This window comes from Prionailurus viverrinus, chromosome A3 (assembly GCF_022837055.1).
Source record: "Prionailurus viverrinus isolate Anna chromosome A3, UM_Priviv_1.0, whole genome shotgun sequence".
Taxonomy (NCBI): Eukaryota; Metazoa; Chordata; class Mammalia; order Carnivora; family Felidae; genus Prionailurus; species Prionailurus viverrinus.
This window is the reverse complement of record NC_062563.1, coordinates 114,343,918-114,589,315: the sequence shown is the minus strand read 5'-3', so window position 1 is coordinate 114,589,315 and position 245,398 is coordinate 114,343,918. Positions and strand designations below refer to the sequence as shown.

Here is a 245,398-nt window from a genome sequence, read left to right as displayed (position 1 = left end):
CCAGGCTTGAGAACCATTATTAACTGCTCCAAAATGGTAACTCTTTCAATCCATTCTCTTATATCTTGATTGGCTTTCCCCCTAAAACGTGATACTCTTCCCAAACTTCAGCAATTTTTCTTCTACATACTTGAGAAGGAAAATCCCTCCCCATGCTGTATGCACACAATTTTATGACAGGATGTCTGTGGCTCTGATGTTATAAGGGATGTGTCTTCAGACCCAAAAGTGAAATTGAGGAGACACGGTGACTGGAAGGGAATATTTCTTTTTCCAAACTGTAAAAGGATCACAAGTCACATAGAAGTCTTCCCATGACATTTATACAGGAAGATGCAAAGGGAGATACACATGCTGGATATTCTAATATTTAAGTTATTAAAGTGATTGTTTTTAATGTTTATTTATTTTTGAGAGAGAGAGAGAGAGAAAGAGCGTGAGCGGGGGGAGGAGCAGAGAGAGACAGACACAGGATCTGAAGCAGGCTCCAGGCTCTGAGCTGTCAGCACAGAGCCCGACCCGGGGCGTGAACTTACGAGTTATGAGATAGACACCTGAGCTGAAGTCAGACGCTTAACTGACTGAGTCACCCAGGCACTCCTCTAATAGTTCTATGTGAAATATGTCCTATCATCCTACTTTGACAACTGTTATCTTCATAACCCATAGAATTTATGTATGTATGTATGTTGACCTTCTTTCAACAAAATCTTAATGATGGGTTAATACTTGTGTCAGTTCTAAGGGCTGCTGTAACAAATTACCACCAATTGGGGGGCTTGAATAACAGAGATTTATTCATGCACAGTTCTGGAGACCAAAAGTCTGAAATCAAGGTGTGGGCAGGACTAAACTCCATCTGAAGCCTCTAAGGGAGAATCCATTCTTTGCCTTTTCCTGGTCCTATTAACACCAATAAGCTAAAGAATTAAAAATATGTGATGTAATTTTATCCCAAGTATATAAAGGTTGAATGTATTTTCATCAAAAATGTAAATTTTTGGGGCGCCTGGGTGGCGCAGTCGGTTAAGCGTCCGACTTCAGCCAGGTCACGATCTCGCGGCCCGTGAGTTCGAGCCCCGCGTCAGGCTCTGGGCTGATGGCTCAGAGCCTGGAGCCTGTTTCCGATTCTGTGTCTCCCTCTCTCTCTGCCCCTCCCCCGTTCATGCTCTGTCTCTCTCTGTCCCAAAAATAAATAAAAAACGTTGAAAAAAAAATTAAAAAAAAAAAATGTAAATTTTTAAGAGAATGTTAAGTTTCTATTTTTCCCCTAAAACTATTTATTAACACTAAAAGCAAAATACAAACTATAATTGGGGTGCCTGGATGGCTCGTAGGTTAAGCGTCCGACTTTGGCTCAGGTCATGAAATCGCCGTTTGTGGGTTAGGGCCCCATGTCGGGCTCTGTGCTGACAACTCAGAGCTTGGAGCCTGCTTTGGACTCTGTGTCTCCCTCTCTCTCTGCACCTCCCCTGCTCATGCTCATGCTCATGCTCTGTCTCTGTCTCTGTCTCTCTCAATAATAAATAAACGTTAAAAAAAAATTTTTTAATGCAAAGTATAATCAATGACTCTCAAAACTTTCATGCTGGTTAAAGAAAGCTAAACTTTTAAAATATTTTAAACATTTAATCCAATCTTTTATAAAAACAAAATTCAACAGTTCTAGGGTTTGATGTCATCTAGTGGCTAATGTGAAGAATTGGTGATGTATTACATCTCATTTGAATGGTACATCTGAGTTGTTTAAAACCATGAAATGTTGTCTAGCTACTGTCCATATGTGTTGTAAAGAAAATTTTATTTCATGACTACCTCCAGAACCAAAAATAGAATGCAAAGAGTAGCAAACAAAGGAAGGAGCATCACTATTGAGAAAAGACACTTAATTGTGCAAGAATCTGTTACATTCATGCCAAGAGAGAGATTGTAACAAGTTAATTGTCCTTTCTCTTACCTATGAAATTCTGCAACTCAAACCCTCCCTGTATTTTTAATTCATCAGGACATAGATAATATGTAGAAAAGCCTTTCTCTGGAATCTCAACAGTCTAAATCAAGAGGGCAGATGTTCAGGGTCACCTTGTGTCCTTGGATCTTAAGTGACAGGAACCCTTACTCATGTATTCTTTGAGTCAGTTTGTTTGTGATACATAGGTCCCTTTAGAGCTTCCCACCCTGGGGAGGAGGCCCCCTTATGTGATTCTAAGCATGCCTAAGAGTTCTTGAGTTGAGGGAGAGATGGCACTCTCTAAATGGTGCTGGTTGGATCAAGCCTGGATTATGTGAGACAAAGCAGCATTGTTCCTGTATCTATACTTATGTCTCCTTTGTATCCATTTTGCATCTAGTGAAGTCTTGTTGAAAGCCTTATCGTATTTTCACCTGAATGAAGACCTATCGAGGAAAGGGTCTTATTTTGCTTTGTGGGGGAAACAGCATACCCTTGAGGGGAGCGTGCTATGTCAGTGTTTAGAGTCAAATTCTAGGAGCCCAAGGACAAAGTAAAACCTAGGAGGACATCACGGGGCTGCCTGCCTTCAGTCCCTACTGACCAGGGCAGTTTCCAAAGAAGGAAACCTTATGGGATCTGGTTGCTTTTCATTAAGGAGGGTAGCTCCTTGTTCTGTCTCTTTTGACTTCTATTCCTACCAATATTCCACCCTCACCCACAAACATTCTTTCTTTCCTCTGCTTCTCCAAGCTTTGCTTTTAGGGATTTTTAGCCCCTGTACTGACCTAGGCTCTAGAGCTGTTTCTAGTATGTTTGCTTGGGAAGTTATTTCACTTATTTACCTACTTGCTCTGTCCTGCAGAACAGTCACATACTTCTCACCCACCGTTGTTCACCAGATGTGGAGAGCATGGAACTTTGGGGGTCAGACTAGGTTCAAATCTTAGTGCAATAGTGGGCAAGGTACTTACTTCTCAGTTTCCTTATTTGAAAAATTGGCTTAATAACATTTACTTTAAAGAGTTATTGAGAGTTAAGTGACATATCCATTGAACTGTGTTTAACACCACATCTTCTTTGTCTTATAACTTCAATCCATGTTAATTTGTTTGCCACAGGACACAGACCCAGCTAACTCTCTGGAGGGTTCCTGGTAGTTGTGGGGTTTTGTTCTGAGAGACACAATGCTTGGAAAGAGCAGAGGACCAGCAGTGGGATGAGAAAAAAGAATTGTGTGTCAGGTGAACGCTTTTGAATACTAGTCTTGGGAGAGAAGATTTTATGTTTTATACAATGGACACTTTTTTAGAAAACAGTGTTATTGAGGTGTAAGTGGGTATAGTTGACATAGAAAAAGGTGCACGTATTTTAACTGAACAGTTAAAGTTTTTCCATATGTATATTCCCATGAAATCATTAGCACAATCAGATAGTGAACATATCTCTTACCCGTCCCCCCAATGTCTTTGTTCCTCTTGGGAATCTGTCCCTGCTTTCCTCTTCATTTCCCCACCCCCCCAGGAAACACTGATCTGCTTTCTGTCATAAAGTACTTTGCATTTTCTAGATTTATATAAATGGACTCGTATATTACTTTTCCTGGCTTATTTTACTCAGCATAATTACTTTGGTGTTTGTGTATATTGTGTGTATCTATAGTTTATTCATTATTATAGCTGAATACTAGTCCATTATAGGAATATATCACAATTTGTTTATTCATTCATCCATGCATGGACATTTGGGTTGTAGCCAGTTTTTGGCTATTGCTAAAAATGCTGCCACACACACAATTATTAAAAATTATTATTAAACATGAGATTTGTTAATGAATATGAAAAAGGATCAAAGGATCATGAAATGCTGGTTACAATCCTGCCTCCTTTTTACTACTTAGAAAGATATGAGATAAGATTAGTTAAAACACATAATGTGTATCAAACCTGAAGCTGCTTGGAGAAAGTTCATTTACAATACAACTTAAGGTTCTAGGGTAAACATGGCGTATTCAATATATGCCACCTCTTCTTCTTCAAAACCCACTACATCTATAGTAAAGAAAAAAATTAAGACATATTCAACAGGGGACCATGAGGCTGGGTAACCCTGTCTGGGAGCTAGTAACTGATGTAGCTGACCAGAGAAGGCACAATCCTAAAAATGCAATGGAAAAAACTAAGGCACACTTGCAATCAGACTGAAGAATCCTCAAAAGACTCAGCAGCTGGGTGCACCAGATACCCCTGGGACTGAAGATTATGGGGTGGGAGGAGGAGGGGCTAAAATGAGGAGGATTGAGGCAAAGCTGATTCAGTCATTTGGAACCCCTGCCCACTCCTTTCCCTCCACCCCAACTGTAGTGGTCTTTACATAGTCCGATATTCAGACTGGATCTTGAATGGTGACACTCCTGGCTTTCTTGCTCTACTTGGCTCTGGAACTCTGGCAACCAGACCGTCACTGTCTAGGTAGGAGATTTAAGGAGTCTCTGAGATGGGTGCCTGGGTGGCTCATTCGGATAAGCCACCTGATTTTGGCTCAAGCTGTGATCTCTCTGTTGGAGGGATGCAACCCTGCCTCCAGCTCTGTGCTGACAACATGGAGCCTGCTTGGGACTCTCTCTCTCTGCCCATCTCCTCTCTCTCTAAATAAATAAATAAACTTAAAAAAAAAAAAAAAAGAGTCTCTGAGAAATCTGGCCAGCTCAAAAAAAAAAAAAAAAAAAAAAAGAACTTAATAGATGGGGACATCAGGGTTCCCAGCAACCCGTCCAGACAAGGCGCTCCATGGATCCCCAAGTGGACCTGCCCTGCCCATCAGCTCAGTATCCACTCCATATATATTTTTTTCAGTTGAGACCATATTTTTTTCTCCCACATTGTTATTCCTGGAGTCCATTTTGCCTGAAGAGAGATTAATACACTTAATTACTATGATTGTGAAGCATATCTCATTTAAGGATTTTTTAAAAGTTGATTTATTTATTTTGAGAGAGACAGAGACAGCGCGAGGGGGGGAGGGGCAGAGAGAGAGAGAGAGAGAGAGAGAGAGAGAGAGAGAGAGAGAAACAATCCCAAGCAGGCTCTACACTGTCAGTGCAGGGCCTGCCGAGGGGCTAAAACCCACGAAACCGTGAGATCTTGACCTGAGCCGAAACCCAGAGCTGGACGCTTGACCCACTAAGCCGCCCAGGCACCCCTCAAGTGCAAACAAACCAACCTTGAATTCTAGAGAAAGCACCAAGTTCACTGTGTGGGACAAGGGGGCTCTACAGGCACCCGAGGAATGGTGTAGTGGTCAGTGTTTCTACTGTTTAGACAGTGCTGGATTCTGTGCTGAAAAAAACAACAACAATACGGACGGACACCCTGATTAAATATCATTTCCCGCACAAATAACTTTTAATTACTTCTCAATGAGAAGACCTTCTCGGGCTTCTGCTCTTCTCGGCTCACAGCTCAGGTCTGGCTTCCTTTGGCTTCTTGCAGCAGCCGAGCACCATTCCCCCCAGGAGCGGCTCTTTCAGAGATCTCTTGCACTTTTATTGCCGCAGGAAGGCTGCGCGGTCGGGATTGCCCTGGATCGTGCACGGCATTCCATTCTCGGAGGGCAGGTGTCAGGCCCACTCGGGTGGCGTCCCGCCCCGCTGAGGCCTGGCTCTCTGAGCCTCCGTTTCGGCCTAGGAGGGCGGCTACGAGGAAGAAAGGACAAGGAGAAATGCGAACGAGGCGCCAGCTCCGTGCTCAGCGGCAGGCCCGCAGGGGTGACAGGTTTCTGGCGTCAGTCTTTCCTCCACTAACTTCCTTCCCTGCACCAGCCGGCGGGCCACATGCCCCACTCGGTCATGATTTAGTGGCAGCGTCAAAACCCGATGCCTTCCTTACACTTTTTAATTTTTAAAGTTGGCTTGTAGTTGTGTGTGTATGTGTGCATACAGGTATGTAATCTCTACCCCTGACATGGGGCTTGAACTCACGACCCCTAGATCGAGTGGCCGGCTCCCCGGCCTCAGCCAGCCAGGCGCCCCGATACTTTCCCCACACTTTCATTCTTTCTAAGAATAAAGACCTAGTCTCTGCGGACGAGGTTCTTAACCCGGAGTTCGCGGACTCCACTTCAGAAGGTCTCTAACTTGCCGGATGGTACCCAAATGTTGGCACTAAGGGCCCACGTGCATTTTGCCGCCAGGACCCGCGTCAGGTAGTCAGGAGGGTTCTGATCCAAAAAGGTTTAGGAATCCAAGCGGTAGACCTTTCCTATTACCTCTTCTTCTCAGACCAAGACCGCCGTTTAGCCTCATTTTATTTAATCCCAGTCCGCAGCGGGTGGGGCAAGAGGACTCCACGCCGCTCAAATCTTCTACAGATCGCGGCCCCCGCCCCTAAAGAGGAGACCCGCCCTCGAACCCGCCCATTGCCCGCTCGGGGCGGGGCGTCTCTACTGGGCATGCTCAGTACTAAGAACTTGGGTTGGTCTCTTAGGCGGAAGCCGGGGCGGAGTGTGTGGGTTTTTTCCCAGGGTGTCCCGCGCTGCTGTCATGGCCGCGTCCGTGTTCCTGTGTCTGCACATGGAGTTCTAAGGCTGTGGGTGTATTCACAGGAACTGTCACCACGAGATTTCAGCGTCTTTGGGCCCTCCTCCTTTCACCTTCTTTAGTTAACTCCTGTGTGACCCTCGTAGGAACCTGTTTGGGCTGCAGCGATGTCCAGGGAGATGTGGATACCGGAGCTGGCAGTTTTGAGGGGCTTCCCCACTGAGGCTGAGCGGCAGCAGTGGAAGCAGGAGGGAGTAACCGAATCAGGTGAGAAAGGCGAACCTCCTAGGAACGTAGGCCAGCGTGTGGACTGTGAGGAGAAAGAGTGGCGGCGGCTGGGTTTTCATTCTTCCGTGTTTGTTTTGTTTTTCTGCCCAAATCTAGCTGATTCCTTAAAGCTTTGGATTGTTGCATCCTTGATGTAGCGGGTGGGGTCCTTGGGCTCTGTGCTTGTCTTTACCCCAAGCTTCTCACCGCCTCGGTTCAGTGATGACACCGATGGCGATGTCAGCGTCTTTTCTAAGTCCTTAACTTTTATACAGTCATTTAATCCTTGTCATAGACATGTAAGGTAGATACTACATTTAATACCATTTAAATGAAGACATTTAAAGACATTGTTTAAATAATTTATTCAAGGTCCCACCGCTGAGAAACAGAAAAGCTAAAACGAGGCAGCAAAGATGTAATTCTTGTGAACAGTACACATTTACAGGAGAGGTAGGGTTAAAAGGCATATTTACTAGTGATAAATGTAGGATATAGGCGCATCTGGTTGTGGGATTAAGGCTGGATCCAGAAGAGAAGTAACAATTTAGGACAGTATATAAGCGGGGTGTGTGTGTGTGTGTGTGTGTGTGTGTGTGTACACACACACAATAGGTGTGTGTGTACACACACAAGCAATAGGTGCTTCAGGAGAGAGGTAGTTTTTGAAGTCTGGTCATCTGGAAAATTTTCAGGGAAGAAGTCAGATTTGAGCTGAATTTTGATTAAAGAATGAGACAAGTGGAGAATAACCCAGCAGGAAAAATCACAGGGATATTCATGGGGTATTAGGGGAAAAATGAGTGAACCAGCTGTGCCTCAGGGAGTATAGTGTGGGTAGGAGGAGCCAGGTTATGAAAGGCCTTAGACCCCTGTGTATGGAAACTTTTCTCTTGTCAGTAGGAATCTTTTTGAATTCCCAACAGAAGGGTGACAATACAGTAAAACCTTGGATTGCAAGTAACTAGTTCTGTGAGTGTTCCTCAAGATGAGCAAACATTTCTAATAAAGTTTGACCTGATAAATGAACAATGTCTTGTGTCACTGAATGTCACATGATCACAACTGAGCCAATGGTTCTTGAAATTCGCTTTGATATACAAGTGCTTGGATTACAAGCGTGTTTCCGGAATGAATTATGCTTGCAAACCAAGGTTTTACTGTACTTACTAATGAGGAATATTATTCCTGGGTCTAGCTTCTACCTTGCTGCTCGTTGTATGGATGAGCTGCTAATTGTAGAAGAGGTGATGTTTGTAGAATGATGGGAATTTGCTCAGTGCTTTGTGATTAATGTACAGTAGGCATTCTAAGGATATACATTTAAAAAATTTTGCATACTAAAATGGTAGATTTACCTAATTGTGTTATCATTTACAGTTTGAAAAAAATCGTTCTTTTGGATTATTGGACTAATGTTTTTTATATTGCAGAGAGTGGATCTTTCTTACAGTTGCTGCTAGAAGGGAACTTTGAGGCCATATTCTTAAATTCGTTGACTCAAAATATTTTTAACTCAACCACAATGACTGAAGAAAAGATTGACAGCTACCTTGAGAAGCGGATAGTAACATTCCTGGATTACTCAACAGATTTGGACGCAGCTGAAAGGTAGAATTTTATTTGAAATTTTCATAGAGAAACAGACAATACATTTACTAGAAAGACATTGGTTTTAGTTGTCATTGGAAAACCTGTGCTGTCCAGTATGACAGCCCAATAGTCACATGTGCTTTTTGAGCACTTGAAATAGGGAGTGCAACTGACGGACAGAATTTTACATTTCATTTAATTGTAATTAATTTAAGTTTAAAAGAGCCTTATGTGGCTCACTGTTGTAATATTGGACATTGAGACATAAATTGTTCAGGTTTCAGAAATTTTCTTTTGTAATACTTGGATAATCTCAATAACTGTTGGTTAATATTTTACATTTTTCCTAACAAAACTGAAATGGAATTAGTTGTGGTTACACAGTGGTTCATATTTGTTTCTTTATTCTTCTATGCAGACAACAGCTGATATTCCTAATTGGTGTAAGCAGTTTGCAGCTTTTTGTTCAGAGTAACTGGACAGGGCCTCTTGTTGATTTACAACCTCAGGATTTTTTGCCATCCTTTTTGTTCCAGCAGTTCAGTGAGGTATGCTTTTTGGAAATGTCATGTATAGTTATTATTGTGTTATTATTTTTTTCTTTAGGAACTAGTCTTTATAACCTGGAGTTAATGGCAGGTAGGAAAAAAAAACATGACTGTATAGCTTGTACAAAGCCTAGTAAGAATGCTTGTTCATTGGTCAGATTTTCAACTACTTCCAGAAGTTCCATTGTCAGTCATAGACTCCTCATGGAACTCTCCCAATTTATGGAGCTCTCTTAGTTGCCCTTTTTACTAAAGTCCAGGCACCTGCACCAGTCACCCAGTTGCAGAAATTACCACAGTTATGTAAAGATCTTTTTTGGCAAAGCAGCAAAACTGGAAATCTGTTTAATTTTATTGCAGGTAAGTTGTGCTGCTGTGCTTAAGAATGGATCCCATGGGTGGTTTCCTTTATATTACAAATACTTCTTTAAAGTGCCTGGCACAGAAGTGCTCCATGGTGATAACAATTATTATCCATATATAAAGACAGTATTACTGATTGGCATTAGTATGTTATCAGTAGAACATACAGTTCGAATTCTGCAACAGTTTTTCAGCGCATATGCATGGAGCTTGGTGAGTATGACATACTCTATAAGAGAAGTGTGGTGACAGTGACTTATCCAGTCACCGCAGAGATCTAGACATAGCTATCAATCACTAAGCCTAGAAAAAGGGCTCCTTAGCATCCGAAACTTTTGCAGCAAAAGTGACCTGTTTTCTGTTAGCAAGCTTCTCAAAATTAGAAGTAGCAAATGAAAGGGGAATGAAATTATTAGAGATAAGTGTTAATAATCTGATGGTAGAGGGGCGCCTGGCTAGCTCAGTTGGTGGAGTGTGCGACTCTTGATCTTGGGGTCATGAGTTTGAGCCCCGTGTTGGGCATAGAGCTTACTTAAAAAAATAAATAAAATATATTAAAAAAAAAAAATCTAATGGTGGTGTGGAAAGAGAAGTACCAAAGCAGCCACAATCTGATAGCTACAGTAATTACCACTGTACTGTCAGTGTAGTGAGTCACTATATTAGGTTGCAGTAGAGTAATTGAAATTCATAATCCTGGCCCTAAATTGTTACTGAAAGGTTAAAGGATCATCTGTATCTCATGTCTAAGAAGGGAATTTTTTTTTTAAAGCAGGCTTCATGCTCGAGGTGGGGCTTGAGCTCACGACCCTGAGATCAAGAGCCAGATGCTCTACCAACTGAGTCACCCAGACGCCCTTCTAAGAAGGGAACTTAATCTGCACTTTACAGAGGTTTTCATCCAAAGTAATTAAACTAAAATCCCAAAGCTTATGTGACTTAAAGAGATCTGCTTCACTTTTCTAGAACTTTGCTATTATGCGGAACATCTCACTCCCTCTCTTACTGTGTATGAAACGGTTTCTGCCTCTTCAGTCCTTTGGCGTTAAAAACTCACCAAAGTCATAAGTGTGTTGAGCATGGCTCTGTGGGGCGAGTGGGGCTTAATTGACATGTGTTCCATCAGTCTGAGGTATTCTAAAGATGAGAAGACAGAGGCTCCCGGTGGTGAAGGAAACTTGACAGGGGTCTTATAGCTGGGCAATTGGAAGCCACATTTTCTGGGTCCAAATCCAGTCCTCTTTCTGCTCTCTACTGGTGTAGAAGCACCTGTAAAGTCAGGTAACAATTCAAGGAAGTGAAAAGTGGATGTGTCAGACAGTTTAGTTGGGGGTGGAGTGTGAGTTGAACCTGAAGGGTGATGAGGAAATGGACAGGTGGAGAAGAGGAAGAAATGCAGTCTGGGTGCAGTCATGTGAGCAGAAAGTCAGAGGGGAGAAGAGCATAGTGTTTGTGGGAACGGGCTGCTCTGAGCTTGCTGGAGTAGCAGTAAAAGGTCAGACTTCATGGGATTCAGGCCAGACTGTAGGAAACCTTGAGACTTTGATTTTAGTTTTTTTTTTTTTTTTATTAGAACTACCTCATACATTCAAAAAAGCGTATAAAGTGTATACAGTTTAAATAATAAAAGCCCTTGGTTCTCACCACCCATCCTGAGAAACATTAGCAGCATTGAAGAACAGAGCTTCCTGACTGCTGTTCCCCAGATGTCGAGCCCTGTGTCATTGCAGTGTCCGTGTGGGGCCTGGGCTGGGTTGGGGGAGCCTGTGAACTGGTCTCCTCCGGTTAGCAGCATTTGCTACTTCCTGCCGGGCGCCACTAATAATAGCATCTTCTGCGGATGCTGTGCCTTGGAAAAGGTTGGGAAATACTGCCTCAGAAGGTCCCCTGTGTGCTTCCTGATGGCAGCTCTGGCCCCCCTCTCCCATGAACCAGGCTCATAAATTTTGTGTTAATCATTCCATTGCTTTTCTTCATAGTTTTAGCACCTGTGTAACTCCAGGAAACATACTGTTTAATTTTTCCAATTTTTGAACTTTTATAAATAAATGACATACACTGTACATCTTCTGTGACTTGTTAGGCTCAGTGATATATTTTTGAAATTACATCATTATTCACTTTTACTGTTGTATAGTATTCCAGTTGCATGACTAGACCAGAATTTATATGTCTGTTCTACTCTTGGCCATATGGTATGTTTCCTTTTTTTCCCCCCAATATATTACATACAGTGCTATTAGGAACATATCTTCTGGTAATCATTTGCAAGAATTTCGAAGCACAGCATACTGAAAAAATGATAGCGTTTGTTTGATGCAGTGTGCTAAATGGAGGAGGCCCTTGGGCTTTAGTTGGGTACCCTGAGGGCTGAGGGGATGGTCTTTTAACACACTTGTATACCCATCCCAGCAGGGAGTTGGGAAGCTCCTCTGTGGTGTATATTTCTGTATGTGGAATCGCTATGCCCTAGAGTATACACATGTTCAGTTCTTCTTGGTAATGTCAGATTGTTTTTGTTTATTTCTTTATTTGTGTCAGGTTATTTTTAAAGGAATACTCAAGGGGCCCTGAGGTAGCTCAGTCTGTTGAATGTCTGACTCTTGGTCTTGGCTCAGGTCATGATCTCTTGGTTCGTGAGTTCAAGCCCCGTGTCCAGCTCTGTGCTGACAGTGTGGGACCTGCTTGAGATTCTCTCTCTCTCTCTCTCTCTCTCTCTCTCTCTCTCTCTCTCTCTCTCCACCTCCTGCACTGACTCTCTCTCAAAATAAATAAGTAAACTTAAAAAAAAAAAAAAGACAAAAGGAATACTCAATTTATACTCTTTTCCAGCAATCCAAGAATTTGGAAGGTAGGGGGAGTTGAAGTTTTTAAACACATGAGTACAGTCATTTCCCTGTGGTAATTCATGATTCTTGGCTCTTGTGAAGCACAAATATTTGTGAATATATTTTACTGTCATAGAGTATAGTGACCAAAGCTAAATTCATTTTCCTTGCCTACAGATCTCTTCCTGCCCCTCAGCAAGGTTCAGGGCTATGCTAATCATTAGCAAGGCTGCAAGGACAGGGCCAGGATCAACTACCTTATGGTGGTGTGGCCTTGTCATTTTTAACACTGTTTTCTGGTTTCTGATGCTAACCGGTCTCAGAGGAATAGCACTAAAGGTCCATGTCTGAGCAGTACGTGAGCTGTGCTGACAGCAGAGAGCTTGATGTGGGCTCGAACTCACAAACCGTGAGATCATGACCTGAGCTGAGGTCGGATACTTAACTGACTGAGTCACCTAAGTGCCCCTAAACAATCCTCTTTAAAAATGGACAATTTCCCAAAACCTCTGGAAACACATTTGGAACTCAGTTGCAATATCAGTGTTATATCTCGGGTGTAGGCAGAGGCTGATTTATTTAAGCAGAAGATAGAAAAGCATTTCATTTTTTCATGATTATGCAAGGTAGCACTGGGAAGAGAAATGTATTTATTTATACATTCACTCATTTATTTGTTATTTGTCTTGTTATTACCATCTCCCGAGAGTTTTGAATTGAAGAGTAGGAGGTTTAGTAACCAACCCCTGCTTTGAGTATCAGAGGTAATGATACCCCGGTGGTATATCATGGGCTGTCTCTATCTCTTTGTATAATTTTTTTATTTGTTACCCTAGTAAATTACTTGTTTGCTGCTTCTGTTTAGGGATTTCATTTGCAAGAGAATGATCTAAACGTGTGCTAGAATGGTTAGTTATGTTTCTCATTTCAAAGTGATTAGAATATGGATTATTTTTCTTTTCTTTTTTTTTAAATATTTATATATTCTTGAGTGTGAGTGGGTGAGAGTGGGGGAGCGCGGGAGAGGGTCAGAGAGATGGGGAGACAGAGGGTGTGAAGTGGCGTCTGAGCCGTCAGCACAGAGCCTGATGGGGGCCTCGAACTCACGAACCGTGAGAGTATGACCTGAGCTGAAGTCGGATGCTTAACTGATTGAAGCACCCAGGTGCCCCACAGATTCTTTTTCTTAAAGGCATGTCATATCTTTTTGTAGTGTACCAGTTTGGTCTGGACTTTGGGAAATAAGGGTGCTTATAGCCTTATTTTGACATCTTTGTGTGACAGACAACTCAATGAGGCTGCATATCTAGTCTCGGCACATTAGGCAGGTTCTTCTCCCAAGTTCTTAAGTGAGTATATCTGCTGGTATATTCGGCACCTCTGCATGGGGGTCTTGCAAGATGCCTTGTGCTCACGTGTCTCAGACTGAACTCATGGTGAGGGTCTCCCCCACACCTGGTCCTTTTCCAGTGTCTGTATCTTAGTAGCCATGCCACCATAAGGTAGTGGTCCTAGTTGGAAGGCTGGAAGTGATCCTGGCCCAGTTCTTGTATTCTTCCTAATGCTTAGCATAGCCCTGAACCTTGCCGAGGGGCAGGAAGCGGTCCGTGGGGAAGGCAGCATGGGGCGCTAGGAAGAACACTGATTTGGGAGTTGGAAAACAGGCTGGAATCTCTGTTCAGACACTGACGTCTGTGTGATTTTTGACTGCACTTAACATTTGTGTCTGTTTCCTTCTAAAATTGAGGTGGTTGTAGTAACTTCAAAATAGTTTCTTAATTATTGAGGTTTAAAAAAATTCCTCTGGCCTAGTGTAGGTAGCGGTAAGCTTTGTTTGCAGTTTGGTGGTGCTGTTTCTTTATTCCTCTATTACACTTCTTGACGATGAAGGGAGGACAGCGGGTGAACCCACAGCTTTTTCTTTCTTGCCGATATCGAAGGCTTCAACAATGTATTTACCCAGGCACTGGCATTATTTGGATTATTTAATTTAATCCTTAAACGTACCCTATAAGGTGTGGGTTCTATGATTTCATTTTGTAGTTAATGATGTTTCAGTTCAAAAATTTACCTATATCCACAAACTAACAAGAGGCAGAAAAAGGACACTGTCCTGTGTCTGTGACCTTGGAGCCATGTTTCTAATGGGTAAGCATTCCTGCTGTCTGTCTTGTGGCAGTCATCAAAACTATACAGTGCACATTTTAGAAAACGCAGGTGATTTGTCCATTGTAGAAAGTCTCTGTTTAGCTAAAGACTGGATTTTCCAAATGCATGTCTTTTTTTGCAGCCTTCTGTTCCCACTGGTCCATAGTTTTAGGCCCACTCAGCATTTGGTATGTAAGATCTAACTGGCTGTTTGGCTTAGGAATTTTGGAGCAGACCTGCTTTGTGATGACGTTTGCCAGCTAATGAAGCATATGTGAAATGTGTTTAATGTAAATACTTTAACAGGGATGCTTTTTATTTTGTTGTAAGTAAATCTATAAAGTCGTGAAACCTCTTCAATACTAGCATTTTCTTGACTTCCCTGTTCCTCTAAAGTATAGGCATGTAGGTGGCCATCTGTTAGGGCAGCCTGGGTTTATAGGTCTCCAGGGACCTTTATAATGTTATGATTCTGTCCAGTGCCAATTGCTGTGTAATAGATTAATGCCTTTGTTTCAAAGTTGAATTAACTGGAAAATATGTGTTATTGTAAGATCTATAAAGATTAATATTTTGTTAAATTACATCATCTTGGCTTACTTTTTTTTTTTTTTTTTTTTTTTTCAGGTCAAAGGACTGGATGCGGTTGTTCTGAATCTGCTTATTCTAGACGGGGAATCAGTCTACAGCCTGACCTCAAAGCCCATACTACTCTTACTAGCACGAGTTATTCTAGTGAATGTAAGACATAAACTGACAGCCATTCAGGTAAGGGGAGAAAAGACGGTAGGTGGTTCATACCCCGGGATGACAGTGTTTTGGTGTGTTTTCTAAGTCTTCTTTAGGTATATCACTTTAAAATCTAATGAAAATAGAGATGCCTGGTTGGCTTAGTCAGTTGAACATCTAACTTTGACTCAGGTCATGATCTCACAGTTCATGAGTTTAAGCCCCGTGTCGGGCTCTGTGCTGACAGCTCAGAGCCTGGAGCCTGCTTCATTCTGTGTCTCCCTCTCTCTCTGCCTCCCTCTCCCCTGCCACTTGTGCTGTCTCTCTCAAAAAGGAATAAATAAACTTAAAAAAATGTTAAAAAATTAAAATCTAATGAAAATAAGCAAAAACTTTCTGCTTTTATGAGATTCATCTAATATAAAATGAGATTATATTGAGCCCCTTTAAAAGGATTGAATAGTCGTATGTTGTGTATGTGTGAGTGTATGTAAATGTTGATTCTCTGAATCTTAAAGGTTTGAAAACATCCTTGATGGTCTTTCATGAATTTCCTGTAGGGATAGTGAGCAGGAGGCAGGATTTTAGTATTCTTGCAGTCGATCTTAATTACTGTTTCCTGGCCCACATCCTACCTTGGTTCATCATTTGGGTTGGATTTAGTAGAGCATTTGTTGAATGTCTGTTACATTGTTTCTTTAGGTCACATATAAATTAGTGAGAAGACCTGCTCTACTCACAGAAAGCTACTATGTGGTAGGAGTGACAGAGCTCCAAGAGAGATACAAGCGTGTCTTTTGAGGGTTAGTGGAGGTCACCACCTATACAGTGTGCCTTGTAGCTCCTCAGGCTGCACTGTGCTGTGAAAGCAGCTGTGGACAGTTTGTAAACGAATGGTGTGTGTCTGTGTACCAATAAAGCTTTATTTATGGACACTGAAGTTGACATTTTATATACTTTTCACATGTTGCAAAATATTCTTTTGGTTTTTGTTTTTTTCCAGTGTTTTAAAAATGTAAAAACTGTACTTAGTTCTTAGGCTGTACAAAAATAGGAGTGGGGTGGATTTGGCCTGCGGACTGTAGTTTGCTGACTCCTGTTCTAATTGTGGCAACTTGAGGATGTAGACCCAGAAATGATAAATCTAAATTGTATGTGAAATCTCCCAATTTCCAAGTTTTGGCTGAAGATTTTTAAGAAAAACAGTATTTCGGTGGGGAAAATGTAGACTCGGGCTGTACTGTGTAAGGGCTTATTTTCCTAAGTATTTCATACCCAAGTAGGGGTAGGAAGGCAAGTTTTTGCCTCTTTCAGTGACTGTCATGACAGCCAGAGGAATTGGAATCGCTTGTACTGGAAGGGGTTTTACTGGATTGTTTAGTCATGTTAGCTTGAATAAAATTTTTTTTCTAGAGTTGATCTGAGTGAAATGCTCTTTTCTAGAATGACTAGTATTTGGCTCTAAAGAAGGTGTCACTGAGGCATGGGGCTGCCAGATGACATTATTTTCTTTGTAGTGAGACTAGAGTAGTAAATGAGTGAGACAGTTTTAAATTTTGTTGGTGGAAAACGTTCATCAGCCAGCAGTTAAGCATCTTTAAAAAAAAGATATATGTACTATCAACTTAGGAGAACAAGTAAATATTTGAACGGCTGGTTGTAAATGTCATACTTTGTGAGGTTGGAGAGACAAGTTACCTGAATTTCTTGGCAGGTGCTAAACAACTTTTGACTTGGGCTTACAACCCTGTTGTCTTGTTACCCATCACCATGCAGAGATCACTCTGTGCTGAAATCTTCCCTTTCAGTGAAAACAGGAAAGTTCTTTCTTCTTTGGGTCTGTAATATGTCATTTTCTTTTTTTTTTTTTTTATATATATTTTTTAACGTTTATTTATTTTTGAGACAGGGAGAGACAGCATGAACGGGGGAGGGTCAGAGAGAGAGGGAGACACAGAATCTGAAACAGGCTCCAGGCTCTGAGCTGTCAGCACAGAGCCTGACGCAGGGCTCGAACTCACGGACTGTGAGATCATGACCTGAGCTGAAGTCGGATGCTTAACCGACTGAGCCACCCAGGCGCTCCTGTAATATGTCATTTTCTAAATGATGATATAAAAATGACTTCTTTGATAAATGAAGATAAAATAGTAAAAAAGTATCCCATACTTAACCAAGTTAATTTTAACCTTTTTAAGTTAGCTTTGAATAGACGTACTCATGAAGAATATATCAAGTTGTTTATAATGATATTTTTGTGGAACTCTAAAAGAAGGTGATTTTCCCCAAACCCCCTAATCTGTGAAGTATATAGACTAGTATTAGTAATATGTAAATGTTGAGTAAAAAGAGTCTTGGCTTCGAAATCAGACCAGAGTTTGTCTGGCTCAGCCGCTTAACAGCTGTGTGACGTTATGCTAGTAAATTTCTCTGGAATATCAGTTTCCCTTATTTATAATTATTTTAAAAATGGGCCAAGCTGGCAAAGATTTATTGGGTGCCTTTTGAGTACACTTATGCTTCCTGCCTTTTAGGAGGTTATTGACTAGTGTGACTTCCTAATCAGAACATTCTGTCATAAGTGCTAAAATCAGGAGACAGGATCTAGAAACTAGAGTGAGGCTTCAAATGTCTTTTTTTATTAATGCCTCAGATTTTCTATTAAGCAATTCTTGGCAAACAGATAAGGGCACTTTTATTTTCTAGTAGAAAAATAGGCTATGCTTTATTTTTTTCACACTCCCTCTCACCCCAGATAAAGATTTGGGGTTAAGAGTTAACTTATAGATCTGATTTTTAAAGGTTCAGCATCTGATGATGTAGGTTTTCTTAAATTTATTTTTTTATGTTTTTATTTTATTTTTGAGAGAGAGACCCAGTGAGAGCAGGGGAGGGGCAGAGAGAGATGGAGACAGAATCTGAAGCAGGCTCCAGGCTCCAAGCTGTCAGTGCAGAGCCTGACGTGGGGTTCGAACTCACAGACTGCAAGATCATGACCTGAGCCAAAGTCGGACGCCCAACTGACTGAGCCCCTGATGTCGTAGGTTTTCTTAAAAGGACAGTTTCTTTGACTCGCTCTGTCTGAATTCCCATGTCTAGAAAAGGAAGGGTGGGCTGCCAAACCTGAGTCACTTATTGCTGATGGCAGTTCAGGGATAGATAATCGAAATGTAGCCTGTCATTAGCCTTAGTGATAGAAAAGAAGGAAAATGAGGCAACACCTCCGGGAAGTAAATGAAACATGATGTGAAACTTCTCTCTATTAGATAATTCTACCTTTCTTCACAAGGACTAAGGAAACAGCATCAGTAATTAAGAAGGATTTTGTTACAGAATCAAAATTCATTTGTGACCGCACCATTGTTGCAGCAATGTGCTGTGGAGCAGTGTAGGAGGGAACCAGGCAGTTTACCCCTTAATCAAATGAAGACATTAAGTTCAAGTTAAAAAAAAAGATGCTTTTGATAGTTAAGCATGATCTTCTATTAGTAGATGTTGCTTTTATTTATTTTTTAAAATGTTTATTTATTTTGAGAGTGAGAGAGAGAGAGAATGTGAGCTGGGGAGGGGCAGAGAGAGGGAGAGAGAATCCTAAGCAGGCTCCATGCTTTGTCAGTGCAGAACCCAAACCCATGCAGGGCTCGATCCCACAAACTGTGAGATTATGGCCTGGGCCAACATCAAGAATAGGATGCTTAACCGACTGAGCCACCCAGGTGCCCCAGTAGATACTGCTTTATTTATTTATTTAAAAAAATTTTTTTTTTTTAACGTTTATTTATTTTTGAGACAGAGAGAGACAGAGCATGAATGGGGGAGGGGCAGAGAGAGAGGGAGACACAGAATCTGAAGCAGGCTCCAGGCTCTGAGCCATCAGCCCAGAGCCCGACGCGGGGCTCGAACTCACAGACCGCGAGATCGTGACCTGAGCTGAAGTCAGACACTTAACCGACTGAGCCACCCAGGTGCCCCAGTAGATACTGCTTTAAAAAAAAAAAGGAAAAATTGATTCTTATACTTTCATGCAGTATATTCAAAATAGCATGGTTATAATATTTAGATGATTCAATGCATGGTCATACTTAATATTTTAGTGAACCTATCAAAAATATTTAATACTTCTAACATGCAAACTCACCCATACACTCTTCACACATGTACACATACACTCATATACGCATAGTGGAAGATCCAGAAGGTTATAAGCCTTTGTCATGGATTTTTCCAGGGGAGAAGAATGGCACTGAGTCAGCTGAAGAGAGACTTTCACTCTTCACTGTACATACTTTTGTATTGGCTTTTTGATGTTTATTGTTTTCTTTCTGTTTTTTTCTTTTTTAATAAGGAGCAAGTTATTTTTATTTTTATTATTTTTTTAATGTTTATTTTAGAGAGGACAGCATGAGGGGGGGAGGGGCAGAGAGAGAGCAGGAGACAGAATTCCAGGCAGGCTCTGTTCTGTCCGTGCAGAGCCTGATCCGGGGTTCAAACTCACAAACCATGAGATCTTGACCTGAGCCTAAGCCAGGAGTCAGATGCCCAAACAACTGAGCCACCCAGGCGCCCCAAGGATCAAGTTTTTTTGAAATAGTGATCAAGTGAGAATAGCATCAGACAATAGAGAAAAACCTACTGTGTTCTCAGCCACAGTCCAGACACTGTATGAAATTCAGTCTCTATCCTCAAGAATGTTTGGACCAGGTAGAGTTATACTCTTGAATAACAAGCACCTGATGCAGTGCTAACTTCTAGGAACAGTGTAGAAGTTCAGAGAAGGGAGAGACTCGTGGGAGAAGGCTTCATGGAAGGGTCTCGCCGGGTGTGGAAGAGATTTTCTTAGTTTTGGGGAATATTTGAATGCAGGGTATTCTTTGCAGTGTAGTTTGTGCAAAATATATTGCTCTGAGGAGGACCTAGAGATGGGCAGGACGTGATTTCTTACCTTATTGGGTAGATGGTGAGCGACACTGAAAGCTAGGGATGACCTGTGTGAATCAGTGGACTGAGTTTGCAAAGGAGGCAGTACAAATAATATGCTAGAAGTTCAGAGCAGAGAAAACATCACCGCCCCCCCTATGCCCACCGCACTCCCTGCCTCTGGGAGGTTCTTGCTGGAGTTCTCCTGGGCGAGTTGCTGCCTGGTTTATGGCGCTGAGGGGGTGCCATGGAGGAGAAGGGTGCTGACAGCAGCAGACGTTTTAAAGGACGAGGTCGTAGGTTCTAAACGGCATCAGGAAACCCAGCTGATTTAAAATACAGGCTCTGAGAGAATGGAGCAGAGGGGTTCTTGCGAAGAGGGAGAAGCTGATGTGAATATCACCATCAAAGACAGAGCAGTGGGTGGATAAGTTTGTCGAAGAGTAAGTTTAATTTCGCAAGTGTTAAAAAAAATTCTAAACACTAATTTCAGTTAGTGGAAAAATTGTTTTCCAGAGGGGCCTTTACTGTCAGTTTACATGGTTCTTTTTTTCCCTAGAGCTTGCCATGGTGGACTTTGAGGTGTGTGAGTATTCACCAGCAGTTGCTGGAGGAGCGCTCACCGCAGCTCTTTGCTCTTGCCGGAGACTGTATCGGGGAAGGTATGTAGCAGATTTTGTTTGATGCGGGCATGAAGTTCTTGGCTGAGATACTCCTTTTCAGTTTAGTTTTTTACAGGTAATAGTAACTTCTTGGTTGAGGTGGTTTCTTTTTCTCCCCTTTACTTCTGGATGTGGAATATCACAAATTATTAGGGTGTCAGATTATACAATTTCTTTTTACCTTTGAATTTAAAAAGAGGTCATCATTGTAATTTATATTACCTATGTAGAAAGTGATTTGTTTTATGTAGGTTGCCATGATTTTATCACAAGTGGCTTACAAGTATTTTAATATTTTGTCTGTGTTTTAATCTGAGAAGCTTCTTTGGAAACAAATGCAAACTTTCTTTGTTTAAAAAAAATTCCTTCATTAATGAGTTGGAGTAAATTGTGCCAAATGACATGCAAAATAGAAAATTATTTATCCTCTGTCCTATTGAGTACATGAAGAAAGCCTTTTTTTTTTCCACATTTGGTAGAAAATACATTTTCCTAAGGATGGCAATAGGTGGAGAGACATTTTTACATTTTGTATTATTTTTTATTATAATACATAATATGCATGTACAAAAGTACCTAAAATATAAATGAAAGTAGAAACCACACACCTCTGTCAGTGCCTCCCACTGCCTTTGCTACACATACCTTGCAGGTTTCCTAGGGAAGCATTTTGAAAAGAGAAAAATCTTGGGTACCTTGATACTTGGTTTCCCTGGGCTTTTGGAATGATTCTTCTTAGCAAAAGTTGCCAAACAAATCAAAACAAAAACAGATTCTCTTGTAGTGAAGGAACACTTGAACACAGATGAACTTGGACTTGGTTACAGACTTCGGAGTTACAGAGAAGGGGTTTGACCTTAGGTGTGTCTGATTCCAAAGCCCATGGTCCTTTCACCATAACAAGAGTATGTATGGCGTGAGTACGTGCACATGTGCGTATGTGTGAACAGTACTCTCCCTTCTCCATGGTCTCCATCTCAATGGTTTCGGTTACTTTCAGTCATCTGCGGCCTGGAAGTAGATAATCCTCCTTCTGACCAATTGTCAGAAGGTTAGAAGAAGCCTAATGCTACATCACGATGCCTGCATCAGGCACCTTACTTCCTCTCATCACACCGGCATTTTATCATCTCACATCACCACAAAGGAGGGTGAGCACAGTACAGTAAGATATTTTGAGAGAGAGAAAAGGGTTTGGTTCTACTGTGGTTTCTCACATCCACTGGGGCCCTGGGACCTGTCCCCCTTGGATAAGGAGGGCCGTGGGGGGGAGGCGGTGGTTTTCGTCACTCTGGGTGGAGAAGCGGTGATCTGTACTTGGTGGAGTAGCACACTCATGAAGGCATAAAACGACTCTTAACATGTGTGCGTATGTCATTACAAGAAGCTCCCACACCTTTCTGGAGTCTGTTTCCTTCAAGGGTACCTCTGTGTAGTAACAAGCTAGGCCAGAATACAGTGGAGAGAATGTTAGTTTGTGCAGCAGTAAATACTACTAAGCTAGGTAATTTAGTTGAAATTAATGTCTCAATTTTGTTGTTGTTATTTTAGGATAGAAATACATAAGCATATGCTAATCTTAGATAAAATGAACATCTGTACATTATTCAAAGGGAGAAAGTAAGGAAAATATTCAGTCAGTATGATAATTGATTCATTTATATTGTGTATGCCAACTGAGACTTAGACCATTTATATTCTTTCAGGACTTTAGGTAATACAAGGCTATGAAACAAGCAAGGTCATGTTAAATCAAATTTTGTGTGTGTGTATATATATATATATATATATATATATATATATTCTGCTATGGGATTTAAACCTGACATATGATAGATTAGTTGTTTTATTACATGTAAGGAGTTTACTTTTCTGTACAATGGTAATTCTTTTCTTTCTTTCTTTTTTTTTTTTAACGTTTATTTTTGAGAGAGAGAGTGTGAGCAGGAGAGGGGCAGAGAGAGAAGGGGTCAGAGGCTCCCAAGCCAGCTCTGTGCTGACAGCAGTGGGACTGACATGGGGCTGGAATTCATGAACCATGAGATCATGACCTGAGCCAAAGTCAGATGCTCAGCTGATTGAGCTACCCAGGCACCCCTATACCATGGTATTTCTTAAGTAACAGAACTGAAAAACAGACTCTTGCTTTTTCTGACCAATAGTTTTGGTTTAATGCTTTTAGATTATAAAAGATTTTTATGAGCAGATTTAGCCTACTGAACCATCTTTATTTTCACTAAGACTATAGATTCTCTAGACTGGAGCTCCTTGAGAGCTGTTTTTGTTTGTTTGTTTTGTTTGTTTTTAAGCTTCTTTCTACTTAGCATAGTGCCCGGAAAATAGTAAATAATTAGTACATATTTGTTGAATAAGAACAGTTAAGGTTTATTGAGGCCTTTCTACATGCACTTTTAGAACTCCATCTGTTCTCCATTTCAGTAGCAACTTTTATCTGACTTAACTTCTGTACAAGAGTTTTTCAAAAAGTAGAATATTACAGGTGCACCTGGGTGGCTCAGTCAGCTAAACATCTGACTCTTGAACTCAGTTCAAGCCTTGATCTCAAGGTCTTGAGTTCAAGTCCCACCTTGGGCTCCATGATGGGTGTGGAGCCTACTTAAAAAAAAAAAAAAAAAAAAGGAATATTACAGCAGTTAGGGGAAAAATTGATCCTACCCAGATGCCATATGGACTTTGAATCTCTCCTAATAGCATTGCCTAAGGGTGGAGTTCTCTTCAAAATGAATACAGAGTGAACCTTGGAGAAAATGAATACCTGACGCCCCATTTAGCAGACATGTTTTCCTCTGTATTCAGTAAAATGAAAACTGTGTCGACTGAGTCTCCCCCATTCATGCCATTGCATATTTTTGACATGACGTGAGGTATACTCCATAAATGAACATAGTGCAAAGGAGGAAGAGGGGGGTGAGCTTCTAATTTATGAAATTGGGTAAAGTTTTGAAAGGCAAGGATGACTTTAACATCATCAATAGTTATGGGGAGAAAAGTTGCCTTTTCCAGAGGATAGTGAGAGCATTTGAAGTAAGATGGCATCAGGATTCAGCCCACTGTTTAATTTTGTAGAAAGGTAATTACATTACACTACTTAGGATATTATACGGTTTCCTGTGCTTCATTATACTTTTATGGAAAACTGGTTAACAAAAAGTGAACAAAAAAGATGTCACTAGGAGTTGTTTTTTCTTTTTATGGGAAATCGAATTTGATGCAGTTGTTACAGCGAAAGTCACATTTCTTCCCTTATTCCTATATTATATAAACTTGCATTTATGGCTACGTTTTTTATCACAGCACAGTGACTAATGTTCATAATTGTTAATTATTAAGAAAAGAAAAAGTAACATTCCTTAAGTGCCATTTTATTTTATTATTTTTTTTTTAATTTAGAGAGAGAGAAAGAGAGAGTGAGTGCACAGTGGGGAAGAGGGACAGAGTGAGAGAGAGAGAATCTTAAGCAGGCTCCATGCTAGGTGCAGAGCCTGAGGCAGGGATTGATCCCAAGACCCTGGGGTCATGACCTGAGCTGAAATCAAGAGTTGGATGCTCAACCGACTGAGCCACCCAGGCACCCTCCACCCCCTGCCTTATGTGCCGTTTTAAAAAGGAAGGACCATATGATGTGTTTTAGAGAGAATTCTATTCTATGGGGTAAAATTAAGTTTCAAAACAGAAAGGGTTAACTAAGATCTGGAAAATATGACTTGTAAGTGACTCATTCCCCAAGTGGTCTTGATTCTTTTCTGCAATATATTTCAGCGTATCATTTACTTTGCCTTACAACTAAGCATTTTTTATGTTGCCATTCTAGGCTAATCAACGACATTTTTCATTTTATCTAGTCATAAATTCGTCCATTTTGGCTATGTTTAAGTAGGTCTGCACATAGTCTTCAACTGCAACATTTCATAAACAATTTTATTTAAAAAAATGTTTCGTTCTGGGATTTGACCCAAATGTTGACCAAGCAGTCAGTTACAACTGAAATATTACTCAGTGTCCAGAGAAGGATATTGTATTTGAAATGTTGCCCTTGAAGGATCATCAAAAAGTTGGCAGGATTTTTTTCAGTCTATGAAACATAAGTGAGGATTTCATGAACAACTGTGGTCGTTATATTTTTGTCCAGGAATGTGACATCAGTACAGTGTAGTGGAATAGAGCCCATCACACTGTCAGCAGAACTTTGCTGGACTGATCACATGTATGAAATGAGTAAGTTAGAGTCTTGCAAAGTATGCTCTTCAGTGTGATGTAGGCACTCTTTTTGATGCCACACCAATGAAACCCATGATTCTCTAAAAGATGGCTTAGATGCACACACAACCATTTATTGTGGGAGCGTATACTGAAAATGCATTTGATATAGTGCATGAGATGTAATACTGTAGTTTAGCTCTTTGAAATTGAGCTTATGAAGAAGTTAGTGTGTAAGAGAAAAGTTTGAAATGCTTTGTCTGGGAGTTCTGCTATAACATCTATAGGCAACTCTGTAACTCTCGGGTTAAGTTGTTTCCTCATCAAAAGAGCTGATCAAAAGATTAATCTCTTGGTGACTGATGAGTGCATTGATTTAAAAAAAAATTGATACTTTGCAATGAGTGTTATTAAATATACTAAACATATTATAACTATCTGTAGGAATTTCATTTTAAAATAGCCTTAAGGGGCGCCTGGGTGGCGCAGTCGGTTAAGCGTCCGACTTCAGCCAGGTCACGATCTCACGATCTCGCGATCCGTGAGTTCGAGCCCCGGGTCAGGCTCTGGGCTGATGGCTCAGAGCCTGGAGCCAGTTTCCGATTCTGTGTCTCCCTCTCTCTGCCCCTCCCCCGTTCATGCTCTGTCTCTCTCTGTCCCAAAAAATAAATAAACGTTGAAAAAAAATTTTTTTTAAATAGCCTTAAAATAATCTTATAAGAAGAGATTTTGGTTTTAGCACACATTTTAAATGTACTGGTTGACATTTGTATCCAGAAGGCCATGAATATTCATTTCCATGGAGAACCTACAGGTTTATTAAAATAATATACATCTACTGAGTTGACATGTTCCTCTCTTTACTTAAACCTTGAGTCATCCAAAGCTTGAAACTGTGTGTTCATAATTGGCTCATTGTTTTCCGTGATACTGTGCATCTAGCCAGTTCTTAAATCTTACCAGTTCTTCCTTAAGGGTCCCATGTACATCCATTCCTCCCACTCTTATCCTAGGCCATGTCCGAAATCTTTAGTTTCGAAAGGCCCTTTAGAGATTATTTTGTTCAGCTAACTAACTCATTTTACAAAGACTTGTGACTCAAATTGCCCAAGAGCCAGACCTATGATGTAGAGTTTGTAACTCCAAATCTCTCCCACTCTTGTTTCCATTATATTTCTGCAACTGGTCAGTAGGGCAGAATTCTAGTATCTGATAAGGATAATGCAGTTCACATTTCTACAGTGCTAGCTCTGTACCAAGCCCTGTACTAAGTCTTTAAGTATATGAACTAGTTTATTCCTCACAACCACTCTTATGAGATAGAACTGAAGAGTTTACAGAGGATGGTAGAGTGGTGCACATAGTGTTCTTTCCTTTTTTTTTTTTTTTAATAGCTTTTTTGAAGAATAATTAACCTACAGTATTCACTCATATTTTGAAGTGTGCGATGATATTTTACACATGTATACACCTGTGAAATTACCACAATCAAGACAATTAACAGAATATGATGTTTTAAGATCTGGCTTTTAGTTTCTCCTCTGTCACTTCGACAGCTCATCTGACTTCCGAACTAAGGATTCTTTCCATGTAAACTGATCTTTGAAGCCTTTCCAGGTATAAAATAATGTGATTCTTCTTAGGCTAGCTCTCCACTCATCCTAATGCTGGAATTCATTGCAAGATGGTATCCAAAAGAGTTACTTCTCTTCCCTTGGGAACTTTCTGAAATTACTTTGAGACAGAATGCATTCCATTGTTAGGATCTGTAATTGCCGCAAAGTGCTTCCTTTTATTAATTAAAAACATCTGTGATTTTGTCACTTATAACTGCTAGCCAGAGCTGTGCTGATATAGTAGCCACTAGCTATCTGTGACTATTTAAATTTAAATAAGTAAAAGAAAAGACAAAAAATTCAGTTCTTCATGTTCACTAGCCACATTGGCAGTGCTCAGAAGCCATGTGTAGCTAATGGCTGCCATTTTGGACAGTGCAGCTAGAGAATATTTATATTGTCAGAGAATGTTTTGGGCAGGACTGCTGTTGAGCAACAGACAATGACAGGATAGGTCTGTCCTTCTTTCTATATGACCAGCCCCCAGTTACTTAAGGCTACTGTCACTGTCATTTCACGTCTGAAGGGTTGTCCCTGACTTGCAGACTCATTCTTGGCCTTCGTTCCCTCTCCCTCTACGTTAGTACTGGATTGGTTTTTCTAAATACCATTTACATCATGTCCCTTTTTGGCATTAGGAAAGTCTTTAATTGTTCCCAGTTTTACCTTTGACTTTATATTTGCTACTCAATTTGATATTTAATACAAATTGTTTTTAGAATGCTTGCTGTGTTTCAGTCACCGTGCCAGGTGCTAGGGATATTGAAGAACTAAGTGGGGCAAGGGCAAAAATTACAAGTAGAAAAAAGGGCATAAAGGGGATAGGAAGGGATGTGGTTAATCTAAACCTGAGAGATCAGAGAAGGCTTCACAAAGAGCCTCATGCTTGAATTGACTCTCGAAGAATTAAGAATTTATTAGATGAAGCTGGAAGAGGTATATAACATGTATTAAGAGAAGTACAGAGACTTGAAACATCTCTGTGGGTTTGGGAATTTGGGTAGTTTGGAATGGCTGGAGCAGAGTGTGAGGGTGGGTTGTGTGGTAGGTGATGAGGTTGAACAGGTAGGCAGGAACTGGTCCTTAGAACATTGGATTCCATCTAGATGGTTGCTGTCAAAAGGTTTTTAAATATTTGCGTACTCCTAAGACAGTTATTGAGGGCCACCTATGATAGGGGGTACATAGAGCAGTGAACCAGACTCACATGGGCCCCTCTTTTGTGAGCCTTATGGTCTAGAAGTGAATTGCAGCCAAATTTCTACCCATTTTTCAAGGCCTGCCCTTCTGAAAAGGTTTGTTCAACTATCCTAGTCTTAGGGATATGCCCCCTTTGGTATTTATGATCAGTACCATACAATTTCACTTCACGGTAATTGTTATGTGTCTTCTCTTCCTAGCTCTTCTTTTCCCCATATCTTGTTAGGGAAGATCAGGGCTTAAACCTTGCTGTAGGATCTGGTGTAATTCGAAGCATATATAATAATTCAGTAGATGTTTATTAAAAGTCATAGGATAGAAGAGAGGGAAATTGTTGAGGAAGGGAGAGAGGCAGGAGAAGGATGGAACACTGGAGGAGCAGCAGTAAGAAATAAGCTTGCAAAGTATGGAGATAGGGAGAAAAGGATTTTTTTTAGAGGAAATGAGTTGGCGTTGGCTAGCGCTTTCCTGTTTAGACATGATGTCACAAATGTGTAAAGGCTGGCTTACGGTTATGGATTCTTAGGGTAATTGTTTTCCCCCTTCTCCCAGTGCCATTTTTCTTGCTGACCTCTTCTGCATGGCAGACTTAACCTCTTTTTTTAACCTCTCAGTGAAGATACAGTAATTTGGGTCTCAGCTTTGAATGGACTCTCCTGCTGGATTGGCTACTTTGGGTGGGTCTAGGCCTCATCTTCTGTCTTTGGTGTTCCTTGCAGCCATAAAAATGGAATTCTAAGGTCCCTAAGGTTTGGTAGATAGCTTCAGGGCAGAATATGGCTTCGGTGCTTGCGTAATTCCTGAGGTTCAGTTTTCATTCAGTTTTTGTTCTTTGAGGATTCCTTACTTTCTTCTCAGCACAGTGGTATCAAACATCTTATTTATTTTAGTTTATTTATTTATTTTTGTTTATTTATTCTTACACTTTATTTACTTGATTGAAAGCCTATGGTACATACAGTGTTTAATATAGCTGACTTAGCTTTGTTCACACTGACTCCAATGTGCTATATTTGGGTTTTCTGTGCTTGAGACTTTGCTCAGTTGCTGCTGTTGCCATTGGTTTGTTTTCTTTCAGGTCAGGAGCAAGGTGGGTACTTTCATATAAAATCTTATTTTTAATTTTCTCTCTGGCAATTGTCTTCTAGGTTTTTAGCTTGTATAGTTATACCTACAATGGAACCAGCATCCTAAAGCCACTGAGATAAATCCTCCTACACCAATATCACATTATCTCCTAAATCTAGTTAACAAAAGATGTCCAAAGCCAGCCACAACAGATCCTAAAGAGCCATTCATATAATATTGAATCCCACGCCCAGGGAATGTTTTCAGCATCTAAAATTCCTAGGATCTTAAAGGGCTTTCCCGTGGTGGGTTCACTTGGCTCTGGCCCTGTAGCCATGAGTTCTGGTATATGACTGTGGCCCTCCCTGGCCTGCACTGTTTATTAAACATTTTAAGTCCAGACTTTAAATCTAGCTTTAAAAAAAAATTTTTTTTTAATGTTTTATTTATTTTTGAGACAGAGAGAGACAGAGCATGAGCAAGGGAGGGGCAGAGAGAGAGAGAGGGAGACACAGAATCCGAAGCAGGCTCCAGTCTCTGAGCTGTCAGCACAGAACCTGACGCAGGGTTCGAACTCATGAACCGTGAGATCATGACCTGAGCCGAAGTCGGACGCTTAACCGACTGAGCCACCCAGGCGCCCCTAAATCTAGCTTTTTAAAGGTGTTTTTATTGGGAAAGTAATTGGTCATGCTGTTGGAATTTAAAGATTAAACTAATTCTTTAAAAAAAAAAAACACCCAAAAAACAAAAAACCATGGCTTGTCTTCCTATTTTTATTGAACAGTCTTTGACCCCTGAATATATGAGCTACAGAAGAAGTAGAAGATGAAAGCCAATTACTCTAATATCCACCTGAATACACACAGGTAGGTAGGTAGGTAGGAGGGAAGATAGATACAGACAATCAGCTTTGAGCATGTATGTGACTTAATTATGTGTTATTAGGACAGTTTAAATTTGACAGCCTTCCCTAGACTTACATGGTCTATCACAATGTCATAAGTCTACTTACATGCAGAAATGGCCTTTCTGTGGTTATTGAGAGGTTTTTAAAAAGCTTGGCCAAGTTTTACATCCCTTGATATATATTGCATCCAGAACCTTAAGGGAAAATTACTTTACTGTTGACAACTAAGGAAAATTGTGTCACTTGTGAACTGTGCTAAGATGATAGAAGGTTATTGTATTTCTGAGAACAATGGCTAGACACTCAGGAATAGTGGGCAGATAGAAGGAAAAAAAATTAATAAAAAGCACTAAGAGCACTGAATATCATCATTTCCTGCTTTTCTTGAGTTTGGTTTGTGTGGAAGAAATCTATTGATGGAGTTTCGTTGTGAGAAATTCATGTTTGGATGCCTGTCTGTCTTTTAAAGTAAGACATGTACATCTCTGCTTACTCTCTGAGTCCAGAGAATCTCTTTAAAAAGGACTGGCAGTTTATAGAAAAACACCTCTTCAGACTCATTTTAATTTCGGTTCAGAGTAAAATAAAGGATATCTGTTTCTTAGCTGTAAGTGTTTGTCAGATAACTAGGTGATGAAGGAGGTTGGGTTGTGTAACATTACCTCTATATTCATTCTGCCAACTCCCCCCTCACCCCTGTTTTTTCCAATAAGTGTGGATTCACATTCTGGCTTTGCCACTTAACAACTGAGGTGACGAGTGAGTAAGCTATCTGAGTTCAGTTTTCTTTTCGTTTCTTTCTTTTTTTTATTTGAGAGAGAGAGAGAGCTTGCACGTGCACATATGCAGGGAAGGGGCAGAAGGAGAGAGAGAATGTTAAGCAGGCTCCATGCTCGGCATGGAGCCCGACAGGGGGCTTAATACCTCGACCCTGGGATCATGACCTCAGCCAAAACCAAGTGTTGGATGCTCAACCAACTGAGCCACCTGGGTGCTCCTGAATTTAATTTTTTAATGAATTAAGTGGGGATAGTGTCAGCCTCAAAGACATCATTGTGAGAATTATAACACAATATATACCTAGTACTAGGCTGAGATGGCATTCAGTATGTATCACTTCCCTTTCAGCTTGAATAATAGAAAACTGATTCTCCATCTTTGGACACTGGAAGTGTATTTTCTATTCATTTATTATGCATTAATTCTTTAAAATATTTTAAAAACCTTTTTTTTTTTAAGTTTATTAAGTAATCTCTACCCCCAAAGTGGGGCTGGAACTCACAACCCAGGCATCAAGAGTCACCTGCTCCACTAACTGAGTCAGCCAGATGCCCCTAAAATTATTTTTTTTTAATTGAAGTACAATTAAGGTACAGTGTTAATATTATTTTAACATTATTTATGCATTAATTCTTGTGGAATGCTGACTAACCCACTACTGGAAGCCTTTGTGAGGGGTAGTTTGTCAGGGGTGCTGTAGAGGTATGGCTCAGGTGACCTGTGGACACCCCCTGTGCTCTGGTGTGTGTCAACTAGCCTCTTTATTATGTATGATTAATTTTGACAGTCATTTTGTTCCAGACACCTTGTTATCAGGTTATTATCCTCCCGTCTATTCAGCTACGGTATTCAGAGAAATAAATCCTAATCTGACTGCTAAGCCAATATTCATTCTCTATTTGGTATTCATATAGTCATCTGTATCTATGTGTGTCTTTCTCCTTTGAAGGGAGAATTTCTACATTCATTATGAGGCAAACAGTCTGTAAGCTGAGCTCTTCATTAGATTTTCTGTGATGTTTATGTGTAGATTCATTTGGTACTTTGTATCTTCACCTTGCATTGCCATATTCTTTTATAGCATGAGTAAGACAAGCAGTCTAAAATTAGAGCAGGTTTATAAATTGTATTTCCTAGGATCCTGTGGAATAAAGGATGGATGTATGCAATGTCCTTAGCTTTGTTCTTGCAACATGTGAGTGCTGAGAGAATGCTAGCTGTGAACTATTTTTATATCCGTGTTCCTTATCTTTAAGAGCAGGGAATATGCAAATATATACTTCACATACTGTGGACTCAACATTTTACTCATTTTACTTAATCATAGATTGTTATTTTCATCATAGTTCCCCCCCCCCCCCCCCCCCCCCAAGTCTCACAGTCAGCTTTCAGCACACACTCCATCACCTGGTTCCTAGAACTCAGATTGTGCGGTGGTCACGTCATCATTGACCAGGGCTCACACTTACAGCGGCAGAGGCCTTCCTAAAGCTCCATCATCTCCAGCCTACATGCTGCCCCTATTCTCCCAGCCCCCGGTCCCCAGCCCCACTTCGCCAGACACATTTTCATAATCTTTTCAGGCTCCAGGCTAGTGGCATCACCAGCAATGGAGCCTGATCATATAAGGAAAATACCACGAGCTCATGAGCGGCTAAATCGGGGACTCCGGGGCATCCCTGCCCTAAGACACTTACTACACTCCCTCAGATGCCAACCTCCCCAATTCCCCCTGCCCCTGCCTGCCAACTCATCATAGTTTTTAATGTTTCATCTCATGTCTTTCAGTGACGAAACAAGAAAATCTGTTTGTAGATGATTCCGGTCTATATTTGGCTATTCAGTTCCATCTGGAATGTGCATATATATTTTTATATTATTATGAATATGCAAAAGCAAAGGATCAGTTCCACATTGCTAAAGACATCAGCAAATTACAAATTGATTTGACAGGTAAGACTTGTTCCTTTTTGTGGGTTATTAATTTATTTTCGTGATGAAACTATTACATTGGCAGTTTGGCTGTCTTGTTTGGTTGTATTTGATTTTTTATGTTCTGTTGTTTGCTTTATAAAAGTAGATTTTAAAGATTTTATTTTATTTCATTATTTCTCTTTTAATTTTAGAGACAGAGTGCGAGTGTGAGAGGGGCAGAGTGAAGGAGAGAGAGAAAGACAGAATCTTGAGGAGGCTGCATGTTCAGAGCAGAGTCTGATGTGGGACTTCATGACCCTGAGATCATGATCTGAGCTGAGACCAAGAGTTGGATGCTTAAACAACTGAACCACTCAGGCGCCCCAAGATTTTATTGTAAAAATTCATAGTTTTAGGGGCACTTGGGTGGCTCAGTTGGTTGAGCATTTGACTTTGGCTCAGGTCATGATCTCACGGTTTGTGGGTTCAAGCCCCACGTCAGGCTCTGTGCTCACAACTCAGAGTGTGGAGCCTGTTTCAGATTCTGTGTCTCCCTCTCTGTCTTTCCCTCCTCTGCTTGCACTCTGTCTCTCTCTCTGTCTCTCAAAAATAAATAAACATTAAAAATAAAAAATTTCAGTTTTAGGGGTGCCTGAGTGGCTTTAGTTGGTTGAGGTCTGACTTCAGCTCACATCATGATCTCATGGTCCATGAGTTCAAGCCCTGTGTGGGGCTCTGTGCTGACAGCTCAGAGCCTGGAGCCTTCTTCCTGTTCTGAGTCTCCGTCTCTGCCCCTCCCCTGCTCGCACTCTGTCTCTCTCTCTCAAAAAATAAATAAATAAATAAATAAAATAAAATAAATAAACGTTAAAAAATGTTTTCAAAGTTCATAGTTTTAGAACAAATTAGGAATGAAATCTTTTCTTTATTCCTGGAGATTTCCTCTGTTTTCTAGTCTGGTTAGATACATGTTAGTAATGTACAGCAGCCAGGTAGTATACAAATGAACTTGTTTTTAAAAAGTAAGCTCTCTGCCTAGTGTGGGACTTGAACTCTAGACCCTAAGATTAAGAGTTGTGTGCTCTACCACTGAGCCATCCAGGTGCCCCTGCAAATGAACTTTTTGACCATTTGTTTGTGAATGTGCGTTTCCTAAAGTTCGTCCTAACTCCCAAGTTTGGTGTGGCCTCTTTACATCGCCCTTGTTTTGTAAATACCCACCTTCCATCCTGGTTTTCTTGTTTTCCTTAAGAACAGAAATTTTTGACTTTTATTTTTTTCAATACCTTAGAACACGGGTATATAGTTGGCACTCAGATGTTTGTTGAATGAACAAGTAAGTTACAGAATTTCTTCAAAAACCTCTGTGTTTCTTCTGAGTATCAAATAAGAAACATTAGTTGCTTTTTATGTCTTGCTCTATCCATGGGTTTTCACAATATTCTTGGCATTTGGTACTGATGACATTAATGAAAGTCAGACATGGTCAGTTGAGCACATGTGTTATACCTGTTAAACCTGAGCTGAGCAGTCCAGGCTGTGACAATGGGTGTGTGAAGGTTGAAGTGATTGAACTTATTTGTCATTCTTGGGCTTGGTCTGAGTTATCCCTAAGGCCCATTCTAGCCCCCTAAATTCTTTTTTTCTTGGGGTGCCTGGGTGGCTCAGTACGTTAAGCATCTGACTTTGGCTCAGGTCATGATCTCACGGTTCATGAGTTCAAGCCCCGTGTCGGGTTCTGTGCTGACAGCTCAGAGCCTGGAGCCTGCTTCAGTTTCTGTGTCTCCCTCTCTCTCCGCCCCTCCCCTGCTCATGCTCTGTCCCTCTCTCTCTCTCTCTCTCTCTCTCTCTCTCTCTCTTTCAAAAATAAACATTAGGGGCGCCTGGGTGGCGCAGTCGGTTAAGCGTCCGACTTCAGCCAGGTCACGATCTCTCGGTCCGTGAGTTCGAGCCCCGCATCCGGCTCTGGGCTGATGGCTCGGAGCCTGGAGCCTGTTCCCGATTCTGTGTCTCCCTCTCTCTCTGCCCCTCGCCCGTTCATGCTCTGTCTCTCTCTGTCCCAAAAATAAATAAACGTTGAAAAAAAAAAAAAACAAAAAAAACCCAAAAATAAACATTAAAAAAAAATTCTAGGGGTGCGTGGGTGGCTCGATTGGTTAAGCGTCTGACTTCGGCTCAGGTCATGATCTCACGGTTCGTGGGTTCAAGCTCTACGTCGTGCTCTGTGCTGACAGCTCGGAGCCTGGAGCCTGCTTCGGATTCTGTGTCTCTCTCTGTCTCTCTTTCTCAAAAATGAATAAACGTTAAAAATTTTTTTTCTAGGTTTCTTATTGAGCTGGTCTTGTCAATAAAATCTTTCAAATACATTATGAGTTAAATATGACTGGCCTGGTCTGGGATCTTAGCCATCTTTTATTACATTGTTTGTATGGGGAAAATTATTAAATATCTAGCTTATAACTTTTGGAACGATGGCCATATGTAAGTTGGAGTCTTGTCTGTATTTGAGAATATAGTTATACATAATATAACTTGTGAGGTTAGTTTCAGAGATTATGTTTTTAAATGTTTCAGCCCTAGGGGGCTTTTCTTGGGCTATTTAAAAACTAATGGCACGGTATTCTGTATAGTCACCTATAACTGCTGGTATATTTACTAGCTAGTTCCTCATATTTTTTCCAAGTTAAGAGTGAAGAACTTAAAAAAAAACAAATGTGGTACTCACAAATATAAAATGCGAATCAGATTATTATTTTTTTCCATTTAACTGTAGCCTTTCTATAAAAAAGTGAGCTGTGTTAGGCCGTCTCAGTAGCTATTTTTGTGTAACATGTGTAAAGGGCCAGATTCATTGCAGGATAAAATCTAGACTTCTTAGACGGGTCATTACGGTCAAGGGTCTTTACAATCTGAAGCTTGCCAGAGAATGGATAATAGGACTGTTGCTTCTATTAAAGCTATTCTTGTAGCAAGGTATTTCAGATACAAAATGGAAAAAATGTTGGTGTTAAATGAAGCCAGATAGAATCATGGAAAGATAGACTGTGGGATTTAGAACCTGGAGACCCTGGCTTTAACCTCTGGCTCTGATACTGATAATCCCTGTGATCTTAAGCAAGCGGCTGCACCTCAGAACCTCTGTTTTTTCATTTGTTATATGAAGATGCTGATAATCCTTCTACCAATGACACTTTTTTTCTTTAAATGTTTATTTATTTATTTTCAGAGCTGGAAAGAGTGGGGGAGGAGCAGAGGGAGAGGGAGAATCCCAAGCAGGTTCTGTGCTGCCAGCCCAGAGCCCGAAGTGAGGCTCTCTGTCTCATGAACTGTGAGATCATGACCTGAGCCAAAATTAAGACTCGGATGATTAACTGACTGAGCCACCCAGTTGCCCCCATGACACTTTTTTGAGGAAGGAGGTAGTTTGATGCAAAAGTAGGTATGTGTAATCCAGTGGTGTAAATCTTGGGTTTGAGTTCTGGCCACATAGCTTATTGGCTTTATAATTCTATTTTAATTTTTAGTATTATTATTAATTTTTGTCTCCCACCCCTGGCTTTATAATTTTATAAGTAGTTTTAAAATCATCACTGGGCCTCAGGATTTTTTAAAATGTGAAATGGAGAAAATACCTTACAAACTTTAAAGCACTCTGAAAATACTACTTTTCATGATTGTACAGTCGATCTAATTGACAAATCAGTAGATACAATTTAATATGCTTTTTTCAGGTGCTTTGGGGAAGAGAACACGGTTCCAGGAAAATTACGTGGCACAACTTATTCTAGATGTGAGAAGGAAAGGGGATGTCTTTTCACACTGTGAGTTCAGTCCTGCACCCACTCCTCAGGAACATTTAACCAGGGTGAGTAGGATCGAAAGTTAATTGAATTAACATCCAAATCTGACAGTGTCAGTAGGTGAGTTTTGTAGAAACACTGAATGGGTTGGGAAGAGGCTTCATTTTGTCCCTTTTCGAGCTGTTTCAGGGTGGCTGGGGTTTTAAAAAACAAACCTGTGGCTAGGCCTTTTTTACCCTTAAGTAGAGATAAAATGTTATTTTTTTTCTTAGACCTCAGTAATAGGAATTAGCAATGCAGTTAGTTTGTATTACCCTTCTTGAAAGAATTCGAAGGACGAACGGAGTAGAGTCTAATTTTTCTAGCTGCTACCATATTTGTTGTCTTAACTTTCACCTTCTGTGGCTTTTTTTTTTTTAATTTTTTTTTAACATTTATTTATTTTTGAGAGAGGGAGAGACAGCATGAACGGGGGAGGGTCAGACAGAGAGGGAGACACAGATTTTGAAACAGGCTGCAGGCTCTGAGCTGTCAGCACAGAGCCTGATGCGGGGCTTGAACTCACGGACCGCAAGATCATGACCTGAGCCGAAATCAAATGCCCAACCGACTGAGCCACCCAGGCGCCCCTGGATATTTTTAAATATTAAGAGACATGAAATTTCTTATACTTCCTCTTTAAAATATATAAACAGATGATAAGAATACCTTTTTACCAGTGTTCTGATCCTTTGTTACTCTGTCATTATTGGGCTGGTTGCTGCCTTAGTATGTTTTTCTTGACCTGGCTAATGCATTCTCTTCCTTTTTTTTTTTTTTTTTTTTTGTTTAAAGATTTTATTTTTAAGTAATCTCTACACGCAACAGGGGCTCTAATCTATAACCCTGAGATCAAGAGTCGCCTGCTCTACTGACTGAGCCAGCTAGGGACCCCATGCATTCTCTTTTCTTGTAGCTTAATTTTATGGCTCTTAGCAGGATGATAAGTTGGAGAACTTAGTGGTCAATCTTGCAAAGCTAAGAAGGTACAAAATGCCTTGGGTTAAGATCCAAGAGCTTGTGACAAAGCTTGATTGGGACACAAGGAATCCCTGGGAAGTGAAGAGAGCTAAAAGGAAAAGGTGGTTGGGGGGGGGGTGTTATGGTGATTGACAGTGACAGCTGATGGTCTCATGCAGTCTGACCCGTAACACAAAAGGAAAATTTAAATAGTAACTACTCTTGTTTTCAGATAATAAAGAAATTTACCCCCCCCTCCCTAAATAAATTTATGGCTCTTGGTCACTTTACCTGTTTAGATGCCTTTCCATCTCCTTCCACAGAAATCATTAGCATTTATATTTTTTTATTGCAGAAATCCCAAGCCAACATTTTTGGTAGTCCTTTGCTTGATGTTACTGTCTTTGAAGCCCTACTCTTCATTTTAGAGCCTACAAGCACATTTATCTTGGGTACTTTGAACACCAAAATTCTATTCTGTACTGAAAATAGTGCCAAGAGTAGGGGCTAGGGATGGGAAGGGAGAGTGGCAGCAGTCAGGAATCCCAAGGAAAACCTTTAATGACATATTGTATACCTCCTAGGCTTACTCCAAGCACTGTCTTGTTTGCATTCAAGATATCCAGGGAAGAACAGCTATTGATTCTAAGAGGGGAAGGAGGGAGGTAAGGAAAAGTTGTAGAAACTCAGGGATAAGACTACACAGGGTACTGCCTATACTTCCCCACATAGGTTGAGCCATAGTGAAGGAGGGCTTGTACTGCTGTGTTGATGCTGGTCCGGGAACACTGTGCTGTTACCTGCTTCAGTCCTTGGCCTCCTTACATGTCTGGAGTCTCCTCTTTAAGTCTTTATTTTTCTTTTTTTCTTTTTTTTTTTTAAACCTTTTGATGTAAACTAAATCCTTCTCTAAATCTTAGATTAACTGCCATAATCCTGATCTTTAAGCCACAGCATAGCATCAATGAAAAGAGATTTAATTCTGCAATCCTTGGGTTTAATTCAGTAATCCATTGTTGTTTATTTTATTTTATTTATTTTTTTTAATGTGGAGTTCTCTTATTCAAAATTGTCTTCTGGGGGTGCATGGTTGGCTCACTTGGTTAACTGTCTGACTCTTGATTTCGGCTCAGGTCATGATCTCATGGTTCGAGAGTTTGAGCCCTACATTGGGCTCTGTGCTGACAGCGATATTCTCTTTCTCTCCTTCTCTCTCTGCCCCTCCCCTGCTCTCTCTCTCCCTCTCAACATAAAAAAAAAAAAGAAAAAAAAATTGTCTCTTGTGATGATAAACAGGATAAGGATATCATGACTGTTATTAGGAATGCAAAAAAAATGATGCACAATTTAATATAGAATTTACTGAATCTTTAATATTTGAAGTAAAATACATTCAGATAATCTTATGGTTTTCATTAATTACTACTTAAAGGAGTAAGGTACAAATTATGTGATGTATGTATTGATTACATAGGAGCAGCTTTATACTTAAGGACAGAAGATAGAATTGCTTGTTTAATTTCATATCCTATTTCCTTATGTGAAGGACACTATTAGATTATAAAATACACTATCTTTTTGATAACCACTCTTTGGGAAAAAAGGAACGTTATTACATCAGTTTTAGTTATTGCAAAATATATCTTGATTGGAAATGTTACAGTGTGAAAATATGTATCTCAGAACTGAGGAAACAGTAATTTTATTGTCAGTGAGGAGCATATTTCCCTGTGGGCCTTTCTAGAGTCTTAATCTGTTATTTCTGGGGAATTATATAGATTCAAGCCATTGGAGATCACCGACAGTTAGGAGCATCCCCATTGTGCAGATTAAAGGCACACTCCCTGTTCTTAGTTGTTCAATTGTGTATTCACAAAAAACAAAAATGCATACCTGATTAGCATCACTAATGAGAAATATATATTAAATGCTATGTATGGTATGTCTCACATATTGGAGATAAATTATGTGCTAATTTCTTGGTTAGGTAGAATGTTATGAGGTACAAATGGTACTGGGGCAGAAGAATACTCTAAATTTGGGACTTGCAGAATGGTTAAGTAAGTACGTATGGCAGCCGACCGATTAAAACATTTTTTTTCTTTGAGAGAGAGAGAGAGAGAGAGAGAGAGAGAGAGAGAATGAGAATGAGTGGGGAGGAGCAGAGAGAAAGCACGAGAGAGAGAATCCCAAGCAGGCTCTGTGCTGTCAGTACAGAGCCAAATGTGGAGCTTGATCCCAACTCTCTGGGATCATGACCTGAGCCGAAATCAAGAGTTGGATGTTCAGCCGACTGAGCCACCCAGGTACCCCAACAGCCAACCCATTTTAATTTTAGAAGAGCTAAATAGGAACATAGAGAATTTTGAATGAAGATCAAAACTGATTACTTGTTTGTGTCTGACAAATAATAATGCCGTGTGGCCAACTCTGACATATCTCAGGTCTTCTGTGGTGGAGGGGAAGGAGTCCTGGGATGGTGGAGGAGACTTGGGTCCCTGTCCCTTCCTTATTTTCTAGCCTGGGATGAGAATCTGGCACAGTTACAAAATACTTAGTTTCCTCATTTGTTTTTTCCACATCACGCTTTGTTAAAGGATCAGATTAGATTTTCAAAGGTACTGTATGGGTGTGTTAAAAACATTGTGTATTAGGAGCGCCTGTCTGGCTCAATCAGTAGAGCATGTGACTCTTGATCTCGAGGTTGTGAGTTTAAGCCTCGTGTTGGGTGTGGAGATTACTTAAAAATAAAATTTTAAGAAAAAAACAGAAAACAAAACAAAACATTGTGTGTTAATTAAGTAGATTAATATAACCCTATAGTGATGTAATAAGATGAGAATTTTGGGATACTGTAGTGCTACATAGACCAATATGGTAGCCATCAGCCACATGTGATTATTAATCACTGGAAAGTTGGTTGGTTCAAACTAAGATATGCTGAAGTGTAAAAGACACATCAGATTTCATAGACTGGATGAAAAAAAGAATGTATGATGTCCAATAATTTTCTCTTGACACAAATTGCAGGAATAGTATTTTTGATGTATTAGGTTAAATCATATGCTTTTTTTTTTTTTTTTTTACTTTTTTAAGTGTGGCTGCTAGAAAATTTAAAATTATGTATGTCGTTCTATTTTTTAAATTCTGAAAGGCCTGTCTTGAAAATGATGGCCACCAGGGTGTGCTGTGCACCCGCCAGCCCTGCCTTTGAAGGGTGCCCATTCCGGGAAAAAGAGCCACTTTTTCAACTGATTCTGAGCAGTTGCCTAAGTGTCTGTGTTCCTCCCATCAGCAGTTGTTGGTGTTGCCGTACTCTTTTCTTGAAACCCTGTAGGTAGAGACAGACCCACCGTTAGGGTGATTTTGAGGCTAGACAAGGAAAGGTGTTCCTCTGGGCTGTGTTTTGGGCAGACTTACTGCTTACTAGGGAAAAATTTACGAGTTAAGAAGTTGACCTCTTAGCCATAGACAGTCCAGCTTTCTGGTCTGTTCAGCTCCTAGTTTTAGGTGCTTTTATTGAATTAGAAAAGAAAAACTTAAAGTGTGCCTATTTTATTTTAAATGTACATTTTGCATTTTGAAAAATAGACCCCATAGAGCCACCACCATAATAAAAATACAGTCATTTCCATTACACCAAAAAGTCGCTTATACTTCTCTGCAGTCAGTCACTTTCCCTCCCACTGGTCTGCTTTCTGTCACAGATTAGAGCTGCTTTTCCTAGAATTTCAAATAAATGGAATCATACAGTATGACTCTTTTGTGTCTGGTTTCTTTCCCTTAGCATAATGTTGTTTTAAGTTGTAGCAATTCTCTTTTTTCCCCAGTTTTACTGAGAAATAATTGGCGTGTCACTGGATAAGTTTAAGGTGTTCAGCATAATGGTTGGGTTTGCATAAATTGTGAAATGAAATGATTACCACAGTAGGTTCAGCTAACATCTATCTTCTCATATAGTTGAAAAGAAAAGAAAAAACAGAAAAAAGGGAAAAAAATTTCTTCTTAGGATCTACTGTCTTAACAGCTTTCCTGTCATACAGCATACATCACATCAGGTCATACATCACATTCTTAGTACTTATTCGTTTTGTAACTGGAGGTCTGTAGCTTTTGACTGTCTTCCTCCAATTCCCCTTCCCCCCACTCTTTGCCCCTGGTATCTACAGATCTGATCTCTTTCTCTATGAGTTTTGTTTATTTATTTATTTATATTTAGATTCTACGTATAAGTGAGATCATACAGTATGTATCTTTCTCTTACTTAAGTTAGCATACCTTCAAAGTCCATTCAAATTGTCACCATCGGCAGGATTTCCTTGTTTTTTTTTTATGGCTGAATAATATTCCATTATGTACCATTTCTTCTTCTTTTCTTTTAATGTTTATTTTTTATTTTTGAGAGAGTGGGAGAAGGGCAGAGAGAGAGGGAGACAGAGGATCTGGAGTGGGCCCTGTGCTGACTGCAGAGAGCCTGACGTGGGATTCGAACTCACAAACCATGAGATTATGACCTGAGCCAGAGTCACATGCTTAACCCACTGAGCCACCCGGGTACCCTGTACCATATCTTCTTAATGCATGGATGCAAACTTAGGTCCATCAGAGGACAATGTGATTATCCATTTACCTGTTAGTAGACAGTTGAACTGTTTCTAATTTTTGGCTCTTATGAATAAAGCTGCTTGAAACATTTGTGTGTAAGTCTTTGTGTGAACATATGTTTTTAATTCTCTTTGGTAAATACCTAGGATTGGAATGGTTGGATTGTGTGGTGTGTTCTTAACTTGATGAGAAACTGCCAAACTGTTTTTCCAAAATGGTTGTACTGTTTTATAATCCAAACATCAGTGTATGAGAGTGCCAGTTGCAAATGCTTGGTATTGTCAGTCTTCTGAATTTTGGTATTCTAGTGTGTTGTGTGTGTGTATAGAGAGATCCCATTGTGGTTTTACTTTTTTTTGACAATTCATTTTTTAAATCAATTTTTTTGAAATAGAACTTCTATCCAAAAGTTGATCCATTTTAATTGATGAGATTAAACCCATTCAGTTTGATGGCATTTGACAAATACATATATCTAACCATTATAGTCAATGTATGTTTCATTACCCTAGAAAGTTCCATCATGCCCCTTTGCAGTTAATCCCCCACCTCAGTGGCCCTAAACAGTCATAGATCTGTTTACTGTGACTAGAGATAGATTGCTTTTTTTTTTTTTAATAAAAAATTTTTAAATGTTTATTTTTGAGACAGAGCGTGAGCTGGGGAGGGACAGAAAGACAGGGAGACAGAATTTGAAGCAGGCTTCAGGCTCTGAGCTGTCAGCACAGAGCCTGATGCAGTGCTCGAATCCACAAACCATGAGATCATGACCTGAGCCAGAGTCGGACACTTAACTAGCTGAGCCACCCAGACACCCTGATAGTTTGCCTTTTCTAGAATTTTACATGAACTTTTTTGTATCTGGCATCTTTTGTTGAGCATGTTTTTGAGATTTACCTATATGGCTACCTGTGGCAGTAGTTCCTTTTTATTGCTGACTAGAATTCCATTGGATGGATATAGTATAGTTTTTCTTTTATCTGTTTATTGACAGACGTTTGAGTTGTTTCTGGTTTGGGCGATTACAGCCCAAACCATTGGGCTTATGAACATTTATTTATATATGTCTTTGTGTGGACATATTTTCATTTCTCATGGTAACCACTTAGAGTGGAATTGATAGCTCCTATAGTAAATATACGTTGTTTTTTTTTTATAAGAAGTTGACAAAATATTTTCTTTGGTTGAACACCATTTTAAATTTCTACCAATAGTGTGTGAAAGTTCTCATTGCTCTAGATCCTTGTCAACATTTGTTATTGTCAGTGTTTTAAATTAATATTTCCTCTTGACTACTGTTGTCAGGGATCTTTTTGTGTGCTTATTGGCCACCTTCATTTATGAAGTACCTGTAGAAATCTATTGTCTACTTTTATATTGGGTTGTTTATCTTGTTTTTGAGTTGTAAGAGTTCTCCATACTCTCTGCATACAAGTCTCTTTTCAGATATTTGTTTTTTGAATATATTCTGAGTCTGTAGCTTGGCTTTTCATTTTCTTAACAATGTTTTCAAAAAAACAGAAGTTTTTAATTTGATGAAGTTCAATTTAGTATTTTTTTTCTCTGATGGTTCAGGTTTTTTTTATATGTTCTAATTAAGGACTACTTACCTAGCCCAGCACTGCAAAGCTTTTCTCCTCTGATTTCTTCTAGTTTTTTCAGTATTAGCTTCTGCATTAAGGTCTGTGATCAATTTGGGTTTAATTTTTGTGTTGGTATGGGATAAGAGTGAAGGGTCATTTCTTTCCAAATGGATATCGAGTTGTTCCGCCATGTTTTTTTGAAAAGACTTCCTGTGTTGAATCACCCCAGGCACCTTTGTTAAAACTCATTTGACCATATGTGGGTCTAAAATTCTGGACTCTATTTGATTCCTTTCATGTGTATGTCTATCTTCATGCCAGTACCACGCTGTCTTGGCTTTGTAGTAATTCTTGAAATCAGGTACTCTATCAAAGCCCCCTAAGTCCTCAGATTTTATTCTTTTTCAAATTGTTTTGGTTATTCTAGATCCTGTTGAGAAACAGAGTTGGGAGTGGATGTTTTAGATTAGAATTTAGAGCAGAGTATGGAAAGATCTGGTTTTAAATCCTGGTGGATCAGTAGAGGGGCTTTTGCCTACTGGACTCAATGAATGATAGCTGTTGTTTCCTATTACTGATATTGTCAGTGCATTCCTGAGATTTAGATAGCATGTCCTCTGTTTCTACGTAGTAAATTATCTCTAAATATGTGTTTCACAAGAAAAAGCCTATTGACCATATGTAGACATTGTATAATCTTTAAACAAAAAGGTAAGTTATCCCTCCTTAGTAATCAGTTGCATACAGTGTATTGAATGAATCAAATTTAATTTTTGGTCTAAATATTTTCTTTTGTATTGCACCAGAATCTTGAACTCAATGATGACACTGTTCTAAATGAGATTAAGTTAGCAGATTGTGAACAGTTTCAGATGCCTGACCTGTGTGCTGAAGAGCTTGCTGTTATCCTTGGAATCTGGTAAGTCAGTTACTTACTTGGGTACTTTGAACACTTCGCATATTGTTTCTCTTGTGTTGAGAAAGACTATTCCAGGACTCAGTTGTTCTGGATGAATAGGGAATCTTATAATGCTTATAAGGATTGAGAATAGTGGGGCAATCAGTTACCACTAAACCACCAGTGGTCTCCACTGGGCAACCAAGTAAAGGGTTAGAGATTAGGAATCTCAGGAATCTGCTTTGAATTAGTATACTTATCCTTCTCTTTTCCTTCATAAGTAAAATATCTTTGATTAGCTTTCGCTAGAAATAAACTTTTAATAAAGTATTTAGGAGAGTTGAGAATGACTAATTTGACCTTTGGGGATATTTACATTCTGAAGGATAGAATTCTTTTTTTTTTTTTTTTTTTTTTTTTTTTAATTTTTAAGTTTATTTATTTATTTTGAGGGAGAGAGTGCCCTCCATGGGAAGGGGCAGAGAGAGGGAGAGAGAGAGAATCCCAAGCAGGCTTGTAAAAAAAAAAAAAAAAAAAAAAGTCTTTTCACTCCGTAGAACTTACCCTTTTGTGACCACCTCATAGCATTTTACTTCCTTTCCACTGACAGTAGGATTTCATTTACGCACAAGTTGAATGCCGCCCTCCATTCCTCTTGTTAGTTAGGGTGAAAGGGATCACACACACACACAGCTGTGCTTCTAAGCCCACAGCACTTGTCCTATCACATTATTTGATTCCACTGACAGAATTTATGCTTGCTATGAAACATTGTCCAATTCATGATGATTCTTAGTATATAAATAATATAAATAGCAACTATTTGTGAGCAGTTTCATGTGCTAGGAATTGCACCATGTACTTCCCACATTACCCCCTCTTAATGTTCTAGTGACCCTAGAGTTTGTCACTCTTCTCCATTTTTCAGAGGGGAAAGTGGGTTTAAATGGCTGACTGACTTGCTCAGAATTACAAAGCAGCAGTGAAGGCTTGAATATCCAGGTTTTACTGACCCTAAGTTTTGAGTTCTCCTCTATGCAGTTTCTTAAAACATCATTTTGGCAAATTCATGATTGTCAACTTATCAGAAAATTAAATCAAGCAAAGTATACATATTCCCAGGCATTCTGTCAATTGAGCTTTAGGTACAATGAATTAAACTTCACAGTTGAGAGAGGACTAAAAGACAAAGAAAATGCTTGTTCTAAAATACTGTTTTTTCCCTCCAAATACAATATTGATGGAACAGCTAAAAGTGCTGAGTGGATTTCATAGGCAACTTGAATCTTCCCTGTTTGGTAGAAACTACTTGGTTATGTTTTGAATCTTGGAGCACCTGATGCGGTTTATAAATGAGTCAGGACATCTACATGAACTGAATTCCCTTGGGGGTTGTAAACAGCGATTTTGTTATACCGCTTGATCTCTATCTGATCCTCATGGTCATTACCTCTAAGGAAAGGTGACTTGGACGTTGCAGTGGGCTGGGTTGGTTTAGAAAGGAAACACAGAGAAGGTGAATTCTTATAGATGGTTGATTGGTGAAGCAGTGGGGCTAGGAAAAAAGAGACAAATGAAAAACCAGACTCTTAAATACAGAGAACAAGCTGGTGCTTGCCATAGGGGAGGTGGGATGGGGAGATAGGTGAGATAGATAAAGGGGGTTAAGAGTAAACTAATCTTCTTTTAGAGGTTTTGTTTTTTTGAGAGAGAGTGCACGTGAACAGGGGAGGGGTGGAGAGGAATGGGGAGAATCCCAAGCAGGCTCCATGGCCAGCACAGAGCCCCAGTGTGGGGCTCGATCCCACAACTGTGAGATTATGACCTGAGCTGAAATCAAGAGTTGGGTGCTTACCCAGGCACCCTGAGAGTAGATTTATCTTTGTGGGCATTGAGAAATATGTAGAATTGTTGAATTGTTATATTGTATACCTGAAACTTCTATAACACTGTATATTAATTATACTTGAATTTTTAAAAAAGGTAACCACTGTCCTTAATTTTGCATTTGTCATTTTCTTAAAAAAATTTTTTTTTTGTAAATGTTTATGCATTTCTGACAGAGACAGAGCACGAGTGGGAGAGGGGCAGAGAGAAAGGGAGACATAGAATCTGAAGCAGGCTTTGGGTTCTGAGCTGTCAGCACAGAGCCTGATGCGGGCTCAAACTCACGAACTGTGAGATCATGACCTTAGCTGAAGTCAGACGCTTAACTGACTGAGCCACCCAGGCGCCCCTCTTGCCTTTTCAAAAAATATATTTATTCACATGTTTTTATACTTCTTTTTTTTTTTTAATTTTTTAATGTTTATTTATTTTTGACAGAGAGAGGCAGAGCATGAGTGGGGGAGGGGCAGAGAGATAGAGGGAGACACAGAATCTGAAACAGGCTCCAGGTTCTGAGCTGTCAGCACAGAGCCCGACGTGGGGCTCGAACTCACGGACCGCGAGATGATGACCTGAGCTGAAGTCGGATGCTCAACCGACTGAGCCACCCAGACGCCCCACCTGTTTTTATACTTCTAAGTCGATTGTTTCATGTTGTTGGTTTCTGAGCTTTATGAAAATGGTATCTTACTATATGTAGTCTTCTGTGATTGTTTTTTCTCTCAATATTCTGATTTTATGATTCATTCATGTTTTATATGTAACTACAATTTACTTCGCATTACAGCATCCCTTGGGGTGAATATTTCTCTGTTTATCAGTCTCCTTTTGGACGTTTGGATTGTTTCAAGATTTTTTCCTATCATACACAATTTTACTACGGATATTTGTGTGTATGGTTCCGGTACACCTATTCAGGAATTTCTCTGGGCTCTATACCTAGGATGGAATTATTGAGTTAAGGATATATGAAAGTTTGCTTTACAAGATAGTGCTAAATTGTTTAACAAAATCATCCTATCAAATTGTACTTGGATCAGCAGGATCTAAATATTCCCATTGTTCTGTCTCTTTGACAGCCTTTCTCTAATTTTTGCCTAATGGTTACAGTAATATTTTAATTTTTTTGGCCTGAGTTTGATAAATAGGAGCTGGTGCCACATTAATTCTTTTCATTTTCTTTGTGACCTGGCACAGATTAGATTGCTTTCCCCCAGTAAAATAAGTTATGTTGACATTTAGTACACCAGCCACATTTTATTTGTTAGCATTTTACTACATACTTGCTTATTACATTATTTACTGTCATACTTATCTTTGGCACACTCATATCTATATTTTTACATGATACAATATTACAATATGTGCTTTGAAATATATACACTTTATGTTGCCTTTTTAAAAATTCGGTGTCATTAGTCACAACACGCATTTTAGAATTAATTTGCTTTTTTTTTTTTTTTAATTTAAAGCACAAATTTCCAAAAGAATAACCCAGTGCATAAGTTAACTGAAGAGGAGCTGCTGGCATTTACATCAGTGAGTAATGTCGTCCTTTCCATTTAATTTTTTTCCTTGTATGTTTTAGGGCTTCTGATGTATTCTTGCCTCAGATTGCTCCTGTTGAAACACTGCCACTTAAGGAAGTTAAGGGGATAAAACCTCATCATTTTAGTTTCCAAACCACATCTATCTTGCTGTTGATTTAAACACAAGCATTTTCCTTTGTACTTTCTTGGATTTGAGGTCAGTGACCAAATATGTCTTGTTCATTGTTTGATCCCAGCGCCTAATAGATGCTCAATAAATGTTGAATGAATAAATGCAGTGACAGAACAAGAGTTTGAATCCTCACCCCAAAGCTACTATAGTATGCAACTCTTTTGTCTAAAACTGAGGGTGACGCCTGCATGGATGGGATGAGCAAGAGGACATCAGACAGTGAGGAGCAGAGCCAGGAGGGTATAGGTTATAGAGGACAAGGAGGGAGGCAGTGTCCAGGGCATGAGGTGCTGGTCAGCCTTCCACACCGTAGAGCAGTGAGAGGCCGTGGGCACTGATAATTACTGCATTGCTTATCTCCTGGATGGGTCCTGTGGAATATCATGTAGTCTCTCTCATTACGGGGAATTAAGGAGGGAATGGGGTATAAGAAAATAAAGCTGATAGATAAAGACCACAGTCAGAGAAGAATGTCAGTGAAAAGAAAAGATCCAGTAATAGAGATGTTTGAGGTTTTGAGATCAAAGAAGGATTTTCAAGAACAGAAAAGTCGCAGACCAAAGGGTCACTTGGTGTCTTCTTAGCTTTATGGATAAAAAGATAACGCATGTCTTTGATGAGCACAAATTACTTAAGATAATTTTTTCAAAGGCATTTTTATTATCCTAGTTAGAATCAAGTGAGAATTCTGATGTTTTTTTCTTTGTTATTTTTCAGATAAGGCAAAAATGAAGTACTTTTATCTGGTAGAAAGCTAGCTTACTTTGTATTGTCATGTACATTTTGCAAGTTACTGTTTCCTGCATAAGGTCTTGGAACTGATGGGATGTACATCCTTTGAGGCCTCTGGGGGCCTGCTTTCTTTTCTCACTTAAGCATTCTGAGAAGTCTTTGGTGTTTATGATGATAGTGTATCTATGTGTAGGTAACTATGTGGAAATGTCCCTGTTTATTCACCACATATGCTATAAGGAATTTGACAAGTAAAGTGTTAAACACTTTTTTAAAAGATTTATTTAAAAATGATTCTGTGTTTCCTATTTACTTAGCTAATCTCTGTTGAATACTGAATCTATGTCAGGCATTGTGCTGGTCACTGGGGATACAGTGTCAACAAAGTCTTTCCCTCTTGGAGTTTACATCTATTTACATTCGTGTGGGGGAAATATATAATATACAAAGAGAGAAATAATATATTTAACAGATGTGCTCTGGAGACCTATAGAGCAGGGTAAGGGAACATGAATGGCATGGGGATGGCTGTTTCAGAAAAGGTGGTGGGGAGGATCTTAGTGGGAAGGTGATGCTGAACACAGGTCCACGTGCAGTGAGGCCCAGGGAAAGGTGTGGAGGGTCTGGAATGGTGGTCAGTTTGCATTACTGTAGGGAAGTACAGAGCTGGTGGGGACAAGTGTCTAGATGATACATGATGACTGGGACGCTTGGGTTTTTTCTGATGACTGGGGTAAACAGGATGTAACATGTGCTAGGAAGTGTTCCTGCTGGCCTTTTATGGGGAGGGGATCAGTAATAACATCTTTTGGGGGACTGGTCTTAGCAGATTAAGGTATATGTGTCACCCGTAGTTATCCTAAAAAACCCACTAAAATACTCTATTTATATTCAAGCAGTTAATTTTTTTTTTTTTTTCTCAGCGTTTCCCTTTGGTGCAGATAAATTTCTTCCTTTTTAAAAAACTTTCCTTTTTTTTTTTTCCTGTTTCTTTTCTGATTCTTCCCGCCCTCCTCCCCCACCCATTCTTGTTCCTCTCTACTGTGAAGTACTTCTGATGTAATTAACTCTGGTAACCTCTGGGGTAGGTAACTCATCTCTCCTAACTTGCAATGAGGTCATAAATTCGAATTTTATACTTTTCCCCCAGGGGCTTCACAATACATAATGTTTTTGCTCTCTTTCCTCCTCTAACTCTTCCAAGTCAGAGCTGACCTGAGGACTGATCTCTTTGGAGGAAAGCTGTTTGATTACAGTGATGCAAAGTGCCAGGCCTGACTCTTCTAAGGAGATGAGTTTTTAAATTCCAAGTGAATCTTTATTTCTTAAGAAGTAGGGTGAGGAACTTACCTGTAAGGAGGGCTTTTAGGAGCCCCAAGGATGCTTTGTGATCTGCACCACCCCCTTCTTTTGTTTATCCCAAAGGAAGCATATAGAATATACTAGAAAAATCCAGATGAGCCCTTGTCAACTCATCCTTGTATTTATCAGTACTTCCTGACATCCCTTCCTTGTGCAAGATACTAAGGCCGATAATAAGATGAGTTGGAAGTGGCCCCTGGTTTCAATGAAGAATTTCATTGAAATTTATATCTTGTATAATGATATATTCTGTATATAAACATCCTTTATCTGTATTATTCTATATTACTCCAAAAGAATATTGGAGGAAAAGGGAACACTTTGAGGTGCTACCTCACTTCTGAACTCTTGAACTTCTGTCTGTGCTTTTTTCTTTCTTTTCTTTTCTTTTTTTTTTTTTAAGTTTAATTATTTTGAGAAAGAACAGGAGAGGGACGGAGAGAGAAGGAGAGAGAGAGAATCCCAAGCAGGCTCTGCACTGTCAGCACAGAGCCCAATGTGGGGCTTGAACCCATGAACTGTGAGATCATGACCTGAACCGAAACCAGGAGTCAGGTACTTAACTGACTGAGCCACCCAGGTGCCCTTTCTTTCTTTCTTTTCTTTCTTTTCCTTCCTTCCTTTCTTCCTCCCTTCCTTCCTCCCTCCCTTCCTTCCTTCCTTCCTTCCTTCCTTCCTTCCTTCCTTCATTTATTTATTTCTTTTGAGAGAGAGAATGAGAGCAGGGGAAGGGCAGAGAGAGAGGGAGAAAGAGAATCCCAAGCAGGCTCCGGACTGTCAGGGCAGAGCCCAACTCAGGGCTCAAACCCACGAACCATGGGATCATGATCTGAGCCAAAATCAAAAGTCATATACTTAACTGACCCAGTCACCCAGGCACCCCTCTGTGCCTTTATTTAACACAGATCATATTTGGGCTTATAATTCTTCATGTATTCATGTATATTCATGTATATTTTCCCTCCCACAGGACTATAAACTCTCCATTTCAGGGACTGGGCTTTGTTCTTCTCTGGGTCTTCTACAAGGTCCAGTGCAGTGCTTCCAAGCTTCACTTGTAATTGTTGCTCAGTAAATGGATGCAGAAGAAGGGAATGAATGAAATAGACTCGAACCCTGGACAGGATTTATTTGTGTCCATTACCTTGATGATTTTAGGTAGTGCTGCATGATGGTACTTGATGGGAAGGATAACCACTTGTTTCATCTTCTTCTGTGTGATGAGGGAAGTAGGGGACGTGCCTCGTCCTCAGCACTGAAAACTTGTTTTGAGGATCAAATTGGAGAATGTCCTGACAGTACCTTTGAGTAGGTAGAGCTGGTGCACCCATAGCTTTGGGGGATGAGCTGGATCATCTGATCACTGGTTTTAGGAGAGCATTTGTTTTCCAGGAATAAGAATTCCTAAGTGGATAAGACCTGCTTGAAATTGGCTGTAGATGTGGGAGAGAAGGAGGAGGGAGGAAACAGCATGCTCTTTCTTGCTGGGCATCCATTTCCCTTCTCTGGCAGCAGCGTGGTGGCCTGGAACTAGGGGTGTAAGCTATTGAGACTAAGAAGTGTCTTTTTGTTAACAGAAGGTCAAGAGTAGTTTAAGTCTTAATATTCCTACCAGTGGATTGTAAGCACTTGAAGGGATGGGGACCATAGTTACTGGAGATTTGTTAAATATTTATTGAATAGGGGCACCTGGGTGGCTCAGTAGATTAAGCGTCCCACTTCGGCTCAGGTCATGATCTCGCAGTGTGTGAGTTCGAGCCCTGTGTTGGGTTCTGTGCTGACAGCTCAGAGCCTGGAGCCTGCTTTGGATTCTGTGTCTCCCTCTCTCTCTGACCCTCCCTCACTCACGTTCTGTCTCTCTCTCTCTCTCTCTCTCTCTCTCTCTCTCTCTCAAAAATAAACAGTAAAAAAAAAATTAAAACAACAAAAAAAGTACCTTCCCACAAGATGTTAATTATAAGGTAAAAGAGAAATCTCTTTTTTGGAGACATTTTTATTAGTGATTTCCTGTTGGTGCAGCATGTAGAAATACACGTGAGATAATGTTGGGGGAATGTTTTAATTCAGCAATGTCAGAAGCTTATCCTGAAAGAAATATTTTATTTTTTTAAGGTTGTCATAATGTGGTGCTGTTCCTGAGATATTTGATCCACACATTTCAGGAAAACTGAATGACTCATAGTGAAAATAACCCATATTGTTTTAGAGAGCCATTTATGTTGTATCGGCTTGATAATTTAAAATTAGCTGTTATCTACGTTATTTCCTTTCAGATGGGCCAAGTCAGTGACATTCAGTAATGCTTTTAATTTCCTTTCATTGTTGAAAATGGGAACAATTTAGTTAATTCATACAGGTGTTTCAGTTTTCATTGGCAAAAGTTTTGCTTAAGTGTGAATTGATACTGGCAGCCTGCCTTCTGACTGTCTGCCGAAGCCCCAAGGTCTCCGTAAATGAAAAAAAGAAAAGACTTTTGGAACTTACACATTATATTGTATATATTTTCTCTTTCTGCTATAAATTTTAAAGCTGTTTAATAAATACTTATCTGTGAACATAGAACAGTTTGCAAACACTTTTACGTGATTGCCTGTTTTTCTTTTAGGGCATGTGCATTTCTCAATTTTTTAAGATAAGCAACACAACTTTCCGAGATAGCTGTGACACCCCTGACAGTTTGTGTTAGCATTACAAGATTGCACATTCTGTATTAAGCAGTTATAGCTCAGGATTTTTTTTTTTTCTGGTTTGAATACTTGTCTCTCAAAATATTACTTGTACGTTTTAATAGGCATTTGTTGATAATGAATATTGTGGTGCTCTCTGGGTTATAAATGCTGTTAAAGAAGTAAGAGATAGGCCTGCTTTATTTTTTTGTATCAGTTTGTAGGTTAACTGTTATTAAATAGAGGATTCATAAATGTTTTTTGACTGGAGTTGAACTGAGTTACTTGTATATGTCCTATTTCAGGAATAGACAGAAGGACTGCTAGGATTTCAATAGGAGATTAAGGCACTTTTCTAACCACCATCTATCTACTCTGGTAACTGCTAGACTTCTTTCATCACCGTTAGCCATGGCTTAAGGTTAATACTTATTTGTGGGTTTACTTCTAGCCACATTGGAATAACTGGTACTGACCTTGAACTTTTACTGTAAGCAGCTACAAAACTGGACAAAATATATGAAGCAGCAGTGCAAAAAAGGATAAGTCATGAACAAATTGTGTTTATATCAAGAGTGCAAAATTGGTTTAATATGAAGAAATCAATGCAAGTCATCTTACTAGTAGAGTAAAAGAGAGAAGCCAAATGATTATCTTGATAGCAGAAAAGCATTTGAAAAAAATTCAACACACTTTATTTTATATTACACAATACATACTTTATATTATAAAGTGTATGTGTATATATTATATTATATTGTATTATATTGTATTATATTATATTATATTATATTATATTATATTATATTATAAAAGCTTTTAGTAAACTAGAAATTGAAGGGAATTTCAACCTGGTAAAGGGCATCAATGAAGAATCTCATTATTAATATTATTATTTTCTATTTTAGAGAGAGAGCATGTGAGTGGAAGAGAGGGGCAGGGGGCGGGGAGAGAGAGAGAGAGAGAGAAGGAGAGAGAATCCCAAGGAGGCTCCATGCTCAGTGTGGAGCTTGATGCAGGGATTGATCCCACAACCCTGGGATCATGACCTGAGCCAAAATCAAGAGATGGACGCTCAATTGACTGAGCCACCCAGGTGCTGCTCTAATTAAAATCATTATTGACAAAAAACAACCTTTCCTCCTTAAGATCTCCATTGAACTGGAAATCCCAACTAGTGCAGTAAGACCTAAAGAAAATGCAAAAGGTATATGAATTGGAAAGGAAGATATAAAACTATCATTATGCATAGATGACACAATTATATTCATAGGAAACCCTAAAGAATTGACATGAAAGCTACTGGAAGTAATAGGCAAGGTCTCAGAATACAAGGTCAATAAAAAAAAAAAATCAGTGAATAAATTCTAGCAGTGAATAATTGGGAAAGACATTTTAAAACTACTTATGATAGCATAAAATATCAAAAATAAAGTGTTTTGTGATAAATTTAACTGAAATATGACTTGTATGCTAAAAGTGACATAATGCTGAGAAAAAGAAGATCTAAATAAATGGAAAGATTACAATATTCATGGATTGGAAGACTCAATATGTTTGAATTGACAGGTTTCTCAAAATTGAGTTATAAATTAATAGAAATAAATTCCTAGTAGGCTTTTTCTCTTTCCAGAAATCAGCAAGTTGATTCTAAAATTTATTAGGAGGACTTCTGCTTCTGTGATGGGCAAGTAAGCTGTTTGGAGCCATCCTTCAGATAAAAAAGGCAAACTGGACAAAATGCAAGAAATAAAAAAAACAGCTATCTGATGAACTTGGGAATGACTGAAGGCAGAAAGATTCTGGAGATGACTGTTTTGCTTGGAAGAAGGGAATGACATTGTGTGTTTTTCTTATTTCTATCTTATGGCTAAATCTCAGTGTCTTAAGTGCAAGGCAGCTAAAACTCTGATAGCAATCCAGCAGTCTTTCTAAGGACAGGGATTGGGGCTACCATGGCTGCTGGACTGTGAGGGGGAACATTTCATAAAGGAGAGAGTCACGATGAAGATTCTTACATTCTTGATATAAATGTTGTCTAAGTCTGGCTTATTCTTGAGCTACACATGTGTAGGGAATACTCTAAGCAGCTTAGCTAAGGACAGAGGAACTCAGGAGATTCTGAGCAGCCACACAAGAGACTATGTCTATAGGCTTAGTCAAAAGTTATGTGCTAAACACAAGACTTTTATGTGTTAAAAAAAATTTTTTTTTTAACGTTTATTATTGAGAAACAGAGGGAGACAGAGCATGAGCAGGGGAGGGGCCGAGAGACAGGGAGACACAGAATCTGAAGCAGGCTCCAGGCTCTGAGCTGTCAGCACAGAGCCCGATGCGGGGCTCGAACTCACAAACTGAGAGATCATGACCTGAGCCGAAGCTGGATGCTTAACCGACTGAGCCACCTAGCCACCCCAAAAAGTTTTATGTGTTATGTGTTAAAATATAAAAAGCCAACACTTTGGAACAACACAAGAAAAATCACTCTCAACAGTGTAACATTCACAATATTTAGGATATCATCCAAAATTGTTCAGCAAATGAAGAATAAAGAGACCATAAGCAATTCATAAGAGACAAGATAGTCAATGGAGACTAACTCCAACATGACCTAGATGTTGGAATTAGCAGACAAGGATTAAAGAAAGATCCTTTCCAGCACCTGGGTGTCTCAGTCAGTTGAGCATCTGACACATGGTATGTTCAATAAGACCATATACTGGGCCAGTAAAAAAAATCTCAATAAAAAAATGCACATCATATGGAATATATTCTCTAAATAACTGTTAGATATCTAGAAAAACTCCCAAGTATTTGGAAACCAAATAATTAAGCAACATAGTTAGTCTATGGATCAATAAAGAAACGACAAAGGAAAAATATATATAAAAGTCAGTCATTGACCTCTCTTTCCTTCAATTCCTTAAAGTAAAATTGTTGTAACATTGGGGTAATGAGCAATTTTCAGCTAGGATGCTAAGTGCATGAACCATAATAGAATTGGATAGAAAGTTATATTGAACTTCATTAAAATTAAAATCTGCTCTTTGAAGGACATCATTAAGAAAATGAAAAGACAAGATTCAGACTGAGCAAATATTCACAGTACATATATCTCATAAAAGTCTTGTTTTCAGAATAAAGATCTCTTCCAACTCAATAATAGGATAAAATAATGAAATATGGAGGTTTGAACCAGATCTTCCACCAAAGATACATGAATGACCAACAAGAGTATGAATGATGCTTAATACCAGTAGTCATTGGGAAAATGCATTTTAAAACCACGAGACACCACTTTACACCACTTAAAAGACTTAATACTGTGTGGGGTAGTTGGAAGTCTTATCCATTGTAGATACAATGTAATGTAAAACGGTACAACCAGTGTGGAACACAGTTTGGCATTTTCTCATAGAGTTAATCATCAGTGCTACCTCTAGGTATTTACTTATGAGAAATGAAAATAAATGTCCCACAAAGACTTATCTACAAATGTTCATAGCTGTTTAATTCATAATAGCTTAAAGCTGGAAAAACCCAAATGTCCATCAACAAGTGAGTGATAGAGTACATCCAGCTAAAGAATTGATACGGAGCCATGAAAAGAAATGGAATACTGATACATGCAACAGTGTGAGTGAATCTGAAAAACACGATTTTGAGTTAAAAAGCCTGATTCCATTTAGTTGGATTTCTAGAGTAGATAAAACTAAATCATAATGACAGAGAATAGGTCACAGATTGATTGCCAGGGAGCTTTTTGAGTTGATGGAAATTTGTATATCTTGATTTTCATGGTTGTTGCATAGGTGTATACATTTGTGAAAACAGCAAAGTCTATGCCAAATAATGGGTTTATTTTGTTGTGCCTGTCATATATTTCAATAAGGGAAAATGTGTAGGTGTTATTTAGAACTATAATATTTAAGATTGATGAGTTTATTAAGATGGATTTTGACTTCAGTGTAGATAGGTCGTCAATTTCAGAACTACAACACGAAATACTCAGCCTACCTGATGTGTTAAGTGGAAAGAATGTAGGAGAACAAATTCCCAAAGGGAGGTTGCTCAGTGTTCACATTTAGCATCAATTTTACTTTTTTTTATATAAGGCAAAATCAGGGTAATTTCCCTCAAATATTTTTGGAAACTACTGTTCAAAAGAAACTCTAGGTTGCTCTTGGGGGGCTCAGTCAGTTAAGCGTCCAACTCTTGATTTCGGCTCAGGTCATGATCTCACAGTTTGTGGGATGGAGTCACGCATTGGGCTCTGCACTGACAATGCAGAGCTTGCTTGGGATTCTCTCTCTCCCTCACTCTCTGCCCCTCCCCCCTGAATGTACTGACCTGCTTTCTCAAAAATAAATAAATAAACATTAAAAAAGAAACTCCAAATTCAGGTGGAGGAATATACTGTTTAGAGCTCCACTTGTGGTACTTTTGACCCTTAGCACCTAACACAGGTCACTGATTTATTGAGTTGAATTTTTCTCCCCTCATGATCAAGAGTCAGCAGAAACAACAAACAAAACAAACAATTCATTGGGCCGGAAACTTGTGTATAAAAATAGCATAGGTAATTGGCATCTTCTAAAATACGATGAGGTATGAATACATAATTTCAAGCAACTTCTCTGTTAATGGATATAAAAATAGCTAATTAGTAGAATTTAATTCTTTAAAGTCTGTAAATGCCATTCAAGTAGAATCTATATCAGGTCTGGAGATTAAACTATTGATTGTGTGGCAATCAAAGAGTTGAAGAGTATACAGGAATTTGTTGTATGTCTTATCCTTGAAACTTCTCTGAAAAAAACAAATCTGAAAATGAAAAGTTAAAGGAAAAAACCTCTGGCACAAAACTATACAGAAAATGAGTAAGCCCACCACTACCTCATGGCTAGTTAACCATTTCTATTTGGAGTTGAAGATAATAAGCCAGCTTTCTGGGACATGTTCAAATCACCGTTAAACTTCTTTAAACCTGCCTCTGTCTCTTACTGGGTTTCAACCTTGTGGCTTACCCCACCTTGTCTTTAGTAGTGAAGGAAATAGGGAGGCATTAAGAAGTAAACCTAAAGATATAGATTAAAAGGGGGACTCATGGGCCAGAGATCAGAGGCTCCCATGATCAGAGATCAGTGGCAGTTGTGAGGAATGGAATTATCTGACCTAATAGTGCTTTCAGAACGTTCTACTAAGCCAAGACCCTCAAACAAGTCTGAAGGAATCCTAAATTCATGGTGTGGCTTGCGTGGCAGCAGAAACCAGTTTCTTTGGAGGAAAACATCAACAGCCCCAAATTAAAACTGAGCAATGAGCTCACAGTTAAAGATCAACAGAGAAGAGAAAGCAAGCCACCATGACTGAGAGTCAACAAAGACAAGAAGCAGGCTAAAGGAAAAATTGTGGTTTTCTGATTCATAATATAGACTGGCTATGGGGATGTTGAAAGAAGTAAAGCATGTACTAATCACAAAGGTAGTCGAACAACTTCTATTCTTAGACTTTTATGATTGGAGAGGGAAAATACAACTTTTACAAGTAATTTGAAAGTGAAAACCAGAATTTAAAAAATGCAACCCATGCTTATCCACATCGTAGAGAGGTGATAAAACACCAGGAAGGTGTGTGTAACAGGTGTTTCAGAAGTTGCAGACTTAGAAGTATACCTAAGAAATGCTTCCATCTCCATCAGTAGATACACGTATGAATGTTTAATAATGGTAATGTTTGTCATCATGGCAGACAAACTGGCAACAAGCTAAATGTTTGCTGATAGGAGAAAGGATAAATAAATTGTGGTATTTTATTCTTATTCTTATTTATTTATTTATTTATTTATCTATCTATCTATCTATTTATTTATTTATTTATTTATTTATTTATTTATTTAAGTAAGCTCTATGTGGGGCTTCAATTCACAACTCTGAGATCAAGAGTTGCATGCTCTACAGACTGAGCCAGCCAAGCGCCCCCAAATTGTAATATTTTATATGACAGTTGTGAAATATTATACAACAGGGAAGTGAAAATAAATTAACTATAGCTAAGCAACAATGTGGGTGGGTTTTATAAATGTAATGAAAAGTTGAAAAAAAGTCCCAGATTCACAAGTGTTTATATTATTATACTTTATAACTTAAACTTTAGCTACTTATAATCTTCTGTGTGTATTAAATAATAAAAACATGATATCTAAAAATTATTTTGAGCAATGGGAAGATCATTTAAATGTTACTTGATAAAATTTTTTTTAATGTTTAATTTTTTGAGAGAGGGAGAGAGAGAGAGAGAGAGAGAGAGAGAGAGAGAGAGAGCATGAGCCTAGATGGGGACAAAGGATCTGAAGCAGGCTCTGCGCTGAGAGCAGAGAGCTTGGCATAGGGCTCAAACCCACAAACCATGAGATTATGACCAGAGCTGAAGTCAGATCTCAACTGACTGAGCCACTCAGGCGCCCCTGATAAACCATTTTCAAGAATAAACAGTTCTGATTTCGCTGTGTACATTTTACTTATAAAGTGAATGTTACTGTCATTCATTAGGCTAGTGTGAAACAGAATCAGTGATGATGGGGAAGATTAATAGAAGATGGAAGAAAAAGACTTAAGAAAGAAAAACCCTTAGTAGGATTCACAGTCCCCAGAGAAGGAGAAATATATAGGACTTATAGCTAGGTTGGTAATATATTTGATATTAAGGAGTCTTGTTCAAACTCCTGTCTTTGTGCTTATGCGTTTGGCCATCACTGAAACTAAAGAAAGTTCTTAGGCTTTCTGATGTGACGAATTAACATGGTGCTTAAGGATGAAAAATTCAGCTTTAAAATTGTTTGTGTGTTTTAAATAGGTCTGTTTCTCATGACAGTGTGGAAGGTGAATCTGGTAGAGCTGATGAACTGGCATCTCCAGAATGTAGAAGGTCTTTATTTTTTGAGGCAGTCACATGACCAACAGCTTGATCTCACTCTGGTGTCTGCTTTCTATATGAAAATTTGCAGAGCAGTGAACAGAGCTTTGAGAGCATTGTAGTAACAGGAGGTTTGGAATCTCAGGATTTGCCAAGCATGCTCCTAGATATTATGGAAGAAATCAAGGTATAAAAACATAAGACTTGTCTTCCTGGATTTTTTTTTTAATTTTTTAATGTTTTATTTATTTTTGAGAGAGAGAGCGCGCGCAAGTGTGAGCAGGGTAGGAGCAGAGAGAGAGAGAGACATAGCTGAAGCAGGCTCCAGGCTGTGAGCTGTCAGCACAGAGCCTGATGTGGGGCTCAAATCCACGATGTGAGATCATGACCTGAGTCAAAGTCAGATGCTCAACTAACTGAGCCACCCAGGTGCCCCAAGGAATTTTTAATCTAGCTCAGGTCAGATAAACTTATGAAAACATAATTGACAATACCAGGCAGTTTAAACTACAAATTGATAGCACAGAAAAACAAATCCCCTAACTGCTCAAAAAAAGAAAGTATTTAGGACAGAGCAAAGAAGGCTTTGTTCACTAAGGGAAGATTTGAGTCAGGCCTTGAAAGACAGCTGGGGTCTAGATGGAGTGATAGCAAGGGCAAAGGCAAGGAGATGGGAAGGGTGAATTGTACTGGGTTCAGTTAGCTGGGTTGGAAGATTTGGTTAGGGCATTAGTGAGACCTGGGGGAAAACAGATTTGTGACAGATTTTAAATGGCCTCTGGAGTAAGGCCTGGGAATTTGGACTGTAGTTCTCCTTCTGGGGATAATTTATAGACTAAATTTAGAATTCTAAACTTACTGTCATTTGATACTGAATTTAACAATGGATGCGGTTTTGAATAGTTCATTATGGAAGGGGGAATACTTCTGCTTTTTATAGTATTTCTTTGTTCCTTGCTTTTGTAAGGTCAGCCTGACCTGGATAGGCACCATCTGATTTGGCTTGAGTGTAGCCAGACAATTATGGACCCACAAAGAGAACGCTGAGTAGGCTTTGATTTATGTGCAGAAAAGCAGCTATCTAAAAGCTCCTTCCTTCACATTTAAAGGAGCAGACCAGCTGGCTGTCATGTAAAGGACCCCAGTGACCTCTGGAAGAAGATTATTGGAAACATGCAGTGATAAGAATGAAAAGGAAATTTGTTTTTAATAGAAACAACACTCCAGAGTTTCTTTGAGGGTGTTACAAAATTTTCTTTGCTACTTTTCTGGGAATGGTGGCAGTGTTTCACGTAGTGGGATTGCCAGCTATGTAAAATGATGCCTGTATACATAGCGTATCATAGTAAGATTTACTTTTTTAGCGTGATTTAGGGTGGTATTCATTGGCTTTTTCATTTCACACTGTTAGCTGAGTTTCGTTAGGTGTTGGATTATTACAGGTCCTTTTTTAGTGTGAGTCTGAGCACCAGCCCAGGTGGTGTATCTTAAAGTGATAAGCGCCTGCTGAGGCATGCGGAACAGCCTTCCTTTTGCTCTCAAAATACCTGCTTTTCAGCACTTGCTGAAGTGGATTGATTCTCTCGCTTTTATAAAACACTGTAACTGTAAGCAGAAGATATTACTAGATATTACTAGAGTTGATTTCAACTTTCATAGTCATAGTAAATATTTAGAGTATATATTACAAATTTATGATATAAGTATTAATAAGTCATGTTACTAATAAGTAATATTGTAAAGAGTACATGAAAATTATACACTTACAAAAGCTTACTGGATCAGTGAATCGCCTTTCATAGATTTTGGTCAATGAGAGTTGAGAAACGAGAGAGCTTTTCTTAAAACAGCCATGCAAATGTTATCACTCACATTTCGGTGGTTTCTGACCCTTGCCCTGAAGTGCACAAGTAGCGAGTATTCCATTTCATATACAAATGTCTGGTTGCAAATGACACAACATTCTTCAGTGTCCTGATTCTCAAAGGTCTGCTAGTTGAACATACCAAATTTCTTAAGGTTCTTTTTTGTTTGTTTGTTTTATACTGTATTTTTAACCAGCATATGTCATACTTCCATGGGGTGATGTTTCATCAAATTACTTGAATTTGTAGACTCCAAGTAAAAATAAATGGACTTAAAAAAGACAGCGTATACAATTGTACGATTCCACTTACCTGAAGTACTTTGAATAGTCAGATTCACAGAAACAGAAAGGAGAGTGGTGGTTTCCAGGGGCAGAGAGTTGGGGATGTTTATTGGTACAGGGTTTCCGTTGCGAGATGAAAAGAATCCTGGACATCAGCTGAACCACCATGTAAATGTACTTTACTGTACACATAAAAATGGTTAAGGTGCTAAGGTTTATGTTCTACGTATTTTACCACAATTTTAAAAAACATTAAAAAGAGGAAAAAAGATAGCACCTGCAATAATGTCATAGACAGGAAGTTTCAAGAAATAAATCTATCAGAAGATTTACGGGACCTCTGTACTAAAATCTGTAAAACATTATTAAGAGAAATCAGTGAAGGCTTAACCCAATGGGGCATCTGCTATCATTGAGCACTCAGCATTTGAAAATTTCAAGTCTTCTTGAGTGGACCTATATAATGAATGTGATCCCTAACACAATCCCTGAGTTTTGATTTTTTGTGGTTTTAGTAGTTGTTGCTGTTGTTTTTTGGTTTTGTGGAATTCATGCTGACTTTAAAATTCATGTGGAAATGTAAAGGGCTAAGACTCACTAAGGCAGACATGGAGAACTGAGCTGGCGTACTTACATTGCCAGATACCAAGCCCTGTTATAAAACTGTATTATCCAGATCATTGCTTACCATATGGCGGTCCTTGGACTGGCAGCATCGGCATCACCTGGTAGCTTGTTAGAAATGCAGTTTCTCCGACTCCATCTCAACCCCTTATTGAATCAGAATCTCTGGGGTTGAGGTCAGAGAGTCTGTGTTTTAACAATTTCTTTACGTTATTCTTACGCACTTCGAAGTTTGAGAAGCATTGAATTAAGACATTTTGACATAAGAAAATACGAAACAACCAGTAGAACAAATAGAGTCCAGAAACAGATCCATACGGACACGGTTCATCTGATTTATGATGAAGTTGGCATTGCAGTACAATGGAAACGAGTAGGCTTTTCAATAAATGGTATTAGATGATTTATATCCATATCTAAGAAAGCTGTCTTAACCCCTATGTCATACTGTATATACAAAAATCAATTCCAGACTGAATTTATAAAAGTGAAAAACAAAAATGTAAAACTTTTAGAGGAAAAAAACACAGGGGAACATCTTTGTGACCTTAGGACAAACAGTACAATGAAGCTGTAACCATAAAACAAAAACGATAAATTGGACTATGTTAATATTAAACATTTCTCTTTATCAAAAGATACCATTAATATTTGTAAAGCCCTTAGGCTGGTGCCTTGCCAGCATGTTGTATGTGTTACACGAATGTTTGTCAAGAATATAAATAATATCCTCTTCCAACAAAAAGAGTACTTGTGTTCAGGAAATATAAATAGTTAACAAATTATTAAGAAAAATTCTGACAACCCAATAGAAAAAACAAAGGACTTCAATAGGACTTAATGAAGAAGCATTAAATGGTCATTAACATAGTTAAACGGTGCCGAACTTTATGAGTCATCAGAGAAGTGCAAATTAAAACCATAATGAAATACTACTACATACCCACCTGAATGGCTCAAACTCAGAATAGACTGTGTTGAGTGTTGCAAGGATGTGAAGCAACAAGAGCTCTCTAATATTTCTAGTAAGAGTGTGGAGGGGAATAACCTTTTAGAAGATTGGCAGGAACTGGGAAAGCTAAATGTCTTCATGCTCTATGACATAGCAATTCTACTCTTAAGTATATAGTCTGCAGAAATACTGGTGCATGTTCACCTGAAGAACATGTCTCAGAGTGTGTGAACCACACATGCTGGTAGTTCATCTAGAATGTCCATAGCACGCTTGTATCAGCCCCAAAGTGGAAACTGCATAGATGCCCATTAGTGATATGATGGTTAAATAAACTATCATGTAATGGAATATTATGTGACAATAACATGAATATTCTACAACTCTGTGGATGAATCTTTCACAATAATGTGGAGCAGAAGAAACCAGATCCAAAGGAATACTCTGTGATTATATTTGTATAAAGTAGAAAAGCATGCACACTGACTTCTGGGGTTACAAGTCAGGACAGTGGTTACCCTGGCAGAGGGGCAGGAGAGTGACCAGAACAGAGCACAAAGGGGACAGTAGGAATCTGGTAATGTCTCTTGATCTGAGCGCCAGTTACATATGTCTGTTCGGTCTGTGAAAATTCACTGTGCACTTATATAAATTGTATAAACAATATTTGTTTTTAACTTTTTTTTAAAGTTTATTTTTGAGAGAGAGAGAGAGAGAGAGAGAGAGAGAGAGAGGCAAAGAGAGAGACAGAGAATCCCAAGCAGGCTCCATGCGGCAAACATGGAGCCCGACATGGCTTGATCTCACAAACCATGAGATCATGACCTGAGCTGAAATCAAGAGCCAGATGCTTAACTGACTGAGACACCCAGGCACCCCTAAAAGCAGTGCTTTAATTAATGGAAAAATTGGATTATTAGCCATTTCTTCACCACATCAAACTGAAAAATACATGGAAAGAGTCCCATAGGGCATTGACATTCATGGTCAGATGAGTTGCAATGGTCATTCTTTGAATATTCTGAAAGAAGAGTATTTTTTAAGAAAATGAATGTTAACAAAGCACCCTTTCTCAGCACATTTTAAGCAAACTAGAATCTCTTTTATAAAAACAATTTCTTTCTGGGGCGCCTAGGTGGCTCAGTCGATTGTGTCCGGCTCTTGATTTTGGTTCAGGTCATGATCTTACGATTTCATGAGTTCGAGCCCCACACAGGCTCTATACTGAGGTGTGGAGCCTGCTTGAGATTCTCCCTCTTTCTCTGCTCCTTCCTCACTCACAATCTCTCTGTCTCTCTCAAAATAAATAAACTAAAAAATAAAATAATTTCTTTCTGACTGTGAATAATTTCATTCCACTTTCTTGTGTGGATGTATTAAGTGTTTGAATCTCTCTTCCATGTAATCTATGTGAAGATAAACTATGAACTTCCAAACTTATTGTTTACATTAGTGCTTTGCTTGGGAATAATCTGATTTATTTCTTTAAACCTATCAATGCTAGAAAAGCATTAAAATGCAGGATGACCTACTCATGACTATATGAAAAAAGTGACAGTTTCTTGCAAAAAAACTCAGAAGCATCAATCAAAGCTTATTCTCACAACACATTTTTGCCATGTATCTAGATTCTATACGGTTTAATGTTTATTTTTGAGAGAGAGAGACAGACAGAGCATGAGCAGGGGAGGAGCAGAGAGAGAGGGAGACAGAATCTGAAGCAGGCTCCAGGCTCTGAGCTGTGAGCACAGAGCCCAACGCGAGGCTTGAACTCACAAACTGTGAGATCATGACCTGAGCCAATGTCAGACACTTAACCGACTGAGCCACCCAGGCGCCCGATTTTGTTTATCTTAACAAAGACAAATAAATGTAACATTTTTGGTTGTAAGGATTTCTCTCGTACAACAGAGATAGAACAGTATGCTGTTCTAACAGTAATGTATAAGCAGTTATTTTCAACTTAATGCTGTTTAAATATTTCACCAAATATCAGGATGGAGCTGCCAGATACCCTGAAGTCTACAAGGACATGGTTTAAACATAGAGGGACATAGATGGGTTTGTATTACTTGGGAAGAATTCTAATGAATTGAGTATCTGTGCAAGGGGAAGCTTGCTGCTGTGCACATCAGCTGTTTGCCAGTGCACATCAGCTGTTTGCCAGTGCCAGCTGTACATATCAGACTTTAGCATAATAATATCTGTGCCTTTTTAAGGGCGAGTGGCTAAGCTGTGCATCGGCAGGTTGAGCACTACCAGAAAGCTTAGGGGAAATGATCACAGGTTAATTTGGGTTTTGAGTGATTTCCATTTTAAGGGAAATTTTAAGGGTGTTGGTGTGCTCCTTGCCTTCAGAAAGACGGCAGCTTGCTCTCCTGCAGGATGAATAAAATCCTACTGAAGAACCGTTGTCAGGGCATCCAGATCAGTAAGGAAGAGGTAAAACTTTCACTGTGTGCCCGTGACATGATACTAACGAATTCAGTAAAGTCACAGACACAAAATCAATCTACAGAAATCTGGCAGTTCTGTACACCAATAATGAAGCAGCAGAAAGAGAAATTAAGAAAACAATCCCATTTACAATTCTACCAAAAATAATAAGATACCTAGGAATAAACCTAACCAAAGAGGTGAAAGACCTGTACTCTGAAAACTGTAGAACACTGATAAAAGAAATTGAAGAGGACACAGAGAAATGGAAAGACATTCCATGCTCATGGAGTGGAAAAAAAAATATTAAAAAAATTTTTTTGACATTTATTATTGAGAGACAGAGGGAGACAGGGCATGAGCATGGGAGGGGCAGAGAGAGGGGGAGACACAGAATCTGAAGCAGGCTCTAGGCTCTGAGCTGTCAGCACAGAGCCCAACATGGGGCTCGAACTCATGAACCGTGAGATCATGACCCGAGCTGTAGTTGGACGCTTAACCGACTGAGCCACTCAGTTGCCCCGGAAAAACAAATATTTTAAATGACTATACTACCCAAAGCAATCTATACATCTGATGCAATCCCTATCATTTTCACAGAACCAGAAAAACAATCCTAAAATGGAACCACAAAAGACCCCAGATAGCCAAAGCAATGTTGAAAAAGCAAAGCAAAGCTGGAGGCATCACAGTTCTGGACTACTACAAAGCTATAGTAATCAAAACAGTATCGTGCTGGTTCGAAAGTGGACAATAGATTAATGGAACAGAATAGAAAACCCAGAAATGAACCCACATCTTTAGGGTCAATTAATCTTCAGCAAAGCAAGAAAGAATATCCAAAGGGAAAAAGTCTCTTTAACAAATGGTGTTGGGAAAACTGGACAGCGACATGCAAAAGAAAGAAACTGGACCACTTTCTTACACCATACACAAAAATAAACTCAAAATGGATTAACAACCTAAACATGAGACCTGAAAGCATAAAAATCCTAGAAGAGAGCACAGGCAATAATTTCTCTGACATCAGCCGTAACAACATCTTTCTAGATATGTCTCCTTCGGCAAGGGAAATAAAAGGAAAAATAAACTATTGGAACTACAAAACAAAAAGCTTCTGCGCAGCAAAGGAAACAACAAAACAGGCAGCCTACAGAATGGAAGAAGATATTTGAAAATTACCTATCTGATAAAGGGTTACTATCCAAAGTACATAAAGAACTTCTAAAACTCAGCACCCCAAAAACAAATAGTCCAATTAAAAATGGGTGGAAGACATGAACAGACAATTCTCTAAAAGAGACATAGAGATGGCCAACAGACACATGAAGAGATGCTCAACATCATTTGTCATCAGAGAAGTGCAAATCAAAACTACAAAGAGCTATGACCTCACACCTGTCAGAATGGCTAAAATAAAAAATGCAAGAAACACCAGGTGTTGGCAAGGATGTGGAGTAAAAGGAACGCTCGTGCACTGTTGGTGGGAGTGCAAACTGGTGCAGCCACTCTGGAAAGCAGTATGGAGTTTCTTCAAAAAGTTAAAAATAGAACTACCCTACAAGCTAGCAATTGCACTATTGGGTATTTACCCTAAGAATATGAAAACACTAATTTAAAGGGATACATAAACCCTATGTTTATAGCAGCATTATTTACAGTAGTTACACCATGGAAGCATCCCACGTCCATCAATAGATGAACAGATAAAGAAGTGATATGTATAGATATAGATATAGATGGACATTATTCAGCCATAAAAAAGAATGAAATCTTGTCATTTGCCATGACATGGATGGAGCTAGAGAATATAATGCTAACTGAAGTAAGTCAGTCAGAGAAAGACAAATACCGTATGATTTCGCTCATATGGAATTTAAGAAACAAATGAGAAAAGGGGAAAAAAGAGAGGCATACCAAGAAACAGTCTTAACTTTAGAGAACAAACTGATGGTTACCAGAGGGGAGGTGGGAGTGGGTGGGTGAAATAGGTGATGGGGATTAAGGAGGGCACTTGTCATGATGGGCATAGGGTGATTAAAGTAAATTCCTAAAAACAAAACAAAACAAAAAAACCACTGTTGTCCAGGCTTTTACAGTTGAGTTGTAACTGTATTTCCCTCAGAACAAGAAGCTGACTCTCCTGTTATCAGCCTTGTAGTAATTTCTCTTATTTAGAGCCAACTTTAGATACAAATATTTAGAAATTTACAGAACATTTCCGAGAAATAAGTGAAATATTAGAAGCAAAATAGAGATTGTAAGAATTAGCAATGTATAGTATTTGATATCCTCAAAAAATGTATTTTTTTGAGGAAATAGAAACTGAGAAGATTAAAAATAGAGTGTTTACTATAACTTAATTATACAGAGACATATTTTCATGCACTAAAATAGCCCAGCTTTTTTGTGAGACAAATTCTGAAATTTGGGAGATGTTGAATACGTATATAAGATGTTTCATCCAAATACCATTAGTGACTTTAGAAAAGGAAACAGTGAAATAGTAGTTTGAGCTTATTTTTTTGTCTTAGGTTTTCTTTTTAAGTCTTTAGCAACACTGAACTTGAATGTAAGACTGTTCTTTTTAAGGACCTTGTAAGTAATGATTTTGTAAAATATATCCTTTTTATATTGTCATAAATTTTTCTTAACCTAATATTTACTCTTTTAATAATTTTTAAGTATACTGTTCAGTGATATTAGGGACATTTACACTGTTCTGCAGTTATCAGCACTTTCCACCTCCAGAATTTTTTTATCACCCCAAACTGAAACTCTGTCCCATTAAACACTAGCTTCTCATACTTTCTTCGCCCTAGAATGGCAGTTGCCATTCTGTTTTATGTCTCTATGCGTTTCACTATTCTAGGTACCTCACACAGTCATAAAATATTTGTCCTTTTGTGTCAGGCTTATTTCACTTAGCATAAGGTCGTCAGGGTTCACCCATGTCGTAGTGTCTATCAGAACCTCCTTCCATTTTACGGCTGAATAATATTTCTTTATACATAAGGAAATTTATATATAAATCTTTGTATGTATCTCCCAAATTTGTTTTATTCATTTTTCTGTCAGTGAATATGTGAGTTATTTCTCCCTTTTAGCTATTGCGAATAACACTGCCATGAACATTGGTATGCAATTATCTATTCAAGTCCCTCCTTTCAATTCTTTTGGGCATATATCCAGAAATAAAATTTCTGGATCATGTGTAATCCTATATTTAGTGTTTTGAGGATTTTTTTTTAATGCCCAGATTTTCTTACCCATACAAAGATATAGTGAAGTGTCTGCCATGAACATGGAACAGTCATTAAAACTTCATAATCTGTTAATCTCTAATGTATTTTGGTTTTTGCTCACATAAATAATTGGTAGCTAGAATCCTAGGCTAGTAAAAAATTTTATCAGCCTATATTTAGGTACTGTATATTCAGTCTCTCATTGCTTCCTATCAGTGCTGAAACTGTCCTTATTTAAAACCTCTTTTAGGGGCGCCTGGGTGGCGCAGTCGGTTAAGCGTCCGACTTCAGCCAGGTCACGATCTCGCGGTCTGTGAGTTCGAGCCCCGCGTCAGGCTCTGGGCTGATGGCTCAGAGCCTGGAGCCTGTTTCCGATTCTGTGTTTCCCTCTCTCTCTGCCCCTCCCCCGTTCATGCTCTGTCTTTCTCTGTCCCAAAAATAAATAAACGTTGAAAAAAAATTTTTTTTTTAAATAAAATAAAAAAATAAAACCTCTTTTATATAAGACACCCCACTGTTCATGATCTGATGAGTCACTATTTGGTATTTGTCAACATCTTCCTTTATTTTACTAATTTTTGGCATCTGAGAAGTTTAGCTGTTCTCAAGTACTTTTAAGTTGGATAGTAAAGAACTTTCATTAGCTTTTAATAACCTATTTGTGGAGTAGTGAATATGAAGTCTATAATAATTACAACCAAATTAATGTTAATTTAAAAACTTAACCATAATTCGACAAAGATGAACTTGGGAATTCATGTCATTGTTTTCCCTTCCTTATGACAGAATTTTGGAGGTGAAATAAGCTTTGATCATCTTTTAGTCCTTCCCCCCCCCCCCCCCCTTTATAGCTAAGATACATCTTAGGTCAAGAAGTTAATCCATTTATTTAAGGGCATTTAGAGAATGTCTGGGAAGGTAGAGCAACCCAAGCTAGTTTAGGAAACAGCTTAATTTCTAGATATTTACAAAGTATCGTAATGAATTATTTGGCACCTTATTTGCTATAAAAGAAATGGAATTTTATTAAAAGATCATAGCTAAAAGTAACCTTAGAGACCATTAAATCAAATCCCATCATTGTATACATGAGGAAAATGAGGTCTAAAAATAGTACCTTTCCCAGGAGTTATGCAGCTAATTGTTGGAGAGTCTGGTCTAGGATCCAGTTCCTTTTTTCAGTATATTTTTCCACTTTGCCATGCCTCTTCTTTAAAAATATGTTGCATACCACAATTTAGCAATGACTTATTTTCTTTCTATTAAAACAATTTTTTTAAATGTTTATTTTTTGAAAGAGAGAGAGAGCGCGAGAGCATGCGTGAGCAGGGGAGGGGCAGAGAGAGAGGGAGACACAGAATTGGAAGCAGGCTCCAGGCTCAGAGCTGTCAACACAGAGCCTGACGTGGGGCTCGAACATACAAAACTGCGAGATCATGACCTGAGCTGAAGTCGGATGCTTAGCTGACTGAGCCACCCAGGCGCCCATGTAAGCTTTTTTTATTTGGCATTTGGAGCATATCGTTATAAAGAAAAAAATACTTTAAAGTTCAGGTTTCTGAGCTGCTTCACAAAACCTATATAAGCCACAGTATACCTGGATTATAGTGATAAAAATATTATTTCATGGTACCCAATTATTATTTACTATGTTGTGTCATTGGGGGAGAGTATTTTCCCAATTCTGTTCAGAAAAAGAAATGTAACAGGTGATTTTCATAAGCTCCAGTCACTGTTCATTTACATTTCTGTTTCAGAAGAAGCACCTTTGTACATAATGTTTTGCCTCTGTGTAAATGATGACAGAGAAAAAAAATTCCTTTTTCTTCCCCTTTATCTCTTTCTTTGAGTACTTGCAGTGTGCCAGGCTGTAGGTAAGGCACTAGTGGACGGAATAGCTGGGGCCTCTGCCCTGAAGGAGCCAACCTGGATGCAGCGGCAGAGAATCATGGGATGCAGACAGAGATATGCAGGAAGATGGTTGAGAAAGGCTCTCCCAGGAGGTGACGTTTGAGCTGACCCCCAAAGGGTGAGGCAGATCCAATACGAGGCAGTGGTCATTCTCAGGTCCTAAATTGGGTGGAATTAAGGTTAATTCCTGTCCGGGATGTGGTGGAGATCCTGGGTCAGCCCTGCCTGTCCATCTGCACAGACTAGCTTGAGTCCTCACTGGCCAGCCTGCTGCTTGGATGGTTAGGTGGGTGCTCTCTCCACTGGGTTTGCTTGCTATACTATTAGATCAGAAATGTCTTAAAAATAACATTTTCTTCCAAAGTCGGCAGAGCATTATAGTGTATATCCCCCATTTAATTTTCTTTTTCTTTACCTAATTACGATCGACTTACCTTGTGGGCAGCAGTGTTCTATAAAATATATTAAACACAGCCTATCTGCAGTTACGTCCTTTTAGAAAGACTTTCCCAACCAAGTCTTTATATCTCCCGGCCAAACAGATACACGATATATGCATTCTTCAGTGATACCATTATCCAGCCAGTTCCCTCTTTAAAGCTTTTCAAATGTCTGTTTGTCAGATTGCATTTTATTCTCGGTGTTTAGTGAGAATGTTTTGCTTGACCTTCGCATAAAAGTCTCAGGCAAACTCTTGTTCTCATGCCAGCACAGAAAACAGTCTGATTTTGTTTCTCTCAGGAAAATATCTCCCCTACTTGGTGTGCAAACCTTAAAGCTGGGCTTTAACTCTGACAAGCCCATGGCCTGAGCTGATCTGTGTCCTGACACACCATTGACAAAGTGGTCAGTGCGGTTGGAAGCTGTAGGGGAGGACAGGTTTCCTTCCACCTTTTTAGGGCTGGGTCTGCAAATTAACCTGACGGGTTAACGGGAGAAAAGCACACAGATTTATGTAGTATAGGTTTTTTTGTGACATGGGGGGCTTCATAAGGAAAAGAAGACCTGAAAAAGTTCAATCTGAGTATTTTATGCTCGGTCTGATGAAGAGTGGGCATCATGGAGGAGTGTGCAAGGTCGAAGAGTGAGTGTAAAGGATGCTCCTTTCTTCTGGGTGTAGGTAGGATATCTCTCACCTTGAGGGTTTTATGACCTGTTTCAGGGCAGAGGGGCAGGGGGAAGGTCGGAGTGATCTTCCTGCTTCTGCTGTTTCTCAGACTCCTTGGGCTTAAAATATTCAATATGCCCAGGTGCCATGTTTTGGCGAAACCATTCCCTGAACCCTATCAGAGGTTAGTGTCATCAACCTGTGTTCACTCTGGATGGTGACTTTCTGTTAGGGGTGAGAGAAGGTATCACAGGAGGAGAAATCCTGGAGGGGGCCACTTCTGTGGATACTCAGAGGCTTGCTAAGCTTTACCTATTCATATTTAATCTTCACAACCCGTGAGACATGGGAGTCGCCACTGCTGTTTTAGAGAGGAGGTCAAGTAACTTCCCAAGGTCACCCATCCGGTCACCTCACATGGTGAAGCTGGGATTCTGAGCAAGCTCTGGCTGGCTTGGAGAATGTTCGTGCTATTCTCCAGAGCCCTTCCCTCAGCACTCTTCCATCCTGTCACAGGGTTACAGAGACAGTCCCTTTAATAAGGTGAAGAGAAAAAAATGCAGTGATGCGACCCATTGTGGGTTGTAGAATCACTTTGCAGATTCACTTGATGAAGAGTTCATTCCTTTGAAAATTCTTGAGATCAAGTAATGTTACACATTTTAAGTGGTTTTTTATGTCTTTTATAATTCATCGTGTATCTCTTTATAGTGCCACATACACCTATTTATGTTGATGAAGCCATTCTTTTTGCAGATTTTAGTTACTGAAGGCTGAGATAAGGGTATAGATTAATCTGGTAAAGCATATTTCAAGGGGATAAAATAATTTGCACAGTTAGTTATAGAAGGATAAGATTACCTAATAGATGTTGCATTAGAAAGTAGATTCTGTGAGGGCAGCCGCTTTGTCTGTCTTGCTTGCTAGTTTGTCTGTGCGGCCTGTGCACACGGCCTTGCACAGAGTGGGTGCTCATGTGAATCCATGAATGAACACACTTTGGTGAGACCCCATTCTGTTGATTCTCCTCCGCCCTTATTCGTGGAGCTTTTGTTCACTCCTCTTCCCACTCCCCCTTAGCAAAGCAGTGTCCCAGCCTTCCTTACTGTGTCCTCCACTCATGTTGCTCTACCACTCTTTCCTGGGTAGTGTCATCATTTCCAGGAGGTAATCGTGTCTGGAGAGCATGTTGAAAAAACAAGATAAAGATGTTGTTCCGGAGACCAAGAGGCCAGATATTAGAATCTGCTTTTGCTACTAATAAATGTGTGGCTTAGAGCAAGTGGTCGAACCCTTTGGGGCTTTCTTTTCCTTTTTATTGTAAGGGAGTTGGTCTTGATTTGGAGTTGAAAATTCAAATGCCTAAAGGGGCCGGCAGTTAGCTCACAGGGTGCTCATGGAAGGTCTTCCTGCTAACTTCTAATGAGAATTTGGAGTTATAAATGAATTTGACCAAAGATAAATAGTTGTGTATCTTAGTGGTTCCTAAACTTGGCTACAGTTTAGAATGACCTGGGGAGTGTTTTAAAAAACACTTTTGCCAGATCCTGCTCTCAGAGATCTGATTTACTTAAAAAACAAAACAAGGCAAAAGCTTCTCAGGTGCTTCTAACCTGCAGCTTGGTTTTGAATGATTGATTGGATTCTTAATTAACTAGGGTGTTTTCTACACTGACTTTTGGAAACAAGCAAATGATCAAGGATATGGTCAGCTGGCAGACAAATAAGCATTTTCCCTTGTTTTGCAGCAATCTTGACTGAAAGTTACAGTTGTGAATGATCATGGGGAGACAGTATTGGATTCTAGATCAGGAGCAGAGTGAAAATTGTGTTCGTTACATCAAGTAGCGCCTAATGCATTCTCATTGTCATACATTTTGCCCATTTCACCCACCTAGAACTTTTATTTTTTCCCAGTACATCTGTTGTCATATTCAGTGGTTTCTACTCCATTCTCTGAATGCTTGGCAGTCACAGCTTTCTGGGGTTAGGACCCAGTACTTGTATATTTGAGGTTTTGTTTTAGGCCAGTCTTTGTTAAGATGCGCCCTCTAGGAAAGAATTTTAACTAAATCGGAGACTCACTACCCTAACCAAGGCCAGAAAGCATTCTCATACATTTTAGTATTGTTTTCTGTAATATGTGTAGAAAGAAAGATCTTTTGCCTTTAAGTGAACAACTTAATTCTTAGGCATTCTGTGTACTTAAAGTTTGATTTACATTTGCATGTGTGAATTAGGATATTTTTTAAGTGAAAAGTTACGAGATTTCTAATGGTTTGTTTTTATGTTTGAGTTTGGGTGATTTTTAAAAATTTATTTCAAATTTGAGAAGGATATTTTTAGGTGGTTTATTTTCTCACATTTTTTAAATAACTCAGGAAATAAAGGACTTATTAATTCCTGTTGTGATATACTCTGCCCACTGTTTTATCTGGAAAGATTTTGATTTGTTCCTTAAGGGATTTATTCAATAGATTGGATCCACTAGGTTAAGTAATGACTGCTCAAATGAACACACTCTTCACAAAAATACTTGACAGCATGTTTTATTCTTATTTTTTACAGAGAAGATTTTCAAATCTCCAGTTGTATTCTGATATTTTTGGAAGAATGAGTTTTGTACTAATCAGAGAGCGATCACTGAGCTTATCCCTTCTTTTTGTGTTTTTTTTTTTTTTCCCCTCTTGTGACAGTTTTTGCTTTCACAACCAAAGTTTTGGGCCATTCAGACATCAGCCTTGATCCTCCGGACGAAACTTGAGAGAGGAAGCACACGCCGAGTGGAACGGGCGATGAGGCAGACGCAGGTGAGAATTCATGTGACAATTCTTGTTATTCTCCCAACTCTCTATTGCTATTAAAAAGCATACATCTGGGGCGCCTGGGTGGTGCAGTCGGTTAAGTGTCCGACTTCAGCCAGGTCACGATCTCGCGGTCTGTGAGTTCGAGCCCCGCGTTGGGCTCTAGGCTGATGGCTCAGAGCCTGGAGCCTGTTTCTGATTCTGTGTCTCCCTCTCTCTTTGCCCCTCCCCCGTTCATGCTCTGTCTCTCTCTGTCCCAAAAATAAATAAAAAATAAACGTTGAAAAAAAAAATTAAAAAAAAAAAGCATACATCTGTGTTATAAATATAAGAGAATGAGATAGCTTTAATTTTGTTCATTTTGGTATTATTTAGGGTATAGGTTCTAGAGTTCATTTGGCTCCAAAGCCCAGCTGTGTCACTTAGTAGCTCTGTGACCACACTATTTAACCTATTTCCTTTAACCTAAGGAAAACTGTTCCTCTGCTTACAACACTTCTCCCACCGGATGTGTGGGTCTTCCACACCAGGCGTTTCTCCACTTCCCTGTGGATATCAACTGGGTGTCCTACACTTTAATTCAATTCTGACACTTCCTGGAATTAGTTCATACGCCCTAGGTTAAGGGCTCAGACCTACACCACTGTCCTCTACTTTATTTTATTTTTTATTTTTTTTTATAAATTTTTTTTTTCAATGTTTTTTTATTTATTTTTGGGACAGAGAGAGACAGAGCGTGAACGGGGGAGGGGCAGAGAGAGAGGGAGACACAGAATCGGAAACAGGCTTCAGGCTCTGAGCCATCAGCCCAGAGCCTGACGCGGGGCTCGAACTCACGGACTGCGAGTTCGTGACCTGGCTGAAGTCGGACGCTTAACCGACTGTGCCACCCAGGCGCCCCACTGTCCTCTACTTTAGATGCCAATCTCAAGTCTGGTACTTCTGACTGACTGGCTGTAAATCGTGGGTTCTGACTCTCTCCTGGGGTCTGATAATTTGCTAGAATGGCTCACAGAACTCAGGGAAGCTTTACTTAACTATTAGTGGTTTATTATAAAGGATATTATAAAGGATACAGATGAACAGCCAGATGCAGAGGCACTTAGGGCGAGGTCTGGAAGTATCCTGAGCACAGGAGCTTCTCTCCTTGTGGAATTTGGGGTGCATCACCCTCTCAGCATGTGGTATGTGCACCAACCTGGAAACTCGCTAAATCTATTTGTTTTAGGGTTTTTATGGAGCTTCTGTTAATGTAGGCATGATTGATTAAGTCATTGGCCATTGGTGAATAACTCATTCCCCAGCCCTGCTCCCCTCCCTTGAGGGTGGGAGTGTGGCTCAGAGTTCAGCCCCAAAACTGCCTGGTTGGTTCCTGTGTCAGCTAGCTCCCATCCTTCAGGAGTCACCTCGGTATCTTGGCCTGAGGAATGGTATGAGGGGCTTAGGAATAACAACAGATGTTCCTTTAAGGAAGCATGAGAGTTATGAGAGTTTTAGAGGAAGTTATGAGAGTTTTAGAAACTCCATGCTAGGATCCAGGGATGAAGACTCAATATGTACTTCTTATTATATCACATCTCATCTCTAAACTTCATTTTCGGGGCGCCTGGGTGGCGCAGTCGGTTAAGCGTCCGACTTCAGCCAGGTCACGATCTTGCGGTCCGGGAGTTCGAGCCCCGCATCAGGCTCTGGGCTGATGGCTCAGAGCCTGGAGCCTGTTTCCGATTCTGTGTCTCCCTCTCTCTCTGCCCCTCCCCCGTTCATGCTCTGTCTCTCTCTGTCCCCCCAAAAATAAATAAACGTTGAAAAAAAAATAAAAAATAAAATAAAAAATAAACTTCATTTTCATCATCTGCAAAAGAGGGTAATAATATGACTTGCAGCAAAGGTTTATGATGAGTATTTAAAGAGGCAATATAAGAGTTAATAAGATGTGGTTCCACAGGTACAGAATGTGTAAGGAGATAGAATTCATCCTAATGCAAAAATAATCAAAATTAATCTGCATTCAGGCATCATCTCCATTTAATACTAATGTTTATTCTAATCCAGTGACTAAATAGCATCTCTTTTCATTCTAATAAACTAATAGCCATGATGCAAATTGATTGCCAAGAAAAATTAAAAATGTTACAAAAGATGTAGGATTTCATGAAGCCAATGAAACTGATATTTAAAAAAATTTATTTTTTGGGGTGTTTAGGTAGCTCAGTTTTGGTTAAGCATCTGGCTTCATCTCAGGTCATAATCTCCCCATTTGCAATTTCGAGCCCCGCATCAGGCTCTCCACTGTCAGCACAGAGCCTGCCTTGAATCCTCTGTCCCCTTCTCTCTTTGCCCCTTCCTTCTTCTTTCTCTCTGTCAAAAATAAATAAACATTTAAAAAGTACAAATACCTTTTTTTTTTTTTTTTTTAATGTAAGAACGATATAAGGAACTCCTACATGATGAGACCCTGGTCAAATTTTTTTTTTAATTTTTTTATTTTTAAAAATTTACATCCAAATTAGTTAGCATATAGTGCAACAATGATTTCAGGAGTAGATTTCTTAATGCCCCTTACCCATTTAGCCCACCCCCCTCCCACAACCCCTCCAGTAACCCTCTGTTTGTTCTCCATATTTATGAGTCTCTTCTGTTTTGTCCCCCTCCCTGTTTTCATATTATTTTTGTTTCCCTTCCCTTATGTTCATCTGTTTTGTCTCTTAAAGTCCTCATATGAGTGAAGTCATATGATTTTTGTCTTTCTCTGACTGACTAATTTCATTTAGCATAATAGCCTCCAGTTCCATCCATGTAGTTGCAAATGGCAAGATTTCCTTCTTTTTGATTGCCGAGTAATACTCCATTGTACATATATACCACATCTTCTTTATCTATTCAGCCATAGATGGACATTTGGGCTCTTTCCATACTTTGGCTTTTGTTGATAGTACTGCTATAAACATGGGGGTGCATGTGTCCCTTTGAAACAGCACACCTGTATCCCTTGGATAAATGCCTAGTAGTGCAGTTGCTGGGTCGTAGGGTAGTTCTATTTTTAGTTTTCTGAGGAACCTCCATACCGTTTTCTAGAGTGGCTGCACCAGCTTGCATTGCCACCAACAATGCAAAAGAGATCCTCTTTCTCCACATCCTCGCCAACATCTGTTGTTGCCTGAGTTGTTAATGTTAGCCATTCTGACAGGTGTGAGGTGGTATCTCATTGTGGTTTTGATTTGTATTTCCCTGATGATGAGTGATGTGGAGCACTTTTTCATGTGTCGGTTGGCCATCTGGATGTCTTCTATGGAGAAGTGTCTGTTCATGTCTTTTGCCCATTTCTTCACTGGATTATTTGTGTTTTGGGTGTTGAGTTTGATAAGTTCTTTATAGATTTTGAATACTAACCCTTTATCTGATATGTCACTTGCAAATATCTTCTCCCATTCTGTCGGTTGCCTTTTAGTTTTGCTGATTGTTTCCCTTGCTGTGCAGAAGCTTTTTATTTTGGTGAAGTCCCAGTAGTTCATTTTTGCTTTTGTTTCCCTTGCCTCTGGAGACGTGTTGAGTAAGAATTTGCTGCGGCCAAGATCAAAGAGGTTTTTGCCTGGTTTCTCCTCGAGGATTTTGATGGCTTCCTGTCTTACTTTGAGGTCTTTCATCCATTTTGAGTTTATTTCTGTGTATGGTGTAAGAAAGTGGCCCAGGTTCATTCTTCTGCATGTCGCTGTCCAGTTTTCCCAACATCACTTACTGAAGGGATTGTCTTGATTCCATTGGATATTCTTTCCTGCTTTGTCAAAGATTAGTTGGCCATACGTTTGTGGGTCCATTTCTGGGTTCTCTATTCTGTTCCACTGATCCAAATGTCTGCTCTTGTGCCAGTACCATACTGTCTTGATGATACTACAGCTTTGTAGTATAGCTTGAAGTCTGAGACCCTGGTCAAGTTTTATCAGTAGTCCTAACAATGTCCTTTGTAACAAAAGGATCCAAGCACAGCATTGAGCTGCCTCATCCTTTCAGTTTAGTTTTTTTGGAACAGTTCTTCATTCCTTTCCTGACCTTTATGGATTTGATATTTTTGAAGGTCACCAGCGAGTTATTTTGGAGATTCTCCCCCAATTTGGGTTTCTCCAACATTTCCTTGTGATTTGATTCAGGTTACACAGTTATGAGAGTAATAATATGGAAATATTGTTGTACTTCTCACTGTATCCCTCTCAGGTGCCACATGATGTGAGTTGTCACTTGTGATGCTGTTTGATCATTTGAGTAAGGTCATGTTTGTGGAATTTCTCCCCAGTGTAAAGTTACTCTTTACCTTGTAAGTAATAAGCATTTGGGGGGAGTTACTTTGAGATCATCATGTTTGTCATCCAATTTTCACCCACTTGTTTTAGCATTTGTTGATGTTGCCTGAGAAAGGAAGTTATCATGATGATTGCCAAGTGGTAATTTTCTAATTCCATAATTAGTAAATAATATCTTAGTTGGTATTCCGGAATAGGGAAGAGCTTTCTCTTCTTTGTATTTATTCCTCCACTGATTTATTTATTAGAGTGTAGACTCATGGATTTCTATTTTAGTCAACTGGGTGTAATCTTATGCTGTCGTTACTTTTTATTTACTCTTTTTTATTTTGGTAGAATTTCAGCTCATGTGAATAAGATAAGTAAGTATAGAGCATCTTATTTGTTGCTGTAGTAAAAGCAGAAGTGGATCCTCTGTGTTTAAGAATGCTAGTTGTACCCAATTATCCATTCTTCTCTTTAGTAATAGAACCTGAATTTTATCCAGACACAGACTTCCCATCCTCTTTTGCAGGTAGGAGGGACCATGTGACTCATTTCTGAATAATACAATGTGTGGGTGGAAGTGATAGGTACCACTTCTTGATCATGTTGAGAAAAGACAGGGGAATTTGTGTATTCCCCTGGCATTTTGTCCTTTCCTCTTGGCGAGGAGGTCAGAGAACTGGGGCTGGTACTTTAAATCAGAGATGCCACGTGTTGAGATTAGCAGAGCTATTTTACCAGCTCTGCATTACTAATTATTGGGCTTACAAATGAGGAAGAAAACTATGTCTTGCTTAAGTAAGTATATTTTAAAAATTGCTTTTTACAGTAGTTTAGGCTGTAGGACCTAAGCTGAGAGGACTTTATTGATGTTCCTGGAGGTAGAAAGATTATTCTGTAGGTTCTATATCTTTCTTAGCTCTGTCTACTGAGAGTCCAGGGCACTGGCACCTCAGCAGCAAATGAGCACAAGTTGTGTCCACATCTCGGTTTCTAAACACCCTTCTTCAATAACAGGGACCATTGCTCCTTGAGTAGATAGCTGATTGTAGGATTGGGGCTGCTGAGGTAGGGAAAATACAAGAATATCTTGTGTAGTGCAAGAAAGTAAGGTAGTATTTTTTTTTAAATTTATTTATTTTTGAGAGAGGGAGAGACAAAATCCCAAGCAGATTCCACACTATCAGCGCAGAGCCTAATGTGGGGCTCAAACCCACTAACTGTAAGATCATGACCTGAGCCAAAACAAGAGTTGGACACTTAATCAACTGAGCCACCGCAGTGCCCCGAAAATAAGGTAGTGTTAAAAAAAGAGGGTTCGGGGCACGTCAGAAGGACACAGGAGCTGGTCTGAAAGAGAACCCAATAGCCAAAGCTAGAACAGTTTGAGCAACAAAATAACAAAGTATTTGATTATAATCAAAGTGTTAAAATAAATACATGAGTCTATACTGCTATAAGTGAAGGATTGATTGAATAAATGGAAGAAAGGACAAATCTTCCTTATAGAATAATTTGAAATAATTTATGTAGATACAACCCCCCCGCCCTGTTAGGTGGTGGAGTTTAATCTCTGTCTCTCCTAGAGTGTGAGCTGGACTTAGTCACTTTCAAAACTAGAGTGGGAAACAGAACACTAATGGCTTTACAGCGGAGAAACCTGGCAACGCCCCACCTTAATCAGGTGGTCACAGTTAGCATCACCAGAGAGAAGTCTTTTGACATCACATACACTCTGGTCATAGGATATGGTGAGAAGAGCACTTCCTCTCTGTGGGATTCTTCCTCCAAACTGGTAACGTCAGTTTAATTACAAGACAGCTTCAGGAAAATCCCAACTGAGAGGCATCCTATGAAGTACCTGGCTAGTACTCTCAAAAGTGTCCAGGTCATGGACAACATGGACTGAGAAACCATCACAGATCAGAGACACTAAGGCAATTCTGTATGGTATCCCACATTGGATCTTAGAACAGAAAAAAGGACATTAATGAACATTAACGGGAAAATGGTGAAATACGAGTAAAGTCTGTAGTTGAGTAATAATGGACTAATGTTAATTTCTTAGTTTTGAAAAATATATTTAGGTAATTTTTTAACATCAGGAGAAAATGGGGGAAGAGTGTACAGGAACTGTCTCTAGTATCTTTTCAGATTTTTTGTAAATCTGAAATTATTCCAAAAGAAAAAGTTTATCTTAAAAGAAAATCAGACACACTTATATTCCATTTAGAAGTTACCTTGGTTTAAGAATGTATATGCCTGGGGGCACCTGGCTGGCTTATTCAGTAGAGCATGCGACTCTTGATCTTGGGGTTGGGTGTAGAGATTCCTTAAAAATAAAATCTTAAAAAAAGAAAAAAAGAATGTGTATGCTTGCAAGTACCAGGTTAACACTGCCACTTGTTTGGTTTCCAGTTGTATGTCCAGCTTCTGCCCAGCATCTAAATGAGGAAGGTGGGGTCAGTGCATGTCCTACGTCCAGATGTTTGTTATTTTAGTGAGGCTTGAGTTAGAGTTTTTTTTTTTTTTAACGTTTACTTATTTTTGAGACAGAGAGAGACAGAGCATGAACAGGGGAGAGTCAGAGAGAGGGAGACACAGAATCTGAAACAGGCTCCAGGCTCTGAGCTGTCAGCACAGAGCCCGACGCGGGGCTCGAACCCACGGACCGCGAGATCATGACCTGAGCCGAAGTTGGCCGCTTAACCAACTGAGCCACCCAGGTGCCCTTGAGTTAGATTTTTAACTGAGAACACAGGAAGGAAGAATATAGTAAGATCTAAATACTGTATAAAGTATGTTCAGGTTTAAATAATCTTAAGCATTACTTGCCAGAGTCTAAAAGGCTGGGGTGAGGAGGAGGGCGAGATGACTTAGGGAGAATGCATTTCGTGTGTGTAGAGGACAGGGTGCTTCAGTCTGGGTCATGCTGGAGAGCAGCAGGAGATAATGTTGGAAAGGCTCATTGTTCCAGTGCTAGTGTCAAGTCTTCCAGAAGGCAAAAGAATGTGTATCTTCTCCTCTGAGTGGGAGAAACTATGGATAACATGACAAAAGTCACAGTTTCTTTCTTTTTTTTAAATACCATTTTATTTATTTTTTTGTATTTTACTTTATTTTTGAGAGAGAGAGAGACAGAGCATGAGCAAGGGAGGGGCAGAGAGAGAGGGAGACACAGAATCCGAAGCAGGCTCCAGCTCTGAGCGATCAGCACAGAGCCCGACGCAGGGCTTGAATGCTCATACTTACAAGCTGTGAGATCATGACCTGTGCCAAAGTCAACGTTTGCCCAACTGAGCCACCCTGGCTCCCCAAAGGTCACAGTTTTGAACAGAGTCTTAAGAGTACTGCAGCATTTGTTGGTGAAAATAGAAGCAGAGACCTTGATTGGGGGTTACTTAAAGAGGCCTGCTTACTGGGAGAAGATTCAGTATAGGTAGAAATACAGATTAAAATTTTTTTTTTTCAATGTTTGTTTTTTTGAGAGAGAGAGACAGACAGACAGACACAGACACACACACACACAGAGCGTGAGGGAGAGAGGGGCAGAGAGAGAGGGAGACACAGAATCTGAAGCAGGATCCAGGCTCTGAGCTGTCAGCACAGAGCCCAACTTAGGGCTTGAACTCATGAATTGGGAGATCATGACCTGAGCCGAAGTTGGCTGCTTAACCGGGTGAGCCACCCAGGTGCCCCTAGACATATAGATTTAAGAGATGATTTCCTTACTACTTGTTCTAAGATAAATCATTTAACTTGAAATTGAAATTAAAATGATAGTAAATTCATAAAACTTTTTTCATCTGTCTGCTTAAATTGAAACTCTTAAGGAAAAAAATGTTTAGAATAAGATTATTTTTCAAAGAGAGAAATCGGGAAACTAAACAATGTGAACACTTTAAAAACAGTCTTTAAGAGCTTTTAAAATGTATTTCGTTTAAAAATAGCTCACCTGTGTTAAAAATCTTTCAGTTGCCAGGAAAAACCAGATGTTTATCTGGATTAAGTGAAGTCTTTGTTCAAAAAATCCATGAAAACAAAAAACAAACAAAAAATCCATGAAAACAAAATACCATGTCCCATTCCAGAACTGCTCTGTGCCAGTATCGTTTGGCAAACCAAGTAAGAGGGTTACCAAGTTACTATAAATATCAGTGCTGCTAACTTCCTGGGTAGCAAACATTTATTGAATACTTAGTATGTACCAGGGACTGTATTGCACCCTGGGTGTACCAAGATAATTGATACCTAATCTTTCACTTTCAGGAGCTTACATTCTAAGGGCCAGATTATGTGTCTTGGAATTATTTTCCGCTACCTCTTGTCAGTGCCCTCCCCTTCTCTGCAAGATACTATGCAGTTACCATGTCCTGTTACTTTTCTTCCTGCACACTGTTTGGATTTGTTGAGGGCCTCGTATGTGCTTTGCAGCATCACATACCCTTGTAATCATTTTGCTTCTTTTCATTCACTGAGTATCATCTTACTTCAGGTCCCTTTATAGTATTGTCACAGGTTGTTTTCTCCAAAACAGTGAGATAGGGATCAGGGTTCATCGCGACCTGAAGAGAATTTGGAGGAAGTGGGATTGGGCCGAGGAAGAAGTCACACTGAGGTGCAGGCTTGACACAGCCCAGGCTATTTCCCATGCCCAGCATCTCCCTCACCCCCTACCTTCCCTTCCCTGCCACTGGGTATAGTCTGCCCTGGGAAGTGAGGAGACCTCGGGCTGGGTGCTCTCCATGGCTGTGGGGGACTCTGAGACAGCTGACAGCTGGGGGCCATGTGCAGACCCCACTCTCTAAAAACCGGGCCCAATATAAAGCAAAGAAGGAAGGTGAAGATGTGGTTTCATGAGGAGCACCTTAAAGAGTTCATGCTGAATTGCCCCTATTGTACTGAATTTTATTTATTACGAGCTCATTTTACACGAAAACAGCAAAATGTTGAAGTAATTAGTGTTAAAATGATCAAATATGTATATCTTATTAAAATACATGTTTTTTTGTTCAAGGAGACTACACATAATACTTTTTTTTATTTTGGGAAACAGTTTAAATAGTTCTTTTTTTCTTGCCCAAGTTTGGCCTTCGTAATACAGATAATACTAGGTTACATTTATTTATTAATGAAGGACATATTGACTTAGAAATTATTGGCTTTGCATTCATTTCTTACATTAATTTTGGCATGTAAAATGACCAAGTCATCATTCATTCTCCCCCCCCTTTTTATGTTTGTTTATTTATTTTAATTTTTAAAAAAATGTTTATTTATTTTTGAGACAGAGAGAGACAGAGCATGAACGGGGGAGGGGCAAAGAGAGAGGGAGACACAGAATCGGAAGCAGGCTCCAGGCTCTGAGCTGTCAGCACAGAGCCTGACGCAGGGCTTGAACTCACGGACCGCGAGATCATGACCTGAGCCGAAGTCGGACGCTTAACCGACTGAGTCACCCAGGCGCCCCAATGTTTATTTATTTTTGAGAGACAGAGCACGAGCAGGGGAGGGCCAGAGAGAGAGGGAGACCCACAATCCAAAGCAGGCTCCAGGCTCCGAGCTGTTACCACAGACCCCGACGTGGGGCTCCAACCCACAAACCGTGAGATCATGACCTGAGCCGAAGTCGGATGCTTAACCAACTGAGCCACCCAGGCGCCCCTATTCAGTTCTCTTTTGGAGCGGCAATTAAACTAAAAAAGCATAGAGGTAAATTTGTCTGTAAGTGTAGAACACATCTTTTTAATTCGGAACCTGCATTAGTCTTTGAATTGTGCACATTATGTTTTTGGATATTGATTAACAAAAGATGTGTTTGGGGAAGATAGATTTAAAGAAGAAGCCACATCACCACGCTGTCACGCTTTGCCCTCTCCTGGCTTCATATATGTGGCATCTCTCCATCTTGCCATCCAGCTTCTGCATTCTGGAGAGTTATATACTTCTCTGCCTAAAGAACAGGATTAGGGAATTGTTATTTCTGCCTTTACAGGGTGGTACGTCAGAGAAAATCATTTCATGTCCCAACCCAGAAAATTTGGAAACTAGCCAGATCATGTGACAAGGTGAATGCAGAATTTGTCTAATTTTCTGTCACTTGTTGAGCTATTTACCTCATAATCTGAACTTTTGCCAATTCTCTGATTCAGAGTTTGATATTACTGTGTTTGCTGAAGTTGCTGCATCCCTGAAGAATAAGAGGAAAATGATTTTAAAAGTACTTGTATATATAAAACAATGTTTAGAAAAAATTCTGTTTTAGTTTCTCTAAAAAATCTGTTTCCTTCCTCAGCTGTTATAAAATGATAAGATGATAAGCTGTTAAAGCTGGAAGAAAAATAAGCCAAAGGAGCTGTTAAGGGAAAAGCCTAGTCTTGTCATGTTACAAGTTGAGGAAGTGCAGGTGGGATGAGGTCAGGTGACTCACCCCAGTCGCCCTGGCTAGTTAATGAGAGTCTCGCCTGTAACTTACACGGTGATGAACGGCTCCATTGATGTGATGGCAAATCCTGAAGATGGCAGATTTGGGAGGGATTTCTCAGACATACCGAATGTAGAGACTCTTGCATCACACCAAAAGGTAAACAAACCAATGTTATAGGATCCACGGAGGAAGAAGACACTCCAAATTTTTGAGGACAATCCATTGAAAACACCCTATCTCATGAAAATTATTCTAGGCTGGAGTTCTTTTAACGATTGCATGTTTGGGGCTATGATCATGGTGGTAATCATGAAGAAAATGATATTTATGGAAACACTTTTTAGTGGTCATGATCCAGAAGCAGTGAATTAAAGTGAGATTACATTCTCTAGTATTTACTTATACCCTGCTTTTGTTTTATGTTCATTATTAAAATAATCTTGCTAATTAATTTTAATTTCTCAGTTATCTCTTAACCCTGTTAATTTAAATGGGGATGGTCTGCCCCTGTTCGTCTGAAGATGCTTACCTAATGGGGATCTTTTCCTTCACCTTTGAATTTCTGGGAGGATGTTGCATTGAATTGGAAATCGTATAGCCATTTTCTGTCCCTGGAGTCTGTACTGTGTTTGACTCTCTCTACTGTGGCAGTTAATTGAAATTTAACAATTTTTAAATAAGTTTTAGTTTTTCAGGATCACTTCTTCTTAATACTGTAGTTGCATCCATGCTTTGCTGGAATAAAGTTTATGTATCATGTTTGATTCTGGAGGGAGAAGGGCCCAGAACAGGACGATTGGTACTATGATGGAGGTTATTGCTCCTGTGTAGGCTAAAACACTTCTCTGTTAAAAGCTGATAGTCCCTTCTTTACATGACTGTTTAATTTCTAGTAATCATAACAAAAGCCTTAATTGGGGAAAAACTGGTTATAGTCCTATAACGTCAGGATTTATACAGTGAGCCTCATACTTGTTTTTGAATACTTTCATAAAGAAATCATTTAGATTAGTTTTTATATTGATGGAAAACCTCACCTCTGGCATTATATGTAACACCTGGACCAAGTCCATGGGTAGTAGTGGCAAAGTATGTTTTGTTTTTTTAAACTATGTCACTGTTTTTTAATTGCTTTTAATTATAGAAATAATACCTGCTAATTATACAAAGTGTAAGCAATACAGAAACAGAAAGTAAAAAGCGTTTCCCTCCCTTGCTTGCCTTCCAATCTCAATAATCTGTAACCTAGATTACTTTTTCTGCATTAGCATAAGTATTCTTTTTTTTAATTTTATTTTTTACTTTTTAAAATTTACATCCGAATTAGTTAGCGTATAGTGCAACAATGATTTCAGGAGTAGATTCCTTAATGCCGTTACCCACTTAGCACCCCCCCCCCACCACAACCCCTCTAGCAACCCTCCGTTTGTTCTCCATATTTATGAGTCTCTTCTGTTTTGTCCCCCTCCCTGTTTTCATATTATTTTTGTTTCCCTTCCCTTATGTTCATCTGTTTTGTCTCTTAAAGTCCTCATATGAGTGAAGTCATATGATTTTTGTCTTTCTCTGACTAATTTCACTTAGCATAATAGCCTCCAGTTCCATCCACGTAGTTGCAAATGGCAAGATTTCCTTCTTTTTGATTGCCGAGTAATACTCCATTGTACATATATACCACATCTTCTTTATTCACCCATAGATGGACATTTGGGCTGTTTCCATACTTTAGCTATTGTTGATAGTGCTGCTATAAACATGGGAGTGCATGTGTCCCTTTTAAACAGCACACCTGTATCCCTTGGATAAATGCCTAGTAGTGCAGTTGCTGGGTCGTAGGGTAGTTCTATTTTTAGTTTTCTGAGGAACCTCCATACCGTTTTCCAGAGTGGCTGCACCAGCTTGCATTGCCACCAGCAATGCAAAAGAGATCCTCTTTCTCCGCATCCTCGCCAACCTCTGTTGTTGCCTGAGTTGTTAATGTTAGCCATTCTGACAGGTGTGAGGTGGTATCTCATTGTGGTTTTGATTTGTACTTCCCTGATGATGAGTGATGTGGAGCATTTTTTCATGTGTCAGTTGGCCATCTGGATGTCTTCTATGGAGAAGTGTCTATTCATGTCTTTTGCCCATTTCTTCACTGGATTATTTGTGTTTTGGGTGTTGAGTTTGATAAGTTCTTTATAGATTTTGAATACTAACCCTTTATCTGATATGTCACTTGCAAATATCTTCTCCCATTCTGTCGGTTGCCTTTTAGTTTTGCTGATTGTTTCCTTTGCTGTGCAGAAGCTTTTTATTTTGATGAGGTCCCAGTAGTTCATTTTTGCTTTTGTTTCCCTTGCCTCTGGAGACGTGTTGAGTAAGAATTTGCTGCGGCCAAGATCAAAGAGGTTTTTGCCTGGTTTCTCCTCGAGGATTTTGATGGCTTCCTGTCTTACTTTGAGGTCTTTCATCCATTTTGAGTTTGTCTTTGTGTATGGTGTAAGAAAGTGGTCCAGGTTCATTCTTCTGCATGTCGCTGTCTAGTTTTCCCAGCACCATTTGCTGAAGAGACTGTCTTGATTCCATTGGATATTCTTTCCTGCTTTGTCAAAGATTAGTTGGCCATACGTTTGTGGGTCCATTTCTGGGTTCTTTAGCATAAGTATTCTTAAACATCAGTGGGATCATGCAGTCTTTATTACCTTATACCTTGAGGTATACCTTATACTTAAGGTATAAGGTATAACAGCCTGATCAACTTTGCATGTTGGTACCTGTGGATCTAGTTCATTCATTCCGGTAGTTGTATGTTACTCTGCTAAAGGGAGGTGCTGTAATTTACTGAACCTATCCTTTATTTTTCAAGGTGCCCTTTAATTAATATTTTGGTTTTAAAACTGCCTATTAGGAGCTTTGGTACTGCACATGGTAAAAACATTTTAATCTACTCTGAAGGATCACAAATGAAAGATACATATTTTCCTCCAATTCCTAGCCCATTTTTTAGCAGTTTCTTTTTTGTTGTTGTTTATGCTAGTGGTTTCCATCATAACTTTAAATATTACACTTGTATTATACTTCTTTAAATGCTTATATTCTATTTCTAGGTTTATCAACTTTATTTATTTTTTTATTTTTTATTAAAAAAAATATTTTTTTTAACGTTTTTATTTATTTTTGGGACAGAGAGAGACAGAGCATGAACGGGGGAGGGGCAGAGAGAGAGGGAGACATAGAATCGGAAGCAGGCTCCAGGCTCTGAGCCATCAGCCCAGAGCCTGACGCGGGGCTCGAACTCCCGGACCGCGAGATCGTGACCTGGCTGAAGTCGGATGCTTAACCGACTGCGCCACCCAGGCGCCCCTAGGTTTATCAACTTTAGATGGAATCTCTTGCCTCCACATTGTGAATTATGGATGAAATCAGTACACCTCTCATCCCCTCTTCCATCTTTATGCTTTTTTTGGGCAATTATTAGGGATTATTACTCTGCATTTTACTCTGTAATTGATGTCATCTGTGTTTCATCTATATGTTGATTTTTAAAATTTTAAATCAGTTTTACATTACAATTATGATTATATATGTTAATTATACAATCAAAACCTGTGATTATACCTATGGAGAAGAAGTTGAATGCTTTGTCTCTAAACTTTTGCTATTTGACAAAGGCTGGCATGACAGCCTCCTTTTTTGCTTTTTTTTTTTTTTTAACTTATTCTAGGTTGTAGTCAGCTGCTACTGTTTCTTTTTATTTCAGTTGGTACCTTCCTTGTTTTCCTTATTGTCTTTTTTATTACCTTTTGTGTAACTTTTCATATGAAGGAAGTGGGTGGTAAAATTTGAGTCTTTGTGAATGTATTTTTCCATCAGAATTTCTTAGTTGGGTTGGGTATAGAATTCTAGTTTCAAAATCATCTTTTTCTAGGACTTTAAATGAGGTCATTTCTTTAATATCTTCTGACATCCTAATTTGCTGATAAATATGGCAGTTTGACTTTGTTCCATTTTAAGTGATATTTTTCTTCTCATTTTGAACACTTTTAGAATTTGCTGTCCATACTTGGAATTCTGAATATGTCTCAATGTGATCATGGGTTCTAGCATCATACTACCTGCTTTCAGATGCTAGCTCTATCACGTCATAGCTGCTTTTGCCTTACACAAGCTACCTAATCTCTCTGTGACTCAGTTTCTTCATATATATTATGGCATAAACGTACTTATTAGGATTATATTAATTAATATTTAGATCAATGTCTCTCATGCAGGAAGTACTTAACAAATGATATAACTATTATTATTTCTCTTGTTGGAGTACTTACCAGGTTCTTTAAGTGTGAACAATCACATCTCTATAGTTTGGGAGTATTTTCTTTTATTCTTTTTTTTTAATTAAAAAAAATTTTTTTTAATGTTTATTTTTGAGAGAGAGAGACAGAGCATGAGTGGGGTAGGGGCAGAGAGAGAGACAGGGAGACACAGAATCTGAAGCAGGCTTCAGGCTCCGAGCTGTCAGCACAGAGCCCGATGCCAGGGCTCAAACTCACAAACTGCGAGATCATGACCAGAGCCAATGTCAGATGCTTAACTGACTGAGCTACCCAGGCACCCCTCTATTATTTCTTTAATTATACTTTTTCTCCCTTTTTTAAAAAGCTTTTTTCTCTGGTTCAGTTCTGTAGACTTATGTGAGATCTCTTGAATTTATCTTGTATGACTGTTCTCTTCATGCTTTCTATCTCTTTGTACTTTTGCTTGATGTCATGGGAGATTTCTTTTACCCTTTTTTCTGTATCACTAGTTTTGATCATTAATATATTCAGCCTATCCTTGTAACTTTTTATTTTTTATTTTTTTTAATGAAATTTATTGACAAATTGGTTTCCATACAACACCCAGTGCTCATCCCAAAAGGTGCCCTCCTCAATACCCATTACCCACCCTCTCCTCCCTCCCACCCCCCATCAACCCTCAGTTTGTTCTCAGTTTTTAACAGTCTCTTATGCTTTGGCTTTCTCCCATTCTAACCTCTTTTTTTTTTTTTTCCTTCCCCTCCCCCATGGGTTCCTGTGAAGTTTCTCAGGATCCACATAAGAGTGAAACCATATGGTATCTGTCTTTCTCTGTATGGCTTATTTCACTTAGCATCACACTCTCCAGTTCCATCCACATTGCTACAAAAGGCCATATTTCATTTTTTCTCATTGCCACGTAGAATTCCATTGTGTATATAAACCACAATTTCTTTATCCATTCATCAGTTGATGGACATTTAGGCTCTTTCCATAATTTGGCTATTGTTGAGAGTGCTGCTATGAACATTGGGGTACAAGTGGCCCTATGCATCAGTACTCCTGTATCCGTTGGATAAATTCCTAGCAGTGCTATTGCTGGGTCATAGGGTAGGTCTATTTTTAATTTTCTGAGGAACCTCCACACTGCTTTCCAGAGCGGCTGCACCAATTTGCATTCCCACCAACAGTGCAAGAGGGTTCCCGTTTCTCCACATGCTCTCCAGCATCTATAGTCTCCTGATTTGTTCATTTTGGCCACTCTGACTGGTGTGAGGTGATACCTGAGTGTGGTTTTGATTTGTATTTCCCTGATAAGGAGCGACGCTGAACATCTTTTCATGTGCCTGTTGGCCATCCGGATGTCTTCTTTAGAGAAGTGTCTATTCATGTTTTCTGCCCATTTCTTCACTGGGTTATTTGTTTTTCGGGTGTGGAGTTTGGTGAGCTCTTTATAGATTTTGGATACTAGCCCTTTGTCCGATATGTCATTTGCGAATATCTTTTCCCATTCCGTTGGTTGCCTTTTAGTTTTGTTGGTTGTTTCCTTTGCTGTGCAGAAGCTTTTTATCTTCATAAGGTCCCAGTAATTCACTTTTGCTTTTAATTCCCTTGCCTTTGGGGATGTGTCGAGTAAGAGATTGCTACGGCTGAGGTCAGAGAGGTCTTTTCCTGCTTTCTCCTCTAAGGTTTTGATGGTTTCCTGTCTCACATTTAGGTCCTTTATCCATTTGGAGTTTATTTTTGTGAATGGTGTGAGAAAGTGGTCTAGATTCAACCTTCTGCATGTTGCTGTCCAGTTCTCCCAGCACCATTTGTTAAAGAGGCTGTCTTTTTTCCATTGGATGTTCTTTCCTGCTTTGTCAAAGATGAGTTGGCCATACGTTTGTGGGTCTAGTTCTGGGGTTTCTATTCTATTCCATTGGTCTTTGTGTCTGTTTTTGTGCCAGTAACTTTTTATTTTGACAATTCCCTTTCTTTCTTTCTTTCTTTCTTTCTTTCTTTCTTTCTTTCTTCCAATTTACAGTTAGTTTCAGGTGTACGATATAGTGATTTGAATCACAATCTTATGCCTTTTTTTTTTGTCAGTGCTCTATTCTTAATAACCTTTATTTCATTAAAAATAATATTTGACAGTTATTTTAGTTTTCGGAAATTCTGTATTTTTCCAGTTTTTTTCTAATAGCCTTTTCTTGTTTCATTGATGCAGTGTCTCATTTAATTTCTTTGCACATTGTTCATTAGAATTTTCCATGAATTCTGTCTCCTCAATAACAAATTATTTTATATGTTCATCTTGGCTGTTTTTTTCTCTTTTCTTTTCTTTTCTTTTCTTTTCTTTTCTTTTCTTTTCTTTTCTTTTCTTTTCTGTGTTGTTGTTGTTGTTTTGAGAGAGAGAGAGAGAGAGGGAGAGAATGCAAGCAGGGGAGACAGAGGGGAACAGAGGATCCAAAGCTGGCTCTGTGCTCACAACAGTTAGCCCGATGTGGGACTTGAACTCATGAATGGCAAGATCATGGCCTGAACTGAAGTCACCCAGGTGCCTTTTGGCCCTTTTTTTCTTGGTATTGCTTTTCCTTAAATGCCTCATAATCTCCAATGTTGATTCTAGTGGTCATTGTGAACTTCCTCTGCAGTTATGTGGATCTCTTTGAGAGGCCTTTCCCTAGAATGGAAGGGCTGACTACAGACTGCACACCTGGCCAGGGTGTGTCTAACTGGCAGGCTTCTTTAGGGTTGCCAAGAATCTTCCTTCTGCACCTTCCCCTGGGGCCCTGAACTCTGGATCTGAGGTAATTATAACAGAGATGCTTCTTTTTTTCAAACAGGCCCCATATATCCTCTTGCTTTATTTCCTTATTCCTTTCCTTCTGACAAGACCTGTAAGGTCTGGACAACACCCCCTAGATGGCACATGCAAACACTGTGCTTCAGCCTAGGGGCTAGAGATGGCATCCAGGGGAGCTGGTAGCAGTGCCCAGATCCCAAGTGAAGAGCCGGTAACAAGAGATAGAGACCTTCATGAGGAGGAGCTTTTCTCAGTTATTGTCTGAAGCATCAGCCAGTGGTTGTGAGTCACAAAAGTCACAGATAGCCTAGAATAGTGGGTCACCCTCACCAGAGTGAAGGCCCAACAGTTGAGCTCTGCACAGAGCAGTGAACTAAACAATTTGTAAGGTGTTGTTAGGCCACTGAGCTCAGGGAGGCCTCAGCAGATACAAAAGGCTTAGCATGCTTAGCAGAAGCACCTATTCATCAAGAACAAGTTAAAGTATTTAAAGGATGGGATAGCAGGGTCAGAAAAAAGATCCAACAGTTCCAAATATGTGTGTGTGGTTGATAATATGTAAAATTAGCTCTGCAACAAATGTGTTAACACAGAGCCTCCCTTTCTGTCCTTAGACCACAGGCAGACCTTGGGTCAAGGCATCACATCAGAACTGCCCTTTGCACGTCGTCATAAAGAACATTGGGCGGGAAGGCAGTAGTTGGGGGCAGAGACGTAGCTTATGTGAATCATCTCAGTTTATAATCATTGTGTAAGTGTGTGGTTCTCTCAAAGAGATGGGGCTATGACCACAAGAAAGAAGGTAGGAGACCCAGCTGTAGTATGTAATATGTTAGTTATACTAAGCTGGAGGCATGTTCTCCGGGTAGGAGCTCCCCAGGACCCCCCAGTTTCTCAGCAAGATGTCCAGCTGTAGAGGATGCCATCCTGTGGCGTCCAGTGCCGGAAACTCCCCTTGGCATTCTCACAGGGGTGAGCGGTGAGGGATAGTTAATGTCCTCCTGTGACCTCCCATTCCTCAGCCAGATAATGACTGTGAGGGAAGGTGCCCCGAGCAAACCCCGGCTTCTGACCTGTCTTAGCTTCATTCTGAGTTTTGTGAGAAGAGGATTTCTGGAAAAAAAAATTTTTTTTTAATGTTTATTTATTTAGAGAGAAAAAGCCAGGGAGGGGCAGAGAGAGAGGAAGACAGAAAATCCCACGCAGGCTCCCTACTTGTCAGTACAGAGCCTGACAAGGGGCTCAAACCCACGAACTGGGAGATCATGGCCTGAATTGAAATCAAGAGTCAGACGTTTAATCAGCTGAGCCACCCAGGCGCCCCTGAAGTTGTTTTATCCCTCACCTTATGAGAGAATTATACCACCTTAGGATCTTTATCATTTCTCACCAAGATTGTTGTAATCGTCCTTAGTTTTTCTCTTCACTGGTTGGTCCTTTTGTTGAAAAATTAACTGACCATTTGTGTATGATTTCTTCCTGGGTTGTGTTTCTGTAGCTATATTTGAGCATTTACTGAATTATATTATACTTTATTGGAAACCTTTCTGTCTTCACATCTAGAACGTGAGCTTCTTGAGGGATCGAGTTCTTTATTTTATTTATTTTTGTATTCTCAGAATAGGCATTCAATGGATGTTTGCTTCATGTTTGAATTAGCTACTTATTAGCAGGGCTCTTTGAGAATTGGCTAAATTAAAGATTAAATTGTCATCTGGCACTTGAGTCATCCATGAGCTGTATAGACCAGTCCTTTTTCATATCATTCCAGTCCAGATCTTCAGCCCAGTGCCAGAGCTAACAGTAACAGAACAATCACTGTGATCACAGAGGTTAGCTTAGTGTTCTCAGAGGATAGTAATTTCCAGTTTTGTTGGTTGTAATGTTTTAGCGGGTGGGAAAAGAGATAAAGAGATGTCAGTTTTTTCTTACAGGGTTTCCTAAAACGTGATGACTTTCAAGTATAAATTACTACCTTTTGAGACCATTAGAAGTGATAAGGGAACTAGAGTCCATGAATTTACTCAGTTAACTGGGAATAGGTTCACTCTGTATTTCTCAACGTACCAAAAACCCAACACTTTTTCTTTATATTACAAACTGGTCATTTGTTCTGCATTAAAGAATGCTCTTGTCATATTTTAGTGTCTCAGGATATGACTGTGCTCTGATATTTTCATGTATCTTCATAAAAGCACATCCACATTCATTGTACTTGACAGGCTTGGTATTGACCTTGATGTGTGACCATTTGTGTGAGTGGGGAGTATACATACCACTGCCATTGTGGAGCCCCGGAAGAAGGGGATGGGGGATGGGCACATAGTGTAGTAATTCAAACTGACTGTGGTTATGCTGGGCTTGCCTAATTAGTGGGTATAGCTTCAAAATTTGAGAAATTACATTTGATATTTATACTTATTTTAAATATCCTCTCCTAAATACAAGGTGCTTGTAAGGATAGATTGAAGTTTAGAGCTTTTCAAGACCCTTTACACTTCTGCTTCGGTAAAATTTAAGAACAGGTTTCAATAAGGAATCTTTTCATTGTAAGGGACAGAAACCCCATTCAAACTGGCTGTAAAGAAGGAAACGTATTGGCTGTTAGAACTGGGAAATCTTGGGGTATTCCAGTGTCAGCGATAGCTGAGATTTAGGGGCTCAACCAGATCATCAGCTCTTTCTCTTTCTGTCTTTTCTCACCTGTGTTTTCCCATCTCTGCTTTTCTCTGCCTGCTTCAGTATCAGAATGTCTGTTGTCAGAAAGGCACCAGCTTTCATTGTCCACAGACCTCCCAATCCAAGAGGAAGAGAGGTCAAGTATGATGGCCAGGGTTAAGCCCCCTAATCTCTTGTGCTTCACTCCTCTGTAGAACAGAGAGAGCAGGAAGTAGAGCCTGCCTCATACAGATGTTGAGAGATTCAACGAGTTAATTTTTGTGAAGTACTTGGAATAGTGCCAGGCATATAGTAAACCCTCAATAAATCTGGACTGTTATTATTATCTGCACTTTACAGGAGGGAAAGTTTACGTACAAGAAAATAAAGCTGCCCAATCCTTCATATAACTTACTAAAAGCAGTCATTACTACCTGGAAAATCTGAAAACTTTGGGATAATTACAGTGCTTCACATTTAATATGCTGAGTCATGCCATTGAGTTTTTAAAAAATCTGAGAGATGAAAACATGTCCATTCCAACTCTGTTCTTCACCTGCATGAGTAATCATTTGCGGCATTTGAAAGTTGCTGAAAAGCATACTAGGATTTGCTCGTGTGATTGTAGCTGTGCTTTTATTTGTTGGAAAGATTATAGTTAACCGCTATTTATTTAGAATTGTGTCTAGTTACCACTCTTCACTGAACACTTAATATGCCGGGTGCTAAATAAGTCTAGCTTACCGGCATTATCTACATTTTTATTAACGAGGGGTGAAGGACAGAAATTTTAAGTGACTTACCCAAGGTCTTACAGCTGGGCTAGAATTCAAACCAGGTCTGGTCTCCCTTGGATTTTGAAGTTCTTGCTTTCCAAGGGAATCCGACATGCTGTAGTGTTCTGAGGAAGCTACGAGAACTGGCTTAAAAAAAGATATCAATATAATAAGACTTGGCATGGTCTAGAGGAAAGGAATTGAATGAGCACAGGCAGGAAGAAGTGAATAGAGGCTTTTGTGAGAGAGGCTTGGATTGCAGAACTCTGCCTCTTCAGGCCAACAGTTGAGGTGAGAGGGGAAGGAAATGGAACACTGCCACTGTCAGGATGAGGTGCTATGAGGGAAGAGGACATGCACAGGGGCGAGTGAAATTGGCTTCTGCCAAGACCAAGTAAAGAGGCTGTCCTGAGAGACATGGCTAGGCTGAAACCAGGATATGGATTTCATAATAACAGTTTGGTACAGAATAGGCAATGATTAGTTCAGAGACAAGTGAAATAAAAGTGGGACGAGTTTTTAATATTCATTTATTTAATTTTTAATTTAAATCCAAGTTAGTTCACATGCAGTGTAAGAATAATATCTACAATTAACTAAAAAAGGTGTTAATATTACTCTTCCCTTTTCCAACCATATAGCTGTATGAGGCCATGTTTATTTATTTTTGAAAGATTGAGGGCACAAGTTGGGGAGGGACCCAGAGAGAGGGACACAGAGAATTCGAAGCAGACTCCACACTGACAAGCAGAGAGCCTGATGCGTGGCTCGAACTCACAAACCCTGAGATCATGATGTGAGCAGAAATCGGACTCTTAACCGACTGAGCCACCCAGGCGCCCCTAAAATGATCTTTATTATTAGCAGTAAAAAATGTTTTTGAAAAGCCTAGAAAGTTACAGAAAAGTGAACGATAGGAAGCAGCAAAGGAACTTCCTGAAAGGATAGAAGAAAGCACACCCACTGAAGCACACTTCCAAGGCGGCCCTAAACGATAACGCTGGTTGGATTCCAGGTAGGGACACGCTGAAGTTCTGTGGACAGAGTCGGATTGTGTTGACTAAATGGACACATCAGTTTTCCCTGGGAGAAAACCCTGTGTGCATCCTAACAGCCTTGTGCAACGTTACCAAAACTTGCCTGAACACGGGAGCACTTCTGAGGTGCTTGTGAAAGTATAGCTCTTCAGCCTAGCCCTCAGAGCTTCGGGGTCAGCATTGGGGTGGTGATTATGGGTGCTTTTGAGAAAGACTGCCTTAGGCAGAGGTAGGCTGTTAATCTTTAGTAGCTCCAGATGTTTTTCTGTCTCATGCCTGCCCCAGGACTTAGAGAACAGAGGCTAAAAGGTCATTTACCCAGGTCTGGAGGCCAGAGTTGTGATTTAATGGGAGACTGAGTGCCAGGAGGAACCTTAGAGGTGAGTGTTATTAAGTGTCGCAGAATCTGGGGCCAATTGACATTGAGCTCTGAAGAACAGGAGCTTGGCATTGGACACCCACCAAGGAAGGTAGGGTGTATTTATTAAACTTAACTCTTTAACTTTTTTTTAGAAAAGATGATGCTAGGAGTTTAAAACTTTCACTTAAGTTTTAATAATAAATATTTGGTATTCTTTTGCGGTTTTATAATCCTTGCAGATTATAAACAAGCCAACTTGTGTTTTCATTTCCTAATTTTTATTCTTACTAAATTTTTAAATATTTATTTTGGAGAGAGAGAGAGAGAGAGAGAGAGAGAGAGAGAGAGAGCATGAGAATGGGAGGGACAGAGAGAGAGGGAGACTCAGAATCTGAAGCAGGCTCCTGGCTCTGAACTGACAGCACAGGCACCCCTCATTCCTAATTTTTCAAGACAAGAGGTTAAAAAAGAATTTCTAAGTATTTCCTTAAACACTAAGCAAGGAGAAGTTTGGGGAGAAAGTTCGAGGTGGGTGGGTATGGGGAAGGCATTAGAGATAGTGTATCTGCTAATTCTAAGGCAGCAGTTCTCAAAGGGTGATTTGTGGAACCCTGGGGGTCCCCAGACCATTTCAGTATATCTACAGGTTAAAATCATCTCTGTAATAATAATACTGGGGTGTTATTTGCCTTTGCACTCTGTTCGTACATTGGGTCAGAAGAGGCAGTGGGGGTGGCAGACTGCCGGCTCCTTCACCTGAATCAAGGTGGGAGGCAGCAAACCTGTGTTGGTAGTCATCCTATGCTTCACTGCCATGCATTCGGTTTCCAAAAAAAAAAAGTTTTATTTATGAATGCCTTTGATAAAGCAATAAATCTTATTTATTTATTTATTTATTTATTTATTTATTTATTAAAGTTTGTTTATTTTGAGAGAGGGAGGGAGGGAGAGAGAGACAGACAGACAGGGCATGAGAATATCCCAAACAGGCTCTGCGATCAGCACAGATCCCGACTCAGGGCTCGATCCCACGACTGTGAGATCATGACCTGAGCCAAAATCAAGAGTCAGACGCTCAACCAGCTGAGCCGCCCGAGCTCCCAATGTTATTTTATTAAGTCTTTACCCTTGACGGTGTCTTTTGGAATATTCTCTGTGATAAAATGGGGTGTACGAGGAAACACTTATGCTCCATGCTAACGTACCGTGGTTGTCTCAGGAAAAAGCTGAACTAGCTGTTTTGCCCATGGAACATGATTTTTACTTGAAAGAACTACTGATACCGTTGGGGTGTTCAAACTTAATTATTTGGCAGAAATTTTCTCAAAAAAGCAATGAGGTGAGCTCATCACTTCAAGGAGAGAAATTGACAGTAATTTGTTACTAGTGATAAAATCTTGAGCTTTTAAAGATGAGAGTTTTGGGAAACTTGGATCTGTCCCTGTGAACTTGACAGTTTCCCAGTGTTTCAGGTATTGGGATCAGAGTTTTCTGAGGAGATTGTTGGTGATACTAAGGTATATATATTTTTTAATATTATGTGAAATACATCACATGTGGAAGATGTGTACATTTTCCAAATGACTAATACAGATGGTAAAAAAATCAAGCCTCTGTAAAAGATCCATTCAAGCTTTAAGTTAGATCAGTGAGTGTTTTTGTATGTTTATTTGTTTTTTTACCAGTGTATTTTGCTGTAACAAAAGTTCATTGATAAGATTTCAAATTCCACATTGTAGGTAATGCTGAGAAGCTACTACATGTTGAATTTTGGTGTAATATCAAAGAATAATCTCTACAATTAACTGAAAAAGGTGTTAATATCACTCTTCCCTTTTCCAACCACATAGCTGTATGAGGCCAAATTTTCTTCTTAAACTTCAATCAAAATATCTTATTGCAATAAATTGACTAGAGAAGCAGGTTTGAGATTTTTAGATGTCATCTATTAAGCAAGACATTAAAGAGATGTCCAAAAATGTAAGACATTGCCAATCTTTTCAAGACTTAAAGTTGTTTTCCTAAAGACATGTTATTTATGTTAATATAATGCATCTATTATTTTATTTTTTGTTAAAAAAATTTGTAATGCTTATTTATTTTTGAGAGAGAAAGAGAGCACGAGCCGGGGTGGGACAGAGAGAAAGAGAGACAGAGGATCCAAAGCGGGTTCTGTGCTGACAGCAGAGAGTTCAGTGCGGGCCATGAACTCACAAATCATGAGATCATGATCTGAGCCGAAGTTGGACGCTTAACCAACTGAGCCACCCAGACGCCCCTATTACTTTATTTTAAAATGGATTAATAAGGGGCGCCTGGGTGGCGCAGTCGGTTAAGTGTCCGACTTCAGCCAGGTCACGATCTCGCGGTCCGTGAGTTCGAGCCCCGCGTCAGGCTCTGGGCTGATGGCTCGGAGCCTGGAGCCTGTTTCCGATTCTGTGTCTACCTCTCTCTCTGCCCCTCCCCCGTTCATGCTCTGTCTCTCTCTGTCCCAAAAATAAATAAAAACGTTGAAGAAAAAATTTTTTTAAAAAAATAAAAAAAATAAAATGGATTAATAAGTATTTAAATTTTTCTCAGTTTTAATTTTTATTTATTTTTTATTTTTTATTTTTTTTTAATTTAAAAAAAATTTTTTTTTAACGTTTATTTATTTTTGAGACAGAGAGAGACAGCATGAACAGGGGAGAGGCGGAGAGAGAGGGAGACACAGAATCAGAAGCAGGCTCCAGGCTCTGAGCCATCAGCCCAGAGCCCTACGCGGGGCTCGAACTCACGGACCGCGAGATCGTGACCTGAGCTGAAGTCGTGACCTGGCTTAACCGACTGAGCCACCCAGGCGCCTCTCAGTTTTAATTTTTAATATGATAACTGTTGATAGATTATAGCCCATACAAACAAAAGCTCTTTGAAGTCCCTAACAATTTATAAGAGTTTAGAGTTGTCCTGAAACCAAATAGTTTAAGACTATTGACCTAAGGTATGACTAAGGGGAGTGCTTCCTTGAGGACTACCTTTTATGTTCATCTATTTGCTCTGGAATCATAAATAAAGGCATCCACATTCTCCCAGTCCCCATTAGTAGGCCCAGTTTCTATCATCCCACACACTGAAGTCTTTTCTGTGTCTGGAACAAGAAGCAATAATTGAAGTTCTTGACCAGGCCACGCCCTGACTCCCATGTTATGGGATTCAGGTGGGGAAAAAAACCAATTATGGAGTTCTGAATATTTTTCCAGTGAGAAGGTGCTTTTTGTTTTCACAGCCCTGGTAATTTCCCACTTAGTTATAAGGTGAGGTTTTAATGAAGCTATCAACTTGGTCTTTGGAATCAAGCAGTCTTATTTATTTTGACTTTATGACTTTGGGCAACTCATTTTTATCTGAGTTACAATTTCCTATACATGAGGTAAAATTGGGCTAACAATAGGTTTAATGGTGTTAATACAGAGTATTTGTAATAGGTTTTAATTCTCATTCCCCTTGATCCTATTGGAAGTTCTCTTGGACTTGGGGGTTTGAGGCAGTAGTTAGCTTGACTACTCTATTTGTAAATCATAGCTGAATGCCTGCAGACTCCTGTCAGAGGAAGCTATTCAGCCCAACTGTTGGATATATTTGATTAAGTACATCTTTTAATAATAAATCCAACCCTCCTTTTTACACACACATATGCACAGAGATTGTACAACAAAGCAAGGTGATTTGGCATATGATCAATCATACCTTTTAGATTATCAGCTAATTTCTACTTGGCTCTTCAGAAAGATGATAAACACTTTGATATCATGCTAGCAAGAATGAATAGCCTTCAGTGAGAGGGTAGGTCCTTAGGGACTAGCTCTGTTCTTTTGAAGATATGTGTGCCATACTTTTAGATATGAGCACATAAATAAAGTCTAAATCATACCAGACTTTATACAGAATTGTCCTTCTATACTAAATCATTCTCCATGTGCTAATTTTAAAATGTAGGCTTCATCTTCCCTATTTTTTTTTTTTTTGTGGAAGTTCTTTTTCTACTGAAAACAGAACACTGAAAAGACAAGGCACATCGTTGCTTTCTGTGGTTTTATTCTTTTATTCCCTGTTACATAGAAATATCTTCTGATCTGTGGTACTAAGGTTCCTGGAAGGTTTGAGAGTGGTTTTTGCATGAGGTTAGGGAATCCATATGACCAAGTACATTTTCTCAAAGGATGCTCAAAGTATAAATGCTTTGAGGTGGTGTTTGGGGAGAAAATGACATTTAAAGGGAGCCTTAACATTTGATAACAGTCTCATATCATAATGTGTATACATCACAAAATTATTGTTGGTGTGTCCCAGCAGTCATGCCTGGATTTTCTGTGAGTTGGCTCTTTCCCCACCTGTGGACCAAGCCCTAGACTATTCCTCACTCTCTTCTGTCACCATCCTGGACTATGCTCTGTCTTGCTTTCATTTCTCAATGATTCAATTCTTAATGGTGGGTTTAGGATATATATGCTTGTCTTTCTCTCTCTCCATTTTTGGCATTATCATCTTTCCTTAAAGACCACCTCCTCATGTCAGTTTTAATTTATAATCAAGAGCCCATGACTTTCAGGTGTGAAATTCATGAAATTTAGAAACTGGAAAGAGAAAATGGTGCAAAGGTAAGACACTGCTGTAGAGACTACTTACCTACATTTCTGGGAGTACGTGTAAGGTTGCAAAGTTCCAGTTTTGCACAGAATGCATTGTTTGTGTCCGTGTTCATGCACATAGATATACACAGTAGTGATTGAGGCCCCAATTCCATTCACTCCTGTTCTCCTAGTACTGAATGTCCTATGTTGTCTTCCAAACTATCTGGATGTTTGATTTACCACTAACAAATCTTGTGTTCAGTTGATGGTGCAGACCTCCTCAAATGGATCAAAATACTCTTTTGATAAAGCCCTGTACCCACTGAATGTTGGAAGTGCAGACATCATTTCATAGATGAGTACCATTATGGTTTAACGACTTGCTTGTTGGAGATAAACCTAGAACAGAATCCAGGTCACTTACACCTTCCAGCACTGTTTTTCCTGTAAAACACTTGAGTTTATTTGTATATAATAGAATTATTTACCATGCCTATAAATGATTCCAGTTGTTTGAATAGAGTGGAATTATTTCAGAATGAGTTGCTAAAAAAATCTTGCTCTGAAAAATCTAGAGATGTACTGTAAATATGTCCCTGTATGTATAGTGAATTAGCAAATAAAGAGTTCTTTCAATTCAGTAGAGGAAATAGGCAAATAACAGTATACCATCATCCCTTTCATTTGTATATTAATTTAATGTTCTTAGTTTTATGGGTGGGTGAATCTTATTTAGGAGGTCATCATGCTTAAAGTAGGCGGAAGTGTATTCTGTGCAGGAGTGAAAGTAGGTTAGAATTCTGTTTTTAATCAGTATCATACTTACGGCCTAATCAAGCTCTTTTTAAGCATGACTGTATTTCTACAGGGGCTTATTCATGGGATCCAGCTCAAATAAGTGTTGGTTTTCTGATCTGTCTCCTGTGATTTTGGAGAGTATCTGAGAATATCAGAGATGCTTAAATACTCTGAGATCATCTAAAGGTGTCTGAGAGTATCTGAAATACGTAATAAATCTGATCATTAATCAGGAGGTTTTTACTGAGCATTTTGATATATTTTAGCTAGATGCAGTACCTAAGGCAAGCAACATGAGGGTTTTTTTGAAAATAAAGTGTTTTGCATGTAGTTAGAACTGTATAAAAGTAGGTGTTATGTGTTGATTTTGGCTTTTATTATTATAATAAGCATTAGTTATTTTTTTCTTTCTAAAGAAAGAAAAAGAATTGATAAAAGGAAAATTTGCCCCCTTTTGATGAATTAATTCAGTGAAACTTTTATTTATGTATTGTAACCATATGTATTCAGCTAGAAGTTTTTCTTCTCTTCCTCTTACGACTAAACAGCTTTGGGCAGAAGCATGCAACCTTTTTGCTATTAAGTTTCTCTGAAGTAAGGCCAGAAAGCTTTAAAAATATTTTGACCAAGATGGTTTAAGAGTCTGGTTATGTCTCAGTTTGTTCTGATGGACTTGATTGAATAACATCTTGGATTGTCAAAGAAATGATGTAATGAGTATTTTCTCATTCTACAGGACATTCTTAGGCTAACATATGTATCTCCCTCCTAGTAAAATACAGAGAGCCCCCAATTTAAGAGTTTTCCTGCTTAGAAACTGATCTCCTTGTCTTGGGTTTGTACTCTGGGGTATGTTAGATTCTCGTTTTCTTTCTTTTGAGGAAGTTTAGACTTGAGATCTCATACTTTTTTTGAGATTTTCAATTGTAAAAATTAATTTCATAAAAATTTGAAATAATTTCAAATTACAGACAAGTTGCAAGTACAGTACAACTATTTTTTGTATCGTGAAGAATTTGAAAGTAAGTTGCCAACATGGTACTTCATCATCCTCAAATACTAAGACGTTCTCCTACATTGACCACAATATGTACATTGAAATCAGAAAATTAACATTGACCTATGGGTTACCGCCTAATCCTCATAGGATAGGCCTGTGAAAACTAGTCAACTGGCAAAACAAACAAACAAACAAAACCAAATTAGAGTACTGCATTATGTAGAATAGGTCATGATAATTCATAGTTGAGAGAAGATCTAAGTATATGTCAGAAAAATATGTATACTTACAATAAATTGAATGACATATTAAGAGGCAGGTGAAGATGATTGTGGTAATGGGTCCATTATGCATGTATTTGCTTAGGAACTCCAGAGTATGGCTGCATTCACTTTGATGCTGAATATGTGAGCTCTTTCGAAGACTGATCATTTGACCACTGGATGGTGCCAGCCTGTGACTTTGCAGTTGGCCCTGGTACCTTTTTGCAGAGTCAGCCATCTTGGTCTTAATGGTCTGCTTCTTGATGTAGCTTCTGGGAGTTCAGTGGTATTTCGGTACAGCAGAGGGATTCTTCAATATAATGGAGCTTGCAGCTGTCCACTATACCTTAAGGATGGTCTTGCCTGAGTGAATGTCTTGCCTTATAGATCTGTTGCTGAAGAGTAAGAAAACTCACTCACTGTGACCAAATAGACCCACCTTTTGGTTTCACTTTAAACCTGAGAAAATAGTCCAGAATGAAGTTCTTCATATAATTTTTCTCTGATTTAAATTTTTTTTTAATGTTTATTTATTTTTGACCGAGAGAGAGAGAGACAGAGCATGAGCAGGAGAGGGGCAGAGAGAGAGGGAGACACAGAATCCGAAGCAGGCTCCAGGCTCTGAGCTGTCAGCACAGAGCCCGACGCGGAGCTCGAACTCACAGACTGCGAGATCATGACCTGAGCCAAAGTCAGACGCCCAACCGACTGAGCCACCCAGGCGCCCCAATTTTTCTCTGATTTATATTAGCAAATGCCATTGTCAAAGTGAATCATGGTTGTGAAATAGATACACTAAAGAATGCTTTGTCTGCGGTGCTTGGGGGTCTCAGTCTGTTAAGTGTCCGACTCTTGATTTCGACCCAGGTCATGATCTCAGTTTCATGAGTTTGAGCCTTACATCCGGCTCTGTGCTGACAGTGTAGAGCCTGCTTGTGATTCTCTCTCTGCCTCTCACTCTGCCCCTCCCCTGCTCACACTATCTCTGTCTCTCTCAAATAAATAAACTTAAAAAAAAACAAAACACTTTTTCATAGAAAAGGTAAAAAACCTGATGAATTAATACTAGTTCTCTGAAAGAATCATTATAGGAAATCTTAGTTTTAAACTTTTTAATGTACATGTTTAGGTAAATGTTGGTTAATTTTAAAGTTTATTATTTAAAAAAAATTTTTTTAACTTTATTTTTGAGAGAAAGAGACAGAGTGTGAGTGGGGGAGGGGCAGAGAGAGGGAGACACAGAACTGGAAGCAGGCTCCAGGCTCTGAGCTGTGAGCACAGAGCCCAACGTGGGTCTCGAACTCAACGAGCAGTGAAATCATGACCTGAGGTGAGGTCGGACGCTTAACTGACTGAGCCACCCAGACGCCCCTAGTTTTAAAGTTTTTTAAACATTTGAAAAAATTCAAGAAAAAATTTACATATTTCATCACCTTATCAAAGTGACTCATGTTCTTTGTTGTTTATATGTCCATTTGTATGACTTTTACAATGAGAATCTCATTTGTATTAAAACATTATTACACATATAGATTCTGATTATGATACATTTTCTTAGGCTCTTGCAGACCAGTTTGAAGATAAGACTACATCTGTATTGGAACGTCTGAAGATTTTCTATTGCTGTCAAGTACCCCCTCATTGGGCCATTCAGGTATTTTTGTTGCTGTTTGTCATTGGGTATGGAAAATACTTTGCATTTGAAAGATAAATGCATTAACAAAGAATGATTTTCAGTTTATGTTTGAGTTTGCAAATATTTCAGTGAAAAGAATAAAAGTATCTAGCTGGGGATTGCCGATTACTTCACATTGCTCTTTTGGTTAAAGTGATATTAAACTTAAAAAAAATTTTTTTTAACGTTTTATTTATTTTTGAGACAGGGAGAGACAGAGCATGAACAGGGGAGGGTCAGAGAGAGGGAGACACAGAATCTGAAACAGGCTCCAGGCTCTGAGCTGTCAGCACAGAGCCCGACGCGGGGCTCGAACTCACAGACCACGAGATCATGACCTGAGCCGAAGTTGGCCACTTAACCAACTGAGCCACCCAGGCGCCCCTTAAACTTTTAAAACATTTTTAAAAGAATTTAGAACTAGATTAAATAGAATTCTTGAAATTAAGTAGTGGAAGAACCACAGAAGCTTTCATTTTCAAAGTAACTTTTTATATTTAAAAGCCTTTTTGAGGGTGCCTGGGTGCTCAGTTGGTTAAGTGTCTGACTTCGGCGCAGGTCATGATCTCGTGGTTTGTGAGTTCGAGCCCTGTGTTGAACTGTCTGCCGTCAGCACAGAGCCCACTTCAGATCCTCTTTCCCCCCTCTCCCTGCTCACATGCACTGTCTCTCTCAAAAATAAATAAACATTAAAAATTATAATAAAATAAAAGCCCTTTAGGACCTTTTACCAGATAATGAACCTTTTAACCAAGTTGTTTACCAAAGCAACTTAAAGCATTTGTTTCTTGCTCTATATTGTGAGATACCCTTGACTACTTTCCTTGTTCTGAGATATGAAAATACCTAGCATAGCTCCTAAAGCTCCAGATTGGGATTGAGATTCAGGACTTTGCCTCATGGTTCTCCTGGCTATGGTGTGGTTCCCCTATTTTGTAAAATTTTTATCACCGAAGGCAACCTAGGTACCTGGTCCAGTTTCTTAATATTACAAAGATGCCCAAACTGAGGCCCCGTCCAGTTGACTATTATTTTCCAATGTGGATCACACAGCTGTTCAGAAAGTAGATCTCTCATTTCCCAGTTTTAGTCTGGTTTCCCTCCTTTCCTTATTGGAAAGGTGTAATTAAAACCAGCTTTTACTGCATAGTTAGTATGATATCAGCATGCATTTTGTTCTACATTTTGCACACATTATAATATTTTATTGGAACAATTTTGTGAAATATTCTTATTTTATAGATGAGGAAGCTATGGCACTGAGAAGTTAAGTAGAGTCAAATGGGGCCAAGGCAAAATTTCTAGATGATTTAGTAAGTATTGTCATTTTAGCTAGCTTCCTGTCCTGTCATGGATTATACACATAGGTGGTGATTTAGAATTATAAATGCCAACCCACCATTCAATGACTATGAATCCCCATTAGATTTTTTGGAGTATGTCATTTTTTTTTTTTTTTTTTTGAGAGAGGGTGCAAGTGAGCGAGGGGTAGAGAGAGCGAGAGCAAGAGCGAGAGTGAGAGAGAGAGAGAGAGGGGGGGGGAGAGAGGGGGAGAGATGGGGAGAGAGAAGCAGGGCTCACCCAGGGCTTGTGTTTTTACCCGAAGTGGAGCTTGTGTTCACTTGAAGTGGGTTTCAAGTTCTCCTGATGTGGGTCTCGAACTCACGAACTGTGAGATCATGACCCGAGCCAAAGTCAGATACTTAATGACTGAGCCAGCAGGTGCCTGAGTATGTCATACAAGCACAGGGTAAACTAGGGAATTTATTACACATTGGAATTCGCTTTGTCTATTGAAGGCGTCTCAATATAATGGGAAAATAAAGAGCTTTGTTATATTATCCTAAAAGGAATACCTTCTTTAGCAAGAAGGTGTTAACAGCTGGAACTTTTTGGCATGTTTTTGACCCTGACTTGTGAAATTTGTTAAGTGCTTTGTACTGTGTGGTTTGTGGTGGATAAATATTTCAGATTCTGAGCCATTATTATGACAAAACATGTATGTTGAGGATATAGCTTTCAATCTGTTTCCTAACAGAAGCATTAGGAAAATTAAATACTGTTCAAATAGAATTTAGATGAAATGTTTATTTTATCTGCTTAGGAAGCTGTGGATTTTAGGATCTTTACTTTATCTTTAGATAAACATCCTCTTTCATTAACAGATTAAATAATTTTTTTCTTTCTATAATTATAGGGAGTAAAGATCAAAAAATAATAGCATAGTTTATTGTAAAAATAAACTGTCTTTATTCTGTCACTAGCTAGCCATAACAATTTAGATGCCATAACTTTCCTCATCCATTATAATGAGAAGATTAAACTGCTTACTGCATGAGCACAAAGATTTATTCCAGCACCCACATATTATGTTCAACTTTATAAAATGTCCAAATATATTAAATAGCCAAATTCTCCAAAATTCATGGCATAAGGAAGAATTAGAACATTCCCTTTATTTATTTTGTTAATATATTAGCTTATAAGTTTCAGGTATATTTCATTTTACTTTCTAATTTTGTCAACCCAGATTTTCCATATCCTTTGGCTTCTTAACTCTTAAATACGTATTGAATTTTGAAAGAATACTAAAGTTGTATTGGAGAGAAAAGAACACAGTTCTCACTAATATGAAACCATATAGTATTCAAGAACCTCACCTACTTTTTTTTTTTTTTAAGTAAGCTCTATGCCCAACGTGGGGCTTGAACTAACGACCCTGAAATCAAGAGTTGCATGCTCTACTGACTGAGCCAGCCAGGCACTTTTTAAACCTTTCTAATATTTTTCCTGTTCTTGGAGGATGAACTATTTATAAACCACAATATGTTTATCTTTTGATATGTTTAACCTTCACTGACCTTGCCACAACTTGCCCCCTTTTCATCTGCCAAGGGCTGGGAAATAAAGTAAGTTTTTTAGAATGTGCTTAAAATAAATCTAAGTAGACCTGAATGAAAAAGACCCAGAGATGCTTTCATGAATGAAGTACACAAATGCTAGTGCATAGATTTATGTCATTTATATCGACTGCTTAGTTTTTATTATTTGTTTGAGTTCAATTTCATTTTTTTCCAGTTTGAGATATAATTGCCATAAAATGTTGCATTAGTTTTAGGTATACAACATAATGATATGTCTATATATTGTGACATGGTCACCACACTGAGTTTAGTTAACATCCATCCCCTCACATAGTTACACATTTTTTTTCTTGTGATGAGAACTTTTTAAGAGCTCTTTTCTTAGCAGCTTTCAAACATACACTACAGTGTTGTTAACTGTAGCAGCATGCTGTACATTACCTCAGAACTAACTTCTAACTGGAAGTTTGTATTTTTTGACCACCTGCATCCATTTCCCCCACCCTCACCCACCACTTCTGACAGCCACCAGTCTGTTCTGTTTCTGTGAAATTTTTTTTTTTTAGATTCTTCTTATAAATGAGATCATGTTGGGGCGCCTGGGTTGCTCAGTTGGTTAGGTGACCGACTTCGGCTCAGGTCACGATCTCACAGTTTGTGAGTTCGAGCCCTGCATCAGACTCTGTGCTGATAGCTCAGAGCCTGGAGCCTGCTTCGGATTCTGTGTCTCCCCCTCTCTGTACCCTTCCCTTGCTCATGCTCTGTGTCTCTCAATAATAAATAAACGTTAAAAAAATTAAAAATAAAATGAGATCATGCTCTATTTATTTTTCTCTGACTTATTTTACTTAGCACAATGCCCACCAGGTCCATCCATGGTGTCACAGATGCAAGATAGCATTCTCTTTTATGGCTGAATAATATTCCTCTGTGTGTGTGTGTGTGTGTGTGTGTGTGTGTGTGTGTGTGTACACGTACATGTACACTACAATTTCTTTTACCCATTCATCCCTTGATGAACACTTGGGCTGCTTCTATGTCTCAGTTATTGTAAATAATGCTATAATGAACATGGGGGTGGAGATATTCTTTCAAGTTAATATTTTCAAGTTAATATTTTCATTCTGGGCATAAATGCCCAGAAATAGAATTGCTGGATCATAGGGTAGTTCTATTTTTAATTTTTTGAGGCACCACCATACTGTTTTCCATGGTGGCTGCACCAGTTTACATTCCCACCAACAGTACATGAGGGTTCTTCCCTTTTCTCCACGTCCCTGCCAACACTTATCTTTTTGACACCAGCCATTCTGAACTAGAGTTTTTTAACCTTGATTTCTTGGATCTCAGCTTTACAAATCAGATTGTAACAAAATCTCTAGGCGAGAAGGAAATACTGATTTTGCTTTCTAAATTATTCTGAGTTCTTGGGAAAAATTGATATATTGAGTATTTTGAAAGTTTCTATACTGTTTTTTAATTTCTTACCCCCTTGCTACAGTAGAGGCAAGTATTAAATCATTGTAAATTTCTGATTAGTAGAGGTCAAATTGTAGAAATGGTGTGTTTATTACAGTAAGTAGACCCTTAAAATGGCAGATTGGATACACGTGCAAGTCAAATGGGAGTCTCTTTACATAAAGAAATGTTCATTATTTTAACTTGATTCTTACAGCGCCAACTTGCAAGTTTTCTCTTTGAGTTGGGATGCACAAGTTCAGCCCTTCAGGTATTTGAGAAGCTAGAGATGTGGGAAGATGTTGTCATTTGTTATGAGAGAGCCGGGCAGCACGGAAAGGTATGTCAAAGGAACATGGCGTACACTGGTGAGAGCCTTCCGTTTGGGGGCTTCTTTCTTGCTTTGCTTTGTTTCTCTAAGCCCACTTTTGCTAGTACTTGAGTTACATTCTTTTTCTCACTTTTCCCCCAGAAATCTTTTTAATGTTTCCTCTCGTTTTTGTTGGGGCACATAATTTTATATGTATGCATGTGTGTGTATATGTGAAAGAGAAGAGCAGGCCAAAATTGATACGATGTGTGTTTAAGAATGAATAATGAAAGTGTTAAAGACTCTGCAGTTTGGTCTGTTTCCTTTACTAACTCTCCTCCTGAGGACAATTTCAAAGTGAAATATTAGGAATTATTTAAGCATCACTGGGCTGCCTGGTGATCAGAGTTTGTGGGGCTGAAGGAAAGTACCTGGGAGGGAGAGCAGCTGGCTTGGCCTATAGAAGATCCGAAGGGTGTGGCCTCCTGCCCTCCTTGGGGCAGAAGAATTGTTAAGTGTGTCACGCACATTTAATACCACCCTTAAATTGGCCAAAGAGGGAAAATGTTGCAGTGTTCATATCTGTTATTTATTGTTTTTTCCCCTCATAAATGAACAGAATTTTTAAAAGAACAAGGAGCTCTGCGTTGGGAGTATCTGTTGAAACTGACACATTGAAGTCATATGTTAATTTTGGATTACACTGTTAAATGACTACATTTCTATCATAAGTACAGTCCACAACAGAGTACAACCCACCCATCGGTTCATTTATTTCTACAGCCAACCTTTTGCCATCACCCTGAAAAAAAGAAGTAATGGCACAAGTACATGTGTGTCTGTTTCTTAAATACCTTCCTAAGCATGTCTTATTTTAGACTAGTAGTAAAAGTTACACTCCCTTCACTAATCACCAATGGCAATGAAGGTAGGTCTGAGTTGTACTGGCGTAAGGAGAAACCAGCCTGGAAATAAAATTTTATTGTAGAAGATTATAGAATTTTAATATTTTCATCCCAGGAAAGAACTCCATAATCATCCGTTCCAATTCCCTCCTTTTTGAAATAGAAAGGAGTCTCTAGTGATTTGCCTCAGGTCACAAAGCTGGTTATTGATTGTTAGCTTGAGAGCCCCCCTGGCTTGGTGGTTAGAAGCAGAGCCTCTAGGCCCAGGCTGTGCAAATTAAGCGCTAGTCTTGCCGTGTGCTCGCTTTGTGCTATTGGGCGAGTTACCCATGCCCGCCCCCCTCCCCATGCCTCAGTTTCCTCACCTAGTGGGACTTAATCAACCTACTCTATAGGTTTTCATGATGTAACCTACGTAAAGACATAGAATGAATGGTTCTTTCCTTACAGTGATATGTGAGTGTTGCCTGCTATTACTGCTCTGTTCTAAGACACTTTTTTTTTTTTTTTTCTCACATTTTAACATCTCTGACTGTATCTGACACTTGATGGCATCTTCCAGTTGCTGGCTGTCAAGTGGCCATCTGGTCAGCTTGTCTGTGCTTGTCCAGACTTGGTCACAGCTATATTTAGTGTCATCATTTCAATGTGTCATCATTTCAGTAGTGTTATGTACCTGTTGTCATTGCTACATAGGGTGGATTTAATCGCCATTTAGAATATCTTCGAAAAGATTTTGTTATGATTTGGCCTTGAAACAAAAAAGTTATTGAACACACAGAAAAGGACAGAAGCAAAGTAGAGAGATGTTAAATTTGGTACTTGTGAAGTAAACATTTGCCTTTAGAGAAATCACCACAGTTTCATTTACTTTTCTTTAAAAATAACAACTAAGTGCTTTATGGCAGCCAGGAAAGGATGACACCCCTAAGTAAATGAAACTATGTTTTGTATGGAGATGTGTGAAAAAAGTTGTCATTTAAAATGTCAGGCAATGTATGGAAGGCAGGAAGAATTGCCAAATTTTTCTGAATGATTTATTTTACAAAAGTATCAGAACAATGAGAGGCTGATGTGATTCCTTCAAGGCATTATGTCATCATGTGATTGAAAGCATTTTTTTATTAGTTAAGAGTTAGTCTTATGATTGGTAGCATCCCAGATTTAATGAAATATAGTATGTTTCTTCGAGGGTTTAAATATCTATGGGCTGCCACTTAAAGCAGTGCTCAGGTGTTTAACAAAGGAGTCGATGGATGGATGAGTATCCGCCTCCCAGTCTGATGCACTTCCCATTGTGTTCTTCACTGTGGTAGTCTCTTCCGTTGGCCAGTAAAGAAATAAACAAACTAGGGGCGCCTGGGTGGCTCAGTCGGTTAAGCGTCCGACTTCGGCTCAGGTCATGATCTCACGTTCCGTGAGTTCAAGCCCCGCGTCGGGCTCTGTGCTGACAGCTCAGAGCCTGGAGCCTGTTTCAGAATCTGTGTCTCCCTCTCTCTGACCCTTCCTCGTTCATGCTGTCTCTCTCTGTCTCAAAAGTAAATAAACATTAAAAAAAAAAATTAAAAAAAAAAAAGAAAGAAAGAAAGAAACAAACTAGGGGCACCTGGGTGGCTCAGTTGGTTAAGTGTCCGACTTCAGCTCAGGCCATGATATCATAGTTCGTGGGTTCAAGCCCCGCATCAGGCTCTGTGCTGACAGCTCAGAGCCTGGAGCCTGCTTCAGATTCGGTGTCACCTTCTGTCTCTGACCCTCCCCGCTCGCTCGCTCTCTCTCTCTCTCTCTCTCTCTCTCAGAAATAAACATTAAAAAAATTAAAAGAAAAAGAATGAATAAACTGTATGTAAAATTAGGGTAGTTTTTGAAATAGTGATTTTTGAGATAATTAAGTTGTTGAATCACAAGCACCCAGGTATATTTTGAAATACGAAATTTATGTAAATATTTTTAAAAAGTGTGGAAAGCAGAGACTCTCTCAGTGCAGAAGAAAAAAATAAGGAATCCATCCCTTTCAGAGAAAGGATTTGACTCTGTCCCCCAAAGTAATTGTAGTATTAATACATTTTTTAATTGGTACATGACCTTGTAAGCATTGTCTTATGTTCATGATAAATTCTCATGTTTCTGATTACTCTAGAAAATGTGTGTCTTTTTTCTAGGAATGCATGGTCATTTACTTTGTCTTAAAGTCTTTTGTGAGTTTCAGCCAAACATCCCTCAAATTTTTTATTTTAAAAGTTGATTTAGCATTTCATTTGTCACATAAAAGACTTACCTTACCTTTTATTCTTATGTTATATTTGCTGATCAGTTTAACCATAGACCCTAAAAAAGTTTTGCTTTAAGCTGGAAGCAAATGTTTTATTTCTAAAACAGCTGAGATTCTGTTAGTATTTGGTCATGTGCCAACAGTTGTCACCACATTTGATTTAACTAGAAGTTTGTGAAATTTTAATCCTTCCATTTAGTGCTTAACGGCATAATTTATTTTTAAAAGGCAAATTCGGAAAAGTAATTCTAATTATTGTGTTCTGGTGCTCGCACCCTATTATTGTAGGGTCTCAGACTTTCTAATTTAGATATTCCTTAACAGAAATTCTCATTATTTAATGACCATTGGCAAAATAGCTTAGATTAATTTTGCCTGACCTTGGGATCAGACCTGGTTCTCATCTGTTAGCATTTAGTTTTTTTAAAGTTACCTGGCACACTTCTAGCAGTTTCCCCAAGCCTATGGACAAATTCTTATTTTGGTGTGCAGATTTGATCCCTAAATCTGGTATAAACTGCCTGCAGAAGATGGGAAGGGAGTGGAATGACAAGGATTAGGACCTCTCTTTTTTTCTTGAAACAAGGCTTACCTGAGATTACATAGCCTTATTTTTTATTTTGCTGTGTTTGCAGATCATTGTAGCCATAGGCTCTTAAAAACTTTTCCTTTAAGTTATAAGTAAATGTTTTACTTCTAAAACAGCTGAGACTGTTTTAGCAGTCGGTTTGGGTTTTTTGGGGGGATGGGAGGTAGGTTTCTAAAAAAAGGTGCTAAAATAGTTTCTTTATATGATGTAAAGTATTTCCTGCAAACTCTTTTCCCACACTGCAGCCAGAGTGATCTTCCTAAAAAACAAATCTGATCTGGTCACTCCCACTCTTCAGTCACTTCCCTTTGTCTCCAGGATTAAGTCAGAGCTCTTTAGCATGAATGGTTTACTGACCACTTCGTGATCTGACTCCTGCTTACATTGCTAACTGCTTTGTCCCCCTCTTTTATCTCTGCTTCATCCCCCTTTGTACTTGCTCATTGAGGTTGTGTTCAAAGTTCCAGCAGGACGAAACTACTTGTCATTTCTTGACTTTGCAGCATTGTTTCACCTCAGGACCTTTGTATGTGCTATTGTCTGTCTAGAACTTGTCCTCCTTCAGCTCACTCCTACTTATATTCTTCAGGTTTCTCCTTGGTGATTACTTTCCACAGTGAGCTTTCCCTGCTACCTCCCTCTCAGATTTGGGGGTGTTTTCCTGTGTGCTTCTATGGCACCCAACATTATTCTGATTTCCCCTTTCCTGGTTTACTTCACGTACTAAACTGTAAGCTGTTTAAGAACCAGACTTGTGTCTATAGTATTTACAGTGGTCTTCCCAACACCTAGCATGGGCCTGACACATGGTGAGTCCTCAAAAATATTTGCTAAATGAATGGCTTGTAGCAATTCATTATGAATAGTTACTGCATTGAAACAAATCTCCAAGTAGAGACTATACTCCCTTTGGGCTTTACATGTGGCAAAAGAAACCTCTCCAACTCTTGCCATGTATTCTGTCTCCAAAAACAAATTATGAGATCTCTCTCCTCCCATTTTAATCTTTTACCTTTAGGAATAGAAGCAGGTGCCTTCAAGAAATTTATTCTTGCTTAGTAGATGCTAGACACTGGGGGAGCATGCTGTTATTATGTAGCACAATATTTTGAGTGCCTCTTTCGTACTGCGTACTTCATGTAATTATTAATTTGTCACTGTCATGTACTATTTATAAAACAACAAAGTGTGAATTGTTTCTGCCACTTTACTGATTAGTCCTAGTAAGCAGTTTTTGGAATCTGAGCTTAGACCTTCCTCTTCTCTTAAGCTCTCAGTCCTTTCTCCCCCGTGCCTCTCGCTGGGGTTGTTATTAATTCCTTAAAAATTAGGTGTTCGAGGGGTGCCTGGGTGGCGCAGTCGGTTAAGCGTCCGACTTCAGCCAGGTCACGATCTCGCGGTCCGTGAGTTCGAGCCCTGCGTCAGGCTCTGGGCTGATGGCTCAGAGCCTGGAGCCTGTTTCCGATTCTGTGTCTCCCTCTCTCTCTGCCCCTCCCCCGTTCATGCTCTGTCTCTCTCTGTCCCAAAAATAAAAACATTGAAAAAAAAATTAAAAAAAAAAATTAGGTGTTCGATTTTTAAGACAAAACCTGCCGTTGTGCCCACTTGAATGAGAAGAATAGGCAAAATTACTGAACGTACCCTGTAAGTTGGTAAGGCAAAATGGGTCATGAACAGCTAATTGGATAACTAAGGCTGCTTTTAATTATTCTGTCTTATCTTGGACCTGAAGGATTTATGTTGGCAAGTACCTTCAGAAAATCAAGCCAGAGAATGGTGGTGTCACACACATAAATGTAAAAAGCAATTAGTGAGCACTTGTCTCCGTGAGAGACTGAACAGGACTAGGCACCAGCACACCTAGAAGTCTAGCTGGGAGCAACCCACTGGGGAGGGATGAAGTGTTCTGCACTTTTCACCTCTCAGTTGCTCTTCAAAGGACAAGAATTTAGACTAGGCACAAACGGCCTTTCTGCTAGGATTACCCCTGGCCAGCCATATGGTGCTATCTTAGCTCTGCCCTGTCATCCTTAGTCACCGTGTCAAGGACAGTAGAACACCTTTCCAGTAGCCATTCTCCCTGCCTTTGTAGAGCCCACCTCTGGCATAGTGAAAATCAGAATCCATTTTTGCTCTCTGCTGCCGGGGAAAAGACTGGAATTAAGCTCTGCCCAAAGTTGTTGAGTTATATGCATGCACTCACACAAACGCATTTTTTTTTTTTTTTAAGCCTGAGGCTTTTGTCAAGTGGCCAAATCTGACTATTAGTGTGACCTTAAATTCTTAGCCTACATTTTTCCACCCCCTTGGAATAAACCTCTGGCCATTAGGCCTAATCCTGTCATTTCTGTAGTCTTCAAAGACACTCTTTATAGTTAGTACCACATCTGGGTCTAAAGCTCATTTTTGCCCCTTCATTCTTTGCCAGGAGAGCTTCTTAGAGTTGTTGCTCTGCTGATTCACAACTGCCTGTAATGACCAGATGTAATGTCAGATGAGGGCCAGGCCACACTTATCACACTTTATAATTATTAATGCCTTTCGCTCATTCACAAAATCAAGGCATAAATCACAGCCAGCAGGGGTAGTTTGTTTTGATAATTCCTCTGACTCAAGGATGAATGATTTTCCTCAACTGTTTTATCTTTGTTTTCAGCAGGGATTGAACTTCACTTTTACCCTTATCCTTGATCAGATACCAGAAGCTCCTTTTAGGCCATTGGTTTCATTTCTCAGTATTTTTAGTCCCAACAAGAGTCATTTCCTAGGTGTGACTCCTTGGGTTATAAGGGCCTGTGAAATTCAGATTCTGCTATATGACCTCTCTGTCAACTAGAATAAACTTGTTGTTAGGTCCTAATTTAGTCATACTTAGTACTGATGTTGGCCAGAGCACATCCTATAAAGGAGTTCTTCCTTTGTTCTCAATGGGAAGGATCTTTTATGTCTTTATTTAGAATCTGAAGACACTTAGAAAACACCAGGAGCCCTTTGTGACTTTAGTGTTAGTTTTAGTTAAATTCATCCAACATTTATAGAGCACCTACAGTGTGCCAGGCAGTGGTATACCAAAGATGATTACGAGACAGAACTTCCCTTCAAAGAGCTTATAGTTTGATAGTACAGATGCACATGAGGAGACTACTTTAGCCTAAGATCACAGGTGCTAAGACGGAAGTATGTACAAATTCCAAATTTTATTTGGCGGTTGTATTGAGAGCTAAATATTTCTCCCTGTGCCTTCCTGTAAGGCAGTAGTAGTCCACTCAGTTTGTATCTTGTACAGACTTTTTCTCTGAGATCTCTAGCATCTCCTCCTGTGACTCTACACGCTTTCATAAAAAAATGATATTTGGTTGAAATTAGCCTTCCGTGGAAAACTTTAACCTTGTAATAATCAGTAGTCTTCTCCTTTGATCTCACTTCCTCCAGTCCTGTTGGCTCAGTTACGTCAGTCACTTACTCAACAATTGACAACAGCACTTCTACTGTTGGAGAAACTATTAAGCAGTTCACCAATGAGATTATTTACAGAAAATGTTGATATTCCTAGAAGCTGTTTCCAGTTCACTTCCTTCTTTCTAGTAGTGAAATCCCAAGCATCTTACTTTCTAATCTGGTTTTCCAAAACGAGTTGAGAAAGCGCACAAACATTAGTTTAGGGCTTACTGTGTGCCTGATAAAAAGCTAGGTACATTTCACATCTAGTTCTTGTAGGTAAGGTGCACATGAAGAACAGACTCTCAAAATATTAACCTGCTCAGGGTCCTACATTTTGTAAGTAAAACTAGCATTTGAACTGCCTTTCTGACTAAAGGTACTTGTGTTCTTGAAGATCTTCCTATACCTGGAAGTCTGTAGACTGGATTATGCAACACAGTTTTCTAGGGACATGGTAGGACTCTTATGGTTGTAAGAGAACCAACATACATTACCTTAGGCAAAAAAGGGAATTTATTGGTTCATGCGACTGAAAATTCTAGTAGACCTGGCAAAATAGCTGTATCCAGGGGCTGAGGTGATATCATCATGGTTTTGAGGCTCTCTTGATAAGGCAGATAATATCGCCTTATCCATGACTCTAACACAAATGTTCTAATAAGAACTTAGGGGCCAAAGTCATGGGCCCTGACCTCCAGTAGGCCCCACATGAGCCATATGGAAGGGGTTCCCCTCAGAGAACAGGAGTTACTATTATCAGAAGATCAGAAAAGGGATACTGAGTAGGAAAAAGAGCAATTGATGTCCACTATAGGGTGGGAGTTTAATGCTCTAAATCTGTTGTTATGAGAAGTATTTTGTTTGGCTTACACAGTATTTTGAAAAAAAAACATTTTCAGGTAGTTTCTTCTAGGTATCTTGATCTCTTGGCTTCTCTTAAATGATGTGGAAACACAAGGCCAAATTCCCACATTATTGTTCTAACTGGCATTCCTTCTTTTATGGGCTCACTCCCCAGCCTGCTTCATTCATTCTCAATAATTGGCAAGGATCTCTGGGCATTTGAGCATGGGACCCTTGCTCTAAGCAGTGCAGATTACCAGTGCAGGTATCAGGAAGTGGAGCGTTAGTCCAGCCATAATTGTAGCTTCTGCTTAAGCCTCAGCCACATGTCATTTTATACTAAGATTCACTGTGTGTAATTATTTCTAAAAAAAAATTGTATTAAAAATACTAATTAGTTTTTTTCAATTACAGAATAAAATAGTTTATTGCAGCAGCCTAGATAATGTATGTATGTATGTGTGAGTAGAGGGATGGTCTTTGCGGTTTGCAGGTGACAAGATTCTTGCAAGCAACCAGCTTAATTGTAGCCAGCTGCCCATTTAAATATGCCTTTTCATGTTTGGGAATGCAGTTTTATCCTATTTAGTAGATATTTAGATGACAAATTTCTTGTATTCTGTAAAAATGTACATCTATATTTTCCCGTAGGGAAGTAGCAACCCATAGCCAGAAATACCAAAGCTGTTGCATTCTGTGAAGATTCCTGGCCACCCACATTTTGATATTGCAAAAGAGATATTATAAGCCCTTGTGCTTTATTTATGTTCACTGGGCATATCTATTATAGTTCTTTATTTGACAATGAATTATATAAATCGAGTGGCTAAGTGGAGGAGGGAGGAGCAAATAGAGCATTTTTGGAAAGAGTGAGGAAGAAGACTGAGGAATGCAGGGTGACTAACTGAAGAAAGAAAATATATTGCCTACAAGCTTTGCCCTTGGGAAAGATAATGCTGTTGGCAGGATGAAGAGGTATAAAATCTCAAGGAGAAAGAACTGACTTATCTAATAGAAAAATGTGGGATAGGAATTTGAGGAAAGAAGAGGCCAATTCAGACCAAGCAAGATCACTGCTTTTGTGTTTCTTCTTCAGGAGGCTGCCCCATTCTGGCTCTGTAGACCCATGTTACAGTGAATAAAATACCCAGAATTGAAATTGTTTGGTGACAGGAGTTGCATACCACCCACTCCCTATGTTCCTCATTCTTGTGTTTATTTAGGTAGATATGAATTGGTGGAGGAAGTATTTGAAATCCCCAGTCCCTTAGCATTTACAAATGTGAAGGTTTTCCTGATGCTTATTTTATCTTTCATTTGTGTATTTGTCTTCTTTGCAAGTTTGCCAACACTAGGGCTGTGTTAAATGTCTTCGGACTCTGGTGAATCTTTACAGCCTATACAATATTTGTAGAATGGTAGTTTTAGGTCATGCAGGTGTTTTAAGGGTATGGCTTGATGTTCCGAATCTTGGATCCTATTTTTTTTATAGGGTACCTGTAGAGTATAGTACTCCCTTATAATTCTTTTTATTTCTGTAAGCTTGGTAGCGATTTCTGATCTTTCATTTCTGATTGTAGTAATCTGAATGTAAAGAACCAACTTTTGGTTTGTTTCTCTTTTGTTTTTCTATTCTTTCTTTATTTACACTGACCTTTATTATGTCCTTCCTTCTTTGGATTGAATTTAGTTTTTGTTTTTTTTTTCCTAGTTTCTTATGGTAGAAGATGAGATGATTGCTTTGAGTTTTGTTTTTTTTTTTCCCAGTACAGGCATTTACAGCTATAACTTTTCCTCTAAACATTGTTTTCACTGCATCCCATAAATCTTGGCATATTATATTGTTTTTATTTATCTCAAAGTGTTTTTAATTTCCTTATGATTTCTTTTTTGACCTATTGGTTATTAGGCACTGTGTTATTTGATTTCCATGAATTTGTGAATTCCCCAAATTTCTCTGTTATTGATTTCTAATTTCATTGCATTGTGGTTGAAGAATGTACTTTGTATGACTTCAGTCCTTTCAAATTTATTGAGACTTGTTTTACAGCCTAAGGTGTAGTATACCCTGGAGAATGTTCTGTGTGTATTCTGCTGCTATTGGGTGGAGTGTTCTTTAGATGTCTTTTAGGCTTAATTAGTTTATGGTGTTATTCTTTTATTTCTATCTTCTGTATAGTTGTCGTATCCATTACTGGAAGTTGGAAAGTGAAGTCTTCATATATTATTAATGAATTGTGTATTTCTTCCTTCAGATCTGTCCGTTTTTGCTTCATGTAACTTGCGGCTCTGTTGTTAGGTGAATATATACTTATAATTATGTCTTCTTGATGGAGTGAATATATATCATTAAAATACCCTTTCCTCATCCTATTAACAATTTTTGTCTGATACTGATAGCCACTCATTTTTGGTTACCGAATGTATGTATGGTGTGTCTTCTTTTCTTTCCTTTCCTTTTTATTTTCAGCCTTTTTTTCTGTCTGACTCTAAAGTGTGTCTCTTGTAGACAGCATTTCATTGAATCATTTTTTAAATACTTTCTGCCAATCCCTGGCTTTTCTTTTTAATTTTTTTTAACGTTTATTAATTTTGGAGAGAGAGAGAGTGCAAGTGGGGGAGGGGCAGAGAGAGAGGGAGACACAGAATCTGAAGCAGGCTCCAGGCTCTGAGCTGTCAGCACAGAGCTGGATGCGGGGCTGGAACCCACAAGCTCTGAGATCATGACCTGAGCCGAAGTCAGAGGCTTAACCACCTGAGCCATCCAGGTGCCCCTAATCCCTGCCTTTGATTGCAGTGTTTAATACTTTTAAATTTAATTACTGATAATGTAGGATATATATTGGCTATTTTGTTATTTTCTATATGTTTTATGTCTTCTGTCTTTCCCTATTTCTGTGTTCTTTTTGGCTGAATGTGCCATTTAACTTCCTTTGTCATTTTTGCTTTTTTTTTTTTTTTTTTTAAGTTTTTATTTTAAGCAATCTCTACACCCAACATGGGGCTTGAACTCACAACCTCAAGGTCAAGAGTCACATGCTGTATAGACTGAGCCAGCCAGGTACGACTACTTTTTTTTTTTTTTCTTTTTGAGTTATTTTCTTAGTCCTTGTACCAGGAATCATTTAAAATAGCATGTTTTTGGGGCACCTGGGTGGCTCAGTCGGTTGGGCGGCCGACTTCGGCTCAGGTCATGATCTCGCGGTCTGTGAGTTCGAGCCTCGCGTTGGGCTCTGTGCTGACAGCTCAGAACCTGGAGCCTGTTTCTGATTCTGTGTCTCCCTCTCTCTGACCCTCCCCCGTTCATGCTCTGTCTCTCTCTGTCTCAAAAATATATAAACGTTAAAAAAAATTAAAAAAAAATAGCATGTTTTTAAAGTGTCTATTAAACCTGTCATTGGACATTCTCAGTGACAGTTTCTGTTAGTTGCTTTTTTTCCTTATGTAATGGCCATACTTTCTTGTTTCTTTGCCTATTTTTGTAATTTGTTGTTGAAAATTGGATGTTTTAAATAATATAATGTGGCAACTGTAGAAATCAGGTTGTTACTGCTGTTTGTGTTCTTTTGTGTTTAGTGACATTTCTTAACTAATTCTGTAAAATCTGTATGCTTTGTCCATGTAGCTGCTGAAGTCTCAGGTTGATTAGCTGAATGGTCAGCTAATGATTAGACAGGAAATTCCTTGAATGCCTAAATCAACAAGCCTCCCAATCTTTGCTGATGGGCTCTGTGTGTGTGTATGTGTGTGTCGGAGCATGCTTCCAACACCCAGCCAGGCAGTTAACAACCCTGCCTTAGCTTTCACTGAGTGCTTGTGCAAAGCCTCGAGTTCAGCCTCAGGTTAGAGCTTAGGGCCTTCTCGGGTCTTTCCTGAATGTGTGTACCATGTTATACATTCATGGCCTTCTGGACTCCCATGAATATGTTGGTGCCTTTCAAAGCTCTTACGTATATCTCATTCCCTTTTTCCACTTTTTTTGGTTAGCCTGTTGTTTGTCCCACTTGTTCTTTGCCACTTCAGACAGCTACAGAATTACCAGTTGTCTGTAATTGTTTTTGACAAAGACTTTTCACTGGGCAAACTCAGAGTTAGGTTAAATACAGACAGCCTTGCAAGTTGTAGAAAGGGGAATAGGAACGGTGCAAGTTAAGATCACACAAAGTGGGGCACCTGGGTAGGTCATTCAGTTAAGTGTCCAACTTTGGCTCAGATCCTGGTCTTGAGGTTCGTGAGTTCAAGTGCCACGTCGGGCTGTCAGCATGGAGTCTGCTTCAGATCATCTGTCTTCCTTTCTCTCTGCTCCTCCCCTGCTTGCACATGCACTCTCTCTCTCAAAAATAAATATATAAAAAATTGTTTTAATTAAATAAAAACACAAAACTTGTTCTTATCAAGATATCACTACTTTTTTTTTTTACTTTTTTTTTTTTTCAACGTTTATTTACTTTTGGGACAGAGAGAGACAGAGCATGAACGGGGGAGGGGCAGAGAGAGAGGGAGACACAGAATCAGAAACAGGCTCAAGGCTCTGAGCCATCAGCCCAAAGCCCGATGCGGGGCTCAAACTCCCGGACCGCGAGATCGTGACCTGGCTGAAGTCGGACGCTTAACTGACTGCGCCACCCAGGCGCCCCAAGATATCACTACTTTTTAAAAATAAACATTCCTTGGATTATTTCAAGTTTTTGGTTAACTTCCAGAATTATAAAAAAGTTGATTCTAAAACTTTTTGTCAGTTTTCTTCTTGCCTTTATGGAGTAGGGAATTTTCAGAGGTTCTTAGACCACTATTTTTGCTGATGTACACCTGTGGAATATAGGAAGAGTACTGAACCTGAAATTAAGGTCCCATTTTTCAACTTAGTATCTTTTGGTTTTGAGCTGGCCAGTTGGCCCATGGGCATATTATTACCTACCTCTCAGACTTACTGTAGGGATTAAATGAAATAATGCATTTAACAATATATTGGAGGGGTGCCTGGGTGGCTTGGTCGGTTAAGCGTCTGACTTCGGCTCAGGTCATGATCTCATGGTCCGTGAGTTTGAGCCCCATGTCAGGCTCTGTGCTGACAGCTCAGAGCCTGGAGCCTGTTTCCGATTCTGTGTCTCCCTCCCTCTCTGCCCCTCCCCTGTTCATGCTCTGTCTCTCTCTGTCTCAAAAATAAATAAACGTTAAAAAAAAAATTAAAAAAAAAAAACACAATATATTGGATAAAAACGAATTGTAAATCACTGTCAAAGGGGAGGACACATAAGGCGTTTAAAAGGCAAAAAATGAAGAAAAGATTGTATCATTCAAGTTTTGTTTATGGAAGCAGAGCTACTTTGAGTAGTTCTGGGAATAAGGGGCTTACGAAAGGAGTTAGATCTTACACAGATGTGGGAAGAGCCGAGAAACGAAGGTGTGGAAGAGGGAATAGAAGGACCAGGGCAAAATCATTTATCAGTCCACTTGAAGCACTGGCACGAGTGGACAAGTCAGAACTTACCAGGGAGTCTGAGAAGCTGAGTACTTCCAGCCGTGAAATGGGAGCGTGAAGGAGGAGCTTGTGGAGAGACCTGTGGAAAGCTGTTGTCTGTATGTGGCTCCCAGCCCTGGGGTCCACGGTGAAATGTCTGCCGGCCGTCCGGGAGCTGCTGTTGGTTGGCAGGGCCTGCAGTCAGAGGCACAAGCTGGATGCAGAGAGCAGAGGACAAGCGGGGGTCTACAGGACATCTCTGCGTCTTGTCTGACACCGTACTTAACCATGACCACCTTCCAAGAGTAAAAGCTGTTGCTTTACTTCTGCCTTTCACATCCCCACCAAACTCCCCCTCTGACCAGCTCTAATGTGAAATTGGAAGGGAAAGGAATTTTAGGAAACACATTTTAGTTTCCAGCTGAAGCAACTTGACATCACAATGCATATGACCCGGCAGTGGGTTAGCCCTTTGGCTTGGGGATTTACTTATTTGGAAAGTTCCAAACTACTACTAACAGGTACAGAGTATTTTATATATTATGTTATGTAAAGAAGAGTTTTTGACTTGGGGAAACTTACAATTTCTTTGAAAGAGGCTGAAATATTGAAGCATTCTTAAAACATGAGAAGAAAAGCAACTAGAAATACATATTTATTTTCCATATCTTGCTTTATTGAGATGAGTTCCTTAAAGGTAATATATCAAATGAATTTTTGTAAATTGAACATTTCCTAATAACAAGTTACAGTATCAGGAATATGATCATTTCCACTTGGTTTTTGGTTGACATCGGCACACCATTTGTCTGAGTTTTGGAGTATTATTAGCATGATGTCATCAAGGTCCTAGATTGATGAGGTCTAATGAGATGGTGAGACAGTCAAGGTCCTTGCAGACTAAATTATGCCAGAAAAGTGTACTTCTCTCTGTGCTAGTGAAAGCCCACTACATCTGATGTTGTCTGGCTATTAGGTAGAGAAAAATGTATTTACTGTATCAGTACCTGCTTATCATATGTCAGGGGGTGTGATTATTTGCTCCAGTAAAGAGATCATGTCTGGAACAGTAGGTATAATTAGAGCCACCATTATATTAAGTTTGTAATAATCTGACATTTTCCAGGACCCATCTATATTCTGCTCAGTTTAAATGGGTCAGTTAAACTGCCTGCACTCACACACTTTGCAGTGTCTCTCACGTGTTTGAGAGTGGGACACATTTCTGTAGTTTACATAGATATGCAATGGTGCTTTGGGTTTTCTCTTAAGGGGGGAGAGTAAGCTTGGGGCTTTCACCTGGCACTTTATTCTGCATTAGTCCTCAATGAAGGCTCTGCTGGTTGTTGGATATATCTAATTCAACTATGTATTCAAGAAGTAGGGAGGTAACCACTGGGTGGGTCCAGAGACTTACTAGGCCTATGGTGGGATAGACTCACTCCCATAAACCCACTAACTCATCATGGTAATATTCTGGGTCCCAGAGGATTATCATTAACTAAGAACCAATCAACCTTGAAAAGACAGGTACAGTATTTCTTTCCCTCCAGGATAGAATTACCCGGCAAATGTTAAAGGTACGTCTTTGAGGGGGGCACATGAGTGACTCAGTCAGTTAAGCGTCCTACCCTTGATTTTAGCTCAGGTCATGATCTCATGGTGCATGGGATCGTGCTCTGCATCACTCTTCGCGCTGACAGCACTTTGTCCTGTTCTCTGTCTCTCCCTGCATTCACACACTCTTTCTCCGCCACTCCTCTCTCAAAATAAATAAACTTAAAAAAAAATGTTATGTCTTTGGGGAAGACAAGGGAAGAATTATGGTATATGCTAGTTATATTATAGTGGGGTCCTTCCTCACCGATATTGACTCCTTCATTCCTTCTTTCCTCCTTTCCTCCCTCCGTCCCTCCCTTTCTAATTTTTAAAAAAATGTTTATTTTTTTGATAGTGCAAGTAGGGAAGGGTCAGAGAGGGAGACAGAGAATATGAAGCAATCTCTGAGCTGACAGCAGCAGCCCAATGCGGGGCTTGAACTCACAAACCACGAGATCATGATCTGAGCCAAAGTTGGATGCTCAACCGATTGAGTTACACAGGTATCCCTCTGATTTTTTTAAAAGAGGCTCTGACTGTGAAATGACTCCAGGATAGGCATTGGGTGAGAAACAATGTTTTAGCATGGTGACCTGGGTCAGACGTCTGACCCCAAACCTAGATTTTTTTTTTTTTTAATGTTAGGTAGATCAAGTTTGGACTTAGGTGTACATGTCATTTGGCCTTAAGGCTTCCTGGTGAGTCAGCAACCACCTAAGATCCATGCTGGTTGCACTATTGTAATTATTACTCTGGCAGTTCCTGTTGCAAATAACCATGCTCCTCTTACTTCTGAGGGGTTGAGTGCCATCAGTTGGTCTCTATCTATTCTAATCATCCCCTGAAATCCGGAAGTTCATTTCATCTGAAGGACCTCCCAAGTGTCCCCCCAGCTTACAGGACATCTATAGCACTTTTAAGGGATGCTAATACTGCCATATACAATGTATTTCTCAAAGTTAAGATGAAAAGAATATCCCCTGGGCCCTCTTGGAGGACATTGGGATGGGTGAACAGGTTGCAAATAATAAATTGACAACTTTTTCTTCGTAAGTTGTTAGATTCTTTCCTTCACATCACACCAAGGAATTTCTGGCATCTCAACTTTTGGCCACTCAAGTTTTGGCCACTTTTTTTTTTTTTTTCTTCAGTTTTGGCCACATTTGAGTCCAGGTTTTAGCCAAGCAATTGAGCAAATAATTGAGAGCCATCCCCAGCTGCTTGAGTAGTTAGCCTTATGAATCAAATAGTACTGATGAGTACCTAAATTCAGCTGATTAAAATTGTGATCCGCTTTGTCTATGGTCTGTCACCCTTAGAATCTCTTTTTCCATATGGTCCAAGATTTTCCCCCTCTAGAAAGTAAATACAGTCTTGCAGTTTTCTTTGTGTATAAGTGTATTTACATGAGTGGAGGCAGTAAAGGATGAAAGGGGTCAACGATGAGGAGAACTGGCATTCTCTTGCAAGGTACTTCCCTGAGGTACAGTCATTATACTGTCTTTTTTGTTTTTTTAATGCTTTTTTTGAGAGAGAGAGAGAGAGAGAGAGAGAGAGCATGAGCAGGGGAAGGGCAGAGAGAGAGAAAGGGAGACACAGAATCTGAAGCAGGCTCCAAGCTGTCAACACAGAGCCCGATTTGGGGCTCGAACTCATGAACTGTGAGATCATGACCTGAGTCGCAGTCGGACGCTTAACTGATTGAGCCATCCAGGCGCCCCGGTCATTGTATTGTCTTTAAGCAAGGTAGCACTAGTCTTAACAGGTAGGGGAGGACTGCCTCTGCTGGCATAGGAAACTCAGTAGGGTTTGGAGGTTTCTATTTTCAGAATCATCCCGCATGTCCTTATTTAAATTCTTGGGTCTTGCTCCTTCATGGTCAGTGCCCTCTTCTCCTGGCCATGATGCCCAGAGATGATGGAGTAAGTGGTACTTACTTGATGATGATGAAGTAAGTGGTACTAGAGTAACCCTCTCATTTAAACAACCATTGCAGTTATTATTGCTAAGAACCAAACCACATCAAAACTTTAGTGTCTTAAAACACTAAGAATCATTTGTTTATCTTGCATTGTTTCTGTGGAACAACTTTAGGAAGGGCTTGACCAGGCCACTTGTGATGTGAGAAAGGTGAGGTGATATGACAGTAACTGTAAATGAACTTTGATAAATTGAAGATGTGCATGATTACCTCTAGAGCAATCACTCAAAAATAATAAAATGACAGGGCACCTGGGTGGCTCAGTCAGTTAAGCATCCAACTTTTGATTTTGGCTCAGGTCATGATCTCAGGGTCGTGAGATTGAGCCCTGTGTTAGGCTCCATGCTGAGCATGGAACCTGCTTAAGATTCTCTCTCTCCCTCTCCCTCTTCCCATACCCCATGTACACACATATTTCCTCTCTATCTCTAAATAAATAAATAAATAAATAAATAAATAAATAAATAAATAAAATGATGTGTGGTTAAAAGGCAATAGAGGAAATAAAACAAATGACTAAAACATATTTGATTAACCCAGTGAGATGCCTTCATTTGCACATAGACCTAGTGAAACTGAGTTTGTCCTGTATTTAGAATTCACGTAGCAGCAATGTCTACATCTGAGTTTTGGCTATACTACCTTGGCAGCTACGAGGAAAAAGAAATTCTTTGAGGCAATCATAGAAATAACTTGCTTCTCTGAACTTGAGGATTTAAAACACTGAATGTCATTTTCTTTCTTTGTGCTATTTGGTGAAATTAGAAGCCACCAACCTACCTCACAGCCTGGTATCTTCAGTGTCCTATCACTTAATTCACAGAAGCCTTTTTTTTTTTTAATTTAAATTTTAGTTATTTAACACAGAGTGCAATATTGGTTTCAGGAGTAGAATTCAGTGATATATCACATACAACACCTAGGGCTTATCACAAGTGCTGTCCTTAGTACCCATTACCCAGGGCACCTGCATGGCTGGTTGGTTAAGTGTCCAACTCTTGATTTTATCTCAGGTCATGATCTCACGGTTCATGAGTTCGAGCTCCACATCAGGCTCTGAGCTGGAATTCTGTCTTTCTCTCTTTCTCTCTCTGCCCCTCCCCCCACTTCCATGCACAGTCTCTTGCATGCTCATTCTCAGAATAAATAAACTTAAAAAGATACCCATAACCCATCTAGCCTGTCTCTCACCCACCTCGCTCCATCAACTCTCCGTTTGTTCTTTATCATTAAGAGTCTCTTGGGGTTTGTTTTCCTCTCTCCTCTCTCCCTGCTTCCCATATGTTCATCTCTTTTGTTTCTTAAATTCTATATATGAATGAAACCAAATGATGTTTGTCTTTCTCTGATTGACTTATTTTGCTTGACATAATACATTCTAGCTCCATCCACATCGTTGGAAATGGCAAGATTTCATTTTTTTTTGATAGTAATATTCCATTGTGTGTGTATGTGTATATATATAAATATATATGTGTGTATACACACACACACACACACACACACACACACACACACCACATCTTCTTCATCCATTCATCAGTCGATGGACATTGGGGCTCTCTACATAGTTTGGGTATTGTTGATAATGCTGCTATAAACATCAGGGTGCATGTACCCCTTTGAATCTGTATTTTTGTATCCTTTGGGTAAATACCTAGTAGTGCAGTTGCTGGATCATAGGGTAGTTCTATTTTTAGTTTTTTGAGGAACCTCCATACTCTTATACAGAGTGGCTGCACCAATTTGCATTCCCACCCACAGTGCAAGAAGGTTCCCCTTTGTCTGTGTCCTTGCCAACACCTGTTATTACTTGTGTTGTTAATTTTAGCCATTCTGACAAGTGTGGGGTGGTATCCCATTGTGGTTTTGATTTGTATTTTCCTGATTAGTGATGTTGAGCATCTTTTCATGTGTCAGCCATCTGGATATCTTCTTTGGAAAAGTGTCTATTTGTGTCTTCTGCCCATTTCTTCACAGGGTTATTTGTTTTTTGGGTGTTGAGTTTGTTCTTTATTGATTTTGAATACTAACCCTTTGTCATTTGCAAGTATCTTCTCCCATTCCGTTGGTTGCCTTTTAGTTTTGTTGATTGTTTCCTTTGCTGTGTGGAAGCTTATTATCTTGATGAAGTTCCTATACACAAAACCTTACATTAGGTAGGAGCTTTATTCTAAGCTCCCACAGGTGATAATTTAAGAAATTCTTTCATCACTGGATATAATGGACCACCAGTGCCCGACCCTGTCATGATCACTGCCTCCTCATGCCTTCAGATCCAACCACATCAGATAACTAATCACAAATTTTTATGTTCTGCAGGGGCAGCCTTCTGAATTTCTGGGAGGGTTTGGGTTTCAAGTTTCAATGCCATATTGCCAGAAGAAGTGCCTTCAACTACACTATAAGATCATGTCAGCAAAAATTCCACTGTGGCTACAGTCTGTTACTTGTAATTCGGTTGAATACATATATGTGTATATGTAAATATACCTGTGTTGGGTACTTATATAAACAACCTTATAAAATTATGGTTAGAACAGTAATAACTATTGTATCATTGTAGAGGTTTCACATGAATTATATTTTAACATTTCATATGTATTTTGGCTATTTGGGATTTATAACTCTTTTTGCTTAGAAACTGTTTTATAAATTCCAGTTCCACTTTCAGACCAGGCCTAAAAAGCCTGCATAGCCCATACTGTATCAGAAATGCAGATAGGCGCCTGGGTGGATCAGTCGGTTGGGCATCCAGCTTCGGCTCAGGTCATGATCCATGGATTGTGGGTTCGAGCCCCATGTCAGGCTCTGAGCTGTCGGCACAGAGCCTGGAGCCTGCTTTGGATTCTGTGTCTCCCTCTCTCTCTGCCCTTCCCCACTCATACTCTGTGTGTCTCTCTCTCTCAAAAATAAACATTAAAAATTAAAAAAAAAATAAATGCAGAGAAGCCAGCATCCAAAGACACTTTTATAAGCACAGTCATCTTTTAGAATGTTTCCCCAAAATTAGACTAGTTAAGAATTCTAGCTGGATGCAACCTAAAGCAAATCAAATACATCCACTTTGAGATTGCCAGCTGTGTCAATTAAGGAGTCTAAAGAATCAATTTAGCTTCTTGAGGATGGCTTCCCAGATATCGACACCCATTGTGGCCATCCATGGCTGTCTTGGCATCTTGGGTGACTCCACTGCTATTTATAGGAAGGTGTTTGCATGTAAGGATGGGACGTGGAAGTAGAGCCGCTGCCATGCTGTTGAGACTGATCAGAAACAAGGGGTAAGGGACACGGGCCAGGGAAGCAGAGTAGTGGTAACAAGTATAGAATTAGCTTAGCTGATGAGGTGAATCTGAATTGTGCACATAGGAGAGTATTACCCAAGCTTGTGCAGTGTTCTGAGGATGGTCTTTAATTGCTAAACCGAAGGGACTGTCTGGAAGCAGATAGGTTTCCTGTTGGCAAGTTTTATCTGTGAGATAAACAATGACTATTAAATTGTACCCCCTCCTTCTTTTATAAATGTTTCGGCGATCCTGGGCTCCCTGAGCAGGCCATTTTAAAAAAGGAAAAACAAAGCAGACTAAACTAAATAACTAAACTAAACTTAAGAAACATACTCTTGCATTGCCATTGAGTAGAGGTGAACTAAAGACGCTGCTCTCACAGTCACAGTGGTGACAGCTGGAGTGGGGAGCTTCTGGGGAGTCCAGTGAGTCCTCCCAGTATTGTGGAGTAAGCTTCCCCTTGGTGCCTTTCTTTCCTGGAGGATTCCAGATGCCAGTAAAGTAGCACTCGGTTCTTACTTCCTGTTCCTCTCTTTTACCTGTACCATATCTATTTTCTGTTGTTTTTAGCCTTTGTCCTAGATGCATGAAATCAACAGGTCATCTCAAACTTTGAAAATAAAAATTTGGGTCCTGTGCGATTAAAGATGTTTATGTGCTAAAAAAAAAAAAAAAAAAGCCATTAGTCACTATAAGCTAATTCACTTACTTCTGTTGTCATTTCTAGGCAGAAGAAATCCTCAGGCAAGAGCTGGAGAAGAAAGAAACGCCGAGTTTGTACTGCTTGCTAGGAGATGTCCTTCGAGACCACGCTTGCTATGAGCGGGCCTGGGAACTGTCCCGCCACCGCAGCGCTCGGGCTCAGCGCTCCAAAGGCCTTCTTCATCTGCGGAACAAGGAGTTTAGAGAATGCGTGGAGTGCTTTGAGCGCTCGGTGAAGATCAATCCCATGCAGGTTAGACATTTCGGAAAGCCCACCTGCTCTGGGCACTTCTGTTTCTCTTTGGTTTGGTGTCTTACCAAGATGAGTGAGCACCCATCTTCTGCCCACGTGCCTGGTGAGCTGTGTTTGCAAGCTGAGAGCTGAGTCTCCCACGCTTCTGGCTTGTCATGGGAAATGCTGCTTTTCTCTTACTTACTTTCTGCTGTGTTTCTGTTATTTACTTTTCGGTTTTATTTTGTTATTTCTTTCTTTAAACTGTCCTTAACCCAAATATAGCTAGGAAAATTAGGTTTTGTTTTCAGCAGATATGTTAGGGAGAAATAGAGGAGAGTCAGAATGCACACACTGTAGGACTGTGCAAAGAATTGTTGGAATCAGCAATGAGAGCAAAACTGATATAAATAGGGTAACATCTAGAATGGATTCTTGATCATTTAAGAAAAAGTATATTTACAGACACATAATTTTTTTTTTTTAAGGTTTGAAAAAGTACTACAAAAAGTCTGGATCGTTAAAATAAGTGACAAGCAGGGCACCTGGGTGGCTCAGTTGGTTAAGCATCTGACTCTTGATTTCAGCTGAGGTCATGATCTAGTGGTTCATGAGAATGAGCCCCTTATGGGGCTCTGCACTGATAGTGAGGAGTCAGCTTGGGATTCTCTCTCCCCCTCTCTCTCTGCCCCTCCCCTGCTTATGCTGTCTCTTTCAAAATAAAGAAATATTTAAAATAAGTGACAGGATAAATCCACAGGAGAGGACTAAATTTTGAAGGGAAGAAATTGACCATACTTTGTACTTAATGACACTCAGTTGGCAAAATGATTTTATTCTCAGAAATGGTCTTTGTTTTTTTAAACCATACTTTCTTTATGACTGCTTTCCTGTTTCACCAGTCAGAGGCACACATAACTGTCAACCATGCATGGGTCCTGACAGACATGCACGCTGACTTGGTAACATTCTGGTTAAAACACTAATTTGTAATCAGCTGCTAATGGTTACTGAATACTTACTATGAGCCAGATATGTTGGGCATTTTGCCAATATTTGAACCCAAGACAGACGGACCCCAGAGCCTGTGTTCTTTTTTTTTTTAAATTGTGGTTAAAAAAAAAAAAAAAAAAAAAGCACGTAACATAAAATTTACCACCTTAACCATTTCTAAGTGTTCAGTTCAGTTGTGTGAAGTTTATTCCTGTTGTTGTGTAACCACCACCACCGTCCATCTCTACAACTTTTTTTATCCTGCAAAACTAGAAATTTGTATCCATTAAAAGTAACTCCCTATTCTCCCCTTTCTTTAGTCCCTGGCAACCATTCTGCTTTCTGTCTCTATGAATTTGACTATTGTTGGCCCCTCGTATGAGTGAGTCATTACAGTATTTGTCCCTTTGTGACTAGCATATCTCACCGAACATCATGTCCACGTTGTAGCCTGTGTCAGAGTTCCGTTCCTTTTTCAGGCTGAGTGGTATTCCAGTGTATGTATATGCCACACTTTGTTTCTCTGTTCGTCTGCGGCTGGACACTGGGTTGCTTCTGCCTCTAGGCTATTATGAATAGGCTGCTATGAACGAGTGTGGGCAGAGATGATCATGTTTTGAACTGGGTAGATTTGGGGCATATCTCTTATATGCAAAAAATTGGAAGTACATTTTTGAGCTAATCACTTGCTTTCTTCACTCTGGGTATTGAATACAGTGAGAACCTTCCAAATCAGCTGACTGGTAAAGAAAATCCGGAGAAGAGATTATCAGCAGAAATTAACAGGTGCATTTGGCAGAAAGGATATTTAAAGTATTGTCAGAGTTGGTTTTTATTGACAACTCACTGGAACTGAATGGTCAACTGGCAAGGATTTTGCCCCCCAGGGGACCTTTGGCACTTGGTGAAGTGAAGGGGACTGCTACTGCCATCTAGTGGGCAGAGTCCGAGGCTGCTGCTAAACATCCCATAATGAACAGGACAGCCCCCCAACGTAAAGAATTATCGGCCAAAATGTCTGTAGTGCCAAGGTTGACAAACCCTGCACTAACTTGATTATCACTAGATTTTTTTTTTTCCTTTAAAAAAAAAACAACTCAATATTGTGTTGTTAAATTTTTACTTTACTCTTATGGAAAATTGTGTCCTTATCCTTGTTTATGTTAGTACCCCTGCCTAAGATTTGCCTAACCTCAGCCGCTGGAAGGAGTGAGGAAAATAAACTCCCTCCCTTAGCCTCCGTAGTCTAAGTTTTATCAGTGGCATGCACCTGATGGATGTGGGTTATTCTCTCAAGCGCACAGTCTCTTCCCAACAGATTGACATTCATGTTTTCCTCTTGCCCCACTGGCTCCTCCTTCTCAGTCTTGGCGGCTTCCTAGGCTTAGTCCTTGGGCCTCATCTCTGTCTACACCAGCTCCCTGGATTTCATCTGCTCCCATAGGTTTGATACCGTCTATACACCGACAACTCCCAAAAGTGGGTTTCAGGGTTTCTCCCCTGAACTTTAGACCCCTGTGTCTAACTGCTTCCTCAGTCTCTCCATTTATTACTCCAACTTAACATTTACAATATCTGAGATACTCCCTTCCTGAAGACTTTTGTCCCCAAGGTCATCCCCTTCCTAAATTACTCTGACTCGTCTTCCTGCCTCTATCAATCCCTGTTCTCAAAGACCATCCAAATGGGTCCTTTTTTTTTTTTTTTCTAAATCTTTATTTATTTTTGGGAGAAAGAGAGACAGATGTGAGTGGGGGAGGAACAGAGAGAAGGGGAGACAGTATCCGAAGCAGGCTCCAGGCTGTAGCTCTCAGCACAGAGCCCAGTGTGGGTCTTGAACCCACGAACCGTGAGTTCATGATCTGAGCTGAGGTCGGACGCTTAACGGACTAAGCCACCCAGGCACCCCCAAATGGGTCCTTTCAAATGTGAGTCCAATATGTCATTCCTCTATTCCCTCCCCTAGAGGTAGCAGGCAGAATCCCTGAGAGGCTCTCTCCCAGCAGAGTGCCTCCCATTCTTCCCCCTCAACTCACTCCATCTCAACTTCCCCCTCAACTCACCTCTTTCTTCTTCCCTGAATATTCCAGGCACATTCCTGCCTCAGGGTTTTAGCACTTTGATCTCCCTCTGCCTGGATGTTCTTCCAGATATCTGCATACCTCACTCCGTTACCTCATTCAAATCTTTGCTCAAATGCCACTTGTTCCGAGAAGCCTTCCACAACCATTCTGTGTAAAAGCATAGCCCACCTTCCACCCCACCTTATACTCCTTACTTTCTTCTCTGCTTTTTCTCCAGAGCATTTAGCACCTTCTAATATTTTTACAGCTTACTTTAAAAAAAAAAATGCTATGTCCCCTTCCCTAGAATGTAAGTCCTATGAAGGCAGAAGTTTTTGTCTTTATGGTTCGTTTATATTTTCCTGGTGCCTGTAACAGTGCCTAGCACATATTGGGATTCAATAAATATTTGTTGAGTGAGCGAATACATAATATCTTTAACCAATTAGTCAATCAAACTATATACTAATTGTCTGCTGTGTACATAGCACTGAGTCAGAGGACAAAGCAGTAGCAGCAGCTCGCCAGATAGGCTTGTTTGTACCCCCTGCTACAGTCTAGTGAAGCTAACATAGGCAGAACCAGCCAATAGTATGAGGCATTAAAGAAATACCAAACGAGTTATTTGTAAAGCACTGGTTACCTAGAGGTCAAAGAGATAGTAGAGATAGGATGGTAGATAGTGAAGATAGGATGTTGAATTTGGCTTTGAAGGACAGATAGTACTTGGATAGGCCAAGAGGAGGGCGGTGGAGAGGGCATTCCAGGCAGGTGAACAGTATGAGCAAAGACCTGGAAACCGAAAGAGAAGGGGTGTGTACATGTTTGTGTTGGAGGAACAGAGGAGTTAGAGAGTAGGCTAATAGGGGGAACAGAGGAGTCAGTGAATAGGCTGGTTTTGTAGAGTAAAAGGAAATAGGGCGGTTCCAGTGGGAAAGTTGGAGCGGAGCCAGCTTATGAAAGGTCTTAAATGTGAGGTTAAGCTCTTTGGCTTTTTATTTGGCAGATAGGGAGCCGCTGAAGGACCGGTTTGTGTTTGGCTTTGTTTTGAATGAAGGAATGTGGTATGCGTGGAGGTAATTTAGTCTTATTGTTTGGGAAGCACTGTGGCCTTGGAAGATACTAGATGTAGACAGGTTTGGGAGACCAGCACATGTCTAGCCTGACAGTTATCAGTATGGCAGGGGCGATAGGAAAGGGGATGGATGTGAGGGAATTTGCAAGGGAGGACTTGACAGGAGTTGATGGTCTCATTATATAATTTTGAATTAATTACTTAGCAGGACAAAGAAATGACAATTGCTCAAAGCAGCATCACAATACAAACAGATGTTATGTGAGGATATTTTGCAGTTTGTCATATGGATCCAATTCAGGCAGGCTGTGAGCCATGCCAAAATATGCAGGCATTTGATGCTAAGTTGTACAGAACTACTACAAGATACAAACTTGGACTCCATAGACATTGGAACTTGGGATCCAAGTTTGAACCGTGTCTAAGAAGGGAGAGCTCCTACATGCTGTCGTCTCCTTTAAGTCTTGGAATAGAAGGAAAATAGAATGGAATTTAATTTAAAAAATAGGGATTTAAAAAAATGTATTCTCTTCTTTCAGACATTTCCAAACAGGTTTAATAACAAAATTTAAGCAGAATGAGAGTGATATTTGGATGGCTTTTGTGCACTGTAATGACTTTCTGAAACCAAATTGGTATAAAAATAGAAGTGTTTGTTTTATATCAGGGAGTGTCTGCAAAACCAAACGCACTGTCTACGGAATATTTGTTAGAGAACCAGAAGACATGTGCACTGTTTACATTTGTGCTTCTGAGATTGCCAGCTATTGTTCCCTTCGACCTACCCGTTTCATTTCCCCACGCAAGTTCTGAAACTAAAATTCAACCTTAGACTTGACTTTGTGGGCTGTTGGAAGGTGAAGAAGGTGGGAGAGAATAGTAACCAAACCTCCCAAACAGGATCTCACAGTCTCAGGACCCGAATTAAAATAGAAATCCTTATGTCTACTTATTATTCCCATTGTCCCCTACTCTTATGTAAAAAGTAAAAACAAGGAAATTGCTCAGATATCAAACCAGTATGTGTAGCATTGAAAAAGGAAAATGTCACTTCCTATTATTTTTTCTGCTCTCTCTCAGCACACATACTAGATTCCTTTTCTTTTGTCAGTCCCTTTCCAGGGCACGCCTCCCCCCTCCCCCCATTTATTTTCCCCGAACCCTCCTCTTCATTGAACTGGTCACCCACCTTTGTAAGGTTACGTGATATAACTGCAGGGTAAATACCCGAAGACATGTATGGCCAGAAGGGCCATGTGGGGAGGAGGTGGGCAGTCACTGTGGACTGACCACATCAGGAAAGGCTGTGCTGGAGACGGTGCAGGAGTGAACGCAGGTGTGCACCGAGGGCTGGAAGGTGAGTAAGTGTTCAGAAGGGAACTGGCGTCCCAGGTTAGAAGAGCACGAGGAAAGCCATGGATTTGAGTGTTCACTAAACATAAGTGGCCAGGTTATGCCTGTTATCCTGGTAACCCATCGTGTTTAGTGTTTGTCTCAAGGTTTTTCGTTTTTAAATGAGGTGTTATTAATTGTTGCATAAAAAGCGGAGTGGGTTTTCATAGACATCCTCTTTGTTCTTCCCTCTTCTGCCGCAGTCTCATCTAGTATCATACTCGATGCATGTGCAGAGGACAGAGCTCCCACTTTCCAGTGCTAAAATCTGAACAATGACCAGTAACAGCCTGTCTCTTTTTTTTCCAACCCTTTCCGCACACAACTTACTAACCTGACCCTTTCAAGGACAGTACACAGGCTGCTCGCTGATAAAGCCTTTTGTGCTTGCTCACAGAGTCTGGGAACAGCCACCTCCTTCAGGTCCGGGGTGCTGGTAGGAGAAATACTCGCACCAGTGTCTTTGTAAGCCCCCTTGTATGTATCAGTCATTTGTGCCAAACTGCGGCCTGTGCGATGCATGACGTTGCCTGGCTACCAGTTGGCAGGATTAACGGGAAATGTGGGGAATCATAGACTAGATGTATGGGGAGCAGAGCCGAGCAGGCCTGCCATAAATAAAGCACATGGGGAATTGTCTGAATTCTCTTGCTACAGTGGTTTGATCACTTATTGTATGGCCTAAATGTACCACTATTTCTTTATTACATTGCTTGGTAACTTTTATATAATTTATAGTAAACCCTTAGGCAGCATTCATTTCCAAAAAGCAAACAAATCAAAAAGTGTGTTAGAGGACCATAAGGAACTCAATTCTCGTTTGTCAAGAGAGATAATGAATGTACAGGTTGTACAACATTTACCCTCCACTTCAGGGGCTGTGGTGATATCACTAATGGGAAGACCTAAATTTGTTGACAAAACATTAGCATTTACATCAAAAGTTAGTAGTAGTTGGTTTTCTTTTTTTTTTTTTTAAATCACGTCCAAAGATGATGATTTAATATGAAGCTATAGAAGGTGCATTTTCATGGCATTTTGTGAGGCTTGACTTTTCATTTGGAGCAAATGAAAATGAGCAGAAATGGTTTATAAGATTGGTCCATCCCACATTTTCTTGTATGTGTATGAAAAGTGAGATCACAGGTGCTAATGTGCTTGCTCTCTTAGGTGAAATAGCTCATTACCAATTGAATTCACCGGTTTGGCATCAGTGACATCAGATGCTTCAAATAGAAAAGTCATTAATTCTGTTCTCATAATGGTTTAATTTTTTTCACCTAGTTAGTGGATTCAGAATAAAATTCTTGGAAATTCATTCTCTCAGAGGTGAAACAGCTCACATTATTCTGAATGCTATTGTACATTCAATTAAAAAGTGAAACGTAACAGATGAAAGTCTTACTTTTAGTGGTGGTAATATGGTTATCAATTTTGGTGGAACATGGCAACATGGTTGAAACCGTGTTCTTGCTGAATTAATAAAACCTGTGAAGTGTAAACATACTTGGGTTTGATTGTGATGGTAGACATAATGTGGTCCAAAGAGGCTTCTACTAATAGAAATTAAAACTGGCTGTTGTCATTTATAATTTTTTTTTTTTTTTTTTTTTTTGAGAGAGAGAGAGAGAGAGCAAGTGAGAGTGAGCAGGTGCGATCTGGGAGAGGAGCAGGGGAGAGAGAGAGAATCCCAAGCAAGCTCCATGCTCAGCACAGAGCCCAATGTGGGGCTTGATCCCATGACCCTGGGCTCATGACCTGAGCTAAAATCAAGAGTTGGATGCTCAACCAACTAAGCCACCTGGGCACCCCTACAACTATTTTTATATACACCATTGGGTAATTGAATTATAAGATTCTTGTGACTTTTCTGATGTTGAATTAAATTTTGTATCATGTGGCAGTATTTACTTTTCTTTTCCTGCCCATCGTCAGGTGGATTTTAAAAATGTTTGAATGTTTTAAGAATTATTTTATAAGTCAATTTAAGTGTCCTACAGTCACATGAACTGTTTAAGAAGAGAGTCTTTTGCATTTTGGCTGCATTCTGTTAAAAATCAATTGGAAATCTTTTATGTCTTCAATTAATGGAGTTCCAAAAAAAATCCAGCTTTTGAGTTTTTTAGCAAATTGTAATTATTGTAGGCAATATTTTCAAACAGGGAGACACTGAAATTTTCCATAAAGGGAATAGTGAGTGTTCAAATGATACACAGGATTTAATTTTGAAATGTAAAATCACACTTTTGAATATCTTCACTGTCTGCCAGGGCTGCCATAACAAAATATGACAGACTGAGCGTTTAAGGAACAAGTTTATTTTCTCACAGTCCTGGAAGCTAACAGACCGAGATCAGGGCACCTTCAGCGTTGGTTTCTCAAATTCATATTTGAGGTCTCTCTTCCCGGCTTTTAGATGGCAAGGCTCTTCCTCTCTGTGCCTGTAGTTCTCTTCTTATAAGGATACCAGTCCTGTCATATTAGGGCCCCAACCTTATGACGTCATTTAATATTAATTGTCTCCCTTTTTTTTGGCATGGGAGAGCTCGAGGGATGTGGGAAGGGTGGAGCATGGTGGGTGAGAGAGAGAGAGAGAATCTTTCAATGCAGGGCTTGATCTCATGACCTTGAGATCATGCCAAAATCAAGATTTGGATGCTTAATGGACTGAGCCATCCAGGCACCCCTAATCTTTTTTTTTTTTTTTTAATTTTTTTAATTTTTTTTTTTATGAAATTTATTGACAAATTGGTTTCCATACAACACCCAGTGCTCATCCCAAAAGGCAGGCACCCCTAATCTTAATTATCTCCTTAAAAGCCCCCTCTCCAAATATAGTCACGCTTGGGGGGGTTGGATTTTAACATATGAATTTTGGGGAGGTATAATTCAATCTATAACATCCACCTAGGAGGAGTTGTTTGTTTGTAACATTTTATTATGCAAATTTCAATTATATAAAATATGTAATAGCAGAGAGACCACTATAATGAGCCCTTTCCCATATGCCTGTCAACCAGCTTCAACAATTAGTAACTTATGGCTGATCTTATTTCATCAGTATTTCCTTAACTCAACCCCATATTATTGTAAAACAAATCCACAGGCACCTGTGTGGCTGAGTTGGCTAAGTGCTGGGCTCTTGATTTTGGCTCAGGTCATGATCTCACGGTTTGTGGGATCAAGCCCCACATTGGGCTCCATGCAGATAACACAGAGCCTGCTTGGAATTCTCTCACTCCCTCTCTCTGCCCCTTTCCTGCTCATGGGCATGTGAGTACATGTGCATGCTCTTTGTCTCTCAAACTTTAGAAATAAATTTAAAAAACTAATGTATCAAGTCATTTCATTTTTTATTTTTAAAAGTTTGTTTATTTATTTTGAGAGAGAAAGACTGCAAGTTGAGGAGGGGCAGAGAGAGGGGACAGAGAGAATCCCAGGCATGCTCCACTGTTATTGTAGAGCCCAATACGGAGCTGGATCCCATGAACCATGAGATCGTGACTCTAACCAAAACCAAGAGTCAGACACTTAACCTACTGAGCCACCCAGGTACCCCCAAATCATTTCACTTTTATTTTTATTCAAAAAAAATTTTTTTAATGTTTATTCACTTTTTGAGAGACAGAAAGAGTGTTAAGCAGGAGAGGGGCAGAGAGAAAGGGAGACAGAATCTGAAGCAGGCTCCAGGCTCTGAGCTGTCAGCACAGAGCCCAGTGCAGGGCTTGAACTCATGAACTGTGAAATCATGACCTGAGCTGAAGTTGGCCACTTAACTGCCTGAGCCACCCAGACACCCCTCTGTTAAAAATATTTGAGTACATATCTCTGAAGAAATGACTTTAAAAAGTAACCATAATACCATTGTACTTAAAACCTCAATAATAATTTGTAGGAAACTTTTATTGATCTTCTGATTTTAAATGAATTAATTTATATTCTATACTAGAATTGAAGCCTGTAATTTATCAGTGTCTAAATTTGGTGAAACTTATGAAGAATAATAAATAGAAACAATTTATTTTATGAATTTTGTCTTATTAAAAATATTTGTTGAAGGTGCCTGGGTGTCTCAGTCAGTTAAGCATCCAACTCTTGATCTCAGCTCAGGTCTTGATCTCAGGGTCTTGAGTTCAAGCCCCATATTTCACTCTGCGCTGAGCATGAAGCCTACTTAAAAATAAATTATACATACAGTATATATATTTGTTGAAGAAAGGCACTCTAAATGGAGGCAAAAAGACAATACTTAAGAAAAATATTTATAAGTTTCAATATTAACAAGACTAGTATTCAGAATATCCTCTGTTTAATAGCAGTTGCTCTGAGTTTACCAGTTATCTCAGTGCATTAAAATTTTTTTCAGGTTAAGGTGCTTAGGTGGCTTAGTTGGTTAAGCATTCAACTCTTGGTATCAGCTCAGGTCATAGTTTTGCTGTCTGAAATCAAGTCTCGGGTCGGACTCGATACTGAGCATGGAGCCTGTTTGGGATTCTCTCTTTACCTCTTTCTCTGCCCTTCCCCAACTTGTACTAGTACAAGTTCTCTCTCTCAAAATAAATATTAAATTTTTTTCCCAGCTTTATTGAAGTATAATTGACGTATTACATGGTGTAAGTTGGAGGTATACTTTGTGATTGATACTTGTATTGCAAAATGATTACCATAGTAGCATTGTATTAACATCTCTGTCACCTTACATAATTACATGTGTGTGTGTGTGTGTGTGTGTGTGTGTGTGTGTGTGTGTTGATAACATTTAAAATCTACTCTCTTGGCAACTTTCAAGTATATGATACAGTCTTGTTAACTATAATCCCCATGCTGTATGTTAGAACCCCAGAACTTATTCATCTTTACAACTGGAAGTTTGACCCCTTTGACCAAAATCATCCCATTTCTCTTACCTGCTCGGCCCCTGGCAACCACCATTCTGGTTCTAGAGTTCATCTTTTTTAGAGTCCACATAGAAGCAGGAACATGCAGTATTTGTATTTGTTTCTCTCTGTCTGACTTACTTCACTCAGCATAATGTCCTCAGAGTCCATCCATGTTGTCACAAAAGGCAGGATTTTCTTCTTTTTTTTATGGCTGAATAATATTTCTCTTTTTGTGTGTGTGTATATGTGTGTGTATACATTTTCTTACCCATTCCTCTATCCACAATTAGATTGTTCACATGTTTTGGCCTTTGTGAATAATACTGCAGTGAATATGAGGGTGCAGATACCTCTTCAAGACAGTGATTTCACTTCCTTCAAATATATACCCCAGAGTGGAATTTGCTGGGTCATATGGGAGTTCTATTTTTAATTTTTCCTCACTACATTTAGAAAGAATATTTTCTCAACTAAAATCATTATGGCCTACTGACAAGAGTCCATCAAAAGTTTTAACAGTTTTAAATGTATTAGCAATAAATTTGACAATTAACAATAAAGAACAACACTGGAGTAGACAGGTAATTTTATGAAAAAATTGTAAGTACTAAGATCATAATGAAAAAAGAAATTAATCAGTAAAACAGCAATATGGTATTAGATTAGATATGATTAAGGAAATGATTAAAGTTTATAAATGTTGATAAAATTTAAGTAATTTTAAATCTATAGTATATTACAGAAATGTTCAGATGTCATAAATGTATAGCTTGATTATGTTCCTTTTGTTATTTTAAATGTTTAGCATTTAAACATTTTTACTTTAATATATTTTTATTTTTCAGTTTTGAACAGAACAATCTTATAAGTTCCCTGATACAGTAAAACCAATTTGTTGTTCAACAATTTGTTGGCCTTTATAAGGTCTTTTTTAATATATGTAACTTTAATTATTTTTTAATGCTCCATTTCACTTTCAAAAATGTTGCATTTTGATCAAGTATGTTACACGGTTGCCCAGCTAAGCATTATCGAGAGCCTACCACGTACACACACGGATGTGGGAATGAATTAGGCTGTGTCAGGCTATCAGCAAAGAGCGGAGAGTTTCCGGTGGGGAATGATATGGATAGAACTAGTTTTTGAAGGGCCTTAAATGCCCTCCTTCAGGATCTTCCCACCCCGTGGGTGTGGAAGTCTGATGTGGTTTTGAACAAAAGAGTGATATGACAAAAGTAGTATTGTAGGAGGTTTAAATAAGGAATGAATGTCATGGATGAATGGGCAGCAAGAGGAAAGATAGAACGGGGTGAAGCCTCATTACAAAGGAAAATCTTCTGAGACCTTGTCATTTGGACTGGCAGGATTGAGGGAGAGCTTAGAATCCGAGAGGATGCCAGTTTTCTCAATTGTCTGATTAAAAAGGATGGGGCGCCTGGGTGGCACAGTCGGTTAAGCGTCCGACTTCCGCGTCAGGCTCTGGGCTGATGGCTCAGAGCCTGGAGCCTGTTTCCGATTCTGTGTCTCCCTCTCTCTCTGCCCCTCCCCCGTTCATGCTCTGTCTCTCTCTGTCCCAAAAATAAATAAACATTGAAAAAAAAAATTAAAAAAAAAATATGTTTAAACCACATATCTAAAACAAATGCCCAAGAAATGATTCTACTGCATCCACTTAGTTTCACAGATAAGGAAACACAAGGTTAAGCGATTTGCACCAGTTCCCACAGCCTGTAATGGGTGGAGTGGGGATTTGAACCTGGGCTTTCTGGTTCCAGAGCGCTTACTCTCAACCTCTTCCCTCTTGCCTCTAGAGGATGTCGTCTTAAGGTTAGGAAGTAATGGTGGATTTGGTTGAGGCCGAGTTAGAAGCTGTGGGAAAGCTTTGAATGCAGAACTGTCAAGTTTGAATTTCATTCTTCCTTTAACGAAGACCCACTGGGGTTTTCATCAAGAACGAAGAGAAGTTGTAAGTTGCACGTTCCGTAATGATCCAGCAGATGACAGCGCGTATGTCTGCGAAGACCAGGGAGTTTGAGAGGAACGAGGGAGGCCCTTCCCAGCCCATTCTGTACGTAAGACCACACTTCCAGGGCACAAGACTGATAGAATTGTGAGATATCTCGGGAGCTTGTGTTCTCCCTTGATGTGTAGCGGTTAATTTTCGATTTCATTGTGGTTTTTGAAAGAAGAAAGCGTTTTTATTTGAAACGGAGTTCTCGAGTTTCTGTTGTGAACTGGTATTCACCGTGGTGGAAAGACGTGAGGAATTGGAGCTTACATTCCGATGGAGAAGACAGAATGAACATATGTGAATAATATGGAGAGAAAAAAGAGATTCTTTCCTTTTTGTTCTTCCTTTCTCATATTGGTAAGCAATGAAAAATGAAACTCTTAAAGTCTAACTTGCATAACTGCCAAGAAACACGAGCCCCTTAGTAACATCTGGGCCATAGCTGTGGCTGAAGGGCGGTGGGGAGGGCGGAAGCTTTGCTGCTGTAAACCCGGCTCCAAACCCTGGCGACCCCAGGAACACAAGGAAGGTAAATCCCCTCATCTTTCTGAGCCTCTGTTTCCTCATTTGTGAGGTGGAGATACAATCCCCATCTCAGTGTGCTGCTGGGAAAATCAGAGCCAACGTATGTCAAGTGTCTAGCGTGTTTCCTGTAGTGCATTCTCAGTCATAGTTGTCACATTTCTCTCCTGCCTGGTACAGTGCGGTAGTAATGGTGGAAGGAAGTCATCATTGCCCCATTATCTGTAGCCTAAATTAGGGGGCTACATCTAACATGGGAGTCTCACGTGCAGATAATATCTGAACACCTGTATGTCCTCACATTATACGTTCTCTGGAAAGAGTGGGCAAATGTAAGAGCCAGTCATAACCAAATTGGGGAAAGGAATAAGAGGGGCACGTTAAACAATTAATAGCCTGTCTAGTTAAAGAAAAAAGTATGTATAAAGTTTAGTTCATCCTGTAGTTTAATTTTTTTTTTAAGTGTTTAGTTTTGAGAGAGAGACAGAGTGTGAGTAGGGGAGGGGCAGAGAGAGAAGGAGACACAGAATCTGAAGCAGGCCCTGGGCTCTGAGCTGTCAGCACAGAGCCCAATGGGGGGCTCTATCCCAGGAACTCTGAGATCATGACCTGAGTCAAAGTTGGATGCTTATCTGACTGAGCACCTAGGCACCCTGATCCTGTAGTTTAAGCAAGACACTGAAATAGAGGAAATTTTTCCTTTAGAGAGAGAAAGAAGCTGGCAGCCTGGGACTTGTGTTTCCTTAGGGAGGATATGAGAAATTTGGTTATGAGAGTTGGTGGTGCACATTTTTAAAGAATATGAGCACCAAGCATTACTTTAGAGAAAAGCTGCTACCAAAGAACATTGGTATCGCTCTTGGATTTGTCTTGGGTCATTTCCTGTTTAAGGAAACCACATTCAACAACTTATCTGAATTTGGGGGTCATGGGAATGAGTCAGGGACGTGGAAAGGAGGGATAGAGAGCATGGCTTGGCTTTAGGATTCGTTATAACATGTTGAACGTTTTACATGACATAAAAAAAAATTCAAACAATCAATTCTGTAAGGAAATTTAGCAAAAATGTGAAGCTGCTGATTATTCCTTCTGCAGAAGCTTTGAGGAGGAAGTAGATTTGAGCAGTAGACTCTTCATTTAAGAAAGAAAATTGTGATACATAAGCAAATGGTACCTAGCGTAGATGTACTTTAAGACTCCTGTAAAAATTAACTTAAAAAAATTTTTTTAACGTCTATTCATTTTTGAAAGAGAGAGACAATGTGAGCGGGAGAGGGACAGAGAGAGAGAAGGAGACAGAATTTGAAGCAGGCGTCAGGCTCCGAGTTGTCAGCACAGAGCCTGACACGGGGCTCAAACTCACGAACTATGAGATCATGCCCTGAGCTGGAGTTGAACGCTTAACTGACTGAGCCACCCAGGTGCCCCAAATTAACTTTTTTATTGTAAAAATAATCCACACCCTTTGCCTAGTGGTGCTTAGTCTTTATTAGCCCTCGGAGTAGCAAACTGTTTAATTCCTTTTTTTTTTTTTTTAACTTTGATTTCTATTTTAATTTTTGAGGCTAATGTATTGCGGTCTCTGTGTTCACCACACCTATTGCACACCAGGAACCAGGAGCCATTGTGTGGCTCTAGGCAGATTACTTCCTCTCTAGGCCTTGTTTTCCCCTCTGCCTCTTTTGAATTGATTTCTAAGGCTTCTAAATGAATTGATTCCCTCCTGACTCTTCAAACCTGCGGATTCTACGGTTTGTGTCGCCAGGGTACTTACTTTGCCACTAGATGGCACTAAGGTGCCTTTGAAGCCTGTCACCTCTGGGTTTTCAGAATCTTGGGTGTTTGCTTCCTCAGATCCCCATTTAACATTTGGGTGACGGAGACCCAGAGGTTAAGTTACTCAGAGCCTCTTGAATCCCAGTCATCCATCTTCCCCTCTGTTCCACTGTTTCTCTAAGGGGCTTTGTGAGGGAAACTCAGAGACCACGTTCTCAACCAGTCTTGTTCTTTCTTAATTATTTTTAAAATAATTTTAAACCATTCTTTAAGTGCATATATCATCATATTCAAAATAAATAATTGGCCTGCGTTAGTGTTTCTGTATTGGCTCCCTCAGAGAAAAAAGCTAGACTGTCCACTTCTAAAATCTTTGCCTTTCCTGTGAGTAGCCGGCCTCACAGTTTGCGCGGGAATAAACACGACAGAAATCTCAACCGGAGCCTCTCTACCCGATGGTTGTTTCTCCATTCTTGCCCAGTCCCTCTGACAAGAGGTTTGCCTTTCAGCCCTCCCCTCCAACTAAACATGGTCATCCATTCTTGTGCCTCACCTCTGTCCACTTGCCTAATTGGGAGAGCTTTTGCGGGGGTGGATATGCTCCAGTTCTTAAACATTTGATCTCCTGGGTTTTCCCAGCCCATGTTAACCGTTCTTTTTTTCCTGTCTTGTGTTATTGGTGACGAGGATGGGATTGCCATCAATCATGGCTGTGTGTGGACAGATGGTACAGTGGGAGACAGGGTGGCCACGTGGAGAAGACGTGGGCTCTGCAGTCCCGCTGACTGGGTCAGATCTCTGCTCTGTCAGGGACTGACTCTGTGGCCCATCGTCATCTCTCTAATGAGGAGGAAGTAGTAGGGTAATATTTACCCTGGAGAGGGTCCCGTGAAGAAGAACCGAGGTAATGTATGGAAAGCTCCTGGTGTCAGTGCTTGGCACACATAGTAGCTGCTAAGTGCTAATTATTCTGATTGCCATTGTATAGAGAGGAACAAGAGAGGCTATATATAGCATGTGAAAGGTAGGAACCCAAGCAAGGGTCTCGGTCAGAGGACCTAGATTTTTTTTTTTTTTTTTTTTTTTAAGATCTCTACATCCAACGTGGGGCTTGAACTCACAGCCCTGATATCAAGAGTCGCATGCTCCACTGACTGAGCCAGCTACATATCCCCCTTTTTACTTTTTAAGTGTAGCTTCTAGAAAAAGTGGTGAGGCTAACATCATATCCCCACCTGATTGTACTGGACTGAAAGGTAGAGAGATCTTTCGTACTCAAGCATATACAATTTTAATTTGGGGAATCATCTACTAAGGTTTTTTGGAGGCTTTTGATTTTTTTCTCTTACGATGTTCTTTTTTCTTTTAAATATGTTTTTTTTTTTTAATGTTTATTTATTTTGAGAGAGAGAGAGTGTGTGTGTCTGAGCAGGGGAGGGACAGAGAGAGAGAAGGAGAGAGAGAATCCCAAGAAGGCTCCATGCTCAGCGCAGAGCCCATGGTGGGGCTTGATTTCATGAACCATGAGATCATGTCCTGAGCCACAGTCAAGAGTCGGATGCTTAACCTAGGTGTCCCATGATGTTCTGTTAAGAGCCTGACTGGCATCTTGATGCACTATTGGCGTTAATCGTTTAAGTAATCGTTAAAAATGAAAAAAGTAAAAGAGGCACCAAATATTCTCCTTCGTCCTCCAAATCCTGAGGACCTCAATGGAGAAACATCTGAATGTATTATTTATGGTTTAGTGTGTCAGCTACAAGCAATTAGAAGATCATTGAGTTTGTTTTTTGAAAAGCCATTTCATGATTTCAAAGAATAGGGTGTGTGCAAAAACCATCTCCCATGTAATTACATCTTATCAACAGATGGAAATCTACTAGCAGTTAATGGTCCTAGAATTTTCCTTCACATGCAAATTATTAAAACAACACAAATGACCAAGAGTAAAAAATAAAGAGAGAGAACCATAATACTATATATTAAATGAAGTCATCAGCCTGATTTTCATTAAATTTATTTTGGTTTTAAGACACTAGTTACAAAACATTGACTTCTTTCAAAACCTTAAAGGTAAATAATAATCTCATTACCAGCTTGTTTTAGAGCTATGAGTAATTGCTAATTTTAGATTTGTAACCTTTGTCTTGCCAGGTGGATTGAAAAATAAAATTCTTTATTTACATCTTGAATTTACACTTGCTTTTTTTTTTTTTTTAAATAATGACTCTTGTGAAATAATTTTGTGGGAAGTTTATTTGCAGAAAGCAAGCACAGCACATGGGTTTTGAGAACTTTGAGGGTAATTTTCATTGTTCTTCCTTTAGTCCCAGAATGAGGTATCCCTTCTTCCAAGTAAACTTGTAACCATAATTCATTGGATATAAGATACCATCAGTTGTAAGAGGCACATTTATTTTAAGTGCCACCTTGTATAGAAAATAAAATGCCTCCAATAAACTCTGACAAAGCTGTTGGATCTATTTCAGAACTGTTAAATGGTGAAAAACAGGTGTACCTTATACCTGATGAAATATAAGACAGATTTTGTAACTTACACATTGGTTAGAAGTTAGAGAGCTTGTTTTATATATTGTTTGTAAGTTAGCATCAGACTTTAGGAAAGCTCAGAATGTATTATATTTAGTGAGTATGGTTTGGTCTCCAGATTCTGTAAATGATGAAAGTGTAATGAGGTCTCTTTTCAAGTGCTGTTAGCCCCTTGATTCAGTAAAGTGAACTAACTTTGCTTCAACCTGGTATCTCTACCTTCTCCCCCCTCCCACCAAACACACACCCACCCTCTTTTCAGTCCTTACCTATTCCCCTAACAAAATCTGTTCTCCATAAAGGCTCCTGATAGCAGTTATTTATAGCCTCTTGTGAATTCAAGGCAAAGTGTTAAATTGCCCAAGGATGTTTGCTTTTTAAGCCTTATCTCTAATTATCGGCTAAAAATCTTTATCTGCTTAAAAACCGTTCAGGCCCCGACTAGCCATATGGAACGAGTTTTGTGAAAATGGCTGGGGGGAGGAGGGATGTGGGGGCGCCTCCTGCGCTGTCTCTGTGGAAGGCTACGGGCAGATAACAGAGCACCTGATTTCCTTTCCCACCCTGAAGGGTGCCACCAGACCTGTCTGCCTGCTCCCTGCCTTTGTCCTGGGAGTCCGTGAACCTAATAGGCTACATTCTGCTGCTGCCCTTACTGACCATATCCAGAAGAAAAGCAAACTTGCCTTGAAACAGCTGCATTTCTGACCAATTTCATTGAAATTTTTATCAGTTTTATCTTCCTTTTGATAGAGGCTATTGAATTTTAAGGAAGCCCTGTGATACGAAGAATTCTTCTGTAATTTCAATAGCTACTTCCTAATTCACCTGATTTTGTATTTTATTTTATTTATTTTTTTTCTTTTGAAATCTCTGCTCATACATCTTACTGACTTAAGTCAGGCTTTCCATTTTGAATGACTATTTGGTAATCCAGATTCTCAGCCTGCTTTTTCTACATTATTTTCAGGCAAGCCCAAGCAGATACACGGTAGAGCAGTTACTTTTGTTTAAACTGCAGAATTGTTTGTGGTCTAACTTGAAGATGAAAGCAAGAGTTTTTTGGTTTTTTTTCCCCCCCTCTCAAGTTTGTTATACATTTATCAGTTGTGAATTTTCTGATATTTTGTATACTTAAAAAAATTTTTTTTTATGTTTCTATTTTATTTTTGAGAGAGAGAATGCTAGCGGAGGAGGAGCAGAGAGAGAAGGAGACACAGAATCTGAAGCAGGCTCCAGGCTCTGAGCTATCAGCGCAGAGCCTGACGCAGGGCTCTAACTCAACAGGCTATGAGCCCCAACTTATGACCTGAGCCAAAGTCGGACGCTTAACCAACTGAACCACCCAAGGGCCCCAATACTTTGTAAACTTTTGACATAGTTGATACTCACTAAAAATGTTAGATTGATCCCAGATTGGTACTATCAGGGTTTATAGACAGAGCTCTTGATTGCATTTATGGCGTTTGGTTAACACAAAGAATGGTGTTTCTCAGCAAAAGACATGCAGTGATATTGCACATGCTTTTGGTGTTGTGTTAGCTTTGAAAACTCTATGAAGAAATTCACCTCTGTTACTAAATTTCATACATTGAAACTAATGTAAAATGTCAGGTAAATATCCTATAGATGTCTGTATATGGTTGCATGACTTTGGCTTTTTTGTCTTTGCAGCTTGGGGTGTGGTTTTCTCTTGGCTGTGCCTGTTTGGCCTTGGAAGACTATGCAGGTTCGGCGAAGGCATTTCAGCGCTGTGTGACTCTAGAACCCGATGTGAGTTTGTTGGGTCTCCTCCTCTTCTCATAGCTCTGGGATATTCTCTGAGTTACTTGAATTGTACTATAGTTCAGTAATTTCCTGTGGGTACACAGTTTCAGTTATACAGAATGAATAGATTCTAGAGATCTGCTGTTCAACATTGTGCCTGTGGTTAACAGTACTGTGTTGTGTACTTACAATTTTAGAGAGAGGGTAGATCTCATGTTAAGGGTTCTTATCACAATAAAAAAAAAAAAGATAAAAGATGGAAAAAAAATTCAAATTTTCTATTTTATGTTAAAATAAAAAGAAAACCAATTGGAAGAAAATATACCTTTGACAGAAAGTCACACATTAAGGTAAATTATTTATAAATCTGGAAATAAGTTTTTTCTTATAATAACTAACTTATTCATGGAAAATAAGTTTGATACAACAGTTTTTTAGTTAAAATTATACTTAAGTACATAGCAAAACGTCGCATCTATTCTATCATTCAGTAACATGTGCTGCCTATGTTCGTTGCATTATTAGAAAGTTCTTTTAGTTTACAGTCCTTTAATAGTTAATAGTTTCACTGAGTGGATAAATAATTCACATGTCATGTAGTTCCTCCATTCAAAGGTAAAATTCAGTGATTTCTTGGTATATTCAGCATTGTGTGACTGTCACCACGATCAATTTTAGAACATTCTTATTATCATAAAAAGAACCCCCCTGTACTCATTAGTAGTCATTCCTCATTTCTTCCAAACACCTTCCACTCATTACCCTCCACGCCATGCCCCAGGCAACCACTAATGTGGCTTTGCCTGTTCCAGACACTTCCTATACATGGAATCCTATGCTATGCGGTCTCTTGTGGCCTCTTTCACTTTGATCAGTGTTTTCCCAGTTCACCCACGTTGTTGCACACATCAGTACTTCTTTCCGTTTTACTGCCAACTAATAGTCCGTTATATGGGCGTATCATGTTACTTACTCTTCCATTGTTGGACATTTGAATTGTTTACATTTTTTGGCTGTTTTAATAGTCATTTACAGTTTTTGTGAAAATAAATAGATTTATAGATTCATTTTGTGTAAATAAATAGATTTTTGTGTAAATAAATAGAATCACAGATATATGATTCTATTTCTCTTAGGTAATGTGCCTACTAGTAGAGTTACTGGGTATGTTAGCTTTGTGTTCAAAATTTTGAGAAACTGTCAGACTGTTTTCTAAATCACCATTTTACATCCCCACCAGCAATGTATGGGGGTTCCCGTTTCTCCACACTTTGGTAGCTCTTGTTATTATCTGTCTTGTTGATTCTAGTCATCCTTGGAGGTGGGATCTTGTTGTGGCTTCATTTTCCATTTTCCTGATGGCTAGTGATGTTGAGCATCTTTCCATATGCTTATTGGCCATTTGTGTCCATTCATCTTTGGAAAAATATTTGTTTGTTGACATCCTTTGCCCAGTTTTAAATTGGGTTAGTTGTCTTTTTATTGTTGAGTTGTAGGTGTTCTTTATACATCCTAGATACAAGACCCATATCAGATATATGATTTGCAAATATTTTCTCCCATTCTGTACCTGTTTTTCACTTTCTCGGTGGTGTCTTTTGAGATACAACAGTTTTTAGTTTAGATGAGCCCCAACTTATCTGTTTTTTTCTCTTATTGCTCATGTGTTTGGGGTCATATGTAAGAATCCATTGCCAGATTTAAGGTCATGAAGATTTACCCCCATCTTTTCTTCTAAGAGTTTTATTCTTTTAGCTCTGACATTTGTGTCCAATCTGCTGTTAAATCTGTTTATTAAACTCATCACACCTTATGTGGTTGGTGGATGTTGACTAAACTTATTACAGTGATAATTTTATAGTATATAAATGTATCAAATCATCATATTACACACCTAAAAATGAGACAGTGTTATATAGCACTTATTTCTCAATTTAAGAAGGCTATGCATCATTTCAGATAATGTGTTTTCTTTAGTCCTTTTTACAGTTTTCATGTTTCTGAGACTCCCAAGTTGTTCCCTTACTGTGTTCATGTCTTCTTCAAATCTTCATATTAAGAACAACTATTTTGAAGTCTTTGGTTATTCCTACATCTCTTTCATTTCTGTTTCTACTAATTTTTCCTTCAGCTGTGGATAAATTTTCTTGCTCGTTCGCATGTCTGTCAAGAGTTTTAATTGTATCCTACATACCATGGATGCTGTGTTGTTGAGTTCCTGGGTTTTGTTGTTTTCCCTCAAGGAAGGTAGAACTTTATTTTGGCATTTGTCTAATTTACTTGTGGATCATCTTTATTTTAAGCTTTGTTAGGGTGGGTGTTGCATTGTCCTTATTCTGGGGTTGTAATCACGCTTCTCTGAGGTGTAAGCTTTTGGTGGCTGACCTTAATCCCATGTGTGATCAATAACAGTTCTCCACTCTGGTTGGTTGCAACTTGAATAGCTCCTAGCATTGTGTGGCCTCCAGAATGTCTGTTCAGCTCACAGCTCTCTGGCAGTTGTTCTCTGCTTGGCCTCAAGAAGTTTTGCCCTGAACACGTATATCTTAACATTCAGCCAAGGACCCACACAGATACTTATTGAGATTTCTGAAGCTTATTCTCTGCACGGATCTCATTTCCCTGGTTTTTTTTTTGTTTGTTTGTTTGTTTTGTTTTTTTTTGCCCTGCAAATTCTAGCCTACATTTGAGTCCTGAACTCTAATCTTTTTTTTAATTGAGTGAGAGAGAGCGAACGTACATGTGTGCATGATCAGGGAAGCAGAGAGAGAGAGACAGAGAGAAAGAGAGAGAGAGAGAGAGAGAGAGAGAGAGAGAGACTCAAGCAGGTTCCTTGCTTAGTGTGGAGCCCAACATGGGGCTCCATCTCACAACCTTGAGATCATGACCTGAGCTGAAATCAAGATGCTTAACCAGCTGAGTTGGTTGCTTAACCAACTGAGCCACCCAGGAGCCTTTGATCTCTTTTTCTTAATCTCAGTAAGACTTGCTTCGTTTGATTTTTTCCTCCCTGTGCTGCAGTCCTGAAAGTGCCTCTAGATGGAGGTGTAGGTTGATTGTTGAGACATCTCAGTTTACCTTCTCTTAAGGGTCACAGTTCCTTGCTGCTTGTTGTCCAACTTCTCAGAAACAGTTGTTTCCTAAATTTTGTCCAGTTTGTAGCTTTTTATGGTAACAAGGCTAGTCTGGTACTAACTGTGCTATGTCTGCAAGCAGAGGTCCATTGCCACTTGATTTTTAAATCATACATTTGGAACCTGAAAACTATACGCTGTATATTTTGTAAAAAGCTCAACAAAGAGGAATAAGCATAATTCATATCGTTCTTGTTAGAATCAACATTCGTGCGATGGCTTTAATTTATTTTTGTCATTGCACAGAGGAATAGGGAAAGAAATATGTTTGATGAAATATGTAGGAATAACACTGGAAAACACATACTCCTTTATTCTCCTATCTGATGAAGGATGATGGTAAAATAGCAAAGCCTTTCAATATACAAAAAGCAGGGCCGCCTGGGTGGCTCAGTCAGTTGAGCATCCAACTTTGGCTTAGGTCATGATCTCATGGTTCGTGAGTTCAAGCCCCACATCGGGGCTGTAAGCTACCAGTACGGAGCCCACTTCGGATCCTCTATCCCCCCCTCTGTCTCTACCTCCCCCACTCATGCTCTCTAAAAAATCAGTAAATATTTTAAAAGGTATGAAAAACAATATTATGCATAGCCTTGGATTTGTAATAAATCTAAATATTATGTGAATTATGTTGCAAATTGTCCAGTTATTTTGGAAATCTAAATTTGTAAATAAAATCTTAGCTAAGTTCCAAATTAGTGCTGTAAGAGTTGTGTCGATTTGCTGACCATTTTTGTTTGAAATTATACAAGTGAAGTTTAATTCATTGAATTTTCTCCTACAACTTGAACATTCCTTATTGACAAGTCTGATTGTAAAGAGCACCTCTTGGACTCGAAAAATATGTTCTACTTTGGGTGGTAGCAGTTATTTTGCCGAAATGAGAGTGGTGTATAACTGGATTCCCAATCGTTTCAGAATGCTGAAGCTTGGAACAATTTGTCAACTTCCTATATCCGATTGAAACAAAAGTAAGTACATGAGACAAATATGAAGAACTCAGTTTCCAAAATGAGTGAGTTTAAAAAAAATTTTTTTTAACAAATGAGATTTTCTTCCACTGAACACTGAACGTTGTGCCTTCCTTCTTTTCCTCTTGCCCATCCATGTCTTTGAATTAGAATGACTTAATATAGCCATTTGAATTCTAAACGTAGCTTATTTCGTGAAAACACTTACCATGTAATAAAAAAAGAAATATTATTTGGAATCTTTATTTGATACTGAAGTTTTACATCCTAAATTTCATTGTATGATAAAAGTAAGCATGCCTTTAGTCGGTCAACTTCATTGATAGATTCATATCAATTGCTTGATGTGTACTAGATATTACTGAGAAATATAAGTATGAACCAATGTCTTCAGGAATTATAGATTGAAAAAATAAAATATCACTGTATTATTTTAAAAATTGATTAGCATTAGAACTAGTATGTGGTAGGGGCACCTGGGTGGCTTAGTTAAGCGTCTGACTTCTGCTCAGGTCATGATCTCGCATTTGTGAGTTTGAGCCCTGCGTCGGGCTGTGTGCTGACAGCTCAGAGCCTGGAGCCTGCTCTGTGTCTCCCCCTTTCTCTGCTCCTCCCCCTTCCTTGCTCACGCTCTTTGTCTCTCTCAAAAATAAATAAACATTAAAAAATTTTTTAAAGAAGTAGTATATTGTAAATATCAAATGGGAAATACAAAGAGAGCTGTAATAGGGGCACCTGGGTGGCTCAGTTGGTTAAACGTCCGACTTTGGCTCAGATCACGATCTTGTGGTTTGTGAGTTCAAGCCCCACGTCAGGCTCTGTGCTGTCAGCTTGAAGCCTGGAGCCTGCTTCAGATTCTGTGTCTCCCTCTCTCTTTGCCCCTCCCCCACTCATGCTCGCTCTCTCTCTCTCTCTCTCTCTCAGTAATAAATAAACATTAAAAAAAATAAAAAAAACCCAAAGAGCTATAATAATAGTGACATTCATGGAACACTCATTCTTTTTTAAGTTTATTTTTATTTATTTTGGTAGAGATATAGAGAGAAAGTGGGGGAGTGGCAGAGAGAGAGGGAGACAGAATACCAAGCAGGCTGCACCGATGTGGGGCTCGAACTCATGAACTGTGAGATCCTGATCCGAGCTGAAGTCTAGAATCCATCTCTTAGCTGACAGCCCCCCAAGCGCCCCTAGAACACTCATTCTATGCCAGGCACTCTCTGTAGGTCTCAGAAGAGAAAAGGATTATGGTCCTGGTTCAGGAACACTTCTGAGAGAATGTTGGACTCAAGCTAAAATTTGAAGAATGGGTAGATGCACAGAGGAAAGCCTCTCAGGCAAGAGAAATGTGATCATATGCAGAACAAGTAAACTATACCAACTATAGATTATAGTGAGGTCTCTAGGGAGAGGGAAGGTTGGAGTCAAATGGCAGTGTGTTCTGATGATTTGACTAACAAGTTGAGACTATCCTGTTGGCAGTAGGAAGCCAGAGATTTCGGGGGGGCGGGGGGAGGGAAGTTCATGAAGAAAGAAGCTTTTGGGGAAGATTTATCTGGTGGCAGTGTGAGACAGACTAGAGAGGAAACTGGGGGCTGGGAACCCAATCAGGAGACAGCTGTTGTAACAGTCCAGGCAGGAGATAACTAGCCTGGAAAAAGAAGGGGCCGATGCCAGTTTATAAAGGGGACAACCAAATGGCCTTATTGACTGGCCACAGAAAGCCAAGGAAAGGGAAGAGACAGGGTTGCTGTTGCCAGAGTTTACTAGTAAGTGAAGGAAAGGATGGATCTATTTCCATTTTCATTTGGCCTTGTTTTCAAGCTTAATTTTTCTTTGTGGATTCACAAGACACTTCTGAAGATATCATTAAATCCACATTACATAGAGATCATGAAATGCTTCTGCTGCCCTTGGATGACAAACTACATAAATAAAGTACTGTTTTTTCTACCGCTGTCTTCGGAAAATAATACTATGTTCTTGATTGCAACTGATTGTGTTAAAATTCCCTGGGGACCCTTTTGGTTTAAAGCAAGGGCAGGGGAAATCCCTGTCATAGTTGTAGAGTGATCTCAGTAGTTTTTTCTGGTAACCCTGATAATTTTGTATGTAGTGAGGCTCTTGTATGTACCTTCTCTTCAGCCCACTAGCCCTGAGCATTCCTCTTTTTCTCGTAGGGGTTCCTCACATTGTTTGACTTTTTTTGGACACTTTCTTGTCTTCCTGCACCTCCGTAAATAGGTTTTTGTGTAAAAGTGGGGTTGTAAGGTCAGAGGTGAATCACTGCTTTATTGTTGCCTTTTTGCTCTTTCCTTTCTTTGCTGCTGTTCCAGACGTAGCTCATTTTTGACTCATGAGATTGTTACTTCAGGGGTAAATTATGACCGCTCCTCTCAAAAGAATTCTATCCATGCCTAAAAGGAACCCTTCAAACCATGTCATCTGCCCCTTTCCTCTCTTGGGGTTCTTCACTAATGTGCTCTTTTTGCTGTTTCATCTGGTTCCCTAGACGTCATATCCTTTGGGAAAATCTTCCATCTTTCTGTATAACTTGAAAAAAAATTTTTTTTATGTTTATTCATTTTTTTTTCTTTGAGAGAGAGCATGAGTGGGGGAGGGGGAGAGGGAGGGAGGGAGGGAGAGAGAGGGAGAGAGAAAGACATAGAATCCAAAGCAGGATCCAGGCTATGAGCTGCCAGCACAGAGCCCGACGTGGGGCTCGAACTCACAGACCATGAGATCATGACCTGAGCTGAAGTTGGACGCTTAACTGACTGAGCCACCCAGGCGTCCCTGTATAACTTTTACAGTGCAATGTCACAACCACTCTGGGCTTAATAAGTGAATCCTGAACTGAAGATCTTTGTGAAGAGGCCATACTTACTAGAAAAGAATTCATAGCAAAAACGTTGAGACCTGGAAATTGAGGTTAGAGGACCAGAAGACATGCAGGAGAAGGGATAATCCTCCTGCCTAGGTTGCTACCTGTTGAGTTCTTTTCCGGCAAGATGACCTCACCCAGCCCCACACGGATGGGAGAACCCCAGGTGTGGTCTGCCACTGTTGAAGGCAGTTGCTGCCCCATGGGAGGTGGGCTCTGGGAGTAGAACAGAGAAAGGAAAAAAGACACATACACACATACACACATCCTCCCCAAACAGTTTAAGGCTGAATTTGAAGAAGTGTTACAGCAAGGGTACCTTCATTTTTAACTATGAAGGTTAGTGGTCCAAGAGATAAGCCAGTCAGTCTGTTCCATAACACCTCTAGGTAAATTGTTATGACATGGCCATACTTCTTTTCAAATGCTGCAGGGAGTGATTCTTAGGGCAGTGGCCTGGGATGACCAGAAGAACCTCCATTATCCCTTCCAGAATTTGCCTTGAAGTCATCAAGGAGGAGATGCCTTGTTGAAACACTGTGGGGCTCAGCAAGGAAAGGGAGGTGGACCTTGTAGTCTTAAATGAACAAACTCAAAATGGCTTTGGAAAAGGAGATTGGTAGCATACATTTGAAGGAGGTTACTGTAACTGTCCAGTAAAACATTTATGATCCATAAAGGAACCAGAGTCTTATCCAGCCAGGAGAGTAAAGCCTAAGAATCTTTTTGTTGGATGAGATGTTTAACATTTCGAAGAGGTGAAATGAAGTTCTGTTGATTTCCTTGTCAGTATCAAGTTTTTAATAGTCTTTTTCTCTTTTCTGAAGTGGCTTATATAAGACAAGGATTACTTTATGGTTTGCTATACCGTTTCTGTAAAACTGCCTAGCCTTTTTTTTTAACTTTAATTGATTTATTTGGCTATTTCTTTAGCTCATGTTTATTTGTTCATAGCATTCTCTTTATGATTTTTTTTCAAAAAATTATTAATCTTATTTGTGCCATTTTCTTTTATTCTAAATGGAATTTAGTTAGACATTTGTCTGTTTTACTTTATTTTTTTCAAAGAGCCAGCTTTTGGTTTTGTTAATCATTTCTACTTTTGTTTTTTGTGGGTTTTTTTTGTTTTTTTTTAAGATTTTATTTTTAAGTAATCTCTACACCCAATGTGGGGCTCAAACTCACAACATCGAAATCGAGACTCACATGCTCCACCAACTGAGCCAGCCAGGTGCCCTCTGGTTTTTCTTTGTATTTACTTTCCTATTATTTTCTTCTTTCTTAAGTTTATTTGGTATTTTCTACCATATTAAGTTGAATGTTTTCACTAATTATGTCATTTTTTGTAATAAATGCATTTAAGATCATAAATTTCCTGCTACATACTGCTTCAGCTATATCCTGCAGATGGTGATAAATAGTAATTTTCATTAAGTTCAAAGTATTTTGTACTTTCTTGATGAATTAAAAAAAATTATTTTTGAGAGAGAGAGAGGCAGAGAGAGAGACAGCACGTGTGAGGGAGGGGCAGAGAGAGACAGGGAGACCTAGAATCCAAAGCAGGCTCCAGGCTCCAGGCTCCGAGTTGTCAGCACAAAGCCACATGCGGGACTTGAACTCACAAACTGTGAGATCATGACCTGAGCCAAAGTCGGATGCTTAACTGACTGAGCCACCCAGGAGCTCCTTGATGATTTATTTTTGACAGAAGTGACCCCAATGGTGGGGCAAACTCACAAACCTTGAGATCATGACTTGACCCAAAGTCAGACACTTAACCGACTGAGGCATCCAGGCACCCGTAAATATTTTGTACTTTCTGATACGAGTTTCTTTTTCCCCTTGCTGTGGTTTCCTTTTTTATTAGACGTGCATCATTAAGTTTCCAGGCATATATTTTTTAAGCTATTTAGTATTGATTTCTTATTTAATTTCAGAAAATATAGTCTGTATACTTTCAGTTTCACTTTTTTTACACAAACAACTAGTAATTTTTGTTCTCAATAATAGTTAAATGTAATGACATATGTCATCACTTTCTTTTCTCACCATTGATCATTTATTGTATCCCTTTCTTTCTGGCTGAATTCCCTTTTATTTTTGTAAGAGAAGGTCCTTTAGTGGTTCTTATAAGATAGGGGCAGAAGGTGTAAACTTTCTTAGTCTTTGTACATCTGAAAGTGTTCGATTTTGCACTTATCTTTGAGTGGTAAGTTTAGCTGGTTGTAAAATTTGGGGCATGACAATTATTTTCATGCAGTGCTTTATTCTGTTGTCTTCTACATCTTTTGTTGCTAATGAAATATCTGCTATTCTCTCATTGTCATGCTTTTTTAGGTTTTAGGATTATCTTTTTAAATTTTTACTTAATTTTTTAGCTTTTATTTTATTTATTTTTTTATTTTAGAGAGAGAGAGAGAGCATGCAAGCAGGGGAGAGGGACAGAGGGAGAGAGAGAATCTTAAGCAGGCTCCACGCTCAGTGTGGAGCCTAATGTGAGGGTCCATCTCATGACCCTGGGATCATAACCTGAGCTGAAATCAAGAGTCCAATGCTCAATTGACTGAGCTACCCAGGCGCCCCTGGAGTTATCTTTATGTTTTGAAATTTTGTACAGTATACCTAGGTGTTGGTTTATCTTTATTTATAATGTTTGGTACAAAAGTATACTTTTGATCATAGAATTTAGGTCTTTGTTCAGTTCTGGAAAATTCTCAACTATTATCTTTTCGAATATTGTGTCCTGACATTTTCTGCATCTATCATTTACTCTGCCATGTCTATCAAATGTATATTTGAACCTTACATCTCATTCTCTCTTCTCTTTATTACTCTTTTATTTTTTAATCTGAATTCCATGTAGATTTCTCACTGTTGTCTTCCAGTTAGTTCATCAGTTCTCTCTTTGTGTACATTCTAGTTTTTTGTTAGCTACTGAGGGTTTTTTAAATTTGTTTTAATGTCTCTTTCAATTCCAAATTTCCAGTTGCTTTTTATTTACATCTCCCTTTCCTTGTTGCATTTCTACCTGTTTTGTTTTGCAATTTCTTGCTCCTTTTAAATTAAAGAAAATTTGTAGGCCAATTTGAGGTGGTTTGAGGTTGTTTGGGTCTCAAATTCTGTCTACTAACATGAATGACTAAGGACTGACAGAAAGTCCACATTAACATTTTATACATTAAGTTACATAGTTTATTTAGGTATGATTATTCATTATTATTCTTTTTAAAATCTGGTCTTTAATAGAGTAAAAGCTTTTAGGACTTTACAAGAAGCCCTCAAGTGCAACTATGAACATTGGCAAATCTGGGAAAACTACATTCTCACTAGCACTGATGTTGGGGAATTTTCAGAAGCCATTAAAGCTTATCACCGGCTCTTGGACTTACGAGACAAATACAAAGATGTTCAGGTAAGACATTCATATTTTGACTTTTCAACTTGTGATTGATGTTAATGCTTGATTATATGATTGTGATATTGACTAAATATGTATTTGGTTTTGGTTCTGGTTTCTGGCACAGAGCTCCAAAAACCTTTGGAATTTCCTAAGTGATGACAGCCATAAAGGTGTCTTTTGTTGAGTTAATGAGGTGACTTTTGGAAAGCACCTTAAGGATGGGGTTGGTTGCCAGGGAGTCAGTCATGTGATTAGAGGGTTGGGACTTTTAGTCCCATAACCTCCATTCCCCCTTTCTCCATGACCTCCTAGGAGGGAAGAGGGTTTGGAGATTGAACTCAATCACCAATGGCCAGTGATTTAATCAATTTGTCTTTGTGATTAAGTTCCTGTAAAAACTCAGAAGTATATGGTTTGAAGAGCTTCTGGCTTGGTGAACACATGGAGGTGCAGGGAGAATGGTACACCCTGAGAGAGCATGGAAGCACCATGCCTTTTCCCACATATTTTGCCCTACGCACCTCTTCCATCTGGCTGTTTCTGAGTTACATCTTTTCAAAATAAACCAGTAACCTAGTAAGTAAAATGTTTCTTGGAGTTCTTTGAACTGCTCTAACAAACTAACCCAACCCAAGGAGGGCGTTGTTGAAACCACTTACAAAGCACAGGTGATGACCGAGACTTGGAACTGGCATTGGAGGTGGGGAGCAGGAGGGGTCGGCGCTTGTATAGGACTCAGACCTCAATCTGTGGGATCTGCTGTTCTCTCCAGGTAGATCGTGTCAGAATTGAGTTTGTAGTGTGGGGAACTCCCCGGCCTACACGCATGTGTGCACATGTGCGTGCATGTGTGCACGTACGCACACACGTCAGGATTGGTGACCAGAATCATCTGAATGATATAAACTGTTTCCTTGGCTATACGTAGGAAGATTGTGTTGAACACATGTAACGTATAAAACGAGTGTTTTTTCTCTAGCTGAATATTCTTCATTACGTATTCTTGCATTCCAGTGTCAAATATGTTTGTTCAGTCACAGACTGAATGTTACCGTGACTCAGTTAAGGAAATCTGTTATGTGGTTTATGTATATACAGTGGGCTTGCAGAAATGAAATAGAATGACGTTTGTGTGATTTACTGCTTTGGTTATCTCAGTGTAATAGCTGGAGCAAGTCCCATTCTCATTTGTTCCCTCATTGGACAAGCATTTACTGCCCACTTGCAGATGTTTTGAACAATATAGAAATGAAGCCTAACATTTTCTTTGCAGTATTTAGTGAAATTGTCCTCTTGGTGAGATGCAGTCAGAATGGTTGATTCTAACACTGTACAAAAAACACTAGATCCTTTCAGAAAATATGGGAAACTTGAAGCCACTGGGTTTGTCACCGAGCAGGATGACATATACAAGATCTTGTGGTTTAATTGTAGGTCAAGACTGTATAAAGACAGGGCTGTGCAGGAGCCTGTGGGTTACAAAGTCAGGGGGCTTGAAAATGCAACACTTTGCATGAATCGGTACATGCTATTTAAAATGTTGAAGCTGGAATTATGAAAAAACCAGAAGTAACTTCTAATGTGTGATAATATCTCTCTATTTTTATGACCTATTATCTGTACTCCAGCTGTTCTGAAATTTACCTTATATGGGCCCTGTCTTATAGCCCCAGCCCTTGATGTATGCACAGTCTCGCAAGCTCAGCCAAGTGCCTTTAAGGCTCAGGTTCTAGGCCGTTCACTTGAAAGGTCTTTTGGCTTTGAGTAGAAACATACCTACTTCCAGGATGTATGTCAACCCCTTTGAAATAGTTTTCTTCTTCTTACACTTTTTTTTGGTACTTGCTAAATATTGTACACTGACCTTCCATTATAGAAAGAAGGGACTTGAATTTTATGGATCAACTGAAATGTGAATGGAGGCATGGCAGAATGTTCCATCCTGGAGAGGAATGGAGCCCTAGCAAATCTGTTTGCATGGTTTCCTGGCAGCCTAATATGTGTCCTGTTGACAGAGCTGACATTCTCTGTTGAGGCACCTCTTTTTCTTCTACACTTAGCCTGTTGGTAAAGGGCACCGATGAGGCTGTGAACAGATCTCGATATGTCACCAAACCACTGGGATGGGGCAGAGATTCCAAAGTACTTAAATCTGGTTTACTTCAACTGTAATTTTTTCAAAGATCTTTCTTCACTAGAAAGCATTCTGTAAGCTGTTCCTAAAATCTCAGGGAGAAGGTAAATAATTTACATTGGTATTTCATTCCAATTTATACTTGAAATAAATTCTGTGTGTTTTTTCTTTCACATTTAAAAAATGTGCATCAAAAATAAATAAATAATAAAAAATGTGCATCAAACATTCAAATCCAACACTCCTCATTTAGACACCACCGCTGGCTCAATTCCAGCATTCTTTAGAATTACAAACTGTCAGAGCAGGAAGGGCCTGTAGAGCAGTCCCGTGGGCTCGGCGGGATAAACCACCATGGGTTGGAAAGGACCGTGAAGCCCCGCTCCTGCCTGGACCAGAAGGGTTGCTTCTCCGGTTGTCAACCTGCTCTCCTGTCCTGCTGCTGTTGCTGCTGGAGATGTCACGTCTCCCTGAATTGTCTTAGAATTGGCTCCTTGGCCAGTCCGATGCCATTAATCTTCCATCACGTGCCTCCAACTTCTAACTGATCTGCTTTTCTTTTGGATGCAAGTGGGATTTCCCTTCCAAATCCATATTTTAACTCATGGCAATCCTTCATATCTGCTAAGGATTGTAGTAATTGACTTACCAGACTGGCTTTTTGGATTTTCCTGAGAAAATCCTGATCACTCTTCTATGCTCAGCACCCTTGGAGTTGGTTTTATGTAAGGAGCCCAACTGGCTAGGTCTAGGCCAGTCTCCTTCTGTGAGAGATGGGCTTGGGTGTGTTATGGTACCTAAGCATCGAAGTGAGGGGTGCTTTTCTCTTTTATCTCTCACTTATTTTCCTGTGCTTCCAAGGCACATAAAGCAGGTCAAAGTGGGACATAGTAGAGGAATAATAACTAACCTTTATTGGGAGCTTATTGTCAGACACCCTTCGAAGCACTTGACATGGATTAACTCAGTTCTCAGCACAGCCTTATGGGGTAGTTTTGTGTGTTGGACTCTGCAACATACGTATGTGTCTTCCCCCTTGTTTTAAGGGAACTAATGATAATCAAGCAAAATAACTATTCAAAAATTGTTCTCAAAAGCTGTTACTTCCATCTCATAAAGAGTTATCGAGTCACCAGGATATTGCTGATTTTCGTTGACTTAGGTGTATCAGTATGCCAGATTGTCTAGCTCTCCCATCCCTGGCAGGCCGGTATTCTGAAAGAAAGGCAAGACAAAAATGAAACAGTTACTTTACTGAAGATGATGATGTAGAGTAAAGTAGGTTCAGCCTCGATCATTCCAGTCTCCTGCAATTAAATTAGCCGGAAACGTGCTAGAGAATCTTACTTACGTTTTTCTTCTGTCCCTACGGTTCCTCTACGACTCCTAATCTAGGAGTGTCCTTCTCTCTTCTCTCTTGGGAGGGAAAAAATTCTTGCACATGTCTAGAGTAATACTGCTGTATTTGAGTATGGGTAACAGTGTGGGGAGAGAGGTGACATTTAGAATAATATACTGGTAGTCACAGTAGCAAATACCAAGGAGTAAACTGGTGAAAATAATCTGAGTTTAGTTAGTCGATTCTGAAGATAAAACTTTCAGTTGTTGATTTGGCTTGTTGTATACTGAATCCAGTTCATTGGAATTGTAAGAACACACGCTCATAAATCTTTCAGGAACCTCCTGTAAGAAAGAATAAAGAGACTCACATAATAGTTTTTTATTCTGGGGAATTCTGGGCAATTCTCAGTCAATACCATTCATTTTGAAGTAAAAATGTATTCTTAAGTTTTTACTGAAGAATTAAAGAAGAAACAAAGCTTAATGTATAACAAAGGATTACTTTTTCCCCCCTTCGATTTAACTAGCCTCAATTCTGAATGCGTAGAGATACATTTTGAGCATTTTTCAGAAAAGGAAAAAAAAGTCTTAAAACAAAAAAAACCTGAAACTTTTCCTGACACGAATTGAGATGCTTTAAAAAAATTTTTTTTTTTAATTTTTATTTATTTTGGAGAGACAGATCAAGATAGAGTGTGAGCAGGGGAGGGGCAGAGAGAGAGGGAAACACAGAATCTGCAGCAGGTTCCAGGCTCTGAGCTGTCAGCACAGAGCCTGACGCAGGGCTCAAACTCACGAACCATGAGATCATGACCTGAGCCAAAGTCAGCCACTTAACTGATGGAGCCACCCGGTCACCTGTGAGATGCTTTGATTGAACTTTTATCTTAGATTTTTCAAACATATTTTGGTGATCGTGGAGCTTTTCACTCCTTCCAGCAAATCTAATTATTAGGAATTTGTACCCATGGAAAAATCATGTTCTGATTTTCATTTAAAATATTCTAATCCTGAATTTAAGTGAAAATCTTTTGGCTTTCTGGAGAAAATTATTAGCATTTAGTTTAAATTTATGGCCAGCTAAACAACAAGGCAAGGATATGGAGAAAAAGGACCCCTCGTGCACTGTTGGTGGGAATGCAAACTGGTGCAGCCACTGTGGAAAACAGTATGGAGGTTCTTCAAAAAAGTTTAAAAAAAGAGGGGTGCCTGGGTGGCTCAGTCAGTTAAGCGTCTGACTTCAGCTCAGGGCACGATCTCGCGGTACGTGGGTTTGAGCCCCGCGCTGGGCTGTGTGCTGACAGCTCAGAGCTTGGAGCCTGCGTCAGATTCTGTGTCTCCCCCTTTCTTTGACCCTCCACTGCTCGCACTCTGTCTCTCTCTCTCAAAAATAAATAAACATAAAAAAAAAGTTTAAAAAAGAACTAGCCTACGATCCAGTTATCACACTACCAGGTATTTACCCTAAGAATACGAAAATGCTGATTTGAATGGATACATGCAGCAATGTTTATTGCAACGTTATTTACAACAGCTAAATTATGGAAGCAACCCAAGTGTCCATCAATAGATGAATGGGTAAAGAAGATGTGGTGTATATATATATATAGAATGGAGTACTACTCAGCCATAAAAAGAATGAAATCTTGCCATTTGCAGCAACATGGATGGAGCTAGAATGTATTATGCTAAGTGAAACAAGCCAGTCACAGACAAATACCGCATGATTTCACTCATTGTTCACAAAACAACTGAACAAAGGGAAAAAAGAGAGACAAATAAAAAAACACTCTTAACTATAGAGAACGAACCAATAGTTAGGAGAGGTGAGGTGGGTGGGAGGATGGGTGAAATAGAGGAAGGGGATTAAGAGCACACTTATCCGTGATGAGCACTGTAACATATGAGGCTGTTGAATCATTGTATTGTACACCTGAAACTGTGTAACACTGTATGTTAATCACACTGGAATTAAAGTAAATTTTAAATAATTTGAGGCCAGCTGATATTTTATCTCTTTTCCTCTAATTCTTCCTTTGTTCCTCAAATTCAGAATATGAAACACAACTCCTAATGTACAGTAGTATTTCATCTGTATATGAATATTTCAATGAGTTTGAAATTAGTTTCTATAAAAGTTCAGTGTTTTTAGAAACAATTAATGGCAGCTTTGGGCTTCCTGAGACTTCCCTCCTGTAGCCCCACTGTCACACACAGGAGCACCAAGAACCATGCATATTGTGAGAAATATTGCTCGTAAACAAAGTGCTTTGAGTTTTTATTCTTATTTTTTTAAATGTTTATTTAATTTAGAGAGAGAGAGCATGTGCTTGTGCACACTTGGGCGGGAGAGGGGCAGAGAGATTGAGGGAGAGAGAGACTCCCAAGCAGGCTCTACTCTCTCAGCGCGAAGTCTGATGCAGGGTTCGATTCCCGTGACCATGAGATCATGACGTGAGCCGAAATCAAGATTCAGACGCTTAACAAACTGAGCCACCCAGCCACCCCTAAAGAAAACACTTTGAATAACATTTTTGAAGATGTCACATCTTAAGGCTGTTAGCTTAATTTTTACATTTGGATTTGGAGCCATATTCTTGAGAACATAACATCTAGATATAAGGAGCAACTTGCTCAGGTCAGATTATCATCTGTAGCACTTTATAATGGAGAAATAGCCACAGTGAGATAATGTGTCAGGACCTGTTAATAGCTTTCCTTAGAAGTGCCTTGGAGTGCTGCTGGCAATGTTCATTGTCTGGCAGGTGTGGGTAGAATCACTCTGTAGTGATGTAATCATCATGGAAGGAAAGTTTTGATGGCTAGTGATGGGCTCAGTCATATTTAGCTTCATAGAATATTTCTGACTGTCATCATGCTTTATTACAACCAGTCAGCGTGGACCACGACAATTGATAGATTGTCTGGAATATTTTTATCTTGGCAAAAAAATTTTACTTATTTTGACTCTGCAAGTTTGGTAACAGGTGTCTTTCAAAAAAACTCTGATATTCTTATGTTTGACACTACTTGACCTTATTCTATTTTAGTTTGCTTTAAAACTTTTTTAATTTATTTTTTTCTATTTCTTTGTAAACGTGACTTGTCATTTAAACTGTTTCTGTTGCATATGTGTGTTCATGTGTAAATTTATACTCCTTTTAATACAGACACAGGGTAAGTTAGCTGCAAATTATTCTGTATTTTTCACTGTTTGTAATAAATGAAGGAGTTGTATCTGTATCTTTTCTCCTTTTTCTCTCTGTGCCCTAATTTTGACTAATGCATAAACTAGTAAAACTTAGGAATGCATTTCTATCAGAGTACATATTTATATTCATGTATTTTGAATATATATTTTTAGTTACCATAAAGCAAAATTTCATATTCCTGCATAATTAGTCTCTTTTCAGTTTTCCAGGTATTTATTATTGTAAATAATGCCATCAGTACCCTTGTAGATAAAGCCTTGTGTATAGCCATACTTCTTTCCTCAGGGTAAATTCTAATGTTGATTTATTAGTTTTTTCTTTTTTCTTTTTTCTCCTCCTCTTTCTCCTTCTCTTCCTCCTCCTCCTTTTTTGATGACTGGGCCAATCATTTGGGAAAAGAATTTAAGTATTGCAGTATTACACCCCACTTGCTATTTATAAATGGAAGAGGAAGGGATTAACATATACTAAGTGCTTGCTATGTTTCTGGCACTTAACATGGGTTATCTGTTATAGGGCACTCAATATTTGAGGTGGATACTAAATATTTCCCATTTTACAGTGGATGAATATGAAACACAGGGAAGTTACATAAGTTGACCAGTCATGTAGCTAGTAGGATCCAAAGACAGGAATCACATTAGGTATGCCTGTTTTTCTCCTTTGTGTCATATCTTGAAGTCTATGGGATGTCTTATGTTAAAAAACACATTTCCACATTATATTAGTGAGTATGTGAACTATACAGAACAAAGTTTTTTTAAATTGGGGTATAATTTACATGTATTAAAATTTACAGATCTTGGGTGTTAGTTGATGCATTTGGATCATTTATATGTTCTTACATAACCACCACCCAAAACAGGTGTGGAACATTTTCGTCACCACAGATGTCCTTTTATGTCCCTTTCTAGTCAATTGTACCACCACCCTTTCCCCCCAAGCCAGGCAACTTCTTTCTGATTTCTGCAGCATGGTTCCATTTTGCTTTTTCTTAAATGTCAGATACAGAGAATCATGTACTGTGTGTTCTTGTATACTGATGTTCTTTGTGTGGATTTCCGTATGGTGTTTTCTTTGGGAAGGGGGGAGGTGATGTTGATGTGCAGTGGGGCAGCTGGCCAGCCAAACAAATCCTGCAGCGAGTGGTGGCTAGGTATTACCTGAGAGAAAAGAGGGGAGGGAATGGATATATTTTGTACAAATTATATCTGTAAAGTAGGTTTTATCTCCCCTTGCTTGCTGAGGTATCTGAGGCTCTGTAAGGTAAGCTAATAAGGCTGGTGTTTCATAACTAACAAGTGGTAGGAAAGCCAAGACTTGAAGCTTAAAGTCTGGCCTATTTAACCTCAAGCCTGTGCATGCCTTTTCCACACTCTTAAGACTTTTTTTTTTTTTTTTTTTTTTCCCTGAAGAAGGGGGGAAAAAAAAACACCACCAAATATTAAACTGCCTACCTCACTGTGATAACTGAGGCTTGGGGAAGCCAAGGGTCAGGGTTATCAGGCCAGGAAACAGAGCAAGTTCTTTAAAGAGCTCCCAAGTGGAGCAGGGAGGTAGCCAAGCTGGGAGGTGGAAAATGGCTTCATTCCTGGCCTGGAGCCCTCCTGGACTGAAGGCAATCCCATTCCTTCCTGCTTTGAAGACCTCCAGCACTCAAAAGCCCAACACCTTGTACTCTCAGCCAAGGTTTTGGTGAGACCTGGCCAAGGACTCCAAGGCTAGTGTTGGAGAAAGGGATAGTCAGGCTTTTCTCTTTGTGGGGATTCTTCAGCGTGTACATTGGAATCACTGTTCTTCCATGTGAGGAAGCGGGAACTTTCTTCAGGGACTGGAGATGGCTCCCCAATTCATTCTCTGCTTGCTGCATCCCCTAGGCATGTTCTGGGATGGAGGTGAGAAAGAGGCCTAGGAGAGAGAATGAGATGGAAGTTCCATATCACCTAAATGGATGAGAGATGTGGGCGAGGGCTTAAGAGGTCATTGCGGGGCATCTGTGGTGTGGCATTGGTTTGGGTAGGATGTGAGGAGCTACAGGGCTGTTTATATCGATGAAAATGAAATCCCTCTAAGCATCCAGGCTTAAACAATATACATAGATTATTTTATGATACACCAAATGAATTCCAAATGGACTAACTGTACGCACAATATTTTTTCATCTCATAAGAAAATCAGGAAAAGAAGTGGATACTTCCCAAATTTTCTGAACTTTAAAGCAATAAAAGAAAACTTGAATTTTTATGACTACATTTTAAAAGTATGTGACAGAATATTTGTAACAAATAGGAAAGATAAAAAGCTAATAATACCCTTATTATATGAAGAGTTAACATCTGCCACAGGAATGACATGTGACAGAACAGAGAATTCAGAAACAGACTCAAGTAAGTATGAGAATTTAGTCCATGATAAAGATGACATTTTTAAAATCTGTGGGATAAAAATAGAATTTTCAATATGTATTGGAACGGTTGGCCAAGCGTTTGGGACCCAAACCAAAGCTCTGCTTCACTGCTTAAACCAAAATAAATTCAAATGGATAAAATATTTAGATTGAAATGCCTCGAGAAACAGGATTACGTTGTAGATGAGAGCATAGATTCTGGCGTTAGACCGTCTGGGCCTGCAGCCTGCCTCCGCCAATCACTGACCGTGTGACCTTGGGGGAGTTAATCACTTTCTGTTCCACTGTCATGAGAGGGGGATTGTTGTGAGGATTGAGTAAGTTAATATACATAAAGGGTTTGGGACGGTGCTTGGCGCACGCAGGTGTTATTAAGTGTAGCTGCCGTCATCATCAGCATCATCATCAAAGAAGTCAAAACCATAAAGGCACTAAAAGAAGTTATGGTAAATATTTTATAGGCATAGGGTTGGAGACACTATTTTTGATCATGACACAAACACCATTATCCAGTGAGGAAAAGTTCGAGAGATTTGGTACTTGAAGCTTCTACACCTGGGGAAAGAACACCATCTGAGTGGGGTGCTAGAGGTCACTGTCCCTAGAAGGGGCGGCCATTCGTGTAGTGCCTCCTGAACTGAAACTGGAAGATGACTAGTAGAAACTGGGTGGGTGTGCTGGGGAGACACTGTCTCAATGATCTCAGAGTCATCTGGGTCTTTCTACTTAAGACTGCTGGATTTGTAGCCTGTGGCCACTGTAACAAACCACCCCAAACTTGGCGTCTTCAAACAAGAGAAATGTATCCTCGCCATTCAGTTCTGGAGGCTAGAAGTGTGAAATCAGGATGTTGGCGAGGCCGTGATTCACGTAAGGCCGTGGGGGACAGTCCTTCTGTGCTTCCTCTGGCTGCTGGGGGCTCCTGGCGCCTCCTGGGATTGTGGTGGCATCGCTCCCGTCTCTCCGTCTTCACTTACCTCTGCACCACCTTTTCTGTGTGTCCTCTCCTCTTCTTAAAAGAACTCTGGTCATTGGATTTAGGGCACACCTACTCTGGTATAACCTCTTCTTTTTTTTTTTTTTTTTAAACCCGAACCCGGATAAAACCTCATCATAACTGATTATGTCTGCAAAGACCCTGTTTCCAAATCAGGTCCCATTGTGAAGTTCTCTTTAGACATGAATTCAGGGAGGACGCAAATTTACCACAGCTGACCTGCCCCGACTGTTAACATTCCTTTTCAGAGAGAAAGCAGTGCCTTTGAGTTTCGGAAAGATAGGGGGGTGCACCCAACACATACCTCGTTGGTTAGCTGTACTGATAGCAGAAGTGCCGTGCACAGACACACAGCAAGGGAAGGCCAGAGAGTCCACACTGATCATATGAAGGCCTTGCCTTTAGCAAACAGTGCCAGCTGTCTGAACATCTGGAAGTGACAAAAGAGATAGTAAGGATAGGGAGGGAACTCCCTATAGGAAACTAATAAAGCTTTTCAAATAGCTCTTAGTCGTATGCAATATTGACAGAAAAGACTGGAATCCCATGCCATGGTGGACAAAAATAGGATTTCTCTTATTTTTAAGTTGTCCGAGTCTAGTATAGTTAATACACAGCATTATGTTAGTTTCAGGCGTACAATATAGTGACTCAGCACTTCCCTACATCACCCAGTGCTCATCATACCAAGTGCCCTCCTTGAACCCCACTGCCTATTTCACGCATCCCCCCACCCATGTCTCCTGTGGTAACTGCCAGTTTGTTCTCTGTAGTTAAGAGTCTTGGTTTCTCTCTCTCTGTCTCTCTCTCACAAACTAGGATTTCTAAGAAGGATCCATTGTTAAGCTTCAGGAGATCGTGATATGAACCACCTCAAACTTGGCGTCTTCAAACACTTCAGCACTGTGAAAAAGACGTGTGTGTGGGCATGTGCATATTTTGGAAAGAGGCTTCCAAAGTCTCATTAGATCCACATGGGTATCCAGAATCCCAAGAAAGTAAACACAGACTAAAAGTATCTAGTGAAGAGGTAGACTGTTAGGATTCGTTTTCAGATAAAAAGTCTTGTTGGCCCTGTTAAGTTGTGTTACATTACAAATGGGAAAATACTACTGAATGCATGTATCTGTTGCTCTAATTTTTGCACGTTCACAATGTCGGCCAACACAGTCACATTCCGAGCACACTCACTTTCTCCCCACTCCCCACACAGTTTCTCTTTGGCTCCTTAGCTAGGGAGAAGCATCTTCCCACATGGCCCCACTTCCCCGCTACCAGCCTCTTTGGAGCCCATGCAGGTTAGGCTTTATCTCCCCCAGGCTACTGAGCCCTGCTGTTGTCAGGTCCGTTCGTCCTGACACTTCCTGGGGACACTTGTCAGGCCTCAGGTTCTTCAGCCTGTCGGCAGTGTTTACTGCCACAGATCTCACTCCCTCCTCGAAACGCATCCTTTGCTTGGTTTCCAGAATTTTACAATTCTTACCTTACTAGCTGTGGCTTCTCCATCTCATCTCCACACTTCCCTTCTCTGTGGCAGCCGCTCCAGGCCCATTCCTCACCCTGTTCTCTTCCCCACTTATGCTACTACCCCTGGCGTCTCACCATCACCTTGGTTTTCCTTCTTCCCTTTCTAAGGCAATATATATAATGAAAACAAGGTAAAAAGTTTTCTCCCACATGACCCTTTAATTCTTTCTCACGGAAGCTCTTCGTTTTATTTCGTTATGGTTGCACTTTTCAGATGTCTTCATTTTTTTCCTGTTGGCTCACACTCCCCTGGTGATGCCGGCTTTGCACGGGTAATGTGTGCTGGTGGGAGGGGTTCACGCAAGCCCAGGACCTAAGGGGTGCCCTTTCTTGTGAGTCTGGGTCCTAGGGGGAGTCTCACCCCTTGGGTACACCTCACCACCGCCCCCTCCCACCACCACCAGGTAGCCTGGCTCCTCGGGAAACCTCCCTTTTCTCTGCCAGGTGCTGCTTTCTCCTCGTGCCCGTGTTCCTGAGTAGCCCTCTAACTTCAGAAAGTGTGGGGTCAGCCAGGCCGCTGGGGCCTGTTGCTTTCCACTTCCCACTGGCCGGGCCCTCTGCCCTGCTGTACCCACAGGTCTCTGGCTTGCCCTGGGCTGGCTTGGAGAGCACTCACCTGTGAACGTTGGTGCCTGGCACTCTTCTGCCCTTGGCTGCCCTTCTCCCCCATACCGGGACCAGCCAGTTGCTGTCTCCCATGGTTTCTCACGTATTTGCTATTTCCACCTCAGATTCATCATCTTTCTCCTTTCTCAAGCGATGTATGGACTTGGGGTTCAGAAAGAGGAGCTAGCCATGGGTTAGCTTGTGAGCTATGTAATTTCCAAAATGATCAACAGTAAAGCTGTTTTCATATTGGAAAAAAATGAGTTCAGCACAAATTAAGAAAATGTTTAAATATCTTTCAAAGGAACTATGTTTTGGGAATGCAAGCTGGTGCAGCCACTCTGGAAAACAGTATGGAGGTTCCTCAAAAAACTAAAAATAGAACTACCCTACGACCCAGCAATTGCACTACTAGGCATTTATCCACAGGATACAAGTGTGCTGTTTCGAAGGGACACATGCACCCCCATGTTTATAGCAGCACTATCAACAATAGCCAAAGTATGGAAAAAGCCCAAATGTCCATCGATGGATGAATGGATACAGAAGACATGGTATATAAATACACACACACACACACACACACACACACACACACACACACACACAATGGAGTATTACTGGGCAATCAAAAAGAAGGAAATCTTGCCATTTGCAACTACATGGATGGAACTGGAGGGCATTATGCTAAGTGAAATTAGTCAGAGAAAGACAAAAATCCTATGACTTCACTCATAGGAGGACTTTAAGAGACAAAACAGATGAACATAAGGGAAGGGAAACAAAAATAATATAAAAACAGGGAGGGGGACAAAACAGAAGAGACTCATAATTATGGAGAACAGACAGAGGTTTTCTGGAGGGGTTGTGGGAGGTGGGATGGGCTAAATGGGTAAGGGGCACTAAGGAATCTACTCCTGAAATCATTGTTGCACTCTATGCTAACTAATTTGGATGTAAATTTAAAAAAAAAAGGAACTATGTTTACGTAGCAAACATTTGGAAAGAGATTTAAGTTCACTAATAATTAAAAGAAATAGCATTCATTGTAATAGCTGCATATGCCTTTAGCAGAACAAAATATCAGAGATTTAAAAAGTAATTAATACAGCCAGTGCTGGTAATGCACAGTGAAATGATCCATTTTCATGTACTACCGATAGGCATCTAATTTGATTTAGCCCTTTAGAAAGTATCACACCTCCAGATTCTTAAAATGTTTATTCCCTTGATTCCATAATTCTGTTCCTGGAATTCTTTTTTTTTTTTTCTTTTTTAAAGATTTTTTTTATTTTTTTCAGTAATCTCTACCCCCAATGTTGGGCTTAAACTCCCAACCCCAAGATCCAGAATCACAGGCTCCACTGACTGAGCCAGCCAGGCACCCCTGTTCCTGGAATTCTAACCTAAGGAAAGTTTCAGTGTGGAAAAAAACTTTGGGCACAAAAGATAGGCATTGAAGTGTTATTTATAGTAATAAAAACAACACTGGCAGCCATGGAAGCAGTGTATTTATCTGACTACAGGGAAATTGTTAAATAGACTACAGTCTGTCAACCCAATGGAATATTTTGAATCTGTTAAAATAATCTATTTTAAAGATTATATGAAAACAAAAAAATACTATGACATAATGTTAAGCGAAACAGGTAAGAGAAGACAGTTTACATAGTATTAAAAAATTTACACATAGCAAAAAAATTAGAAGAAGCTCACTACAATGTTAGTAATACTTGTATTTGGGAATTTTATTTTCCCTTTTTATTTTTTATTGGCTCTGATGTCTTGAGGAAAAAAAACAATAAAAAATAAAATTACAAAAACCTGTTTGGTTTTGGTTGATTCAAGATTTGGTGAAGAAGCGGTGCCTAGGTGACTCAGTTAAGTGTCCAACTTCGGCTCAGGTCACGATCTCATGGTTCGTGGGTTCAAGCCCCACATTGGGCTCTGTGCTGACAGCTCAGAGCCTGGAGCCTGCTTCGAGTTCTGTGTCTCCCTGTCTCTGCTCCTCTCTCACTCATGCTCTCTCTCTGTCTCTCTCTCTCTCTCAATAAATAAATAAATAGATAGATAGATAGATAGATAGATAGATAGATTTGGGGAAGAAATGATAATGAAATGATCAAAGTTACTGGTATACATATTTCATAAAAAATAAATTTTTCTGGTGTAAAACTATTTCTTATTAGAAAGGAGGAAATAACAGAAGAGTAAGGATCTGTGCTTTGTAAATTAACACAGCGAATGCTTGACAGCAGGATCCAGGACTTGGACTACGGGTTCACATCCAACGCCACCTTCCCCCGCTGTGTGACCTTGGACAAGTTACTTGACTTCTCTGTGCTCCAGTTTCTTCATCTGCAGAGTGCAAATAACAAGGGGACCTTTGTAGAGGCTCTGGTTCTGACACATGCTCATATTCTTTCTCTGTCCCTCTCACATCTATATATGCAACTGTTATCTACCATTGTCATAGTCTTCTCCATCAAAGCTCAGGAGTCAACTGTCACTGGTGTTCAGGACCCCTCTCTGCACCTCACTTGCTAGGGGACGCAGAGAAAGTACATTTTGCCTCTCTTGCCTAAGTGTATTTGTAAAGTGGGGATAGTAAAGTGCCTGTGTCCTAGGATTGCTGTGAGACCCCAGTGAGATCAGGTTGGTCACATGCTTACCATGTAGTAATGCTCATAGCGGAGGCACTGGGGAGGTATTGAGAGCCGATGCCACGTCATAGATTCCGTTTTTCTTTAGGTCTGTTTTGAAGCATAAGGAAAGTCAGGGGCACATGGTGAGTGAGTTAACTGTGAGGGTTTTTCTGTCCACTTCTGATGTAGTAAGGAAGTTGAGGATCATTGATAATCCTAATCGTTTATAGGCTTATATTGCTTTATGGTTTCAAAACTGTTTACATGTGTGTTGACTCCTTGATACAACGATTCTGTGATGTCGTAGGTAGAAGGCCTGACCTCATTACCACTGTTCACCAGTGTTGTAGTCATACCCCCTTACTTTCGGCAGACTTTAGCAACTGATTCTGTATGCTTCCTCTTTACTCTAGATCTAGCCGGTCTTGAATACTTGGTGTTTTAGGTAGATGGTACTTCTAGTACTTTGGGCATAAAGTTTTTTGTCCTTTTGTTTTCTCCATATGAGCACCCCACTCAAGTGGCCATATCTTGGGTTCTGTTTCCCCAAGAATTGTTCCATCTCTAAATTCTTCAACTTCAATATTCTATTCTTCAGCTCCTTATTACATACTTAGTAATTCATTGTTTTAACCAGTTACTACTAATTTATTCCTAATAGTTACATTTTTATTTAGGTTACATTTACTTGTTTAACTTTTTTTTTTTCATTTTTGATTATGCAAAGGATTGTAATGCTGGTAAACATCATAGACTACCCAAGAGGAAATTGTATTGTTTGGTGATTCATTGAGTCAGAGAAGTTCTATTGTAGTAACCTTTGCTGCTTTTTTTTCTTTTTTAAGCTTATTTATTTGAGAGAGAATGAGGGAGAAGAGAGAGCGAGCATATGTGTGTGAGCAGGAGAGGGGCAGGGAGAGAGAGAATCCCAAGCAGGCTCCATGCTGTCAGCACAGAGCCTCATGTGGGACTCAAACCCATGAACTGTGAGATCATAACCTGAGCTGAAATGAAGAGTCAGACACTTAACCAACTGAGCCACCCAGGCGCCCCCTCTTCCTTTGCTTCTTTTAAGTTACAAATATTTACTTCTTTCCTTTCCTTTCTTCTTTTTTACACATAATTACTTTCTAAAGAAGAATTTAAATATGTGTTAAAAGTTACTGTTTTCGTAGTCAGTCTGTATAACTAGAATGCAGTTTTTCTCACTAATTAGTTTGAGGAAAATGGTGCTATTAGACAGTAAATTATAAAATTAATGTTTTTTAAAAAATAATTCTGTTATCACTCTAAGACTACTTTTTAAGATTATAAATTAACTCCATTTGTTAATGGAGTTTAATAACTCTTTTTTCCCTTTAGTGCATGGGACTTTCTTAATTACAGGAAATAACTTCTTATTTAATGTTTTATTCAGGTAGAGTATACATATAGAAAACTATACAGATCATAAGTAAACATAGGAATTTTCATGAAGGGAACACACTTGTGTCCCCAGCCCCTGGAGCATGAGTCAGATCATTGCCAGCTCTCCCAAAGCTGTCCCAGCCCCCTTTCAGTCACTAACCACCCCCTCCCCTGTGCCAAGAACATAAATTGAAAGTAAAATCTAATAAATGAATATTCATGTTGCCGTCATTTTTTGTTTCATCTTTTCCAATCTTTGAATGTGTTTATACTTGCCTTTTTTTTTTATATGAAATTTATTGACAAATTGGTTTCCATACAACACCCAGTGCTCATCCCAAAAGGTGCCCTCCTCAATACCCATGCCTTTTCTGTTTTTAAATTAAAATTTTATTTTCTAAAGATAACACAAACATGTACACAAGTTAAATAGTAGTAAAAGGCTTAAAACAAAATGTAGCAATTTCCTGCTCTACCCCTTTCTAGTCCTCAAGATCCTACTCCCTAAAGGAATGTGTAGCATTTAGTATATACTGTATTTCTTTTCCCATTTGCACATTTCCAGATTTCATAGTATAAGTGTATGCTGCTGCTTTTTATTAACCAAATTTAGATATTATCTGTTGATTTCCTATTATAGTAAGCAAGGTCTTAACTCCCTTGTATCAGCATCTCTACTACTTCTTTTATCTTCTTAATATATTTACATTAAATTTTTTTGGTTAAATGAATATTCTCTATTAACATTCTATGCTTTACATATAAAATTTAAAATATTATAAGGTACTATGATTGGTGGTTTGTTTTATTGCTTTTTATTTTTTATGATATTATTAATAATTGTCTTGGTTTTCACATTGTTCTCTCTCTTTGTACGTCTCTTGTCTGAAATCATAATGTCTCCTGCCTTTCTTCTTCTGACTTTTGGTCTGGATACAGTCACAAACGCTTGTTATTGCTAAGCCTAGTGGAGTCTTCCATCCCTAAACTTTTGTAGATGTGCTCTCCTTACTTCCTCCTTCCTTGGTTTCCATAACATCACTTTCTCCTGTTTTTCTGAACACTCCTTTTTAGTCTCACTCATGCATAGACCTCTATTCATCTTCCCTTAAGTGTGTGTTCCTTAAGATTCTATCTGGGGGTTCCTGGGTGGCTCAATCAGTTGAGCGTCTGACTCTTGACTTTGGTTCAGGTCATGCTCTCATGGTTCCTGGGTTCAAGCCCCACACTGGGTTCTGTGCTGACAGCATGGAGTCTGCTTGGGATGCTCTCTCTCTCTCTCTCTGTCTCTGCCCCTCCCCTGCTCATGTACGCTCTGTCTCTCAAAATAAACAAATAAACTTAAAAAAAAAAAAAAAGAATCTATCTGTAATATGATTCTTACCCAGAAGAATCTCTTTAGGTAATATCTGCCATGGCCATGAGTGACTTCTGTTATCTGTTCCTTCTTACAGAACTTTCTTCTACATATATCTGGCCATTGAACATACAGATAGAGAGACTATGAAGACATTTGTCTTGCTTGCACACCTGTTCAGGGTCCCACTCTCTTCTTGTGACATCTGCATATGAATTATGTGGAGGCTTTGGTATCTGTCTATAGTTTTTCACCCTACCCTGCTCCTATTCACACAGACACACCACTTCCTTACCCTTTACTGTTCCCTTCACACACATACACACACACACACACACACACACACACTCTCTCTCTCAATCTCTCTCTTTCTCTCTCTTTCTCTCTCTTTCTTGCTCTCCCTTTTCTGACCTTTCTCCTCTCAAACATGTGCACTGCCACTCTCCATTTTTATTGGCGAGAAGGCTAAAAATTGTCTCCTGCCCATTGTCTCTTCATGTAGGTAAAGTGAGGAGATGGGATGTTGGGCCAATTGTCAGATCCTAGAGAAAACAGAGTATTTTGCTAATTTAGTATGCTTCATTTATACTTGATAGTAACTATTTTAATAGATCATCCATTTTAAAGCGTGTTAATCCTTGAAATGTTTAAAAATGATCACTTGTTAGTGCATATTCATTTAGTCTCTTCTGCCTTGTTACTTTCAGATTTAAAGTCATGAATGGGATTGTAATATGAATTTTATTACTTTCAGAATTAAAACTACACATTTAGGATTGTAGTGTGAATTTGCAGGTGGAGATCTTGTCCAAACAAGAAAGAAAAAACGCAATTAAACGTTCTCCTGTCCACTCTTTTGCTATATGCGATTCGGACCATGAGTCTGAGCTTACATTCCTAAAAGCTACAGGTGTCCATCAGATCATTCAGAGAGAGCAATCAGATTGAGAAGACAGAGACATCGAGCCTATGAAAGAAGAGCCCCCAAAGGAGCCCTAAAAGGGAGCACAGAGAGCTTGTCAGTATGTGATTCTAGAGAGTGGTTCAGGACTTTTATTTGTAAAAAGTGTAAAGGTGATATTCCACCAGGTCTCAAGGTTTTTCACCATCATTGTCATTGATGATGGTGATGGTAGCCCTTTGTTTTTTGTTATTATTTCGTTGTTCTTGGCTTACCCGTTTGTTCTGTGCATTTTTTAAGGTCCTTAAAATTCTGGTCAGGGCAGTGCTTGATGGGATGACTGATCGAAGTGGAGATGTTGCAACTGACCTCAAAGGAAAGCTGCGGGAGTTACTTGGCAGAGTGACTTCAAGAGTGACAAATGATGGAGAAATCTGGAGGCTGTATGCCCAACTGTATGGAAATGGGCAGAGTGAAAAGCCTGATGAAAATGAAAAGGTCAGTCCTCTTCCAGTCCTCCTGGATGCTTGCCTTTTGCTTGAATTACGTGTGGGGCATCTGCTTTGATGGTTGGAGGCAGAGATAAATAGCTTGAAGGGGAAGATGGATATGCTCAGGTCTTCTGTCTTGATTCAGAATCTTTAACATAAGCACTTGGAATTGCGGGCAGGTTAAGACTCGTAAGAATTCATCTTTTCTCTTTTCATGGGTTTTTCTCACACGGTTGTTCTCTGCTTCCTGCAAAAGGCTCTGTCTGACCTGCTCCCCTGCTGGAGCTGCCTCAAGTAGCTGTCCACAGTATATACCCTGCAGCCCTTGCCCCAGGCCCCTTGCTGAAGACTCGGGTAGATGGGGCTCAAGGACAGAAGAGCATTCAGATCTGAGACGGGGGCCATGGAAGGGAAGAAGAAAAAGGAACCAGATAAGAATATCAGAGGCGAGCTTTAAGTCTAAATATAAAATGCTTTACAAAGGTCGCCCGGCCCCTTTCTCGAAAGTGCATTAGAACACCAGTTACACTCAAGTAATGCCTTTGGCTTAAGGGAGCCCCCAGGGTTTCCAAGGTTGAAATAATTGTTTTCTGTTCTTTTCAAAACATCCACAACAAATCAAATGTACTCCTTGCGTGAGTTTGGAATTTGCTGCAGTACAGCTAATCTGTGGGATGGTTAGCCGTCTCTCCTCCCTCCGTCCACCCAGCTGGCTTCTGCCATTGCCTGTCTGCCCAGAGAACACATACTTACATGCACGCATGCACACACTCCCACCTGCCATCCTTCCATTTCTTCTTGAATTATGAGGCCTTGCATATGTGGAATCAAGGGTAGTCTGAAGTCTCTCATCTGTGACTTCTCCCTCAAGATTCTGCAGGGATGGAGCTGTGAAAGTGTCTTAAACTTCTGTGAGTACACACACCTTTGAGTAATCCCATAGTTGTGCCCGGGTTCATGCCTTGTTTTCCAAACGGGGCTCGTAAGCTGATGGCTACCGATGCTGAGGAAAGGTATGCAAGCTTCTTCTAGATTTCCAAACCTGGCATTTCTGTTTTTCTCTTTGGAGGGAAATGTCTCTATCAGATACATCCCTTTGATTGCTTTTAATTGCTTATTGCTGTCGGGTGTGCATCTGTACCCCTTCTTTGATGAGAATAGTAAAGGCTGTGCTGCGTGACACAAACGCTCGTTTTTCAAGTTGGCATTAGTTCCATATGACTTCCAGGAAGCCGAGTTTGAAATGTGAATTACACTTGTTATTCTGAACGTTGTTCTTTTTCTGTCCTCAGGCGTTCCAGTATCTCTCCAAGGCATACAAGTGCGACACACAGTCCAGTTGTTGGGAGAAAGATATGACATCATTTAAGGAAGTGGTTCAGAACGCCTTAGGCCTCGCACATGGTATTTGATGTAATGTTCGGATATCCCTGCCATGCTTTAATGTATTTTTACTGAAAAAAGTATTTGTCAGAAGTGAAGTTCCATTACACATCATTTCAGATTATTTCATTGTATTGAAATTGTTGTATTTGATTCAGCAGATCTTTATAAGACTCACTACCGTGTAGTAAGCACTTTGGAGTAATCTGAACAAATATAGGATAGAGCGGTCTGCGGGATAGAGGCTTGAATGCCGTCTGAGTGACAGGTGTTAGGAGCTTTCGGTACGTGAAGTATCTTCACAACTGTAGCCAACCTTCACGGCACATAGAGTCTACTTGTGGTTATCATGTAGTGGTAGGGAAATCTGTTAACATTTGCTGACTCCTTTATAAATGAAAATATTTATTATCAGAAATACGTAGATTCCTGGAGTGCATAGCAACATACAAAAAGCTATGGCTTATACAAAAGAAACAAAAAATATCCTGTCCCTGCCTTTGGGAGATTTAGTGGGTGATATTTGAAGGGAGGGATAACCTTACATATAAAGTTGTATGCCTGTTGGGCAAATATATTCCATATAAGGTTCCTTTTAATTATTTGCATAAAGAGAAATATACCAGATAAGTTAATAATACATTTCTATATTTATATTTGAACATGGGTGTGTGAGGCCCTGGAAAGGGAGTTCAAATAAAATAATGAAGCTACAGTGCTAAGAACTGGATCACAGGGACTATGATCCTATCCTAAAGTCTTCCTCCAACTTCTCCTGCAACTATTAATTACAGTAACTGGGGAGCCAACAAGGGACCATAAAAAGGGTAGGTAGACCCTTGAAGCCAGGGAGACTTAAACTCCAGGACCAGCTCCACCACAAAGTTGCTAGGTGACGTTGGGTAAATGACTTCTCTCTGAGCCTTAGTTCCCTCATCAGTACAATGGGGGTAATACCTACCTCTGATTGTTAGGAAGTAAATGAAAACATATTCAAAAACTTAACAGTATCCTACACATGGTTTAAATGTTAATCCCTTACGTTCTCACCTCAGCCCTGTTCCTCTGGGGTAGAGGATCTGAGCTGTATGATAAGGCATGCAGAACTAAAAAGAGAAAAATGAAGAACAAAAATAGCATTTAATATGTCTCTAAAGAAGTCACAGAACATTCAAACAGCTTAGAAATGGGTTTAGTAGATAATAATTCTACTTCTGGTCTTTGATATCCTTGACAAAAGGGATATAAATATCCAGTTTTCTGGGCTGCCTACCGCTTGGCAGATCCAGTAGACGTGCTGATCTCTGTCTCGCTGAAGTTCAGAGTAGATAAGGTGGAGGTCATTGCTGGGAGACCCATGGAATGTGGCTACAGTTCATGTGGCTTGTGTTGGCCATGGTGGGTGGGCTTAGATGGAGTTCAGTTCTTGTGCCTTTGACCTCTGTGGATATAGTACCAGGTTTGGGAACCCCCATAGCCACGTGTATTATGTACATAATTATAGCAAGGTGCAATCTCCTTGGAAGAATTTATCTTATCTACTTCAACCCTAAACATTTCTGTGAACAGCTAGCTTTGTAACAGTTAAAGCCAAGGTATTTTCTGTAATCACTAAGTGTTGCTATTGAACCTGTCAAGTATAAATGCACAGGTTAAAGAAATAAGTGCTGCAGTAAAAAATCTTCATTTACTTCTTAAAGTTGGTTTGAAACTATTTTGGACACTGTTTTTTCATCAGGGCAATACTGGGAGAAAAACAAGTGTTTATTCTTTTAAGTTCCCTTTGACTTTAATGATTTAGGTGTTGGTGCTCCGACAACATTTTAAGCATATTTTAGTGGATGCTCGGGTTTAGTTTCTGGTGATATTTTAGATTGATAAAGATAAATGTTTGCCTTTTCTTGTTGCTTTTTTTTTTTTAATTAAAAAAATATTTTTTAATGTTTATTTTATTTTGTAAGAGAGAGAGACAGAATGCGAGCAGGAGAGGTACAGAGAGAGAGGGAGACACAGAATCCGAAGCAGGCTCCAGGCTCTGAGCTGTCAGCACAGAGCCCAACATGGGGCTCGAACTCACGGACTGTGAGATCATGACCTGAGCCGAAGTCGGACGCTTAACCGACTGAGCCACCCAGGCGCCCCTCTTGTTGCTTTTGTATACCAATGCTCAGCTGAGGAATGAACTGGATTTCTATTCTATTCTGTTGCCCACCTTGCTCAGTTCTGAAAAGGCAATGTAACATTAAAAAAAAAAAATCTCCCCACAATTACTCCTTTGAGTTGCTGTTTGTAAGAGTAGCTATGTACTTCAAAAGGCCGGAGAAGACATTACAGTGTCTACATAGGGTTTGAGACCTTTGAATAACAACGTTGTCGTTTTGTGCCCCTTTGTATTGTTTGGGGGCTATTCATTTATAGCCTCCACTCTTCTGTTTTCTGGGAAAGGGTGCACAAAAGCTGGTTCTTTCTTTGCCGTCCAGGAACTTTTAAAATAATAGTTATGGGGGCGCCTGGGTGGCTCAGTTGGTTAAGTGACCGACTTCGGCTCAGGTCATGATTTTGCAGTTTGTGAGTTCAAGCCCCGCGTCGGGTTCTGTGCTGACAGCTCAGAGCCTGGAGCCTGTTTCAGATTCTGTGTCTCCCCCTGTCTCTACCCCTCTCCTGCTCATGCTCTGTGTCTCTCTGTCTCTCAATAATAAATAAACGTTTAAAAAAATAAAATAAAATAAAATAAAAGTTATGCATTTTAACTGCAGACTACCTGGAGGAAGCACTGCTGTCTTGGATTTGCTGATAATTTGAAATAGCAGTTTATTTCTCTCTTTTTCTGGAGCTCTATCTTTATCTCTAGTGCCTTTTGGAAATGGGATTGAGGAAGGGGTCTAATAGTGTTTGTCTTTTTGATCTACTTTTGTGTTTTTGTTGTTGTTGTTTATTTGTTTTGTTTTTCAGAATTAAAATAAGGATTTAAAAAAGAATCACAGGGGCGCCTGGGTGGCTCGGTCGGTTAAGTGTCTGACTCTTGATGTCTGCTCAAGTCATGATCTCACAGTTGTGAGATCAAGCCCTGCACTGGGGCTCTGCTCTGGGTGTGGAGCCTTCTGAAGATTCTCTCTCTCTCTCCTTCTACCTTTACCCCCTCGAGCTATCTCTCTCTCTCTCTCTCTCTCTCCCTCTCCCTCTCAACAACAACAACAATAACAAAAAGAATCATAGCTATTTCTGATCCGTTCCTAGGTATTTAACAGCCCACATACCTCAGCTATGGTAGTCAAATTTTCTTCTACTGAGGGACACAGACATAATCTTCACTATCTATCTTCAGGTTAACTGTGCCCTTTGAAGATGAGGTGAACATTGTTGATTACCATGCATTCTTTCAACCCTTAGCTGAGAAATGTCAAAGTCTAAGTATTATTTTGAAATGAGAATGTCACACTTGGTTCTCACCAACCATGGAAGATATTAATTAATGATAAAACAGTTTTTGCCAGGCACAGGCAGTCTCCACCAAACGACCAGAGTTCGCATTCAAGAAAGACGTCTATTTCCAATCCTGGTCTAAGATCTAGGATACTAAGTAGACTTGCACTGTTGTACTGGTTAGCGTTTTAAAACTGGATCTGGTTATGGGTCTGCATATAGCAAGCATAATTTAGAAGAACAAACACAAGAACAAACCAGTGGAGAGATATCAGGTGCTGTATTTTTACAGAGCTCTTTACTGGTTCTTATAAAGCATGAATAGCCAGGCCTTCTGCTAGTGAGGGTTATGCTTTCTTGGTAATTTCACATTTTAGGAAGAAACGGGCTCCCCGGCTCACTGGAGGCAGAGTGGGGGCACATGGGCAACTCTGTTCTCTCCCTGCCATTGCTGATGTCAAGTGCAACCCGAGATCCCCATTGCGGTCACCTCCCTGAATGCAAGCATATAGGTTGTGGAAATCACTCCTTCCAGAATGGTGATGGAAACCCTGAGTATGAAAAGGAGGTTAGGATTGAGCTGTCAGCACCTGTCATGTCACTTCACTAGGCCGGTGTCATTGGCCACTGTGAGTCCCTTTTAAGGACTTGGTGCCCCGGGAAGCTACACTATGATCTGCCACATCTGGTTTTGCCCTCTGTGGACACCTTGTGTTCAGTTAGATTTTGTCTCTTTTTGCCTGGTTTCATTAGTGTATGTCTGTATATGTTGTGTGTGTGTGTGTATCTGTGTTTAGGGTCTCTTCCTGATGATTTGTAACGTACCAAAAATCACCTATTTTCCTCAAAATTCTCCTTTTAGCAGTAAGTGCTAAGAAAGATAATGAGAATTGTGCACATAATTATTGTCCTTTTACCAAAATAAAGACTCTCCATGTAGAAATATTTGTAGAGTCTGTACTATAAAATCCTAATTAAGCAATTGTTTTTTGTACTTGTAAATTATCGTGACCGGTATTTAATGCATGTTTTCTCCGATGTGTATTTTTCAGTGGCTATGAAACACAGTCAACACAAATCCAGCCCGCAAGAGGCAGTACAGGTGCTCTCCTCAGTTCGACTCAATTTACAGGGCTTGGTATCTAAAGCAAAGGTAAGAGTGAAATGTCATTTCGTTTGAAGTGTCACAGGAAGAAGGTGTTAGTATGACCTGACCGCTCTGAAGTCGTCTTTTACACTGGGAGTAATTTTAGGCCCACGTGACATTTCAGATATCAGCCCCCAGGTGGTCCGTTGTCCTGGTGGCAGCATCATCAGCCTAATGGCTCAACTACCCTTCTTGGGTAACTCAGGAGTCTTTGAAATTAATATTTATAATCCAGCCCCACTGCATTCTTCAAGTTAAAGTAAAGCAATGCTCTTTTTTTTTTTTTAATTTTTTAAACATATTATTTATTTTTGAGAGGCAGAGAGAGCGTGAGCAGGGGAGTGGCAGAGACAGAGGGAGACACAGAATCCGAAGCTGGCTCCAGGCTCTGAGCTGTCAGCACAGAGCCTGATGCGGGGCTTGAACTCACGGAGTGCGAGATCGTGACCTGAGCCAAAGTCAGACAGACGCTTACCTGACTGAGCCACCCAGGTGCCCCAAAGCCATGTTCTTTTACTTACCGTCGCTTTCCCCAAAGTGTGGCACATACGTTACTGATAGCACTTGGCTAAAGGTTTTTTTGTTTTTGTCTTTTTAAAAAATATTTATTTATTTTTGAGAGAGAGGAAGGGGAGGGACAGAGAGAGAAGGAGACAGAGGATCCACAGTAGGCTCTGGATCAAAGCAGAGCCCGATGTGGGGCTTGAGCTCATGAACCATGAGATTATGGCCTGAGCTGAAGTCAGATGCTCAACCAACTGAGACACCCAGGCACCCTAATTTTTTTTTTTAATTAAAAAGAAATTTTTTTAATGTTTATTTATTTTTGAGAGAGAGAGAAAGAACATGAGTGCCTAAACTTTTGATTTTAGTGTATATTTATTTCAGTGCATGCTAGAAAAAGTATAACTAGCACATCAAACCTACATTTTCATGAATATTATTGCTTATTTTTCATTTACAGTAGTATAATGTTTCCTTTAAAAAAAGACTTAAAAAAAAAAGACTTTTATTTAAATTTAAAAAGTTCAGGGCACCTGGGTGGCTCAGTCGGTTAAGCATCCGACTTTGGCTCAGGTCATGATTTCAGTTAGTGGATTCGATCCCTGCGTCAGGCTCTGTGCTGACAGCTCAGAGCCTGGAGCCTGATTCTGTATCTCCCTCTCCTTCTGCTCCTTTCCCATTCATGCTCTCTCTCTTTCTCTCTCAAAAATAAATAAACATTAAAAAAATTATTTGTTTAATTAAAAAAATTTAACTTTAAAAAGTTGAGTTAGAGACAAATATTAAGGAGGTAGTGTATGGATTTCACATTGTTAACTTAGGTGGGTGACTCAGGTTTGACAACTAAAACATATAAAATCTACAAACGCCACCTTATAAATGGGCACTTGGATGGAGACACTGAAGAGTCCCCGAGACAACTGGTTTGAAGCCTGGACTCTGAGTCTCTACCTGTGGCAGGTCAGGCATGGGGCGGGGCCTGGGAAATCTGCATAGCCAGGTGTGGATTATACTTTTGGAAGCAAAATTTATTTTTTTTTAATTTTTTTTTTTAACGTTTATATATTTTTGAGACAGAGAGAGACAGAGCATGAACGGGAGAGGGTCAGAGAGAGAGGGAGACACAGAATCTGAAACAGGCTCCAGGCTCTGAGCAGTCAGCACAGAGCCCGATGCGGGGCTCGAACTCACATACCGCGAGATCGTGACCTGAGCCAAAGTCGGATGCTTAACCGACTGAGCCACCCAGGCGCCCCTGGAAGCAAAATTTAAAGGCATATAACTTGTAACACAATTCAGTGCTTTCTCTTCTCTTTTTTTTTTTTAATGTTTATTCTTGAAAGAGAGAAAGAGACAGAGCGTGAGCGAGAGCGAGACAGAGAGAGAGGGAGACACAGAATCCGAAGCAGGCTCCAGGCTCTGAGTTGTCAGCACAGAGCCCAACGGGGCGCTCAAACTCGTGAACCACGAGCTCATGACCTGAGTCAAAGTCAGACCCTTAACTGACTGAGCCACCCTGGCACCCCTCTCTTCTCATTTTTACTCATCTTCACTTTTTAATCGTGGTTTGCAAATGAATCCTAACGCTTCTGAGAGTGAGTCTGTGTGTGGCAAGTGAAAGTCACTTCTGGACACGTGTAAAACCCTTCCCAGAGTTTGCATGCCTTTTTATCAATTGTTTGATCTTTTCAGATGAGGACATCGTTTTTGCCTATTTAGATTAACTTGCTTTACTATCCTTTTAGTCTGCAAGCTGGAACCAAGTTCCTATAATCTACCAGGAGGAACCGTACTCCCACCCGTCTTGGTGGCATAACTTCAGTTTTGTGTCTTTCAGAAAGCAGCATGAGCTCTCAAAAAAAGTCAGGGTAGCAAGCTTTCCTGTGACTTTCCTTCTCAGATCAGGAGCGTGGTTTCCTAGTTGGGTTAGATCACTTACCTACCCGTGATTATTTCCTCAGGATACACTCTACTAGTTCCCTTCTCTCTGTGCAAAGCTTTTTCTTATGAGTTATTAATTGCATATAAATCTATACTTACATACTTAAATAGTCTTGTCTGTGCAGAGACTGCCTTTCCTCCTGTATTGTGGAAGATGCCCAAACATTGAAGATAAGGCCTCAGATGGGGCATCTGGGTGGCTCGGTTTGTTAAGAGTCTGACTTCAGCTCAGGTCATGATCTCGCAGACCCTGAGTTCGAGCCCCACATTGGACTGTCTGCTGTCAGCACAGAGCCCACTTTGGATCCTTGTCCCACTGTCTCTCTGCCCCTCTCCTGCTCACGTCCTCTCTCGCTCCCTCAAAATAAATAAAACATTAAAAAAGAAAAGAAAAGAAAAGAAGGACTCAGAGCATCATCTATGTTTAGATTCTGTTCTCATTAGATCCTAAGGGGTTATCCAAAAATGGGAAAAAATTGCCTCCCAACACCTCCTTTGAAGCACATTTTTTTGCTATAAAATTTGGGAGTCTCTGGTTTTATAGTAGATCAGATGCCCTTCGTATTTTTTTCTTTTTTTAACAAATTGGTTTGCAAAGCTGAATTGCAGTCCCAAAAACACTTTTTGAGAGCACCTTAAATAGCGAAAATGGAATAGGATAGCTCAGTTAAATAGCATGCAGTAAGCTTGGCTCGTACCAGTCTCTGATCTTTTCTTGCCAGGCCAGGGACTTCATAGAAATAAAAGCTCCGAGAACCTAGAGACTCACCTGACCTCGTCCCATCTGTGCTCCCCCAGGATGGAGCAACTCTCCACCCCTTAGCACACTGTCACTGTGCAGATTTGCTCCAGAGGGCATGGAGCTGTTGGGGGAAATGCTGGACAGCCTGGACACAGAACAGATTTTATCACTTACGTGCTTAGGGATCCTCAGCAAATAATTCATTCTTTCTAAGCCTCAATTTCTATCTGCTTCCTCCTGAGTTCATAGGGGAGTGATGCAGATTCATGATGATTTGCAAGCACTGTAATTCTTAGTAAAAATCAAATGTGCTGTGTGAGTCCAGGTTATTTTCCTAAAAGGTGTTTTCTCTATCAATCACATTGCAACGTTCTTATGTCAGTTATGAAATGCTGTACACAATGTGACTACACGGTAATGTGACAAATCTTTACTAAACATTTACGAAGTCCTGCATTCGAGTGAATGCTCTCGGCTCCAAAAATCACTGTGTGAAACTCTAAGCTGTCCCAGTGATGATACTATCCCTCAAAACATCTTTGGGACTCCCTCTTTAGAATTCTGTCAGAACATTTGTCATGTGATATATGGTAGTGATAGTAAATAGTCCCACAGTCACGGTAAATTTACTTTTTGTAAACAGGTCAGCTAGTCAAGTCTGATGAAGAAGGTAGATAGTGTGCTGGGGCGTCTGGGTGGCTCATTTGGTTAAGCGTCTGACTCGTGGGTTCGTGGGTTCAAGCCCCATGTCTGTCTCTGCACTGGCAGTGCAGAGTCTGTTTGTGATTCTCTCTCTCTCTCCCTCTCTTTCTGCCCTTCTTCCTGCTCTCTCTCTCTCTCTCTCTCTCAAAATAATAATAATAAAAAAAGATAGTATGCTGAGTAAATTACATTTCTGATCAGCACGCGCACACACACACACACACACACACACACACACACACACACACACACACAGTGGTCATAAAATCCCAAAGCTAATTTTTTTAGGTGCCTGTCTTGCCTCAGCAGGCAGTTCCTAACAGAGGCTTTCCAAAATGTCTCAGCCACGATGGCATCGACCTATGTTGCAATATACCTCCCAAGGCAATTCCTTTTATAGGAGGAGAGAGCACATTTATTTTTATTTTAATATGCTGGGATTCTTTGCTTTTACCAAATCTTGATAATCTTTGTGACCCCTGAGTCCTATGCCATAATTAACTTTTAAATAACATAAAGGCAGGGGGGTGCCTGGGTGGCTCAGTTGGTTAAGTGTCTGACTTCGGCTGAGGTCATGTTCTCATAGTTCTTGGGTTTGAGCCCTGCCTCAGGCTCTGTGCTGACAGCTCAGTCTGGAGCCTGCTTCAGATTCTGTGTCACCCTCTCTCTCTGCTCACGCTCTGTCTCTCTCTCTCTTTGTCAAAAATAAATAAACATTAAAAAAATAACGTAAAGGGTATGATTTGTATGAACTTGAATATAAAATGTGTTTGTTTTGTTTGTATACACAATGAATAGATTTGTTTTGTTGAATGAAAAATCCAGAAACCATCCTGTGACATCGAAATGAATAACCGATATTCAGGGCAGCCGTTCTGAAGAGCAGAGCTCATTTGAATTTACAGGTTCAGGCACGTTGTTTGATGCCTGGCTCAGTTTTGCAGCTTGTGCGTTTCCAGGATGGTGAACAGAACAAACCCTACCATTGCTGCCGTCATATGGTATTATTATATACAGGGAATTTGACTTCTCTGCTCTGTACCTATCTTAGTTTAAAGAGATTTGTCATTGTTTTGATAGTTCTCCTTTGTTCTTTATATTGCAGCAACTTTTCACAGATGCAGCGAGTGGAGAGATTTCCAGGGAGCTCACTGATGAAATGGTAGCTATGGACGCCCTAGTAATTGAGCTACAAGGCCTTAGCAACAAGTTTCGAAATCAGTATTGACCATCCTGGGAACACTTTCTGGAAAAGGAGCTCTCACCTTCTGAGTTTCTCTCATACCTATGTATCTGAAACACAAGATACTGATTTTTTAAAATAAATTTCTCTTTTATGGCTAACATTTTTGTTTTGTGATTTTTCCAAATGTTTGAGCTTTCTCAAGTACGTTAAAAGTTCCCTGTTTCTTTAGGCTTAGTTACAGTTGAATTCAGCATCTTTATCATTCTTGAGGTGTTTCTGCACAAAGAGCAAACAAATTGTAGTTTTCTTTTTAGCATAGGGTTTATTCTCTCTCGGCCTAAAATGATATAGGTCATTGTTTGGAAAAACTTAGTCTATACCAGGAAGAAAATATCACACACTACAAATTTGTAGAATCGTTAGATCGGCTGCTTTATTATTCAGAAGTGGTAAAAGGGTAGATTGAGTGACAGAAACCTTTTTCCTTCTTGAGACTTCGTATTTGTGTCTGAAAAAATACAGACTTGGCTAAATTAGAAATGTGGGTATGGTTTAGCTTCGAAATCAAGAAAATGCAAGAAAAAAAATGACATAACCCAAATTTTGATTCAACCATTAGCCACTAGTAACCAGGCAGACCCTTCTCCTTTTATATCCTGCGAGCCCTCGAGATGGTTGTTCAATAGGTTATTATGAGTGAAGACAGCCATAAATGGTGCCATGTTACAGAGATGCCAAAATAAAATGCTTTCTTAGCAATGTCTGTGGAAACAAATATTGAAGGCATTAGCTAAGTTTAATAATCTTACTACAAAAGTCGTAGTAAGGAATTCTCAGTCCTGGCGTGGGTTGCTGAATTTTGGGTCCCGTGCATCAGTCATCTGACCCTTGCTTTTATCTATGTTCTTATTTATAAAATGTGAATAATCACCACCCCTTCCTTCTTTGTTTCAGCTGTCGCAGGAAATTTAAAAATGCATACTCTGCAAATATAGGAATTCTGAACATTTTTTTTTTTAATGTTTATTTATTTTTGAGAGGGAGAGAGAGCACAAGCAAGGCAGGGGCAGAGAGAGAGGGAGACACAGAATCCGAAGCAGGCTCCAGGCTCTGAGCTGTCAGCACAGAGCCCGACGCGGGGCCCGAACCCATGAACTGTGAGATCGTGACCTGAGCTGAAGTCAGACGCTTAACCGACTGAGCCACCCAGGTGCCCCAGGAATTCTGAACATTTAAAAAAAGTCTTTTAAAACTTCCATCAATGAATTTTAGTTACAAATGGTTTCCTATGCTTCGTTTCCTTAACCACCTGCTTGTCTTTTCTAGTACACTACTAGTCTAAAAAAAAAGTCGGTGTCTTCCTCAAAGCAGTTTCTCCTACAGGAGACACAGTAACTGTGAGAAAGCCCAATAAAGTGAGCTAGTAGCCTGAGTTAACATTAAATGTCCATTCAAATCTGTTATGGAAGCTGTTGAGGAGTAGGTAGGTAAATGGAGGGAGGGAGGTTTTAAGATGAACTCTATCAGTACCCAGCTGTGATCCCCACTAGAAAATGGATAGACATACTGGGAAGGGCAAAGATTTCAGGAATCAAGTGGAAGGCTGAAGAAGAGTTTCCAAGTATTAGAAGTTTTTAATTCTCAGTTTGATTTTCTTCAGGTTCAACTCAAGGTAGAAAGACATTGGTGAGTGTGAGTTGTCACAAACCAAGTCACAAAAGGATTATCTCCTTCCTGTCCTGTTGTCTAATGCTATGTTGAACCAAATTCTCCAGGACGATGCCCTACACCCTCTTTTATTTTGGAATGATCTCACAAAAGAGGGGGCTGTTAAATGGCTTCTTTTAAAGACGTAGACTTGTTAATGATGTTTAATAATCTTATGTGAATGTTTAACATAATTGAAGAAAATATATGGGGAAGTACTATGGTAAAGTTGGAAATGTTGGGGTCTTATCAAAACCTCATCTCTACCACCTCTAACACTTAATGCTCAGGTACTTGATTTCTTCATCTGTAAAGTGAATGTGGTAATAACAGTACCTTCCATCAAGTTCTTAATATCTCTTAGAGTACTTTCACCCAGTTGCAGAGTCAGTAAAACAGTATCAGCTTAAAACTGCTGTATTTCATTACTGTAGGGTCTTTGAGGCTTCATATTGCTATATTATGATTTAAATATTTGCTATTTCCAAATGTCTTTTATAAATTTCAACTTTGATTTTCTAGTATTACTACTTTTGTTTTCAGCATTACTTTTGTGCCTTGTCAAATGGAAGAATATACAAGATGTGATTCTTTAATCCGTATTGAGTCCCACTAGCATGAATAATCATGCCAATAGCTACAAGTTAATTGCGTTCTCACTATGCACTAGGTAAGTCTATGATATCACCAGGACTCTAAAGCTCATGGGCTTTAGAAAGAGAAATAGCCAGAACTCTCTCAACTTGCTATGTCAGGGCTAGAAAAAGCTTCCAGTGGTCAGCTGATTTCTGTCTTCTCTTTATCACAATGGGATGCCTGGAATGTTTGCCTTTCATTGTTTATAAAGTTCTTCAAGGAGAGAAATTCTGTGGAATCCCAGTACATAATAGCCTGTGGTCTGTTAAGATTATTGTACTCTTTTTTTTTTTTTTTTTAATTTAGAAAAGTTTTTGTTAGCCTTTTTCCAAAGAAGCCGCATAGTAAATGGGGGCCCTAACTGCAGACGGGTTAAACCCCAGTGAAATAAAATACCTTCTCTTTACCCAAACCCCAAACTCAGGAAACTTAGAGAGTTGATGCTGAGTCCAGGAAGCAGAGCCATGGGGCGTCAGTCAAACACTAGTGAGTGGATGTGGTTCAGAACTACAGAACCCCTGGTTGGATTTTGAGGTTCCTTTCTAGGGTGAGTGCTTGGCCTTACCTCAATTGGAGCCTCAGCACGGTAATGAGGACCCCAAACACTGAAAACATTGACTTATTTGTATACCACGGCTATTCTTCATGCTCTACTGGTTTCTGTTGGACATGCTATCAGTGTGCTATTCATAAGCAGAGATTTAAGGAAGAAATGATACTAAGTATGTGTAGTTTCCAGACTCCACTCAAAGACTGTGACATAAGCAAAGGTATGGCTAGTTTGGGCTCTTTGTGACCATTTATCCAAACTGTGGTAAATCTACTAAGTTAAAACCCTCGGTGAGTCTCATGAAAAGTACTTTTTTCCACTTCTGTTTTTATAACATCCACATCAATCTAAATCACTGTTTAGATAAGGTAACTCTACTTTACTGGCCAAGAGTGAGGAATAAAACCTGTTAAGTAGATGCAACATACTTCCTTTCTGCGTTCATTCGACAGGCCCTATAGTGAAATGGCAAAGAGCCTTTATTCAAATGGTGGGCGCCATGCTGTGGTGATACAGATGGATTTTTCACAACGTGCAGAAGTGCTTATAAATAGATAGGTTTCAATCAACAAGTAGCTTATTCAGGCATGTGCTCAAATATAGTAGCTGCATTCATTAGACAGACATTTCCACTAATCCCAAGACTATACTAATAAAAGAGTAATCCCTATGGGCTAAAGGTAGTGCTGGCTTGCTTTAAACTCTTATAGAGTCTTTCACAGACCAAGGCCTAATAATAATTGTAGCTGCATTAGGTTTTCACCAAATGAACTATAAAGCCAAGCTTATCTTGAATTTTCTTCTTTTATTTTATTTTTTTTTAATTGCAGGAGCTTAAGTGGACAAAGAGGTACTTCTTACCCTGGATATGCGGCTTGCAGCAAAGCCAATTTAAAACCAATTGTGTGTGCATTTGCGTGAGTGTGTGTGCGTGTTCTCATTACTTTATTATAAAGCACTTTCTCTTTCACCCTTGTTAATAAAGTGATTAATAAAGAGCTTGCTTGAGCTGATTTTGTTTTTTCCATTGGCTTTGAGAGGAATAACAAGTTAATGTCAATTCTGAGATTTGCAAACTCAGTAGGGTGGTTGGACTTTTTATGTGGGCCTTTTCTTCCTTGGGCTGGGCTTTGTTTGACAGGGTCTTTACTCCTCCCACATCATTCAGAGCCAGTGCTAATTAGTTTGCTTAGCACAACGCTAAAATTTGTCCCTTGCCAGTGATGTCAGACCTGTCTTCCTTTTTCTTATTCTGACTTCTTATAAACCACAGTGACCTGGGAGTCAACCACACCATCTCTTGGCCCTGTACCAACATTGTGATCTATGGAAAGGGACTCCCGCCAATGACTGTGAGGTGGAAAACTGATAGTATTAAAGCGGGTCTTCTGAACAGTAAGTATCAGCCATATTTGAGTCTTTTGTGGTGTCATTGCCAGAAAGGGGTGGGAGGAAGTAAATCATGTTAATGTTGTTAAAGAGCTAACCCATGCATTGCTAACTTTTTCCAGACTGAAAGCTCAAATGAACGTCGGTATCTATAGTCATGCAGAAGTTATTACTGTGGCTCACAGACAGGGGAGTACTGCTAGAAGCCTCCGTTGTTTGAGGCTTGTTGCTTGGGGCTTGAGGAAGCCCTTAATCTCTCTGTAGCCTGTCAGCGATCCACAGACAGAGATGTTATAACAAGAGCAACCGGAAAATGCGTGTAGAAGTGCTTTGAAAATGAAAAAGTTTAACAGCAATACACGTCACAGTGTCTTAGAAACCACCCGATAATAAGCATTGACACAATCTTTTCTGTTCCTTAGGCAGGAGCTTGGTGACATTCAGTGCTGCTGGGCCATGACACCAAAGTGTCTTCATTGTAGCAGCCTTCCCAAGTTTCTGGGATGCATGCGCAGACAGGGGAAGGGAAGAAGGAGAGAATGTGATGGAGTTTTACAAAGTGGTGGATTTTTATGCCATCAGGAGTTCTCTGGGTGGACCCACGCTGGGAAAAGGAAAGTGAGATGATAATAGGCAGAAGCCAGCAGGAGAAGGATGACCCCAGGAATTCACTGAATAGGGTGAAGCCAGGGTTAGAAGCCCTGGATTGAAGTTCCAGCCTCACCGTGTCCTAGCCGTGACCACATCTGAGCCCCTGAACTCACTCCGTGGGCCTCACTTTCCTCCACTATAGACTGCAAATCGCTGCCCTACAGACCAGACAGAATTGCTGTGGGGATCATATCAGATGCTGTGTGTGAAGTGTTTGGTGAGCAACCGTGCACAATTAGTTCTTGTTATGATCAAGAGAAAGGGGCATTGTGGATGGTCTTTCGGGTCCCCGGGACTGGTGGAGTGGCTGGGTGGGGGCTTCCAGGCATTTGGCTCCAGTTTCCGTAATCCCCGTGGGGGTCATAACCCTGTGGTTTGAGAGACAATGCTGCAAAAGTTTTTCCAATCTTCTGGGTGCCCTTCATCGCTCTACTGACCGAAATCAGTTTGGCCTAGAGTATGTCTGGTGCCAGGGTTGATAAAAGCTGTCTTGGTATTTTTATAGCTGTCTGGCCAGAAAACCTGCTTATGCCTCCTCCACAGTTCTTTTTCACACACAAAAAAATGTGTATCCGCTACAGAACTAGAGTGTGCTTTACATACTCAGTTGATTCCCCTGACCATAACCAGTAAGATATAGGTTATTGGGGGGTAGGGGGGAGGGGAGTGCAGGGGGGAGGGGAGGTGTACTCTGATTCTTGTTGACCTTCTCCTTTAATAAATTATACAAGTGTCCCATCCCACATTCATTGTCAAAAAATTAGAAAATACAAATAAACCAGAAGAAAAATACTGAATCACCTAAATTCCCATCACTGTAGAAAATAAAACCGTGTTAACATTTTTCTGCAGATGTGTGTATGTATACACACACACACCTGTGAAAGAGACAGGCTTTTCAAAAAAATTTAATTAACCTTTCTAACAAAGCACATGGAAGTAGGCCTGCCTTCGACCTGGTGAGGCTCAGAGCCAGAATACAAATGGAGGCCCACGTACCATATATCTAAATATTTAAAAGTTATAAATCAGGCTAAGAAACTGTTAGAATTAATTTTATGCTTGGATCTTAATATATATTCCTCCATACTGACTTGGAAGGGCATATTTTAATTTAGAATTCTTAAAACTTCAGAATTCCCGAGCAGAAGAGTGCTCCCTTCAGGGAGCACATTTCCTTCCTCAGCCCACCCTTCTCTGCAGGATCCTCGTGTGCATAGGTGTGCACACCCAGCTGACGTCTCAGTCTGTCACACCACCCAGAGATGGCCGTAATGCCACCCTTCAGACCTAGGAGTGTGTGGGCCACAGGCCACTCTACCCCTGGGGGAATATGGACTTGGGGTAAGGCCACGCAGCCCTGGCTGCAGGCTTTGGGCTTTGAGCAGGAGATTCTGGGGTCTCAAGTGCTTGAGCATCGTCTAGAAGGTGAGGTGAGTACAGACTCTAGGTGAGTTCATCCCCTTGACCCATAAGCAAGGAGTGTCTGGAGGACAGAGAGAGAGGGACCTTTTAAAGCAAAAGGCCCAGGGCAAAGGTTCCTCTTGCCTAGTTTTTAAGGGTGGTTCTGATGGGAATGTGCTGCCAGATACACTTATTTATTCCCCTCTCCCTAACTTTCCCTAGAAGAGAGAGAATTTCTACTCAACATGCTCTGAAGGAAAAGAATAGAACAATTTAGCTTGTCTTTACTATGCATTTAATCCAACACCAGAGGCATGATGTAAGGAACTAGACAAGCTTGATTTCTCCCTGTCTGTGTGTCTGTCTCTGTTTCTCAAGACTTCCCTGACAAAGGAGAGGGCTCTCTTCCTACCCATATTCTCCCTATAAGCACACTTGAGTCAAGGCCCAGGCTTGTCTGAGAGGTGACCTCTCTCTCTTTGTTCTTCCCAATGGGGCGGTAATTCTGGATTGTATCTGCTCTCTAGTCACAAACTCTCCCTTTAGGGATCAATCTAAGAGCTACACTTCGGGAAAAGTATCTAGGGGCTCAAATGTGATAACACATCAAAATAATAAAATGAACACTTTGATTTCCATCTGTTGGAATCCAGAGTCTATACCCCAGTTGGTTTCAGAATCAGTTTAGAGAGGGGAGGAGAGTGATTAATTGCTTGGATTCAAGCCCTAGTGGGGTTCATTGAGTCGTCTAGTGGAATTTTTTTTAAGTCTGGTGAATATTTAACCAGGGCTGTGAATCAGAGCCATCTAAAGAATTAAAAAAAAAAAAAAAAAACAACCCACAAAATCTTAGATATAAGCTCTGGAGATTCAGATCCATTAGGCCTGAGAAAATTTGTTTTTTACAGTTCCAGAGGTGATTCTGATACTTACCTGAAAATTACTGAACATAATGGAGCTTTATAGAATGAAAATAAATCCTGCATTGCTTTGTCAGAGACTGAGGGTGAAGATGAAATGAAAAAAAAAAAAAAGTGTACTGAATACTAAAAGTCTCCCTATATAAAGTTTAATCTATAATAAATTATTGTGTTGTTTATTTTTTTATTTTAGAAAGAGTGAGCAAGTGGGGGAGTGGGACAGAGGGAAAGAGAGAAAGAATCCCAAGCAGGCTCCACACCCAATGCAGAGCCTGATGTGGGGCTTGATCCCACCACTCTGGGATCATGACCTGAGCCAATATCTAGAGTCAGACACTCAACTGACTAAGCCACCCAGGCGCCCCTATTATAAATTATTATGAATAATTATCTAGTATTAGTAATTATCTAGTATTTTTAGTTACCATAGTTATTAAATAATACACATTTGGAGCAAAATGCAGTAAAGTAAATATCAATTTCAATGGCCAGATTAAGAAACCCTTATTTAGAACAACTAAATGTACTGGACAAAACATTTTTTAAAGATTTCTTTTTAAATGAGTGGCTGAATTGTAGAGAAATAGGGAAATTCTTGGTGGCCATAAAGCCAAGAATCAGGAGAGGTTAATGAATGCTAAAGGCAGAGTGTGTAGGGGCATACACTAATTTTGGGGGGAGTAAACTTAGTTATTAACAGGCTGAGCATACTTGGAGACATGAGGAAAAACCCAGGATCCACCAAAATGGGAGGTTGGTTCAGAGATCCTTTATATCCACATATGAAAAGTAGGACAATAGTTACAACAAAAACTTACTCAACAGAGGGACGTTGGTGGGACATTTGTCTATCTTTGCCTTGGCTCTGGGTTAAGGAGAAAAAAAAAAAGGAAAATCTCTTTTCTGATCATTCTTAACTCCAAGATTGCTCTTATACTGAAATTTATAGTGTGGCCTAAAGCCATTAAAAATTTAAATCTGGCACACTCAGGTTGATGTGCCACCATATATATGATAGAACGAACCTCTTTGGAGGAAAACATGTTTAACACGGAACTCAGTGCATTATCCCAACAAGGTTCCAAGTAATAAGAATTCATAGTAAAAAAAAAAAAAATCAGAAACACACCAATAGGTATGGCACCATGGGTAAGAATCAGTTGAAACAAACAGAATAAGATTGACAAAGACCACAGATGTTGGAATTATAGAATATAGAGAAGGTACATTTTTTTTTAATGTTTAAAGAAATAAGAAAGCAAATCAACTTTGAACATAGAAGAGTATCAGAACATTTCAGAAAGATTTGAAAAAGAGCCGTATTAAACTTTGGAAATGAAAAGTATAATAATTGAAATTAGAAATTTAATAGGTTAAACCAGAGTTTCTCAACCTTGACACTACTGACATTTGGAGTGGATAATTGTTTTAGGGGGCTGTCTTGTGTATTGTAAGAGGTTTACTAGTATCTCTTGTCTCTATTATCTAGATGCCAGTAGCATGACCTTCCTGGTGTGACAGCCAAAAATATTTCCAACATTGCTAAGTGTCTCCTGGGGGATAAAATCACTCTCTTTTGAGAAATATTGGGTTAAACAAGAAAGCTGAAGAGAATTTGTGAAGCAACCACTTCACAAGTTGTTTCTGAAAACAATGCAGTGCATTCATATCAGAAAAAAAAAAAAAAATGAAAGACTTAGAAGACAGAGATTTCCAGAGGACGAAGATTTCCAGAAGGATGTCTTTAATCAAAATTTCAGAAGGATATTAAAGAGAATGGGAAAGAGGCATTTAAAAAGTTAACAACTAAAATTTCTTCAGAACTGATGAAAAATTTTGATTCTCAAATACAGAACTTTCATATAGATTAAAAAATCAACTTCTCCATTTACACATACACACAACCTGCAGGGATTTTGAAAAGGGAAAAAAAATTTAATGGCGCCATTTATAATAGCATGAAAAATTCAAATACTTAGGAATTAATCTTTTTAAAAGTATTAAATATCTCAGTAGAAAGCTAAAACATTTTCAGAAAAATTAAAGAAGACCTAAATAAATAAATGGTATGAAATCCTATGTTTTTAAGCTAGAAAACTCAGTATTGTAAAGATGTTTCTCTCCAAATCAATCTATAAATTCCAAATAGCCTTAATCAAAATTATAGTAGACTTTTTGGTAGAAATCAAACATCTGATTCTAAAATGTGTATGGAAATTCAAGGGCTGAGAATGCCAAAACAATCTCTTTTTTTTTAAACAATCTTGAATAACAAAGTTGAAAACTTACACTATCAGAAATAAAGACTTAACATAAAGTGAGAATAATTGAGACAGTGTGATATTGGTGCAAGGACAAATAGACCAATGGGATATAATATAGAGTCCAGAAATATGCATACACAGACCCTTGATTTATAATAAAGGTAGCATTGCCCAACATTGGAGAAAGGATGATGATCTTTCTAATAGTGCTGGGTTATTTAGATATCTATATAGAAAAAAGTGAATCTTGACCCCCTACCTCACACCATACATAAAAATCAATTTTTTTTCATAAAAATCATTTGTAAGTGAATTGTTGACCTAAATGTGAAATAATAAAGCTTCTAGAAGATTATATAAGAGAATATCTTCATGAAATCGGGGAAAGTAATGTGTCCCTTGGGACACCAACAACACTAACTTCATAGGAAATTTAAAAACAATTTTGAACTACACTAAAATTAAGAGCTTCGGTTCATTAAAAGACCTGGCAAAGAGAATGAAAGCTAAAAGATGGGAGTAAATATTTGCAATACATGTAACTGAAAAAGGATGTATATTCAGTAAATTAATAAAAACTATTAATAAGAAAAAAACTTATTGTTGACCACATACTCAACAGAATGGCTAATATTGAAATGACCGTGCATATCAAGTGTCAGTGAGGGTGTGGAGTAACAGCAACTCTTAAACATTGCTGATCACGGTATGAGTTGATACTAACACTTTGGAAAACAGTTGAGCAACATATACTAACTTTGGAGATAAACATACACTATGACCCAACAATGTTACTCCTAGGTGAACACACATACATACAAGCACACAAGTGTGCATCTATGCACCAAACTCTCATACAGAAATGTTTATAGCAACATTATCCCTAATAGCCCCCTTAATGGAATCGATCCAAACATGTACCCACAGTGAAGTGGATACATAAATGGCAGGATAGTCATGCAATGGAATAGTATGCATCAATGACAATGAATTTACTATGCTACACTACAGCAACAACATGAGTGAATCTCTCAAACATTATGTTGGGCAAAGGAAGTCAGATGTGAGGAAAAAATACACGCTACATGTTTCCATGTATATAATATAAAATTGAAAAGGCAAATGAAATTAACCTATAAAACTTAGCGGTCCCTGTTGGAGTGTTAAAACTGTCCAGGAAAGCAAGAAAGCGAATACCACAAGAGACAGTGGTTACTCTTGTGGGTGCACAGGGCTGATGACTAGGAGGGTGTATGAAGGACTTCGGGGGGAGCTGGCAATAACCTTTATTAATTTGGGTCATGGTTATCATGGGTCTTTTGCCAGATCATTGAGTTATACATTTTTGTTTTGTACATTTTTCTGAATGTGTATTATATCTCATAGTAAAAACCTTTAAAATATTAGGAACAGTGCAGTCCTCCTAATGTGAACTTGGGTGTCTGCTTTTCCCTTCTGGATCTTTGTAATTTTCTACCTCCTTGGTCTTTTTTTTTTTTTTTTTTTTTTTTTTTGAAAAGACCTGACTCCTTTTCCTTGCAAATCATAAAATTGACATTTAAAAAAGCATACTGCTCTTTGAGACAAAATTTGGCATTACTAACCCCCATGTAACTTTACCCACCACCCCCAACATCTTAAACAAAATGTAACATTTTACAACTCTCTAGTGGTTTTACCCTAAGACAAAAATGTGGATACTTTGCCATTATACTCTAAATTCTTTATTTCTTTTGTCTCACACAGTTAAGATCCTGTGCCTTTTTTTCCACATTGCTCTCTGGATAAATAGTGTGGTACTAATGTAAGGGAACCTGGCCAGTATTGAGTCATTCATTGATAGAGTGTGGCCATCTTGTTGACCAAAGCCAGCTTCTCACATTTCTCCTTGAAAAGCATGGTGTTGACATGTTTAATATCCTGTGGCATTTCCTCTGAGCTCCATAGTATGATGGAAAAAGTCCCTGTTGATGTCTGATGGCCAAGTTGAATAAGCAAGGCCTTGAGACTCTCCACTTCACAGCTCTGGCTGGCATGGTGATTTCCTTCAAAGCCGTAATAGGAATCCTGGTAGTCATTTCTTGACAGGATCCCCACACCACTGCTTTCAGGGAGACCACTTATGTGTGCCTGAATGGTTTCTGAACAAATAAAAGTGAAATCTCATCCACAACTTGATAGGGAATGATAAATCAAAACCCAGCACACTACAGAAAAAAATGATAGCCCTAAGGTTTTAAGCTTTTTGGAAGAATTCCAAAAAGGCATATTTTAAGGGAATGTCTCAGGGCAACCCTAAATAAACTGGTGACCTATGGATCAAAGACACTGTATTTTATTAGCCATCTCCTGACCCGCCAATCCTACTGTCCTCTAACAGGCATCCAGATAAACCCTCCCTTCTCTTTCTTCCTCTGAGAATCACAAGAATCACATATCAGCCCTGACAGCATTTGATTTCTCATCTTCAGGAATGTAGCTGGTACATTCTTTATGTGAAAGAGGCAATCCTAGGAAGGGGTCTGAACCAGACAGAATTAAGAGTATCTTATTTCATCTGCACAAGAACAAAAGAGTGTCTTTCCCTTTCCAGTGCCTGCATGAGTCTGAGGACTTGAATGGAAGCAGACTGGCTGAGCTTAGCCCTTAGGACAGAGACACAGCTGGCAGCAAGAGGGGTCCAACTGAGGTAAGAGGGTCACTTTCTCTCCTCCATGATTATTTTTACAGTACAGCCCTGACTTGCAAAGGGTGCAGTGATTGACACAGAGCTCTTTATTCTTGACTATATTCTTGACTATAAACAGGCTGCCTCTGAGAAGTCCCCCAGTGATCTCTGCCTCCTGGTAGTCATGGCCTTCTGTAATCTCCTTCCCTTCAATAATTAGTTTCTCCTAACTGGTAAAATATTGGCAACATTGAAGGGGTGTCCCTTCCGTGACCGGGTTACATAAGCTAATGGTTCTGTCTTGCAGCAGACTCTGTCCCTTGATAAAGCGGGCCACCATGTTGGAGAGGTCTGTGTGGTCAGGAACTGAGGGTGGCCTCAGGCCAACACTCAGCAAAGCCCTGAAGGAAGCAAGGATCTGAGCAAGTCCTTCAGTGCAACAACCCTCCAGAAACAATTCTCACAAGAAACACTTGAGCTTAGAAGCAGATCCTTTCTTGGTTGAGCTTTCAGATGAGACTCTGGCCAACTCTCTGGTTCAGTTTGATGAGCGACCCTGGAGTAGGAACCAGATCAGCTGTTCCTGAACTCCTTTCTCACAAAAACTGTGAAATAATAAATGTGTTCTTTGAGTTGGCAATTTGTTATATAACAATAGGTAACTCATACAGTAGATCTCACCTGCCATTTTTCTTTCCGTAACATAAATACTCACTTAATAGTCACCTTGGAAGATGTTTCCACTGCTATTTCTAAGTTGGTAGACCGACATTCAATTAAACCCAATATGCTATCATTGTACCCCATACTGTGTTAAAATCAATCATCTCTTTAGAACTAACAGATCATATAAGGGCAAGCATTAAGAAGCCTCTATTGTCTAAAATGTGGCTCTAGTTGTGCCATTCTTTTGCTTAAAGACCTTCTGGAACACTCTAGGAAACACAAACTTTCATAATGTGACCCCAAACACTTTCTCGGGCTTTCTCCCCATTATACTGCTCCCCATCACCTTTCCCACACTGTGGCCCATCCCTTCCCATGTCTGTCTTCTTTCCTACTGCCCTTCATAGTGCTCCCCTCCCTCCACCACCTCATACCTGCCTTTGGAAGGCCTATCTCTTCCATGAGGCATCTCCAAGATCGCACATCTACCCCTAAGCCAGGTGCTCTGTCTCCTCAGTCTATCCCCCATGCCACTTTTGGCCTTGCTTTGGGTACTTTTCACATGCTGACCTTCATCCTGGTTTGCTTTCCATCCTTTCTCGGATTCTGCCTTCTCTGATCTCCTCTGTGAGTAAAAGCCCATGAGAGCAGAGACTGTCCATCATTCTCTGTGTGGCCCTTCCCACGCCTAGAGCATTACCTTGGGCATGGAGAGGAGCAGAGCAGTCACCCAATGTGTGTGAAGTTGAATGTGACGAAAGGCAGACTGGGATGTGGGGCAGCATTAGCACGAAGGTGTTAATAGAAGTGCTACTAAGGAAGGGCCCTATCGCCAAACGAGGTTGGGAAACTAGGTGTACCTATCCCTTCACAAAGAATCCCTGTGGACATTAGATGATCAAAGTCTCCTGTAGTAAAGAAATGGATGTTGTAGCTGCAGCTTTCTTTAATGCTTTGATTTGGGCAGGAGACTCGGAAGCTGCCTCGTCACTCATCTATAGGATCCCTGCCCATTTAGAGCTCACCTCACTGCGACTGCCACATGTTGGGTTTTTCTTTGGTAGGGCTTTGAGCGTATCATGCTAAATAGCCCATATCCAGTCACCTTATTTAGTCACAGGTGATTCCAGATGGTTGTAATTGGTGATACTCTGAATAGATACTCAACTCCCCAAAATACACAAGTTAGGAACTAAGCCACCTACACTGTGTGAAGAACCATGTTTATAACCAGGTTGGCACGACCTTATCATTATGGGCCCTTCTGCTTAAAGCTGCAGAGACTGTATTTAAAGATTTCAGACATTAGGGACTCATTTTTTTCACCAACCTTTGCCAGAGCCAATCTTGGTTATTGGAGGTTTAAGAAGCATTGCCTGTGTGTCAGGCACTGTGCTAGGTGCTTAGGATACAAACCTCAATAACAGACTGTTTCTGCCCGAAAGGATGTGTAGTCTGACTCAGAACATAGATTCTGTTAATACAATTCCCTGAGCACTAAAACCCTGTTACATGGGCACACAAGCAAGGGAGTGGGGATCTGGCCTAGAGGGAAAGGGAGGCCTAGCACGAGAGCTGAAAGATTCTGAAGGGTTACCCTGGGAATAGAGGTGGAAAAACAGAAAGTCCAATTCAACAGATTTGTTTTTTGAACACCCACTCTCTGCCATGTCCTAAGAATTCTAAGAGGAATGAGGCACACTCCCTTCCTTCCAGGACCTGAGCTGAGGGCGGTGGGGGCAGAGGTCAGGTGAGGCCCACTGGGCCTGATTAGTGGGGACTGAGGACCCAAGGATTGTAAGGCGAATAGCCAACACATGTCATACCTTCCGTTTTAATTTAAACAATAATTTCTTGCCGCTAATCTTTTGTTGTTGGTGGTGGTGGTTTTTAAAGAGCAAACATCACTCCTCTGGGCATCTTAAGCCCATAGACCTAAAGACCTAACAGCTGTGAAGTTAAGAATTCCTGTTGGGTCACTGGTTATCTATTCCCTGCCTTAAGCACTCTTCCTCCCTTTCCTCTCTCCTCGTGCTTCACCTCCCTGAAGGGGACATTGGAAGGGAGAAAGAGGAGGGGGGTTTGCCTCCTTTTGTGGTCTTGGCGACTCTTCCTGGGATTCGTTTTAGGGGGCCTACAGTAGAGCGATTGCACTAAACAGCTAACTCTGACATCTATGTCCCTGGCCGCAGCCTGGCAGACTTAGTGGTAGTTGTGACCCTTGCTCATTGATTGTGTGCCCTTGGGCATGTTTCCTAAGGCTCTGTGTTTACCTCATCTGTAAGATGGGTAAAAAGATATTCTTCCCAGGGCTGTGTGTGGGTTAGTACTTCTGAGCTGAGCATACTGTCTTCATAAAGGCTATATTAGGTGCTTCATAAATGCCAATCCCTCTTGCCTGTTTTCCTTGAAATCAGGGCAGTCGTTCCGGCTTTGTTGAGATATAGTTGGCATATTTCATTGTGTGGGTCTGGGGTGTGCAGAGTGATGGTTTGATTTCTGCATCTGTTGCAAGATGACTCCGCACTGGGGTTAGTTAATTTTGCCATCTGATAGTTACAGCTTTGTGTATGTGTGCCCTTATCTTTCTTTTCTAATTTTTCTTAAACACATTCCAATTTTATGATAAGAAAAAAAATTAATTGAAGAAAATAATCAAGAAAGACACACTTGTTCTGAGTGTATAAGAGCATTTAATTTTTGGTTTAAGAACTCAGACATCATGTTGGCTTTTTCTTTTTTTTTTTTTAAAACCTTTTTTTTTCAACGTTTATTTATTTTTGGGACAGAGAGAGACAGAGCATGAACGGGGGAGGGGCAGAGAGAGAGGGAGACACAGAATCAGAAACAGGCTCCAGGCTCTGAGCCATCAGCCCAGAGCCTGACGCGGGGCTCGAACTCCCGGACCGCGAGATCGTGACCTGGCTGAAGTCGGACGCTTAACCGACTGCGCCACCCAGGCGCCCCCATGTTGGCTTTTTCTACAAGGACCCTGGTTACAAGTAGACACCCTCTTCCCCCAGTGAATGCAACTGTTATACTTAGTGGCCTAGTCTACTTGGGCTGAGAAAACTTTGTCATTGTATTTGTTGCCTAAAACAGGTGACTTAGACATTTTTGTTCCTTTCTTGGAGAACTCCACCATCTCATTTTTCTCCAGCTTACCTTGAGAAAGACAAGGGAGGTGGTAGTTTATATTGGCAGGATTGAAAGAGAACATAAAAATGGGTGGAACACATATTCAATGATGGATGGGATGTGAACATTTTTGGCTTAAAAATCAGTTTTCCCTTGCTCTTGTACTCAGGCCAAGGAAGCACCAATTACTTTGGGTCTTTCCTGGAGTAATTAATTCACCTGGAATGCCTTCCTCTCCTCCCTTCCTGTAGTGCCGTCTCCAGAACTTGTTTTCTGTATTCAAAGGACCTTTACTGAGGGCCAGCCTAGAGACAGAGCTACAAGATGAAGAGGGCAGGAGCAGAGGGCAATGGGGGTGGGGGGGCACAGGCATGCGGGCACTCACACCCTCCACTCCTTGTCTGAGTTTGGTGCATCCGGCCCATGGCTCTCGGTAAGGGGAGAAGGCAAGGGCCCTGGGACCAAAGCTCTGCAGGGTATCACTCAGAGAAGTGGAGAGAGTGGATGCAGGCCCTACAGGACTGAGAAGGGAACCAGCAGAGCCAGAATGAGTGATGGGTATGGGGTGCGCAGGGGTGGCTTCCCAAGAAATGCAGGTCGTAGGGGTGACATGCAAGGAGTGGGGAGAAACCAGTGGTGCAAATGGCAGAGGCAAAGACCTCTCTCTCTGTCACATCTCTGCACGTCTGACCTCTTTCTGGGTCATTGTGGCTACAAACAACCAGCTGCTATTGCTTCATGTAGAGAAGCATCCAGTGGGTCATGCTGTTCTAGAAAGGGGGATACAGACAAAACCAGGATGCGGTCCCTGCTCTGAGGAGTTTGCAGCCCCCGTGCTGTGCTCCCTAATCAGGGCTGCGTGTCAGTCAGCCCGGAGCTTTAGAACATGCACCTTCACGTTTCTGCCACCTGAGAACCTGCCTCTAGCGAAATGATGAGCAGGGGAGAAAGTCAGCACCCCTGTCTCCCAGGCTCTCGGCTGAGTGCATCATATCGCAGGGGGTGTAATACTCAAGCTGGTGTTCCTGAGCAGACCCAGCTCAGCACACAACAACCGACTACACACAGTTCTTCTCAGCCTGACATTCAGTGAAGTCACATCAGTTACTCTGAGAGCAGCTATGGAAATTAGCGAATGCTAAAAACCAGGGTATCTCCCTCTCTAGAAAGCCAGTTGTTGGGGCGCCTGGGTGGCGCAGTCGGTTAAGCGTCCAACTTCAGCAAGGTCACGATCTCGCGGTCCGTGAGTTCGAGCCCCGCGTCTGTCTCTGGGCTGATGGCTCAGAGCCTGGAGCCTGTTTCCGATTCTGTGTCTCCCTCTCTCTCTGCCCCTCGCCCATTCATGCTCTGTCTCCCTCTCTCCCAAAAAATAAATAAACGTTGAAAAAAAAAAATTTTAGAAAGCCAGTTGTTAAACATTTCCTGAAACACCACAGTATGTGTCTTTATAATCTCATTTAACCTAATCTTCATAATAAGCCCAGATTTTATGTATGGAATAACACTTCACTGCTTTCTAATCACTTTGAAATATGTTACCTTGCTGTCATAATAGCCCAGGAGAATAAGTTAGGGTAGTATTGCTATCCTCATTTTATTTTATTTTTTTATTAAAATTTTTTTAATGTTTATTTTTTGAGAGAGAGAGAGAGAGCAAGCTGGGGAGAGACAGAGAGAAGGAGAGAGAATCCCAGGCAGGCTCTACATTGTCAGCGCAGAGCCTGACATGGGGCTCAATCTCACAAACTGTGAGACATGACCTGAGCCAAAACCAAGAGTCAGATGATTAACTGACTGAGCCATCCAGACACCCTGCTATCCTCATTTTAAAGAAACACTGGCTCAGAGAGGTCACCCAGTGAGGAGGGCAGACCCAAGCTGAAGAAGCCCAAGTTTGACTCCCAGCTGTACGCTTCCTATTCTGGCAAGCATGGCCCCAGTGGTCAGATTTCCGGTTCTGAGTCCGTGTCTTGACCGCAAGGGCTGGAGGGATCAGACCTGACCCTGTTCTCAGATATCTGGTAACAGGAAGTTTCCTTAACACTGGCAGGTGTAGCTTAATAAACGACCTTCCCGCTATGCTTATTTTTGTGCGTGGAGTATTCTCATGCTAGGTTCAGGGCCTAAATAGGCAGGTTTAAAGGGGGTTTATATTTTGAGGGGGGTGTGATGTGCCCGGGAAATGCGTCTTTGGCTGGCATGGAAAGAAGGGAATCCGGAACTTTAAAAAAACCCACTCCATTAAGGTCTTGGCTGAGGCCATGGGAATTTCCAAATATTTCACTGGTTCTAATTGAGGTAGCAGTGAGTTGGAGGCTAATATGAGGCTTGGAGATTTATGTCACCATGGAAAATTCCCAGTAGACAGGGAGCTAATTCGCAAATGGTGAAAATAGCAGCAAACTCAACCAGTGCCAACGGATATTACCTGCTGGGGACAGAATGTGCCCTGAGGAAGAAAGGAAGAAGAGACTCCTCATTCTCAGGGTGCCGTTCCCCCACTTCTTGTCTTGTCAGGACCTACTTGCTGTCTGCTGGGGTGAACCATGGAATGAAAAGCTGGTCACATCATGGAAAAAGCACACTGAAAGACTTTTTTAAAGACAGAATTTTCCTTTATGTCTGAGGTTCAGGCGGCTGGGATTGTTCTACTCACGTGAACAAACACCCGTGTAGATCACCACAGTCAGAGTTCCTTGTGTGTCTGTCATACTCTCTGACCCTACCTGGAACTTCCACGGAGGGTGTCAGGTGTCATTTCCTCTCTATGTGCTGAAGGATGTCCTGTCCGAGGGATGAGCTTCCAGATGGCACCAGACGGAAAACTGGGGGGAGTCGTGATCTGTGGAGCAGCCCATGACATCAGGACTGCAGAGGCTTCTGAATGGATGGGGTCAGAGCCCCCGGGCCTCTTGGCAGAAGGCAGATGATTCCTTCACCAAGCTGTGTCCACCCCTCCAGCCGCCATGCTGCCTACCACCCCCAGGTTGGGCACAGAGTGCACACTGTTTTCTTTGGAATCCATAAACACAAACGTGTCCTCAGAAGTATCTCAGACAACGTGGACCAGCAGCAGTCCAAGAGTGTTTGTGCAGAGCCTGCAGGGTTGAAACGTGAGCAGGACCACTGCCAGGTGGGCCCACCCATGCTTCAGCAGGGAACCCTCCTCGGGAGATCTCATGTTGTGATGAGAGATGTAGAGGGACTCAGAATTTCAGACTCAGGGTGTGAGGGAAGATTGGAGGTGACTGGTGTCAATAGAAGAGTCAGCAGGAAGAAGGTGCAGGATAAAGCACGTTCACTGGCCACCATTCTGGGAAACCTGGCTGCAGTGTGGTTCCCAGACCTGCAGCAACCAGCCTCACCTGGGGACGTGTTAGAAATTCAGAGTGTCCAGCCCCACCCTGATCTCCTGACTCACAATCTGTACAACAAAACCCTGGGGAATTCTGGTGGATTTAGAAGTTGAGTGTCTCGTGGCTCTGAATGAAACCAGACAGGCTTCTCCCCACTGACTAAGACCAGGTCCAGGGCACTTCCGGGTGCCGGTGTACTTATTATACAGTAACCTACAGAGGTTTACAATAGAGAGTCAATGGGGAGAATCTCTTTTCCTTTCTCTCTCTTTCACAGACACAGACACACACAGACACAGACACAGACATACACACGTGCACACACATATGTGATATCAAAAAGGACCTGGAGTCAGAAGCGATTTGAAGTTTCACGGCTGGCTTTGTCACTTAATAACTTAATACTCATGGGACCTCAGCCAAGTCCCTGACTTCTCTGAACATGTCTCTGTAAAAAGGAGATAGTCAATGTCTCCACTGAGCTGGGGACTCACAGGTAGTGAGCAGTAAACATTTTACATGTTTTGACTCATTTAATTCTGTGGACAGCCCATATGATGCTACACTCTTATTGCTCACATTTGACAATGTGGCCCCGGGGGCGCTCACCGACCTGCTGGAGATCCCACAGCTTGAGGTGGCAGAGTGAGGCCCCTACTCTGTCCATACCCCATGCTGGGACACAGCCAAGTGACCAGTAGACTGGCGTGGAACCCGTGGGATGATGGATGTGAGCCACACAGGCCAGGACCTGAGCTCCCAGTAAACGATCGCTTTCAATATTATACATGCACAGAGGAAAGTTGGAGAAGATGTAGGCCTTAATTAGGCATTAATGTGATTTCTTTATGACACTTTTTCATGTCTGTGTTTCCCTGAAATTAATGTCTTTCTTTTGTCATGAGAATAAGAAATTGTCATTTATAAAATCCCTCTTTTTATTCTTTTTAAAAATGTGTTTAATTTATTTTGAGAGAGAGAGAGAGAGAGAGAGAGAGAGAATGAGTAGAGGAGGGGTAGAGAGAGAGCAAGTGAGAGAGAGACTCCCAAGCAGGCTCCATGCTGTCAGTACAGAGTCTGACATTGAGCTCGATCCCATGAACTGTGAGATCATGACCTGAGCCGAAATCAGGAGTCAGACACTCAACTGACTGAACCACCCAGGTGCCCCTAAAATCCCTCTTGGCTTGCTTGTATGAGTTGCTCCTATGACTTGCTCATTCCCAGTATGAGGGAGAGAAGGAGAGAAACCTTTCAGAACCTGAGCTAAGCTCCTAACTGTAGAAGCACAGAGGACACTTGCCTCAACTCTGAAAAGGCAGCCTATCTCCATCTCGCTATCCAGAAGTCACAACAAACAACCTGGAGAAGGGCAGGGCACGCACTTGCAGCAGGGCTTAAGGAACTCCCTGAGGTCTACATTTCAGTATCTTCCCATACCAGGGACCAGAACCTTTGGGGAGGGGGATGGCCTTGCCTCCCTAGTTCCACTGCATCCAGAATGAACATTCTCAACAATAAACCTTTCAGTGCATAAAGTAATGGCATGGAAGAATGCATGTATTAGAGACTCAGGGTTAATGACTTTCTAAGTGTGGAAAATTTCCTCCCAAAGTGTTTCCATATATAGAAAACTCAACATAATAAATGACGAGGGCTCACAGATCTTGGCGGCAGCGGTAGCAGGGGGGCAGAGTGAGGAAGGAGAAGGAATTCCCAATTCCCAGGGCCAGCCATCCCATAACTGACTTCCTGACTGCTATGCCACCAATGGTTTCTTCATTGCATCCATCCAGGAAGCTCTTCGGATAAATAATCTAAGTGAAAATCAGATGTATTATATTCTTAAAAACATTTTTTAAAATTTTTTTTTCCAACTTTTTATTTATTTTTGGGACAGAGAGAGACAGAGCATGAACGAGCGAGGGGCAGAGATAGAGGGAGATACAGAATCGGAAACAGGCTCCAGGCTCCAAGCCATCAGCCCAGAGCCTGATGCGGGGCTCGAACTCACGGACCGCGAGATCGTGACCTGGCTGAAGTCGGACGCTTAACTGACTGCGCCACCCAGGCGCCCCTAAAAAAATTTTTTTTAATGTTTATTTATTTTTGAGAGAGAGAGAGACAGAGCACAAGTGGGGAGGGACAGAGAGACAGGAAGACACAGAATCCAAAGCAGGCTCCATCCTCTGAGCTGTCAGCACAGGCTCGAACCCACAAACTGTGAGATCATGACCTGAGCAGAAGTTGGATGCTTAACCAACTGAGCCACCCCAGGCACCCCTTTTGTATTATTATTCTTAAAGTCATTGACAAAACCCCTAATATAGATTACATGTCTCCCAGCCCTTCTGTACCAGAAGTGCTTGGGAGGTTGAGAATGTCACTGGTCACATTGTCCTTTTCTCTTGTGTCCCTAAAGGGCTTTATTGGGCAGCTTCATTAATGGTTGTCAAATACTCAGTTGTCTCAGGAATTTTTAACCTGCTAGGAGCTTGTTGGATCAAACAAACGAACTAAAACCACCCCTGATTCTCTGCTGACTACATTTACCAAGATTAGTTCCTGTAATTATCAAGTTGCTGCCTAAGCCAACTACTCACAACCTTGCCGGCTGAGCCATCTTTTGCATTTTGACAGCTGTGAGCCTCCTCATCCCCATGGGTGGAGGAAACTGGTAGGGGCCCAAGAGACGGGAGGATTGCTGAAAGCTGAATCTCACTAATGCTGCCCAAACTTTCCCTCCTGCAGCAAGGAAGGGTCCAGTCTTAGCACAGAAAGTATACTCAGAGATGTATCAAAAATGCTTATCCAAAGAGAATTATGAATCAATGTTTCTGGGATTACAGCTGCCCAAACAGGTCTCTTCCAACTTGGGCTAGTTGCCAAAGAATGAGGGACCCATCCAAGGCTCTGAGTGTATTTCCTCAAAAATCAGAAAGGCCCTGGAGGAGGTCTGGGCCCTAGATGGGCCTCCAGAAGAATGGCAGCATTTTCAGTCTTAGAGCCCTTGTTGTAGCATGGGAGACGTGAGACCTGTATTGGGTATGGGCTTGTGGCTGTGATGTCCATTTTATTGAACAAGGTGACATCCATCTCCTGAGAGACTGTCCGTGAGCCCTGGGCACACGTTTTGACTTAGAAAGTTTTAGCACCATAGAAGGAAAGGTCACCATGTTATTTTAAACTCAAACTTGATACTTGGATGTATTAATGGCCTGGCATACAGGGGTTGAGAAGTAAGTCCTCACTCCTCTAGCCACTGTTCAAGGCCTTAGCCACATGTCATTTTGAGGTTATGGCTCTACATTTTGAGAAAGATTAAAGTATCCAAACAGATCCCAAGAAGAAGAAGGAGAAGGAGAAGAAGAAACAGCATGAAAAGAAAGGTTGGAATTAGGTCTTATGCAGAATGTTTAAATGTGTTGGGAAAAAAGCCACATGACAACCAAATCTCTGTGTTTAAAGAAAAGAGCATTGCTTATACAAACAGTGCTGATCTGTTTTCTACTATCAGCCAATTAAATGATTTTATTGCCAGTCTCCCATGAGGTTCCATCTTGGGCCATGTAGGCAGTGAATAAGAATGTCTTCTAAGGGAAGACCCTGAGGATTCAGTTCTGGAGAGGGAGCGTGAGGAACAGCTTCACCTCCATGAGCCATGCAAACAAGGGCCTGTCAAGCTTCAGTACTTCCCGAGCTTACCTGGTGACCTGAGGGAATGGAGAATTCTAGTGAGGAAGCTTGAAAGACATGGTGGTCAACAGAAAGATAAAGAAATACTTAAGGTTGATTAACTACTGAATAAAGGCTATGAAAGGAAGAGTGGGCCTTCTTTCCTTGGGGAGGCTTAAGAATGGTAGCCACCTTCCTCATTTTAAGGATCCTCTTGCCTGGAGTTGTAGCAGGATTCTTGTATAGAGAGTCGTGATGCTGAGGCTTTTCTTTCCGGGAAGAACTTTATTCTTACCGGCACTGGTCAGTTGGGTTCGTACCCGAAGAACTGAGCCCCAAATGCCACATGGCGTAGTTTTTTAAATGTATTTTCCGCTTCTTTGTCTCCCATATATGGTAACATAAAACATGTAGTATGATTAAGTGGTCTCATGTTACAAGGTCATGAGGGATGTTGTCCCTTACGTGTATAACCAGGTTGCCTTGAGTTTGTTTTTTTTTTCTCCTTTCCTTAGGGAGGGGACCCTACCACATTACCCCCTTTAATGCTCGGACCTCTCTGTTTTGGGTCAAAGAGCATCATCTTGATTTAGGTGTTTATATTTTTATAACATTATTACATGAGTGGCTATCCTTTTTAAATCATGGCCTCAATGAGACTGGAGACAGACCATACAACCAGGGGAGCTTAGCAAGGTAGGATTAAGCAACCTCCCAGAATTAGGAGGATAATTTTTAGGAGAGTTTTGAATCCCCTGAAAGTTGAAAACCTTCCTCTAAATAACTCCCTGGGATTTTATCCGTTTCAGGTCTGGACGGGGACATGAGCAATCCTTTTCATTTGATTTGTGATCTCTTCTATGACTTTTTTCTCATTATCTATCTGTAGGCAGCAGTTGTTTAGGTTAAACTTTTTACAAACTTTTTCCTCAGAAGCAAGTAGGTAATCTAAGGCCAAGCGATTTTGATAGATAGCATTGCAAATTTTGGTTTGTTGTTTGGCTAGTCAGTTAAGAGATCTAGCAGGTTTATTGGTTATAATTTTTATAACTGCTTGTAGTCTGATTATGTGGTTTAGCATGTAAATAGAAGTGCAGTAGCCCCAGGACTCATCCTCTGCCCAGGTGGCAGGGCCATAATATTGGATTATATCCTTGGGAGGCCATTTATCATCTTTTTAATTGCCAATTTGTAAGGCATGCTGCTTCCTTTGAGTCTCCGTGTCCCCATACACTTGGACTCCCAAATGTTCCCCTCTGGCAGTGGGGAGCAGGAAGAAAGAGGGATGAATAGTTTCCAGCACACGTGACCCTGACCCAACTGAGGGAAGTACTATGTAGGCTGTCCTTCCACATATCTAGTATAGTCCACCTGGGACCTGCCATTTGATGGCTGCATTGACATTGTCTCAGTCCTCTTGGAGATGAGAGAAGTTAGACAAGGGGAGGGGGCCTGGCTCAAGGTGATCTGGGGTCCCCCACCATTGGGTTTTTCAGGCAGTTGAGTTACAGAATCTTTGGCATAGGCATGTTAAGTTTTTAACAGAGACAATGATGAACTTTTTCCTCACTAGGCAAGACAGTTTTTCCTAATAATTGAGTTTTTGAGAAGCCAAACCCCGGTTGTAACACAGGAGTATTTTGTTTTACTACAAGGTTTGTGGGGATCTAATTTTCTAGTCTCTTATGGCCATTGTTTCCCCATGTTGGTACCAATGAAGTATCCTAATCACAAAAGGAAGGTGAATGTTAACAGAAACCTCTCACCACATTTCCAACTGGTCGGGGTGGCCTCGGCCAATCCTATGGCAAAGAGTAGAGCAAGAATCACAATATTAGTGAGAAACAAGGTGTGACAGTGCATCATAGTAAGGAAACATATAGAAAATAAGGACAGTCTTTTGTTGCATCAGACCATCGATTCCTTAAGCTTCTGCTGTGCATAAATTAGTCTGCTTCTGGAGTGACTAAAGCAGGGCTGCAGTCTCCCGTAGTCTCTGGAGTTGCAGATTGCTTCTTCTGTATGGTCAGCTTGCACAGTGTTTATCGATCAGGAATTCACTCCGAGTTTCGAGACACTGGCTTCACTCTGCTGTAGTGAATCCGGGGACCCACTTTGGCTACCTTTACTGCAGCAGGGGTGGACAAAATGATAGTGACTGGGCCCCTCCAGAGGGGTTTTAGAGGTTGGACATTTAACTCCTTTATCCATATTGAATCTTCTGGTGTAAAGGGGTGAGTGTCTGTGGTCAGATTCACAGGTAATTGCTCCCTGACCCAATGGTGTAAAGTGGTTAGGGTAGAGCCAAGGGCCCGCATCTGTTGTCGTAGGGTTAGGTTGTCTGTCTCATTTAGATCCCCTCCTTATGCCCTTGATAATGGGGGGAGGGTGCCCATAAAGGATTTCATAAGGGGAGAACCCCAGATATTTCTTCAGCCTCCCACCTGCAGCTGCAGTCTGCCTCCCTGAAGATCCCTTACCTCTTCCTGCCTAATGTTCACCCTTTCCCTATTTATTTCTCCCCTGGAACAGGGCCTGTAACTGCTGTTAGAGAACAAGGATGATGACTGTTCTGGCTTCTTCAAGCTGATAAGGGACGGTGTAGGGGTACAGCAGTTAGAGTCTACGCAAGGGTCAGTCCAGTGGCCCACAGTATGGTTTTACAGGAAGGCTGGCAGGCATGAGGTAGTATAAACATTAGCAGACACAGAGAAAAACACAAAGTAAAGATTATACTGACCAATAAGGTGGCATCTTAAGATAATGTCTACAGTTTCCAAACCTGACAAATAACTAGGAGAGACCCTGACATTGTAGACAACACATGTTGGGGATCTCTCATAACCCAGGTGATAGAGGAGCAGTAAATAATTAATGGTGGCTCTGTTTCTGAGAGTTTGGCTCTAACTAAATTTAAAAAAATGTTTAAAGCATCTAATGCTTGTGAGGTGTTATTTATAGTTTTGCTGAGTATAAGTAGACAGTTTGCTTTATTTTGAGGTGTAAAAGTTTTCCAAGAGCCAGGACTTCTACTAGAGAAAGAGTCAAGGTAGCCATCTACCATTATTAATTCGTAAATTTTTAGGTAAGCCAAACCTGGGTATTACTTTATAAAGCAGAATTTTTATTACTTTTTGTGCCTTTTCTGTCTTGTATGGGGAAGGGCTTTACCCAATTAGTAAAAGTGTTAACCCATACCAACAGATGTTGGAATTTTTTTGACCTTGGCAGATGAGTGAAACTTAACGGTCAGCCTTTTCTGGATGGCCTCCAGTTTCTTGATTGCCTGGGAGAGCAAGTTTGTGGTTGAAACGATTGTTCCTAAGACACACTTCACAGGCTGATACTACTTGCAGAACAGTCCTTGACAAATTTTTTTTTCAGTAAACATCCTTTGGGCCATTTGATAAGTTTGTCCCTCCCTAAATGAAAGTCCTGATGCTGTGCTTTAATGATCTTTTAGCTCTGTGAACTTGGGAATAGTAATTGCCCTGCTCTGTTTGTAACCATTCCAAGGGCTGGAGACAGTGTCTAGGAATCAGACCCCAGTTTATTTTTGGGGGGAGAGTAGATGGGATTGAGTCTCCTTTAATATTCGGTATAGCAGGCAAACTATTTTCCTGAACCTTGGTATCTACAGCCTACAATATCCAGTAATTTCCGAAAACTCACATGATTGTTATCTGTCGTGGAGTCAGTAGCACCATAGTCTCTAATTAAGTTACAATGTCCCTTTGTAGCAAGAGAGTAAGATTCTCTGGCATCATCAGGAAAGAATGAGAAAAAGTTAGGTTTCCCATACGCATTCTGGGGCTGAGAGAAAAATTTAGTTAAAAGTTTTCCGGAGATGCCTCTAATGGTCATGCTGCATTTGGATAGTTGGCCTGGAGTAGAAAGGAGGACAGAAAAGGTAGCTCTGGCATCAAGAAGGAAATCAACTAATTTTCCTTCTATATTTAGAGTTACCCAAGGCTCTGGGTTTCTGATAGACAGTTGGTTTAGGGGAGCCACCGTGAAGAGCCCCAGGCCCCGGTTAGTCCCTTCCAGGGACATTGGTTATCTGAGCCCTCACAGAGAGCGGTCCCCAGGGGCATTCAGATCTCCAGTGATGGTCTCCACATAAGGGACATGGCTTACAGGGTTTTCATTTTGGTTGTCCCCTTTGAGGATGTTTTCATTTCAGTGCTCTGAATGGCCATATAAATGGCACTTGGTGCCAGGACCTCGGGAAGTCCGGTCTGGCAGTACATAAGGCTACAACTAAGTCCTTAGATTTTCTTTTTTTTTTTTTAAGCCTCCTTTCGTGTGTGTGTGTGTGTGTGTGTGTGTGTGTGTGTTTATTCTTATTCTCCTCTTGATCTTGGTTGTAATGTACCCAATTGGCAGCTCATAAGAGCTTCTCCAGGGTCCCTGCCAGGCCAACAGCCAGTTTTTGCATTTTCTCTTAATATCTAGGGCTTGGTTGAGTGACAAATTTGTCCTTTAAAATCGTCTCAGCCTTAGGAGTGGCGGGGGAGATAACCATATATTTAATGAAAGCCTCCCTCAACCTCTCCAGGAAGGCCATCAGGCTCTCATTTTGTGTTTGTAAAATAGTGGCTAATTTAGCATAATTTAAGGGCTAAATCTTAGATTTCCTTAATTTTTTTCAAAGCACCTGTCTCATTAAGAGTCTGATTTAACAAAATCATTATATCTTTCCAAGTCAACGCAAAAACATACGTAATATTCTGAAAAGACTTTATATACTTATCCAGTCAGAAAATTTACCTAGATCTCCTTTTATCTGTCTTAAACCTTGTAATGTAAAGGTTTTTCCTTCTGGCATTCTAGCTTCTTGTAAGGGAAACATGTCTGTTACATCACAAGGAGGGCCTGGATAAGGTGGGTAGCAGGGAGCAGAATTATATATTTTTTATCTATAGAGAGAGGGATTGAGGACTTGAGGAGGAGGAGGTTGAGGTTGAGGTGGGAGACTTCCCTTCATCCTTCCTTCTCTAGGTCTGTTTTGGGTACAGGTAAGGGGCCCTTAGTTGTTTCCCCTCCTGATTGCTGGACTTTAGAGAGGGTTACCATTAAATTAGGATCCACCTTACATTGCTTACGTATATCTCGGTTGTTTTTTTTTTTCCTAAGGCCCTGCAACAATGAACACAGAGGAATTCTCCCCATTTATCTTCACATTTGCAAAACAAACCCAATTGTAGGATAGTATTGTCATTGATATTTCCCTTTGGTGGCCAGGTTCCCTCTTCCAATTTGTACTGGGGCCAAGCCTTTGTGCAAAAGAAAATTAATCATAATGCATTCCAAAGGAGTAATGGACTTGATTGGGAAATTACCCTCTATAGGAAAAATGAAGAAAGTTGTCCTTTATCTCAATTTCCTGTAGCTGACCAGGAGAAAACTCATCTCCTGGCCCCTTGTTTTTGGCTGGCTATGCGACTGGCAGCCAAAGCCCCGTCAGTCTTGTGAGGCGCTGGGAGTAGTCATTCTTGCCCAGGCTTGACCCTACCTCTGAGAGCTGACCTGGTCTTTCCTTTTTTTTTTCTTGCTGCTCCATTTCCCCCCTGCAGGACCTTGGGGGTATGGACTGTGACCAAGCAAGACTTTCCTGGTTGTTGTAGGATGCACTCATTTTATTTTGGCCCAATAGTAACTTACATATTGATCATTGGCTGTTCAGGGAGGGGATTAAAGGGCCAAAGTCAAGGTCTATTCCCCTGCCTTTTTCTTTTCTTTTTTTTTTTTTTTTTTAAATTTTTTTCAACGTTTATTTATTTTTGGGACAGAGAGAGACAGAGCATGAACGGGGGTGGGGCAGAGAGAGAGGGAGACACAGAATCGGAAACAGGCTCCAGGCTCTGAGCCATCAGCCCAGAGCCTGATGCGGGGCTCGAACTCACGGACCGTGAGATCGTGACCTGGCTGAAGTCGGACGCTTAACGGACTGCGCCACCCAGGCGCCCCTCCCCTGCCTTTTTCAACAATGCCCACATAAATATGTTTAAGCCATGTGGATATCCACTTTCTGCATACAATGGGCTAAGTTTAGTAAAATAGCTCCCATGTATCTTAGTAAAAGCCCTTCATATATCATCCCTCTCTCATATGGCAGAGGCATCCAGTCTTCTGCTAAATGGGAACAACACAAATGTGGAGGATTTGGAGGCCGGCCTCAAGGGTATTGCCATCATTTTCCCAGCCTTTGGATCAAAAGAGGAGGAATTTTAATCTTAACCCAGTGTACTTTTAACATACATTTATTTTGGGGCGCCTGGGTGGCGCAGTCGGTTAAGCGTCCGACTTCAGCCAGGTCACGATCTCGCGGTCCGTGAGTTCGAGCCCCGCGTCGGGCTCTGGGCTGATGGCTCAGAGCCTGGAGCCTGCTTCCCATTCTGTGTCTCCCTTTCTCTCTGCCCCTCCCCCGTTCATGCTCTGTCTCTCTCTGTCCCAAAAATAAATAAACGTTGAAAAAAAATTTATAAAAAAAAAAATAAAATACATTTATTTTAATCTTAGTCTGTCCTGACCACACATAAAATTTCTTTTTAAAGACTTTACTTCACAAACCTTCTACAACTTTTCTTTGAATTTAGATTTTGTCCCAAGCCATTTCTCCCCAAATAACCAGTCTCATTTAGGACAAAATTACATTCTTTTACCTTCAACAAAAATATATCTCCATTTCTTATGTCTTTCTTTCATATCACCTACTTTTCTGCATACAGAGTTGCTTTTCTTAATTTTTTCAGTTTTGACTACATTTAGCAGAATTTTAACTCTTAGAAACCTTAGTCTCCAGTGAAAACTAAGTAGTAATCAATGGTGAACTCTATGTTACATCAGAATTTTTTTAGATGGCAAACTTATGAATCCATTAAGCATAAAGCATGCTTTCCCACAGATCTAAATATCCTTAGTTTCTCTGCAACAAGTCAGAAGCACAAACCTACATCTAGTAATTAGTTCTTTAGCCTCTTATCTCGTTAGATATCCAGTGAATTCAATCTCCAGTTATCATGCAAACAAAACTTTAACTAACGCTTTAGGTTACCAAAGACTTTGAAAGCTATCTTAACAATTATGCATGGGAACTTTGAGACAGACAAAATTAACCATCATTTTAAGTCGCCTTTTTGCTGACAAATTGCAAAAGAGATAATAAGAGCTTATTTGACCTTTAGAAAACCTTAGGTAGAAAGAAGTTTTATATATTTAATGCTGATAACTCTAAAGACATGTCTACTTTAAACCAACAGACTTAAATCCATTTAAATATCAAATTTGTTCTGTCTGTGTCCATTTAAAAGTTAATCGATTTGTTCCCTATTGTCTATTTTTTACCTGGGGCACCAGTGGGGAAATCTGAAGGGGGCGATCTTCACTCTGTGACCTCTAGGGTGGGAGGAGGAGCTGATAGTGCCTGAGGCATTGAGGAGCCAGTTATGCAGGCCGCCCCCCAGGTGATGCAGAAAAGGAGGGGAAGGGAAGGCAGAAGAGGAGAGGTGCCAGCAGAAGGCAGAGAGAGAGAGAGAGAGAGAGAGAGAGAGAGAGAGATTTCCCAGTTTTAAATTTTTTTTAAAGGTTTTATTTATTTTTGAGACAGAGAGAGACAGAGCATGAACGGGGGAGGGGCAGAGAGAGAGGGAGACACAGAATCGGAAACAGGCTCCAGGCTCCGAGCCATCAGCCCAGAGCCCGACTCGGGGCTCGAACTCACAGATCGTGAGATTGTGACCCGAGCTGAAGTCGGATGCTTAACCGACTGAGCCACCCAGGCGCCCCATCCCAGTTTTAAATCTTGTCAACTCAGACAGAGGAGCAGACTCCTGGTTTCTTTTGTTTTGTTTTCAACTAGTGGAATTAGGGAGTCCGTGTCAGTCTGGAGAAGACAGGGAATTTCCCGGAAACAAAAGGAGTTTCAGCAGCTGCTTGGGAATATTCCTTAAAGTCCCCATTCTGAGGTGGAATAACCAGGGATAGTAGGCTCTAATTATCATAGTCATCGACCCAGGAAATGAATGAGAGATAAGTCCCCACACACAGTCACACGGCAACTCCAACCCACCACCCAGCACCCAGGGCCTTAGAGTTGCAGCTTCATTCCTTGTCCCTTCTGGAACTACTCGGGCAATTCTGGGAGGTGATCAGGCTCCCCTTCTGCCTCTTAGGGGCAGATCTGCCAAAACAAACCTGGGTTCTTACCGGTCTGATGGGTGCTCCCTGAGCTGGTTCCTGGACCTCACAGGTTCTGTTGGCACACATGAGGTCCTTGCCCCAGCGTGCTAGGAGGGCTAGTCTCCTGTGGATCAAGCAGTCTGCTGACACCAGGTAAGGCTGGCGCTAGGTGAGGTCACCTCTCCCAGTGCCCTGAGGTTTGTATCCCTGGTGGCAAACGAGGTGGAAATGCATGGTCTCCGAATCCTGGGCGCGAGTCCCCAACTAATGTAGCAGGATTCTCGCACAGGGAGTCATGACACTGAGGCTTTTCTTTCCCAGAAGAAATTTTATTCCTGCTGGTACTGCTCAATTGGGTTCATACCTGAAGAACTGACCCTTGAACACCACATAGCTCAGTATTTTTTTAATATATTTTTCACTTCTTTGTCTCCTAGATATGGTAACATACAAACATGTAGTCTAATTAAGTGGTCTCATGTTACAAGGTCATGAGGGATGTTCTCCTGTAAGCATATAACCAGGTTGCCTTGAGGTTTTTTTTTTTTTTTTCTTTAAGGAGGGGACCCTACCACAGAGTCAGAGGGCTATACCAGATATCCTCTGTAAGCTCCACCTATTTTTATGAATCTATGATATATTAGAACTCCGAAGATAGAAATCCAAGCCTGGCTAGCCTGGGCCAAGGAGCAGATGTAGGGCTTCCATAACCAGTTTCCAGTGGGGCAAGTCTGTGGTTGGTCCAGGGGCCCTGGAACCAGTTGGGTAGTGTGCCACCCGCACTTTCTCCTCTCCCTTTTTCTGTGTGTTGCCTTCAGAGTTTGGTTTTATTTTTCACACAGTGGGCCTGGATTTATGTCTGACCCTTCACTAGTAAAGAGGAGCTGCCTCTCCTTCCTTGGTTCCATGCCAAAATATTCTAAAGAAGGACTAGGTCAAGGGCATACCCCCAAAGGCAAGCAGCCCATCCCTCAGTGGTTGGGGTGGTGGGGGAAACAGATCACAGGAGGAAGGACCGTGCAGGCACAACCATAGATACCCAGCATGACACTGAGCCAGATGCCAAATTCTTCAAAAAAAATTTTTTTTAATGTTTATTTTTAAGAGAGAGAGAGACTGAGTGCAAGCAAGGGAGGGTCAGAGAGAGGGGGAGACAGAATCTGAAACAGGCTCCAGGCTCTGAGCCATCAGCACAGAGTCCAACTCAGAACTCTAGTTCAGGAACCGTGAGATCGTGACCTGAGCCAAAGTCAGGCACTTAACCGGCTCAGCCACCCAGGCACCCCCAGATGCCATATTCTAAGTATGCACAAGCTGGGTGAGAAAAGAGAAAGAAAGAAATAGTAAAAAAAAAAAATGTCAGAGTCGGCTGGGAAAGAGTGAGGGACAGGGTCCTTCTGTAGCATTAGCATGCTAATTGAAAGGACATTCAGTTCTACTCTTGAACAAAGATGCCTCAGGCCATATGTATCTCTTGCCAATTTCCTTTCAACCCTAATAACTTTTTCTCCTTAAATTCTGTCTGAGCTAGTTGGCAAAGCGTAAAAACACTTTCTGTTTATTTGTGCTTGGTATAGCTGGAAAGATTCCTGTGAAGCTTTTTGCCCCCATCATGTTGTCTGTAAGTTCCTATGCAATACGAACCCTTTCTTACTAGGCTACCTGGGAAATCCAAGAGGCAGTAGTATTTGTCAGTAGAAGCTACCCCTTTTTACCTGGTGCAGTATTTCGTGCAGTGATGAACTCCAGCTGCGAGTGGGCTGAAAGCATATTTGTATGGAAGCTAGACATAGGGACGGGGTCTCGGCTTTTCCAGAACGAATCACCAACAAGCAGTGGTGGAAACAGGGATGTGCAACCGACATGAGCAGGACTTTAGAGCCAGAAAGACTAGGATTTGAATCCAGGCTGTAAAATGAGTAAGGATTGTGATGGAGGCTGCACTGCAACTTCCAGATCCCCCTTCCCAACCAAGACATTCATACTCCCCACTGCTGAGAGGATTGGTTGCTAAGGCCTCACAGTTCCCTCCTGGGCACTCCCATGGCCGAGGACCAAAGTTACACCTGTCCCAGAATGGCCCGGGCTGATGCAAGGGTTCAAAGCCCAGTACTTTCTACACAAGGGGCCTTTCTTGTGACTGCCTCAGTGTTCAACCTCAGCGTTTGCCCCATCCTGCTTCCTCCCTGTCTACCAGGGGTTGCTTCAGAGAGCACTCCCCAGTAAACTTCCAATGTGCAAACGTCCACCTCAGCATCTAAGATATTTCCTTGTAGGACTTTTTCTACAGGATGAAAGCCAGCCAGTGTGTGTCCTGAGCAGGTGCTCATAAAGTTATTGTAAAATACTTTGAAAGCCATGACCTGCATGGTTCAGTCACAGAGTTGAGCCACAATTAAATAGGATACAGTCTATTCAGCAGAGTAATTTAAAAAATAACTCAAGTCCTTTACAGATTCTATTAGGAGGGAGACTTTTGGTTGCAACCCCAAGTAAGATTGTTTAAAGAAAGGAAAAGTTTATTTGTGTATTCACATGGTTGGTGGGGAAGATTCATGAAACTATAAAGTCTGGGGGTAAACTTTCATGCATGTCTGGATCCAGGGGCTCAGAGAGGAGGGTCATAGGGCCTACTCTCTCCTCCTTCTTCCTTTATACTCCCTCCAAGCTCAGACGGGTTTTAACCATCTGCTGGTAAGAAGGTTTCTATTACTGGCATTGTCTACCCCAGCCCCATGGCTTGTGTTCAGTGGAAGAGAGAATGCCTCCTTTCTAGGTGTTCACATAGAACAGGTATGTTGTAGAGTATTTAGAACATGGATTCTCACCCCCCATTGCCCGGGTTCAAATTCCAGTTCTGTTCCTTAGCAGCTCTGTGACGGTGGATGAATTGCTTATCAGACCACAGCTCCTGTATCTGTATAGTGGTTGATGACAGCACTACCCTTCCCATAGGATTGCAAATATGAAATGTGTTAATACTTATAAAGTGTTCAGTGCTAAGCATATTGTAAACACCATCTAAGAGTTTTAAAAAATAAGACAAAAATACTTCTCTGATTTGCTTGACTTGGGTCACAGTCTCACATCTGAATTGATAACAGTGGGCCAGAGGAGATGATGTTCAGGTTGCCCATCCCTGGAGGTAAGGGTAGAGTTAACTCCACTGAAATTTAGGATATGAGGTGGGAGGTTCTCCAAAAGCAATCAGGTTTATGTTGCCAGAAAAAAGAGAATAGATGCTGGGCAGGCAAAGTAACAATTTCCCCCTCCCTATGTAGTTCTTAAAATAGTATACACAGACACACAGTGCTTAGCAATAGTGTTTTTAAATCCTTAAAAAAATTAAGATACTTTCATAATGAAGTAATCTGATAGACCCCAAATATTATCTAAGTGAAAAAAAAATTAACATCACCTAAAATGAAACAAATTGATATGTTGTGCTTTCTAATTTGACGTAATGGGAAGATAATCTCCTTTATTAGCTTAGAAAAGTATTTAGGACTATCTGGAATTCATTTTTGTATGTGAGCTGAGTCTTTAAATTTATTTTTTTCCAATGTGCATACCCTGGTTCCACAGTACAACTTTTGAAAGTTTATCCTTTCCCCACCATCCTGCTCTATCATTTTAATTATATTTAAGCTGTCATAATTGCAAATTTATTTCTGGCTTTCTATTCGTCTATTTCTGTGCCAATACCATACTGCTGTCATTACTCTACAAGGTTAAGTGAAAAGGTTTAACAGATACTAAAAACTCCTAAAACAAGAGTAAGAGATTCAAGAAGCCAAATAAATCATAAGATAGATAGATAAATAAATAAATATTAATAATAAATAATGATATAAATAATAAAATAAGTAACATGAAGCAAGGAAAAGCAACAATAATAACAAATTCGCACCAGACACATTAACAGAACTACAGAAAATAAAACACAAGCGGAAAGTCTGAAAAGCTAGAGAAAAAAGACAAGATTCCTTGTTAATGAGTGACAGTTGACTTCTTTTTTTTTTAATTTTATTTTTTATTTTTTAAAATTTGCATCCAAATTAGTTAGCCTATAGTGCAACAATGATTTCAGGAATAGATTCCTTAGTGCCCCTCACCCATTTATCCCATTCCACCTCCCACAACCCCTCCTGTAACCCTCCGTTCTCCATATTTATGAGTCTCTTCTCCCCACTCCTGTTTTGTCCCCCTCCCTGTTTTTATATTATTTTTGTTTCCCTTCCATTATGTTCATGTGTTTTGTCTCTTAAAGTCCTCATATGAGTGAAGTCATAGGATTTTTGTCTTTCTCTGACTAATTTCACTTAGCATAATACCCTCCAGTTCTATCCATGTAGTTGGAAATGACAAGATTTCATTCTTTTTGATTGCCGAGTAATACTCCATTGTGTATATGTACCACATCTTCTTTATCCAATCATCCATCGATGGACATTTGGGCTCTTTCCATACTTTGGCTATTGTTGATAGTGCTGCTATAAACATGGGGGTGCATGTGTCCCTTCGAAACAGCACCCCTGTATCCCTTGACACATGCCTAGTAGTGCAATTGCTGGGTCGTAGGGTAGTTCTAGTTTTAGTTTTTTGAGGAACTGCCATACTGTTTTCCACAGTGGCTGCACCAGCTTTCATTCCCAGACACTTGACTTAATAGAAGCAACAGAAGTCAGAAAACAGTGAAACAACACCTGATATGTCCTGAAGGAAAACAACTGCTGACTTGCAGTTCTTGCCCAGTGAGAAATACCTTTTTTAAAAAAATTTTTAATGTTTATTTATTTTTTAGAGAGAGACAGAGTGCAAGTGGGGGAGGGGCAGAGAGAGAGGGAGACACAGAGTCTGAAGCAGGCTCCAGGCTCTGAGCTGTCAGCACAGAGCCTGATGCGGGGCGTGAATGCACGAACTGTGAGATCATGACCTGAGCTGAAGTTGGATGCTTAACTGACTGAGCCACCCAGGCGCCCCGAGAATATCTTTCAAGAATGGTGGTGAGGGGCACCTGGGTGGCTCAGTCGGTTAAGCGTCCAACTTCGGCTCAGGTCATGATCTCTCGTGAATTCGAGCCCTGCGTCGGGCTCTGTGCCTACAGCTCGGAGCCTGGAGCCCAATTGGTATTCCATGTCTCTCTCTCTCTCTCTCTCTCTCTCTCTCTCTGCCCCTCCCCTGCTCATGCTCTGTCTTTCCTTCAAAATAAATAAACATTAAAACAAAAATTAAAATTAAGAATGGTGGTGAAATAAAGACATTTTTGGACAAAGATGGTGTTTTGCAACCAGCAGACAGGCACTAAAAAAAATTCTACAGAATATACTTTTTTTTTTTTTTTAAATTTTTTTTTTTTCAACGTTTATTTATTTTTGGGACAGAGAGAGACAGAGCATGAACGGGGGAGGGGCAGAGAGAGAGGCAGACACAGAATCGGAAACAGGCTCCAGGCTCTGAGCCATCAGCCCAGAGCCTGACGCGGGGCTCGAACTCACGGACCGCGAGATCGTGACCTGGTTGAAGTTGGACGCTTAACCGACTGCGCCACCCAGGCGCCCCCAGAATATACTTTATACAAAAAGGAAAATTATCCTAAATGGGAAGTCTGAGAGTAAAGAGCAAAAGCCTTGGTAAATGTGGCTCCAATAATCCTAATGGTACTTGGTGATGTGTTTTGTTTTTGTTGTCCTAGTGCTGTATAATGACAACCGTTTCATTGTCTCTTGAGATTCTGGGTGTTGAGTGTACTCAGTGAGGCAGTTCTTCTTCTGATTTCCCTTGGCACGTCTCCTGTGGTTTCCATTAGATGCTGGTGAAGGCCAGAGTCATCTGGAGGCTTAAATGGGACACCATTGTATCTGGGTCTTGTGCACTCTTCATGTGGTGTCTGGTCCTCTTCTTCCCCTTGTGGTTTCTCATATGGTAGCTCAGGAGTCCTAAAAGTACAGTAGGGGAAGCTGCCGGGCAATACTAATGTTTGGTTCAGATGTCACTTCTGTATTCTCCAGAGAATACAGAATACACTCTGTTTCTCCAGAGAAGCTGAACCAATCGGATGTGTGATATATATTATACATTAACATATGTGTGTGTGTGTGTGTGTATATATATGTATATATACATGGATGCATATATTACACATGTTATATACATATATTATACATATGTAATATGTATATACTACATAGATGTATGTAACATATGTGTAATATATATAACTTATATATTATTATAAGAAATTGGCTTATGTGATTATAGTAAAGAGATTGAATTAGTAACAACAACAATAACAACAAACTTGCCACAAATGAAAGCCCATGCCTAGAGGGCTTCCCTGGGGAGTTCCACCAAACATTTAAATAACAATGAATGCCATTTCTTCACAATCTCTTCCAAGCCACAGGCGAGCCCTATTAAGACTACATAAGAGAGAATACCAGGTGTTCACTGGGGATCATCTTTGGAGACCAGCTCCCAAAATCCGCCTTGTGCAAAATCTGCTTACAGATCAAGAGCAGCCACATCTTTGGCCCACAGCTGATTGCTTCCTGAAACTCCTTCGGCTGGAGCTCTTCCAAATGCAGGCTTTGCATCCTTAGTAAATACAAAAGACCCTTGAGAAGTAACACACTAAATTTAAATCAGTCATTTACATCTTAGTGTAGACCAAGGACTTGAGAGATGGGATATTTAATGATATGGTAAAAGACGTTATTTCAAAGCCTTAGGACTTGGAGTGGGGAGAAAGAAACTTGTCTGAAGGAGGGGGTGGGACAGGCTGGATGGCAAGTTAAGAGTCAGAAAATTACCTTGTAGCAGACCTGCTTAAGGGTTTCATAGAGAGTAACAGTAAATGTCTCCCTTCAAGGAGGGCCTTAATAAGAATTTCAGTCCATAGCCATGAATCGATAATAGCACAATTTGGGACACATACCAGCAGGAAAGAAATGGGCTTTCCCAGAGCTCCTAATGTGGTCTGTTGACAGCCTCCTGACTCAGACTACATTTATTACAATGCAAGTACTCCATCCTTTTCCCTAAGAGTTATGCATCTCTGAGAGAGTGGAGCACAGAAGAGTCTTTGGAAGCAACTTTATAAATAGTGACATCATAGTTATTTTGACCTCAGTGACCCAAAGCTACCAGCAGTGGCAGAGGAGCCAAAGGGTTCAATGTGATTGGCCAGTCTGATAGTTCTTCTCTTGGATTTCAGAAGGCCAGTGGTTCCTCAAGTGTGTTGGGAAGGGAAACCATAAACACGAGGCATTGCTTTCTTCTTAGGTGGTGGTCTCCCATCTGAGGCTTGTATTGCGAGTCTTACCTGAACCTAGCACAGCCTTTGGCATGAAAGGTTTCAATGAATAAATTAATGCTTTTAAGTGGCTTGCTTAACTCCTTTTCTCTATACACATTCAGTGAGCTAATTCTATTAGCAAAGGTTGTTGATGGTCTGAGAAAAGTGGAAGGAGTTCATTTTTGGCAAAGATTCCTAATTTGTAATGTTGGTGGTTACCGCACCCAAGGCTTCCAACTTAATTGGAAACAGTGGAATGTAATTTAGCTGTGGCTGTTCCTCTGGCCGTTAATTGAGCTGATTTGAATTCCATTAAGGTTTTAATGGAAACAATTCCTTGTTAATTAACCAGAACCTCCACCGCTAGTAGCTCGTTACAGGTAGGATCTGCAGGCTGCCGGACTCATCCGTGCTTCTTAAAGCAAACTGTGCAAGGACGCCTGGTCCCAACTCTGGATACATTTGGCATCTAGAAACAGATCTTTGAAACTTCTGGTGTTTATAATCAAAACCAGAGTCTATTCAGTGACCAAACACTAAAACTGCTTGAGTTTTGTTTTTCTAGCTGAATTTCCAATGACAAAATATTGAAGGCGTTTTGTTTATTGGCTTTTCCCAGGAGATCTGCTGCTAAGATAAGACTAAAGCTTTACAACATTGTTTAAAAAGAGAAGTTAGCATCTTAAGAATCCTCTTTTATAAAAAGAAAGATAAAGCATATACTTTCTACTTCATTATTTCGTTAAGACTTTAGTGATTTTGAAAATCTGATATTTTTGTCTGCTAACCGTGGCGGACTAATTGTGGTCTTCTAAGTTTCCCACAGGAGTGTTCGAGCTGATCAGGGCAGTCTCATGTTCCAAAATATTTACAAGGCATGGGTAATGATCCATCTCAGTCTTCTCCAAAGTTAGGAAGTGGGCTCAGCCCGGTTCTGAGAGAACAGACCTGAGCCCCAGCTACCTCAGCTTTGGGAAGTCCTAGAAACTTCCTTGCCCCTGACAGAGGTAACTCTGTGTCGTGGGGCTCCAAGACAAAAGTTTCCTCTACAGGGTCATGGCAAAATATTGTTTTGAACTGGCAAAGGCAAATTTAGCTCCAATGAGGGAACACTATGATTGCCTTTCCCCCTTCTTTCCCTTCCCCCACTTCTCCTTGCCGCCGAATCTGGTAGGTGTTCCTGTTTCATCTGTAAGAACACACGCCACTGCTTGTAAATTGTCTTAGTTTTCAGTGGCAGCTTAGATGTTGGCAGAACCTTAATCATTCTGGGAAGAGGAGTCTTCAGTGAGCACATTCACTTCTGAGGCCCGATGGAAATGTGTGTGACAACACAGTAATAAAGGGACCCACTAGCCATGCAGGGAAACCAGCCTCATTGCCTCCCAGCCCCCATCACATGTCTGCTTGAGGTGGGAACTTCTTATTCCTGCTTTTGTTGGGCCATTAGTCTCAAACTACATGCTTGTCTCTTCTCAAACATCAGTGTCCAGCTTATGTGGAGTGGAGACCCAAGAATTAACACGTCACTCCACTGAGGAAAAATAATGTGTTCTCATATGCACATTCTTCAACAACCATCCATTGGATGTCCGTTCAGGGATCAGGTAGCTTAGATTTTCCAAGATGGCTCCATGGAAATAAATTTTGGTATTTTCCATAAAGGTAAATTATTAACTATATATTAAATACAGCCCTAATATTTGAGGTTCTTATAAATATTATAAATAAGGAAAACAAGGTAAAGGTGAATTATGTATTTCTCAAAAGGTCTATTTGATCACTCAGCTCTGTGTTAATATATTTGTTAAGAACAAACATGATTAAGGCATGATTCTGCTATAAATGTGTTCACATTGGGGCGCCTGTATGGCCCAGATGGTTAAACATCTGACTCTTGATTTCACCTCAGGTCATGCTCTCTCAGTTCGTGAGATGGAGTCCCATGTCAGATTCTGTGCTGATAGTACAGAGCCTACTTGGGATTCTCTCTCTCTCTCTCTCTCTTTCTCTCTCTCTCCTCCTCTCCTCTGCTCGTGTGCACACATTCTCTCTCTCTCAAAATAAGTAAACATTAAAAAAATTAAATGTGTTCATATGTAGCAGGGGACAGAAAGCATGTATACCAATAACACTAACAGAAGGTAAAAAGCCACAAGTGTGACAAGGAAGAAAATACTGATGGGGGAGTTCAGAGAAGGAGATATTGTTGAGCTGGAAAGGCGACTCAGAGGAAGTACGCTAGCCTGTTGAAGGACACCAAAACTTTGGAATAGTAGGGGTGAATTTCAGGGTGTTGACAGCCTGTAAAACATGTGAGCAGAAATCTGCGGAGGGTAATCGAGTTGAGGGCATGGAAGGAATGTACAGTGAGATGAAGAGGGAATGATAAATCGATCCATGAATCTTAGACCAGGGAGACTGGACCTCACTTAGTAGACAGTGGAGTGAATCTGAATATTAAGGTGGGGAAGCATGATCAGAAGGGCTAATGTGCTATCATGAGTAGAGGAGGGGACAGGGGAATATGGGGAGAATAAGAGGAACGCAGGAACTTGGAAGGAACCGATCAGGTCCCTGTGCATGATGTGGAGGACTGTCTGTGGAAATCTGTGGCCACACAGAGAGGGTTCTAGCATCTGACAATGTGTGTATGGCAACAGTGGAGCAAAACACTCTGGCAAGGAGAAAAGGACTCTGGGTGAGTTGGAGCCATACTTCTCAAACTTTAATGTGTACACAAACCACTTGGGGATCTTGTAAAAATGTAGATTCTGAATCTGTAGGTCTAGGCAGGGCCTGAGATTCTGTACTTCTAACCAGTTCCCAGATGAGGCCCACACTCTTGGTCCAGGGCCCATGTTTTGAGTAGCAAAGAGCTAGAATAATTCACATTTGCTAGTTTTAGGAAATGATTTATAAGCCCTCAAAGTCTGTGAGAACCCAATTGTTTCGAAGTGTGTTTATTCCTTTAAATCTCATTGTAAGTATGGCAAGAAGCTGGCATGTGGTTAGATTGTGTTTGGTTTTTAGGTCCTAGCTTGACCCATCCAGAGTGTAGCCTTCTTCTGCGCAGGATGTGTGGACAGCCTTTCTGGCTCTAGAAATCACAAAGGCTAGTCTGCTCAGTTGAGAACAACCCTTTGAGACAGTCCAATGGCTGCTGTAGGTTCAAGTAGTAGACCTCTTCATTATTATGGAAGTCTCCCTTCTGTGTTTCCTTCAAGGAATGAAAGGTTACTGTCCAGAGGCAGCAGATCCACCAGCCCATCCTGACCCAGTGTTCTGGAGTCAGTTTGCAGCCTGGGAGGGAATGGGGTTAACCTCCAGGCAGTGTGGTGGGTCAGTCACCAAAATGGTGGCAGGAAGGCAGGTAATGCCACGTTTGGGACTGGCCCATGCAGGTTGATGGCCTGCCTGACTGAAGCCATTCTTCACAGCTCTGAGGAGTGCAGCCAGCTCATTCTCTGATACCACATGAGGCCCTTCATTTATGGGGAGACCAGCTTTAGCTCTATGCCAACCCTTTTGCAGCAGAGACCATGGCCTCTATGTGAATCAGAAGAATTGGCCCTGAGTTTCTCCTCAGTGAGCTGGAAAGGGGATACAAAAGTCACATCCACTGATAAATATAGGGGAATTATTTATCTTCTGTCATCATCTTAGGCCACAGAGAAGGTCCTATTTCTCTTAATAATCTGATTGGTAGGATTCTCAACCACCACCCACTAACTGGAGCTGCCTTAGTACCTACTTATTCCCTCTCTTGGGACATCTTCTTAGTGTCACCCCTGAAGTCATTGCGCCAGCCAGACTGAATGAGCCTGGAGAAGGCCTGGGGACTGCTCTGGACAGTGGGGCTTGGGGTCCCTGTGCACAGCCCATGCCCAGTGTTGTCTTGCCAAAGCATTATCCTGGGTTTCAGCACCTGCAGGGGCTGGTAGATCAGCCCATGGGATTTTTACAGAAGGTCATGGCTTTGCATGGCATGGCTGTGAGGCCCTGCTGAACAGGAGCAACTTTTCAGGGCTGGAGGGAAAGGGATAGCAGATGGCTCCCCAACCAGGACTGGGTCTCAGTCCCCATTTTGTTCTCATTCTTGTGTTCAGGGTATTAATGCCCTGCTCAGAAGTCCTGCTATATGAGTCCCCATCATAGGTCATCCCTAGACAGTCAAGGTCCTGGCATAGAACAGAGGTCAGGGGTCACTCAGATAGTAACCCTCCCCCTCCATAGTGAGTTCCTTCTGGTTGGGGGGTTCCTTGCCATTCTTTTCACACATTTACCTCACTCATTGACCAGAAGCTGGGCCCAAGCAATCATCAATTACTCTCATAATTAGAGGTGCACACACGGGGGTTCTGCAGTTGAACATGAAGGTCTTAATCCAAGCTCTACCAAACAGTTCAAGGCCTACTGATCAGGACATGCACCTTGGGGCCAGCTCAACTGGGACCTGTGTTCCAGATCCTCATCTTCCTCATTGTCTGACCTCGGGCAGGCCTGGGATCACTGGGAGCCTAGGTTTCCTCAACCACAAAGCAGAGATTATCATGTGCCCTCTCCTGGGGCTGTGGTAAGAATGGAGTGATGGAACACGTGGGGAGCACTTCACACTGTGTGTGGCACACGGGAAGCACCCAATAAATATTAGCTATTACTATTAAATGATGCCTATTTAATAAGTAAGGAGTTGTGGGTTTTATTAGAAGGAAACCAGGTATGTCCCTCATCCCTCTGGGAAGCCACACCACGAGCTCATAAATGCTCAGTGCAGCATCCACCTGGTGGCCGCATCCCCAAATCTCTCATCAAAAACCTTGGAGGAAATGAAAAGGCTTGTAATTTATAAGCCGAGGCTTCTCGAGGGGGCAACAGGAGGAGAGGGGAGGGTCAGAACCCACACTCTGGGGCTTCGTGAGGTCTGCGCAGGCAGCTTGAAAACAAAGCAGCACTTTGTCCCGTGGCTTCGCTTTGCTTTTTGTCATAATATTTAATTAATTTTGAAATTTCAAATAACATTGAAGGCAAGTGTGAGATATTTACATCTATTAAAGAAGAGGGCATAGGTGTAAATGGGGAGAAGCCATCTATAACCTATAAAATGCAGCAAAGCTCCCAGGAATGTTACAGCTACAGGAAGGCATGGTGCTCTGTTAGGCCAGCCCTGCCAAGCGCCCACCCATCCCCAAGGTGGCCGTGGGCGGGTGGAGCCCATGCAGCCCCCCCCCCACCCCCCACCCCCACCTCGGCCTAATTGGAAAAAGCTGGCACATGCACAGGGCGCTTCTGTGTTCTGGACCCTTCCTTCTGCTTTCTAATGCTAATGTGTGAAACTTGAACAAATGTTCATTAAAACCGTTTGAAACGCGATGCCCCTTCCTCCCTGGGATTTCACTCTTATTCCAGCTATCCATCAGGATGTGGGGCCTAAATCCTTTATTCCTTCCGAGAGAGGTCCATTTGCCACTCTAGTGAAATAAAACTCCTTTGTGGGTCTTTCGTCCTAGTTTTCTTTTTTTTTACACTAAAGACTTAATAAAAAATTTTGAAGTTAATAAAAGTGAAAAATACTCTTGCAGAAAAGTGCACAAGTGTATGGGTTAATGAATGGTTACAAAGCGTGACCAATCAAGAAACAGAATGTTACCCTTCCCCACTGTCCCTCCCCCATCTTCTTTCTGGTCACTATCCCAGAATGGTGACACAACCCTGGCTTATAATAGCACGTAATTATTTTGCTTGTTTTTCTTTTCTTTTCTTTTTTTTTTCTTTTTTGAACTTTATGTAAATGGAATCATACAGGATATGCTCTTTGGGGTCTGCCTTTGTCTAAGATTATGTTAGTAAGACCCATCATCCATATTGTTGGGTATAGTAGATCATTTATTCTCACTGCTGTATAGTATCATTGTGTGGTCCTTCCTGACTGGAGACATCCCAGTGGAGGTGGGCATGTGTCCCCTGACAGGGTGGGTTCCAGAGATGGGAATGTGGCCAAGGTGGGCCAATTTGGGTTTCCCAAATCAGAAGTAGATAGTATCTCTCTTCCTCATGGGAAGTAGTCTGTCATAGCGGATTCTGGAGTTGGGCCATCTGTGCTTAGTCCTGGATGTGTCATTTACTAGCTGTGGTATCTGGTGTGAGTTATTTAATGTCATTTTTAGTCTTAGTTTCTTCATCTTTAAAAGGAGACAATAATAATAATGGCATCATCAACAAAATGAAAAGGCAACCTACTAAATGGGAGGAAATATTTGCAAAGCATATATCTGATAAGGGACTCATATTCAAAATATATACAGAACTCACATCTCAGTAGCAGAAAAACAATCTGATTAGAACATGGGCAGAAGATCTGAACAGACATTTTTCCAAAAAAGACATGCAGATGGCTAGCAGGTGCATGACACGATGCTCAATATCATTAATCATCAGAGAAATCCAAATCAAAACCACAACGAGATATCACCTCCCACCTGTTTGAATGGCTAGCATCCAAAAGACAAGAAGTAACAAGTGTTGGTGAGGATGTGGAGAAGAGGGAGCCTGTGTGCACTTTTGTGGGAACATAAATTGGTGCAGCCATTATGGAAAACAGTATGGAAGTTTCTCAAAAAATTAAAAATAGAACTACCACATGATCCAGCAATTCCACTTTTGGATATTTATTTGAAGTGAACGAAAACACTAACTCAAAAAGACATCTGCACTCCTCTGTTCACTGCAGAATTATTTACAACAGCCAAGATGTGGAAACAACCTAAGTGTCCACTGGTGGCCAAATGGATAAAAAATTGCAATATATATATATATATAGCAAATATATATATTTTTATATATATATAAATATTGCAAATATATATATTTTATATATATAATGTGTAGATATAAAATGTGTATATATATAATATATATACATATTATACATTATGTATTATTATAAATGGAATATTATTCAGCCATAAGAAAGAAGGAAAACTTGCCATCTGTGACAACATGGATGTACCTTGAGGGCATTATGCTAAGTGAAATAAGTCAAACAGATGTCTCTTATATGTAGAATCCTAAAGAAAAGAAAACCTCATAGATATAGAGAACAGATTGGTGGCTGCTAGAGCCCTAGGGGGTAGAAGTGGGCCTGGGAAAAATGAATGAAGGGCATTAAAAGGAAAGAAGAAAAAATAAATAAATATGGCACATTACTGACCAACCACAGCAAGGACAGCAACAAAAGAAGCAATTGTGGTTTTCTGGATGCACAAACCTAAAAGCAGGATGTTAGTTACAATATCAATTCCAGTTCAAGTTATTTTCCTTCTTAACTGTAACATTACAAGAAAATTTACCTTGAAATAGAAACTCTATTTTAAGCAATGTCCAAGCTCACATTTTTGACTTTAGCAAACAGCTTATGTGTTCTGCATTTGCATCTGGGAGTAAAACATCCTTGCCCCACAAATAATAGTAGCATGAACCCCATAGAGCTGTTTCAGAGATTAAGTGAATGCTTAGAAACGTGTTGGGTACATGTTAAATGTTAATAAGTGGAGTTTTATTCTTAGACTGTAAAGTGTAAGGGCTGATTGGCCACTCAGACACCTGCAGTGTGAACACAAGGCTCTCTATACATACCACACCTGCTATGCCTCTGAACCTTTGCACGTGCTGTTCCCTTTGCCCAACCTATCATCTTCCTTTAATTCTCACACAAAAATTCCATCCCTCTTTCATGTATTAGCCTAAAAGGGCCAGTGTATCTACTTTGCTTCTAACAAAATGTCATCCATGCCCCATCATTGTACCACAGCAGCTCTCAGGGCATAGTCTGCAAGCCCCTGGCAGGGGGCAGTTCTCCTGAGACATTATTCTTCTCTTCCACTGTGTGGAAGACATCTGTGCTGACACTACACCGGCTGTGGTAGGTGAAACTGTAGCTGCCTTAGCAGGAATCCAGGCAGTGACACCAAACTGAACTAGATGGTCAATTCTTCATCATCACTTACTCCTTAAAAAGCCAGTTTTGGGGCACCTGGGTGGCTCAGTCTGTTAAGTGGCCGACTTCGGCTCAGGTCATGATCTCGCAGTCCGTGAGTTCGAGCCCCGCATCGGGCTCTGTGCTGACAGCTCAGAGCCTGGAGCCTGTTTCAGATTCTGTGTCTCCCTCTCTCTCTGACCCTCCCCCATTCATGCTCTGTCTCTCTCTGTCTCAAAAATAAATAAACATTAAAAAAAAATTTTAAAAAAAGCCAGTTTTGCTTAAGAATGCCTTTGATTAGGCCGTAAAAATTGTTAATTTTTGACCCTTGAAGGCCTATATTTGAAAGTGTCTGTGTGACCAGGTGGGAGGTACACATTGGGCACTTCTTAAGGGCACCAAGGAAAGGCCCCTGTGTGGAAGGAGCTGCTTTGTCAACAGAGCACCATCTTCACTTGAAGGGGCAAGTGACGGACAGACCACGGGGATTCAGACTCAGGGATGTGGCAGATATTTTCTTGGAAATGAATGAACAGAACTTGCTGTCAAGGAAAAGAACTGTCAGTCTTTGTTGCCAAAGATAAGCTTTGAATTTTCAAGTAAAAGTCAGAATTTCAGAAAACCTGGAAATACTGCCAAGGGCGTAACAGCCCCCACTACTGAAAGGCTTTCCCGGTGAGATGGCGGGAGACACGAATGAATGGGATCGGGCCATGAAGTTGTCTCTCTTTACCTGTGCCTCCCCCTGTCCAGGTCATAACCATCCTCTCAGTATGAGCTCCAAACCACCTGTCCTCTGTCTCCCTCCAGTTCTCATCATGGACTTCACCCCCCCACATCTATGGCCACCGTGTATTTGACGGTTCACCGAGGAGGAGCTGGGCTGACTTCCCGGACGGCAGCCCCCTGCACCACAGCCTTGGGGACACAACACCTGCTGGTTGGGAGGTCCCTTCCTTTAGGGTCCAGGAGGGATTTGGATTCTGACAGTGGGAGCCTAAGGCCAGGTGAATGCGGGGAGGCCTGCCCCCTGGAGGGCAGGCGGGAGAGAGTAGGGGGGACAGGCAAACATGACAGGGCCCCCATCTTCACACCCTTGCTTCTGCCTAGAATTCCCTGTCAGGAAGCAGTTTTGAAAAGAGGAGGTGTAAGGAGAACATTCTCTTCCACTCTTTAAAGGGAGAGGCTTTATTTCTTTATTTTTTTTAAATGTTTTACTTATTTTTGAGAGAGATGGCACACAAGCAGGAGAGGGGCAGAGAGAGAAGGGACAGATGATCCAAAGGGGGCTGTGCACTGACGGCAGCTGGCAGGATGCAGGGCTCAAACCCATGAACCGTGAGATCATGACCTGAGCCGAAGTTGGAGGCTCAAGTGACTGAGCCACCCAGGGGCCCCTAAGGGGAGAGGCTTTATTGTCTAGTGTGTTGTTTTATTTGAAGCCACAATTAGGAAAGAATCTTAGGGCCCACCCTAATCTCACATCATTAGTTTAAAGGCGAAAAAGACTCTCTCAGCCCTCAGTGGATCATAGGAGAGTATTTAGATTAACTTCTTATTTATAGCTGATTAATATTACTCTTGAGCAATTATTGTGAAATACCTTTTGAATTCCCTCCTTCGAGGAGCATTTTTCTTAAGACATCAGAATCTCTTATGTCTCATTAGTTTTTTGCTTTAGAAATCTTTAAACATGTGGGCGCTGGGTGGCTCAATCGGTTAAGCCCTGACTTCGGCTCCGGTCATGATTTTGTGGTTCATGAGTTCCAGTCCCGTGTCCGGCTCTGTACCTGTGGGAGCCTGCTCAGAGCCTGGAGCCTGCTTCAGATCCTGTGTCTCCCTTGCTCTCTGCCCTCTACCGCTTGTCTACTGTTTCTCTCTCTTTCTCAAAAAAAAAAATAATAATAATAAAGAAATCTTAAAGCATATTATTTTGAAATAGTTTTAGACTCACGCTCTCTCTCTCAAAATAAACAAATAAGTAAACAATTTTTTTAAAAAAAGAAATAGTACGGTGTGTGTGTTCCTCTATACCTGTCACCCAGCATCCCCAATGACAATGCCTTATATAACCATAGTCTGTCCTCAAAGCCAGGGAGCTGAGATTAGTGCAAGGCTATTAACTAAACTCTGCACATTATTTATTCTTATTTATTTTCTCCATCTTTAAAGTATAGTTTTTATTTTAATGAAAGTTACACTCCATAAAAATATAATCGGAACCACTGGAGCCTAGTATGGTATCATGCATGTAGTAAGTGGTGTGGACTTTAAGGTTGAAGTGCTGCCTGTAAATGTTGAGTTGTGGCTCACTTGCTATGTGATTATAGGCACACACGCTGTATCCCTGAGTCTTGGGTTTATCACCTATAGAATGAGGCTAATAACCCCCCCTTGGGAGAGGTGCTGCATGGGTTAGACACAAAGCGTATGAAGTGCCTGATGGGTTCGTCACAGGTGCTCTGTCCGTGGCCCGTGTCTCGGGTCAGGTTCCCCAGGAAGCCTGAGGTGGAGGTCTGCGTGCAGGTGGTTTACGGGGAGTGCTCCGGGTGTCACACAGATGAGCTAGCCGGGACACAGGGCTGGGCAGGGGGAGAGATTGAACTACCGTGCAGTTGTAACACGAGATGCCAGCCCCAGAGGGCTGGGGCGGCCAGGCCTTGCATCCCTGCATCAGCCGGTCCCCTTACGTGGGCTGCCCTCAGGGAAGGGGTAGCCTTGGGCGGGTGGCTCCCTTTAGCCAAAGGCGAGGCCCAAGGACAGGCCCAGCTGTGAGCCTTCAGCAGCTACCAGTCACCCAGCTCTGCTGGGGGGTCTGGGGGGTGCCTCACAGCATCCACTGTTCTCACTATTACTGTGGCTCTGGGGAAAGGGACATCAGAAGAGGGGACAGTCCTAGGTTTTTCACCCTCCCCGCATGTGAGCCACATTAAACCCAGGCATATGGGCAATGGCTTGATAACTCCAGAAAAAGCTGCTTCCTTTTTTGTTTTAAGCCATTGAAGGAGATCTGTTTACATTTTCAGGAAGAGCTAATTTGGGAGAGAAAAAAGCAACAGATCTTAATCTCCTTTATAGCTGTGAAACGGAATTTCTGAAAATTCTCTTTGCCTTCCCCACAAAAGAACCACCTCTTGTACATTCCGGCCCTCTGTCAGGATTACCTTAAAGCAGGTTTTGGAGGCAGAATTTTAACAATTTTTCAAGAACTCCCTTTCAGCCTGCCAAGGACGGGTTGGTATCAGTGCTATCATATAGTAATTTTATTTGTTTAGTCATAGCTGGAAGCCTGACGCTGAGGTAAGGCCCATGGGGGATACCACAGAAGAGATACCGAGTCGCCAGCTAGAAAGATTCCATTTTATGCCTTTTCTCTCTGCACAGCCGCTCAGAGATAAAGTAGCACAATATGGTTCTAAGTCCTCAGTGGATGTGGATTAAGATCCAGATCATATCTAAACTTGATTAGTATGCTTTGGTCTATAAGCATCATATCATGTCCCCTGTTAGAAGGGAAAGATCACATATGTTAAGGTAAAGCACATCTATTTGGTGCAATACTGTAAATTTGGGGGTAGACAACTGAAATGCATTGTCATGGTTTTTCGCAATTTGTTAAGTCTCTTTGGAACAGAGATTTTCGGCCAATTGTCTAAGCAACTTTTTGTCTTTGTTTTTCAATAAAGATACAGCTCACTGCACACAATAATGGTGAAATGATAACATGAAGAATTTTCATAAATTAGGGGGATTTTTCTGCCAGAAAACTCGATAAACACTTTTTTGTCTTTCTGTGACATCCATGCTGGGTATTTTGGGGGAAGTGTTTCCGCTAACACACAGTAGAGACTGACCTAGAAACTTTCACATCTATGACAAACGTACCAGTGCTCACACTCCTCCAAGCTGGGAAAGGGTGAGCCCAACCCTGCTGGTCACTGTCTTCCGCTACTCTCGGTCTCTGTCTCTGTCTCCCTCTTTCTCTGCCTCTTTCCAAACCAGGAGCTTACAGACAGCTGTGGCCCACTCAGTGTGGAGGAGGAAGAAGAGCAGAAGCCAGGTCAGTGCCCTGGAGGGTCCAAGAATGAGAGAGGAGAGCCCCTGTAGGATTGAGCCATGTGAAGGCCTGTCACCCCAGGGGACTTAAATGGCACATGTCACCCCTCTCCTGGCTTGAGGGAAAGGTCTAGGGGGCAGGAGCCAGATCTGATTTCCCTTTGGTTCCTCACAGGGCCTTGCACAGATATAGTTGGTGATTAACAAATGTTGGAGACTGAATGGCCTTTTCTGTTATTCCTTATTAACAGTGCCAGAAAGTGAAGATATGAACTAATCAGCAGTGATGAGCTCCACAAATTAGTCATGATTAGAGGCAGCAGCATTTTGACAATTACATCAGAGATCTGGGTTCATTCCTAGAAACTCACTGGGCAATTGTCCTCTTAAATCAGAATCTGTGGTGAACTCATCTGAGGGATGGCTGGTCATGCACGGTCTGTGAGTCGGAGGAGGCCAGAGCTCAGATCTTTTCCCAGCTGCGCGACCTTACAGAAGTGGCCGAACCACCTTAAGGCACAGTTTCCTCCGTGGTTAAGTTGGTTGATCCCACACTACCTGTCACAGGCTTGTTTTATAGTTCAGATTAGGTAATGCCTACAAAGCCTCGGCTTCCCCCAGTGCTTAATACGTGGTGGCCATTATTATCACAACTGGGGTAATGGCATTATGTCATCAAATCAAGGCTTTGGAAGCAAAGAGGGAGCATAAAAACAATTAGAATAACTTTTCTGAAAGATTTACTTACTGACGGACAGATTGGTTTCTTTTGTTTCTTTTTTTAAAATGTTTATTTATTTTTGAGAGAGAGGGAGAGACAGAGCAAGACAGAATCCAAAGCAGGCTCCAGGCTCCAAGCTGTCAGCACAGAGCCCGACATGGGGCTCAAACTCACGAGCTGTGAGATCATGACCTGAGCCAAAGTCAGACGCTTAACTGACTGAGTCACCTAAGCGCCCCTCAACATATCGGTTTCTTACATTGGTGGACCTATTGATTCTATTTAGGGACTCCTCTCAAATTCAGAGTTCTTTTGAAGAAATGAAAGAACATGTATCTGTGTACATTAAAGCAAATTTTCTCTATATTTTCTCTATATTGCTCTGAACACTGAAAGATTTTTCAGCAGAGGGCACCTGGCTGGCTCAGGTGGTGGAGCGTGCAATTCTTGATCTTGGGGTCTTGGGTTCGAGCCCCACATTGGGTGGAGCAATTACTTAAAAATAAAAATTTTTAAAAATTTTATTTTCAGCAGAATAATTATTCTTGGTATGTATTTAGGTACTTTAATCAATTCTTAGCCTAACTGTCATGGTATTTTCTTTGCAGAGTGTATTTTTAAAGCTTTATTATTTTTAACTTTTTCTACAAAATTGTCTGCATTTGTGGCTTAAGGAATTTGAAATTGCTGCTATTTACATTGGCTTCTCTGTAGATCATAATGTATTTAATTGGGAAAATATTTTCTTTACAGCTGTTAAAGTGCCTGGTAAGCCAAGAGCAATTCTGCTAAACAAAGGCTATTATCAGTTCTAACTTTTTAAAATATTGAAAAGTATAAATAATTCAATCTGAATATTTTCTCAGGTAATTTTGGCCTTTATTCAGAGTTCCTTCTTTTTTGACAAATATTTTTATGATGCAACTTGTTGAGTAAGTTGTCTCTATGATTCTTTTGAATGGTTCACCAAATTTAGATGATTCAAAATTGTAGGCCTTCTCAATTGCATTCTATTCTGGGACAGAATTTAAATTTATCCAAATAAAAATAGGAGCTCCATCAAAATATTCTTCTCATAGGTTGAGATCTTCCAGTGCACAATTATAGAATTTCAAAATACTTCATTAGAGCACTCATTGTGGCCCCCACCCCACTTTTGCAGGATATATTTCAGTGTCTTCCTGTATGGAGAGCTGGTTTCATGGCCTTATGACTTGTGTAGTCACACAGAAGCCAGTCCTTAGAAGGGCTCCACACTTGGTTTACTGTTCTGCTGTTGCCATCCTAAAATTCTTAATTTTTTATTAAAATTTTTAATGTTTATGTATGAGAGAGGGAGAGAGAGAGACAAAATGAAAACAGGGGAGGGGCAGAGAGAGAGGGAGACACAGAATCTGAAACAGGCTCCAGGCCCTGAGCTGCCAGCACAGAGCCTGACATGGGGCCCAAACCCACAAACTGTGAGATCATGACCTGAGCTGAAGTTGGACGCTTAACCAACTAAACCATCGAGGCACCCCCTAAAATTCTTAATTTTTTAACAGGCATTTTCTTTTTTGTGCTAGGTCCTACAAATTATGTAGCTGTCTTGCTTATTTGTCTTGGTTTTCAATAATTACAGTTCTCCAAAAGCTTCAAGCTCGAAAGCTGAATTAAAAAAAAAAAAGATTTCCATTCACTCAATACTTTGAAGACTTCCCAATGATTTTGAACAAAATGCAGCCCCAAATTCAGAGCATTGTAAGACACTTAGGGTGATGTTATGAAAATCATTTATCACAAAGACTCGGATATTCTGTCATTTGGTAGACACGAAGGAGAATTTTGTGATCTGGTTACTTTGTGTGTGTGTGTGTGTGTGTGTGTGTGTGTGTAAAATTTGTCAACTTAGCTTCCATTTCCATTGGTAGACCACCACAGCCTGTTTGGACCAAAGCACTAATCCTACATGTTCCACTACCTAGTCGAAGTACATTGGGTTCCACGGGTTCTTACGTTAGCAAGAATACTGTTTCTACCAGGATTCTAGCCATCAAAATTTGTCACCTCAAAAACAAAGTTTCCCTTCAATGATGAATTTTTAACCTGGATTTAGAATAGCCATCAGAATAATGTCAGATTTTTCACCCGTGACAGAATGAACTTTCCAAAGGTTAATTTTATTCCCTGAATTAGGTTTTATTTATTTATTTTTAAAATGAATCATCATTGGAATTAACAGATTTCTCATGTGAGGTAGCTAATGACTGATAGAAAGCTTGGGTCATTTTACTATTTATGTAGTGCGACTTCTGCTAAAGGCATTAGCAGATAATACTCCATTTTTCAGTCAGGCACAAAAAACATTAGGATTGAAAATGACTGAAATGAGTTTAGAAGAACAGTCGTTGCATCTCAATAAAAGCTAAGCTTTGCAGACTGATACACAAACACACCTGTGTATCTGCCTGTGTTAGGTTGCCATCTTTGCACATCATCTACTTATTCAATTAACTTTTGAGGTAAAAGCTGATGTTTCTTCAGCAAAATTGTGTTTGCTGGTTTTCATGTGGCCAGTGATATCATGATGATATCCCCACAGTAGAATCAAGATGTCAGTATTTTATTCAAGTTATTCATTTCTCTCCAACTTTAATGTTTTAATTTTTCCCTAAATATGTACTTTGATCTTTTCAAGCTGATTGCTGCCCAAAGAGTTTATTGCAAAAGGAAAAGATGTTATCCAACAATGTAATAAATAATGGTTGTAGAGTCACTGTATAGTAATGACAAAACTACTGTAAGCAAGAGTATTCAAGCTACAGTCTATGCTCTATGACGGGGCTGGTCAGTTTCCATTTCCTGCATGTGTGTCACTTACAGCTGTCCTGTGCTTTTGCACATTTCCCGCTGACCCTGCTGCTGTGTGGCCTGGCATCTTCATGGACCTCCCAGCCCATGGCAGGGGGACTAGTGAGGGCTGGTGAGCAGCTGGATCACTCACCACCACGGAGTCCCTAAGAACTGGTGGCTGAGCACACTGCATTTTACCATGCTGTCCTTCAAAGGGGGTGTAAGTTGCACCTTGTCAGGAAATGGTTAGGAAAAGAGAAAAGAGTACTGCCGTCATCTTTCAGACTTTACCAGGAGAAAAAG

The 245,398-nt window shown here is 40.4% G+C and overlaps 1 protein-coding gene, 2 non-coding genes and 1 pseudogene across 3 annotated transcripts; 1 reads left to right on the top strand and 3 right to left on the bottom strand.

The window, feature by feature from the left end:
• Positions 1-6,466: 6,466 nt before the first annotated feature.
• Positions 6,467-191,164, top strand: TTC27 (tetratricopeptide repeat domain 27). Its single transcript, XM_047854087.1, has 20 exons — positions 6,467-6,755; positions 8,189-8,366; positions 8,767-8,896; positions 14,863-15,003; positions 20,441-20,543; positions 32,124-32,288; positions 35,981-36,114; positions 44,043-44,155; positions 47,494-47,560; positions 74,540-74,653; positions 105,481-105,576; positions 110,137-110,259; positions 131,332-131,559; positions 150,475-150,573; positions 154,620-154,672; positions 160,800-160,965; positions 179,788-179,985; positions 181,271-181,382; positions 185,837-185,937; positions 190,926-191,164. Exons 1-20 carry the CDS (start codon positions 6,656-6,658, stop codon positions 191,046-191,048), a joined length of 2,544 nt encoding a protein of 847 aa, XP_047710043.1. The 5' UTR covers positions 6,467-6,655; the 3' UTR covers positions 191,049-191,164.
• LOC125162050 (cytochrome c oxidase assembly protein COX20, mitochondrial-like) lies at positions 28,566-28,982 on the bottom strand (annotated as a pseudogene).
• Positions 31,706-31,790, bottom strand: LOC125163153 (small Cajal body-specific RNA 18). The gene has a single exon (XR_007151311.1). It is a non-coding gene; the product is annotated as a small Cajal body-specific RNA 18 (non-coding RNA).
• LOC125163166 (small Cajal body-specific RNA 17) lies at positions 31,870-32,009 on the bottom strand. The gene has a single exon (XR_007151323.1). It is a non-coding gene; the product is annotated as a small Cajal body-specific RNA 17 (non-coding RNA).
• Positions 191,165-245,398: the final 54,234 nt, after the last annotated feature.

What these genes read in the sequence shown, in the direction of transcription:
- TTC27 (XM_047854087.1), top strand. Translation starts at nt 6,656, where the DNA reads ATGTCCAGGGAGATGTGGATACCGGAGCTGGCAGTTTTGAGGGGCTTC. An exon ending in GATTTGGACGCAGCTGAAAG is followed by an intron (nt 8,367 to 8,766) that starts GTAGAATTTTAT and finishes TCTTCTATGCAG; the next exon opens with ACAACAGCTGATATTCCTAA. An exon ending in TGTTCCAGCAGTTCAGTGAG is followed by an intron (nt 8,897 to 14,862) that starts GTATGCTTTTTG and finishes TTTTTTTTTCAG; the next exon opens with GTCAAAGGACTGGATGCGGT.